Source organism: Enoplosus armatus, chromosome 1 (assembly GCF_043641665.1).
Source record: "Enoplosus armatus isolate fEnoArm2 chromosome 1, fEnoArm2.hap1, whole genome shotgun sequence".
NCBI lineage: Eukaryota > Metazoa > Chordata > Actinopteri > Centrarchiformes > Enoplosidae > Enoplosus > Enoplosus armatus.
The window spans coordinates 12,317,759-12,606,116 of record NC_092180.1 but is presented as its reverse complement, the minus strand read 5'-3'; the positions used below and the strand labels follow the sequence as shown (position 1 = coordinate 12,606,116).

The 288,358-nt window shown below is 40.6% G+C and overlaps 12 protein-coding genes across 15 annotated transcripts; 8 read left to right on the top strand and 4 right to left on the bottom strand.

The window, feature by feature from the left end:
* Nucleotides 1-15,542: 15,542 nt before the first annotated feature.
* Nucleotides 15,543-32,612, top strand: fam189a1 (family with sequence similarity 189 member A1). Its single transcript, XM_070909740.1, has 10 exons — nt 15,543-15,653; nt 17,633-17,797; nt 23,883-23,990; nt 26,048-26,208; nt 28,317-28,452; nt 29,811-29,889; nt 29,974-30,741; nt 31,093-31,164; nt 31,525-31,847; nt 32,415-32,612. The coding sequence occupies exons 1-10, from the start codon at nt 15,555-15,557 to the stop codon at nt 32,610-32,612; spliced, it is 2,109 nt and encodes a 702-aa protein (XP_070765841.1). The 5' UTR covers nt 15,543-15,554.
* Nucleotides 32,613-34,348: 1,736 nt separating this feature from the next.
* golm2 (golgi membrane protein 2) lies at nt 34,349-46,112 on the top strand. Of its 4 annotated transcripts, none has more exons than XM_070903759.1 (10): nt 34,349-35,396; nt 39,151-39,205; nt 39,367-39,469; nt 39,871-39,961; nt 40,199-40,322; nt 40,461-40,541; nt 41,083-41,367; nt 41,851-41,988; nt 43,673-43,840; nt 45,049-46,112. In XM_070903759.1, the coding sequence occupies exons 1-10, from the start codon at nt 35,070-35,072 to the stop codon at nt 45,123-45,125; spliced, it is 1,449 nt and encodes a 482-aa protein (XP_070759860.1). In that variant the 5' UTR covers nt 34,349-35,069; the 3' UTR covers nt 45,126-46,112. The 4 variants fall into 4 exon arrangements, with proteins under 4 accessions (XP_070759860.1, XP_070759852.1, XP_070759875.1 ...); XM_070903751.1 differs by having other exon boundaries at nt 40,458-40,541; XM_070903774.1 differs by lacking the exon at nt 43,673-43,840.
* A 443-nt stretch (nt 46,113-46,555) lies between these two features.
* Nucleotides 46,556-58,274, top strand: ctdspl2b (CTD (carboxy-terminal domain, RNA polymerase II, polypeptide A) small phosphatase like 2b). The gene is made up of 13 exons (XM_070925800.1): nt 46,556-46,676; nt 50,676-50,866; nt 51,747-51,882; nt 51,966-52,115; nt 52,448-52,696; nt 52,847-52,943; nt 53,204-53,315; nt 53,429-53,515; nt 53,762-53,824; nt 53,913-53,992; nt 54,234-54,360; nt 55,113-55,208; nt 55,354-58,274. The coding sequence occupies exons 2-13, from the start codon at nt 50,699-50,701 to the stop codon at nt 55,417-55,419; spliced, it is 1,431 nt and encodes a 476-aa protein (XP_070781901.1). The 5' UTR covers nt 46,556-46,676; nt 50,676-50,698; the 3' UTR covers nt 55,420-58,274.
* Nucleotides 58,275-59,835: 1,561 nt separating this feature from the next.
* On the top strand, nt 59,836-78,892 carry strc1 (stereocilin 1). Its single transcript, XM_070906013.1, has 29 exons — nt 59,836-59,878; nt 60,284-60,982; nt 61,097-61,121; nt 62,289-63,660; nt 63,810-64,647; nt 65,387-65,448; nt 66,084-66,194; nt 66,377-66,531; nt 68,391-68,577; nt 69,308-69,423; nt 69,951-70,080; nt 70,189-70,371; nt 71,006-71,044; nt 71,144-71,314; nt 71,531-71,671; nt 72,509-72,570; nt 72,741-72,876; nt 72,983-73,071; nt 73,476-73,611; nt 73,794-73,990; nt 74,617-74,707; nt 75,026-75,197; nt 75,853-76,028; nt 76,185-76,340; nt 76,909-77,051; nt 77,196-77,344; nt 77,690-77,787; nt 77,970-78,120; nt 78,765-78,892. The coding sequence occupies exons 1-29, from the start codon at nt 59,836-59,838 to the stop codon at nt 78,872-78,874; spliced, it is 6,138 nt and encodes a 2,045-aa protein (XP_070762114.1). The 3' UTR covers nt 78,875-78,892.
* Nucleotides 78,893-80,761: 1,869 nt separating this feature from the next.
* Nucleotides 80,762-86,153, top strand: eif3jb (eukaryotic translation initiation factor 3, subunit Jb). The gene is made up of 8 exons (XM_070902311.1): nt 80,762-80,872; nt 81,019-81,110; nt 83,232-83,292; nt 83,415-83,527; nt 83,641-83,728; nt 84,286-84,456; nt 84,578-84,651; nt 84,946-86,153. Exons 1-8 carry the CDS (start codon nt 80,860-80,862, stop codon nt 85,072-85,074), a joined length of 741 nt encoding a protein of 246 aa, XP_070758412.1. The 5' UTR covers nt 80,762-80,859; the 3' UTR covers nt 85,075-86,153.
* Nucleotides 86,154-86,347: 194 nt separating this feature from the next.
* cilp (cartilage intermediate layer protein, nucleotide pyrophosphohydrolase) lies at nt 86,348-91,662 on the bottom strand. Its single transcript, XM_070909489.1, has 8 exons — nt 91,599-91,662; nt 90,747-90,800; nt 90,344-90,613; nt 89,943-90,122; nt 89,522-89,827; nt 89,291-89,399; nt 89,026-89,174; nt 86,348-88,851 (listed from the first exon to the last, which is right to left on the bottom strand). The coding sequence occupies exons 1-8, from the start codon at nt 91,660-91,662 to the stop codon at nt 86,492-86,494; spliced, it is 3,492 nt and encodes a 1,163-aa protein (XP_070765590.1). The 3' UTR covers nt 86,348-86,491.
* Nucleotides 91,663-136,967: 45,305 nt separating this feature from the next.
* On the bottom strand, nt 136,968-188,242 carry igdcc3 (immunoglobulin superfamily, DCC subclass, member 3). The gene is made up of 14 exons (XM_070907975.1): nt 188,176-188,242; nt 182,418-182,723; nt 157,480-157,624; nt 157,254-157,384; nt 156,835-156,972; nt 154,093-154,251; nt 149,444-149,609; nt 141,367-141,614; nt 139,852-140,016; nt 139,341-139,529; nt 138,884-138,988; nt 138,543-138,678; nt 138,190-138,400; nt 136,968-137,093 (listed from the first exon to the last, which is right to left on the bottom strand). The coding sequence occupies exons 1-14, from the start codon at nt 188,240-188,242 to the stop codon at nt 136,968-136,970; spliced, it is 2,292 nt and encodes a 763-aa protein (XP_070764076.1).
* A 5,836-nt stretch (nt 188,243-194,078) lies between these two features.
* Nucleotides 194,079-217,064, top strand: ano5b (anoctamin 5b). The gene is made up of 21 exons (XM_070902473.1): nt 194,079-194,154; nt 199,841-199,885; nt 204,624-204,685; nt 206,840-206,947; nt 208,636-208,704; nt 208,914-209,198; nt 209,478-209,597; nt 210,198-210,313; nt 210,404-210,538; nt 211,205-211,310; nt 211,542-211,602; nt 212,089-212,240; nt 212,374-212,448; nt 212,544-212,769; nt 212,973-213,142; nt 213,404-213,501; nt 214,267-214,397; nt 214,584-214,789; nt 214,907-215,094; nt 215,423-215,528; nt 215,639-217,064. Exons 1-21 carry the CDS (start codon nt 194,079-194,081, stop codon nt 215,861-215,863), a joined length of 2,760 nt encoding a protein of 919 aa, XP_070758574.1. The 3' UTR covers nt 215,864-217,064.
* Nucleotides 217,065-220,172: 3,108 nt separating this feature from the next.
* On the top strand, nt 220,173-231,925 carry slc17a6b (solute carrier family 17 member 6b). The gene is made up of 12 exons (XM_070902484.1): nt 220,173-220,246; nt 221,757-222,012; nt 222,965-223,083; nt 224,954-225,068; nt 226,372-226,459; nt 226,572-226,658; nt 227,120-227,262; nt 227,418-227,567; nt 228,244-228,376; nt 228,708-228,818; nt 230,605-230,732; nt 231,584-231,925. Exons 1-12 carry the CDS (start codon nt 220,173-220,175, stop codon nt 231,923-231,925), a joined length of 1,746 nt encoding a protein of 581 aa, XP_070758585.1.
* A 22,023-nt stretch (nt 231,926-253,948) lies between these two features.
* gas2b (growth arrest-specific 2b) lies at nt 253,949-264,083 on the top strand. Its single transcript, XM_070908235.1, has 7 exons — nt 253,949-254,171; nt 254,881-254,990; nt 255,594-255,735; nt 257,392-257,455; nt 258,247-258,817; nt 258,928-259,035; nt 263,771-264,083. The coding sequence occupies exons 1-7, from the start codon at nt 253,949-253,951 to the stop codon at nt 263,978-263,980; spliced, it is 1,428 nt and encodes a 475-aa protein (XP_070764336.1). The 3' UTR covers nt 263,981-264,083.
* A 4,683-nt stretch (nt 264,084-268,766) lies between these two features.
* Nucleotides 268,767-274,755, bottom strand: tmem276b (transmembrane protein 276b). Its single transcript, XM_070907734.1, has 4 exons — nt 274,359-274,755; nt 271,189-271,302; nt 269,256-269,393; nt 268,767-269,014 (listed from the first exon to the last, which is right to left on the bottom strand). The coding sequence occupies exons 1-4, from the start codon at nt 274,753-274,755 to the stop codon at nt 268,767-268,769; spliced, it is 897 nt and encodes a 298-aa protein (XP_070763835.1).
* A 1,941-nt stretch (nt 274,756-276,696) lies between these two features.
* Nucleotides 276,697-287,882, bottom strand: slc39a13 (solute carrier family 39 member 13). Its single transcript, XM_070904178.1, has 10 exons — nt 287,745-287,882; nt 286,076-286,441; nt 284,235-284,342; nt 283,613-283,755; nt 281,672-281,791; nt 281,064-281,153; nt 278,987-279,037; nt 278,683-278,815; nt 278,474-278,573; nt 276,697-277,602 (listed from the first exon to the last, which is right to left on the bottom strand). Exons 2-10 carry the CDS (start codon nt 286,401-286,403, stop codon nt 277,527-277,529), a joined length of 1,149 nt encoding a protein of 382 aa, XP_070760279.1. The 5' UTR covers nt 286,404-286,441; nt 287,745-287,882; the 3' UTR covers nt 276,697-277,526.
* Between the last annotated feature and the right edge of the window lie 476 nt (nt 287,883-288,358).

The following is a 288,358-nucleotide window of genomic DNA, read 5'->3' as shown; positions in this document are numbered from 1 at the left end:
ACCAGCCCCAAATCTTTCTGACAGCGGAAAAAATCTATAATCATCACGAAATGTAAATAATTTAATTCCCTTGCTGCTGCCTGTGTGTGGATGTAGTGAGACTGAGGGAATGGGCGGGACTGGGTAATGTTCTCTTGTATACAAGCTCAGTCAACTCCTAGAAACGCCCCTGCTCTTTACACAGTTCTGCAGTTTAAATCGAGTCAGATTTAAACATAAAAAAGTCTGAAGTCAACTCATGAAACTGTTAATTAGCTAGCCACAGGTCATAAAATCTGACAGTAACAGTCGGTGTGCCTCTGTCTGAAACCATTGTTTCAAAACATTACTAAGAATTTGGAGCGGTGATCTGCCACCGTGTGAACAGGATATATTTTTGGAGAAACTTAAATCTAAAGCAAAGACAGTCAGGACCTGCAGCACTGCATGAGGTAGGTGTGAAGATGACCATTAAAAAGGTAAACTGACAGAATATTTTTCTGAAATCTACTGTATTACTGAAGGTGAATCTAACTAAATTTATACACGTTATGTGTCACGTACCTGCCAAAACATCTCGTGGGTTCATAAAGCATCCAGTTTTATTCCTCACATAGAGGAATTCACATATTTGTTGCAGAGCAAAGAAGAAGAGGATGAAAAGACGTTTCTTTTCTGTGCATTATTATACTAATCACTAAAATATAACTCTCGCAAATTTTCAAATGCCACGTTGACAGCATGCAATAATAATAAAACCATAGCTGATGAGAAATTCACAGCAGTCATTCAAACCACAAACACACACACACACACACACACACACACACACACACACACACACACACACACACACACACACACACAATGACGCTAGAGCTCCCCTTTCAGCTATTGTTAAGCAGCACAAATAGGCTCCACTCTCCTCTCCCTCCTGTCACATCGGTGCCAATTCTCTTTCTATAGCAAACGGTTAGAACTGTGTGTGACATTGCAGTGATTGTGTTTTGGGCAAATAGAGGCATTAGAGGCAGGGCCCACCAGTTTATTTTTCACAGTTGACTGAACAACTAGTGCTCTGTGGTCACTTGTCAGGGACTTGAGACGTAATTGTGGTTTGCACACAATCATGTCAGCCATATTTCACAGCTGAGTGAGTTGATACTGCGGCACAACTGCAGCCATTATTTTACAGCCCTGCCAGGCCCGGCTTATAGCTGCTGGAGGCTAACCCACTACTTGACATCTTGGCACGGGAAACCACCTTTCACAGACTCGTGACCTTTGATGTCAGGAGGAAGCACGTGAGTGAAGTGAGGGCTGGGACAGTATATTATACAACTATATGTCTCTATAAAAACATTAATGTCATATTACCATTACTGCACATTATCACAATAACTGTCTTAATCACAGTAACCTGCAATGGTCATAAGCCATAAGTGTCTCTGACTGAACAATACAAGTGTTGTGTGATGTACACCAAATACAATGTATTAAGACATTTAAGTAGTGTATCTCCTAATTCAGTTTTTTACATCGTGGTAATTTTGGCAACGATAACTACACATTACATTACATTTTTTTCATTCCTATAAAACACAGTTGGAATTGTTTTCTCTTTTAGGTTGAGAAGATAAATAGGGAGGAGAAGACTGGCGAGTGTGTTGATTGATGTCTGTGCTCATAAATGTGCGGGCGCATGGTTCATGCTTGCATGTCTGCACGAGTTGCTGTGAATGTATGGACGGCAGAGTCAGTGTTTGTGAACTGGACTACATTATACTGCAGTTCCACCAGACCAGAAATAAAGGAACATACTACACTAACTAACTCCAGGAAGGCAGCATACTATGATTAGCAACATCGATCTTCTCTGCCTCTTGATCATTGACAAGAGAAAATGAAAGCTGAAAGCCCTGAGTGTGAATAAATATTAGAGCTGAAGTCTGTTTTTATCTTCCATGAATTGATTGTTCATGATGAATAAAGAGAAGAGCTCCACTGAGACTGGCAAGAGTAAAGTAGTCCAGCAAACCTACAAATAATCCTGGAGCCATTGATTCCTTTGATAAGTTAAGGTGTACAGCGATATCAGAGCGACTCATGCACATCTCCTGAAACCAGATGCAATGTATATCATTATAATGTATAACTGAAGTGATACGCTCACAACTGTTTTTAACTTATGTTCTATTATGTCGGAATAAACATCACAGAGTTCTTCATGTATATGTTGGGCCTGTGCCTGTGCCTGTGCATGATTACAGGTATTACCTTTCATATGTGGTTGTCAGGAAGAATGAACCAGTACAATGGTCTCGATGGAGGTTGGTCTTGTTTTGACTTTTATTGGTTATTAAACAAGCAAACTGTCTTTGTAGAAACACTGACTGCCACTATGTGGAGTTGCTATGTGGGAAAAACCATGCACCTACATATTTGACTAGTTTTCAGAACAACTGAAACATTAAATGTTCTTTTATGGGTTGAGAAACTCTCTAGTGTTTAATATTGGCGCCTTAAGAGGGGTGTGTGGTACCCATTCAAGAATTCACAATTTCTGACGCTAATTGTTTTTAAATGAAGTTCATTTTCTTTTCCATTAATTCTTTTTGTTGTCACGTTTTTTTTCTTTCTAGCAATGTAACATCCTCGTGACTTAAACCACCTAAACTACTGCATATTGTGTACCCAACTTAAAAAACATCACCCCACAAGGGCAAAATCAAATCCTCACCCTAAAGAAAAACAGGAAGGAAATGTCAGACTGTCTGACTTAAACAAAAGCACAAACATACTTCAACCTTTCCAAATTCTGATGCATTTTTCTGATAGGGAAGCAGAACAAAGGGAGGAACAGGCTTTTCTCATTTCTTTTATATTTATTCTTTTGAATTCCTTGAGAGTGCAAAAGTCCATAGAATTCATGTATTAGGCGAGCGCACATTTCCTTCATCTACTTGCCCAACGGTCTAAATGCCGCCTGCCATTCTGTGTAATTAGGGAGCTGTGAAGAGACTCTGTTGTTGCTCCAGGCTCTAGGTTTTTATGACAACTGTAAGTGCACAATGCTCAAAGACACATGCCATGATGCACGCATGCATTCACATATACAGACACATGAAGAATTCAGGCGTACTGACACACACAATTTCAGATCGACCTCTGTGTTTGCGTTGTGTGTGTATGTACGTGTATGTATGTGTGTGTGTGCATGTGTGTGTGTGTGTGTGTGTGTGTGTGTGTGTGTGTGTGCATCTTCTGTCTCCCTCTTCCTTAGAGGCCTGTTATTCTCTGACTTGACCCAGATGGAGAGGCTTTTGCGGGAGATGTAGCCTGCTGCCAACTGAGATGGGCCCCGCAGGACCACCTGTCAGAAGCTGCTAAAGGAAAACAGAGAGACAGGAAGTGTGTGTATCAGACAGACAGACAGACAGAGTGAGATGAAAACAAAAGTGCAAACGTGTGCGAATGTGAGAGCTGAGTAAGACTGAGTGCAAGGTGGTGTTTTTGGGGTGGAGAGGCAGTGTTCAAAGCACAAATCTGCAGGAAACGTTGCATCGCTTTGAACAGAAGCAAAGCACTCAAAAATAGCTTTGGGAAGGGATTACTCCCATTCATTTTCTTTTCTGTTCTTTCGAGTTATTTTACAGAGCAGGCTGGGGACCAGGAGGAGGAGGAGCCCTGAAATGAGAGCTAGCCTGATGTGCTATTTTATGAAATTGTATCTTTTGTTCTGACAGGGATGTGCACAAAAACAGGGGAAAGCTTAACCAGTGCAAGCTTTAATAACCACTCATTGATATCCCTGCACACCTGTACATGTACATAGAAGATTGCGTCTTTCATTTGAGGTACACAGTTCAACTGAATTGATATGGAAACATAAGGTAAGAAAGGAGCTTTCTCTAGCCAGGTTTTCATCTGAATGTGTCTAATTTATGCATCCACTACTGTCATGCAAATATTAGGAGTTGGTTCATCGAGATAAGCAGTAGGTAGTGCTAATTCTTCAGTCAGGTGCCATTAAACCAGTAAAGAAGAAGAGGTTGCCAGTTAAATTGTGGAAAAACAATGTAGAACATGATGGAAATATGACATTTATGTTTGTTTCATGTATTACTTGAGGAAGGTTACCATCTCCTTGTCGCATTTTGGACAGGTGTGATGAAGGACGAAGACTCTAGCAAATAAAACTTTTTATTATGAGGTGGTTCCTTGGTTAGTTAATTTAGCTCTGATTTTGAAAAGATTTTGGGATCTTTAGCTTGCTCTGTGGTTTACCATGTTTACAGTCACTTTGTCCAGCTTTGCCCATCTGCCATTTGGTGCTGGACAGTTAGCATAGACTGGGTTTTTTTAAGTGAAAATTGCTGAGACTCAAGCATACTTTAAATGTGCAGGCCATAAAACCAAACCAATGAGCTAAAAGAGGTTGAAAAGCCCCGTAGAGCTGCAGAGTTGAATTATCATTTTATGTCATTTTGAGCCTTTACATTCCACAGTCTTTAAATTCAGTGTTAATATCAAACATAATTATGTGGGTTTAAATTAACTGATGAAAGGCAGTACATTTCAGTCTATATCTGTTACTTGCCAGTCATCATCTAAACTCACTGTATTTTTTTTTCATGTTGACACACTGACACAGTATTTTACAGCCTCAACTACCTGTCATGTTTGATTAGTTATTGTGTTGATCATTAGCCTTTCAGAAGTCTCTCTGGCAGTCACAACTGACTGGTTACAGTTGTGCAGTGAGAGTGAAGGTGCTGCATCTGCAGAAATAGTAAATGTAGGACTTAGAAACGCACCCAATGATAGATGCATAATTCTTGATATACAGAAGATTTTCACCCTGTATATTGTTGATTGAAATGATTACCAGCCCCCATTTTCAGTATTTATTCACATTATTTTATAACTCTGATATTTTAATCACAACCAAACAGAAAACTGAAAGGCAGCACATTTCAATATATTTAACCAGCATCTCTGAGTTACTGTTGTAAAGACATCACACTCCCTCCACATAAAGCTCATATTTCACTCAAGTTTCACTAGCAAGCTCACCCAGAACTGTGTGATTGGGCATTTCCATTTATCCCTGATCCTGGTCAGATTTGGGTTTGTTTTGATACATTTTCTTTGGTCCTCGGCCAAGAAAAAATATTTCCCCGTTGCCAAGCAACGTCTTTTTGCAACTTTCCAGCATCCTTTGTTAAATCTTAAAATTAATTTTGGCTCAGTGTGGATGTTTATCTCAATGTGTTCAAGTTTATCTAAATCCCACTGTGTTTCTAGTAACAGGAAGTAAGAGGCTCATCTATAACGGCACCAGAACATCTTCTGTTTCTTTGTTGCAATGAAAGCTGCGCCATTGCTATGAATATGGTTACTTATGTGCTAAAAAAAGAAAGGACACCTTGCTCAAATAGTCAGGTACCAGTACTTTTCTGTGATTATAAGCTCTTATAGTGTTTCCCATCCAATCACAATGCAGGATCAGCAATAAATGTTGTTTAATTAACCACGAACAGCAGCTGTTAATGTGAACGGTGCTAACCTGGTGCACAGAGTTGAAGTGTGTTGCACAGAGACACTTAAAGCAGGGTGGATGACCCCGTGTGCTCCTGTTGAAGAGTGGCCTCTCTAAAGCCACCTCACTGCCATCCCGAACAAAGACTGTGTGTTATTTCTTTATACACCAGGCAAGCTGAAAGCAAGAGTGCAAAGGTGTGTGTGTGTGTGTGTGTGTGCGTGTGTGTGTGTGTGTGTGTGTGTGTGCTTCAGGAGTGTTTTCCCTCTGGTCACAGTTTGCCTGTCACCTCTGGTCAGTTTGCATTAGCACTGCCACTCTCCGTCTCCCACTGCTCCTCAGATCATCTCCTCTCTTCTCACATACGGTGCAACTGCCAAGAAGGCATTCAAATGAGAGAAAGAAACCAGCTTCACCCTGAACAGCTGAAAGAAGGAAGACGAGAGTGATTAAAGAAGCTTCTGTGGAGCAGTCATTCCCACCCAGGGGAGCTTGCTCACATCACCCCCCGGTACTTCGACTGCAGTGTGTGGATTGTGTCAGCTAAGTGGCTCGGCCTCGGGCAATGTGGCGCTACTGATCCTGAGACTTCGCTGCATCGCTGTAATTTCATGTTTTCAAGGTGCTTGATTGCTGCAGGAATCTTTCATTTCATCGCTCCTCTTCATTTATGTGTGGCTATATATACGGTATAATTAGACAAGAGACACCACTGTTTGTTTCTCCTTTCCATCTGGCCTTAACCAGGCTTATTGTAACCATGACGACAAAGGTCCCCTAACCTTCACGAAGCACTAATTTCAACCAAAACCATGATGTTTCCCAAAACCTAGCCAAGTGATTTCTGTTCCTAACCGAAGCTCAACTATGACATTTTCACGTCATAAACAGATTTTTCCAACTCTTTTTGATTTGTAATGGTTTTGGACGCACAGACAAATTGAGCTGTTGTGCCGATCGGGCCGTCAGATCATAAAACGCTTCTATGTGACGTTCTAGAGGACAGTTACCAGCAACATATTTTGTCGTTTAATTTGGAGGCCTTGTTGTTCATGGCGGGCAGTGTTTTCCGTTGGAGACAAAGATTTATCAAAGGTGAATGTGTTAAGTATCACTGGTGCTGAGGTTTTAAGAAGTTTAAGGAGTCTACATGGTGTCGGCATATTTTCACTTTGCACTTCTTATTTTGCAGTTTTATTCAGTCTTAACTTGCTGAGGACATACAGTTTTAAAAAAAATATCACGTTTCACATCCCTATCTATGTTTACGTTCTGTCTTCATGGAGACTTATACTTACATTGTCTAATTTCCGCTCCTTTTTGCACATTTATTGTATTTATTGTATTGTTAAGCATCACATGTCCTTGGAATAAGACTTTAAATTCTGGTAGATTAGTGGATGTAGGTTTCACTGCAGGGGGGCACTGCATGGTACAGCTTCAAACCAATCCCTAAATCTTCCTAACTTCCCTGTGAATTTTCTAGAGACGCCAGAGGAAGAACACTGTCTTTTCTTTCCTAAAAAGCCTGAGTATATGGAGGTGCATTATAATTGTGGTTGTAACTTGGACTACAGATACGGAAGGCTATTTATGCCCAATTCACAAATACAATTATGTGATTAAATCTTATTCCCACAACCCCCCCTAAATCTACTGTGCACTTCTGCTTTAACTTTATTTTGTGTTTGTATTTTATTGTGCAGTCACAATAGTCAGGCTTTTGAAATTCATTTCATTCTATTCATACAATGACATGAAAGGTACTGAACTGAATATGAATAAAAGGAAACAAAATTAGGTTTGCTCCACACCGTGAAAAAAACTGATGATCTCTACCTTTTTCCCACATAGACTAAAAGATGTCTCCCTTGAGGCAATTTGGGAAGCTTTTTGACTCCAGCTGTCTCCTTTTTTTCTCTTGATTCCTCTCCCTTGCATTTATATCACATTGTCTCTCTCAGCATATAAAAGCACACACCTACACACCTACCGTGACCATCTTTGATTCTTTATTCCCATCTTCCACATGCCTTTATTATGTGTAAAATGACAGGAAGTGACAGGTAAGGGATTGGACAAAGGGATGAGCAGAGTGTGAGAGAAAGCTGGGCAGAGTGTGAAAGAGCATGGTTGGCTGGGTGAACAGGAGATAATTCCTGATGAATGATGTCCTCCCCTAAGGCCCCGAGAGGCAGGAAGTGTGGCTCCATATTAATTAGAATATGAATTAGATAGACCCCCTTATCTGATGGCTCATAGGAGCGAGAGCAGCATGATCCAGGCAGCAGCAGCAGCATCAGAGGTGTTTCAGCAAAGAGTCACAACTCAGGTCACATTGCTCTCCTTCAGTCATTATGACCACTTTCAGCCTTAAATATAGAGCAAAAGAGCTGTTGAATGTGGTTTAATAGCTCTGTATATTGGTTCATTATACTGACACTTAAACACACAAATATAGATACATCATATTTATGGGGAAAGACAATAAAACACAACAGAAAAAACATTGCCAAAGACTTCAATATAAGTACCTGTTTGCTGTGCAATACAGTACAAAATGGACTGTTTCAATTTCAGCAGAAAACATTCAAAACACTGTTGAAAGAGGAGAAGCAGCACAAGAGATACCACTGACAGGGAGCAGGCGGCTAATGTATATTTTACTGTTAGCTGCTGGCATAGATAATAATACTGGCTCATACAGTTATTAATACATGTAACCACCCTTCTTTAAAAGTCTGTATAAACAAGACTACTGCCATACTTTACGATTAATGCTAATGTCAGCATGCTAACACGCTAACAAAGACAATGCTGACATGCTGATGTTAAAGAGGTTTAATGTTTCCCTTGCTTCCCCCATCTTGGTTTAGTTTAGTGTGTTAGAATGCTAACATTTGAATGTGAATGTCAATGCCAAATTTTATGGCAACCCGTCCAGTAGTGTGAGTGGAATCATATGTTGCTGTCAGCATCACAAACAAACTCAGTAGAAAACAGGTGCATAGAAATAACCAGTAGTGGAGATATATCACTCAAAACCACAAATGTCCACCTGCTGGTGGCACTAGAGGAAACATCAGGAGATCACCAGAGTCAGTCTTCTTCGTCTGGGGACCATGAATGTCTTCAAGGCAATCCATCCAATAGATTTAGAGATATTTCAGTCTGGATCAAAGTGGTTTACCAGCCAACCAGCCATGCCTAGAGCTGCTAAGAAACAAGATAAAAAGATGAAGAGACAGAACCTCCTATGGAAAACACTCTTAGAAAAGCTCCTCACAACTCAACTCCATGAAAGGTTGCATCTTCTTAAATGTTGTCAGAGGAGGCATAATGTATAAGCTGACTAGGTGGTCCCTTTTAAACCAAGATCTGACATTGTTTGCTTACAATCACATATGGCAGCCTGCATTTGTCTTGTGTGTAATGTAACAGATTTGACAGTGTTTTAATTCTTATTACTAACTTATGGCATCATCCTTGGTTTTCAAAGAACTGCCATAAGCAAGCAGCATCTTTTACAAAGTTCCTGCAGTACTTCTGTGTGGTGTGAGAGTCTGCTGGGACCAGGTTCATTATAGGCCTGTCTCATTACATCAGCTCCCCCCCACCACCACCACCAAGAGCCCAGAGAAGGCAGAGCCTCCTTGTTTTAGCTCTTTAGAGGTCAGCGGTTGATTAAAATGTTGAGAAGTGGAGGTTAATCAGCTACTGACCCTCAGGGTGATACTGTCTTTCATGGTCTGTTTTAATCAATAAGTGTGAGCACTGGCACAGGGATGAACTCCTCTTCCTCCTTATACAGAGCACCCCTACTTCCCTTACACACCCAAGCACTGCCTGTCTGATTACCTATTATCTATCCTCTCCTTGTGTGGATGTTTGGAGGTAGGGGGCTATTCTTGAAGAGTGAATACATATTATTAAAAAGGGGAAAGGTTAGATTATAAAATGAAAGATGTAGCTCAACACGCTTGATGGAGGTTTCACATCTCATCTGCCAATAAAAAGTGTTGGACTGCAACTTCCACATGATGTCTCTAACCACAGGAACCAATCCATCACAGCCTGTGGAGATGCAGTCTGACATGCTGTCAACATGACTACACATCAAAGCTAACAAAGTCAAGAGGAGAGGAGTTAGTGCTGAGAGTAAATTATCTTACTTTTATTATCTTACTGTGACTTTATCATGCACTCGATAAACAGTGTCCTGTTTAACAGGAAATACATCAACTTACAGAAGCAAGATGCTCTATAAATGCCACTTCCACCAATTTAATCTTTAATCATGTGATCCTTCTGCTGCGTAAACAACACCTTACAGTACTTAGAATATGCTAATTTGTATGCTGTGTTCAACTGTGTTTATATTTTGAATGAATTTGGCTGACTGTACTTACTGGTAAACCCTGTTTTTGTGGGGTCAGAATTATGGTTTCTGGTCTCCAGGTATCTCTAAACACATATACTTTCATGAATGAGGGTTTAAAGTAATGTGTGCTCCTGTGATGAAGCTATTCCCCAGCAGGATTCGGGGTCTGTGGAAGTCGTTACGTCTGGTTTAGTGTGACGTCCCCTGGGTTCTGCTGCTGAGAGTTAGTATCAACACCTCCACTGTTTATTTGGACCGGCACTGAGCTCAGGGTCACTCAACTCCGATCACAACTAATCCTGGTGATGTGGTCTAAACACACACACACACACACACACACACACACACACACACACACACACACACAAATACATAAATATACACCAGGGCCCTCAGTGGGAGGAGGGAGCAGAGAGGTTGAGAGTCAGTCAGCAGTGGGAACCAATGAGAACCAGCTGTTGCAGCTGTGGATTTGCTTTCTCTTGTGTTTATAAAGTCAGTAGGAGGTTATCTTTACTGATTGTGGCTTAACCCCCAGGTTGTGTGCATTTTAACTTATTTTTACATGTAGCAGAACAATTTGTCAGATCTGGAAGTTCCTAATGCCAATATATGACACAGTTACCTCTTAATCAATATTTAGTAATGATCTCGTATTGTCCTTAAAGTGTCTTTTGTTCACAGATGTTTCCGAGCTCTGCGGCGGGCCTGAGGATTGATATACAGTGTCAGAGGGAAACTGAATCAGAGGATTTGTGATCTGCTGAGCAGAGGCGAAAACAAAACAACATTGCTTCCAACTCTCGCGGCTCAGGGATAATTGAAAATAAACAGCCTCATGTCGCAGTGCTGCTGTAGACTAAATACTAATTTGTGCTGCAGTCAAAGGATGCTAACAGTGTTTCAAATTCTGCCTTCATACAATTCCCATCTGATCAAAACTGTCCAATCTTTAGTTACTTTGCCCTGAGGCACGTCCAAAAGGGTTAAACATCGTGATCTCTTTTCAAAGTGGCTTATTTGGATGTTGTCATATCCCATTGTGTGGTCACTGTTTACTACTTAGGAACTCTGCAATATGAGCCCATATCTCATTAGCATTAGCATTCATTTATAGAAACATAACTTTCTTTGTATATCATGTAGAGACAAGCTGAGAAAACCAGTTGAAAAGCGGAGCTTTACAGACATACATAGACTTTCAATGAAAAGGGCACAAAAATAAGTTGGGATAAAATCACTTTACATGTAAATAGACTGTTTTATATTTTTATTTCTTACATTGTTTCTGCTTTATTTGTGTGTATAAAGAGAGAAATTCAACCACATTTGACCTTTTTGACCATTTTGACCACATGATGAAAAATTGCCTTTGGCTTCACCTTTCAGTATTGAAGACAATGTAAGCGATTAATGATGATAAACAGCAGGAACACAGCACTAACAAACAATATACCCTCAAATCACAAGTGTATCTCAAAGAGCCTTGTGATCCGTACAGCATACAACAACTTCTAACCTTAGATCCCCGATTCAAATAAGAAAATACTCCTTTGGTCCTGATATTCAATAGGTATTATGGCACTAACATTACAAAGTTAAAAGATGGATTTCCTGTGGTTATCACGCATTCTAAAAATGCACCGCTTGCACTCTGGAGCTGTGAGGTTTGTGAGAAAGAGATGTACTTTCACAACATGCTGTGGTTTGTACTTTTGATGCGTCTTTGATAAGCTTTTATAGTGCTGGAATTTCATCATCTGCCTTTCTCCGTGAAGCTAAATCAGATAATCTGTGTATCTAATGCACGGGTGAAGGTTATTATGCACAAGGTTATTTCTATGCACCTGTATTCTACTGAGTTTGTTTGTGAGGCTGACAGCAACATATGATTCCACTCACAATATATTGCATGATAACACTGAATTAATGGCCAACTCTGTCACAGTGTGTTTGTTTGCAATTGAGAGCATGTATATATGTCCTCGGAACCTTTTCAGCACATACTTGTCAGATCTGCAACACATATAATGCCTCCAGCTTCAGTGTTTAATAACTTGAACAGCTATTAATGCACATTCACAATCTGTATGTAGATACAGTAAAGCAGTATAATGTCTTGTAACCTACTATACATCTATATGACAGTTCTGGGCATATGTGCAAGTTTCAGGCCATATACTCCTAATAAAGTATTCATACATTTCTGCTTAAAATACTGCTGAAACTGTCAGTTGATGATACATGAGCGCCCACTTTGCTCTGTTCTTATTTCCATTAATTATATTGGTATTTCTTATTAGTTGTCTTATGATGAAACAATGAAAGCCTGCATCAGTCGCGTTTCCCCTGATGCTTATCTTATCTCTGATTTGCGCTTCTTCAAATAAGCAGAGGTGACGAATGAGCTTGTTTTTTTGTTGTTGTTGTCGGCACAGACAGATGGGGAGAGCTTTAGAATAGAAAGAAGAGATGTGTTTGAATTTCAGGCATGCAAGCGTCTATATTCGCCTGAGACCAGTGTCTGTTTGTTTATACACATTTATTGAAGTTGAACTGTAAATGCTGATTTTTAGAGTTGTAAATTGTTGAATTGACATTGTTTTACAGATATTTTCCAAATGTGTGTGTCCTCATGCATTGAAACAAACAAAGGGAAAACCCACTCTGAAATAAATATTGCCCTATCACTATTAGTGGTCAAAAACTTCACAGGGCACCTTTAAGATTGTACCCCTGTAGATGCAGCCTACCTAACTGCAACTCTCCAGTGCACACAAGAACAAAACTCTCACCAGTCCGATTTTGTTTTATTACATATATGGTCCATCCAAAACACCATCCATTTTCTCTGCAGTTTGAAGAACTACTGCAGCTGGATGAAGAATAGGAAGAGGCAAAGCTAAAGCCAAATGATTTTCACCTCAGCGACAGTTATGGAGAATTACAGTGAAACACCTGAACCTTGGGTCTTATATTGTAATCTATGAGTGTGTGTCACGGAGATGAATGGTGATTGTATTGTCCTCCGCAGTGAGTGCTAAGTGATGTGATGATGACATGCAGCGTAAATCTGCCTCGGCTGTTGGCGCGTGCGTTGCTTTTTGTGTGTGTCTGTGTGTGTGTGTGTGTGTGTGTGTGTGTGTGTATGTTTTCCTCTTTGGTGTGCAGAGGGCAGCGCAGCAGTAATTAATGAGTAGCTGGTAAATGGTGCTATGTGATCCTACATGGTAATGAGAAGGCATTGGTGTGGGGCCAGGCGAGACAATCAGCTCAGCAGAGAGAAAGCATGCGGGATGCACAGGTGACACTCGGGTCACACAGGCCTGGAGAGGACTGTTTGGATATCAAAAGGATTTTATTGTGGGACTTCTTCCCCCATTGTTCCATAACACAATTTAGTCTTAGTGTGTGTCTGAGTCAGCAGGGTAATGATGGCTTTGTCTTTGTTGTTTTATGATTGGGTGCTTTTTTATTGTGGCTGTAGATTACAATAAAGGGTAATTGGAAGATCTGACACAGATGTATGTATGAGTTGTGCAAATGCACACAACAAAAAAATTTAAATCCTTTTAAAGGATGTTATGGCCGCGCACTCCAGCAGTCACTGGAGCTTTGATAAAGAGAGATTGTTTCCTCCTCTGTTGGAATTGCAGCTGGTGATTGTTTGTGACGCAGCATTGTGTCCGATTGACTCATCTGGCAACGAGGCGAACTCGGAGAGGTTTCATTAAAATACAACTTATGGCCTGTGTGTCAGGGAAGGAGCTTTTACTGTCACTGGTTAGTGCATTACAATATCCTTGTCGTGATAGTTGTTGTCATGGCATCAAGAAACGCTCCTGCACTCCCAAGTGAATTGATGAACATGCTTTCTGCTGGGTGTTTGCTTCAGGGACTGCACAGTTTGAGTTTGTAATGGCCCACAAGGTTGTTAGTCAATATCAAGAAGAAATCATTGTAAACTTAGCAATATGTTCATTTCCGCAAGTCAAGTTATGATTTACACCAAAGTAGAAGAATCATTGTTTGTTGTTAAATCCAGATGTTTTGCTGGTGTGTTTAAATTTTGCTTATTAGTTTGATAAAATGTAATTTGGGTGCAGTAGAAGAGTATTTCTCTAGCGGATTGTCTGTCCAGAAACATTGAAGGTACATTAAGATGTTGATAGAAATCTTGGTGGCTCATATATATATATGTATAAAATATATTGAAGATGTTATGTAAATTCCCTTGTTTTAGGAGTATTTATTTATTTTATAATGTTTTGTATACCAAAAATCTGTCTTTGTCATACTGCGCCATGTAACCTGCAGTTTTGCCTGTGGCCACTATATGAAGTCACCACACAGCTGAGTGTTCTTCCCGGTGGCTTGATTGCATTCTCATGCAGCTGATAAACCAGAGAACCAGATAGCTGATATCTTATTCAAATTAAATGCTAATTAATCAGATCTACACATCACTGGCACCAATGCACGATGGGTCCACAGAGTCTTGTTCTGTCTTCTCTTTCAGTGTCTATTACTGATTGTCTCGTTCCTTTTTCATTTAACTTTGTTGTCTGAATTTTCATTCACTCTTTTCTCTTCTTCTGATTTTCCTCTTTGCCATCCAAAGAGGTGCTCCTCAAGCTCGCCCATCAGCCTTTCAATCTTTCAATTTTCTGCCATGGTGAAAAGCACTTAAACTTATCACTCCATCTGTTTATTACATGCCACCTCCGGTTCCCTCCCTTCTCCACCCCCCTTGCCCCTCTCTCCTCCTCTCCATCTGTGTGTGTGTGTTCTCAACAACCTTTATATCCGTCAAACTCCTCCTGCTAGTGCCCTTTATGTCCTCCACCAACACTGTTCCAGGGTTTCTTTTTCCAACACTTTGTAAATGCAAACTTTGAAAAGAGGCTATTATGGTGATTTTTAATTAAATGAATGAATTATGAGCTTGTGAGACTCATCATGTTTCCCCAAAACCGAGAGATGTGGAGTCCATTTTAAAAAACGCTGGTGCCTGGTTTAAAATTTCCTGGACAGAGAGGGCTCTTTGTCAATTTTAAAACTCTCCGTTACGCTTGACCTGTAATTTAAAGTACAAGAAATGGTAGCCATAACTCTGCTAACGGGATTGATATCCACAGGGCTGTCAGCTAGGAAATAAAACGAAGCCTTTACCCTGAGGAAAAGCGGGCCAAAGGGTGAAAGTACATTAGACCTAAACCACCAGCTTTATCAGCTTGGAGCGAAGAGAAATATTAGCTCTGTTGAGACTGGTGTTAGTGTGTGTGTGTGTCTGTATGTGTTTTTTAACAGACATTAGCTGTTCAGATGTCCATCCGTCAATTAGTTGTTTCTTGTGTCATTGGGATAAAAGCTTTTATGTAATTATGATTTCTCTCAGCATCACACTCTGGAGGTCTGAAGAGAGACAGATTATTGACTTCTTTTGACATCAGTGCAAATTTCCTCTTTGGTGATTGGTTGAAATCACTGTGAGCGACGTTTCATTAGCAAAGTACCCTGCGCCTCTGGTCTTACAGCTGCTTTCAAACACAATATCAGAAAGCTATAAGTGTTGAATCAGTGTTAGTAAGCAGCAACATTTTGACATGAAGTTGCCCTTTTTCTCCATCTCTGTCACAGATCACTTTCTTCATGCTGCTGTCCGCGGTGTGTGTGATGCTCAACCTGGCGGGCTCCATCCTCTCCTGCCAGAACGCTCAGCTGGTCAACTCTCTGGAAGACTGTCAGCTGGTGAGACCAACTGGACCGTAACCCATGCACTCTCCAGCTTTGTACTCCACACTCGACATCTTAACAAGTCATTTGATCTGCAGTCAATTTTTGAGGCTTGAAAACATTTTCCTGTATCTCTTTGACAGTGGAAGAAGTGACGCAATACATTTTCTTGAATCAAACGTCTGAACCTGACTGATGCGATATGCGTCAAAAATCACACAACTTCTACTCAGTAATAACTCAGCACACAGACATCATTCACATATTGATGGAATTGATGTTTTGTGCTATTAGTACATTTTCTGACATTACAATGGCTCAGAGCGCCACATCAACATGATTCGTATATTCCTGGAACACTGACACTCTCCTATATCCATTCATGTAAAAATATTTTCTTTATGTTGAAAACCTGTGGACATAAACGACTTTTCTTTCTTTTCATTAAAACCCTTCTAAAACATATAGAGTACCACTGACGTGCCAGTTGATGGCGTTTCTGAGTAGCCTAACATACTCTGAAAATAACAATATCTGGCATGCATCATATCACTAACACATGTAGGGACTCTGCCTGTAAATAAAGGCGAAAAACAGCCTAAGGTTTTTAAAGGTTTATGGTTGGAAGGAGTTGGATCACCTCAGAAGCTGTAAGATGTCACGTTGAAGTGCAAGACTTGTGTTGAATTTAGTTAGTATCAACTGTGAAACCAGTAACTATGAAGTTGGTGAGTAATGGGCATTTGTTCACTGTTGTCTGCGTGCGAGTCCACATTTAAATTCATGACTGTCGGCACATGTCAGGCTGACAGGCAGCACTTATGTTCTGAGCAGGCTGCAGAACTGAGTCAACAAGTGAGCTGAACTGTTTGTCTGTTAGTGACTAATGGCTCCTGATTATCACATCCATCTTTGCCAGAATCAAAGATAGCTAAATAACAAATAAACAACTTTGAGAGCTCCAGCGATTTAGTATTTCACTGCAGTAAAGTTGGGAGATTAAAAAGAGGCAGTTTAAAAACAGAGTGGTCAAAATCAAAGCAGCAGAGATAGAGATATCCTGACTTTTACCCATACAGCCTTCACAGTGACATTAAAGGGGCCTGTAAACTCCTTCAGAAGTGCTTGTTCGATGGGCAAACAGCTTCAGTATCTAAAAAATGGTTTCCACCAGATAGATACATGCTCTCTACATGCTGGTGTTTTCAACAGCTGTGTTAACAGCATGGGACACAGGAGAATCCAGCACACTTCAAAATAAGTGTATTAATCTTTTTTCTCCTTGGTGATCAGAAGTAGTTGAACACAGAACAGTCAATCTTCACATTTTCATAATGAGACGCTAAGCTGATTTTTATTGCCAGGGGTTTCTATCTTTTTCATGACTGAAGAAGCCCCTTGTGATTCATCCAGCACCCAACCCACTAACCCGACCACTCCTACATTAGAAGCAGCTTTTCTCCTCCCGCACGTGGAACCTGCCGAGTAGACCAACTTCCCTGCTTTATGTGGCTCTCCAGAGACCCTCCACCAGTCGTGACTGAAACGTTAAGGTTCCTCATCTCCTCTCCCCAATGTAATTAACCCATACTTGTTGGGTTCATGTCCTGCTTTCTCTCAATCTGGGACACACAGCAGAGAGGTACGCTCTACCTCGATCTCTCCCTGGGTAGCTCCTCATATCTCACAGCCTCTCTTCTTTTGTTGTACACTTTTGATCAGCCATGTGCAGCTGCCTTTCTCAATCACGGTATTACATTCTGTATCTCACGAGTATTTAGTCCATCGTTTTGACTGTTTTCACAGTGTCTCTTAAAATATAGTTCAGGAGTAAATGCATCCTCCACCACATTAAAGTTAAGAACAATACATCAGAACACCAAGCTCAGGTCTGATCTGTGCATCTGTCTGTGTGCGTTTGTGTGTGTGTGTCTATGTGTGTGTGTGTGTGTGTGTGTGTGTGTGTTTTTGTGTACGTGGCGTGCATGCATGAGTGTGGATGTGTGTTCTCCCCTCCTCCCCCCCAGCTCAAGTTTGACAGCGATGGAGTGTGTGTATGCTGCGAGCTACAGCAGCAGAGTTCAAGCTGCAACAACCTGGGGGAGACGCTGAAACTGAATCCACTGAGGGACTGCAATACCATACGCCTACGTCTAAAGGTTAGTGGGAGCCAGCGTGTGTTTGTATTGTGCTGATGGTGAGAGCTATGATGTTTTCATATATAAAAAAACATTCCATATAACTTAAACTGTGTTCACACTGCAGGTAAATTGGAGCAACTTGTAAAAGCAAGTCTTAATGGAACTGTTAATACTGTTATTTGCAACTGATGCAACTGTATTGGTAGCTATGGTAACGACATAGTGTACCATATACTGATTCAAAGAAAACAGTGGAGATGTATCCTCTTGCTTTTCATTTTGCCGTACAAAATGTTCTGTCAAGAGTGGTGGCTGTTGACTAATGCAGCCATTAATAATGCTGCCGTAATGGCTGACTTTCACCTAACTCATCACTGATGCCACCATATCGAGTGAAATGAGATGGCAACGTCAGTCAGTCGGTCTGCTCAATACTTTTGTCCAGACTGAAATATATCAACGAATATTGGATGGATTCATGGCCCCCAAAATCCTAATGACTTTGGTGATCCCCTGACTCCTCTAGTGCCACCATGAGGCTGACTTGCCTTTTTCTGTGAAATATCTCAACTCTCTAAGTATTGGGTGGATTGCCGTGAAATTTGTTTCAGACATTCATGTCCTCCTCAGGGTAAATTTCATCTAATCATAAGGTCAAATTTTGGATTTGTCCAATATTTTGGTTTATGAACAAATATCTGCAAAACTAATGCCATTCCCATCAGCCTCAGCTCTACTATGTGTTTAGTGCTAATTAGCAAATGTTAGCATGCTAACACTGTAGACTAAGATGGTAAACAGGATAAACATTAAACCTGCTTAACATTAGCATGTTAGAATTGTTGCTGTGGGCATGTTAGCATGCTGACTTTAGCATTTAGCTCAAAGCACTGATGTGTCTAAGTCCAGCCTCACAGAGTCACTAGCATGGCTACAGGCTCTACCACACTAGTCTCGTAATTTCTCTAATCAGAATGATAGCATTAACTTGAGTAACAGTCAGTAGTTTGAAAATTATTGTCTTTAAATTGCTAAAATCATCGAGTGTAAACTGATGGCTCCTAGTCTCCTCTCTCACTGTGTAACGTATCCCTTGTGAGAACAGTCAAATACAAAAACAATGCAAGCATTCAGTCTCAGATTAATTGAGCAGGAAGTGGAGACTGGCAACAGCATTTGTCTTTCCCCAAGAGGCAGATCTCTTAGTATGCAGTGTATCTAGCTGGGGCTGGCTGTAGTTTGCAAGTGCATGATCTCGGTAGATTATCTTGACTCAGAGTGTCTGCAGGAATGATATACAGTATGTGCTACTGGGCCTTTATTGGATAACGACAATCATATCCATTCATTTTATGTCCCTGATTGATTATAAAACATTGATAACCAAATAAAAGACTTCATGGGATGAAGCATGCTTACGAAAAGAGGAAAGATCAAGCACATTTTTCATTTTGATCATAGCTCATTAAAAGAGAAATGGGAATTGGTGCTGTAAACCTTTATTAAGTGCCAAAGTAGTCAGATGCATTGAGTTATGTCTAAGAGGAAGCTGTCATGCCCGAGTCCCCAGAGTCCTCGGCCATTTCAGATGGCTATTAACGCTGTCGCTGATCCTAATGAACTCATGATGCAGCTGCTATATAGTTCCTCTGTCTCTGAAATACACAGCATATGGGGAGTACTGAATTATCACAGCAGGTAGACGAAGTATGAGGCCACTTTATGTTTCTTATTCACTCATTTCTCAGTAGTAGCTCTTCTCTGTTTAAAAGTTTTGTTTTAAAAGATCAGCACTATCCACTCTTTGCAGACACATTTCATTTCCATCCCGTTTTTTCTTTTCATTGCATTGCCTGGGGCCTTACATTATCGGGAGATAATTTGTGATTTCCTGTTAGGGGGCGGATGTGTAACCTTGATGCGTAACTCACTACCCTGATTGGCTTGAGGCAAGGTATCTTCTAGAGGTTAAATATCTGGTGATCAGGCATGTTAAACAGTTTCTGTAGAGGTGTTATTACATTTCTTTGCCTGGAAGGATTTATTATGTCATTATGTATATTGTGGTCACAAGGGAAATCACAGAAACGCGCCGTCTCACATCTGCACCGCAGATGTATTCCCATAACGAAAATTAAGTCAGATGAAGTCGTCATAAATATTTCTTGTCTTACTAGATGCTTGTAGTTTACTTTGTGTTCTCCAACTTTGCTGTTTGAGAATTGTTAGGGGGAAAAAAAATACATTTACTGCAATAAGCCACCAGAAAGGTTTCTGTGTGTGCAGTAATCTCAGTTTTATCTTAAGAAAGCTTCTTCACAGTCAGAGATGCACAGCAGGGTAGATAAAAAAACTGAAAACAGTGAATGTACAGAGTTGATGTTTCGCATCAAAGCCCTGATCTCGTCACTCCCTGCAGGGATACACAACTGCCTTGCTATTAGTCGACTGGTGCCTGGAGTTTTTGTGGTGTGTTTGGCCCCGTTTGCTCTAGTTGTTACCACATCAGCAGCTCTACTGCCGATTTATTTTGTTGTTATCTGTGTGGAAAAACTGTCTTTCTGGTTATTCAGCCTCAAGAATCAAGGATTTTCTCCATTCATTACATTGTCTGCTCATTTTTCTCCTCTGCCTCCTTGTCTTCCACAAGTAAGACAACCGACCAACAACATCCGTCCACAGCAAAGCAAGGCCATTTTCTCAGTCATATTCAGACTATTCATATAGTCACAGTGAAAGACATGAAAATGTCTGGTATCTTTTGTTAGTCTCTCTGGAAGGTTCTCTGACGTACAGAAACAGACTGCTGACCTTTTTCCTTTGGCTTGGTTTATAATAATATCTTTGTAATATTACATCATACTTTGTCGGGGATAGAATGATTAAATCCTGAATTTATTTCCTGTTCCTCTGTGTACCTGGCGTTTGGGGTTGGGGTCAGTAACTGTATATTCTTTTATGTAGAACACTCTGGTGATCAGCTGTAGTCTTAACATAAGAAGTGAGATGACATGAGGATCATCAGTCTGTCACTACTTGTGAGGTCAGAAGGTGTGTCAGGTCCCTATAAGACAAGTTCAAGCTGTGTACCTGAGTCAAAAGGGATGGGTTTCAAGTTTTGAGGAAGTATTATCCTTCCACAATGGCTTTCAGGCAGAAATTCAGAGGAAACATCAGAATTTCTTTTGATTAGGACATCACTGGATGAGTTGCTGTTCATCTAGGAGGACAGACAGGACGAGACTCATGTGACTACAGGATGATTTTTGCATATTCTATGATTGGATCATTTAAGCTCTGTAAGTCTGAGATGAACTTATGTTGTTTGTGGAGGGTTAAGACTCTTTTAGGTATTAGAAATGCTTTTCCTTTAATACAGTCTGTGCATTTAGTACTTTATGAAAATCTCTGGACTGACCTGTAGGGCTTCAGGAGGGAGGTGCTGGGTCTTCTGTCAGATGTTGTAAAGAGCTGCTTGGGGATGGCAAAGAAAGAGGAGATCAGTTTTGTGACCTGCCCCAAGACTATCAACAGAAACTCACTGTTGGCTGGAGAAAAGCAGGGTGCTGCCCTGGAAGGGCAGCTAGCTGAGGCAAGTGTGTATGTGTCTGGTTCAGTAGAAACCAATAAAGCTGTCTGCAAGGCCAAGAGTGCTAATTTGCCACTATTAGCTTGTGGTCAGAACAGACTTCTTGACATAAATGTTTTTCAAAGCACAACATGAAATATTAGTTTTTTCAATTTGTTTGAACATGTTGTGAACATCATAACTGCTTTGATTAAACATCATTAATGTGATCAAAGTTACGTTGTAATTGTCTGGTGATGCACTTGTAGGTGCAGATTGATTTACCTGCCCTATATTACTACACATGATGCTTACTGTGATTACTTTTCATAAGCAGGTTTCAAGTCTCTACAAGTTCATTTTCAAAATGTACTGAAATGAATTCAAACCAATAGCTACCTCGTCATCAGAATTAAAGAAGTGGCATTACTCTTCTCAGATACACGATACTTTATTCCCTCAAATGTTTTCAGATATCTTTCCTTTACTGCTGTAATTCTCACCAAGCTAAAAGCAGTTACAATCTCTCTTTCACCAGTTCTGTTTCAAAACTCAATTTTCCATGTTTAAAATGTCAGACAGACTCGTGCTCTGTCCACAAGATGTCCAGACTTTCCTCCTACACAAAATATGTTCCAAAACTGTTAGCTTCCAAGGCAAACATGTATTAGTTACATTTTATAATTGGCACTGCACAACTTCAACTTCACTGGTTCCAACTCATCTCTGCTTTAACTTCCAGCTCACACAGACTTGATCTTTGGCTACTAGTTACTGGATATCAAACATGTTTGAAAAACAGTTGAAGGGCTGGCAACTCTGAGCATCCCAGATGCCAACGTCCATTTTATATCACAAACTTCAAAGGGAATGAAAGTGAGTAATGGGATTTGGTTGGCAAAAAGTCGCCGCTTGCTATAAACACCCCGCCTGAACCTCCTTTTTGAAAAGTCAAGGTACCTGCACCCTGACAACAAACTGCTGCCTGGTAGATCTCAGTGGGGGAGACGGCTGTCCTCCCTGCGGATTATCAGAAGCCTCCTACAAGTGGGGTTTTGTAATGTCACTGGTAATTATGTGCCTCCTGAATCTGGTCCAACGGGCTGGAAAACACTTTGTGTGTGAACTGAAGAGCTTCATTCATGAGTTTGTGTCCACAAAACAAAAAGAAAGAGGTGTAGTGAGGTTTTAATTCCAGTGCTGAAAGTCTCTCTTGTTCTTGTCTTTAAGGAATAATATCGTTATATTTATGAATATTTTGCATATAATGTGGGTGTACAGTAAGTTTGTGGTTGCAGATGTACGAGCTGGAGAATTTCTAAGTTGATTTTATTCTCTTCCTCTTGTTTTCGCCGTGAGATATTTAAATTAAAACAAGTCAAAGTCTCTGCCACACATTCACCCAGTTTCTGCCTCCTCTTCCTCCTCCTCCTCCCTCTCGTCTTTTGACAGTCGTACACTGTTTGAGAATAATAGTCCTGATAATATTATCATAGCGATTGTGTAAGTGAATTTATTGTGACAGATGAACCCTGTGAACTTTATGAAGGAGCATCATGTACAGCATGTATTTTCTGATTGTATTCAAATCATGTGAGAGGGCTGCAGATCCCCTAGACCTATTTTATACACATATATAAATGATATTTCATTTTTTTTCTCATTTTGAAGCAGCAGTACAAGCTGCTATCATCCTCCTCTCCTCTCAAAATGCGCTATGTGCGAGTCACTTGCTATTCCCAGAGCCAATTTCCAGGCAGGTGGTATTACTGTTCCTGTGCTCTTCTTCAGGAAATGAATTCATGTAGTGCAGTTATTATAGGTTCACTTGTTAGGACATACAAAACTGGAGAAGGTTTAAAAATGGAGTCAGTTAAAGATGATTATTTTCTACCTTTCAGAAGAATAGCTCAAACAGCAGCATAAAGGGACTGCAGTCGTACGTCTTTTCTCTGATTCAGGGTGCTAGGCTAGTATTTCACCAGCATGCACATTTATTTTTGCTGACAGATTCAATACTTGTCCCCTTGCTGTTCACTGCAATGCCAGAGTGTGAATGTGTATATGCTCGTGCTTAACCTTGGATGTTTATGAGGTTGTTTTCCCTATTATTGAATGTGTTTGCTAGGCTAGCATGTATGCAGACATCATATTTCTCTTTTATCAGCATTTAACCTTTTTGAATTAATCTAGATGTGTTAACAATGCAGACTAGACTCTTCTAGGTGCTGTGTACTTGTCTTACTAAACCAGATATTTGTGGAAGTGTTCTCTCACTGCAGTGCCACCCTGCTGGGATTTTCTAAACTTGGTTACCTTACTGGTGACGTCAGCGCAGTTGGTGTCACCTTTAGTCCTTCCTGTGTTTCCTCCACGTTCACCTCTTTTGTTGTTATCATCATAATGTTAACTGTCTTCTCTTCCTCTCTCCTCTCCTACACCCTTGTCACGTCTCTTATTTTTCACACTCTTCCTCCTCTTCTTTTGTTCCCCCATTCCTCTAACAGTCTCCTCCTCTCCCCCCTCTCTCCTTAGGAGCTGCTGTTCAGCGTATGTGCCCTTAACGTCATCTCCACCATTGTGTGTGCTTTGGCCACTGCCATGTGCTGTATGCAGATGGTCTCAACTGATGTTCTGCAGATGGTGAGTGTGATGGAAGGGAGGATGACAACAATAGCTGACTTTATTTTCTTTTCAGTGACCACCCTGCCGTTAAAAGAAAAATCATAGATCACTATCCCCAGGAGAGGTAAACACATGCAGCTCTGGAGTGATGTGCCAACCTTTATCTGTTTTATAGTAGAGAGTAATGATTTAGTTTTTGGTTGAAGCATCCTGCGTGGTAAATACAAGCGAATGTAAACACACATAGTGAAGGTCAATTGCCACAGGACCTTTCTCAGTGTCCTGCTGCATCTCGAAAATATGTTAGACTTGAAGAAAACAGCTTTAACATCTCACCGGATTTTTTCCTCAAAGGTACACCGTCCTCAGTATGACCCTCTTTTGTCATTTTATGTGGAACAATGAAAATATTACCAACAGCTAAATGCTTTCAGTCATGAGGGAAATTAGCATGGCCAAGCTCCCTTTGTGTTTCACACCAACAATAGTTATTTCATGCCTCTAAATACATCAACGGCTGGAAAGGTAGAGCAACACTGCTAACATGTATGAAATAGCTTTGCAGTAATATCTGATGCCAGAACCTTTTACGCGTTTCATGAACTATGCTGAGAAGAATCTGGATATTAAAAGTGGTTCTCTGGGCTAGATGTGAAGCTTGCTTTGATAACAGGTTGTAGTGGCAGGAAATCAGCCGTGATCTCACAATATAGTGGATTGTGAAATAAATTAAGTTGAACTCCGAGTACAAAGTACAGACATTATTTTCTTCTCCATTTTAGTCACAAGGCAACAAAGGTACATATGCAAATAAGACCTGGCCAGATGACTGCTGCAAATTTATGCATTTTTGTGAAATCTGTGATGTTTGAGTGAACTGGAAATGTTTATGTGAACTACTAAAAGATGATTATATTTGATCACCTTTATTGAAAACACATTCAGCAACTATTTACAGTATAATCCTGATGTTCATTTACTCAGTTCTGTTCTGTTCTGTTATTCTTTAAAGCTTATATGTCAGTGATAACTACACAGATGAATACATTTTTGATCCCTTGACAGGACTATACAAAAAAAGTTGTATCTGTGACCATTTAAGAAGAGACATTCGGATGATGAGAAGATAAAAATAGATTCATCCGAAGCTGTTTGAATTATGCAGCATTTAAAAATGGGACTCAAACATCATTCTCACATTGACATAAGGATTTAATTCACAGTGGTCCCTGCTTCAGTGGCCTAATTTCAGATTATCAAAAGTGTGGACTCTCAGAGCATCTTACTGTCTAGACCTGTGGAGACCTGTAGATCTGCTGTGAATTAATTATTAATTAATTGTTGACATGCGCACCAGCAGGAAAAAATATATAAATTGAGGTGGCTGAACATGGTGGCATCTAACTATTGATTCACAGAGAGAAAAGTTTATTTGTATAGCACCTTTCAACAACAGCAAGGCAAAGTGCTTTACATAAGACAGAAAGGCTTTAAGAAATTATATAAAAGAAACACAAGGCAATATAAAAAGACAATATAAAAAGTCACACATAAATGGGATTTTAAAAAAGAGTAAAACTAAATAAAATAGGAGATGAAGATAAGCTAAGATAGAATAAGACAAATCAAACAGTAGAAAATAAAAGGACAGAAGCACTGTGTCTTATCTCCAACAGATTCGCAGAGAGTGGCCTCGTTTCCCATTTACCACAAGAGGTGTTAACCTTTTATTTAGCTCAGTAAATTTAGCCAAGTCAATAGCAGCAGTGGCAGCCTGGAGATAAGAAAAGCAGGCTGGCTGTGACTGGAAAGCTGTCCCACTTAGAAAAGTCTTTGTGAGGACAGTAAATGAGCAGGCAGCAGCTCTTTCAGGACTGCTGTTGAGGTCCCCCTGAGCAAGGCACTAGATGTGAATACATGTAAGTGCTTGAAATAACAGCAGAGAGGTGTTGTGAAAAGACACATTTGCTCAGTCATGTCTCCCTGGATAAATTATGGTCCTAAATAATGAATAAACAACTAAGTACCATGTGTAATAAAGGCCTGATAATGGTTGTTTTTATGCTGTGTTTCAGTTTATGCCGCACAGAGCGCGAGCCCTAAATGCTGACTGTATGACCCCCCACGGAACCATCCTCCACCAAACACTGGACTTTGATGAGTTTATTCCTCCCATTCCCCCACCACCGTACTACCCCCCCGAGTACACCTGCACCCCCTCAATGGATGGACAGAGGTGAGAGACAAAACACTACTCATCAGCATCACATCTTTCTTCAGTACTAAAATAAAGTGCTCAGTGCTCCCCAAACTCTGGTACCAATGTATCCTCTGGGATGTGTGGATACTTTCAGGGAGTACACAATAAAAAATGTAATTTGCTCATTTGCTTACAAATATAATCCAAAATTTACATGACATTGTAATTATACACAATAGTCTACTTGTAAATCCGAACCCCCTTTAAAAATGTATGAATACCTTGTAGCCCAAAATACTTTATAAATACTGTACCATTTCCCTCACTTAGTGGAAAAACCATGAATTATACATACATACAACACAAAACAATACAATTCAGCTTTATTGTCCACTGTGGTGGAAATTAACACATTAATGACATTTGTGACATCAAATCTATGTGCAAGGACAAACAACTATCACTGATCAATTACATTCAGTGCAAGCCAGAAAATCATAACATTTGTTATATTAAGTGAAGCAAAAAACAAACAGATTAATTGCAGTAAGTATAAATTACTGATTGCAGTGGGAATAAATGTGTAAATATTGTTTTGCCAAAGGCAACATAAAGCACCTCCCAGAGGGCAGCAATTAAATTTGAGTATCAAGGCGCTGCGTGTTATCCTTAAAAAATACATTGTTTCTGGGATTTTATTTTTATTAAATATATTTGGGGAACTTATTAAAAAATCCAATGTTGCATTGCTTTAGAGACCTATCTCAAAATGTTCTGCAATCAGTAGTTCAGGATACTGTGCCTGGCTCAATGTCCTCTCCTTGAAATACTTAAACTACAAGAGGAATAAGTGGGAATGAATTGTTGAGTCTCTGTAAATTATATTACAAACAGTACGGTCTAAACCTGCTCTATATGAAAAGTGCCCTGAGATAACTTCTGTTATGATTTGGCGCTATATAAATAAAATTGAATTGAATTGGGAACTGATAGTCAGACTTAATCACTTCCAGTTTCACGCAATAACACACATTTATTTACGATTCTTCAGGACTCATTTTTTGGAGCCTATAACTGTTTCCTGTGACTCCCTACTCGTCCCTCCACAGACACCTGTAATGAATCAGATACTGGAGGTCTAAATGTGGCATAAAAGTAGTCATAATTTGAGGAAGGGGCAGTAATGTTTGCAGAGTTATTAGAAGAATTGATCATAGGGCTGATAGGTCAGACACGAGAGGGATGTTTTTGGAGACATAAAGCCCCCAAGAGGACGCACACAAAAGAAAAGAAACAAGACGTTTACTTCAGGAGGAGCTGAAAGGATGAGGTCTATTACAGCACCTGTCAGGTTTGATTTTGCCGGGTTAAAAACTGCTTTAACATTTTTTATTTCACGTAGACTGCCGTAAACCACCCTGGAATCTCCTATGAGATGATGAATATACAGATGTCAAAATTAACATTTGCACCCAAAGTCAAATCCAAATCCATCATATTGCAATGGCATCAGACTGTGACCATCACATGTGGTCAGCTTCCTCTGTTAAGCAGCTGTGACATCCGTGATTCTCAGCTGTTGTGAGGAATCGGCTGACCCCTCCCTCATCACTCCCTCCATTTTCTCAGGCTTGCCAGAGAGAGTGCCGTTGATCTAGCCATTTGGCAGGATGCCACATCTGTTTGTCAATTATGCCATAAATATCAAAAAGGCAGAGGAAGCATTTATGGTGTCCCTGCCCGGGGGCCAGGGATGTGTCATGACATCATCATGCCTCGGATGATTGGTGGAAACTCTCAGGTTGTATTTCATGCTCTGCCACTTTAGAGGAGAATGGGGTTGTAATTAAAAGATATGACTGCGCGCATGGCTGCTTATTCTTAATTGGCACCATATAAAACAGTGGTGGTGCAGATAGAATAATACACTACCCAAATATATTGTCTGGATTGGGGTGTTGGGGACAAGAGGATATTTTTCATCCTCTCTTTCTTAATGATTTTAATAAAAAATATACTGTATTTTTGACTCAGATAGGATGTATGCTCCACTCTTTGTATTCCAGTTCTTTAAGATATGATTTGGATTTTTAGGTTTTTTTGTTTATTGTTAGGTTGAAACTCTGCTGTTATTCCCCTGACAGAGGCCTACACTTGGACTTCCCCCATTCTCCCTTCAGTGCCATCTATGGGGTGCCCATCAACAGCCCAGGGACACTGTACCCGACTGATCTGCCTCCTCCCTATGAGTCTGTGGTGGGGCAGACCCCTGCCAGCCAGGTGAGAAGAATCAAAGAATAAAACAACACTGTCTCCAGAGGCCTTCTGTGTGGGCAGCATGGGCCTAGGACAATCATTTTTGTTTGCAGACCAATCCATAACTCTTGAACATACATATACATATATATAATAATATAATATACAAATGTGCACTAGCGAGAGTCTACAGCCATGTTAGCAGCTCTGTGAGACTGTCCTTGGGCACATCAGTGCTTATATCATTACCGTGTTCATCATCTTAGTTCAGCATGTTAACGAATGCTAAGATTTGCTAGTGAGCAGTAAACACAAACTATAGCTGAGGCTGATAGCATGTCATACGTTTTGCAGGTATTTGGTTATAAACCAAAGTACTGGAGGCATTTTGATGACATAGGGATTTCAAGGTTAAGCCCAAGTTACTTTACAGTCTTAAATGTGAATAATGATATCTTAAACCACAAGTCTTAGTATAAAAGTTAAGTAAAGTCATATGTTCTTCTGTGAATGGTTTGTATTTTCTTTACTCGTGTCAAAATGGCTTTGCTATTGTGTTCATCTTGTGTCTGCATTTTGAGATGTTGCCCTTCAAGGCAAAAATCACAATCAATTTAAGTATTGTCGAGTATCGTCTGCTGTTTCAGACTTGCTGAGGCGGTCTCCCTTGACTGTCAAGTTGAACTGATCAGAGCTTTTTTTTCAGGCTGAGGCTTCGCTGCATCTCATTGTTCACGGCTAAAAATAACTGTATAAGGTTCAAGCTAATCCTTTTATCTTCCATTATATTCTCAACATCATTTAACACCTTAGGCTTTTAATCCCTTATATCCATTATGCATGTTAAAGCCGTAGCTCTCTTCACATCCATTTTGAACAGTGTCCTTCAAATAGGAATCAGCAGAAGGTTTTCTCACCTGCAATAGATAAGCAGCGGTTGCTGTAAATAACTAATCGAAGCAGGAAGCGATAGATTGATTGTGTGAGAGAACAGAGAGAAAGAAACTCAGCTGATGATTTCAAGCTAGAAAGAGCAAGACCCTGCATGATGTGAAATTATATGAACGCATGTATGTCACACTGTAACTTAGTGAATCTAATTAAAGATTCTTATTCAACTCTACATGATACAGTAGTTTTCTCCTCTGGTACACCTGCCTTTTAAGCTGAGACGTTTCTGTTAGTGTGTTGTGGTCTGGTCTTACAGAGCCCTCTACAGACCAAACTGTGGTGTTGAAGGTTAAGTACCACACAGCTGCTTTAATGCTATACATACAGTACATACAAAATACACAGCGTGAACTGATAAAATGTCTCTCCATCTTCTTTATCTGCTCAATCAATTTTATTCAAATAGTGCTGTAATGTTTACCTCTTCCCAGGTCACCACCAGCATAGAGCAACAGGCCACTGGATCCAGTCTGTGTGAGAGAAACACTACTGCAGGACTCAGCACTCAGGGTAAAGACAGAGCAGTGAACATTGCAGAGGACTGTCGAATGTCTCCTAGTAGTCATGCTGGTGATATTTTTCCCCTATTTTCAGCCTCGGTGGATAGCGCGTCACTGATGGTGTCCGAGGTGGCTGACCAGGACCAGACTTGCTCCTCAGAGGACTTGTGCTCCCTGGAGGTCCAGGGCTCTGACTCCTCTCCCTATGGCATGCTCCACACTGCCCACATCGATGGAAGCTGCACCAGCCTGGAACTTTGTACACGCCATCGTGGCCTGCCTAACACTGACGCTCGCCCCAGTGATACAGGATACAGTGAGTCCTCTCACACCCAGGAGTCTCTGGAGCGCTCTCCGGACTGGTCGTCAGAAAACTATAGCAATCTGGACCAGGAGGATTCCACGGACAACACACATCCATGTGAGGAACTCAGGGCTGCAATGCACATATGTGACGAGCTTGCATCAGCCAAACATTTACCAGAGGAGCCGCCGAAAGCGTCAACACACTCCCTCATTAAAGCACGAATGATGAGCCGGAAGCTCACACTCCCTGTCACTCTCCCCCCACCGCCTCAGCCTTGCTCCCCGACCTCTGTGGCCTCCTCTGGTGGAACTTCAGCCATCAGCCCTCTGGCTCCTTCTCCTTCGCCTTCCCCTCCTATCAGGCCACGCGGCCCCAGGCTGTGCTTCAGTGTTTGGTCACCCTCCTCCACATCACAACCCCCCTCTACCTCAGCCCAAAGTGGCTACTCGCCCTCAGAGAGGCCTCGGGTGTTCAGAGCAGCCAGGAGGTACCGCAAACTGGCACGCATTGTCCGCTCCACCAGTGACCCTATCTCTTGCTCCTCTGCAACAGGAAGTGAGTGCCTCTTTACAGCGTAAATAAAAATTAGTCAATTAAGTGAACATGTCATTTTTCAAGCAAAAAAGTACAAACATTCTTTGGTATCACAAGGTTTCTGACTTTTTTGATTGGACAAAACAAGACATTTCAATACATCACCTTGGACTCTTGTGATTTTGTTGACATTTTATAGGCTAAACAACTAATCAGTTAAGAAGATAATCAGCAGATTCATTGGTAATGAAATGAATCATCAGTGGCAGCCCTACAGCCTTTCATTGTCAATAAGCAATGGTAGATCACTAACCAGCAAAGCTAGTGCCTTTTATTGTTGGTCCACACTAAGTTTCTTGTCTCCCTCTACAGGAGACACTTTAAGCTGCGCCTCTGCAAATAGCCCTGCTGCTGAAGATTCAACTCATACATCACCAGAGCAAGGTACTATCATAAAAACTGTGAATTCATGTAATGGTAGACCATCTGCTGCTTAACAGCATTCACTTCCTCTTCTGTAAAACAATAACACCTGGAGGACAAACTGTAAATCTAATTTAAGCAACTTTATTGAAACAAATACACACCGTCACTTTGTGGTTTAAGCTAATTCTCATTCTTCATAAGCTAAATAAGCCATTTAAAACCCCCATTGGGCACATTGGATTATCTGAAAAAATGTATTCTCATGAAGTTGGAAACAAAAAAATCCTAATCCAATTTTAACTGAGCTGATAATGAGAATGTGTTTTCATGTGGTGTTTGTGATTTAATGTGGTTTGACAATTCTTCTCTGTTCTTCAGAGCCAACAGACGTTTCAACAGACGTAGTTGGAAGTAAACCCGGGCACATGTGTGTCAGGAAGCAGCAGAAGGAGGGCAGGAAAGTTGACATCCACCTTAAACCAAGAGCCCTGCACACACACTCCTCCCACGAACGCCCGCATTCCCTGGCTGATCTTAAGATGTACAAAGACACCAAAATACTGGTGGCCAAGTTTCTGGAGCATTCGAGCTGCAGTCTACCTCCTGAAGTCCAGCAGGTTGTGAACAACATCAAGTGTGTCATCAAGTCGGATGAGAAACACATGGAGGAGGCCATTTTTAGTGCCAATGTCATAGATCAGGTAACTGAACAGTGTATAATGTCCAATGATGGCTTAAAGCAAACCAGCACTTTGTAGCAATATTTCTGGTTTTATTGGTGAGCATCAGAATACAAGACTAAAAATAGATATCAGGCTGGCAGCCCTGTGAGGCAGTAATGCTCATTACACACCAGAAAACAAACAATGTTAGATGGATGAAGAAGGAGTGACAACTTCAGGACATCTCAGACTCAGGTTGTCAATCTCAGCTCTGCTTTGTCCGACTGTTTTCATCTGTCTCGTAACTGAACTCGAGAGCAACTTGAGGTACAGTGTCCAGTATAAGGGCATAAGGACGGGAGGATCTGGGGATGAAACCCCCATCCCTACCATTAGTGGGCAACCTGCTCTGCTTCCTGAGCCACATCTGCCCCTGTGCATTTTCAAATAGTGTTGCAGACCTCTGTTGGGGAGTTGTATTGACTCAAGCAATGTATTCCAGTTCAGTTCAATACCATGATTTTCATGTAAAAACAAACAAACTAAAAACCTAGACAACTAGTAATGTGTGTTTCTGTTTCATTCTTGGTATTTTTTGGTGCACAGGTGATGACCCAGCGCATCATTGGCAGTCCCAGGAAGCGCGGCCACGAGGATCTTCACCTTCAGAGCTGCGGCGCTTTGAGTTCGTCCCCTTCCATGCGCCGTCCAAAACACCTCCCACAAACAACCAGCGCCTCCACCAACCCACTGGACTCCCCCTCCTCTGAACAAAGCCTTGAGTGCAAAGAAACTATTCTCTGACCACTCTCCCAACAAGGACTTGGATCAAAACTCTGAGGGCTTTTCAGGGTGCTGGTGTTGCAGCCACTCTGTGCTGTGCAGCAGATGTCTGTAGAGTAATTAATAACTCTTCCAGCACTGAAAGATCATTTATTTTCACAGTGTGACTGCAGCACAGGCAAACTGAAATGGTCTCATACTCAATCTCCTAGTGCCCTGTGAGACCGTGCCAAGTCATCAGCAGAAATGGTAGCAAACTCAGACTGAGCCTGCCAGTGTCTGTAGTGGCTTCTTTCTCATCAGAAAAACAAAAGAATGTTTCTCCCTCAGGGGATCTTTTCTACAGAGTTTCATCTCTTAAAAAAGAAACAAATACACAGCTGGTAAGTTTGGATCTGTGACTGAAAGACAAAGGAGATTGTGTTATCAGTATTCCTCTTGTCCTCATAAGAAACAGAATGAAATATGTTTGTATTAAACTGTGAACCGACTGGGCTTTACTAGCCATTGTTTGCAGACTTTGTGGAACTGTTACTGATAGGGTGGTGAATATTTTGTGGTGCCGCTGCTTCAAGAACATCACAGATGTGGATTATTTAACTTACCTCATTGTGTTACAATTCTTATCAGTGTTACAATAAAATATGAGTTTGTATCTTGTGGTTTGTGTTCTTATTTCAAAGAATGTTTTGGACTCATGTATGTTGGTCTGCAGGCGTTTTTTGAACATCTGGTCACCTCAACCAGGGCTGGCCAAAAGACTGGAAACACTGGACATTAACCATGCCATAAATGCCAGACTTTTCTCCTTGCAGAATTTCCTAAATTTGCAATACTTGTGATGCACTGGCAATTATTTCAGCAATGTCAAAGTTACAAAGGCAGAGTGAGTCATATTAAGTGAGTTGCCTAAAGATAAATACCAAGTATAATAATGTGTGAGCTTTAACAGAGGCGTGGAAACATTGGAAACAAACAGTGGCCTTACCTGATTTACTTGGTGCACACATTCAGCAGCTGGACTTACAAGTTAGTCAATACACAGAATACTTCCAACCTCTCTCTTTCCTCTTACCTCACTGACAGTCATTGGGGGAGGTGTTGGAATTAGATTTCACTCCTCAAAGTTGCTTCCTAGAGAAAACACATTTTACCTTCACTTATTGAATAACAAGAGTGTTATGTCTGATTAAGCTGTTCATGAGAAGTAAGAAATGCACGCCGGGTTTTAATGGACTGAATATAGTTAGTAGAAATGCTGTCGTACCGAAACATTTGTTGGCTTTTGCTTTCACGACTGATACACAACACTTGCTTCATATCCAAAATATGAATACCTAATTAAATCTGCCCCCTTTCTCATTATAACTGTAAAGTGTTCTTCCATTCAGCCGCGTATTTCCGGTCTTTGGACACTACTCGCGAAATTCAAGGCGTCATGTTTTCATACAGGTTTATTGCTTTCACGATGTGTGGCTGATGCTTTTCGTCCATCAGTTAAGATGTACGCGTAGACCTCGAGACTACAGCTAGCAAACTGGCTCATAGGCGTCAACCAAAGCTACAGATAATGCGATAAAGAGACCAATGTCACGCTTTTTGTGCTGCTAAACGTTCAATTCAGACTTTTATTTTGAAAGTTATCTGCGCTTCAGTAGCAGAAGGCGGACGTCACGCAGGCTGATTACAGCTAGCTTCACACGGCGCATAAATCAGGTTTGGTAGGCAGCGAATCGTGGACTGTGTGATACAAAGCCTGTGTCCTTAGTGTTTGTTACGATTTGGTTAGTTATATTACAAGAATTACGTCCGTCCTCCGCAAGAAGAGACGATACTTTTTTGTCTGACAGTACCTAATTGTGCTCTCGCGTCTACCGTTGCTAGCTAGTGTGAAGTGGTTAGCTGGACAGCGTTGACGTTGATAGGAGCTAACATTAACGTCAGGTCGGAATCGAAAAGCATCATTGGTTTTGTTTGGCGGTGGTTCTGTGATTAAAGGAGCTCCAAACGTCAGTATATGCAGCCCTACAGGGCCTACCAGAGAGGCATGAAAAAGAACTAGCTGAAGGCTAACGTTATATGGCTAGCTGTTATATAGCTAGCTGTATGATGTGTATTTGCTCTCCTCACTGCCACGGTGCCGTGTCCACGTCTAGTCTCTTCTGCTGTGTTTAACGTTGCCAGTTGAGCTAGGCCACGTCCCTGCGGGCGTATTTCATCTTAACCCACTGACATTGGACGAGTTGCAGAGAAGATGCCCAGTGTGCGGAAGGAGGACGCAGAGTAAAGATCAGTAGAAATGTGAAAAGTCTTGAACATTCATGATTGTCTGTCTGTGTAGTGTTTTCATTTGCGAACGGTTGCCGCATATACGCGGCATGTCACGTAGACGGATGTGTTTTACAGCGGGAGAATACTCTCATTGAGCTCTGGAGGTTGCGGTAACAACCTGAAGTAACGTTACACTTTGTTTTTGAAATGGTTGGGTTTGGTGCAAACCGGCGGGGAGGCCGCCTCCCGTCCTTCATCCTCATCTTCTTGATGGTGATCATCGCCGTACTGTCGTTCAACTACTGGACAGTGTCCAACAAGCACGGCCGCTTGCTGGATGAGCTGGCGGAGGTACAGACGCAGGTGAAGCGCACGGACGCGGCGCGGAGCCGACTGGAGAAGCGGAACTCGGAGCTGATGGTGCAAGTGGAAACATACAGGAAGCAGATCGACCAGAAGGATGGAGACTACAGCGTCCTGGAGGGCAAGCTGCAGGCCCGAGAGGCGCTCATCAAAAAGTGCACTGATGAAAAGGTATAGTGACAATATCTGATCCAAATCTGGTGGAATTAAGTTTCATTTCACTGGTACTATATTTACTAAAATCTAGCCATCTAAAGTTTCCACAGACTGGGATTAGCACCCCACCGACCAAACCATTCTCAGGTAAAGCTCGGTGACAATAACAAAGTCAAGGATTATAGTCGTTTTTTGACTCAATACCTCTGTAAAAAAGAAAAAAAGTGTGTGTCCATATTTTGGGTATGACTGTTTAAAAACAATGTTTAAACTATGGGTAGTAGGCATGGGGACATGATGGCAAAGCTGGTTCATTGTTCATTCCATTCAGCTAGTCAGGTAAGTTTAGATAAGTATCACTTAACTGTACTGCAGCTAAGAAAAGACAATATTTCAATCACATCACAGTATTAAAACAACCTAAATCATCACACCATATGCAGTCTCATCACGATATCTACAGTATGTTATGCTGTAATCTCCCTACTCAGATGGAGCATGTAGTGACAGATGATACATGCAACTCGTCCTTGTCCGGGAACTCATTCATCCTCACAATTTCATCCACCTCACCTGAGTTCTGCTCCACCAACATAATATTTTTCTAAAAACAATCGCAGCTCTTAGCTCTCTCAGGTGTTTTAATATCCTTTTAGGCTTTTGAATAGATAAGTGTAATGGTGTTGTTTCACTGCGCTTGTGCCTGTAAACCACGTGTGTCATTTAAATAATGGATTCTACATTATGTTAGCTGTGTGTGCTATTGGTTGCTGCTCTTTTCTAAATGATTAGACTAGCTGAGGGAGTCCACTTTCATTCCACACAATTCTGATGTTTGGTCGACTAAAAATTTGTCAGTTTGCTAGGTTATTTTGCTTTCCACTGTTAGGCTTAGTTGTTTAAAAGCCACATTTCCCTACATTACTCCCACCTATCTCCCAATACTTCATATGGTAAATTAAAGACATGATCGCATTCGCAAAGAAACAAATTGAAGTCACCTTTCTTATGCTGTATTGAGATTTTATTGATTCATTTTATCAGGACATTTTTACTTAATATATTCTCTGTGCGTGGCCTGTCTATATGCTCCACAAGGCTCTTGTCATGTGCAGTGGCCCAGCCAGCAATTCACTGTTTTGTGTCCCAGCACCCTCTGAACATCGTTGTGTGTCCAGCTGCCATGGGAGACGTTTAGACAACAGATGGGGGGAGGTGGTCCTGTAATTTGCATCCGGTCTGTCATGCTTCTTTCTCATGGACAGGCATACAGGCATTTGTTTAGCTTATGTTTATCCTATGTGCGGTGTAATGTTGTAGTCAAATCACTCATGGTCTCCAATGTCCATCCAGTATAACTAAACTAGGACACATTAGACAAGATCACAGACAGCCTTATTGGGAGAACAGGTTAGATCCTGAATTGGCAAACTTATCACTACCCATTGATGATTAATGACTTGTACACTAAAGAAACACATCAGTATATTTGCCAGGTAATCTGCAGGAATATCATGGGGGAAGGTCATTAGTAACAATTTCTTGTTTTGCTCAACAGCTGACGAGCTGTTCTTGACCACAACACATCTAACTTCCTCCCAGCTCCTTGAGTGGAGTTAGTTGCTTAGTGACCAACAAGATATCATCATTGATTTTAATGGACCATACATACATACATACATACATAATGGGTATACATGCTCAGCAAACAAGGTCTGAAATTAAAACCAGCCAGTGATATTTAAAAAAAGAATATAGAAATGATCTCAGATGGAAAAATCAACAAGAGTCATCTGACAGCCTAATGGCAACATTTTTCAAATGATTTCCAATTCTGAAACTTTTCTCCTGCTGACCACCACACTGTGTGTTTGGGAGCCAAATCCTGTATTCTGTGGCCAAATCAAGTCATAGCAAACCAGCGGCCCTGTAACAGTTAGCCTTCTGTTTCGTTGCCTGATGTGCTGGCACTGTCTAATCTTCTACAAACATGTTTTACTGACCATTTTATGTTTTTACTCATTTTTGTCATTTTTGATACTTAAATCCCTCTTGGCATCTTCATTGTTTGAAACTGTTAGAAAACAAACAAAACCGTCTTTGTATAAGAGATTTAAAAAGCCAGAGCATAGGTTTCTTGTTGTTGAGGCGAGGAATAAAGAGCAGTGTAAGCGCCCTAGTTTCTTGTTAGTAACTTAAGTATCCGGCTCCGTGTTTACGTAATCAAGATAAAGGCAGGTGTTTGAATAGCAGTTGATCCACTCCTTTCTTTTGTCAACAGCCCAACCCTGTTTCAACAGAGCTGTATGCTACATAGAGCGAGAGGCCTGCAATGCAGAGAAAATAGTGACATTTGAGTCTTAACTGGCTTCCACACAATAACGTCATGTACCCATTAGGCGCAAGAATGAGTGATGCAAGCTTATAATTCTTCATACGGTCTGTAAACAGTCTGGCCGAGTTGTCCTCTATACAGCCAATTTCAGCCGGCTGCAGGGGGAAGCCGTTAACCACCTGTGACGAAGTGACAGGACAAAGCTTTAGTTGACAGTTGACATTGATGCTGTATTTCCCGTCAATCTGTCCTCATTGCCTTCTGTGTCAGTCAATTATAACTCATTCAAGAACTCAGACAATCACAGTGGATTTCAAAGGAAGGAACAAAATGAAGTATATCCATAGAAACCACCCGTCCTGCGACATAATTCACTCCCCCACTGTCCATTGATATTATCAGTGACAGTCATTGTTTTGCCAAAATTTGGCTAAATGCACTTTTGTTTCTGTGGTATTTCCCCCCTCCAAACTCCATCAGACACTGTGTCTGTCTTCATCTGTATTTTGACAGAACAGTCATTTTTGTATCGTGCGAGCTTTTGTGGACTTTTTCAGGTTTTTCTTTTGTCCGCTTTAAAACTTGTCGCCATTTTAATTTAAAACTAGTGTGGGCATTATTCAAGATAACGACAGCTGCTGTATTTTGTGAAGGACAGAACTATAACTTTTTAACAGCCACCTTTCCAACCTACAGGGATTGAGTGTTTGATACTCCCAAGTTTCCCTCCCCTCTACCTCCCTTCTTAACTTGCATGCTCTCTTCCTCCCTTCAAGTGTGTTGTGCATACAACTGAGTTTTATTAAAACACAAAATAAAGAGCAGCCAACAGTTTCAGATAATAATATCACAGCGAGCATCAGTGTGGGCTGCAGGTAGAATTCACATCAGCATTTTTTATTACAGAGCTGTTATTTTGCATTACAGTGTATAGAGTTGTTTTTTTTTACCTTCCTAGTGTAATTAAAGTGCCTGCCTAAAAAAGATTTATAAACCAGCTATGTCTGAGCTTTCAACTTCTTTATGGTGCTTTCTCCATGTTACAAAGGCACTTGTTAAGTTTAGCGAGATTCTAATACTTTATTATGAATTCTATAACATTGTTTCTCAGCATGAGATCAGCAACCAGGCATTGGGTTAACGTCCCCATACTGGTTTTGATAGGCAGACTTGCTGCCTTGTAGCAGTAACTAAACACAATGTCACACTGGGTGCCATCTGTTTGTGCTATGAACTGTTCCCCCTTGTTTTCCTGTTGTCAATGATGGTACTGTCTACTAATTAGAGAGCCTTTTGCACATGTTAGTCATGCATGGTTCAGCAGAGCAACTCTTAATAGACTGTTGAACTGGTTTCAGGTGTTTAAGAGTCAAAATGCATGTAGGTCTCCCTCAGCTGATAAGATCCCTGAACCTTTTTCTCTCTTTCGTACAGATGAAGCTCCAGGGTGATGTCACAGCCCAAATGACAGAAATCCAGAGGCTAAAAGGTAGGACGTCATCCTCATCTTGCCAGCAGAGGGCACTCTCACACACACACACACTGTCAGAATATTTCATTAGAGGATTTATAGTGATTGAAAGTCTCCTCAGGAAGCATTATAGTACAATCTCTCCAAAATATTGTGTGTTTGTGTGTTGCTGGAAACAGAGCAGCTAAAGGAGCTGAAGCAGGAGTTCATGAAACAGGAAGAGCAGCTAAGAGAAGTGAAGAAAAATAGCACTACCTTGGAAAGAAAACTGGAGTATGAGAGGTATGTTAAGTCTCTACTACTTCCTGTCACTTCCTTATTGATCTTCAGGCTTTTCCTCATGCTCGAGGAGCTGTGAAACGATGTCTCAAAATGTGAATTTTTGCTTCTGAAATTATTGATTATGACAGGTTTTACTTTTTCAATTGAATATTCACTGTAATCCGAAGATATGAGGTCATGAGTTATTTTAATTTCCTATCTCCTTGTTTCATAATAAATCTGATTTAATCCCAGTGATATTGCACTCATGTGGTGTGAGGTTTTTAAGAATAGATTTATACCTCAGTTTTGCAGTTGTTCAAAAAATAGTTTTTGCCTGTTTGCGCAAATCTGTTTTATAGTATGGTGACAAAAATCCTTGATTATATGGGTGAAATTTATGAGGAATGTGTGTTAACTAGTTTACAGTGTGGACGTCAGATTGCACAACTGAAAGATGAGTATGAGGAAACGAAAAAGACCCTGGAGGAAGAAGCATCAAAGCTACGGCAGGTTAGTGTTGACAAAATCTCGACCAACAAGACAGTGATCATTCTTTGGACTCTTTAGTAAATGTTTTGCCTGATAGCTCCCTGCCCTCTGGTACACATTGCATTTATTCAGCACTGTAATATATATTCATTACTGTTAACTCAGATGTAGTGATAGTAGCATCCAAACTCAATGAATTCCCCTCTGTGTCTTCTCTTCATTGTCCTTATTGTCCTTTTTTTTTTGATAATTCTTTAGAGTGTAATGGACGGCCAAAAGGGTGTAGTGGCAGGTAGACATGCAGAGGGAGCACCTGGTGTGGATATGGTGGGAGAACGCCATACTGTGGCCACTCGCCGGCATGACAGCCCAGATTTAAAAGGTACTGTGTGTGTGATGTGTGGTGTGTGTGTGTGTGTGTGTGTGTGTGAGTGTGTGTGAGATTCCTGTTTATGGAACAAACAATTTTAATGCCAACCTATCCACCACCTAATTCTTTCTTCTCCTTCTGTTACAGAAGAGATGGGTAAGCCCGGCAGTGATGCCGGCATGCCTGGTATTGAAGACAGTGAGGTGGGAAAAATCGATGATGTGCAATTTGGTAAGCAATGAACCTAAACTTTCAAGAGCTATTTTTAGGTCGGCAAACCAAATTAATTAATGAGTGAGTGAGGAAAATTATGTAGAAGGTATATACATTTATATACAGTAATATTTTTAAGGCAGGATGGGCTGAGCAAAGTCAAGTGTAATAATAATAAAGATGACCTTTATACCAGTTTATAGACCGAATTTGGTTTTAAATATAGACTTGTACACATTTTGTTCCCTCGTGTTTTTAAACTTGCGACTTGTTGAGGGGACTACAAAGAGCCGAGGGTGAGATTATTAAACTCAGCCTGTACAAACACGGCAGTTTGCCAGTTAAAAACTGTCATATTGAAACCAAAACTGGACAAAAATAACTGACCAACGGACTACAGATGTGACTCTCAATCGCCTGGTACTGTGGACAGCGCTGTGGCAGGGTCAGGAAGTGCCACTCCCTAATATGTCACTGAACGTGACATCAAAAAAACAAAAACAAAAACAACTTTTATGGTTTCCAAGCTCTCTCACTTTGCCACTCCTTTTCTCTACAGCCTTGAAGAAACCAGCCATCACTCAGAAGCATGATGACGCCCCTGATGTGGTTGTAGGAGCGGGTGCTGGACCTGGGGTCGGGGCAGCTGATGGCCCTGGGGGTCAGGGCCTGTCCCTGGACCAGCCCAGGCTCCAGCAGGACAGAGTGGACGGCCGAGCAGCAGCAGCAGTGGTTGCACCTCCAGGCATCATCAAACAGGCAGACAAACCGATAGTGTTTGAAGAAGACAACAAGGCAGGTATCAAGGCGGACGAGCTGGGAGAACAGCAAAGACAACTTCGAGGTACAGAATGCACCACATGCATATCATTTGTATTAATTATAATAGTCTGTCGTTTGAGCCTTTAGGCATGTGATAATTAGTTCTCCAGCTTCATTTAAATGTAGCTTTACTGATTTTAATGCTTTCAGTTATGTTTCTTTCACTGAATCTTTAGTTAAGTGAAGGCAAGAGCAGAGAACTGTTATCATGGTACAGGATTCATTGGCAGTTTCTACATTTTTAATGAGTTTTCCCAGCCCAGAACACAAATGTAGAAGGTTTACCACACCCTGCTTTATGAATAAGAGGTTATGAAGAGGCATTTATTTGCCCCTGATTGTGAAGTAGTCATGTTGTAGCCCAGGTGATTTAGTCGTAGCAGATGAAAAGGTGGTTTGCAAATTCTGCCACTTTCCGGAGGTATAACAAAGAACATTTTGGGCCTTGTGATATTTGATATTGGTCATACATACAACAGAACCTAAGTCTCTCTCTTATTGTCAGCTCCTGATAATGTCAAGGGCGACAGTGAACACTTGAAGGGGATTCCTCTGCCGCCCAACCCAGCCCAGGTGCCCAACCCCATCCAGCCTCACCACGCCAAAGACCAAGTTGCAGCAGAGCCAGTACACCACCGCCAAAGTGAGTTCCTCCACAAAAAAAGGGAATACTCTAAAAGGGAATGCAAGGGAGGTTGTGGTTGGAGGGGTGCTTTTTGTTAACCTGTTGATTGATTTTGAAGGGGTGGGGAAAAATAACATTACACATGAAAAAGAGGCATAATCACAGCTATTCTTGTTAGCTTCACCTTTGTGCTTAGCTGCTGCCTCCCAGCTCTCTGTGATGCGCGTCAATGCAGAGAGTAAAATACAATTTGGTGTCATGCAATTGGTGTGAATTTTGCCAAGTGCCAAATGGTTACACCCTTAATTCTACATTTTCATGAAAGTTAGAATTTCTAACTGAGTATTTGTTTGAATGCAAGCCATGTCTGAATAAGGGTATGAGCACTGTCAGGGAGTAGAGAGAGGGCTCAGTTGCAGAGGAGAGGAGACAAATGACACACACCTGGCTCCCAGATGATCCTTTCCTGCTGCCTGGCTTCTGCTCTGCTCTGCTGCCTTTTCTCCCTCCTTCTTCTCTGTCTTCATATGTGCTTTTCTTTCATCTTCCTTTCACGTCCACCTCAAGCTTTGCTGCTTAAAACACTGGTTGTATTCAGTTCACGTCTTCATTTTGTTTTTCATCTAATCTTCTGCCTCTGATCTCTTTATACTTGCATCCCATTATGGCAAATTAACACCCGACACCCACCAGATGTCTCGTTTTTTGGCAGTGTCTGGTGCTCACTAGATACTAGCAGCCCAAAGATGTCTGCCTGGCTCAGTGCGTCTCGAGTCCCCACCCAGTCCTGTGGTGATCAACACTGCCATCTCAAATCTGTAGGTGGCTGGATAGGAACATAAACTACCTCAGATGCTTGTGTGATAGAGACAATAAAGTCTGAGTTAAGTTTATCTATACATTCTACATGTCTTATGATCAGTTTTTCTGATTTGTAATTTTAGAAACAGGTTTGAAACATCTCTAGTTGTCTCCTCTCTAACATGGCCATCAGTAACCAGTAAGCCCATTTCCTGTTCAATATTAAAGCAGGTAAAACACTGTAAAATATTTAAATGATAAGATTGGAAAATCTCACCATTCAACAATATCCAGTAAAAAGATCTCAACTTCTTGCTTTTGTTGATATGTGTTCTTTAATTTTAACACCTATCAACTATTGGTTTACAGCATATAGAACAATTGTTATCCTCTTCCAACATTTAAAGTTAAAATGGTCGTTCCAAACAGGCCTCTGTATCTGAAGCTGCATTGAATTGTTTGTGATTTTTGACAACGTTGATGAAACACAGTGCCTATGGCCTGAAAAACTAAACATAAGATTGGATTTACAGCAGAGCTATTGTGTTTGATTGATTGGATTGTACAGATGATTAAACCAGTAACTCAATTAGCACTCAGTTCTTTCCAGACTTTTCACAATCCCTCATTACAAGGGAACCCCATTTGTTTCCACTCAGCCCTCTGCTTTCAAGTCCATGATTGACTTTTCAACACTCTTCAGAAAAACCTTTTGTCTAATTAACATCTGCCACAGTGTATCCCTTCAACCTCATCTTCCTTATCTTTTGTCATCCTCTTCATGCGATCACTTATTCCTTCATGCATTTATTATGCAGTATTTCACCCATTCCTCCCTGTCTCCCTACAACTGCCTTCGCTTCCCTCCCTTCCTGATGAGGCCCTTCTCTGCCTCCTGCAGGCCGGTTCTTTGATGAGAACGAGTCCCCAGTAGATCCGCAACACGGCTCTAAGCTAGCGGACTACAATGGGGATGATGGGAACGTGGGTGAGTATGAGGCCGACAAGCAGGCCGAGCTGGCCTACAATGAGGAAGAGGATGGTGATGGTGGGGAGGAAGACGTTCAAGGTGAGCCAGGCCGGGAGACTGGATTGCCTGTCCAGATGTGTATCCACCATTCCTCCCTTGCTCCCTCCCTCCACCCCTGTCCTGCTGCTGCCCCCCTGCATTTGTCCCGAGAGTTAGAGTAGCTCACAGTACCCTGAGTTTGGTCTTTGAATCCATCACAAACTACAGATATTCAAGAATTATGACAAAAACACCTTCAGGTTCAAAGCAGGACTGCTATGTATGCAGTTCAGGATGAGTAGCCGAATGCTGCTGGGCATTTTTTACTGTTTAGACACAGTAACGATCTTGGCAAAAACTTGACCCAGGAACTTACGGTTCTGTGAGAGTAACGCAGTTGCCATCTAGTATTTTCTCCCCTGCCTGTGCTTCTGTTTAGCTATACCACCTGTCTGTGCCCACCAACCATCTGACCCACATCTCGACCAGTAGATAAATATAGCTCACTGTGTTTGTGAATGTGTCTGTGTTCTCCTTGAAATATTGAAATGCATGTCCATGTTTTTTTTTCTTATTGTTTCCTGTCATGTATTTCTGATTTCTGAATGTTAATATTTGATTAGAGTGTAACAATACTGCATTTGGAGAATACTATTTTTGTTTTCATCCATGTAAAAAAAAAAAAACAATTTCATTCATGTTAGCCCAGTGATTAGAGTATGGCTGTGATTTGTAATTTTTATTTATTATATCTGTGTTAAACTGTTCAGTTTGTATACAGTCTCTGATTTCAATAAAAATCTAGGATGTCCTTGTTTATATAATGACCAACAAGGACGCTAATGATATGCTAGATAGATGTAGGAAGTGTTTCTACCCAAAATTAGATGTGTCCTCTCAATACATTCTTCTACACATTGTTGCTAAATCAGGGGAAATGGCTGCAAGTCCTACACTGTTCACACAAGATGGACATGAACACCCTAAAAGCAGGAAGTCAGCACTTTGTTTAATTTCAAATCCAGTGTACTGAAGTATTTCCAAAACAATGAAAAACATAAATCCTGATATTTCCTGATTCCACTGTATGTGACCATTATAACAGATCGATTGATTGGACTGAGAGCGAGGACATAGATAAGATAATTCATAGCGATAACTATGCAAAAGTATCTGTTTTCTTGTATGATAATGGAGTATGGTTACAGCACTAGTTCATTGTATATTACTTAATCTCTAATGTTTGTATTGCTTTCTTTTTTTCCCAGATGATGATGATCGAGACATGCAGGGAGACCGGGCTGTGGATTATGGAAAAAGACATCAAGCCATTGACATTCTTTGAATGGGAACTCGTACAGCCGTAGCTCATTAAAAATAAACAGACCTTCCTCTGCAACCGAGGTCTTTCTTGACAAAATAGTTTGAACATCAATATGTTTAAGAATTTATAGGGTGCATCCTCAATGTCATGGACTATTTTGGAAAAACAGACATTGCAACTAATGAATTAATTCTGAATAACGTAACATAATACAAAGAAAAAACAAAACATGGCATTGTCCTGAGCTGCTGTTGATTTGCTGATGGTTCTAAGTTATGACAGTCGAGATGATGATATCCTGTATGTACACTGACGAGTTTTGTTATTTGATAACTGCCTCGGTTCATAATGGAATGGTCTAAAGGATCCCTGTTGACTCATGTCTGAACTTCAAGGTCGAACTGTGTTTTGTTTTTGCTACTTTTCTTTTCAGGTTGCTGTTGCTTGATATAAACAAACTCTTCGCAAGAGGTGTTTATCAAAGAGACTAATTCGGCATTCAGCCTTTCTAACATACTTTTGGGACTTATATGGAAGACCATTTTTTCGTTTACAGGAGTGGGAATGCATTACAAATGCCAAGGACTTTGCTTATGGCCTATTAAATCAATTTATTTTCTTTGTGACAGACACTAGAAGTGCTCCTCATTCTGTTTTGTTTTTAAATGATGCTATTGCATGCATTGAAACTTTTTATTAATAATCAAACTGAGCAAAATACTGATGCTAAAGCAATACCTAGAGCGACGTTAGTATCCTCCACAGTGTGCAAAGATTAACCAAGCACATATGGAACTGACTGACTGTACACATGCTTCCATTAATGAGGTCTCTTGTACATAATGTAGTTGAACTGTTACCATTTGTACTGAGGAAACCTAATTCCTCACCTTTAGGGAAATCCGTGAACATGAAATCAGTTCTTCTTTGTGCAGCCAGGAAAATTGATTTCTCATGGAAAGGCACATGAATGTAATTTAATTTTATTAAAGGTGATGCTTCATGTCATTTCTCAGGTGTGATAGTGCTTTAGAGTCTTGTGTAGAAATTATAGATTGTCATCAGTAGAGAGTGGATTACTCCGGTGATACAGATTTTTAATGTTATCAACAACACTGTCATAGGTGTCTAGCACCTGAATGCCTTTAGTTCATTATTGTAACATCTGCTGAGTATAAACAGCAAGAAATTCATAAATGTCCGGTCGATTGTTGACCTTTTGAATATTCAGTCATTTATTACTTGCTTGTAAAAGAGGAAGCACAAAGACGAGTAGTCTACCTTTATCAAAGCTGTGACAAGAAATGGGAAAGTGGTAGTCTTCGCTGCAGACTGGCTGGTGTTTTGAGAGGTAAGGGGGTGTGTCTGTGTCCCATACGGGTATCTGCCTTGGAGAGACTGAGCAGAGGCGGGAAATGGCGCCTGGTAACACAACGATGTGTCATTTCGGAGACGGCCCTTGAGTAGATATATAGAGAAAGTCGAGTCAGTTTACGAAAACAACCACTGCCTCTGTTGTGATGCTTAATCGGTCTTGAGTCGTTATCGCCAGATACTGCGGATCACCGTAAAGTAAGTCGATAACGTTAACCAACCTTGTTCGTGTGTTTGTGTAATTTGGCTTGTGGTTTATGTAATGTTGGCTAACGACAGGATAAATATTTCCCTTCCCTGCCTGTGCACATCTGTTAGCCCGAAGCAGTTTTTCAAGAAGGCTAGGTAGGGTTAACGCTAAGCTAGCTATGCTAAGCTACCCTGCATAGCTAAGGCCTATCACGGACCTGGCTAATTCCTGGTCGACTCGACGTCTTACCTAATTTCAGCTTCCTTCTACTCTTTGTAACTAAATCATTCAACACATGCTCGCTAGCATATTAATCATACCAGTGTAACTGTTAACATCTTGTTTAAACAAGGAGCAGTTAATACTAACTAACGCCAGGTTAAGTCTTCTAACTCGCGGTGAGGCTAACGTCGTTCAAATTGGCATTCCTCAACAGAACTTTGCTAGGTTTACAGCTTGCTAGCTAGCTAACGTTAGCCAACACAGTCTTTTCCATTTAATGTCTTTCCTAGATAGCTAGACGTGTCCATACGCCGTAAATGATGAATGAAATCTCATCAACTGTATCATTAGTGATAGATAACGTTGACTGGATCAATTGCACCAGTTGAATAACGTTATTATGTTAGCTAGCTGTTTTGATTAACGATGTCCGACTAGTTTCAGATATAACGCAAACGTTAAAAAAGTAACTTAACACAAATCGAGGAGACAGCCGAGTCAAACCGCTCAGCTAAGTTCATGCCAGTTAGCTAACTATTGTTCCTTACTTTCGATAATCGTTTAATGTTATTTCGCTCAACTTACGATGCCGCAATGACTTGCTAACGGTAAGTTAGCCTGTTTGGGTTTTCCTTGTTGAAATGCTAACGTTACCGTTTACTAACTCATAACGCTAATTGGAATGCCCAGTTGTATTAACAGTGTAACGTTACCTACGCCGCTTCTAAAATCTGTCAGTCTCCAAAGAATTTGTACAAAAACAGCGCTATGTTGCACACCTTCATAACCCCTGACGCGTAACTTAACACACGACCTCTTGTAGTTCGTTTTGGTAGCGTTAGCTTAATCGAGCTAGCTGCAAAGCTTGGTAGTCGTGAATATTTAGTGCAATTTGGTGCAACTTTTACAAATGTTGACTTGGACATGATTGAGGCAACTGGACCACATTTATCACCTGCCTACATTGTATTTGTTTTAATTATGATGTGTGCTTTAGCCACTTCTTAAACCAATTAGCTAACCTTAGCCTCGGAGTACTACTTTTGCAGTGGACAGGCTGTCGGAAGGGCCTCCACTGTGTTTCCATGGCTAGCGTTTGCTAGCGCGCTCATACAGTCACAGTGGCATGCATGTTCTTATTTCCCGCTCACTTGCTCGTACCTAGCTATGTGCATGATCCTTGGTTAGTGGGCGATTGCCGAGGAAGGTGGCTGTTCAGCAGCTATGTCGTTGTTGCCATGCGAGCCCCGGCAAGGTTTGATCATACAGTAAATATAACCGGCACTTCATTTAGATTTTTATTTGGCAACAGCGGGAAAACCTGATGTGTTGTACACGCTAACATATGCAATGCATAAGAGCAGGAAACGAAGAAACGACAAAGAGTGGCATAAAGTACACATAATAGCCATAATGTAGTAATATCTTCAGGAACAACACTTCTGTAAAAATGTCCATACATGATATGCTTAGTTAATTACATTAGATGGGTAAATCTCATAAAATAGAGAGTCAGGAAGAATGTCAATTTGCAGCATCTGTCAGTTTATCTCGTGAAGTTTCAGGGAAACACACACAAACTTTACAGTAGCAAAGACGAGCAGTGGTCACAAGGGGACAGATCAGCAATACTTAGGTAGGACAACCTGTGGGATGTTAGGTTTTGCTCAACAACACTTAATACAGCAGCTTTAAATATCCATGTAGTTGAATTGGCACCTCTGACCATGTCAACAAGAAACAAACATGAGCTTCACCAAAGTATTTACTTCAAGGCTTTTGTAAAGTGTTCCTGTCTGTGCTTTTGTCCATCCAGTGTGTATAGCTAAAGAAAATTCAGTCACAAAAACACGAGCATCATTGTGGTACTAAGTGTTATTTTCCTGTATTATATAATCTAAGGGAAGCAAGCAGAGAATTGGTAGGGCAGTAGACGAAGTAGTTTTTCCAGCCTATACAATAGTACTGTGATTAGTACAGTACTGAACTGCAGAAGTAATATTATCTTGCCAGAGTTACTTATACAGGCATCATTAATTTATTAAGGACAGTGTCAGTACTGTGATCTCGACATCCATGTTTTGGTTGTAGAGGGATGAAAAAAAACTTCCAAAATCTCAAAAGCACCAAGAGAGGTCCTCTCCTACAGTGGCTTAAGAATAGATGCCCCAAACATATTTTGCAAAACACTATTTACGATCCCAAAAAATATTATTATTTAGTAGTAAAAAAAAAAAAGGCTTATAGTCGGCAGATCCAAAATAACTAGTGGATGATTTATTTTAATGCAATGTTAAACATAGGGAAAATTTTATGTTGTATCTTTCTGCCAGGTCAAAATACAGTAACTGGGAAGAGGTAAATATTGTTTTCCTTCTCCATTTACTGGCATTGCTTGGTAAAAGAAATAAGAGGAAAAAATAAGCAATTTTAGCTGAAAAAAGCGATAATAGTTTTACTTCCTCCACAACTGACGTTAGAGCAATAGAAGAAATGTCAGTATAAAAACTGTGTTACTTTTTGTTTTAACCTGATGGAAATGAGCATTTGCTTTTTTCTGTAAATCTGATCTTTAAAAAAGCAGCGAAACCAAGACATTTTCAGATAGATATCAAAGTCCAGTGATATATTCTGGGTTAATCATCTTTTTAACTCTCAGAAGTACACTGTTTGAATTTTCTAAAATGATGCACTCAGACAATCATGAAGTATTGAATCTTGAGAAATTGGATTATGATTTTCAACTCCAGTTGTATAATAAAATATCTTCTTTTAGATGTTTTAGTGTAGCTGACGTTTTTCAATAGCACACATCATCATCAAAAACATGTGACACTATAACAAAATCAAGGAGTGTATCCTTCAACTAGTACATTGACATTCATGTGAATTCACTCTCTAGACCTGCTAATTTATTTGATAATCTGAGCATTCACAACTTTTAGGCTTGTCCCACTTTTCCTGCCTGCCTGTTACTTTAATGTTACCATGTTCTGTGTTTTCATCTGTGCACAATTGAGCAACAGCACATACACCTCTGGTGTGTTCATGGATACACCCCTGTGTAAATGTAAAGCAGATGTAGTGAAGGACATTTACAGTATGTATTGAGTGTGCTATTGTGTATTTAGGGAACCCGACAGGTTGTGGATATGTCCAGACACATTTTCAGCCAGCTGCTGTTACGTAAGGGGCTGGCATGCTTGACTGACAATTCGTGTTCACTATGAATAGTTTTTAAGTTTTCCCTTGTCCACACTTGAGGACAAAGCTGACCAATTAAATCCCTCAACTTTAGAGAACAAGGAGATTATTTCCTTCAGATGTGTTTCAGTTCATGTACATTTAAAAATCTTTGTCCACGTCTACAGTTTTTTCAGTTACTGTATTTTGTTTTCTCGACTTAAACATTGATCTTGTATGTACACAGCTAATAATAGGGAGTGTGTGTGTGTGTGTGTATAGTAAGATCCTGGGCAATGTTTTTTTTTTTACTGTACGAATGAAAGTAAAGCCAGCTGTGGCTGCTGTGATCCACTGTGATGTAAGTGAAATGGGATCTTGAATGCATCCAGATGTTGTCTGAAAATGCACCAGTATTACCCCACTCCAGAAAGATACACCCCACAGACTTATCCTTTTTTAAAAGTTGACTGTTTTAACAACCTGTTTGTCCACCTTAACAGATGAGTATTTGCCTAAATGTGCTTCCTTGACTGTACAGTCATATTGATTTTCTCTCTCTCTCTGTGCTGTCCCTCCCTATGTCTGATTTTCTAAAACAGCCTTACATGTGACTGCTAAAACAATGAGGCTGAGAATGCGTAAGGCGTCTCAGCAGCCGAACCCCAGTCTGGCAAGCCGCCCATCCCGTACCAAGCGGAGGCATTCAGAAGTAGAGGAGGACACTCCTACAAGCGGAGGGAGAGGCTTGTTCTCGACCATCAAGAAGTTCATCAGAGGAAATGCTGTTAAGGTAACTACCTCTATATCTCATCAAATGACCCTGCTTTCTAATTGTGTTCCCTGCAAATATGAATGTGATTCCCCTGCTGGGAGCATTCAGATATTGTAGCTGAAGCTGTCCTTCTCTTCTCAGTGTGTTTGGTTTAACAGTGTTGCCTAAGCTTTTTGGCACTTGTCTGTTTTTAAAACTGTTTTTAGCACTGTGCTCTCCAGGTCGCTGAGTTAAATACAGTGTTTCTTGGTGCAGAGTGTCATGTTTCCCAAGAAATGTCTGGTGGAATGCAGCAGCTTGTCTGAGAAGTCGGACTCAGCTCTAATTTTAGCTTCTGGCTCACAGAGTTGGTGTGCAGGGACAGGAGGTAGTAACAAGTGGAAAAGTCAACTTGGCTAAAAGAAGCTTTTCCTCTGGAAAGACAGGTTTATTTTTGATGTTTTTACATTGTCATTTCATGATCCTCCCTTTCCTCATTAATTCCTAATTTAGGACTTGTAGCATACTGCTTTAGTTAGTTTTTTCCCCTGCATTATCTGTATCTGTTGCTTAACTCCAATGAAGCTAACAAAAACTGTATTTTACAGTGGACGGAGGCATTATGTTTTTGGGTTGTCCGTCCCTCTGTCCCATTCTTATGAACATAATATCCAGACTTTGGTGGTCAAAGGTCAAGGTCACTGTCAGTTTTCAATCGGCCAGTGCTGGATGTGTCTCACTGTGATCTAGGACCACCATTTTTGGATTGACAACCAAAGATTTCACTACGCTTCTCTCACGGATGTCTACTTTCATCTGAGACAGCCCATAATCTCAAGAGTTGAGAGACTTTTAGCAGTTTTTAAAAAAAAAATCTATATAAATACTGTTTTACTGCATGATGTCTTGTCTCCGTAAGGTGCAGCAGGAGAGCCCAGCCAAGAAGACACGCCTCCACTGTGATGTGGACAACAACCTGATCACCACCACCCCAAACACCAACACCCCCCGCAAGACTATCAGCAGGGTTGGCAGGAGAGGGTCCCTCAATGGACGTGAGTGGCACTCAAAGAAAGTCAACACTAGTGTTTATTATCCACTTGTCTCTGTTAACTCTCTTAAACCTTCTCCTCTGCAGAGGCAACCAATCATGACAGGAGTAAGGAGAAGCCCAACGGCAGTCTGGAGGAGACGACGGCTGTTGAGGTGGTTACCAGCCCTCCTAGAACCACCCTTCTTGGGACCATCTTCTCCCCTGTTTTCAACTTCTTCTCACCAGCTAAAAATGGTAAGCAGACCCTGAGGTTAGATACATTGCTAACATTGTAAACAGAGACCATGTTTAAACTTATTGTATATCTGTACTCAAATAAAATATGGTTGGCTGAATTTGTGCGATTCGCAATATATCATGCATTAGTGAAAGCCTGCAGTACACATAAATCCCCACTAGTAAGTTTCCTTTTCACACGTTCTTACTACCATTTGATGTTCCACCACTGTATTAAATAGTACGTTGTGCTTTTTTGTTGTTGTCATGGTGTTGATGTATGTCTTATGTGTCAGTTATGTCAGCATAGTACACAGCTCAAATGCCTCTTCTTTGTATTTGTTTTTCAGCCTCTTCTGGCTCAGACTCTCCAGACCAGGCATTGGAAGCTGAGGAGATAGTCAAGCAGCTGGACATCGAGCAGGCTGTTGAGACGCCCACCAGCACAGCCACATCCACGCAGGAGCTGTGTGCCACCACTAACTTCTACTCTAGTGTATCACAGCTGCCACCTCTGCGACCTCCCCACATCCCTGAGGTGTCTCCCACAGCAGTGGAGGGGGAGCTCAGTGCTGATGCTGACCTTCCACCCCTCACAGGTAGATACTGCAGAGCAGTACACGTGGTTCTGAAACATTAAGAGTTTTACGTCATGTTGAGGTAATGATGAAGTAAGTGACAACTGCTGGATGTGCTTATCTTGCCATTTTGTGTTCCTGTTTCTCATTTTGTTGTTATTGTGGTCCAAGCTCCAGGCTCCAGTCCAGATATGGCATATGTGGACTCTCCTCCCACCGCAGTACCACCAGAGGCAACCTATGAGGAAGACTGGGAAGTCTTTGACCCGTGAGTAAAACACTGCAGTCATAAAATGTTTAGTTCTATAACCAGACCCCATTAAACATAATTAACAACAAAACCAGAATGCCGATATCTGGAAAACGAGGGGTAGTGGGATAAGCAAGGGCTGGGACAAAAGTTGAAAGTTGGGTTATTTCCTGCAAATGGATGCATTGTTTGTAGCACAGTGAGACATATGATTCAACCAGGTCAACCCTACAGTTGTTATAATTGACTTAAAGTATGTGTGATGTTTTGATTTGTAGGTATTTCTTCATCAAGCACGTCCCTCCACTGACAGAAGAGCAGCTCACCCGTAAGCCAGCCTTGCCACTGAAGACACGCAGCACGCCTGAATTCTCGCTGGTCCTAGACCTGGTCAGTTATAATATACAACCACCAATTGTTTTGTTTTTTGTTGATTTCATTTTTTCGATTACATTTTTTAAGATATCATAAGATTGAGAATAATGTCCCTGTATTTTCATTAGGATGAAACGTTGGTGCACTGCAGTTTAAATGAGCTGGAGGATGCGGCACTTACCTTTCCTGTCCTCTTTCAAGATGTCATTTACCAGGTAAGTACAGTCTTGTTTCCCTCAGTTTATTTCATGATGCCACTAGAGGGGGATAAAGTCCCATTTGTAAATATAGTACTTTGAAAAATAGACAAACTTGTCATGCGATTGGAGAACTAGAGAATTTCAATAAGATGTATGTTATAGCACTTGGTTTACTTGGTCTCTCATCGTGATGACCTGCAGTAAACATTGTCTGTGTTGATCATAAATATTTGCTTACCGGTGGTCTGTTGTCATGTGCAGGTGTATGTGCGCTTGAGGCCGTTCTTCAGAGAGTTTCTGGAACGCATGTCTCAAATCTATGAGGTAAATATAACCTGGTTACTCCTGTTAATTTATCCTAATTGCATGCGATTTGAAAAAAACTGACCATTTATTTTCTCCCCTTTCCTAGATCATCCTTTTTACAGCCTCTAAAAAGGTGTATGCAGACAAACTGCTCAACATCTTGGATCCTAAAAAGCAGCTAGTGAGGTACGGTGTGTTTTGTGTTAGTCGGTTATGATTACACAACAAGCTTAAAAGCTGATGCAAGCCTGAATGAAAAGAGCTCAGAAAGCTGTGTGCAGCACCGGTGGTGGCATGTGCTGCTGTTGAGGTGTCAGTTTTGTGGTTTTTCTGAATTATTGATTGCCCTGACCTTGTCACTGATTGATTTTTTTTTTTTTTTTCCTCTCTCGTCCCTCTTTCCTTTCATTCCCTACTGTAACTGTAGACACAGGTTGTTTCGGGAACATTGTGTCTGTGTCCAGGGAAACTACATCAAGGACCTCAACATCTTAGGCAGAGATCTGTCAAAGACCATCATCATAGACAATTCACCACAAGCCTTTGCATATCAGGTGAACGCCCACACAAAATATAACACTGGAGGGTTTGTGTTATCTGGTTATCAACAAGCCTCAGTAATTGTCATCAAATTAAAACATATTTTAGGAAATTAAAAAAAGCAAAATTGCTTTTCAAGTTTTTGCCTTGGAAATTTTGATTTTGGCCACAGGATGAGTCAAAGCTCTCTTTTAAAATAACTCATCTGATCAGTCATTGATGCAAACAACATGGAGCTTCTGTACAAGTACAGCTGGTCCCAACAAACTTTAAACTAACGTCAACTCAGTACAGATTCTAATGGGTAAAATGCGTGCCGAAGTGTTGATTATGAAACTAACTTCAGTCTGCGTGTGTCTGATTGTGACTGAGCTGTTTGGCTCTACTTTTCCCTCTTTGTAAAAATCCAGAATGTTTTATTTTTTTGCGACATTACCATGTGCTGCTCTAATTAATTACCACAAAGCAAATGTAGGACGTGGCTGATTAATCATTACAACCTGCTGAGCTGAATCACAGATATTTAACAGATTGCTATCTAAACTCTCATTAGATTTGTGGCATTTGCTGTGAGATATAACTCCGCCGCTTGTTTTCCCTGAAGCTCAGTTCTTTATATCATAAAAGAGTAATGATTTCTTCTGACAATAGTGGAGTTATTGTTAGTTCAGGTGACTAAACTATTATACGCTGTGGGAAATCCTGTTATATTCATAAGTAAAGACGTTACTCATGATTGCAATTGACATGTTTTTTGTCCCGACAGTTGTCCAATGGGATTCCCATAGAGAGCTGGTTCATGGACAAGAATGACAATGAGCTGCTGAAGCTGGTGCCCTTCCTGGAGAAGTTGGTTGAGATGGTAAGATGTCACACGCTTCAATAGCTATTGTAGGACCTGTTACAGCAGCTACATCAAAGAAATATTTGACCATTTCAGTAAATGTAATCTAATTTGTTCTTTAATCTCCTCTTGTCGTGGTTCTCCTGCCCGCTGAACTCGTCAGAATGAGGATGTGCGGCCGCACGTTCGGGAGAGGTTCCGGCTTCACGACCTGTTGCCCCCTGATTGAACTCGACCGCAGTCCCTCAGAACGGGACAACATGAAAAGACTGAAAACAACATGCGTGTATAAAGCCCCTCTTTGGATTACAAACAACAACATTGCCATTACTGTTAAAATTTTAGCCTTTTTTCTTAATTTTGGGTTTATTTTGTGTTTTTAAATCCACCGTTGCTTTTTAAAAAACTTTAAAAGGAAAACATTTTTAAAGATCTGGGTGAAATTTTCTAAAAATCTAAATGTATAGATGAAATTACACACGCTATGAACAAGCCCAGGTAAACTCCTCTTTTTGACTGACTCTCCAGCTGTGGATATCTCCTCCACACTAAATTCTGAAGTCTTGGTGCTGGTTTCGTGGATATGAAAATGCCACCTGGTAAAGAGGAACTCCGCCCCGACCGAGTCCCTGAACCCAAACCGAACCCTGGTGCTCACGCTGTTGACACTGACGAATAACGACACTCTGTGGCTACAGACCATTTTCAGCAGGAATGAGTGGCCTGTAAATCAATCTGTGCATGTGTGTATGTTTACTCCTAGCCACACACACACTCACTGATTTGGTGTTTGGCAAACCTAAAATCTGTAGCCTTTAAAATCATATGCATTCCTCGTAGCTGAGTCAAGTTTCTATTGTTGGTTGCAGTTTCTTTTCTGGTAAAACTGGTGTTTCATTGTTTAAAAAAAAAAAGAAAAAAAGATAGCGTTTCAAAATGTTTTACTTCTGTTTGTAAGATATGATATTTTAAAAGGGGTCATGTAAGTTTTATTGTAAGCCTTTTCCTATTAGGGCAACATGGGTGCATATTAATGACAGTCCACTGCATAGTCAAATGAAATGGAATTAATCCAGGACTTTAAATATAGTTTGTTCTCGTTCTAACAAATAGAGGTTTAAATCAATGTGTTTGCTTCACTGTGGACACAACATGGCTCCCTAATTAAGTGTTAGGATTAAGAATCTTCTTACCTGTAAATCTGACATATTGTAAAGGTTTGAGGGCATTCATTTTCAAATGTGTCAACGTTAACCTTTCTTTAATAATAGTATTTGATTTGTCATTTGTCTATAATCAGTATTGTCTTTTACTCCTAATCAAGTATTCTGGCTAAATCAGAGCTTTTGTTTCTTTTAGTTGTAATGTGTAATTTGATGGCTATATCAGTAGCATTATGACTAATGTAGCACATCTCTGCCAGTGTGTCATGAAGTCTACCTATGGTAGAAATCTATGGCCAGACCCTGTACCAGCCATATCTGGCACCAGCAACATACTGTTTTAACGGTCAGCTTCACGCTTCACTGAGTGCTCCTCTACTTGTTGGTTTCATGCTTTTTACTTTGTACTTTTAAGTTGTTTTTTTTTCTTCCTTTTTTATGTTTAGCGCAGTTTAAAGCATTGTGTTTAAGAATGGTAACTATATGAATGTGTATCTGCCCGACTTCAGCCTGGACACTCGAGCCAAACTGACATTTTACTCCTCTGTTGTTTTCGACTTGATTTATTTGATAGTGAGACAAACCGTAGACAGAAATGTTGTGTTGGCATCCTTACGAGCCTAAACCTGGGAGGTGAAGACGGAAAGCTCAAATGCCTGTCTTCTGTTGTCGCCCAAACCCTCAAGAGTTAACTTGAATCTCCGTGACAATTTGGCATGCATTGTTCAGTTTGAATCCAAGTGCATTTTATGTTAAAGCAAATGTGAGTGTTTGGGTTTGTCTGGGTTGCCTGTACAGTGCCATACATACGCCCCCCCCAATGGCATTTTCTGCGCTCTCGCCCCCAAAATGCTTAGATGGAAAGAGACAATCAGACCTCAAAGCTCTGCAGATACTGAATCCTGGAGACACCCACCCTATTCTTTTTTCAGTGTGCTGTATGTGTTGTGTACTGTGATTCCATTGAGTTGCACCCTGCCCATGAGTCAATCTGCCAGGTGAATCCTGCTGTGCCCTGCCCAAACAATCCCTGCTGCTCACTTAACACAGGTTCTGTTCAGAGATGGTTTCCATCTGTTCAGCGCCCGCCTGTCTTTGCCTTTTTTTCCCCACCAGAAGTTAGTAGCTCTCCAGAAATTAGAATTAGTTTGTATTCAAGTAAAATTGTTACAGGGCACAATGTTTGCTCAGACGTAATGTTATGAGTACACATGTCCAGACTATGAATGTAAATTGTACATGGGGTGAAGTCTTAAGTGTCTTTCCGAATTCCTTGTTGTGTTCTCTCCTCATCAACCGGAACAAATGGATGAGGAGGGACGGCAGCTTCCATCTGCCATTTAGATGTTGAAGAGGAGGCAAGAACAGTGTGCATGGAAGAGGAAACATGTCTTGAGGTCCCACCATGGTAGCCCCCTCCCCTGCCCCCTTGACCTCTCACCATCCTGACTGCCAGCGTCTAGTATGCAAGCCTCACCTCGAGTGTGTGATGTAGCCCAGGTGTGCTCATCGCCTCAGTGGGCTGTGATTATGTAGGATTATCAGCCATGGCTTGTTTCTGAAGGATCGGTGGGAGGCATTTGATACTTTTCATCCAGCTCATTTTTATGTGCATTACCAGTTTATTGTACACTGAGTGTTGTACAATACATGCAGCTTCATGTTTTAAAAAAAATCCTTAAAGTAAGGAAAATCTTTTGTATTTTTGATTTCAAAAGGCATGTCATATCTACTTTTTAAATGTATTAATGAAGATTTAACTTTACTTCAGATGGAGTGTTTTTTTTTCTTACAAATATCTGTATGTTTAGTTTAGCGCAATGTTACTGAACTGTTAAACTTAGCATGTAGAGAATACAGCTTGCTTTGTGGGAAAGTCCTGAATTAAATTTTAATCATGGCACTTTTTCTGCAGAAAAGAGCGACGTGTTCATGATTTATTTTTATTTTTTTCAATATCCGTTAAGCCATTTTACTTGCAAGAATTGCTATTTGTGCTGAAGATGTATTTAAAAGTGTTTTAAGACATCTTTGTTAGCCGTTAGGCTATATGCTATTGTAAAGTGTATATACAGTTACATTGAATTTCTGAAACAAAGTTTTAAAGTTAAAAACCTCTTGCATGCCCTTTGTTTTTATTTCTCTTGACTGTCTGAGATGATGCTGGAGATGTGGGATAATTCACGGGAGAACAGATGAATGGTATAAATTACATTGTAGAGTTACATTACACTTACATTTCTGCTTATGACTGAAGAGATAGTTGTAGTACTGAATATATTATAGAGAGTATATTCAGTGCTGGAGTAGCCAGAGAAGCCTCAAACCTCTAACAGCCTGTAACTATAACAAGTGGTGGATGCTGTCCAGTATTCATTTCACTAGGGTTTGTGCTGTGTGATTCAAATTCATATTATGATTTGCCCATTAACAGTAGTGGATATAGTAGCCTTTTTATTTTGATCCCTTGTTCAGATGCTTGTGAAAGAGTAGCCTGTAATATTAACTCCTATAGCCCACCATTAACTTTTTTCCATTAATAATGATTTAATTCACTTTTTAAAATGAGATTTTGAGTGCACAACTAATGGATTGTATTTTAATGGGGTTCTCTGAGGTTTAAACGGGTTTTAAGGAGGGAAAAACACCAAAGTTTGCCAGATAATATTAAAGCCACCCCTGAATGTGTAACTTTGAAGGCCATTTGTTTTCCATGTTATTTGGTAAAGGTTGAATGAGGTTTTCTCTATTTAAAACCCATTAAACAAAGTAGAGAAAGATATTAAAATACCTTAATAAACTGAAAAAAATTGACATTAAATGACTTAGAATGAATCACTCAATTTGAATTTTAGGGTAAGTTGAATCATTTCCGCTATTTTAGGGGGTTATTGCTTAAAGAATTGGCCCATCTAAATAAACCACCTTTCAGCAACATCAGGCTGAATGCGGGAGTTAGAAGTCGTCCAGCAGAGTATTTGCAGCAGATGTCATGTAAATCCTCCAGCAGTCAGTCTGGTGTCTTCTGGCTCCTCTGACGGGACTCGGGTTTCAGACGCAGGAGTTAATCAACACACTCCGTTAATAATTCAGCACCGACGGCCGGGCTTGTTGCCGAAATCCCTTCTGCGTTTCACAGCCCTCATTTCGCACCTACTTTTTTTCCCTTTACCGGTGTCCTTAATTACGCTGCTTTCAGACCAGGTGTAGAGTTGCAGGTGGACACGGAGGTGAGGAGCCCGCAGTCTCTGAGAGCAGCGCGGCATGTAACAGGGATCGTCACCTCAAGATTACGTCTGAAGGATGAGCGACAGCTTGTTGAATACTTTTTATCTGTGAACACAGACTCTGTACAGTTAACCAATATGAAGCCTGTTCTCAGTCCAGTTCTTTCGCCTCAGCTGAACATCTGTGCTACATCAACAGGATAAAACAAAGTGGATTTTAATCATCTGAAGTGCATTAGATTGAGGACTCTCACAATGTGGTCGACACCAGCTGTGTGCATGGTGTGCATCCTATTCGGTGAGTACAACATAAGATTTCAGAAAGCTTTCAGGCTAGTCTCAATTACAAACCACCAAGCATGTATTGTCTATAAAACGACAACTTTTCCTTTGAGGTGGCTATATATATAGTATAAATACAGCTAACTTAATATTTGTCAGATACATTTATTTATTTAAAGGCAATTTTGTTTTATTACCAAGCCTGTAAACAAAAAAGAAAATGAATTAGAATTTCTCTTTGGCATACCTGCAAAAGAGGTTTCAAACCTTAATGGGAATTACTTGCTTAAATCCAAACAAATGTCACACAATCCTTTATGTGTTGTAACTTTTCAATTTTCACAATAGCAAAGAGTAGATTTCTCACAATTGTCACAGTGGGCCAACAGAAATCAATATTTCCTGTTTATTTTTTCTACAGGGATCATATGTGATGTCAAGCAAGTGTATTCACAACCCACATTAATACAAAGAACGAGTGACCAGACCCCTGACGAGGCCACCGAGTTAGAGGAAAACATCCAGAAAATTATTGACCAAATCCACTCTTTGTCAGGTGAAAATGGAAATGCACGCAGCTTCAGCGTCTCGTCCACAGGAGAGGGGTTTGACTTAAATGCGTATTATGGTGCTCTGAGTAACTTGTACGCTGTCTTTCAACCACTGCTGAGAGACAGATTCATAGATGACCTTCCCAAAACTCTAGTTTGTATCCTGTCTGGGAGACAGGACTGTGGACTGGAGGCAGAGCTAACTAAGACCGTGTCTCTGGAGTTGGGAAAACCACTGCTGATGTTTGTGTCGTCTCTGAGATCCCAGACCTGCACTCCGCTGAACAGTGAGGGCGAGTCAAACAGCTTCCTGAGGGCCTACCTCAGGATGGGGGAATCAACGACGGCAGCTTTAAATGGTTTTCAGCAGACATTTATAAGTATACTGTCAAGTCTCCCTCTTTCTGGGAATTTGATGAGTGCTGTGAGTAGCCTTGTGGATGCAGCTGTGACGTATGTCTCAAAGTTCATGGCAACATTACTCCAAATACCGATGGACTACATCAAAATAGCTTTACAGTTTGGAATCAGAATACCATCTTTAGACGGAAAAGAGACCTGTGAGCAAGGTAAAACATTTTTCATCAGTTTACCTCACGTCAGTTTCTAAACTGTACTGTATAATATATAGTTTATTTTAAATTATTTATGCTGATTAAGTTGATTTCCCACTTGTTCTGCAGGAGATCTCAAGCAGCTCATTATGTGGTAAGTCATTAGTGCAATTCACATAAACCCTTTTTCCAGCTTCCCTGTGCAGCTTTTCACCACTAGTAGCTCTACTGAGCAATGTTTTTAAGAGTGGGCCCCTGTTTAGTGTATGCACACAAGGTCGGATGATGCAAAACACATTCCTGCTGCCGCTTTCTATAGACAATGTTACCTGACTCACAGTTGGAGCTTGGGTCGGCATGAAACTCTCCCCTTTGAATCATCAGTACGATTAATAAACATCTTAGAAAATATCAGGGTAAAAAGTAAAAGATACAAGCCTGTGTACATAAAAACCTTTGGTTAGAAGTTAACTACGACTCCCAAGGTGCATTTTAGCAAGAAAGATCCAATCACTGAGCCTAAAATTCTGTTACGTGCTGATTTTTACAGTCTGCAGCTTGAATAAGTTCACCATCCGATTCTGTGTTAATTTTGGATCAATTTAGCAACTATGGCAGCGTGTTTTGTTCACACCTGAAACAAGCATTTTGAATTCACTCGCACTCTAATTTGTGCCTCTGATTGGCTTCTTCATAGCAACAGCGGCCAAGTTTATGGGTATTTAGTATTTAGGATTAGGGTTATCCATTAGCCATTCACCATGCCAAACTGATGGACAAAACATGATTTCTCAGAAACAAAGTTGAAATAATTAAAACTGGTGGCCTCAACATAAACCTATAGGATCATTACATCAACAACAACAACAACATTAAGGATATCGTTTGAAGAAAATTTTGAAATGGGAGTACAGACTGGGGCAAAACACTTAACAACTCTATTCCACTGATCCACAGAAAGAAGTGTTGCAATCGTCCAATAAAAGCAGTGAAGAAGGCAACAACTAGCCACCAAACACAGATGTAAACAATGCAGGATCTATAAATGAAAATAAAATCAGCTTTCTCATAATGTTTTTTGAGAAAGAAAATGCATTCAGCATGCATGCATTCCAGCAAGTTCGACCTCAAGGATCAATACAATGTGTTTTAGTGAGAAACACAGAATGTAAACATAACTGTTGTTTATCTGTTTACAAGAAAAGTGAGCAGCTTTAATTAACATCTCCCTCCTTGTCTCTGAGAAGTAAAATACATATCGTGAGTATTATAATGTTATTGAAAGAAGGCGTAACATTGATTAAATGCCTGTTTTGTTTAGGGGAATAAACCACAATGTGAGCTGGTCCTTTGGCAACTCCATCATTGACATCCTCCTGGAAATCTTCCTGGCTCCAGGACAGTCTCTGTGCACATATCCAGGGCCAGAGTGCCAGAATCCTCCCAGCGTCCCCTTCCAGCGCAGCGCCTCAGAGGCAAAAGACGCAGATAAAAACCAAGACATCCTACTCAAGTGTGATCGCCACAATCTGGCCAGGCTCAATGACACACTGTGTGCTGACATCCTCACGGCTTCAAGAGTGGCATCCTCTACATCTGTGCTCACCTTTTGCCAGGCGCTAAGCTCCCTCAGCGCTAACCAGATAGAGCAGGTGTGGAGCAACATGTGTTATGTCATTCAAGCACTGGTGTCTCCGCTCCTCAGCAGGTCGTCTGACTGCACTTTTGGGGACACCCAGCCTTCCCCTGCCGTCAGCCCTCCCTCTGACACTCTTCCCCTCCCTCACTCTGCACCACCTCGAATAGCCAGAGAAGCCTCCAACCTCAACCAGCTCGCCTGTAACTACAACAGCTGGTTAGATAACAAGGTGGTGGACGCTGTCCTCGTGTCGCTGTGCAGCGATAACCAACGTGAGGAGTTTGTGGAGCAGGTGTGTAACAATGCTTTGTTGATGAGGAAGCTGCTCTCAGATCAGATGAACAGCTGGCTGTATGGATACTGCTCCAACTCCTCTGCAGACCCTGGGTACATGGTTGGTCACCTCTGCGTCTATGAGCAGTGGATCGACCAGCCCTCAGTCCCGGTGGGCCCATCCTTACTGGAGTTCTGCATGAGCCTGGACAGTCCCAGACTGACCAAACTCATCTGTGAGCACACCGGATTCTTAATGCTTTTATTCTCCAACCCTGAAAATGGGCGGTTCATGCCCAACTGCACAAATCTGCCCCCTCCACCACCATTCCCTGACATGGGTTCACTAGTGTTAGAATCTTGTCGTTACTCGGAGTGGCATGATGTGTTGCAAATCACCATCGACGTTTTGTCACAGTGCATCCGCCTCGATCACAGTGGTTTCACTAAAGAGGTTTGCTCCAACAAAACATTTCTTAACAGCCTGCTGCGTAATAAGGAAAATGCCTGGCTCGAGAATCACTGCATCACCTCTCTTAGCCTCCCACCCCCTGAGCCAACCCAGGCCTTCAGCATCACAGGCTGGTGTGACTACCACACGTGGGGAGAACGGCAAGTGGACGATTCAGTGGTCGGCCTTTGTTGGCAGCACGATCAGCTTGCTTTTCAGAAGAATGTCTGCTGCAAAGCATCTGTGCTTGAAAAGCTGTTACAAAACCCTCAGAACAAATGGCTAACATCAGTCTGCACAGACATAGAGGAAATAACGACTTTACCACTGGTGGGTATTTTACGTGGGTGACATGGATCTGTTTATCTAAAGTCTGATCAACTTGTTTGCACAAAAAAGAATGATAAATGTTATTTCAAGTCCAATTTCATAGAAACATGTGTACTCTGATGTTGTATTCACAATCATCTGTACTTTAGGTGTGCAAGTACTCTGAGTGGACCCGGCCCATCATCGTGGACATGACTGAGCTAGCCCTCTGCGCTGAGATCGACCCACTGAACTTCACCTCCAAAGTCTGCGCCAACGATACAGTCCTCCAGAACCTGTTAGCCAATCAAGACAACACCTGGTTAGTGCAGCACTGTGCCAACCATTCTAATCCAGGGGTGTCTCCTGGTGGAGGTGGGGGAGAAGGAGGAGGCCTGACTGGATTCAACCCCACAGAGCAGTGCCAGTACTCCAGCTGGAGCATATCTCTTCCAGACGCAGCACTCCTGACTCTCTGCTGGGAGCATGACCAGACCAATTTTGTCTCCTCGATCTGCCCTAATGCTGGTCTTCTCTTTTTGCTGTCCCGGGAGCCGTCTAGCACATGGGTGGGCAGTATGTGTAACACCTACACCAACTACACCACTACCACCACCACCACCAACAGCAACAGCACCACTGCAGACCCTAATTTCTGCCTGGCCAGAAACCTGGTGAAGCGGTTCAACTGGACCTGCTCAGCTGACCTAAACTCAGCCTGCCAGCCTGGGGCCAGTCAGAATATGGCCCTTCAGATGATGGTGCGCTGCTGGGTGGAGAGTCTGAGTTCCAGGGTGGAGGATCTGCTGACCACACCTGTAGCCACATTGTTGGAGCAGGCAGTCAGCACCACAGTGGTGATCCTGTTGGCCCTGGAGGAGGTCCAGAACACCTCGCTGCATGTCACTGAGAACATAAGACTGAGCGTGTTAGCATCTGTAGTTCGCTATCTCGAGAGGGAAAACAACTTTGACAAAAAGAGGGTCTTGCTGCAGTGCTTTGGGGTAGGTAGTTTGATTGTGCGGCAATTGTTGGAAAAGAAAATGTTCTTGCTATCATTGGTGGAGGAATTAAAAGTCCTGCATTGAGTCTTGAGTAAAAGTATTATTAGCAAGTAACCAGTAACTATGTGTAATAAAAATAAATGTAATGAATTAAATTTTTCCTAGAAGTAGAAGTATAAAGTAACATGTCATGGAAATATTCAAGTATAATATAAGTACCTCAAATTTCTATGTACAGTACAGCAGTTGAGTAAATGTACCTTGATACATTTCATCCCTGATTGCTATGTTATTTTTTACTACTGTGTGATGGAACAGCAATCTGTTTGTCAGTGAGAACTAATGAAGTATATTTTAGCACTTTCTGTTGGTTAATGAGGGCAAAGTGTGAAGAGAGATTCTCCCTCATCTTTTATTCATATCGGCTCAATCAGTTTCTCTGTAGAACAATTCAGTGACTTTATAGTTTATCTAATTATTCCTCCATATCAGTTACCATTAGCGTCACTGTATAGCAGCTGACCTCCAGTGTACAACCAGCCTACAGCTGGTGTACAGTTACACTCCTGTCATTGATATTGACATAATGAATCTCTTCCCCTGGGTGTAATCTCTCCTTGCTCACACTCGATTTGACAATTACAATAATGTGTCCAAGCAGACTCCCAGATTATATGGTGCCATTAATCCCAGTTAATAGTGTCACAACCCTGTGCATGTGTGTGTTTCCCTTCTGTAGAGAGTCTTAACCAGCTTGATGCAGACAGCAAGAGACGTGACCAGTGATGAATTCTTCGTGATTAAGGTGATTTATACCACAACTTTGATATTAATATAAATTTGGAGCTATGTTCACGGCATGCCTTCAGGTATGGCAAAGTCAGTCTGTCTGTTGGTCCACCACTTTGGTCCAGACTGAAATATCTCAACAATTATTGGATGGATTTCATTCATGGTCCTCGGGGAATGATTCCTAATGACTTAGGTGAACCTCTGACTACTTCTCTAACGTCACCAGTAGGTCAAAGTTTTCACTTATCTTTTTAAATATCTCAACATCTACAAGATGTATTGGCTAAAAATTTGGCATTAACATTCATGGTCCCCAGACGATGTTTCCTACTAACTTTGGTGATCCCTCGACCTTTCCTCTGGCGCGTCCATGAGGTTGATATTTGTGGTTTTGAGTGACGCACTTTGTGTTTAATGCTAATTTGTAAATGTTAGCATGCCAGCAAACTAAACTAAGATGGTGAACATGGTAAATGTTATACCTGCTTAGCATTGTAATTGTGAGCATGTTAGAATGCTGACATTAGCATTTAGCTCAAAGCACAGCTGCTAGCATGGCTGTTGTTTCTTTGGCTTGTTTCCATAGCTGCCCTTTCATTATTTAAGTCTTTTTCATGTTTATTTTGACTAATGTGTTTATATGTCCAGGAGTATTTCAGTATACCGCTGAGCAGCCTGAGGCCAGTGCTCAGTGCAGCTCACATCACCACCGTCAGACTGATCCTTCAGTACTATAGCAGAAACAAGGATACACTGCAGGTGAATGAGCACACCATCACTCATCCATGTGAAACCTACACTAACAACATTTAGCAGTTTCCTCCTGGAATTCTTAGTTTTCTGTTTCACTGCTATAGCGTCTGTTTAGTCTTAGTTGATAACACAATACACAGTATTGGTATAGTACTGACACAGAATTTGTATTTGCTTCTGTTTGCCAGTTACCCAATAAGTACCTGTCCACCATGGTGTCAGTGCTGTTCCACACCCACCTGGTAAAAGATGGTAGTCTCTTCCCTGAGCTGGCTCCCCTGCTGGCTGCAGCCAGCCCAGCTGACATCAAGGCTTTGCCCTCAGTGCAAAACAACATCAATGTGTAAGTGATGGTGTCAGCTAGTCATTTATTATGACCCAATACTCATTAGTAATGAGCCCAATACTCACTTGTGTTCACTTATGTGTGAAGGTTTGGTAACTTAAAGGTGGACCTTTTTTCGTTTGTGATGCTGTTTAAGTTTGTACTCTGCAATATTTGGCTCAATGTTATTAGCAAAATAATGTTTTTCTGGACATAATTTAAATGTGTTTGTTTTTCTGTTGCTGGAGTTTTCATCTCCAAGATTGCCTCCCTTCTAAATGCACCTTGCCAGTATGATAGGTTGTGCCAGAATCTCCAACTGGATCAATTGTTGAGTACTTTTTTAATCCCAGTGGGAAATAAGAATACATGTTTAGAGGTGCTGTTGAACCTCAGGTATGGCAGTCACCAGTGTAAACCTCTAGACTAAACCTGTTCCTAAATGCTGGCTGAAAGTGTTCCTTGTTGACAAGGTGCGTTCTTTCACGGCAGCAAGGACACTTCTGGTAGGATAATGCACAGTGTCGTGCACCTTTCAAAGCTCACATCCAAGATCGTATAAATAAGGCAACTTTGGGATGAGACTGAATGGAAATATTCACATTTTGAATGTTCAGCCAGATGCCTGTGAAATGTTTAGAATCTCCTAGCAGCAAAAGAGATCCTACTTTGTATTATTTATGTGTCAAACAAAGTGTTACTGAGTTTTTCTCTGTGTAACATCTGCCAAGAGTATGTAGTGAACACTATGATTTGTTTCAATTGCAATCTCACTTTTCTACATACATTATTCTTCCACCCAAACACAGCACTGGTGTAAGACTTCTACGAGAAGTGATGTGTCATTGCGCCCCGAGGTGCCAGGAACATGCATTATACATAGAAAGTAAAGGAAACTAGTTCACTGACTAGATTTCAATCTAGAAAGGGCTTATAATGTGTCTGTAGGTATTTGCTCTTGAATCAACAAGAATGAGTCATTAAATGTAGAACAGAACAGCAAGAAAGTCTGTTTCAGCTCTGTAAAGCAGTGTAGACACACTCCCATCCTCGTCCTGCGTGGTCTTTACTCTCTGCTTATGTCAGAATACAACCTGAGTCAAACCTAAGGTAGATGTTGTCTACAGACAGTGCACAAATAAAATAAACACAAGAACAAAATCACTCATGAGTGCATAACACTGTTCTTGAAATGCTACTTAAACTATGAACCTGTGAACTTTTTTTACCATAGAAATGAGTCTATTGTTATATGATACCACTGCTATACCACATCTGTATGGTAAATAAGTAGCCAGAGCCAGCATGCAATTAGCATGGCTTAGCATTAAAACTGGAAATAGGGAAAAACAGATGGCCTGGCTCTGTCTAAAGGTCACAGAATTCACTGCACATAACCCCCAAATTATCATCTTTACACTTAGGGTTTTGAACGGATTAAACAAAAGAGATATAAAGTGTTAATCAGTGAACTATAGCGGTGCTGGTAGGCAGATTTCTTCACCTTTAGACGGAGTCAGGCTAGCTGTTTCCACCTGTTTCCAGTAATTATCCTAAACTAAGCTTATTTCTACCTGGCTGTAGATTCACACTTAACAGAGACATAAGAGTGGTATCAATCTTCTCATCTAACTCTCAACAAGAAAGTGAATAATAAGTGCATTTCCCAAAATGTCAAACAATTATTTATTATTTGCACTTGGCTTACAGTAGTGAATGGAAAGTTTTCCACCAACCTCCACTATTAAATGTAAATGTTTAAATGTAATTTATCAAAGCAGGCCACATACAATATTCTGCAAATATTCAATAAAGCTGTTGGACAGTTCCAGTATCACAAGTTTAAACAACACATTTTTTATTTATTTATTTTGTAGGAGGGAGACCATTAACAGAAACTTGGGCCAGATGACTCTGGACCAGCGGCGGGCATTTGGGTTGTGGTACAGCAAAGTTATGCCCCCCTCCAGCATCACCAGAGGTCATCAATCACTCATCAGGGACACTGGAAACCTGATCGCCTATCTGCCCTTCCACAACTTCCAACACCTCTCACCTGCTCAGGTAACAGCCCTCTGAGCTCTGACACCTGGCTGGGAAACCCGAGAAGCCAGGAGTCTGTCAGTTCGATTAGCCCCAGGACACAGCAGAGCTTCTTGTCACATACCGGTCAAAAGAAAGCACAGACAGCCTCTTCTTTCTCTGTCACCACCAACGTGTGTCATATGCTTGTAGCTAATGTTCAATATAGGAACACATGAATTAAGAATGACCTGAAGATAAAGGGGTTACTGACCTTTCAGCACACATGAATTTAAAAGGTTTTACAGGCATAGTTTGACATTTTCGCTCACTGGTTTTCTTACCTTGAGTTAACTAGATGAATTAAACATCTCTCATGTCTGTCTGGTGAATATGAAGCTGCAGTTAGCAGCCAGTTAAACCCCCAGTAAAACCACAAATAGTCATTTTTACACTGGTATTTGTATGGTATTAGATAAACAAGATATCAGCTGTTTCCCCGTTTCCAATCTTTACGCTAAACTAAGCTAAGTGGCCGTCTACTATAAGATTTAATCTGTGCCTGGCAAATGTAAAGTATCTCCCCGACCTCGCATGAGGGCAAATACGCATATTTCTCAAAATGTCAGACTATTCCTTTGAATTAGTTCACTGGTGAACATCAGTGACCTCGTCAACGCCATGTTAAATTAATAGATAATAAAAGTTTTTATTGTCACATGTTCAGACATTAATGCTATTACTGTATTTCTGTCATCATGTTTATCCACAGCTGTTGGACGGGCTGGATGTGTTGCAGAGAAACACCATTACTTCTCTAAAGCAGGAATTCATCGCTCAGAGCCTCATCGGCACCTACAGAAACCTGACAGCTCAGGATTTTACCAGGTTGGGAATGAATGTGTGGAGGCACCTCCAACCTTTCTGTCCATGTAAACTGTTTATTAGACATCAGCTCAGTAGGTGTAACCTCAGATAAAACCTGTCAAAACACACTGATATGTAGTTTGATTGATTTTGCTGACTTTTCAGGTACATTTTAAACCCTTAGCACACAGGTTAGTACATTAGTGCTATTTTGCACAACTTAGTGGCCTGTAACTGTCAGAAATAACCATCTGACATAATCAAATTTCTATATTTAATCTAGAGACCCAGCAGAAACATCTGAAAAGTCAACATATTACTATGTAAACTACTGTACTAGTCTTTTGTGGATTTAACAATAAAATATCTTGCAGATATATTATGGTCATTTGTGCTATAGGCAATATAATTATTGAATCAGCTATGCAGAATGAATGAGGTTTATTTTGTGATTTTTTATTTTTACAAAATGTATACTTAGCTTTTTGGAAGGAAACCTCTCATCTGCTCCCAGGTGTGTGTTGTTAAAACAGTATTTGTAATTTTAGGATGGGTAAACTCTCATGCCTGGCAGACCCAGAGGACCTCCTTCTGTACAAAGGCACTGAGGTCTTCAGTGTCATCCGGGACACCGTTATGAACTGCACACGTGAGGGACTCAGTCTGCCCAGCCGTCTGGTAGGAACAGAAATGCTCATATGTGTGCTTTCATTTAACAATTGTATTGGAGGAGTATTTCTAACACATATATGCTGTCTCTGTGCTTGTTCTGAATCCTATGTCTAGATTTCCAGTTTGTTACTGAACAGCACAGAATTAAAGGTTCCCTCCTCGTTCAGTTCTGATCGACTGGCGGAGCTCTCCCACCTCCTGCCCTCGCTGGGTGTGCCTTTCCTGCAGGGTCTCACACCGTTGCAGCTGCTCGCTGTCTCTCATGCCCTCGACTCTGTTCCATTCAGCCCTGCACAGGTAGAGAAGCTTACTCAGCCTGTAATGGACAGTGGAAGATGTAGGAAGCATCATCTATACCTCGATTTCTATTGCCGTTCAACGTACAGCGTTTTTTTTTTTTTACAAGCGAGCTGATTCTTTCGTGTAAAATTTAAAAAAATGTCCGGTGTCAGCGAGTGGGGGTTTAGTCAGTCCCTTCACAGGTCCCTATTTGTTGTACATGGTTGGGTTTCCTGGCAGCTGGTGGGGCTTGTAGGCCTGAGGAACAGCTGACAGGCAAAGACCTGAGCTTTACTTCACCCTCAGCTATCATCTGAACCGGAGCCTTTTACTTTTACCTCAGCCTCACAGCTGTTGTCTCGCTTTTATATGTCACGAGGAGTCTTGAGAGGATTGACCTCTTCAAACCTACAGACAGTCGGCAGGTCCATCATTCTTCAAGCGTTCTTCAATTTTATTTTATGTTCTAGTGAATAGCGAAGTATTGGTGAAGACAGTTTATACATCATCCAGTATGAACGTGATACAGAGCAAGTAAATACAGAATATATGACACACCAGTGAATTACCAGTTAAAATTCTTCATAAGGTAATTTATTTATGGAATAATAATAATTTATGTTCATTTGCTGTCATTCTGTATGTTTTTCAGGCTTCCATAATTGTAGACAAGCTGTCTTCAAGTTACACTGTGAGTTATTTTGTAAACACATCACACTGTGAATTTAGTATAGAGATGCTCTCTGTATTTTTGCGCCTTGACCCTCACACCTTCATCACCTCTGCCCAGCTCACTGCTCCAGGCCAGCTGCAGGAGCTCGGCTCCCTCATTGTGGGAATGAAGACGGAGACCTTGCTGACCCTCACCTCTGACAGGCTGCTGTCATCTCTGCCCGCCATGGCCCAACATACACCCGGCCTCAGCCCGCCACAAGCCAATGCTGTCTCCACCAAACTATGGGTACAACACACACACACACACACTAAGAGAGGGGAGACACATTCATGTATTCATATATTCATTTATCAGTTTAAGGTGTATTCAGTTTGGCTTTGTCAGGGTCAAAGAAAAAAAGAGAGAAAATTGGAATAATGAACCAAAGCCAAAGACTTTCAGAGTCATAACTTTTTTTCATCTGTGGACGTCTTGTGTTATCTTGCCTCTTTTTCTGACCAGGGCTTCCCAGAAGTGGTCGGCTGGCTTGATGATGTGGAGCCTTTGCTCTTCTGCACGCCGCTGCTCAGTGTCCTGCCCAGGACCCGTCTGATTGTGAACAACATCACCACTGCATCCACAAAAGCCTGGAACACACAGCAGGTATCACACAGCCCATCTTGCATCAGCACCCATTGTAGAAGCCATGGTATTCAAACTTTTTTTGCTCAGTACTTCTTTAAGAAATGTGTTTCACCGGGTGCATATGCAGAGTGGTGAACAGTTCAGCCAAAGAGTTATTTTCATTTGTCAAGAGTAAGTTCATTTGATCAAATATCCGAGAAGGTTCAAAAGCTAAAAAGTTTTCAGTTTTTAACAAGGAAGAAAGTTTGAGAAAATCTCGAAAATATGTAGGATGATACATTTATTGCAGAGATGTATTTTACTCTATCCTGTAAAAAGTGTTAAATGTATCTTTTGACAGTTATGTAGCATTCATTTTTTTTGTTTTGTTTTAATGTAAACAATAAAAAAGTAGAAGAGAGACAAAAACAGAGACAAAGTTCAAATTAAATTTATACAAATGTGCCGCCTCATGGCGGAATAGGCCATCCAGTCTTTAGCCAGTTCACAAACGCTTGCTTACAGAATTTGAATATGTGAAAGCATCTGACCTCTGAGCCTGTGACTTGTACTCTGTGTTATGATCTCTTCCTCTAATTAAATATGCTTCCTCTATTTGTCATGAGAAGGTGTATATGACAGTATCTTGATTAGCTGCTGAATTATTAAGTGGAGAAGCAAAAGCAAAGACGTCATCATCACTGACACTGTGAATGGACTTGCCTGCGAATACAAACAACGCAGACAAAAAAACTCTTCATATCAGATTGCCCTTTTCTCTGAGCATGAAGACTGGGAGAGGAAGCAGCCCAGAACCTGCATAAACCGGCATGTTACAACAACTACACAACACATTTCTCCTATTTCCTTCTCCAGGCCAAAGCAATTTTCAAAGAGGTGCTTGATACTAATCCAAACATAATCAACCAAGATTTTCTGTAAGTACAATTCATTTCTGTGATAAATTTGTATGGTTTTATCTGTGGTCACTCCTTTTCTGTATCCAAAATATATGTATACTATTGGCAGCAGATTCTCTTGTTGTTCTTTGTAGCAGTATTTTTACAGCTATGTGCATCTGTTGACACTCACCTCTTTATGTAATCAGGAGTCTGGGAACAGTGGGTCAGGGTGTGAGCTGCAAGGTCTTACAGGAACGTTTTCGGGCTGATTCCTTGCCTTCTTCAGTGAGAGGAATCCTGGCCTTCCTCAGGCAGCAGCCCAGTCCTCTTCACACCTCACTGGTAAACTTAACCTCTTTGATTGATGCCATTTGTCTGTCGATATGCATGTAATATGTATATCTATTTCTATATGTCCTTTGTCATGTGTCTTTGTTCTTCTGGACAGAAAAAGTGCATAATCGAAGAGCTTTATCAGTTTGAGTTCTTCTCTGAACTGCTTGAAGATCTTGGAGCTGAGATTGCCCTGTCCATGCCGTAAGTCAGAAGTTGGCATTAATCACTCTCACTATTAATGTGTTAACATTGTTTTCAGATGTGAAAATGATTGCAGGGAAATGATCGTCTCATTATGAGTAGATAAGAAGTATATGTCAAAAACCTTCACTGGAAAATCACTACATGTACTTTGTTAGCAGGAAAGATGTACTTATCATGTTTGATCTATTAAATGGAAAAGGAAAGTATAGCGCCCAGAAATAGTAGTAAGACTGGTAAGATCCACTCAAGGGATCGATAAACTTGTTGTCCAGTCCATGACTTGACCAAACATATTTAGAGCTTTTAACAGTTTTTGAGTCGTGATTTAAAGATTTGTTGACTATGTCACGAAAGATATTCTTTATCACTGTGTTCCTGTGTGTTTGTGTGGTTGCTTGCAGCGTGAGCACCATTAAGAAGTTTCCTACAGATATGATGGACGCTCTGAGGAAGATGATTGTTCAGGACCCACATCACTTTCTCTTGCTGTCTAGAACAAAACAGCAGCTGCTGGTGGACAAAATGGTGCAGAGGATGGTCAGTTTGAGCTACAATGTGTTGCCATACGGAGCCGTTTCCTGTTTTCAAAAGTTAAAAGGCAAAGAAACTAGATTTTGAGTTTGAAAACAGGAAGATTTGTAGGTGTTCAGCAGTGCAGAGTTTCAGTTGTTTGTCATATTTGCTGTGTGATCAGTGTTTTGTGGACTTTTTCTCTGCAGGGCATGTACACAGGCGTGTTCACTGAGGAGGAGTTTCGTTCACTGGGCATCATGGCGCCGTTTGTGGTGGACGAGGTTTTCATCCAGCTGGACCGCAGCTTCTTCATTGACAATCTGGATTTCCTCCGGGGGCTCTGCTACAGCAGCAGCAAGATGGGCATTGTGGCTCGAATCCTGCAAGAACCCGCGGCCTTCGGGTAACGTTATCACCTTCAAAACTGAAGGTTTTAATACTTTATTGAACACTGAATCAACAAACAACAAGGCAGTATAACCATGCCATTACGTCTGGTTAGTAAAAAGACAACCATAAACATTCAATAAAAAAAAATCTTATCAAGAAAATTTTAATTGAATAGATAAATCTAAAAAATATTAAACACATTATAAACATTGTTAAATAATATAAAGTAAATTAAAACAAACCAAGCATAATTGTTCTTCAATTTAAAAGGAAAGGTAAATACAGTCAGGCTCTATGAATTCTTATAATTTTACACATTTCTACAACTCTTTTGCAGTACAACCAAGTACCAAGTAGTTAAAAATGGGTGGGTTTTTTGAGAAATATTCCAGAAAATCCAACCAAGCAAACTTAAGAAATGAGCCTTGTAATGATGTACACTTTAGAGTTCATCCAGTAGGGTTTTAAAAGTGTGTTTGTGTGAGAGTGAGATATACGTTTACAGTTCAGGGGCAAAACATGAAAAGTGTCAAAATTACTCAGGAGAGGTTTCATCTGACAAAAGCTTTTTGCATACCAGCTGTTCACGCGGCAGGAAACTGTGTAAAGATGATGAAGGGTTCTTCTGTTTCCTCACAGCCCAGTCAAGACCTGGAACCAGACAACGCTCAGTCAGGTGGACCGGTTTCTCTTCTTCCTGCCTGACGACAAACTGCAGGAGATCTCCCTGGTGAGTTCACTGCTGTATTTTTCTTCATTTTTTATTATATTATATCCTAAGATTGGACCATTTGTTGCTCAGATTGAGGAACATTTTAAACTCGTTCCTGTAACAGATTTATTCGATGTCCAGAAATCTATAGTGAGGCGTTGGGATTGTTACTTGATCCCATGTCAGGTTAGGCCAACAAAGGCTGAAAATAAATCCCTCAGGTGTCATATCTCCAGTAGGTGTCAGGATCAGGTGGTGAAGTTCCTGTTTTCCTGCAACAGCGTGTATCTGTGTCTCTTCATGTGCATATGTGTGTTGCTGTACGTGTTCCCACAGGCGTTGATGACTGTGGGGCGTGTAGAGAAGCTGTTCTTGAGCCAGCGTTGGTGGGAACGTGGGGATGTCGGGATCCACTGTTCAGACGAGAGCGAGAGGAGGAGGTTCTTTGAAAAGCAGCAGTTTGTTCTTCAGTTTTTCCTGGGCTTCCTCAAAATAAATCCTGAGTCACGTGAGCATCACTTTGGTCCCTAAAATATCTGAAATGACCCCCAATGGTACTCTTTAAAGGAATAGTTTGAAATATGTCAGCTTCTGAAACCATGGCAGCTATAGTAAAGCCCACGTTTGGGACATACACTTATTCGCTTTCTTGCCAAGAAGATCGATATCACTCTCATATCTGTCTGTTATATATATAATAAAACAATATAAGTCAACAGCCAGCAGCTGGTTAGCTTAGCTTAGCACAAAGATTGGAAACAGAGGGAAACAGATAGCCTGGCTTTGTCCAAAGGGTAACAAAATCCACCTACAGCACCTATAAAGCTCACTAGTTAACATGTTGTAAGTTGTTTGTGTAATCCCTACCAAAAAGAAGTCTAAAAACAACACATTGTGGTTTTAACTATTTCTTGGTCGGGCACAGTTACTTCCTGGAGTCCTGTTGTCAATGTGAGGTTGCCAGGCAAGCAGCAGATGCTCCATGTCCAATGTCAAACTATTACTTTCATGTGAGGCAATCATGTCAACATATTTTCTTCAGAAAAAAGTAAAACAAAAGTATGTTTTACTTATAATGGAGGTTGTTGATGTTATAAACTGTACATATAGTCATATATCAACACGTCTCCTGATCAGATACTTGTGTCTGTGTCCTTTGCCAGCGACTCCTATGGTTCCTACCTGTGAGATTCTGCATACAACATCTCCGTCTACCTGGACCTCCAACAGTCTGACGAGCATGTCCTCATCGGCCTTCTCCAACTGTCTGGAGCTGATGGGTCACGACCCGTTCCTCACATCCTACCAACGCAGCCAGGTGCTCAAGAAAGTCAAACAGGTGAGATTCATTTGTAATGTACTTCAGTCCATTTAAGAACCTCTCAGATGTGTTTAATTCAAGGCTGCACAGGGTGGTTTCCCCCTCCTCAGTCCAGGTCTTAATACTGTGTGTCTGCTCTGTCTTCACTGGGTCTCTCTGGAATGACGTGTACAGATATACGGCCCCCTCTCGACCTTCTCCCAGTCTGTGATCTCTCAGCTGGGTGGAGTAGCGACAGAGATGTCACTAGAGGAGCTGAGCAGCCTCCGACTGACGGAGCGAGGGAGCATCGCTGCTTTGGGTGCCGTCAGTGCCTGGAGCAACAGACAGGTAGCTGGCATAGCTTTACTGTACTGCCTGCATCAACTACTCTATATATTTGGTCAAAACTGAGTTGTTTTAACATATAAAAATATAATGCTGAGAATATTTGATTCTGATTAACAGACAGATGTCAATTAATTTCTAGTAGTAAGACAGTATAGCTGACACCTCTGATACAGGTGTTTGTTTGCCGTTCTAAATGAATGCACCAGTATTAAACTCTAGGCTTATAGCTTATGTCTGATGATTTTTCTTTTAAATATGGCAGTGGTCATGTTATAAGTGGGATAATAATACCCAACAGAACAAACCCAGCACAAAGCAGAGGGTGGAGGCAAATCTCGTTTTCTAATATTTTGTTCATCCTATTTAGACCAGTGAGAGTAGACTGAATATTAGAAACACCTTCAAGTATAACCTAATACGATTACAACAGCACAACAAACCAGAGCTTTCAGAATGACCCTAAAATTGACTCAACTCCTCACTGAAAACACAAAACAATATAACCCTCAGGAAAGTACTGCATTAGTTTTAGAGCATGTCTGGATCATAACTCTTGTTTTCATCCCAGCTGGCTGCGCTGTTTACCACCGTGTTAAACTCCACCAAGCAGAGTCCGAGCCAGCTCGACTCCAGTATGCTGGTGGCAATGGGATACTTTGTGTGCGGAGCTAAAACCACAGAGATGAATTCCTTCAATGCCGTAGAGTTCAGGTGAGCAGATAAAAATACATTTACAGGCTCTTTTTAATGCCCTGATGTTTGACACTTGGATCTCTCTCCTGCTGACATATTCGGTCGTAGTAATTTCCCCTGCCTCCTAACGTCTCGTGCTGTGTCTCCCCCTGGTGGCTGCAGTAAGGCGGTGCTCTGGCTGGGTCAGCTGAGGTTGTCCTGCTCAGAGGAGCAGCTGCTGGTTCTCATTGGACTGCTGACCCACAGTCTTGCTTTTGGACCCATAAGTTCATGGGGAACAGATGTCTTCATTGAGATCGGAGTTCTGGCAGGTATTGTGCATTCACTTACTTACTTACTATTAAAATGTCATTTTGATTCTGTAGCTAATTGCTATAAACAGCTGTACTAAATTACATGATACTAGGAAAACAGTGTTAATTCTCCATAGTGTCAATTGGACATCTGGCTTAATATCTGTCTGGAACAAATGTCTTATTTGTGTTGCTCAGTTAAATGCTGTGAGCTCACAACCTTAAAGCCATTTTGCTTTTATTATTTATTTTCTTGACACCCTCTAAATGTATTCTGTCACTCTCTTATTGCTGGATCCCAGTGTTTTTGACTCTGGCGACCTTTACTTCACTCTCTTTGAAACATTTTTGTATGTTTTACAGCGGGTCTCCCAGACATCGCTATGTCAGCTTTGGTAAAAGAGCAAATTGAAGGAATCACACCTGTGGCTATCTCAATGATACCACCTGATAAGTTTGCAGTAAGTCGACATTCAGTTAAAACAATTTCACATTTTCCATAAGCTCGTATGATTTGATCCTCTTTCACATGAGTCCAAAATATCTTAATCTGTGCTCATGTCGGTGCGTTCATCTTGGCAACTCTTTATCTTGTCTTATCTCCGGCCGTCTCTCTCTCTGTCTGTTGTGTCACCTCCTCAAGGTGGTGTTTCACCAGAGACAGATCAGCATGTTCTCCTATGAGCAGGCTGCAGCAGTAACTGAGGAGCAGCTCTCTGCTCTGTCAGATGTTCAGAGGACAGCTCTGGCTATGGTGCTGACCCCCTGGGAGGACCGGCCTGTAGACTTCAGAGGTGAACCACTGAAATCTTTAGCTTACTTCATTTTTCTTGTTCAGTTTATCTGGTAAACGGGAACTAACCTCTCTCAAAGCTCTAACCAAAGTTGTGTCCCAATTCCATACTAATAATATAAGCTACAGTGTGTTATATACTAATATTCATAATATAGTGTCTTTGAAGTTAGCAGTTAGTGTACTTGTTTGCACTTCATGGAAATCATACAAGACTTGACAAATGAGCAAAAGTTTTTTCCAAAGATGTAATATTTATTTTTTCGTTTTATTGTCTGAGATCATGGATTATGGGCATCTATATGTGCTTTAATTATCTCACAACTACATATATCTGTTTGATGGACTAAATTTGAGAGTGATTGTGACCTTATATGTATGATGAAGTGCTTTCATGGGATTCATACTTCTACATCATATAAAAAGAAACAGAAACAGGGTAGCTTGAGATGAGTTTATTCTATTTATTGCATTATCCATAGTCATAACAGCTGTGAAAGAGACATGTACCAGTAATCTGCTCCAGAAAGTGTAAAAAAACTAGTTTTTCAGTGTTTTTTGTTATGATATTTAACGACGGATAATCCACATGGATCATATTTTGCATGGGTCTACATTTGTGTTGCGTTCACTGTGTCCCTGTAGGGAAGTCACTGGGGCTGGCACTGAGCCACAGTCCTCTGTGTCTCTTACTGGGAGTGCTGATGCTGCTGATCACCCTGCCCTGCCCTGACCTGATCTGCCCCGGCACATGACCCCGCTCACCCCCCCTGCTGGATCAGGAGACACCTCCTCACCCACATACCCAAGATTATCTCATTTAGCCGTGCAATACCAAACCTCTTTGAAATAGGCAGCACTTCAGGATTTCTACATGTATTTAATTTGATTATAATTGATTTTATGCAGCTATCACTTTGACACGTCAACATTCAGCACTGAGGGAACCAAATAAATAGTTCAATTCAAAAAAGCAGAAAAAAACAACACATTTTCTCAGTACAAACAGTAGATTCACCATGTCTAACCAACACCAACAGGATTATTTTCATTACACTTGGCTTATTTATTCATTTATTTTTTTATAAACCTGTATGAACCCCTCCTGTCCCGATGTATCCTTCTCAGGGATGTGACGCCATACCCAGAAAAGCAACCCACAACACTTAAAAGATTTAAATATAGTTATTATACAGTTATTATGAGCAAATCAAAGTTGTGTTGCAAACCTACAAAGTTATATATTTTTGTGAAATGACAGGATATTTTTGTCAGAATAAGAGCTGTAATGTTTGGTATATTTATATATCTATCGTGACTTGATTAGATAACAGGCACATAATGCTCAGTGAGACCTGATTGTATTATTATTGGTCAACTTCAGTGTATTTTTGCTGTGAGTTTTGTATTGTTGTGCACACTTTCTGGTGTGATAAATATAGTCCTAAATTATTAAATTGAACCAGTCTGCCTCTGATTGACTCCGTTTGTTTATTTTTCAATTTAGCACAGTGGAATCGTTCAAAATGATCTTCTCTCAATTCTCATTAATTGCTCACATCTGCAGTAAAGCTTTGTGTAAAGTTTATGTATGATAACCTACAGTATGTGAGCCTACAGCTCCCAACAAGAAAAGACAAATATACTTTCATCCAAGTCATCAACAAACTTTGTGTGTATATATATATTTATATAGTCAAGTCTTGTAAGTAAACATTATAAAAATAGTAAGTTAAATATTACAATTATGGACAAATGATGAGTCAACATGAGATAGTAAGTCAAGGTTCTGACTTTTTACTTTTCTTTTTTTACTTACTAATTTACTAATCTGTATATACAGGAGTGTAAATGAGTTTGCCACTTGAATGGGGCGCTTCAAACTCTGTCCTGTGGGTTGTCATCAGTGTTCTGATCCTTTACTTAAGTAAAAGTACTAATACCGCACTGTAAAAATACTCTGCTACGAGTAAAAGTCCTGCACTGAAAATATTATTTAAGTAAAAGTATGTAAGTATAATCAGGAAAATGTATTAAAGTATTAAAAGTAAAAGTACTTAATTCAGAAAAATGGCCCCTGTGACTGTTATACTATTATATATGATATCATTAGATTATTATTACTGATGCCTTTATGTAAAAGAAGGATTTTACTGTTGTAGTTGGTTGAGGTCGAGCTAATTTTAACTATTTTGTACAGGACTGCAACTAATGATTATGGATTAATCTGATTATTTTCTCAATTAATCGATTGAGTAGTAAAATCATTAAAACAATTAATAGGAAAAGCAGCTAATCTTAAACAAAAATAGTCATTTTCAGTTCTATTTGATTAATTTGACAGATCGTTACAGCCATACTTAAAATTTTATAAAATAAAAAAAATGTACTTGTAAATTAAGTAGTAACACCAGCTGTCAAGTACAAATACCTCAAATTTGTACTTAAGTACAGTACATGAGTAAATGTAGTCGGTTTAATTCCACCACTGTTTGTCACATTACCCAACCCACACACGCCACATCATCTTCCTTATGTTTACTATTTAATTAAATAAAAACACCCGGGGTGCCACATCAGTGTCATATTGCTTGAAGTAGTCTAGAGAAGTCATGACACTAGATAAGCTCACTGACTCACAGAGTGACGTCCAGAAGGTGGGAGCTGTTTCTGAACGTGGCCAACGGGCTGCAGCACTGACTTCACTGCGAGCCTGTCAAACACAACCAACACAGCCAACATGGCGGACTGGGGTGAGAAACTAAGTTGGGAAGGATAGCTATCTGTACATCATCCGCTTCCCACAGTATATGTTTTACGAGCCTAACACTCCGTTATTGTCAAATTCGCTCGTTAAATGTGGATTGGCTTAACGAATTTCATGTTGTCGTTTTTACAGACGCTGAAACCTTCGAGCCGGAGGAGCCGACTAAAAAGGCGGCAGCTACAATGGACAAATGGGAAGGCGAAGACGAAGAGGAAGATGTTAAGGTAAATATGACAAACACTCGTAGAGGAACGTTATGAGATGGGATTTAAATCAGCCATCGTTTGTTAGGTTAACGTTAAACGAGCTGTTAGCTCGTCAGGTCAGTGTCAAGCTAACGCTGGGTTGAAGCATTGTCGCCCTGGCTATGATGCCATGCTTCGACGCGGTTTCAGGCTGCCTGTCAGTCCTAACCTCCAAGCCTGTGCTAGCTTTTTGCTAGCTGGTGGCTAACTCATGTGGCTCCATCAGGCAGCCTGTTGTAACTCAAATGTAGCTACCGTTATGCTACTACGGTTTTCAACTGTCGTAACGTACCATTGTCTCGGTGAATGTTAGCAGACCAGCTGACGGGTGTGGATTCATCCTAATTTCTGGACGCTAATGTTGTTTGTTTTCTGCTGAAATCTGTCTATTAGCGATGAAACGTTAATTCTTGGATAGCCGGGCTAAATTTGGATCACGTAGCTTAACTTTAAAGCTAACCACTCACCGGGCCATTTAGCTAGCAAACTCGCTAGCTCCCATGTCTTGCGTCTGAAAATTAGCTTTCATGTTGGGAAACCTCGACGATAGCGTCGTTAACTTAAGTGGTTAGCTAATGTGTGTTTTAATGTAAACGGCTATCCCATCATTGGCCAAAGTTGGTTGCATTAAATGATTAGAGGAGATTAGCGTTTGTGTCCTGTCCTGAATTCCCTCAACTTGAGTTACGCTCAACATGAGGCAGCGTTAGCTTGCTAACCAACTTTAGCCACAGTCAGATGAAATCATCATCTGGATTGATGACTCAACTCAACCAAGGACTAGGCCTAGCACTTTCCGACTTTACAACGGGCGTGTAGTCGGAAACTGGTGTTCAGTTGATACTGCAATACAGGTGGTTATTGCTTGAATGTTGACGTGGTCGCTGTCCAGAAACCTCAGATAATTGACCCTGGGAAAGTGCTGGGGGAGGCCTCTTCAATTGTTCGGTTTTCTGTCACAGATTGTGCCCTAACTAAAGAAACTGATGATTTCATGTCCTCTGTAGTACAAACCGTTATCTTATTCAGCAAGCAGGGGATAATGTTTGAAGTAAACCAGGGACTAATACAATTAATTACAACCCTAAATAAATTAATTTGTAATTCCAAGTGAATTGTATTGAGCTATACTGTATTTACAGTAACAACAACCTTCCTGCCAAAGCTCACAGAGATGCACACATTACTCAAAGTGTAAAGTTGAGTTAGTTATTCCATTTACAGTTAGTCAAGTATTGAATTTTGCAGATATAAGAGTGTGGGAAAGACCTTTTAGTTATTGAATGAAGGTAAGGGATAGGATTTAAATACATAACAATGATTATGTGGATATTGCTGGAGTCCAGTACACTACTGACTACTTGACAGACCTTGAATTGCATGTATGAAATTGGTTTTTGGATCAGTCCCCAGCACTAGCGTCATTTTCTTAAGGCAGTGTCAAGTAGGGCTGGTATGATTTTAATGTCATTATCTCAATATAATCATTGATATTTTCCAATAACAATATATAACACAATAGAGAAGATACACAAAGTCGCATAAAATAATCAAACTGATGTCCTAAGCAATGAGCCATGTGAGACTACCATGAGACTAAATTCTTTAAATTTGTCAATCAAAAACATAAATAACTAATATTGTTAGTTTTTAATTAAATTTTCCTCAGATTGATTCATTTGACAACAAACATTTGTAGAATAATAAAATCACATTATTACAATGTGATCTCACTGAAATTTGATTAAAAAAAAGACAATTATTGCCGTTCTTACTATCAAGGTCTTATTGGTCTGGATGGCCTTGGAGTCACCCAGCATTGCTTTAGTTTCTTACTTTTTTTACTTTTGTTGCCTAGATGCCTATGGACTGTACCTGTTGTGTAGTTGCATTAATTTAGGCTGTAAACCTGTCTGCACACCTCATCATTCAAATCAGGACAGATTTGTAATTGATGTGCTGGATAATATAATATACACTCATTTATTTTGTAACATTAATTGATATTTGTCTCAATTAGTGTTTTTTTTTCTTGCTCCACAATTTGCCTGTGAAGCCTGCTTAATAAGATGGCAACTATCCTACCTTTTTCATTCACAGGATAACTGGGATGATGATGAGGATGAAGATGAGGAGAAAAAATCAGAGATGACAAAAACAGGTATGTATTTAATTGCTGCCTGTTTCACAAGAATATAACACATTGTGTTGTATGTTAATCAGTGGCTAAGTTGTCTGTTTTTTTCTGCAAATTCACATGTTTTATTCTATTTAAATTTTCAGAGACAAAGGTTTCTGAAAAGAAAAGGTTGAGTGAGAAGATCAAAGAGAAAGAAAACCGATTAAAGAAAAAACAGCAGGAGCAGGAGCAGAAGGAGAGAGAGTTACAGGAAGAAGTGAGGTTTTGTTTTTTTTACCTCTTATGACTAAAACAGTTTTCTATATAATTGTTGTCCTGTCTGTCATCTCTAATACTGTTTTAATTTTTATGACTTTATGGCATGCTCAGGTCACTCCTGAAGAACAGCTTGCAGAGAAGTTAAGAGTGAAGAAATTACAGGAAGATGCAGACTTGGAGCTAGCAAAAGATGCTTTTGGTAAGATGAGATCACCTTTCAGATAAAAAGTGAAACTCATGGTTCCTTTTTTTATAGGAAACATTTAGTAGTCTTCCATAATACACACTACTTCTTTTTTTGTGTAAATGAAACTAAGAGTATGCAATTTATATTCACATTCACATACATTTAATATTTAATTTGTGTTTGGATTAAGTCTTTGCTTGATTGCTCTTCTTGTTGCTTCTTCTACTTTTTACAGACCCTGTTACTGATACTGATAATGACATATGGATCCCATAGATTCGTTTTTGTTGAGATTGGACCAAGATTCACAGTGCTCCCTAGTGGTCAAACTATGTAATGGTGACACTGTTTCTAAATACCCACCGTCCTAGTATGGCATTTCTGTACTGCAATTTCTTGTTACTGCTGTCATCTCAGCACTCAAATTGAAATTCAACCCAGTTTTAAACCCTTGACCTAGATCATTGGTATAAACACTAGCAACGCACTGGAGGACCAATATAAAAGTAGGGCTGTGACTCTGTATATCCTTTTTAGAAGAGACATCAAACTGTCTTTTTTGTTTTCAGGTGTCAGCAGCACTTCAAACAGTGTTACTGGGATTGATGCCATGTGTCCATCTTCCAAAGAAGACTTCACAGAGTTTGAAAAATTGCTGAAAGAAAAAATATCCCAGTTTGAAAAATCTGTGCATTATTCAAGTTTCTTGGATTCATTGTTTCGGGAACTCTGTATTTCATGTAAGTCCAGCATCTTTACAGTCGTTCTTACTGAGCAACATTGATTGTTACACTTTAAATGACTCAAATTTCAATTAAAGCAGGCTTGACCAATAACTACTTTTTTGTTTCCCTCTTACAGTGGAAGTTGATGACTTGAAGAAAGTCAGCAATTCCCTGTCAGTCCTACTTAGTGAAAAACAGAAACAAGAAAAAGTGAGTGACTGCATGCTTGTGTTATCTCATACATATATATATATATAATCTGATCTCTAGTTAATGTTCAGAAAGGGGAGCAGTTCACTCTTAGCCCAGTCACCTAATGTGTGCTCATAGTAGAAATCAACTGCAGAATGCCCAGTCTGGTAGTTTGTTCTTAATTCATGTGGTTTCTATACTGAATCTAAACGGTCATAGATTTGCTAATTCAAGTATTGTAGCTCATGTAACATGCCAGTTTAGTCCTATACAATGTGCATCTTTTAAAGTTACTTTGATTTGCCTCTACAGCAAAACAAAGGAAAGAAGAAGAAGAAAGGTGTTGTACCTGGAGGTGGTTTGAAAGCACAGCTGAGAGATGACCTTGACTATGCAGAGTTTGATGGTGGCTACGCCCAAGACTATGAGGACTTCATGTGACACTGGCTACATCACCACTGCCCTTTCCCCCTCTCAACCCTCAGAAATGCAGCTGTACCTTCTCATGCTGTCCAGTGCCATCCTGGAAAATCTGAACTATGTGTTGCCCCCTTCATTTTGCTTCAATGACTAGAGGGACTATACCAGGGAGCATCCAGTTTCACCAACTCTTTATGTTCTTACATATGGAATTGCCTTTTCTCTGTCTCATTCAGCCTCGACTCACACACATTTAATCATGTAGTATCTGTGACCCAGCTTCAATGGAGAATACATGCTAATAACTGCTGTTGTCTGAGTTTTGCGGGGCTCATTTTTTATTAAATGTTGCTCCTGTCAAAATGGCAGATACAGTATTGCAGTTATAAGTGTAGTGACATAGAAACACAAGGTTCTATGCAAATTCTTTAACCAGAATGTCATGTATATATTATAGGTCTCACTTACCTGTGGATGGTTCTCTTACAGGAAAGTATATAGTATCTATAACTTTGGTTGCCAAATTCAGAACAATTATTCAGTACATTATTCATCTTTATCTTTGAAAAGGTTGCATTGTGGTTGATTTGAGACGCAACATGTAAGTAGTTATAATTTTACAGAGAGCACATGACATTCACTGTAAGGTAAAAGAGATAGACAAGTATAATAAATGTGACTTTAAAACCTCACAGCCATTCTCTTGATACATCTCTGGAATATCCTTGAAAACATGGAGCAAAGAGTGCTTATAGGTATTTTTTGTGCATGACAAAAATGTAATTTACTAATTTGATTTCTACTAATGCATAATTAGTATGGATCAGGCAAGTGGATTAACTTGCTACGACTGGTCTCCTAAATCATTGCTTCTGCAGGCTTGTATCAAGTGTGATGAGGAGCGGGGGCTTATGGGCTTCACCCCACCATGTCTTCATATGGGCTACAGTTAGTTGAAAGGGGCGTATTTCTCCTTTTTTTTCTAGCACTTGACCAGATTCAACGTTACATGGACAATTGGACAAATACAATGTGGAAGATACAGCATCTGCAGTGTTTTATAAGCATCTAATTTAATAAATCACTGGTCAAAACCATAAGTTGTGTTTCTGTTCTTGTTTAGAACATCAATGAAAGACATTTTAATGCAACAGCACCCAGCTCACTGATTATTAAGGCATGTGTAATAAATACTCTATTTACAGTTTCAAGTAAATATTTACCACAGTACAGTTGAAAATGTAAAGTAAGACAGAAAAAACAATGCAAATGTTCCTTTGGAAGAAGCTGCAAGAGATAGACCTAGCTTTGTTTAGTTACATATTCAATTAATTTGGAAAATATAGTCAATATAAAATGTTTATCAAAACAAGGTTAATGCTATCAACTCCCATCCCCAGTGCAGGTGTTGATTTAGAGCCTTCACCTTCAGTGTTGTTTATCTTGTGGCCTTTGTGCGTTTTCCTGTAGGATTTCTGGTGCTACGTCGACGACTGCTGCGGGGTGCATTGGCCCTCTGCCGGCGTCGGTTCTGTCTGCCTTCTCCTCTCACCACACTTGTTACTGTCTGACCTTGAGGACTCTGCAGGGCCTGGAAGACACCTTGGCGATTGGCCTCACGATCTCCACAAGTGAACGTCAGCGCTACGCCCTCGTTGCTTTTCATGACTCGAGATGTACCATCAGACGTGCCATCAAAGCAGCGTCCAAGTGCAATCTCTTTTGCTGTGCGGGGATCCTGGTCTGTCACTGTATAAATTCCGTAGTTATGGCCCAGGGGGTCAAGAGGTGCTAGCATGGTGAACTCATTGGTGTCATTGTTGACAGCTAGGGGCAGGTGGTTGACCAGATACTCCTGAAGCATTGCGTTGACACTATCTCTTTTACAGCTTCCTTGTGGAATCACTTTCACCAGGGTACGATCTACACGTTCCTGATCATACAGCATCCCACTGCACTTGAACTCCAGGCACACCGCTGAAAGAGTTGCCTGGTCCATGTCACGGATGCTGCGAGTGTCTCGGAGGCCATACAGCTGGCCTACCGTCTTTGGGTGGGTGCCACCCATGTTGCGGGACCTCACATTGATCTCATGTGGGCTGTTGATTTTGACTTTGATGTAGCAGGCCCGGTATTCCATGGGCTTGGGCCACCAGCTCAGGTAGTCCTCTGTCCAGCTCATTGGGTCATCTTCATTGAACGGCACTGTGTTGTAGTCGTAGCGGTCTCCCTCTACTCTTGAGAAGCGGAAGTGTGCCGCACTGAATGGGGCTTCCTCACATTCTTTCAAGTTCTCAAATGCATACACTGGTCCGTTTCCTTCTTCAGCTGTGTTGGGACTTGGTTTTGCCACATTAATGCTGAATGCTGTCTTCTTTAGTCTGGGGTCCTCATGGTCAGTCCGCCTGTAGTTCATCTTACCCAGGTAAGGCTGGGGCACTCCAATGAGGTTGGGATTGAGTTTGGGAGCAGAAGGGACAGCCTCCAGCTCTTCACCTCCAAGGTTGGCCATAACATAGGCAGAGTAGGCATCAGCTTTTTGTTCATCACAGAAGGCAGGAAGACAGGCACCACTGGGGCCGGTGACGACACTATCAAAACGGCCCCAGGCACGTGGGTTAGAGGAGTATCCAGCTGTGGGCTCCATGTTTATAAGACTCACCACAACTCCCTCCACCTGCTCACTGGGCATGAAGCGCTCACTGCGGAAGGCCCTCACTTTCACATAACACCTGCGGTTCTCTGGGACGTCCAGGTTAAAAAGACGTCTCTCTCTGATCTCCATGTTACCAATCAGAAACGTTCTCTCCTCCCTTTTGCCTCTTCTTTTCTTCTCCACCTGCAGACTTCCTTCCTCCTCCCACAGGCCAGTTTCAGGGTTCAGTGACCACAGCTTCATGGTATTGAGGTGCTCAGACATCTTCACCTGGGCAGAATCCAGGAACACCTTCACTTCACCTGCGTTTAGGGGCTCATTGTTTTCCTCGCCCCTGAAGTCAACTGAGAACATCCCATAGGTTCTCAGCGGCAGCGTATCTCCTTCATCTCCTACAAAGTTTAGATCACTTTGAGCTGCAGCAGCTGTGGAGACATCTCTGGGGTCAAGGAACGTGATGCTAGCATTTACATTACCTGTGAAGACTTCCCCTTTCTCTGTATAGAATGAATTTGGAGGGATCTGGATTTGAACCATTGCTTCCTGGCCCTCTACCTCCCCAAGCTCCAGAGTGTTAATTTCTGTAGAGCTGATGGTCACAGGAGCTTTCTTTCTTAGAAGTTTGATCTCATGGTAAACAGCCCCTCCTTTGGTGTTAAATGGGAGTACTTTTGTGGTGTTGACAAATTTCTGCATGTTGTCCACAAAAGTCAGGACTAGCCTGTCTGTGTCTGGAGGAACCTGGATGGAGAATGTACCTTTGTAGCCTGTGCGACTGATTCTGACTCCATTCATGAAGATATGGCCAAACCTCATTGGCTCACCATTGTCTGCAGCAATGGCCCTACCGTGCACAATGGCCTTGGTGTCCACACATTTCTGGCAGCCACACTCAGTTACCACCATGGTGGGCAGTTGGTAACCCTGGCATGTTAGTTGCCTCTCCTCCATCTTTTGCACACCACAGCAGTAAGCCACTTTGTCTTTGCACCTGATGACATTGTCCAGCTGCCCAGTACATGTACTTGAGGGGCACTTGCCCACATCATAGTAGAACGAATCTGTGCTGTTTTGGTAGCAATCATGTGGAAGACGGATGAGGTGGGATTCAGGCTTGGGATTACATGAATGCTCATCTCTACCTGTGTAAGAGATGTAGAAATCAAAATGTTGATTTAGTTTGGTCATACTGCCATTTTTCTGAAGTAAAATACAGTATGTACCCCATTGATATTACCCTACTTAATGCTTACAAAGTCTGTTTATTCACATTCTTGTGTATTTAATATGTGTTTATCAATTTATTGAGAACACACCTAAGACTTTGAGTGTAGCTGGTTTGGTCTTAATAGCCCCAGATGGACCACTTGCTCTGCAGTGGTACTCCCCAGTCTGCTCAGGATGCAGATCTTTTAGGACCAATGTGCTGTCAGACTTTTTCTCCAGGAGACTGTTGTTATGAAACCTGTTGGAAGAGAAGAGAAGAGAAGCAAATTCATTGAATATACCATATTATTCAAACATTAGGAGGCATCTATGTGACTCATTTGTGGATTATAATTTCACTACTACAAGTGTTACCATTGGTATTTGTCTGGTTGTGGTGTTCCTGCTACTTTGCAGCAGAAGGCAGCAGTTTGTCCCACCCTCCTTGCCTTGCTCTCAGGGTTGCTCAACACATGAAGTTTTTCTGACAAATCACAATTGGACACAAAATAACATTGACTATTAGCTTCCTTACATGCTTAACAAACTCGTCACTAATATGCATCTCAAAATACTTTGATGTAAATCCACAGACATCCACTGTACCTGTTCTTTTCAGCTGGACACTGAGGACAGAGGTACGTTCCTCACTGTGGGGCACAACAATACTAAGGGTGGCGTGACCCTGCAGGCTGACTGTCAGGGTGGTGTTGCCATCAGGGCAGATACCAGGGATGCGGAAATGCCCGTTGTGGTCAGTAAGGGTAAGGAGTTTGCCAGAGCGAAGGATGGTAGCTCCTTCAGTAGTGAGACCCCCGGCACCACGAACAGAACCCAGCAGGATGTGTTCTTCACACATGCATGCATCACACTCAGCATTCACTTTCCCCATCACACACTGCAGGGAGCAATCTAAAGAGTAGAATTAAACAAGGTTAGCCATTTTGTGAATACTGGGTCTGCCATATCTGAATAAAAAGAGAATTGCAGAAGAAGGGTCTGTTGGACCAAACCAGGGATAGCTCACCAGATTTCGGGCACTCAGGTCCGTTGCATGATTTCCCTTCCACTTTAGGCCCACTGCAAGGCATAGAGCGAGATTGGCAGTTTCTGGAGCGCAGTTTGACCGCCACCTGACCACAGAGGGCAGGGCATGGGCTCCAGTCTGACCATGGACCCCAGGTACCCTGAATGTTCACACTGTTATCTGTTGGAAAAGAGAGTGCAACTGATAGTCAACTAAACCCCTGAAAGGATTCATTGTCAAAGTGGTCCTCACTTATGTGCATGCGTATCACCAGCAAAGTCAGACGTCAGGCTTTTGAGGTACAAGACTCAAAAGTCTTATGGTATCATGTGGTTTTGCTTTTACACTGAGACTAATTTTTGGTGACTGAATGGATATTAAAAGGTAGAACGAGATTGAACCTTTGGGACAGAGGAAGCGGACTGCGTAGTTGGAGCAGTTTCGTTCCGGACCCTGCTCTTCATTGAGGCACCAGAAGCCCACAGTAGGGTCTGCATGGACCTTCTCCCCAGTTTCACGGGCTGGGACCCATTCAGTCGTTCTGGCTTCAATTGCCCGGGGAGTCTCACACACTCTGGAACGGTAGTAGAAGCGAATGGCATCCAGCTGCTCGTAGTCTCCATGGCCGCCAGGGTGATCAACATTAAACCATGTGGTCCATTCATAGTTGTCTAGAAACAGAGTACAGACACAAACATGGCCTGAATACAAGCTCATACTAACTGTATCCATCACATGTCAGGAGTGTGACTCAAACCACCAGAAAATGCCTACATGTTTGGTTTAAAAGTTTGGAAAAGTTACCATCAGAGTGGAACACAGCAGGGCTTGACTCTTTGTTGTCTCTTCTCCATGATCCTGCAAGACAAATGTGACACATTTCCTGGCTGTATCTCACAATTTTTATACCACGCCCTACATTAATCTGACAATGTACTTTAGTTGTCACTAGTGTATTGTATTTCACTTGAGCATGAAATCAAACCATTAAATATCTGAAATAATGCTAATCTTGTCTGTGTCTGAGAGCTCTGGTTGCGAAAACCTTTTAAGTAGTGAAATATACATTTTATTTCTAAAAGTTCCACATTTTTGGAGTAAATCATTATTTATTGCACTGATATGTAACTATATCTGAGTGCAATTGTGTGTATCTGTAAAATCTGCAGACTGTAGTTCAGTTGTAGCTGTCTAACAGACTTTGAGTCACTTTTGAACATAAAAGTTGACACTTGTAGTATAGTAGTAAATGTAGTCATGGCCACGGAAAAATACAGTAGGGTGTGACATTGATTTAGAAAACATGACTGCCCACAAACAGCCTAGTTTAGTTTGAGTATAAATCTGCAAATAAGAACGTACTTTCAGCTGCAGGCCAACGTTTGTGGGAAACTAAATCACACTAACATTCAATTTTCCTTTGATTGTACAGTGGTGATGTTGGGAGTGCAAGTTTGTCTGTTATCAGCCTGCCTCTCATTATTCACTTTTTTTTCAACCAATGCACAACTGTGTGTCTGTTCTTTTGTGTATATACACTTGCATGTGTCCCCCATCTGACTCTCATTTAAAATGTGTGTACATTTGGAGGGAGGGTGCTGCATTTTTCAACACATATGTGCCAACAACAAGATTGGATCTTGGTGAGTGTCCCACCTTTAGCAGTGACAACAGTGGCTGCGGTGATTCCCAGGATGAGAATAAGAGGCCTCACCGACATTCTCACACACTGCTGCAACGTCTGACCCTTGAACTTTCACCTCTCCTAATCTGCGTTTCACATCAGGAACTCTAAAGAAGATGGAGTTCAGCAGCAGAGCCTCACTGGTGGGAAAGAGAGGATAAAAAAAGGTGAAACACCAAAAATCAATGTTCAGTGTTTCCAATGTTCAACATGTTAACACAACACAAACATTACATACCTGTAGATATGAGTCAATTAGACACTTACATGTTATAAAAAATAACTGATACTTAAATTGAGTTTTAGTACTGAACTTTACAAAAGTGAACAAAACAGTTAGTTCACATCTAAAAACAAATGTTTCTTTAAGGGTAGATTCCATCCTCATGGCTGAAAAACATGGCTGAATAGAGCCCCCCACTCAGATTACACATCTGTGTTAGCCATCACCATTTGTCACCGGAGCACTCAAACATTTCTGCATCCACTGACGAAACACTGGCAACACAATCCAAACACCCACACACACACACACACACACACAAGGTTTGCATTTGTGCGCTTTAAGTAAAAAAAAAAAAAAACACTGGCAAAATTGTACTTGACAGACTAATTTGTCACTTTTGCTTTCAAGTTGAAAGAACAGAAAGAATATTGATAAAATAATTAGTACATAATTTAGGACTGGGCAGGTTGGGTTACATGCAATAGATGAGAGTGCAGTTTGCAATTACAATAAAAGCCATTAGCCGACACGGAAGTTACCAGCAGTAATCTCAAGACTAATGTATTGTAGATGATATTTCAAATTGCAAATGACAATAAATTATTGCTCTGACATTTAAATCAACTCTTCATATGCTGTGACTTATTTTAAACCACTAAACCAAAGGACTGTTTCTGATTACAGTTTTAATCATAAACATGATTGTATGCCAAAAAAGGGTTGATATCCCTCTACCTGAAAAGATTGTGATATCCCTCTACCTGTATAATTTAAAGTACATGGTTAGCAGATTGATTCTGTGTCTTTCTTACCTTCTTTTTGAATGAACTCTCCTGGTTCTGTATCTTTTGTACAAGACTGTCTTCACTCTTTCTCCTTGTATTTTCTCTCCTCCTCCTCCTTTTCTGTTCTTCACTCTGGTTCAACTCACTCCTTCACTGTCTCCTTTATACCCCTCTGCCTCCAGCACCCCTCCCTCCTCTCTCGGCAGTGTGCCAGTGTCTTTTGATTACACTATTATCCTTATAATTCATCACCCTCATTGTACAACCATGACACCAAATGGTTATTAGATAGCGCTACACGTGAAAGGAGGACAGTCAGGGGGTCTGAGTAACAAATGCTGGTGTTAATAAATCCCCCCCTGTCCAAGATCAATGCTGAGTTAAACTGGGCATTTGTCCTCTCCTCTCCTCCTGATAAAAAAGGCGATCCAGTACGTGATACCGGTACACATCAAATCATGACTTCTAGTTTAGACTATCTAATAGCAAGAAGACTGGTTTTGTAATTTATTAAAAAGAACAAAACATTTAGAAAAATGATCTCAAAGAAGTGGAAGTTATTTGTTTTGTTAAATGTGAAGTGGAATTTGAGCAATTTAGTTTTTCCGGGCATCTATGTATCTATACTTTGTTATGTAATTTTAACAGACCAGTAACATTTGTTTCAGTAGAGGCCATTCTTGATGTCTGCAATCACTCAGAGGAAATCTGACACTGATTTGCGCTACCAACACCACAAAACCTCACTTAGTCTCGTTATGTAAATATGTGAAGCAGTGTGGCTGTGGATTTTCACTGTGGTCTTTCAGTGGTAACAGAGAGTCCAACTGGGTGAGATTATTTTTAACAATTTGCTCTTGCCAGTGTAAATACATTAAAAGGTGAGAGATTATACAAAATAAAGTCAGTGTTACTATCTGCTATCTCCCACTAAGTAATGCAGGTCTTAGTAAACTCACCAAACTTCAAACAAGCTTATCACCATTTCAAACATTGCTACAAATTAGATCATTTTATGCTAAATGATAATTATCAATATGTGACAAAGCCTCTGCTTGCTCTCCATTTTTTTGGAAAGTCAAAGAGCTCAGACACAAGTATAGCTGTTCAGATCTTTTTCTTCTGATGCTATAACACTGAATATCTGCCCATAACAAGTCTGGAGATTTATTTTTATTAGTCCATATTTTGTTTTTTTTCCCTACATAGCTGCACAGTGCGTACTTGAGTTTACATTAGTCATTTTGAATGGTAGCAGAATAGCTCTACTTTGAGAAAACATAACATGTACCAGGGATTTTCTATAATATTTGGCATAGTGCCTTTTGTCAAATATTTGTGGAAGGGGTGTCAGAGTGGATCTGCTGTGGCAGGAAGCTTTAGAAAACAGTTAGACCCTCCTTCTCTTTATCTCCAGCATGAACAAAATACTAAAGTTCAGTTACAGTTTTCAACCAACAGCAGGACTTTGCAGTTATGGTTAACCTGCAAAACGTTCCCAAAAAGGCTGTGAACCACACGAGGCTTGGGTCTAAATGGCCTCCCTACTTACTGCCGCTGTTTAATTACATTTAAAAAATCCACAATCATCTGGAAAGTTTTGGGATTTGGGAGGTAGGGTTGAATGCAATAACAAAAAAATCTTTACAAGTTTTACCCCTGTGAGTTTACATTATTTTGTCTACTGGGTCTATACTCAAAAGAGACTGGGATATACTGGGAGAGGATGTGGCGCAGCAGACTCTAAAAATACACTTGTGTCAGTCATGTCTGTTAGAGATCCTGTAAAGTCGTCAGTATCTGTTGTTTTTCCACACAACGTTCATTAGCTGACCTCATCGTTGTCACTTACAAGGCAAAGAACATCCAGCAGAGGAAGAATATAACCTGGTCCTGCTCCTCAGTCTTTCCACGCTTCTTTCAGCTCCCAGGCCAGGTGAAGGGACAGGCGACTGAAAGTTAGGTCAACTACTGGATACATAAAGTACTTTGTGTTTGTAGCACATGGATACCACTTAGCACAGGGCATGACGACAGGATTCTCCTCTGAGGAAAAACAATTCTGTTGAACAAACACAACCTTATGTTGTTAAACCACATGCTTACCTACCACTAATTACTGTGTTTTCTCAGCATGAGGTGGTTTGGTTTGGGATGAGGAAATAAGTGTCAGTGTGGTGAAATCAGGAGGCAGTTAATGAAGGACCAAAGCAATCCTTCAGGGGAAATCACTGCTGGTGAAGCCACATACATCCTCAATTCTGTTGTTTTTTCGGCACAGGAGGAAAAACATGTACTTTTACTGCTATTTTCACATTACATGCTTGTCTGGAAGGCATGCGTGTACAAATGTTTTCATTAACACGGTCAAGTGAGTTTGGTCCTGATATCTCAATTCAAACTAAACTAATTGCACCACAGTGTTTATTCAACTTCAAGTAAATTAATCAATATTGCTAGTATTGATATAGATCCCACATTTGCCAAAAACATGTGCCCTCTGGCCTACACTGCACAGACTCCAGATGTCAGGTTGTTTTCATGTCTCATCACTTCCAGCCAGAGTGGACAGTCGTGTTTTTCTAACCTTTACAGGCTGTTTAGTGAGGACAACTTTATGGCGCTTTTTTTTTTTGGTCCTCAAAGGACTTTATGTCCTTGTCAACAAGGAGGACAGAGGTGGTGGGTGATGATGTGAGGATAGGAAAGTGAGAGAATGGACACACAAACACACAAAGTTTGGTCTCCGGGCAACAGGAGACGACACAGCCTGCTTTCTAACAAACGGTCTATAACTGGATTCCAGACAGTTAAATCATGTCGGGCATCCATCTGTGGAATTACATCAAATACAACAGCCGATTTTTATGAAAGTGATTTTCATTAGTTTCCCCTTTTTTGGCATACTTTAAACAAGCTGCACTATGTCATGCAGAAGGTGTACGTTGTCCGTCATCAGACTGCTATTCACTCAACCTCTGTCCTCAACTGTAAATACTTAACAGTATTTTATATGACAAACGGAAACACGTTTCATTGGTTTGTTTTTTTCTAACTCTTTGGTTTCACCATTTGTTTAATCTTAGTCCTTTATTGGACACTCATCTACATTACATCAATGTAACTACATGGATTGAATGAATTCAAGTGCCATTTTAAGGTACTTATACTTTATGTGGGTATTTCCATTTGATGCCTCTGTATACTTCTACTCCACTACATTTCAGAGTGAGATATTGTACTTTTTACACCACTACGTATATCTGACAGCTATAGTTAGTAGTTACTGCTGTTTTGTCTTCCTCATGGACACATGTTGCAAAACTGGCTTTTTTTGTACGTTTGCCAAACAGTCACCAATTTACAGTATGTAAGTAACTGAAATGAGTTGGAAATACTGAAATGTTTAAAAGATATAGTGTAACATAGCACCGATTGATTCCTTTAGCAAAGGACAGTAGGAGTACAAAGCACGGTAATGTTTGTTGTGTGGAGGATACCAGCCAATCACATTAATGGGGAGGCGGGCTGCGTTCTTTCATGATAACAAATATGTTGGTTCTTATTGGCGGCTTCACACCATTGTTATGTGAGCTCAGAGCAAGAACAAAAAATAAAAGCAACATCTTGACCTGACACACCATCAATTACCAAGCTGGAGTCAACCCCAGGAGAGGTGCTGTGAAGCCAGAAACACACTAACAATGCTGAACTACAACCACCACAAGAGGTGATTACACCAGCTCACGTCTGCTGGGGCCAGAAAACAGAAAAGGTCACATGAGCACTGAGGATCTGCTCTAATGACACTTTGACATGACACTGTACAAACATCAGTTTTAACTTTAGATCAGATACAGCTTGTTTTATTTAGCTCAATATATATTGTTCAAGATGTGAAACTGGTTTTAAACGTTTGAAGTGATGGAAAGTAAGTACATTTACTAAAGTACTGTACTATTTTGAGGTACTGAAGTATTTCCATTTTCTGCTACTTTATACTTCTACTCCACTACAATTCAGAGCCAAATATCGTACTTTTTACGCCTCTACTTTTATTTAATAACTTCAGATTCAGATAAATAATACAAAATCTAATCAGATAAATCAGGATGTATTATCATTGGTTAATATAAGACTTTATTGAAACTGACAAGCTACCCGGCAGTATATATAGTAAAAATGAGCGCCAGCCAGCTGCAACAGTAAAGTAATGTACACATCAATGCATCAACAATTATAATCCAATAATATCATATACATTTTTCTGCATGAGTACTTCCACTTTTGGTATTTTAAGTATATTTTGATGCCAATACTTTTGTACTTTTACTGAAGTAAAATCTTGAATGCGCAACTTTAACTTGTATTTCTACATTGTGGTATTTCTACTTTAACTTAAGTAAAAAGATGTAAGTACTTCTTCCACCACTGCATTCAACTGAAGATTAACAATATTTATGCTCAACATCAAAACTGGAGCTACCAGGTTTAAACCTGAATAATTAATTAATAATTTGCTGTATTCAATGTATGATGAATGAAGCTATCTCAGTCTGATCTTAACAACAAGCTGCCAGCGTTGTGATGTAGCTCTTGAGGTTTATTCTCATGGCGCTCTCTGTGATCTAAACCAATTTCATCAACCAATTACCTCTCCTGGTAATAGAAGTTGTCCGTTTTCATCAAGTTTGTAATTCTTGTGCACTGAAAGATTACGTCCTTCCCCAAAGTGTTGACTTCTAAATGTCTTGGCAATTTCCTTGAATCTGAATGATTTTTTTTCCTCTGAACTTACCTAAAGGAAGTAGAGTGGACTCTCTCCCTCTGTGTGATGCCGGGCCCCTAATGACAGTAGCAGAAGTTGCTCTGCATACTTTCACTGGTAGAATCATTAAAAGGGACCAATACCAACCCCCCAGTGCTCTCTGCCTAACCTCTGTCTCCTCTCTGTCCTGGTCTGCTCTGGAGAAACATTTCATGAAGCTCAGTCTCTGTGTCAGCTACAAGAGTCTTCCCTGTTTAACCACCAATACACTGAGATACTGTACTCCCTTTATATTTCTGCACCACAGCTCTGCAGGCCTAAAGGAAATGTTCATATTTGTTCAAGTCTGTCTTAAAACAATACACATCACATTGAAGTTGCATTAGGAAGGGATCACTTCACGACTAGTAAGGAGAGGAGGAACGATTGTATTATACTGTGACAGAAGTGAAAAAAATGTTGGGCAGCAACTAATGACCATTTTCATTATCGATCAATCAGTCAATTATAGTCTTCATTAATCAATTGTGTATTTTCACAGAGCCCACGGTGACATCTTCAAATGTTTTGTTTTGTTCAACCAACAGTCAAAACCCCCAAATATATTTAATTTACATTTAATATTAAAACAGAGAAAAGCAGCAAATTCTCACATTGGAGAACCTGGAATCAGGTGTTTACTGAACAACTTAAATGATTTCTCCATTTGCAAAATAGTTGGCGGTTAATTTTCTGTCGGTGACTAATTGATTACTCACTTAATCATTTTCAGATCTTAATATGTTAACCAATCCTTTAACTTATAGCGGTGCCACATGTTTTTATAGCTTTTTCTCAAAGATTCTCAGCCACAGAGAAAAGTAGAAGAGAGTGAGACAAAGACAAATCATTACCAATCATGACCAAAGTGCAAACCTATTTCCACTTACACAACAGTAGAGATGCTGTACACGTTGACCTGGATACAAGCAGAAGGAGAGGACATGTGTTTTTCTGCTGACACATTATGGAGAGCACATGTAAAGGTTATAGCACCTCCTTCGTGTTTTCTGGCCGGCTCCGGCTCAGTAAAGCATGAAGACAAGCAGAATTAAGGGCTAGATTAGAAACATGTGGGGCTGACCTGGAAGACAGATGATATGTGCTCGACGAGGTCGTCCATTTTCCTCCTGGACTGTGGTTGGGAGACCTCTGGAGACCCCAGTGCCAAAGGTCTGGAGGAGGAGGATATTTGACTTAGGGGAGGAAAAACTGAAAATTCTCCCTTAAAAACCTTTAGTGTTCATATTATTGTACATTAAATCTACTGCTCTCACTCACAAAAACAATCCTTAAATCACGTCTCAGTTTCATGTCTACAAGACAAGCCACTGCCGCTCTACATATAACTCAGTGACGTCGTCGCTGCCTCTTATTATTCTCTTATTCTCTTTTTGTAATGTTTTGTTTCTCATACATGATGTTTGAACTTGAAAACAGAGCAGGTAGGAATAAAATCAGCAACATGGCAAGCAGTCAGCAGAGGCAAAACAATCAAAAAAGTGAGCAGGAAGGAAAGACTGTGACACTATGATGACACAATACACTGTCTGACAGAGGATTCGTGTTGGTGGGAAGGTATATACACTGAAGGGCTGATTGTGAATGAGGGGCAGGTGTACTGGCAGGTAACGTTCAGGTGACTGAGGACTACTGCTGGACAGGCGGTGAATGACAGGGTCTGACATGGATAGAGTGGTGTCATCAATGTGGCCAGTAAACTAATGGGAGCCAGTTGAAGGCTCTTTGGGAACAGAGGGGAGCCTTCAAGTCCCCTGTTGTTCAGGTTCAAGAAGCTAAACCCTGGTAGGATCGACAGGATACCTCTGGCTACAAAGAACTCTAAGAGGTAATTTATCCCACAGATGATTGGCTTGTTCAGATCTCTCTTATTTGTAAGGTGAATTGTATTTTATTTTTGGAGTATTCCAACTGTCAGTGTTGATGTTATATAATGTGTGTTTTGATATTTTAATGAACCGGTGGATAGGCCAAAGACAAGTTTCCACCTTTGTGAACAATACAGTTATACTCTTTACTCCTGCTGTCTTAAATCATTGCTAGTGCACCAAATCTGAGCCTGAAAATAGTCCCCAACAAAATGCTCTATTTATTTACTCCTAACTTTTTCTAAAAACTGCGGTGCCCAGCAGAAGAAAGAGATAGGCTGAGAGCCCTGACAGACTGGCTGGGGAAGTTGGAGAGTGTTGACAGACAAACTAACACATTGTTGGTTTTGGTCTTTTCATTTGATCTGTTGACAATAAGAAAAATCTAGAATATCACCAGCTTTATTCTTTACATATCTGTCTCTGTTCCTTTTATTGTTCACAATTGCTTTGCAATACTTAATGCCAATCCTCCTGAAATCTTTGACATGTATGAAGACAAATGTTCCAGCCAATCAAGGACACTGGAATTTATAGAGGATACAGTTCATATGGAATAACAATAGGACGAATTACGGACTTTGATCCAGATCATGAAGGAGAACATTTATGTGAAGATAATCATTTATTCATGCTTTCTGTCCCAAGATAAAAGACAGGAAACTCAACAGCTGGAAGAAACGCACCAGATCTTGAGTTTTCATGAGGTTCAAGTCGTTTAAAATCTGTTTTGATTCAACTGTAGCTTAACAGGAAAAGAGGGGAAGATGCATTGCACAAGGAAGTATTCCCCAATCAGATGACTCACTCATAGGCAGTTGGAGTTCCAGGCAAGAAAGACAGGATGAAGCTCCCTATGAACGCTTTGAGGAAAATATCAAAAACCTGACTCACAAAACTCTGTGCAGCTTTATGTCCATCTCAGTGTCTCTGTGTCTGACTCACTGTACCCCCTGTCTTAACTGGCATCTCTTTTATATATATAGACACATGTCAACACTGAGTCTCTGTTTGTGAGACCTTTTCTGCTTTCTGTGCAGCTCTGCAAGAAAGATGCTTCTTTGGCTGCATCCCATCTGCAAAAACTCTCTCTTGTTGGCTCTGACTGGATGTGCTCTACAGGAAGAGGAACAGAAGAACAATGATGGGAAAACCAAATCTGTTATGTGTGGATGAGATTTGTTGACAGTTTGTTTGTTTGTTGACAGTAATAATCTTAGCCACATTATGTATTTATGCTGTTTTTAGCCATGCTAGCAGCTCGAGGGACGTCAATGTCGGTCTGTTGGTCAGTCTGCCACTTTGGTCCACACTAACCACACGTTTGACATTAATTTTACAATGGATAAGAATGATTTCTGGTTTCAGTAAATCCCTTTACTTTAGATGTAGCACCACCATCAGGTTCAAGTTTTCACTTATTTTGTGAAATATCGCAACATCTAATAGATGAATTTCCCTGAAATCTTGTAGAGACAGACAGAAGTCCTGTGATCCACTGACTTTATCTCCTGTCCCACCATGAGGTTGACATGTTTGGCTTTTAGTGAAATGTCTTAATAACTGTTGGATGGATTGCCTTGGCTCCCAGACAATGGATCCTAATGTCTTTGATGGTGCACTGACTTTTTCCACCAGCACCACCATCTGGTCATATTTTTAACTTGTAAAAAAAAAAACCCTGCAAAACGAATAACATTCCCTTCAGCCACAGCCGTACTTTGCGTTTCTGCTAATTAGCAAATGTTAGCATGCTAACACGCTAAAGATAACGGTGAAAGAAAGATGTTGAACACGGTAAACGTTAAACCTGTTACATATCAGCATGTTCACATTGACATTTTAACCATGTTAGCGTGTTGATGTTAGCATTTAGCCCAAAGCAGTACTGTGCCTCAGCTGGATGTAGACTGTTCTTGTTCTTGTTTCATGGTATATCAGGTATGGGTTGCAATTTTCAACTTGGGACGAGTTTCCCTGGCAAGGAAACCGATGTCTCTGTGCAACATTGTATTTTGACAAATTGTTTTCTTACATGACATACAGTAACTGCTGTACATGTTTGGGCTCCTTGTCCAGCTGCAGTATCACCTGACACATCAGTGAGAGGGAAGAATAATCAACACAGGAGTCACAGAGATCATCATCATGGCACGAAAGAACAATTATTGTACTGTACAGAGATTTCAGAGTTGCTTAATGAGAAAAACTGTTGCAGGTTGTAAAACAGAGAAAAAACAGTTTGTTCACTTTCCATCCAAGAACAACAGAGGACGGAGCCAATCTGAGCCAGAGCTGTATAAGTACAATTAAGTTAAACTCTGAATTAAATATTGCTCCTTCAGTGGTACTTTGGCTGTTCATGCCAATCAAACTTACCCATCAACACTTTGTCATAATGTTTGAAAGTGAAAACAGGAATGTCAAAGGCAAATGTGGAGTTGGGTGGAAGGTTTCAGGAAAAACACAGCACACAAAAATGCTGTGATGCTTCATATTAATTTCTTGAAACAGCAATCAAATCAACATCTTTTTAAAGTGTTTACATGTTGGATTGCAACTACAAATGTGTGGAGGTTTAAACAACAAACAAACAATGTTGCATTATTTATGTTTAATCAAACTGTTAATGAAACATGAGTTATGTTGAGATAAATTTCTTATTTTTCTGGAGAAACCTTGTCAAAACAGCTCGATCAGCAATGGATACATGATCGAACTATTTGCTACAACGAAACGTCAAATGGTAGTTCAATACTGTATCAAACAGCTGATGATACAAATCTTAATATCACAGTCAATAAAGTAGATGTCTTACTTGTCGGATGCTCAATAACCTAAATGTGATTGTGAAAGTAATCATATTACATAAAAAGGACTTTAGTAGATGGAGAGATGATATAATAATACAACATTATTGGTCACAGGAGGCCATTCTTTCATCACTGGATTGCATTATAAAAGTATCTTTCACAACCAAACCTCATTGGTGAAATACAGAAGAATAAGTTGCCAGTGCCACATGAAACTCCCAGCGACCTCAGTGGTAAAGAGATTGTGCAATCACCTCTGGTGCGTGTTTTTCTGTAATATATGACATCACTGTCTGGGAGCTCCTTCAGCTCCTTCCCTCATCACACTCACTACTTATCAAACCGGCCACAGTCACAGTGGAAAACTGATATTCCCCCGTTGGACAGAGATTATTATTCACTCTCACAACACAAACAAGAACTCAATCTGAGGTGCTTGAGTTTCCCAAAAGTAGCTTGAAATGCTTCAGACCTGGTAATGGTTAAGTCTGGCGCTCAGCTTTCATCTGTGGAAGTGAGGACGTATTTTTCTCTGATAAAAACAATTATGTCAGACAAATTTCTTCTTGTAATCACTGCTTGAAACCTGCTTTGAATTAGGTTATTTTGGGAAACTGTAGGCTATAATATTGGCATGCTGATGTGCGTGAGCATACATGAAAGATTATCTAAGTGTTACTGTAGCACAGTGCTAATCTCCAATGTAAAACATCAGGCTATTGTTATGTCCTCTTTGAATCAACATCTGCTTGCAATCTGAGCAACAGCCTTGGCTACTGGACGGAGACAGTGTATGTTTTTGAAATTCAGACAACAAAAATGTAACATAAGCCTGATGGGAAGTGAGTACAGACTTATCATTTTATATACGCCATGTCTGTGATTTTATGGAAGGAAAGGTATTATGAGAAGTTTGCAGTTTGCCAGATGTTCATCATCTTCATCCAGACAAAACCTTTAAACTCAAAATTGAGTGTGTATATGTTCACTGTCAGTAGTAGTACTGTATTTTGGAACATAGGAGAAAGACATAAAACTCATTCCGTCTCCTTTTCCCCAACTTTTTCACAAAATCAACTATCCCCCACATATAAGTCCCTAATTAGCTATTACTTATCTTCTCAATAACAATATCTAGCAGGCATTCATTACATAAACTACATAAACTAAAAAATGTCAATGTTTACTCGAAATACTTTGATTTTGAAATGTGTCCAATTTATTCTGTTTTTCATTTTTAAAAGAAAGAGTCACTAATGTTTAGATAATTGTCAGTGTGTAACGAGGATGGATCTGTGTCTGCTGTGCGGTCATAGTAGAAATGAAATCATTCATGTCTCTTTGCTTATAATTTGAACAGTCCATAATTCAGTCAAAAGTTCAAGACCGTTCTTTGAAGAGCCAAACACTAAAAGTTTTCCTTTGCAGCCAGGAAACACTGAGGCTGGGAAAGCAATCAGGCCCAAATGCTCCAACACACACACACACACACACACACACATCCTAACCTTCTTCTGTTCACATCAGCAACATCAGATAGTATTTATGAACAACCAATACTTCAGGTATTCATTAACAATGAGAATTAGGTATGGTCACACCTGTAATCACTGTGTGCAGCTTCTGTGCCTCAGAAAGACAAATCATTTTGTTGAATTTTCTCTCTCTTGCTGTATTTCTTCCTTTCTTCTTCCTTTTTTCTGTCTTTATGCAGGTTGTAACGCAAGTTCTGTACTTGAATCAACAAGTTGTTTTCATAAAACTAATATAATTCCACGTTTTGCTAAAGTCCATCAAGTTTCCAGAGTTCCAAGTTGTCCATTTCCAGTTTCCATCAAGGTCACACATGGCACTGCTGCTCTCTAGTGGGGAACTGGTTTTGATCTCCACACTAAAAAAGATCTGAGAAAACCGAACATAGCAAACACGTTAAGTAGTTTCCACACTGAGGTTGTAATTATTTGCTTATCAATTATTTGTCTCGCAAACATGTGGCCACAAGTAAATGGACAGATAAACAATTCTGGTGTTGACCTCTTTTAAAGGTCACAGAGAAAATATACAATTTTCAATCAATCTTGATTTATTGCTTTTCAAAAAGGGGAAGTATTGTGTAACACCTGTGAGACTGGGAGCCCATCACAGTATAAGTAGAAAGTGGATCATAGTGGACCACAATTTTGGGCTTTAACTGATTAAAGAAAATTATCTAGACAGAGTGAAGTCAGTGTGTAGTCCTCCTCCACCAACACCAGCACAAATCTGTTGAGGCTGAGAAGCTTCTTCAGATAAAATAAGATAATCCTTTATTAATCCCTCAGCGGGGAAATATGCATTGATACAGCAGCATAAACATGAGTAAGAAAAATCAAGATGTAATAAATAATAAAGACAGTTATAAAAACTATAAGAACAGTTATAAAAAAACAACAACTATAATTTACAAATTCACAGAACGGATAAAGGAATTTTACTGCATCGCACACGGAATTGTGTTGTTGTTCATGTGTTGTTGTTGACCTCAACAATCATGTTGTGCAGTATAAAAGTGAAGCCCCTCCATCAGTCTTCTTTAGATACTGTTAGATACCCCCCCCCATTTTTCATGCTTTGAATGAAACATTTTGTTCATGTCAAACTTTCACTTCGCCAGTAGGTGTCACTGTTTGGCAGTAGATTTCCGCCAACACCCTTCACAGCATCACACCAACACCTTCTAAATGACAAATGAGAGTTCATATGAGATCCATCAGTCAAGCAAAAAATCATTCCCTGCAGATCTCAAACGTGGAGCTGTGGTGAAAACAAAAGGTTGCATTGAGTGAATCCACACAGCCAGCTGGTCTGTTAAGAGACCAGATTCACATGAAACTACGATGGCTTCTGTTAAAGGTTAGCACAGACGACTTTAAAGGTCAAAACTGGCATAACCTATGAGTGGAAATGTTTTTCAGGGGGAAGAAATGTCTTTGTTTCCCTAAACATTCAACAAAATGGTTTTACTGTGTCGGCTTATGGAATCAATCGTTCTTTTCTAAAATGGCTGCGATAATCCGTCTGCGAGATAAGAAACGACTGGGAACAGCCACTTCCAAGTGTAAACACATGTCGACTGTTTACCCCTGTACGTGTGCTTTCACGTGAGAGCAAACGTGGTTGTATGTTCTTCAGCGTGTGCGCTTCTCCAGGTGTGAGTTTGACATCCTGTCCTGCATAATGGACGTAATTAACTGGTCACTGTAGCATAAAGTCTTTATATACCATAAGTAATAGTCATGCTTGAGAAAATCACCGGGTAATGGGCCATTCTCCTCCCAGCAGGGACACTAAATGTCTCATCTCGCTTTTCCTAATTACCCAATTAAAGCTTATGTGGCAGATTTGTTTTTCCTTATTGTCTTCTGCTTCAGCTTGATGGCGTGAGGTCCTTTTAGCAGTCATATCCTGCGATGTTTACAGCACAGAGAGAAGGAGCAATGTACAAACTACATGCCAATATGTATGCACAATAAAGTTACATCAGAGGTGACAAGAACCCAAGCCACTATTTATCAGAGAGTGTGTGGCGTAGAGCAAAACAATAAGCTGAAATTATCTATAAAGCTCCTGTAAGAGGAGCTGCGGCTGTGGCTTAGGAAGTGTAGCATGTTGACCACTGACGCCAAGCTTGACGGCTCAATCTGAAGGTGCTCCTGATGGGCAGGCCAACATGGTGGTGTGTGTATGTGTGTGTGTGTGTGTGCGAATGTGCCACATCCAAGTCCTCCAAATTAAATGATAAATTACATTGTTCGTTCATGCCCTCTTGAACAACACATAGTAACTTTTTCTGATCCAACACCCCTGTCAGCAGGATGACAGCAGTGCATTTCAAAACTGTTTGTTGGGAAAAAAAACCCCATCTGTTTTGTGATGTGACTGGTGCAATTTGAAATGGTTATGGTTTGGTCAGGTTTAGGCACAAAACTTGAATGGAAACGTATGTAGTTATGGGGCTCTTGCTGAAATGACTGGGCTGAGGAAAGAACCCTGTGGAATCCCTGTTTTACTCTCTGAGAAAGATAATTTCTAATTGTTAATAATTACACACAGATTACAGTATTAGATGTAAGTGTGAGGTGGTAAGTATGAAACCTCAGGATATCCTGGAGCTAAGTCCCTTATTCACTTATCCATGTCTTCTCTCAGCTGAAATAACTGAATGAGAGCGATCAGAGAAGTATGGCTGAGAAAGTAAATGGAAATATATATATATGTTTGGTGAAATAGGAATTATATCTGTGGTGAAGCATGGCTTGTAAAGGTGACGACAGCACACACAGGTGTCTGAGGGACAGATGAGATTCCACATGTTGTTGGGAGCTTGTTACCGGCTGTGTAGTGAAGTGTGGTGCCTGTCTGTCAGTGATAATAGATGAGCAGGGCAGGGGCTGGTCTGCCGGAGGGCTTAGGGTTAGATGCACCGGTGTAGCTGTGAGGAGGGTGAGGAGAGGAGCAGCTGGCAGACGGAGGTTCATGGTCAGTCGGTCAGAGGCTATAATGATGAAGCTCTCTGTGTCAGTTTGATCATTTCAGGCTTGATGAGATATGGGTGGCATTCTCTCAAACGACTGTGCCGACAGGTCTGCAGCAGATGAAGGAGCTGTGGGTGTTAATCTGTATATAAAGATGGGCGGCAAATTGAAGGAAAAATAAAAATAAAGTGTTGCAGTAAGCCAACAGCTTCAGTGATCCTGGGCATCAGACTCCACAAGTCTGTGAATCTCTGCCGGAGGGATTAACACCATTTTCTGTTTTTTTTGTTGATGTTGCATTTCACTCTACGATTACTTGGTCAACTCTGCTCTATACATTGCTATTTTGTTTGGGCAAGGTTGATTTTGTGCTTCATTAGATGTAGCAAAGAGAGACAGAGAGAGAGAGAAAGGAAAGATGGGAAAAGAAGAGGGCTCGAATCTTTCAACATGGCACACACCGAAGACGCTGAGATCATCTTGTTCTAAGTGTTGAACACGGATCACAAATATGGAGGTATGGAGATGTTCAGTTCATGTACAAAAAATTCTTACACCAAATCCTTGAACTGACTGACCATCACACGTACGTCCAATTTTCTATTTTTGTTGTTATTGTAATTTATTTTAGTTCTAGATCAGTTTGTTAACTTTAGCTAGCAGTACATAAACACTGTAATGCACTCGACAAGTGCTTCCTGTGCTCCTGGTGTTCATCTAGGAGGTGTTTCAGCCTTCTTCAGCCAAAGACTTATATGCCCAAAGTGTTCCACCAAGCGGCACAGGAGATCATTCCTGCCGGTGGCCGTCAAACTGTCTAACTAATCGCAGTATGGACATTAGTGGATTGGGAGGCTTACTGGACTCACCAACTGGAATTACTTACTTTTTCTGAAACTTCTGGCGCAGTGCAATACATCTACATGCTCAAAAACCTACTGAAAAAATGCAAAAGCCACAGAAATGATCGAGGATTGTTGCAAATTCTCAGCTGCAGAGCTATTAACCTTATAAACAGACTGAACCTACTACTGAACTGAAGACAGTTGGATTCAGCACCGAATATTGTGGCGGCATGAACAGTTATTTACTTCCTGATGTGCGTATTGAATGGTGATGCAATTGCTTAGCTTAGAAACCAAGTGAACAAACTAAATAGTCGGAGGCAACAAGTCTTTGAACTGAAGTGACTCCTACTTTCCACCTCTAGATGGAGTGAACGACGTGAGACAGAAAGTTGTTGTTTCCAACATGTAACAGCTCTACTGGAGGGATCAACATTATTCTTTCAAAAGACATTTGGTGTTTTGATGATGGACAGCACTGTTTAACATGTTGGTCCAGAATCTCCCATGGGTGTTCAAGTGGGATCTGTTGACTTTGAAGGCAACACATGATTCACATTCATTTTCATACACGTGTTTGCTCTTGTTTGTTATGTTTCTCCTCTCATATATTCATGTCTTCCCTCTAATTTGCCACTAAATGTCAGTTTCTACTTGCTGGTTTGAAACACCTCTTGTCTGTCTGTCTGTCTGTCTGTCTGCCTGTCTTCCTGTCTCTGTCTCTCTACCCTCCCTGTGGGCCGTTAGCTATGCTGTGCGTCTGTCACAGTCCCAGCAGTGTGTTGCAGACACAGTGGAGAAAGAAGAGAGGCCATCTGGACTGGGTCACACTGTAGCAGCGACCACACGGGACGCAGCCAGAACTCCTCTCCAAAACCATAATAACCGTCCGGGTGGGAAGAAATAACGACAGCGGCTATGGGAACGTTTCCCCTCTCTACGTACAGTGGCGCTCTTTCTTTCCGCACCACCCCCCTCCACCCGTCTCTGGATCTCACTCTTTCTTCACACCTCTTGAGATAGTTCTGCTTACATGAGTTGATAAATCCTTTTTTGTGGTCCCCCGTTTATTCACGCTTTGTCTTTGCACTACTGGCTTTGCTTCATTCAAGAGGAAAAGCAGTGTATCTGCAGAGAGCGAACATTTGGGGAAAGAGCCTTTTGTTGCTGATTTGAAAGAGCAGCTTCCAGTCTGACAATTGGCAGCATACCGATAGGGGACAAACAGCGGTCTGTGCGTATTCACACACACACACACACACACACACACACACACACACACACACACACACACACACACACACACACACAAAATTTCCTAGCAGATACCCATGCTGTAACACTCATCGCACACACACACACACACACACACACACACACACATACTGGGAGAGATCAACTTAGCTCCTGCTTAGTTTAAGTGTGCGTCAGGGAGGACAACAAAGCTCCACCACAAAACCTACAATTCACCTTTTTAAACATGCATTTCCATAACATTGGAACAGTTGCTGGTACAATAAAGTACACTTCTCCTTCCTCTCTGGCATTGTGGAGGTGTCTGCCTGCTATGAATGCTGTGTTGTGTTTTGTGTCTGACACTCTTGACCTGCATTTTCTTTTTTGGACCAGCGTCCCTCCTGCCCCTCTTTAGAGCTGGGAGAAATTCCCCCACCGCGGATGGGATCCCCAGTGAACTCCTCCCTGAGTCTCTTCCTTCCCTCAGTGTGTAAGATAATGAACTCTCACGAGGGAGAGGGTGACCCTCTTTTATACACTTTCCATCTATCTTTGCCGTGCGACAGAGAGAGGCAGCGCGGAGTAGAGAGAAAGGATGAAGTACAGACAGGCAGTAATATCATAGAGACAGAGATTGAAGCCCCTGGACTGCGCTGCCCCGCACTCGTCTCGATAATGGACGAGGTTAGACGCAAGTGGCCCCATCTCTGGCAGATGAAGAAGGAAAATGTCTCTCTTCTGGCCTGCCCGGTCCAGCCCAGCATTGATCCACCTCTGGATGGAGCAGGAGTCTATTATCTTGGAGATTACTTTCAAAGCTTTTCATTTTGACCCTGTGCCTGTGGATCTGCCAGGCACTGTAAGGACTGATTGAGTGCCCTGCAGCCTCAAGTCTAACCTGAATGCAGCGTGGACATCGGGCCTCAACCAACCACAGCCTCTAATTCTCACTCGCTCTCACCTCTCTGACCTCCATTCTCTCCTCTTTTTATCTCATTCATGGAAGCTCCTTTGCCCCCGTGTTCACCTCCTCACACTGCCACTGTCCTTTAGCGTCTTAGTCTCTTGGTCTCTTTTTTCTCTTTTCACTGAAGCAGATGTCCCATTTAACGAGAGTTAAAATGAGTTTGTGTTTTTGATCAAACGGCTTTCCGCAGAGGTCAGAGGCTCTCAAGTCACTGCCTGACAAGAGCAGGAAAGCTGTTTGTATAAAGAAAAACAAAGCAAAGCTACATTAATGATTCAGTAGGCCTATTAATTATGCATTGTTTAGAGTTATATTCACACTCCTTGAAGGCAGACACTGAGCTTACTACGCTCATATTTTGCTATCACAGTTGTTTGCACTTTATTGTCATTTTTTCTGGTTGGTCGAATTTGATTTGCTTGAACAAACAACAGAAAAATAGAGAATTTATATCTCAAGCTGATTCCTGTGAGACTGGTTCATGCATTCATCTTGATCACAGTATCCAATTTAAGGTCTGACAGACAGAATCACCATATCAGTATCAATATATTGATTAATATAGAGGGGCCAATGTACTGTTAATGCTGCTGTATTGAATCCTTTCATTCGTTTCAGTTCAAAGATTCGTGGTTCAGTGACGCTCTGATTCAGACTAAGAGGCGTGTTTATGTGTCCAAAACGTGATCTAACAATGTGATCAACAATTTTTGTAGAATTTGTAGAATGTACAATTGGAGTATTGATCTGTCATGGGTTACTTTTAGTAGTTTTCTTTTTCTCAGGCTCATGATGAGTTACTTCGTGTGTCTAACTGTATGTGTGTTCCTGTGCATATTTGTACATGTTGCTGTATGAATTTTAAATTAAAGCCCGTTCAGTTGCCTATAATGAAATGTGCTACATAGATAACGTTGCCTCGCCTCGCTTTTCATAAATTAACTGTTCACTCACTCTTATTATTTCCCACCTCGACCTCACCTTATTCTGAGGAAGGTCTTTTGACTGTTGACCACCAGCGTCGACAGTCACAATAGTTCTTCATCAAATTGGTTGTCAACTGTAAGCAGAGCAGCAGTGACTCTTTTGATTTTGTGTGTTTGTCATAATATCTTTTGGGCTGTACATTTTTACGGACATTTTTCTTCTGACACACCACAAACGATTTGAAATCCTTCTTTTAAGGGACCTTTGAGTTGTTACAGTACTGCTGTTGCCACAGTTTATTTCATATTATAGAGATTTCTGTCCTTTCCTTGTCTTTCCTTTCATTGCCTTTTTATGTCTTCTATTCATTTTCTTTCTTCCATTTTCTTTGTTTTTATTTCCTTTACAGTCCTATCTCTCCTTACCTTTCTTCCTTTCCTCCTTGGTTTTTACTTTACTTTTCATGGCTTTCATTTTCTTTCCTTTTTTGTTGTTTTATTTCCTTCCCTTCCCTGTCTGTCATTATCTTTTTTCTGTTCATCTTTGACTTTCCTTCTCTTTCTCTTTTCCCTTTCTTGCCATTTCTTTCCTTTCTCTAATTTCCTTTCGTTTCTTTCATTTTTATTTATTTTCCTTCCTTGTCTGTCATTTCCTTTCTTCTTTCCATCTTTGGCTTTCCTTCCCTTCCCTTTCTCCTTTCCCTTTCTTGCATCCCCCCCCCCTGTCTCCCATATCCTTTACTTCCTTGTCTTCCATTTTCTTTCCTTCCCTCTTTTTATTTCCTTTCTCCTTTCCCTTTTATGTCTTTCATTTCCTTTTCTTCCTCTTTTCTTTCTTTGTCTTTTATTGCCTTCCTTTCCTGTCTTTTCCACCTTCCCTCTCCTCCAACCTATTTGCCCCAGTTATTCAGGCCATCTGTCCGTCCGTCAGCAGGGCACCTCAGATGGATCCTCCTCTCAGGAAGAACATTAGAAGAGCACCCCTCCCGGCTGTGTAGCTGGACAAATCAGTCCATCATCATAGGTGCATGTGTGAGGCAAGTGCCATGATTACTTAACGAGGATCCTGACTGACATGCCATTACAGACAGTTATGGAAATTGAGATCATAATTAATCTGTATGGCTCCTTCACCTTTGTTTTGTTGGCTTTTAATTTTTCTAATTGATTTTAAGTGGGTTTTGCAACTCAGCAGTCGAGGGGCCAAATTTAGTTTGGTCAATTCCTGTCCTTATCTGGTCTGGGCCAATTGATTGTACGACGAGGTTATATTCCCTGGACTGTATTGATCAATTAATCATGATGGATTTCCAATTGTCAGAGGCCATAGTTTGTAAGATCCTCCTTTATTACCTTAGAGACTTATAGAATGACCTTTGCTGGCCTTGAAGAAACCATCAGGAATAAAGATTTTATTTTACGCTATTCACACACAGAAGGGACTATTTAACATGGGAGAATAAAAGTTTTATCAGTTTTATTGGTCAGAGGATCTTGTTTTAAAAAGAATGAGACTGTAAATCAACAGTGATTGCCGTCTTTTATCGAGATCCTCTGAGAGTGAGAGTGAATTTGATGTGACTGAAAAATGATGAGTGAATGATGGGCTGTGACAGTGACAGTGTAACTGGTCCCAGGTGCACCATTAAAGCAGCATACATTGAAGAATATCCACTTCATTAAAAGAGACGGCAACATTTGTGTTTCATATTCGAAGAAGTCAAATTAAATTCTCAGATGCTTTTATTTGATGAATAGAACTTGAGGGGACTGAGCGCCTCATAAAAATAAACCAGATTCAGTACAGTGCTTGATGACGAAGCTCCTCCTCTTCTTTGATTAGTGTCTGAGTGGTTCAGATGAAGGGCAGGAGGTGAATTGATCCGAGCGGTGTCCTGTTCATAGGCTGCAGCTCAGCCATTTGATGGAAGTTGGGGGGGACAGCTAGTCCGTCGGCAGGGACGCATGAGACTGAATGACATTACTCTGAGGTGGGGGAGGGGAGAGATGGAGGGAGAGGAAGAAGGAGAACAGATCTGTTGCTCAGCCATGCTATGACCTTCAGCAGACCTTCGACAGATCATAATAACTTAAGACTGCCACGCCTCCCTCTGCTCCTACAACGTGGTGCGCTTTATCTCCTGTTGATACGAGCACTTCTCATTTTCAATTACAGTCGTGACCATGTGACAGTCTACAACTAAATTATACCAGAAATTACATTTATATGCTATTCATTTGCAACAGCTAATACATTTTGGGAAATGTAATGCCACCTGAATTACTTAATTACTTTAATTACTTTACTTCTATTATTTTTCTACATAATTAGGAAATATTTTCAAAGGCTCAATATGATTATTTATTTTCTTGCTGAGAGTTAGATGAGAAGATCAATATCACTCTCGTGTCTGTATAGTAAATATGAAGGTAAGGTTAGCTTAGCTTAGCATAATGATTAGAAACAGGGGGAAACAGCTAGCCTGACTCCTGACAAAATCCACCTTCCAGCACCTCTAAAGCTCACTAATTAACAAGTCATATCTCATTAGTTTAATCCGTACAACGACCAAAGTGTAAAAACAACACATTACGGTGTTACAGGAGGTTAATGGAGTCCCCGCTGGTTGCCAGGCATATTTCATTTGCTTCCCCTACAACATCCACTCACAGCAGCTAATGCATGATTGTTGTTATGCTTAGACACGTAAAGCACTTGGTTAAGGTAACGATTAAAAAGATTGTGGTCTTGTGTCTTGTGTGTTCGATATTTACAAATTCAACAGTGACTTGAAGAACGAGACAGGACATGACTTTCTTAACATTCAACCAAAAACCAATATCTTTCAGTGTTATTTGTCTCCCAAACATAACCACAAACATGAAACGATGCAAACCCTGACCACCTTCCTACAAGCAGAGGGTACAAAAAGGAAGCACTTCCTGTACTCAAAAAAACATTGCCACTGAACATCAACCTGGCAGCGTTTATGGTTCCCTCAAAATGTATCAGGCAAAACAAATTAATCATTTTTAAATGCAATTTCTAGGAGACGTTGTTGCGTATGATGGAGGTGGAGGGATGGAACAATGGTCTCCGAGATCACAGACAGTGGAGCGCTCATAAAAAAGCATGAAAATGCACACACACACACACACACACACACACACACACACACACACACAAACATACACTTGCTTCATTCCCCAGGCATATTAAAATCAATGCCCAACTCGACCGTGAAGCATTAGAGACTAATTGAAGACTTGGTAATTATGAATGCTCATACATACTGAACAGCAGCAGACAATCCCTGAATGTGTCTCCAGCTGTACTGACAGTTCAGCGTCTCTATCTACAACCTGAGCCAAAAACCAGAAGAGGAAGAGCCCCTCATTCAGCATTATTGCCATGTGTTTGACAGGCGTTATCTCTCCAGAAACTACATATGGCAACTCGGCTATTGAAAATTTGAAAAACACTACAGGGGTGGCAAACATCAGCATATTTCTCATATTAAAGCTAGGAGGCTGGAGGACTGTGTGATATCCAACTGTGCTCAGCCCTGAGGAACAGCGATGTGATCTAAATCAGAGGGCAACACTTCTAGTACATTGAACTGCATGCTACACTCCTTTTTTTTTTTTTCACCAAAATTGTCTACCTATTTCCATAATTGCATTTGATGACAAGGAGGGAGAGGGACGGAGACACGAGAAGCAGCAGAAAATGATAATAGGAGAGGAAGGGAGAACAAACACTGAGACGATGACACACAGTCCTCCAGAGATAAAACCATCTTTTCTAAAATATGTGGCTGCAAAAACGTACTCCTTTTAACATAGCGCTAAATGAGAACAAAATAATTACCTGCCCAGTTATGCTGTCACATTATTTTGTCCTTTAATCATTCAACATTTTTGGTGGAAAATAAAATTGCTTTGGGCATTTGAATGTGGACGCAGGTCCTGCTGCTCTTTGTTCTGTGTTGTGGAAGCGAACGCAATTATGCACGGTGAGAATTAACAAGTAGAATCAGATGGAGGAAGCTTTGAATTGTCCCGCCTTTCCATCTCCATATGAACAGTGCTGCCAATGTTATGCATAATGAATTATTCAAGATATGTGTGTGTGTGTGTGTGTGTGTGTGTGTATGTAAATTAGAGGAGATAGTTATGATATTTGAAGGTGGAGGACCTTCAGTGTGATTGTAACTGATGTGAGGGGAGGGACACGCTCTTTGTAGCGCAACTCAATATATTCATATGCTCATTATCGAAAATCACTCCACCTTTTTGAATGCGCACACACACGCTCACACAGACATGTGCCGTACAGTTAATCGCATTTCTGCATACCTGTTTGTATATGCCATCATTTAATTACTCGCAGCAGATGACTTTTCCAGGGCAGCAGAGGAAGTGAGACTGTATCTTGTGCCATTGTGTTGCCAAACACGTGTGTGACAGAGAAAGGGAGAGGAGGAGGTGAATATGTGCATGTGGGAAAAGGTTTCTTGTTATATTGTGACACTCATATTGACCTCAACGTCCCCCACAGTGAGAGATGCAGGGGAGTCCAGGGGGGGACAGGCAGTGGGAAAAAGGCAGCAGATCATCTGGAGTGGACAGACTGGAGACGATGACAACAACTGTAGAGATCATCATGTTTATATATCCTGCTTCAGTCCTTCTGAACTGTGAAGGTGATGGCAGGTATTCTGTCTCACATATTGCTAAATATGAACAGGAGAATAGACAAAACATTTATGTGAAATATGATAACAATAATAATAATACTTTCAGGGTTGCTCCCGATTCTTGCACAGGACTGATTTTGGCTTTTTGGCTAAATGTGAGCCACATGTAACTCTATAAAAGAGTATGAATGTGATTGGTGTGCAGTACATTATGGTTGTGGAGTGTGAAGTGGGAGGAACTATTTCAGGTTCCATTGATTTCTCCCACAGACAATGTTGTGAGCTCTCTTGGATCAGTATGAAACTCTCCTGGTTGAATCATCGGTGCAAAATATTAATAACTGTGTTAGAAAATATCTGGTTCTTTGATTAAAAAAAAAATCAAAGGGACAACCCAGCGAGAGAAAGCCAAAGATGAAGGAGGTGAGAAAACTATGAACACAACCTGCAGCTTTAATCAGTTCAGAGTTAAATTTTGAGACAGTTGGAAGAACACGATCAAAATTATTCTCAACTGCACCGACAAAGAGTTTTGAATTTGCCTCCATGGCAACGGTGGTATTGTAGTATTTAGAGTGTTAGTTAGTACCATCAAAGTAAACATCATAAAGCTTCAATATGCATAATGTATACAGTGTGATACTGTCCGTGTGGAATAACATGATTTTAACAACCATAAAGCTACTTAATCAATCAGCAGCCCAAAGGCTGTAAAGACTTAATACTAGTTTATAGTATAGGAAATAATATTAAATATAAATATGTTTTTTTTTATCCCTTAACTAATTTCCCCTGAGCCTCTGAAAATAAAACACTGCTCTAAAGGACAATCAACAATGAAGTAATAGAAATATTTGCTGTTTTTGTTTGTGATCCATTCAATTAATGAAGACAAACAGTGAAGGTGTGGGAAGCTACAAGTGCAAAATCTACTGTGTCGTTTTCTCCTCACTTCATCTCACTCTAAAACATCACCAGCATCAAACGCAATAAACAAGATCATATAACACGGTGATGAATCCTAAATTTAAATCTCTTCATGAGGCTGAAACTCCACGATGAAAAAACTCCAGCTGTGTTTGGACCACACCTACGTTACAGTGTTTCTCTAAACCACATTAGCACCAAATCGATAACAACACAGGGTCGGTTTATGGTGTAGCTCTGAAGAGGCATCTACAGGTTACAGGTAGAGGGGGTTAAGTCAGCAGATGGAGAATGGGGGCAGGGGGACGCTGATCAGCTTCTGCAGGGACTGTTGACAAATCCCCAGATATTGATTGGATGCAGGAGCTTCTGGACACATACGTACAAACTGATCCCCTCAAAGCCCGCGTGAGATGCTGTACACTGCAAGCAGAAGAGGAGGCTGGAGGGGTATTAAATGTTGTGACAAAGACATATGTAGTGCAAAGAGAAAGCGGGTGTCTCTCTGACGGCCTTATTGCTGCTTGGTTTTCTGTACACAGCAATATGCAGCACTGGATGACTGATTGCCCTGCGAGGGTTTATGGTTGTTGCAATTGGACCCTGTATGTGTGTGTGCGTGTGTTGTCAGTCTAGTCAGTGAGATACAGTTCTGTTTGTATTGACATAGTAAAGAAACTGCACCCTCGTCAGCAATACTCAGCAAGACAGTCAATCACCGCCCCGGAGACATGGACACTCCCTTCCTCTGGGGTTCAATACACAAACACGCATAAAAACACACTCACACACACACACACACATACATGTATGCGTGCACACAAACACACCCCACTGAAGGTTCACATTTCTACAGTGTGTGGAGGGATGATCCCCTTGCATGCCACGACACCAAACTTCTAAATCAAGATGGAGGAAAGTTTATGAAGACTTGTTGTGGCTTAAATATGAAATAAGTCATATTCTTAACCCTTGTGTCATGTTGACAGTGGCTTTACATCCTCAATGTTTGGGGTCCAACAGAATCCATTGATTTATGTGTAAAAATTATGATTATTCTTGCAAAATTAAACAATTTGTTCCCTTAAAGCAGTTTAATCAACATTAAAGATGTTTTCAGAAAGAAAGCTTTAGAAATCCACTGTACACAACCTGCTCAGCACCAAACAGCAGACAGACACAGTCAGTGACTAACTGGTGAACATAGTGGAGCATTTAGCAGCTAAAAGGCAGATATTCATCTCAGGAGTTGGTAGAGACCCAAAACAGAGCTAAAAGAGAGTTGATATTGGACTTACATTCGCCAGGTGGCCACAAACACAACTCCAAATAAAGATGTTTGTAACTGATGGATGTGTAAATAAGCAACTGTTTGCTAACAAGTTCATCAAATCAACCTATAAGGTGGTAATATGTCAATGTTGTATTCACATCTTGTTTCTGCTGCCCCGAAGTGGCCAAAAAAATCAGTTATAGCAGGTTTAAACTCATTAAAACACAATTTGTAGAAAACTATTGAAATGGTAACCTACTCTTTGCCACAAACTGGACTTGTACATTTAATGACTAAATACAGAAATGACTCTCAGGCATTGTTGTTACACCAAATAAGGAAATATTTAATGTTCTATATGTTATATTGGCTATTCATGAACAAATATACCTTTTGTAAATCATCCACAGACAAAGAAATGTACAATATGTTATCCTACATAGTAACGTTACTGCTTCGGATCAATTAGACCCCAGAGACCTCTGACTTCCTGTTCTAAAGCTCCAGCAACAGAAATCCATGTAGACTCATTTGGGCTCTGCTGCATAAAATGTACTGTCAACACCAATTACAGATAAAATGATCAACTGTATTTAACCATGTTTTACTTTGAGACCCCAAACAGAAGCAATGCATCATTTTATGTACCTTCTTTCGTAAATCGTGTCAAAAGTGTGTAAGCAAATCTCTCTCAATTAGGAAACAACATGGTATAATGTAAGATATGTTTTTTAAGTGCTTGAAGAGGCCCAGGACCCCAAAGCTTCCTAAAACTGCCACGTGAGAAGCAGCAGGCTTTAATGTTTTGTATGATTAAAGCTAAAAGGGTTATTTTGAGAAAATGGAGATCTACTCCTTGTTTTAAGAAGTGGCTCAATGACATGCTTTCCTGTCTTTATTTGGAGACTCCTCATCTGACTCATACTGTACATTTGTTGTAAGCTTTGGCTTAATGTACAGCTTATTTGAACTACCTTTTTTATCATACTCAATGTACACATTGGACACTTGAATAACAGCATGTTTTGTTTTGTCTTATTGTTTGTATTTACTTGTTCTAAAAGTTCAAATAAAAAAATAAATAAGTGTGCATCATGGGGTAGATTTGAGGTGAACTCTTGCTGCAGTGACTGCATCTGACCATCAGGTGGCAATGCTTTTCTTCCTGGTGCACAGAGAAAACGTTGGTGTTTTTTGTGTGCGTCCTGTGTGTGTGTGTGTGTGTGTTTCGTCATCCATATATTACCAAGCCTGTAGACCAATAGCATTGTGCCTATAGGCTAAGACAACAAAGGAAGGCCATGGTAAAGAGTCTCTGTAATGGCTGCAATGATGGGACACTGATTCAAGATGAGATGGAGCCTGAAAATATATTTTTTGACAAAAATGTTATCTTAAATTAGTTGAATTTTGTATAAAAATGATCCTAAAGTATACAGCATATAAACCAATAATATGATGCATTATTCTTGTACTCGCTGCCCTCTTAATATCATTATGGACTGTGATTCAGTTAGAGTTACACTCTTTATACTAATAGATCCCTCTGGTGAGCTCACTGGTATTTTATGGTCACCTATTGATCGTGCGATTAGCGGCCCAGCGGGGTCCACCCACTTCATGTCCAGTTGAGAGTAATGGTTATTGAGTGAGCTGTCAATGGTGAAGAAGGACATTGACCAGAGGAACATGGTGGTAGTGTTGTTGACGGGGGGGTTGGGGTAGCAGCAGCAGCCACCCTGACCTTCACCTCGCCTCCACACCAGCTCTCTAATTTGATAAGACAAACCAGCAACCACGGTGACCTCCGCCTATGACCCCAGCATCCACTCATCCACCCATCTCTCCACCCTAACCTGACTGTTTATCACGCAAAGCTTGAAAATGGGTGCTGTGTTTCAGCACAGACGTAGGTTCATCCATTAGGCCGACTATCCTTCATTCTGCGGGTGATGATGCAATTTGAGAGCAATGCAATCATTCCCCATGATCCAATCTTGGAGTACGAGATTAAAGTGGACCCTCAGGCCAGTCCTTATTTTCATATGTTTCTGTTGTCAATAAAACAAGCTCAGCAGCTTCATATTGGTGTGTTTGTGTTCCTAAAGCCTCAATCAAAGACCTTGTATACATGAAAAATCCTTGTTTGCCTATTGTTGCTTTCTGGGCTGAGCCTTGACCCAAGAGGATTAAAATATGAGTTCTGATACCGTACCTTGCTTCAGTAGTAGATACTTACATATACGTTGTTAGGGTTAGCACTGGAGCACTGTTTGCTCAATTGCCTCTAACTTACAGACCAAATTTCAGTTTCAACTGTGACATACAGGAAAAAAAAATCTAAATATAACAAGCCTAATAAATGTGGCCGTGTTTGATACAGGATTAAGGATCTGTGCGTTGCATACTTGTTTCACAGGATTTGCAGATGAAGCAGTGGAAATTAATTCTCCCGGGACTCCTGAGAGGGAGAGAGGGCAGGAGAATAATTGAGGGTAACTTTGAGAGGATTATAGTGGCCGCAGATGTTTGGAGGAAGACTAATATCAGAGCAGTGAACATAAGGGACCACATATTAAACCAAGGGACAAAAAAAATAAGCAACCATTGGTTTCCTCAGACTGTATCACTACAAGCTACAACCTCCATAACATAACCTCAGGTTGGTACGCATCCAGACAATTAATCTTACTGGAGTGCAACTGCAACTTCATGATGAACCAGAGACGACAGAATTCAAATGAGACGCACCGCAGATGACAGAAAATGTTGATATATGAATAGAGTTGAACGTAAACCTGAATTATTTTTTGTTTTGGCCACTTGAGGGCACAACAATGACATATTATCAACTTGATCGTGCAGCATTTTGATTTTGTTACTGGTCAAATTGGGTTTAATTTTAACTATAAGTAATCAAAACTCAATGGTTCACATTTCATGGTCCTCGTTAACTGCTATGCTAAAATGTTAGCTACTTTATTTGTTAGGGCAGTTTAACAGCTTGTTCAATAGCTAGTTGTTGACTGTGTGTACTTTGTCTGGAAATGCTGCTAATGAGAGCGGAGAGAGTGAATCAAAACAGTGAAACCAAAACAATGAGCTGAAAGACGCTAAAACGCTCTGAAGAGATGAGGGGAACAGCAGAGTTGGATGATAACTCACTGTGGGTTCAACTAGAGGCCCCCCATTGCAACTTGTCATTTGACTTTTGTGCAGCTTTAAAGCAGCTATAATCTATGTTCTTATGAGAATAATGGATCAAATGACAATGTGTAATGTAACAGGTGATGAACCAACAGAGAATTAACGCCCAACTCTGCATTTTTTCCCAATCTCTACTGACCTTTTTAGCCAGTTTCAGATCATTGTTTTGGTTTTCTGACCCTAAACTTTACAGTTTGGTTCACTTGCACCACTCTCATAGCATTGTTTTCAACAAAAAGCTCTAAAAACTGACACCATGCTATCTGCCCAGCAACCAACAGCAGGCAGACACAGTTAGCGACTAGCTAGTACATAATGGAGCATTTAGCAGCATTTAGAGTTTTCAGAGACCAAAAACAGAGCTAAAAGAGAGTGATTATTGGACAGAAACATGACTCCAAATTAATTATAATGCTGCTTTGTAACAGCTGGATGTGTAAATAAGCAACTGTTTGCTAGTTCACCAATGAGATCAACTTTTAAAGTGATGATATGTCAATGTTGTGTTTACAGTTTGTTTCCGCTGCCCCCAAGTGGCCAGAAACTCATTTAGCAACAAATGAGTTTAAGGACAGGAGGAAATATATCTATAACACACAGGATTTAAATTCACTCTCTGACTCATTTGGTCACAATAAACTCCTGAACAACACGTCACAACCATCTCCACCGACCCAACCAGTAACTTCCTTTTCAACTGCCCAGGAGACAGCTGGGCAAACACTGACCCGTATCTGTCCCTTTCCCCATGACCCCTTAAGCCGACCTCACCCCCACCAGCTCCCCATTTAGGCCCCTCTGCTCCCTCCGTTGGCCCCTCAGTTCAAGCGGCCCACCTCGCCAGCCAAGCTACTGGACCTGATGCCCACCCAGGTCTGCGGTCCCTCAGCGGGAGCGACGTGTGAGATTCAGGAATTCACAACACTTAAGAGATTGGGCAAATACAGAAGGTCGCAACACACAACGAGCAGGGTCAGCGTCTTTAGACAGGACCAGCTAACCAGACACTGCTGCCAACTTTCTTTCTTTCTTTTCTTTCTATAGACACATAGCTGTATATGTAAACTTTTATTCCTGTGTTTTCTTGTTAGTGCTGTTTTCTGCAGTGGCCCGGTGAGGGATGGATGAAGCTTAGCTGAACCTAGGCATCCTCTCTGTTATTTCTGTTTCTCTTTGTACATCTCTTTCTCTCGTTCTCTGTTTCAAACACACACACAGACCAGCAACAACCCTGGACTGATTTATTCCCCAGTGAGTGCACACTTTAACCCCTCCAAGGCTCAGGCAGCCAGGCTTATATAATCTGCAGAAAAAAATGGATCTCTCATTCTTACAAAACTGAAAAAACATCTCTGCTCTTCAGGAAATGTCTGAGGTGTTTATTCTTCCAGCATTAGTGTATAAAGTATTTGATGTACTTGGAAGAACATGTATTAAGGGATAAAGGCAGATCAGGTAAATGTGGCCAAAAAATCCCAGAGAACACCTGTCAGCCGAGTGTGTGGGTGCAACCTGATTGAGAATAACAGCTCACAGTGCTATAGCTTTGTTTACACAAAATGTGCTTGGTGTCAACTTTGCTAAATGTGAATGTTAATGATAAACACTCACAATGTTAAATTTTAACAACACTCACACTGTTAAACAAATACTTCAAGGCTGATCATCGCACTAGGTGACGCTTTCAGGTCCTGTAATTCTTATAGTAGTTTCCAAGTACGTTTCCTGGAAAGAACTAAGTAATTTGGTGCTCATTTCAGGGAAGTAGAGACAATGCTCTGAGACAGTACGCACAGTAGTCCCCACTGATTTAATAGTTACTGTATGTAGTTAGTAGATTGTAAAAACAGATGTTGATTTGGATCAGAAGAACTTAAATAGAACAGCTAAAATCTCCATTTAAAGCATATATATTAATTTTGTCAATTCAAGTAAAGTAATTTATATTTATAAAGCAAAAAATCACCTCAAAGGGCTTTCCAAACTGAACAGCAAAAGGTTGTTTCAATAATCTTGTATTCTTGTCTGTAATGAGTCAGAACAGACAATTACTATGAGTACAGATTGAAGCTGTCCAAATTTTCTTCCAGAGTTATTATCAAATTGCACAGTTCTTTCCAGGAATCTTTACAAGATTCAATTCAATTCTGACAGACAGACAGACAGACAAGCAGACAAGCAGACAGGCAGAGATGTATGGCAGCACTAGCAGTAGCCAAAGCAGCTATAATTATAATAATAATGGAAATATGACTGATAATAGTAGTTACAGCTGCAATAATAGCTGAGATTAATAATAGCAATAACAGCTTTAATAGTAACAGAACTACGACTAAACATAATAACTATAGTGATGAGAGTCAAGCAGGCCCATAGCGGCAGCAGCCAGGCGTACCAGGACCACGATTCACAGGAACCTGCGAGACGACAAAGCACAAAGAAACTCCGGGGAAGATATAAAGTTAGTAACATGCACACACAAGAGGGTACATCTACATATAAGTTCCTTTCCTTTCCAGGAAGTTATTAGAAAATAATGGACCCCATATAATAAAGATTATTTAATGAATTTAATCACAAATCTTTCAAATGTTCAACAGAGAGGTGGTGCAATTTGACCAATTTGATAAGCTGAAGTTGATGTAATAATTTCAGTGGGCAAACATCCAACTGGATAGTAAAAACAAATTGATCAGGATTCAATTTGGTTAACTTTGGCTAATTGATCAACCTACATAATGAGTTTGTTTACTTGATTTTCATCTAAATCTATTGATATTCCTCATGGCTACCTTGGGTTCAACATTAGTTTCATTCCTCCCCTGTGAGACTGGACTTTCTGCTCTGATGCTTTCTCCAGCAGCAAGCCACAGCAGCTCTGAGGCCAGATCTGGTGCTCTTTGACAACACACGTCTTCATCTTAGCAGAAATATTTTGCTGCATGTGACTCATCCTCAGCTCACCTACTGTGTCTGCGTCCTCCCAGTTTATGCTGGGAGGTAGATTTCTGTTCCCAGCATAGCAACTGCTAGAGTCACTCTAGTGAGTCCCTGGTGTGTGGCCACGCCCTGGGGTCTAATTAATACAACACACTGTGCATCCATATGGCTCTGTGTGATTAAACTGATAGAGAGAGGAGGGGAGATAAAGGGAGAGAAAGACAGGACAGGATGGGGTGGGGGTGCAGGCGGGGGTCAACTCTTTCGCGTTTCCTTCATTGATGGATAAGAATATATTGCTGCATTAGCTGTTTCCCTCGTCCTGCAACAACTGTATTCTGTTCAGGGCAATGAAACAGGAAGCCGACCTTGGCACACAGCAGCGTGATTAGACCCTGAAAATCAATACGTGAAACGTTTGAGTCAATCAAAAAGACAATGAATACCATCTTTTTTTTCACGTCATTCGTTATGAGACAACACTTCCTCAAGGCCAGATACAAGAGTTGGAACAAAGCCCTGACCCTCTTGTTGGAACAAAGCCCTGTTAGTAGACAACAATCCCCAAGTGGCTTTCTTCCTGAGAATGGATTAGAGCTAGGTGAGGGCTGGGGCTAATGGAGAGGGACAGGCCTGGGGGCAACCGGCAGCAAGATAAAGTGTAGACGAGGAGAGGAAGAAAAAGCATAGAAGAAGAGAGATTGAGTGAGAGAACAGTGGTAGAAATGGCCAACTATGTGTTTAGTGGTGACCAGAAATCTAAACTGTTGTGAGTGTAAAAATCTGCCTCACCATCCACCATCCACCCAAATTACAAAAAAAATCCCACATTTCTACACTTACTATTGGTATCTAGCCATGCATGTAGTTTTAATTGACCAGCTTTTTATGTATTACCTAAGATTTCTGCCTTGTTTGTGGTGCTTTGAAGCACTGAAAAATAACATTTAAACAAAACTAAGAGTCTACAGCCATGCTAACATGTCTGTGAGCAATAACATGCTAATGTTAAGCAGGTATAATATTTGCCATGGTCATAGTTTAGCGTGTTAGCATGCTAACTGCCGATGGGAATGTCATGTTTTCAGGTATTTTGTCACAAACCAAAATGGCGCTTGAGGAAAAGTTATTAACTCATCCTCTGGGGACCATGATTGTCTGCACCAAATTTCATGGAAATCCGTCAGAGACACGTCAAGATACTTCACTAAAAACCAACTGGCTGACAGACCAACATTGCAAACCTTAGCAGTGCCGCTAGCATGGCACTTCAACAGTGTTGCTGTTACTCTGGATAAACCACAGACCACAGTGTGTCTTCATCAAAACTGTTGACAGAGTGTTCAGGGCTGTCCCACTGTGAAATCAGCAAGTGCTTGGGGGCTCTCTTGTGGCCTTTTTGACAATTTCTTTTCTTTGGTCTGAAAATCAGCCAACTGTCTTGAGGCAATATCCCACAATTCCTGCTGTTCTAATGTTAGAAATGATGGCAGGGGGAATCCAAATGAAACGAAAATCCATGCACCTCAGAAGAAATCTCAGCTACTTATCTGTACATGTACCTGCATGGCTAGATACCCTGAGAGGTGAGGAAATATGTTTTGTTTTTTAATTTGAACTTCAAAGCAGCATCTTTCCATCCCTTTTTGGATTTACATCCTCACACCTTCTGCCATTCGTTGCTGCCTCCAGCACCCTTCGAGCTTCTCTTTCCCCCGCATCTCCATCCCTTGCTCCCTTTGTCCCACCATCCACCCTTTCTTTGTCCTGCTGCTCCACACATCACTGCCGTTGTGTGCACAGGGGATGCGATATCTCCGCCGCTCCCCCTCCCCCACGCTCTACCCTCCTCCCCACCTTTTCTGTCTTGAGGGCGCTTGGGTGCATTGTACGTGTTAACCGGTGAGTAGCCGCTCAAACACTAAGTGTGCATGCATGTGTGTTTGAGTGAGAAATGAAGAGAAGCTTGAGGGACGGGGGGGGGGGGGGGGGGGGGGGGGGGGGGGGCTGTGTCATAGATGATGACTGCATATCTCTGCATGCGAGCCCCCCACTCACTGCCATTGCAAAGGCCACCCAATTTATCTCTCAAATACATATAAATGTGTTATAAGGGCAACTATACAGCCCGCATGGTCGGCTCCTGCAAAATGATTCCCCCGGCGCACATTGCAATCACATCAGCCCTCCTTTTCTCAGAAACAGTCACTCCATTAATGCTTTCAGTGCCACGTCTCCTGTGGCCTCAGCATGTTAATGCCCACATTCTCCATCAGTCACCCTCCACCACATGACACTCCATCCTAAACTGGAACCACAGGCAACAGCACGGGGAAGGGAGAAGTGGCAGAAATTACATCTTTAGATTTTCAAGCCACACTGGCCTCCACATAAACACACCCACAGGAACACAGTCACAACATGTGCACATTATACAACAGGAGCAGATTTTCTACAAAATATTATTATAGCGCTTTTATCCAAAGCTATTAAAAATCTGCCTCTCATTTACACTGACAATGGCAAGCTACCATGCAAGGTACTGGTCTAACCACGAGGAGCTATTGGGGTCCAGTTTCTTGTTGAAGGACAGGGGGATCAAACCGCCAACCCGGCGATCAGTGGACGACCTGCTCTACAGGTTTGTTGTGGCGTGTTATGGATTCAACTGTTCAACGGTACATAAAGCAGTTAAATTTAGCAACACCTTGATCAACTACCACATTGAACTGCTGCTTATATAATCAGTAATAATCATCCTAAAATACATATAATAACATAACACTTAAAAGGGCCATTCTCATTAATGAGTACTTAATTTAAAGCCGTTAAAATCAATATTTTCATATTAACAATCAAAAAAAGGACAATGTGAAAGGGTTCGCTTGTAGTGGCCCACAGAGAATTATCCCCTGACTCCGCGGCCTCCCTCAGCTCCACTGATTTGGTTCACTCTCACGGCAGCATCGTCTTCAGTCACAGCAGGCAACCAAAAAAGCTCTGCTAAATCCACCCTACACTACCTGCCCAGCAACAGTCAGATAAGACAGACACAGTTGGCGACTAGCTGGTGAACGTAGTGGAGCATTTAGCAGCTAAAGAGAGAGATATTTCCCACAGGAGCTTAAAGGAAAGTGAATATTGGACTTACATTCACCGGGTGGCCAGAGAACCGTCTCCAAATGAATGATAATGTTGCTCCGTAACTGCTGAATGTGTAAATAAGCAAAGTTGTGTTCACCACTTGTTTTTGCTGTCAAGTGGCCAAAAATAATCAGTTAATGCAAGTTAAAAGTTATATTCTTTAGGATTTCAGACTTGGTTGATTTGGAAACACCTGTGGCTACTGGTGGTAAAGGCTAGTACATTTTAATAATGCAGATCAACACACATGGAGGACAGCATTTAAAATAGGAAACAGGAGCTGACATAACGGTTTGGATTATTTGCGACGTGAGAGCAGGGATGTCACCTGGGAAGTGTGTTACGGCTGGGAAATCTGGAAACAGTAAAAAAAGAAGAGGGAAAAACGAGGGGAAAAAAACAGGGAACATCAGAGGTAGGCGGGTATGAAAGTTGGCTGGTGTGACCTCTGGCCTCCCTCTCTCTTGGCTGCTCCCTTTGAGCCGCTAAAAGGCGTGCGGTGTGAGAAGCCAGAAGACAGCTGCACCCCCCCTTCTCCTCCTCTGGGCTCTCTCTGGGAAACTGAGGTCCCCTTTCTCAACTCACTTTAAATGGTGTGGGGTCAGGAGGAGCCGGGGCCCAGTTGAGGTGGTCCAGCCAGGGATAGAGTTTCACTGCTTTACACGGCCAGTCTGGACTGTTTTGTGTGTGTGTGTGTGTGTGTGTGTGTGTGTGTGTGTGTCCGTGAGAGGGGAAGAAAGGGGAGCTGCTTGTGGAAAACTACTCTGCTGTTGTCTCTCTATTAAAACCACAAATAAACTTGCTGTAATGATCACAAACAGCCTCTCTCTGCCACTACACGCCACACACCTCTCATCCCACGCAAATACACATACTTACACATCACAGTACGTGCATACACACACATGGTCTATGCTGTAAGGAAAGAAGAGAAAACGTTAACATGCAGCACTGACGTCTGTTGTGAATAACACAGTAAACCCAGTGACATTACGAAAAGCTCACTTTTTTATCTGATGTTCATGCATATAATTACAAAACTGCCTGAGGGCATTTCTTTACGAAACAACTTTTGTCATCACACCTAAACAGAAACACAGTCCTGAAAATATACTGAGAGGCAGAGACTAGCTTTGCTGCTCATCCTGACATATCAGCTTTTCTGCCTATAAATAGGTCAGCATGTGGATGTCTTGAGAAATGCAGAGAGGCTAAGGAATTCGTAGCTTTGGCCATCGTTTCTATTGATTATGATAACACTGCACTCGGCAAGTGAATTGCTGTGATCTGTGAATGTATCTATAAAGCAGTCCCAGTCAAAAACAAAACAAAACCAAGCATTCAGACGGTCACAGGTTGTAAACAGGTTAACTTGTGTAGAAAATACACAGAAGATTATGTAAACCACTTAATTAGGAGGTAAAACTTAAAGTGAGTGTATCTCAAATGTTGGTAATAAGTTCTCAATGCACATAAAAAAAATGCAAAACTGGAAGTACAATAGGTCAAAGTTGAACAAGGAAATCAGTGAATAAACTGTGACGGATGGTGGTCGTTTCCACGGATAGTTGGGCCAATAATTTAACTACAGCAAACTTTCAAGCCAACTTGGATGAGAAGTCCCTTAAGTGCTCAGAAAAATGTCAATGACAAACACTCGCTCAGCTACAAAATGGACCTTTTAGTGAAATTGTTTTGTCAAATAATTTTACCAATAACCTTCATGTCCTCGCTCCCATAAGTTTGTCTGACCTGGACGTTTGTTAAAAACCTGTATGATCGTCTGACTGCTCATGTTTCGTGCTCCATTGGACTTCTTTATAATGATGTTGCTGCGGGTACAATGTTGTCATTCCCAATAGGTATGATGGCAAAAAACTACAAAAATAAACTGGAACCCAAAAGAGAGAGAGGGAGAGGGAGAGGGAGAGACAAGAAAGAGGAGCTTGATCCATATTGGACTCTTCCTTTGTCTTGAAGTTCAATCATGCATCGGGATTCACAGTGATTAGAAGTCCGGCACCAGCCTTCATCGACCTGGAGCTCTGGGCCTCGTGCTCAATACTCTTTGTCTGGCCAGCAGGCCGTGAGTTAATGTGCTGAATAGTAGAACAGGACGGTAAAGTGGAGAGGAGAAGCCTGCTTCAGATTGATCTGCTGCATCTCAGCGGACCGCAGGAAGCAACCAAGCACAAACACATCTGTGCTGTAAATTACGCTTCTTTATCCATCTAGGACACACACACACACACACACACACACACACACACACACACACATACCCTAACCACTACTTGCCTAACCGTAACCTTAACAACTGTCCCAAAACTCAGCTTTTTCCCAATTGGGGACACATTGGATGTCCCCTATTAACTGGTCTTTAGTCCGTGTCCCAGAAGGTGGCCTAAGTCATAAACACACACACACACACACACAGAATAAAGACAGTCTCTGGGTTTATTATTACTAGAGCTAGTTTATTATCACTGTTATTGTTTTTCTTCAGTTTTGCACAATGAACCCTAAAACAATACAAACCACTAAAAATGGTCTATTTTGCCTTTTTACACACATACATACACACATACAGTACACACTGTATATGTGGATATGTATACAGATTTATAATTACGACACCTTGGTCTAAAGAGAGTGTAGAAACATAACTTTGTGGAAACATACAGTAGTGATCCCTGACAATGCTCTGAGAACGCTTATTACATCATCTCATATTGACCTGAATTAAACTGTGGGAGAGACAGTGAAGGCAGACAGATGTGTGATCATGGACTGATGTTACAGATGTGTGATCATGGACTGACGTTACAGATCAATCAAATGCAGGTAACAGTACAAATGAGTGACATTAAACAAGTAGTTTACACAACTGGTAATGCATATGGTTTTTGGTTTCAGGTTGGCACCACATTTGAACCCTGTAGGATAAAATAGAAGAAAAAAATAGAACTGCATAGATTAAATAGTAGTTTTTACTCGTTCATGAACTATAGTACCAGTAACCAGTTTACTGGCGTGAGAATAAAATGGCAGACAGCCGTTCCCCTCTCTTGCCCTTTGTTGTGGTCCGATATTGTACTGAGATTTACACCGAAAAGTGGAATTCAACGTTTCTCTGGAAAACAAACGAGAAAAAATGTTTTATATATAGTTTGATGGTGATTTTTAAATTCCTAGCAAAATCAGGACACAACTGTTGTGCTTGAGGTCAAGTCTTGCGTCCATGATAAGATTACTGTCCTGACTCACAAATAGGATAACGTTTAACGTTTCTTAACACCCCTTACCACTAGAGAAGTTGTGGAAACTTGGCTTGGTCGATAAAACAAAGTTCGATAAAAAAATAATCTCACATCAGTTCTTGTATTTTATGCATGTGAGTAAAAGTCTTGATGCAAACCAGCAACACTGGACAAGAGAGGGTCACATATTCTTACGCCTACATGGTTTCATATGGCAAAAATATATTGGCATAATTTTCCCTTTAAGACTAAATACTCTTTTGCCTGCAGTGCTGCAGGACCGAAGCTTTGACTGTGAATCATAAACATAAATGCAAAGCAAATCTGCTTTGTGGTGCTCTATGCAGGAAGGTTTTAATGTCTCTGTAAGCAGGCTTAAACAAAGATGTTTTTACTGAGAAGCCGTAACTGACTTTCATGTTTGACGCTAACTTCACGTGACAGGTGTGTGTGTGTGTGTGTGGGGGGGGGGGGGGGGGTTTAGTCACCTGCAGAGTCCACTCAGGAGCTCTGTTCTTATTACGGCGGCCAAATGAAGGATGACCGAACAGCTTTAGATCATGTTGACAACATCAATACAGAACAGACATTCTCCTCAAGCAATGACGGTTTGTGAAGGAAAATGCAGACAACTTGTCACTTTAAAAGGTAACAGGACTGACAGGACCTCACCCCGAGTCACTCGTGCGAGGATGACTGGTGGGAACAGGATGAGGATGAGGTGATCATCAGGCATCAGCGAGGGCAAGACACGGTTAGACTTGTCAGCGGAAAAGGTCACTCAACCAATTTTCATCAATACAAACCATCAAAACAGATTGACCGACACTGTGAGACAGGACCATCAATAGCACCATATTGAGATCACAACATCATTTTGCCATTAATCGACTAAATATCACAGTGTTACCATCACAAGTCCAATAATGATTAACTAACACTTTTCTTGTTTCTCATGCAGATCTACTGTAGGATCTTCTCTGCCTACTACCTTTAAACACATTGGATTCAATCTGCTTTCTCGACAGAGGTATATAAAATATAATACTGATCTCAAACATTAAAGTACAATTACATTAAATCACCATTTGACTAAACTCAGCATTATTTGACATGTACAGTCATCGAGGGTTTCAGAGCAGAACACCATAGAGATAAATGCATTGGAAATGTAATCAATTCACAATCATATCGGATGGTCGATGGTGCCACAACGATCAATACCACGTAATGTAAAGGATATTTCAAGAAGAGGCTGGCTGCATCAGAAACCAGAGTCAGAATATTTCAGGTTAACCAAAACATCCTCGCCGCTAAGATCAACCGCTGAGTTACAGCATTGTACTTAAATCCATAACAGACTTTATACAGTGATACAATGTCAGTCTAGCCAGTCGAAGCCTGTCATGTCCTTCTGACTTGATCTGGTTACCTGCATTCGGCTAATGCATAATAAGAGAGAGAACTGCACAGACACATATATAGTCTTAACGGACACAAACTGGCACCATAATAATCAGTGTAAGACAAATCCTGCACGTGCTCAGTTCAGGATGCCTTCTTTGTGAGAACCTGAGGGTACAAGAGGAAGTGTGAATGAAAGTACAGCTGCAACTAATGATTACTTTCATTATCGATTAATTAGCTTATTTATTTTCCCAGTTAACCGATTACATTGTTCGGTCTACAAAATGTCACAAAATAGTGAAAAAACACTACTTTTCACTGTCACAACGTCCTACATCTCAACCAGTAACGTCAGCTGTAGCATGTTTATCACATATGATAAAGAAAAGCAGCAAATTCTCACACTTAAGATGCTTGAACTAGTTTTTTTTTGTGGCATTTTTGCTTGAAAAATGGATTATCAAAATAGTTTCAGATTAATTTTCTGCCGATTGATTATATGACTTATTGTTTCAGCTCTAGAATGAATATTAACATAAAACAGTAATCAGTAATCTTTCACTGAGAACAACAAAAATCTAAATTCTCCTTGTGAATGTGATTTCCCTGAAGTTGCAGATGATTTTTCCATGGACGTTGTAACCTCATGTTAATGTGTAATCAGTACATCCTTGTGTTCATCACCCTTGGGGACACTAAGGAGGCAGTTGAAATGTCCCTGTTGTGTTTCTAGCAGAGTGGCCAAACAAATGACGCAGTTAAATACTCATCATCCGGATAATTATTTACTTAAATGATCAACAAAGAAGGCATCCCTTACAGCAAATCTGTCCGAATTGGGCACAGAGCAGAATTTAAAAAGGAAATTCATGTTCAGAAGGCCAAGTGTGGCCTGCTGATAGACATGTAACAAGAGGATCAGAGAGTCCCTGAGCACACACTCTCCCTGTCCAAAGGTCACGATTCTTGAACGAAGAAAAAAGCAGACTGGATAACGGAGAGTTTGGTGACATAGCACTTCCCAAGGCTACAGAATATACAAGACAAAGGCCCCATTTTTTTTCACTATGTCAGTGAAGGATTCATCTGGTCCCTTCAGCTGATGGAGTTAGAGCACCAGTCAGTCAGTGAGAACAGCTTTGAGGGCTCCATTAAATCACACAAGTTCTAATATTATACAGCAATACGACAACCTGACCTATCAAAGTCTAATCACGTAAACATGATCATCACTGCACCACATTCACCCGTGAATCAGGTTAAACAGTATTGCACTAAAACCTGTCACATCCACGGGTGAGATGTGGGCAATTTCCTGCAGGAAGAGATTAACCCTAAATTACACCGAGGGACAGAGGAAGGAAGGAAGGAAGAAAAGCACACCACTTGTTTCCCCAGTGAAATTACTCACAACAGAAGTAAGAACACTGATTAAGGCTGCAGAAGCCCTAGAGAGAAAATATCACATTGGTAGTTCATTAATATACAAGCAGCAAGTGGCATTATTGTTTTTCCAACACTTGTAACATGATATTAACACCAATGTGCAAAATTAAATACAAGAAATGGATACAAGGAGAAAATCTGCAAACAAATGAGCATAACAAATCAATTTTAAAAAGGCATAAAATTACAGTATCTAAGATGATCACTAAACACACAAAGATGGAATGTGATTCTCTGCGGTGAGGACAGGTACAACTCGCACGTGGAATGTCGTGGACGATAAGAAGATATGATACTGTACATAGAGCCAAAACAACATAAATATACATTTTTGAAATTTTTCCAATTTCTTATATTTTCATTTAACTCTTTGAAACTTATACTGCATTCACGCAATGTTAGCAAAATGGGAAAAACTGAAAAACCTCCTGTTATTTTCCGATTTGAGAGTTAGTCCAAGATGCTAGCCCCACTGGTAGCCTTGCAGTCACACAGTTTAAATAGCCTAAATTAGCTAGTTTTGTTGTGTGAAACCATAGATGCATTGTATGTATCCCTTTAAATTAGCTATAGCAATTTCAATCAAAACGTTCAATCAATTTTTGTTATCTTCTGCCAACGTAAAATGTAGAAAGCTAGTTGGGGTGTGCTGCAAACTAGCTAGCATGCTGAATGGATTACACCAAACTAGCAGACAGGCAATGTGAGGAAGCATTTTGGATACAACACCACAGATGTAAAAAAAACTTGGATAAAGGTAAAGGTGTTTGCTGACTTTGCAAAATGCAACTGTCTCACCGTAACATTATGGAGCTCATCACACAACAAACGTTTTTACCAAATTACGTACTAGTTCAAATTAATTTGAAGTGACAGCTCTAGTTTGTTGACACTTCTGTACAAATCTGAATGATATCACGTGAATGCAGTAAAGTTAAGGTAATGAGTCACACTTGTGTTTAGGAGCCAGAAAGGCAAATCAATAAACCAATCGTGTGGAATTGTGTTGGAGTTGTAAGTGCCACCCACTTTACTTTTCTCACTTTACTTCACTAATTCACAGAAAACCCCCCCCGAAAAAAACACGTCCGAGGATAACCAAAGTTATACATTCATACATCCACTAAGCATGAACTTGAACTGTTTTAATAGTTAGTGCACGAGATAAAGGTCCTTAAAAGAGTTCTCCCTCCGTTTGTGTATGTGTCCCTTTCTGTCTGCTTTTTCTGTCCAGCATGTGTCAACAATTGCAATATATATACATTTATATTATATATATATGTGTGTGTAATCCTCTACTCCACTCCATTGTTTGTACTCTGTATGTTTCCTTCATTAAGACCTGAGAGAAAGGCCAAAGACAGGGTTGAGGTAGGTAACCGTAATGCTTTGAAGCAAGTCCTGTATAGTATGTGACGACACAGAGCACAGAGCCTGAGAAAGAAGCCCTGTGATCGTAGAGCCACCCAACGACCGTCTATCTCCCTCACCAAGCTCTCTGTCTGTGGCCGTTATTATAAACACGGTGTTCCTGAAGCACTTTAACTAGTCAGTGTTGACAGGAGGGAGAAGGCGCAGCAGCAATTCTGGTTTTGGGAAGAGAGTAACAACAGTCAAGCACGATCAGCAACTGTCATATCTCCAGGGCACCAGAAGTCTAAAAGGCTACTACTTTTTTTTAAAAAGGAGGCAGATAATGAGGCGTGAAAATAAAATCACTAACAGCACTGCAGCAACAAATAGCCAGAATGAGGTTAGAAATACACTGCTGCCAATTTTTATCAAAGGAGTAGTTGAGCGTTTTGGGAAATACACTTATTTGGTTTCCAGTGACAAGTTAGAGAAGATCGATACAACTCTCATATCTGTCTGTTAAATATCTCTCAATGAGCAGTTGCCTGGCAACCAGCTGAGACTCCAGGAAGTTGCTGCTCCCAGTCAAGAAATAGTCCGGCACAAAAGCCCCCATAAAATGGTGAATTGTCGTTTGTACACATCAGTTTTGGTACTGTAGAGGTGCTGGTAGGTGGATTTTGTTACTGTTATGATTCCCCTTGTTGCCAGTCTTTATGCTAACATCTGCTGGCTGTAGCTTCATATTCAGCATACAGACATGTGGGTGGTATCGATCATCTCATCTAACTTTCCACCAAAATAAGCGTACTTCCCAACATGTCAAACTATTCCTTTAAGTATGAAGATGGAGCTGGGAGGCAATTAGCTTAGCTTAGCATCAAGACTTGAAGCGGGGGGAAACAGCTAGCCTGGCTCTATCCAAAGTCTAAAAAGCTGCCTATCAGGACCTCTCAAGCTCACAAATGAACACGTTACATGTCATTTGTTTAATCAGTACTCAAACAGTGATGTAAATAAGCAATTTGATTTTAGTACATGCTAAGCTAGGCTAATCGCCTACCGGCTATATCTTCATATTTAAAACCAAGAAACAAGAGTGGTATCATCTAACTGTCAGCAAGAAAGCCAATAAGCGTATTTCCCAAAATGTCAAACTATTCCTTTAAGTCATTACACCAACAATAGTGGAATAATGTTTTGGGACATCATGATTTGTGCTTAATTTCCTTCTTGTTTTATATACATCACAAACACATGTAAACATTCATTCAATCAATAAAACATATCTGCACACACACAAAATACACACACACAGATTTCAACCATAGCGCTAATTTTAGACACATATGACGTCTGTATATTTTATTCTTTTGCCTCTCGTCCAATTGAACATCATGTGTCGCATCTCGTTCAGCAGTAAATTGTCCTGAATGTATCATTAGCAACGCAGTGTATCTCTAACGGCTTTTCATTCAACTGAAGCAACTACGTTTGACAGAGAGAAAAGCATTATGATCTTTTGAATGAAATAACATTTTAAAAAAGCTTATAATGGAACAGCACAATTCATATATATTCCTTACATACTGTAATTCATACAACAGTGTTATCAGTCTGTCAATTTGCATGAGGTACTGACATTGTGTCTACAAACACCATATTCATCATCAGAGGGAAGCCAGGGTTTCACAGAGGGGGGAGACTAGGGTTTTTCATTATGCAATAAACAAACAAACAACAACAACAACAGCGACAACATTAACATTGTTATCTTGAGGTAGAACATTAACTTCAGCATTTGGAAGTGCTTTATGTTGGATACTCGTTTTTTTCGTTTTTCTTCGACAAGCAGGAGAAGAGAGACGATTCTTGACATCTGAGGTAGTGCGGCACCTGATCTTTTAATTTTCAAACCAATCAGTTCCTCCGCATGTAAAGTAATTGTGAGCACAGGGGAAGGTAAAGTCCCTAAAAGCTTCCCGCAACACATTCATTCCGGCTGAGGTAGGTTTTTGTTGAATCGTAAGGTTCACACAGCCAAGTCTAGTGCTTGTATGAAGGCTGAGAACTCATAAAAAATGTTGATATCACTGAAATAAAGTCCTGAGACAGAATATATCGAATCCCTGGACGAAGGCTGAGGTCTTCTGTGAGCGAAAAGGTGGAATCATTGGTAGGTGAGAGCAGGCAGCAGGAGTCTTTGACATCCACAGAAAAGTAGAGATAAGACCAATAACTTATAACCACTTTGACATATAGGTGATAAAGATATATATGTATATATATATATATATATATATATTTATAAACTTAAAAATAAAATCATCATTGTATAACAAGGACATTCTGGGGCTTCTATTCTGTGTGCTGCCCAACACCAGAAAGTTAACAAAAGACCAAATTGTACAAATAAAGAAATTAAATTAAACAAATTTAACTGGCCTGCCGAGCTAGAAACAGCCGTCCGTCAGAAGAGAGCTCTCCCAAACCTCAGGCCAAAAAAACTCTGATATACAGTCCTAGATCCTCTAGAACTTCTTAACTTACCAATAAAAGAAAATCTTTGCACAAAAGGACAAACTACTTTGAAAGGAAACACTTGTCAACCTGAGTGAGAGAAGAGTCTAAGTGGACACTGTGGAGAGTGTCGTGTGAATTGGCCTTCATACATGATCAGCCTTGGTCCTGCCGAGCCGCTCCTGCTGCAGGATGCTCCTGGAACTGTGTCTCTCGCTCCAACGCGAACTCGTCCAGCGGTATCGTAGACAGCTGGGTGTCGTTCAGCGCGTATGAGTCGGACTGAAAACACATGCAAGCAATAGTAATTAGATAGAGTTTGATAAAGAGTCAATCTTGCTTTGATTTGTCCACCGGTGACAGCAAGTAGTGATTGTTAGAAGCTGCAGTCATTCTTAACCAAAGACACAAAGCTTTAGGTCATATTTTTGTTTTAGGAAAGGAAAAAAAGAAAAGCAAGAAATAAGTGAAAAAGTGATTACTTTTACATGCCTTAAAAATGGAAAAACTTAAAGCCTGATATTTGCACTCTAGTGTAATGCTGCAAAACAAAGTTTTCAGCTTCTCATTCAGAATCAGAATCAGAATCAGAATCAGAAACTGTTTATTGCCAAGTAACATACATTACAAAGAATCTGCCGTGGTCTGAAGGTGCTATTGTTTTGACAACAAATATGTAGAATATAAAAGGTAAAATAAGAATAAAAATAAAAATAAAAATAAGATAAGATAAATAACAAACAGTGCAGATAAAGTCACACAGTTGAATTGCTTTTTCTGATAGAATAAATAGTCTGTGGAGCTGTTTTCTATGCTTCTATGTACAAATACATTGGAGTGACTGGGCATGGGTGAGAATTAAAGTAAAATTGATTTCAATGTAAATTAAACTTTATTAAACCTTGGGTTTTATTTTCGCACTTCCAGGCATCTGTTATGATAACATTGCACTCCCCAAAGTAACTTCTGAGATATCACAACGTAGCGGCATTGCTAAAAACAGGTCCAACAGGACAAGAAACATCAGATGATCACACATTTCTGCAGATCAGCTGCTACTTTATTTGGAGGGTAAAGTAAAAGTGAGCGCACCTGTGATGTCGCTAATAATCTCTTAGCAGGAAAACTGTGAGTGTGAGCAACTACGGCAAGTACGGTAGGTCAAACTTAAACTAGCAAATTGGGCAGTAAGATATGGTGGATGTTTCTAACTGACAGTTTGGGTTGTAATTTTCCCTCCACAGACAGCACTGATGGCCGGTGTGCCGAAAATATAACCCAAATTGTGTCTTGAACCATGTTGTGTTTGTGTATAAACATGTCACATTTAATACTGAATGGATTAAAAAGGCTTTCATTTCTCACTATCAGGACTCACCATGCATGTATCTTGTGTGTTGGGTTGGGTGAAAAGTCTCTCGAGCTCGTTGCTGTCGACCACTTTCTTCCCCGCTGCGCTGCCATTGACCTCCATCTCTCTCCTGGCAGCCCCGTTCAGCCCAGAGGCCCCCTGGGAAGAGGAAGAGGATTCCAGCACTGCGCTGTGCCCTGACTGGGGGGTGGCCTGATTCGTCTTACACATCATTAACCTGGGGATTACATGAACGCACACATTATGACACATGTCAGCTGTATGCATACGATAGACCGACATTAACCCTCAACAATCATTGGCAAGTTATTTCCGATGATTCCATTTATTAGGGATTTACACATGATGTCTGTACTGACCTGCCGCGGTAGCTGAAGACGAGGAAGAGCACACAGAAGATGATGCAGGTGACTCCGATGTGAATGCCGATTATGATGCCTGTAGTGGAGGTTTTGCTCTGTTCATCTTTCACACAGTCGCATGGGGCGTCCAACACTGAGAAGATGCAGTAAACATGGGTATGTCAGGGAGGTGTGCGCGTGTGTGCATGAGAGACATCAACGTCAGCTTGAATTTTCTCCAGACAAAAGATGACTTGTGTTACTCAGTGAGACACATTAAACTTGGATGCACTGGTGTGATGTGGGACAGTGTGTAGCTACAGTTTGTGTGGCTGTGTTTGGTTGTGTCAGACAATCACCAGATTTCTCCACCGCCTCCCGAAGCGAAACAAATCGCACGGTGGCATTGCCATCTCCGTGTTGGTTGTATGCAAGCAGCTTTATCTCATAGACCAGTGCAGGATCTGGACAAAAAGAAAAGACAGAAAGAGATATTCAGATAACGAATGAAGCACAGGCTTTAAAAAAAACAAACGGGACAATATTTATTAAGCATCTCAGAGGGGGATGTCAATTCTAGCTGTGACGCATATTTGATCCTTCAAAAAAATTTCATTTTTCTTAACATCCTATTTTAGTTCTAGTTTAATGGGATTCTGATGTGCTTGTTTATGGGCCCAAATCACAGCATCAAATACAGTTTCCTTAATGAAGATTACAATGACGATTAAGATTATAGAAACAGCTTTGTTGGTTAAAAAACGAATGATTGCTATGATGGAGTCTGTTGTTGTCGTAAGAAACTACATGTCTCACCCAGCTGAGTGATGTTGTACTGGGTGGAGTTGCGAGGGAAGGTGATGGGACCGGTGAACAGCAGTGTGTGGGCTCTTCTGTAATACAGTCTGAAGCCTTGATGTTGGCCCATCTTGGAGGAAGGTTCCCATGTTGCTTGTATAACACTGTTGTTCACCATCTTGGTGTGGAGAGAAGGAGGCGCTGGCACTGCAACACAACACAGATTGTCAACGACAGTAGCAGCACCTGTTAACGGGAGAGCTTTTATTTTGTATCTTTGGAGTGTGAATTATGACACCCTATGTGCAGTAACATGTACAGTAAATGTGTCCTTTTACACAAACAAAATGTTTTCTCTTATAATGTTTCACCATTGACAAAACCTGATTTAAAAGCAATGTAACTTCGATGGTATTACGATTTTCAGGTGTCACATATAAAACATCATTACATCATAATCGAACTCCAAGTGTGTGTGTGTGTGTGTGTGTGTGTGTGTGTGTGTGTGTGTGTTCTGCTTCCAACTCACCCTCCCCATGAGTGCTCTCAGTGGCACTGTCTGATGGTTTGCTGGCCCCGTGGGACGTGTAGGCCTTGACATAGAAGGTGTAACTGGTGGAGGGCTCCAGGTCCCTGATGATCTGCTGCAGCGTCACCTTACTGACGGCCTCCTCATACTCCATCTCCGCTGGGTCTGAAGGAGGAATGATGGAGGAGGAAGAGGAGGAGATGGAGAGGAAGTAATTGAAAGAGGAGGTGAGGGAAGACATAAGAGAGAGACAGAAAGAAGAAAGACATAAATGGGGAAAGAAATCAGGGACGGGAGGAGGGGAAGGCATTAAAGTGATGGAAAATAAGATCAAGAAACAATAAATACAATCTGTTTCTGTCATCATTTTATGGTTATTGCCCATTTCACTGGTTTTATCAGAGCTCTGTTAGGTAATAGCTAATCTAGTTTGGCCCTTGGAGCCTGAATAACAATGGTTAGGTGAATTGCAGAGGTGGAGTGAGGAGATGGAGGGGGTAAAAGGGGGAGTTATAAAGGATGTATGAAAGCATTTTATTGCTCTTAATCCAGAGACAACCAACCATAACCACTATCTACCTCCAGCCCTCAACCCATTGGGCCATCTTGGAACGGTAATTACTGCAGATCCTATTGGTTGGCCCCCGGGGGCCCTTAATTATCCATCCGATAGAACTACTGAGGAGAACAGCAGCTGGCTCTACGAGACTCTCAGCACACACAGAAACACAAACACATATACACTTGCCCAAAGCAAGGTAAACAAACACGCTGCATGCACGTAAACAAGAATGCACATGTGCATGTAGGAACACTCATCTCAACACAGGGAGCATCATACCAATAGTCCACACATATGGATCCCAAGGCAACAAATCTGAAATGTATCATCTTTATAGTGGAGTGTAGGGACTTGTACTATAGCACTGAACACACTTTAAGTTCTTTGTTGGGAGGAATTTCCAATTTTTGTTGATGTCTACTTCTTGTCCCTGTGGAGTTTGAATGCACTTACTGTGAGTTGCAAAAAAACATCTGCCAAATTAATGTCGTGTAAATGTAATTGGAATCACTAAAAAAGGTGCGTTTATCATAGTTTCCATAGGGTTATTCATTTTGACATTTAATTAATCAAAAGATACACCACACTAAACATACTTTGGGAAACGGGACGCTGGCATGATAGTGATGATAACAGCGCTCGCAAATCTCACTGCCACTTATACTCATCAGTGACAGCTTATTTACATTATTGAATACAGTCAATTCACATAAATGCTCCCTCATTTGCTGTTGTTTGTAGTTATCTGAACACATTTACAGTTTTCAGATTTAAGTGCATAAATATTTAGCTGCAGAAAGTTTTTTTTCTGCACTACTTATTACCCTGACATGGCCTTTGATACTGATTTCACATGACAATGCTTTATCTATTACTTATTTTGCAAATGTATTTTATTGTACTTTTATGTCATCTATTGCAGATAACTATTTGAATCTTCAGTGCAGCCTCACCTGAGGTCCTGCGGATGTGGAGCACATAACCGATGATGTCCTGAGTGTTCTGATCGGGCTCCCTCCAGGACACCTGGATGGTGGTGGGTGAGAGGGCCTCAGCCTGCACGTGGGTGGGCACACCGGGCAGTCCGTCAGCCCAGAGCACTGTGAGGCGGGCACTGGCCTGTGTGGAGCCGGCGCTGTTCTCAGCGATACACTGGTAGATAGCCTCGTCATCCTGGCTAATACCATATATCGTCAGTGTGCTGTGAGGGGAGGATGAGAGAAGAGGTAGAACAGGAAGGAAAGAAAGTGGGAAAGAAAGAAAGGAAATGGGGAAGTTTAATTTCTTTGACACCGACATGAAATGTGTCCCAATCCAAAGGGTCAATTCGACTGTTAATAATTCATTCAGTTTTTCACTCTAGTAGAAGTATATCCGATAAAACGAACAAAAGTATTCATTGTGTCACAGTGTCGGATTATTGTTGCACAGTGGAACAATAATAACTGTTTCACACACTGCCTCTGTTACTAGTAATACAACACCTGCACTTGAGCAGGTGAAAACGGTGTCCCCTGTGATCCTCTGCCTTAACTTGTGAGAGGTATTTTAATGCGTAACTATGAAGCACTTAGTGCATAGCAGCACCAAGGTTGCACAACAACAGAACGTTTTACAGAACAGAACAAGTTTTCAGAGAACATCTGGATCCATATCTGCCCTAAAATACACACAATAGACAACTGGTGGTCGGCTGGTAGCGGCCATGATTTTTGGAGATTATATAAATCCTGTTGGGGGATATTATTAATGTGACCACTGAGGTATGACCATTGGATGGCAGAAATCCCATCTAACCTTGTGGAATCACTCATACTTGATATGTGTAGAGCAGTTTATGTCAAATAGGCCATGCTTTCAGGAATTTGGTAACCAATTATAGCAAGAAAAACAAATTGAACAACTGTTTTCAGACTCATCCAAATGATATTATACATGTACCAAAAATATTTCCTCCCTGATGGAAGTAACTACTATCTACAGCTAGTAGAGAGGGAGCGTCCTCAGTCTCCCAGAAGTAAAGTACCTGTACTTGAATAAATGCACTTACTGTAGTTACTTCATACCTCAGATAAGCAGTGCATACAGCAAATGAGATGAATGTGACTGTGTGTGTGTGTGTGTGTGAGAGTGAGTGACAGAAAGAGAGAGTAGAGATTTGTGCCACACATCACATACTACAGACAGCAGCAGTATATATAGAAGATCCTCAGTCATGCAGAGCACATACTTTCAAATCTTCTACTGGAACTGAATCTACTTCATTGGAGCAGATAAATCTATTTCAGAGGTTCAAAAAAATGTAATGTACCTACATCAGTAATACCTTTCTTCTGTCCATGCACACATATGTATTCACATACCTATGCACACACACACAGACACACACACACACACAGACACACACACACACACCTATGCGCGCGCACACACACACACACACACACACACACACACACACACACACAGTCTATATTCCCTTTCTTCCAACCATTGCTCCTCTCTGTCGTACCTCCAACAGTCTGCTCTTTGCCCTCATCTTTCTAATGTATCTCTGCCTCCTGCCTCTTCTTCTTCCCCCCAACCTGGCCTGTCTTCAATATATATGTATGTGTGTACAGTTTGTGTGTGTGCATGTTGAGTAGGCGTTATTAGACGAGAATACATAATCTACTCCTCTCATTGTGTTTGTCCTGAGGCAAAAGGAGAAACATTTAACATACTATGGAAATGACGCCTAGTGGCGCAAAACAATTTTCATGCCATTTTCATTCCAAGGCCATTTCTGTTGTATTTAAGGTGTAATATGTGCAGGAGAAAAGAGAGAACACGCAAATAAAGAATACCATGGGAATATGGACTTTTCTCTACTTCAAGATGGTGAAGCCCTTTGCTCATGGCATTTTAAGAGATCATAAACATTTTTAGAATAAAGTGAAGAAAACCTTCTGGCTTTTGGTTTTCATGCTGCGCTTTAAGTTGAAAAAGCAGAATTGAATGTCACAGGAGTCCAACCTATCCTGCAGCATCCCGCTAATCTGTCACTTGCAGTTTGTAAGAACCTGTCAAGCACATCGCTATCTTTCTTTGACGGACAGGTTGGGTCTTCAGTGTATTAAATCAAAATTTATCAAGAAACACCAGGACGATGCAGTGAGGGGAAACATGCAATTTACTGAAAGAACAACGTGCTATATGGTCTGTCACTGGTCACCGTCTGGACCTGTGAAATGGGACATGAGGAAAGTGGCATTTCAGCTCTCGACAGACAGCGTTGACCTCAGACCAGCCTCAGCGAGGTTTGTAAGGATGGATTTGTAAGGACAGGGGAGTGCTCCTCTGGGTCAGCGGGCAGGATGGAGAAGTGAATCATTCCATTTCCTTTTCAAAATTGATGTGCTGGGATACAATCACTGTACGTCTCTAATCTGGGTCAGAATAGGCTGCGAGGTGGAAGAGTTATTATTCTCTGCGGTCCGTCAGGTGGATTCAATCTGGATAATTATCAGGTCAAAGAGGTCCTCTGTATTTCACCCTCTCTGAGCCAATCTCACCTCTGACCCCTGAGGTGGCAGCAGTCGCCAGCCCTCAGCTAGCTACTCAACCATCACATTTCTGACAGCCTTTCATATCAGCGATGGATGGAGTGTTTGCAGACAGGCAGCCGGACCAGACGCCACACAGACGCAGCAAAGAGGCCCCCAGGGACGCACTATTGGATGCCACCGGGGGCCTGGATGGGCCCCCTGAGCGTGTGAGGGGAATGCAGGGAAATTTCACAAGACGTTGCTTGTTTCCGAAGGTACAGTAGCGTCCAACCGCATGTATGTTCACTCACATACACGTGCATGAAGACGCACACACATATACGTGGACGGATCCTGCTGACGTGCAGCTTATGAAATTCCACACCTGCCTTCAAAACTTCCTCTCCGACGTCCATGATGAAATCTTTAGTGGTTTTAGAGTATCAGAATATATGAAAGTGAAAGAGAAAGAGACAAGAGCAGTAATTCAAGGGTATAATTAAAATAAAAAAATAACTCTTCTAAATTCATGCATATTTGTATCTGACTTGATTTAAAGTTTTAGTCTGCAAGATTCTGTGTTTTGGTTTCACTTTGCCATCATGTTTGGTGGTAAGCTGATTGTTTTTGGACACTTTCTAGAAATAATTTGGCAAATGAGGAGCATATTGACTCTGCTTGAAGTAGGTGTTACTCTTTTTCTACTCTGTTGCTGCAGCTGCCAATGCAAACCACATTCCTTCCTGTACCAGGATATTTCTCAGCAAAGACCTGATGGATGCCGGATGTTTAGAAGAATTGCTTTTAGGTTGAATCACAACTGTGTTGAATTAATCAAACACCAGGAGGAACAAAACATAAATGTATTCAGGAAAAAGCCTTTGGATTGTCAGGTCAAGTCTTTTCTCATTTAAGTGCCAAATTCTCAGTCAGGAAGATTACAAAATGACATGCAGTTCAAGGGACATCTCTTCCTTTTTTTGATTAGATAGATTGAGCTCAAGCTTTAGAATAGATTGATCTACATTAATATGCAAAAGCAGAGCAGGGCCACCACCACAGATCCACACAATGTGTGAAGAAAAAAAGAAGAAGAGAGAAGAAGTGATTTGGGAGGTATATGGCCTGAATTTGGACTGTTTGCTTGTCTCACATGCACTCCAAAGCCAAGCTGTCCTGTCCTGACAGGTTGACACCATCATTTACTCATCAGTTCAAGGTCATTTCACAGATTGATGGATAAGGCCGTGGGCCAGGGGAGTGGCTGACAGGGGGGGCCTTGGGCCTGTTGTTTGGCCGCTGAGGCTGTGTTTACTCTCTGTTGTCTCTGAGCAGCACCCCATCAAAAGCCAGCATGGCCATTCTGGATCCAGCAAGAGGGAAAGGGAAAAAAAATATGGGGACAAAGAGAGAACAGGAGGAAGAGGTGGGGAAGGGGGAGGGGAGGAGCAATGAGCTGTCTGTGGCCTGAGAGGAGGGACGGGCCCAGGGATATGACTGATTACAGGCGGGGTCAGAGTTCAAGGCCAATGCTCAGGCCCCAGCTCTCTGTAATGGGGGCAGGAAGGGGGATGTGGGGCACAGAGAGGGGCCGCAAACAAGAAAGGCAGGTCTTGGTGAAAGAAAGCGGGGAAAAAAAGAGAAGAAAAGAAAAAAATACCCTTTGAAAGGATTCTGCGATGAAATGTCCAGATTTGTGTGGTAGCCTGTTCCTTCAGATGTTGGCCATTAATTATAAAACACCTCAGCGCTCACACACACTTGAAACATGTTTTTTTCTTTAGGAGTTTTCTAAATCATTTAGAGAAAGAGAGCAAATTCTCTCATACCTTCGTTCACCACAAGGCAGAATTTAATTTTCATCATGATCAGCTACATTTTGACCTTTTCTTCCACGACATAATTAAAGTTTTAACACCATGAAATACAGCCTTTTACATTCATATAAAGCTCAACATAAAATCTCTACATGGACACAAAACAAGCAAAAGAAAAAACTCAAAACAAAAATGCTCCTCCTGTTTTAACTAATGGTAACATATACAAAATGGAGTGTATTAGTTGCAATGGATGAAATATTCAGAAGAAAAATTCTACAAGCTTGGAAACTGCATTGTCTAAAGAAATTAGTCATTCACTTGATCATCTGTTAAATCTTAATGCTTAACATAAGTAAGAGCCTCCATATATTCTCAAATATATGCAGCCTTTAATATGTAAGTTATCCTTTCTAATGGCAGACTTTATAACATCCATCTTATCCATTGAGTAGTGCTTGGCCACTGTTGTTTTGCTTGGTGCAAAACATTTTTTGGCGTAAAGCAAGCTGGGGTCTATAAATGCTCGTTCATTTTTACTAGAATTATGTTTCTCTGGCTATAAGCCCAACAGAAAAAGCTTAAGGTCCAGTGAGACTCTCACCTCTTCCCAAAATGTTTTAATCTTTCTGTAAAGCCAAATACAACGAAATAATACATTATCACTTTTCAAACAATACAGGCTGGCTTTAAATCTCACAATTATTAAACCGTGTGATGTGAGAGCTTGTGCAGCTTGTACGTGCTGGATGATTACACGTGTCAGCTTTAGAGACTTAAGAGTGAGGTGAGTCCTTATACATAATTAGCAACAGCTCTCACAGAGGCTTCAAATAGCCACTGTAGCATGTTTTACAGGAGCCTGGTCAGCAAAAGCCAATAATGAACGGGGTAACAATAATGTGTGTGTGTTTGTGTCTGAGCGTGTGTGTATCAAGATCAGTTGAGATGTGACAGAGAGAGCAAACACACAGCAGCAACGTCTGTTTAAAGAAGCAGCCAATCAGCTCTTCTCTGACACCATCGCATCTTATACAGCATTTCACGTACAGCTTCGTCTTCTTCGTGTGTGTAAAGTGTGTAAAGTGTGCGTGTGGATGAGGTGTACAGGGGCAACACATTTGTGAATTTTCATGTTTGATTATGCGTGTGCACAAAATGAATGATGGTCTGCACCACAGGGCTGTTTGTGCACATATGGGCTCACTTGCTTTTTGATTAATGTGTATGCATGCGTGTGTGTGAATGAAATGTACAATCGATTCCCCTTCCTTCGCTTGTCCGATTTGCTTTTGAAGGTCAGCGTCATGAGAGACGGCTGAGGGGAGAAACCTCTGTGTGTGTATATTTTCAAACACAAACACACACACACACACACACACACACACACACACACACAGAGTCATACCCACCACACACATTAATTAAAATATCTCTGCTAGGTGTGCTGCAATCACTGTATATCCAGGCTTCCCCTGTCAGACTGAAAATGGATATATGTGTAAAAAACAGAATCATTGAGCTGCCCGGAGCTGTTGAACATCATTTGCATATCATTACTTTTGTTTTGGCTTGGTTCAGGAGGTAAATTGTGCCCCATGCCATATCATTTTCCTTCTTATCAGGACTTCCACTACACTAGAAAACACACCATGTGGCTTTTAAGGCCTCAGGTAAAACTCACCTTGCTGTGAATTTTCCAACCCGGTCTTCTATAAAATGTTATATACAGCTAAAACGTACGAGGTGGCTGCAGAGAGCATGTTAGCCTCTAATCAAAACAAAAGGGATCTGTAATATATAAAATATTATACTTGAGACTGTGATAATGCATCAGATTGTAATGTGTTCTCAGTTCAGCTTCTCAGTGCAAACTCTTAAGATGCAAATCAAGCGGCTCTGTTCTCTAAATGGCTGACTGCATTTCCTGGTCAACTAGCTGAGTTTATGAGCTAATTAGCTAATGGTAGATCTCAAGCTGATGCCTGCCTCCTTAACCAATCACGTAGCGGGCTTTGTGATGCATGAGATCCATATTAAAGGTCTATAGCATGAACTAATGGTGGCAAGTGGAAACGCTGTGATGCTCTGACTACCCGCTCTATCTTTCTCTCTCTCCTCATTTGTTCTTCCTGCCGACTCATCATTTCTCTTTTGACCACCCGTTCATTTTTCTTCTTCTCTTCTTTTTTTTCTATATATCTCAGTCTGGCCTCTCATTTGTTTCTTCCCTCCTTTGTTAGTCCCGCGCTCCATCTCTCTGACTAATATGAGCTGGTGGAGGCAAGTGGGAGTGGAGCAGTGTATGTGAGCGATGGAGGTGTCTGCTCCCTTCAGTCACTGCTACGGAGAGCAAGTATTGATTTTTTTGGTGCATATTTAACATATTCACTTCATATTTCTCTCACTGAATAATAACAACATACACGGATGGTTGGCTGCCAGGGTCAACTGGAAAAAATTTACTTTCCGTGTGCAGTAATGCATAACAGAACTTACTCAACAACACATTTGCTGGATGGATCGAGAATAGCAGTTTACAATCACACAGCCCGCAGTATTAGCAACAGGCTGGACTTTTGTTCTCCTTTTCAAGTAATGCCTTAAACCAGGTGCAAGAAAACAGTTGAAACATTTTGTTGAACTCATATGGAGCTTCCCTGAGAGGTTATTTGCTTGTATTTTATCAAATGAACTTAAGTCAAAAACATTACAACGGATGCTCTTAAATGACAATAAAAACCCAGAGAAGAAAAGCAGGTCCAGCGTGCGATTATTCATCAATATTATCTCTGTAATGGTACTGTAACTTCATAAATTGCAGTCACTGCAACATGTGTGAGGTGCTGCTGAGAATGGTAACTAACAGAGCTGGTTGCTGGGTCCTTCTCCTCGTGGCATTCATGGGAACTGCCATGGGAAAGCATCCAACATCCAGTCAATAATGCTGCTCACATACAAAGGCACAAATAAATTGAGGCTCATGTCTTGGCAGGCATGAATTCCAGCAGCTGCCGTTTTAGAAGCGACAGAAACACAGAGAAATTGAACATTTGATGATGCCAATGATCTGATCAAGGCAGCAATGATTAATACTGAATTCCATATTACTTCTGTGAGCTGGGGCCACAGATACAGTGAAAGCCATGATGGTTGGGAGAGAAATCTGGGCTGGTAATGTTAATGAGCTTTTAAGAAATGGATTTTTATCCAGATTCTCTGCAGTTCTTTTCCAGAAGGTCTATTAGAGGGTCTTAGTGATCAATTTAAGAGCTAACAAGACTCTTGCTGGAGGGTAAACACCTGCCACAAGAATTTTTCACAACCTGGAAGCCCAAAAGTTACTTTAATTGATGGCTTACAAATCATCTATAAAGTTTTAGTAAATTATTTATTAACCATTAATAAAGCCATTAATTAAGACTTACAAAGCATTTATAAAGGGTGACCTATTTGAAAGTGGTACCAAAATCCCTCCTGCATGTATACACAGAGAATATATATATATGAGCGATAAATTGGTGCATCAGGCTGTAAGCACAGCAGAAGTCTCTAAAAACAGGATGGCGAGAAAATTGCCAAGAAAATGCTCTAGCAAAAAGAAACACATTTGCTTACTAACACTAGAAATTACGGTGTCAAAAAAACAATCACATAAGAATACAAGGAGAAAGTCTTTTTTTTACCTGTTGTTGTTCCTGAGTTTGACATGTCCCCTTGGCTCCAGAATCTGCCCGTTCTTCAGCCAGGTGAGCTGGGGCTCAGGCTCGCCCTGTGCTTGGCAGGTGAAGATAGCGGTGGTGCCGACAGGCCGAGCAATGGACTGCGGAGGTTGAACAAACTCTGCTGGGGCTGAAAGAGGAGGGAAGCTGAGAGTCAGATAAAGTGGCCTGGTTCCCACAACCAAAAAGAACAAATCTGTGCTAGAAAAATAAACTAGAAGATTTAAGCAGGATCCAGCTCCAAAAAAAGTGCCAGGATGCGAGAGAAGAAGAAAACAGACCAAGAATAAAGGGACAAAGTGGGATTGATAAAAAGAAAAAAAAGAAAAATCAAGAGAGAGTGAGAACAAGAGAGGAAAATAAGAAGCGGTGTACTGTATTATAGCTGTATGGTATAAACACTGCAGCGAACCTATAATTAAGGGTCAAACAACAGGATTATAAGAGACACCAGATCAATGCTGATACGAGAAAAGGCATATATGAGTGAGTGAGGGAGGGGGAGAGAGAGAGAGAGAGAGAGAGAGAGAGAGAGAGAGAATGGAAGGACGAGAGCGAGACAATATGGGTCCTGTGCTAAACAGCAACATATTTACATGAAAATAAAGTGACGCAGTTTATTGTTTCCGGTCTCATCCCATGTTATAGGCCTCCAGCTATGGTCAATTAGTGGTAATAACTTATTCATGTGAAATGGTTCTCTTAGGAGAGCAGGTACTTTACTTTAAATCACAGAGTAATTATAGTTACATCCTGGGTTGGTGTTTTTATTTGAGCTGACGCACAGATAGGTATTGTATCATCTCTTCTGCACTCATTATTGTCCCAGTGATTTGATAACCTGAATTATTTATGCCCATATTAACTCAAAAAAATGTTATGGTAATTATAATATCTCAGAGTCATCACTAGAGGGTAAAAAGCGGGAACACATAGCGTATTATATTGCCTCCACTGTCCTTCCTTCCTCCTGTCCCAATCATTTAACTCATCATTACCTGGTGGGGCCGAGCAACTGGAGTCAAATAACATAGAGAGAAACCAGAAACCTGGATCGTGATTCTTAAGCAGCAACTCTTGTTCATAAAGACCTTTCACCATGATTCTCTCATGATTGTCAAGTTTCATCACAATGTAAAGCCGCTTCTAGTCCGTCTCTCATTATTTTCTGAAGCATTCAGCGTCAAGCCCATTCATTCCAACTGAAGACTCAAATCTTAAAAACAGGTTTATAAAATTAAACAGCTGGGCACTGTAGTGCGCAAGGTTACTCAAACAGGACTAAATAGTGCTTTTGTTGGGGACTATTTTCAGCTGTGGATTAATACGCATTTGCTACACATTTACATCTGCAGTGTATGTGGGATTGCATTGACTCAAAGCAAACTGCAGTGTTCATGTTTATTGTAATGAAGGAACGTATCACCAACAATAGTTTTTAGACACAACAATGGAGCTCTATGGCACGGAGGAATAGGTTATATCAGCATTTGGCTACACAGACAGTACTTACTAGCAGGATACATTTATTATTGTTATATAGTTTTGGTCTTTTCAAAGGATTTGTTGACAAGAAGAAAACTACAGAATAACACCACCCTTATCTTTTAATGCAACAGCCAGATTTTTAGCCATTCAGATGTCTTTGTTTATTGTTTTTCTGATACTTTGCTCTGCATCCACTTTAACGTTTTCCTTCCGCTTCATTTGTTTTTATCCCACTGTTCTGTCCTCCACCTTGTTCCTACACTAATAGACAAAATGTTGTCTGACATTTTTTCAATGTAAGCATTTCCATTCTCCCATTGGAAAAGCTAAAGGACCCTTAGGCACTTGAATGGAGGCTGCTGACAGCATGTGATGGTCCTTTCATTTATCTCTCCCTCTGTCCCGACTTCATGGTCTCTCTCTCGCTGTGTTCTTTGAGGGCTGTCTTAAAGGTGAAGGTCAGATGGAGCTTGGAAGATATCGATTTGCACCTGTATGGGTGTGGGTCAGATCATCAGCACCATCCATCCATCTATCTTGCTCTTGTTTTTCCCTTATGGCTCTCACACTTTGACTCCTCCTTCGGTCTTTGTTTCTCTTGTCTCTCTTTTTGTACCCCAAAGGAGCCAAAATGAACCTAATTGATTTGCTGTATCAGTGCATTTGTTTGATGTGTGATGGATTCATAAGTACTCTTGTCTGCATGCATTTGGAGTTCCTGACCGTTGTACTCCTTTTCTGAATTGATAGCCATTGACACCCTCTCATATTTACAGGTGTCAAGTGGCTTATTCACACTAGACTAACACACCAATTCTTCAAGGGCATGCAGTAAAACTTTGTTTATTTTTCTTATAACGAAATAGGCCTAACCCACATTTATTTGACGTTAACAACACACCTTTGTTTCCCCAAATCGATAACAAATACCAAAGACATTGACACATAATTAACATCTGTGGCTTTTCTTTTGTTCCTGCCAGGGTAGGGGCTTGTCTCAGACTTGACAGGCAGATAAAATGAAATATTGATCAGGGTCAATACTGCTATGGGCTGCAGCAAAGTGTGGTCCATCTGATCAATATGTGAGCGAGGCAGATGCTGGGTGTTTCCTGCTTGGTGACAATTAATGCACAAGGCCACCCACACCTGTCCTCATCTCAACACCATCCATCTCTCTCACCTACCATCAAACACTTTACGGTACTGACTGCGATGTTGATGTGATGAAGAACGGACCGAGAGAATAATATTTTCAGAGGGCAACTTCAAAGGATCCTACACTTAAAATGTCATCCAGTGTAAAGATTCACTAGACTAAATTAAAGGCATATAGTGTATACCTGAGTTGCTCTCAAACACCACTTGGCCTTGCTATGACATTGATTGTCTCACTCTTGTATGAGTGTCTCTCATACAATTATACCTCACAAAGTTGGCCTTGTTGCAGGGTTACAATCAGAGAGGAAATGGTTGAGGATTGTTTCTCTCTGATAGTAACACGGCCACAAAACCATCAATGTCTTATATAGAGTTTGTTCTCAAGAACATCAATTGGGCTTTAAAAACAAATACACTTTTACAAATACAGAGGGGCTTTATATTCTTGGCCTGTGAGACTGAACTTAACTGTGTTATAAAGATCAAAACCTGCAATTAAATTCTATTTTTGATGGCAGTAAACATTTTTTTTGTTTTTTATTGGATATGTGTGTCGTCAGAGAGGGGAAATGACTCATAATTACCACACTAAAGAAGCAGACAAAACTACTCTCCTGTTGTAGAATTTGTCAAGCTGTGTTGATTTTAAAAAGCAGTGGGCATGAGGCGAGGATACAAAGACACAGTAAATCAGCCTTTTTTAACAAAAAAAATTCTCTCACTTTTATATCTTCTAACAATACTAATTCCACAGATCTGAAGAAAATCTGCAAACTAAAGAGATATATCTTATTCTCTGATTCATCTTTGAGGGATATATGTATAGAATTACCTAGATTTGTGTTTAAACAGGAAGGAATATCCATGATTATGGAGTTCATGCCAACTTGGTCTCCAAATCCTCTTTTGATCTCGAATCACAAGTATCCCTGTGGACACTGTGCTCAGTGCCTCCAAACTAACAAAACATTCTTTGTTCACCCTATCTCTCAAAAGCAATTTGCCATAAAAGATGTAATCACATGTGCCTCCACAAATGATACTGCACATGAATGGTAAAAAATTCAGCATTCTTGTGACTGCAAAAGTTGATGTCATAGAAATTAGTACTTCTTTATGTGATGTTGTAGATTTGTTTTGTTCTGTGGTATTGTTAGCCAATATTAATGGCACAAGTGATTATGTTAATAAATGAATATGTTCATTTATATTTTCCCACTGAGCTGCCATTGTTGAGGATTTCAATCAAGACGTTGTGATTGGTAAGTTGGACTCATACGCTGTTTGTCCTCACATGTGTGGGGATCACTGACTTTTTATCTTGTGCTATCGTTCTAATGTTTGTGATGCTCTGATCATGGCCCAAGGTTAAAAGCTCAGCTAATTGCAGTGAATTACAACAGAAGTGCTGCTGTGGATTTAAAATATCAAGCAGAGACTTTTTCTGGAGGTGCTTTCTAGTATCCACCTGGTACACCCGGTGCACTAGAAACATTTTAACTGCTGCTTGGCAGGTGGAAAATCCGTCCAAAATGTTGATATGATTTGGTTGGCAGTAATGCGTTCACCCGTAAGTGTGACAGATTTGAACCACCCACTAGTTCAGAATTAGGGATTTAAATTAAAGTCCACCCACATGAAGCACACGAGTGATGCAGCGGCAAAACACTTCACGTCATGGAAGAGATTCTGGCTCAACTACTGGCAGCGGTGCCTCCAGCTGGGCTGTGCTTTCCAACGAACACAACAGAAAGTGTTGGCTGATGGGAAGTTGGTGAAGTTATCATATGGTAGTCACGGTGACTGCATAGAGGTCCACCATAGAATTCACAAGCTTCACCTTATCAACCTTATCACCTGACCACAGCTGTATTTGTCTGCCCTGAGTCCCCCCCCCCCCCCCCACACACACAACTCCTACCCAATCTTTTGAAAACTGCACATTCCTTTTATGTAGAACTCACCTTGGACCACAAGACGTCCCTGAGCAGTCCTACGAACGCGGGTTCCTGGTTTGTTAGCAGCACACACGTAGACTCCTGAGTGCTGCACACCAACATCTGAGATCATCAGGTTTCCTGTGCCGAGTACTTGGATTCCCTCCACACCGATGGGACGGCCATCTACTCGGGGAGAAGAGAGAGAGAGCAGTTGTGAAGGATGGGGAAGAATTTATATAGGGCAGCAAAAAAGGACCAGGTGTGCACATGTACAGTATGTGTTCATGTTAGGTGGGGGTGAACAGGGGTGTGTGTACTACAGTAAAGATCAGAGTGGGCTTAAATAGCCAGCAGGGAAGACTAATTAAATGTATTGTCAGTTTACAGCCACAAGTTGACAGAGGCAGTGCTATTCTTGGCCCTCCGGAGGTCAAGGATGTTGCTTTCACAGTGAAGTGTGTGATTCTCAGAATCGTAATGTCTTGTGACAAAGCAGCAACTACAACAGACACAAGGGTATGAAAGAGAGGAAGGTCCTTGAGACTTTGTTTGCTGTGCGAGTGGCGTACATGCTGCAATTAGTTGTTTTCATTGGGAGCTTGTGAGAGTGTGTTTCTCTCTCTAATGTTTTTACGATTAATTCATGTTTTTATTTTAAATACAGCTTCTCTAATGGATGTTCAGTTAATTAAAGCTTACACACTTGAGGAACCTTTTTCTTCATGCTGTTGTTTGACAAATCCTTGGAGTACATTTGCTTTTAACAGGAGATGTTCCAGCCGCCACTGGGGGACCAGAAACTCTAACTGCAACTTCTAATCTCATATCTCCTTACACAATCCATAGCTGCCTCCTCTCTGCTCTCGCTGTACTTACATGATAAGCTTACACTTTCCTGCGCTCCCCCTCTGCATTCTCAACCCCAACAATGACTTTAGTCTGTCTCTGATATTAGCTATGAGGCCAAGGGTGCATTTTAATCCCATCTATGACTTCCACCTGCAGCCTATAAACCTGTATGGTCCAGATTTAATGAGTTAAAAGGCCAGTCAGGGAGGCAGAGACGCAGAGAGGCAGAGAGATGGGCACCATGCTGGAAACATGCAGAGGCAGAAGCTCCAGCCGGAGACACAAACCAAATCACTAGTCAGCAGTGTATTTTGTGGTGTACTTTCAAATCTTTAATGCAAATAATTAAGGCAAGGAAAGTTTAGAGACAGTTTGTAATCAAATCTTTCTTTGAATAAAACTTGTGACAAATAAACGACTAAGAGAATGTAATAATGCAATGAAATCAGCGTAAAGCTGATGTAAAAAGAGATGCACTTTAATCAGATATGTTCACTGTCCTGCGCAGCAAAAAGCAATTATCAGAATCAGAAATACTTTATTGATCCCTGGGGGGAAATTACACAATTATCAAAGCAAACGCCAAGTCCCTTCAAGATTTTGATGAAAAAAGCCCTTGTTTGAAGACCTAACTTCTCTCACAGCTTTCTGGGGGAAGTCAACAATTCAAAAACCAGCATCACCATCAGAAGAATCTTAAAGTCAGTTAAAAACTTAACTGGCAGCCGGTGCACTGAAGCCAAGCATATGAGCTCTACAGTCTTTGTAAGAAATCTTGCAGCTTAATTTAGACAAAATGTAATCTTGTGGTGATGGATTATGAAGAAGACAATAGGTCTAATTAATCATGACAAGTTATTGAGATGAAATAAATCACTCCAACTTGCCTGCCAAGTAGTTTTGCTCGGCGTCCGTCATTATGATGTGTTTTATTGCTATTTCTGCATTTTTCCATTATCACAAAAAACTCATTGGGCCGAGAAGTAACAGTCCAGTGAGCTTTTGTGTTAACAAAAGCAGTCTTGTTTTTTTTCTTGCCTTTTTCTACCATATTTTTTTCTCTCTCTCTTGCCCCCTCCATTACTTTCTCTCTGTCAGGCACTAATTAACTTAGTGTCAGAAAAGAAAGAGCACAAGCTAGCAGGCTGCGGTGCTGTTCAATGAATAGCTGCAAACAAACTCTGGCATTAAGGAGTGACTGATGTGAAACTATCAGATTCATCATGCAGTTTATCCCAGCCTCCCTGCCGTAATCTAATACATACAAATCCCATCGTGTTAGCATTTCATTCTAGCAACATTGTGTAAGGCAATACCCTCAATCTGATTATGCCCAACAGCTTGGGAGGGGCAGCAATTTACATTTGGAACAGCAAATCAGATTGGATAATAAGTAAAGAAAACAGATAGCAGATTGAAAAATTGGTCATGACAGACTTTGAGTGATAGTCAAGAAAAATTGCACATGGAGGGAGGAGGAAACTAATCGTATCTGTCTCAGCGCCCAATAGCAATTACTCAGAGGCTCTCCAGTGTTTCGAAGGAGCTTCAACTTCATCAACAGATGAAGCAGGCATTTATCAACACAGAGCCCAACATAATGTTTAGCCCTAAGGCCAAATGTTGAATACCATTGCCTCATGTATATACAATAGATATACTGTACCAAATGTATTCACATGTACATTACACAATGCAGGACAGATCAAAGCTGTGCTGCAAAAGAATATACACACACAAGGACACACAGCACATACGGCCCACACGAAGCACACGCATAAATGCACACTGTGATTGTACCTTGGCTCAGTGACACATTATTCCTCAAACACTACCACACACATGAAAAATTCAAACCACATATATATATGCACCTTCTGTGGCCTTTTCTTTGATCTGATCAGGAATCTTTCTCACCTAGTCTGCTCCAAGACACAATTGGCCGAGGGTATCCGGTAGCAACGCACTCCAAGATGGCGGTTTGGTGAACAGTGAGTGTGAGGTTTTCTGGACCGACCAGGATCATAGGCTCTTTGTAAACAGATGACTGGGAGCCTGGAAAACATGGGGAGAGGGGAGCATAAGATGGGAATGAGCATGATGGATGGCATCCTTTAATTGGATTTCTCCGGAGTGCTTTGGCTAGATATGCTGTATCTCCTGGATCAGGAGGGACAATAGGTTTGGAAAATCTTGGGAATATGAATGGAAGATAAAACAGACGGAGAGGACAAAAGAACAGTACACAACACAGATTTACAGATCTACAGTGAGGGTGTGTATATTACAAAGGCTGCTCATAGTTTGTAGATGTGAGATTTGTTAAATATAATAACCTGATACAGTGAGGAGGGCCTCAGCGCTGTGTTTCACTCCTGCACTGTTATGGGCCACACAGCAGAACTTTCCACTGTCCTCCTCACGCACTCCTGTAATCTGCAGAACACCTGTCGGCAGAAGAGTGTACCTACCAGAGAGAAAAGAAGATATAAGACAGAAGGAAACAAGTGAAAGTGCTGCCGTCTCTAATAAGTGTCATTCCGTGATGTGGTTTGGTCCAACCTCTCGTCCTTGGTGTCCACCGCGAGGCTGTCTTTTTCCCAGCTGATGACAGGCTCTGGCAGACCATGGATCTGGCACTGGAATCTAGCCACACCAGACTCCTCAGCATGTACCGACTCTGGTTGGACATGGAAGTCTGCCATAGCTGTAGAGGGGGGGGAGAGGGGGATATTAGGTCATATTAGGCAGCTACAGAGCAACAAGGCTGGCTGCTTACATACATATTTGTAGACTGAGCAAAGTATGGGGAATTCTCCTGAGAAGTAGTATGTTGTCCTTTACCATCTAGTCATTATGTCTGCAAGGGTCAAATAGCTTCACAACAACACTGTGTGAAGTGCCACTGTCACATGAATGCATTCATTAACACATACTATAGAGAAAACTCAAGATAAGGAACGATAATTCACAGAGTGTGAAGACTAAGATCAATGTAAAATGGCTGTATTTATGACACAAGCAATGTCTTATATAACAGTGTTCAAAATGACGTGCACGCTTCTCAGAAGGAGCAATACTGCCGGTTATAAACTTATTGTTTTAAAGAAAGTTCTCTTCTCAACTGCTCTGGAGAAAAATCTTTCCAAAACAACTCAAGACACCGTGTGGTTCGGAAAGATAGTGTGACTACATGCAGGATAAATATGGACACTAAAACTATACTGACACCCATGACCAACTAAAGTAATGCCTTGAATAACCTGTACACACTGAAGGACAGTTAGTTTAACTATTTTCTGTGATGGCTACAACTTATTACTGCACTGCGGTGGTTTTCCTCAAAGGAATTGTTGTGTTGTGTTCTTTTTACTCTTCTTTGTACACAAATGTTGTTGCAGACACTTGAATATTTGGCGCAATATGCCAATGATGTACTCTTGCACTGCCTTTACTAGTGCCTGGTGTAGTAATCTACCCTGGAGCTGAAGAAGTGGAAAGTCATGACATTGTACAACCTTGTGTTTTTCATTTAAGAAGCTTTTACTTGATGACGGAAGGCAACTGGAAGAGATATACTATGATATAGTATAGTAATATCTGATTAATGCTATTTTGATTCAAATCCTACATTTATTTTCTACAAATGTCATTGTGAAGAAACAAGTTATAGGAGCATGTCTGTCATTTCTGCTCAAGAGAAGACAATCACATATGTATCTAAGCCACAGTCATCAGCTTCTAAAGGTGATCTCTACATATATATGTAAGTACAGGGCAAGCATGGGGATTTCATGCCATATGTTAACATTTAGTATGTAGGTCAGGCATGTTCTTAAATATGCATGCTAACACAGACAAAGACAACACACACACACGGCCATACAGCGAAACCAGTATCAATATCTCTACAGAGAGCCTCATTCAGCTGTACTTCACAGATCCACTCCCTGCTGAACAAAGGCGGCATCGAAGGTGGAGCCAGAGACAAACTCAATTAGAGAGAGGCCCTCTTCTTCCACAGTTCTACCACCTTCTTCAACACAAGTGCACTCATTTAAATGTCAACCATAATTAACTTGGACGTAGGAGGACTTATCTGAACACTGTTAGCATAACAAGAGGGACGGACCCCTTATTATTTCATAACCTCCTGCTCTTCCCAACCTGTAGCCTGCATTAATTCATTACTCACAGGATGAGCATGGTTATTTATGCCTGAGAAAATGCTTGTCTGTTTATCCTTCCATTCATTTCTTTTGTACCTCCTGTTTGTTTCCCCTTGTCTTTATTTTGCACTGTGGATAATGAGTTTAATTTGTTTACTGACTAATATCTATTATTTCTGCATTGAATCTTTTCTACTGACATGTCTTGCATGTATATTTTATACTTGTCAAGAGTTGATATGGAGACATAGTACAGTTTAAAATGTCTGTGTTTAAATGAAACCACAAACATACTTGTTAATGGGAAAGAGATGGAGAGAGATAGAGAGAGATACTTCATGTAGAGTGGCAGTACTTTAGAACAATGTGGCTGCATCAGTGGTCTAACGTTGCGATTATTCCATTTCAGAGCTTAATGAGAAGTGTGGCATTCTCCAACACGACTTGACCTTAGATCTCTGAATGGATGTATGGAGCTCTGATGAAAATTTAAACCTGCTAATTTAGTATTCTTCCAGTGGTGACAGTTCACTCTTCCTAAGCTATCAGTTCTCTGTGAGGAGCGATAGCATGTTCACTTCCCATCATTTTTGTCTCAAGATAAAAAACGCCTAGAAGAAATTACACAGCCTGACAGATTTCACAGGGACATATTTTTTATTTTGCCTCTCTACTATGAGGCCACACTGTACATTCTACAGGGGTAAGTCAGCCTAAGTGCCTATCTCAAGGGCTCAATTGCAATTTTTCCACCTGGGACTCACAACCTTCTAGCCATAAAATGTTTTAGGCTAGCCTCACTGCGAAGCATTGATGGCTTAAAAGTCACAGAGAACATCAGTAATAGTTTATCACCAAACCACTATTATAATACATATACAGTTATTTACATGTTCTTAACATGTGATAACAACTACTTCCTTTTACCACAGTGAACTGCAAGACCTAAAACATTCTTCACTTTCATTTCAATTTACTTAAGTTGTAAAACACTGAAATTCATCGCAAACTTGTCAAGTTTCAAATTATTGTATATTTCCAATGACAGAATATTGGCCCATAAGAACATTTTTATGGCTTCTCAGTTCTTTTCCAGACTGCGTGTTGACAGAAGCAATCAGCAATACTTTCTGTCTTGGCCTGCTGTAATATGGAGCCCGGAGCAGAGACTGGCAGAGTGTAGTATTGAATTAAAGCCCTGAAGGCTCCGTCACTGCTGATGCAGGAAGGTTAGATGCAGTGAAACAGCTAGGAATCCTTCAGAACACGATACACAGAAAACAAGGAGCTCAGAGTTACTAATGTGATCAAAGAAGCTCACGGCCTTGGAATACAGTCTCAAATTAAGATACACACATGCATGCACACTGGGAACACTGGGGACAAGGAGAAAGAAACTAAATTGCACTTGAATGCTGAAGAACAAGGGAGTTAAAAAGGAGGACCGGTGCCTATAGGAGCTTTCTTGTGCATCTCTGCCAAGTAGTCATGGTGTCCGCTGATCTGGCTGTTGTGTGTGTCCGCCAACATAACCCCCTTAACGGGCCCCACCCTTGGCCCTCATGCATAAAACATGGCTTCCCTAAGAGGCCCACACCCCTGCGACTGTCGACACACTCGTAGAATCAGACATAATCGGAAAAATCACAATAGGTTTACATACGTAGATAAACGCATACAGAAACAGAGAAAATTGTTAACCATCTGTGCTGGATGTAAAGGAAAGCAGCCGTTGGTAATCTGCATTGTGCTTTTGCCTTTCATTGTTGGAAAGGTTGCAGAGTTAATCTAAAGTGATACAGCTCAGCTACAACACACACACATATAAACAAATGCAAAGAGCTGCTTCAACAGAAACACACAACTATATCAATCGCCCTCGACACTCTAGGAAAAGACACACAAGGAAACGAGGCGCTCTCACTCATCCCAACACGTAGCCCCAACAGACATGTTCCTCTATTGTTTTTCGCTCTTCCTTTGCTAAGTGTTGACAGACACTCACACATGATTAAAGACTGTCCACTACCAGCATGACGCTGCTGGCTTAAATGGAGCAGGTCTAATTACTGCAATAAGGGAGAGAATGGTTGGGGTGCATACTAAAAAGAAATCCATACACAAGTGCACAGGGAGGAGATTGCTCCTTGAACATATGTTTGATGGTTCCACTGTGACAACCACAAAAGAAGAATGAATGAGGGAGTAATATGAGGGAAGGCCACAGACAAGAAATGTGAAGCGTGGTGATTTAGACGGGCAGCTGAGCTGTAAATCAGGTCTTGTCAAAACTCTGGTCATCTAATAATGGACAACAAGTGAGTGGCACTGTTCCGCACAACTTACACCCGAATAGATCCAAAAAGGAGTCAGAACTTAAAAAATTTAAGTGATAATTTCACATGCTTATCCTGGAAAGACACACAAAGGATGAAATATAAATCCAAGTGCAGATGTACTATTACTGATTATTGAGTTCGAGGGCCAATAACAAGCTAAAAGGGCAGTCGATATTGACGAATTTCCCCTTCCTTCAATTCTACACTACTGGTCATGTACAACAGAAATTTACGCTAGTGGATTTTCTGCCTTTTCCATATGAGTAACTCAGATCTGATGAAGAAACGTAGATTAAATGGTGATTATCTGAATGACCCCTAGCTGAATAATGTTTTTGCCTAATGGCCCCAAAGTAATGATCCATTTCTTTATTGCTCGGTTAAACACACACACACCCTCAACAGAGAATAATTAACAAGGTGATTAAAAGCCCAAACTGTGTTTTCTATGACAACTCCTACTGCAGTGATCAAATCAGCCAATCGGATGAGATATTACCATGTTTTTTTACAGATATGTGGTCACATGTGGATGTTATTTTTCCTGTGCTGGGGATGATTCATTGATATGACAGAGGTAATGATGCCAGAAGAGGGACGGACATCTTACAGCACCATTCAAACCTGCAGCTATGCCGAAAAGCTTCAGTGAACTCCCATGTTATAATGTCATCGGCCTCCCTCACATCTCTCCTTGCCTCCAGCTTCCCCCCACTGTACATTTCAACTGTTTGCTCGGCTCTCCATTGCACCCCACGAGTCCTCTCAAGCCTGTGACATCATTAAGCACGTGTTGTTCAAGCAGCGGTGATGACTGCCGTACCCACCCAACCCCCACTTTGGTAAACCAGTAAAATAGAGATGAGGCCCATAAATAATAGAGATGGTGCATGGTGCTATTCCAGCGTGGAGAGCCCACACTTCAACAGCCTTTAAATAGGCATCCCTGAAATAGCAGCCCTGTGTGCTGGGACCCTAGAGATGGCATTTTAATGCAGATGTGATATTTTATTGGCTCCCTGCCCCACTGGAACCCCCTCCACCCCCATCCTGCGCCAAAGCCTGGGCACCCCTGTGATCAATCTGCTGGTTCGTGGTGCGTGATGCTTATCACCTATGAAAGGAAGGGCTTCATGTGCGTGGGCTGTTCCTCTGACACACTCTCATTCCCCTCCTTTAATGCTTTGACACATTAACACCTTCCTGTGTCAGTACCTGCATGAGCAAAAGCATCAATAGAGCTGCACATCTTCCACTCGGGCTCAGGTGGCAGATGTACATTTGTTCATGAGGACAGTAAGGCTCAGGCACCAGACCTACTGATCATTTATATTAAAAGCTCTCCAATATACCTGTAACATTGCTTATACAGCAGGACCTTACACGCATGCTTTCTTGTTATTTTTTCTCACAGTTTTTCTCAGCTTTTCATTTTACTGTTTTACGTTATGATGACAAATAAATCTCCTTGTTATACCTTATGTGTTTTTTGTTGTATCTGACACATGATCAGTATTGCTTCTTTACCAACAGGCACATGTGGTGGTCCAGTGCAAACTTTGCCTTTACATGTTGTAGGCATGGTTTGTCTATCAGAGTCAGAAATCAGTTCATTGCCACAACACAAAATGGTCACAATGTCGTCAAAAACTACACACAAATGTTGGCCACTTACACCTAAGTAGCAACCCACGAGTGACCAAACAAATATGGAGCGCAGTTACCACAAAAAAAGTGGTCACAACTTAGCCTTTGGTTTTGCAAGCTTTCATAAAAGCGAAAACTAAGTACACGACACAACACGACTAAGCGTCTACAACCATGGTAGCGGCTCTGTGAGAAGTACAGCTGAGACTGATGGGAATGTCGTTAATTTTGCAGGTATTTAGTGAAAAGCCTAGGTATTTGACAAATAAAAATTTTGACCAAATGATTGCGCAAGATGAAATGTCAGGTGATGATCCAAGTTACCCTGAGGGTAGGAGCGTGAATGTGTGCACCAAATGTCATGGCAAACCATCCAATAGCTGTTGAGATATTTCACTAAAAAGCACAAATGTCAACTTCATGTTGGCACTAGAGGAAAAGTCAGGTGATCACGTCATTAGAATTCATCGTCTGGAAACCATGAATGTCTGTACTGAATTTCAGCTTAACCCATCCGATAGTTGTTGAAATATTTCAGTCTGGACCAAAGTGGTTCACCAACCGACCGACATTGCCATCCCCAGAGCCACAGCGCAAATGTGTCTAAAAACTACCTGCGCGATCACCTATATGGTTTTTAAAATATCAATATTGCATGGTGTGACCTTGTTCCAAATGTAGAAAGAGGATGTTGAGAAGAATCTGGCAGCATAGCATGAGTCACAATTATATAATGCAATCAAACACCACGTCGTGAGCTTTTTTTGTTGCAACAAATGGCACATCAGAAGACACAGATCAGCTAAATGTCAACCAAAGAACTCATATATTCTGTCCACTTCAATTACAGACCTAGTTCTTCTTTTCATGATTTTCTGGCCTTTCCTTGACTTGTCTTCGGTGATTCTCTCCTTTTTAATTTCCTACACTCGCGGCTGAACATGACAGATTTTCTTACTTGAGTGAATTTCCCCTCTCATATTACAAAATTGTTTTGACTGGAATTTAATTGCCTTTTCTGCTCGTGTTGCAAGCTTGTTTGCATTAGGCTTTCCAGTGGTGTGATTGTCCTTAGTTTGTTGTATTGATCAATACTGTGGAGCTTGTGTGCACTAAGTTAAATATAGGAAGATTGATGGCTGCTATTAAGGCTCTATGTAGAAGGTGGAGGGAGCAGCAATGCTACAACAGTTATCCCTCACAAAAATGCTTTCCTTCTTTGTTTAACCAAAAAGTTAAATAGCTTCTCCATGCAGATTTTCTTTGTCTTCTATATTAAACTAAATCTCTTTAGGTTTTGAAGTGTTGGTTAGAAGAAAAACAAACAATTTTGTCAACTTAGACTTTAAGGAAATCGTGATGGCCACTTTTTAGTATTTTATGGAACAAACAATTAATCAATAAATCAAGAATATAATCTACAAGATTAATCGATAATGAAAATAATTGCAGCCCTATTCCGGATTGTGCAATATAATGTTTTCAAATATTTTGCTCCTCCATACAGTACATATGGTAAAGCAAATGTTTCATCTTGTCTTGTTTCATCTGGTCAGCATTAATTACATGTAGCAGTATTATATTATATAACATTGCTACTGTAAACTCTTTGGTGGCTCAATAAGCAAACATTATTATACTGCATGCCAAGACGGCCAATACTGTGCAAACACTGAAACAGCATAATTAGATGGTGTAAATTATATCAGTGTAAATTCAAAGTTAGCTATCACTTGCTCTGCATTAGCTATCAGTAGCAAAGTAATTAAGGGGAGAAGATAAAAGTTTTTGTTGCACAAAGAGAGTATGATGGGAAAGGCTCATTGCTCTCACTGTAGTTGCCCCCCCCCCCCTTCCTAACCTCTCCACCCCAGGGACAAAGCCTGGGCCTCCCCTGGTGCCCTGCTCTGTGCCTCCGTCACACCCCTTACTCCTGCGCCACCTCAAGCCCCCTCCACCACACACCACACCCCATGGTCCCTCTGGCCTATGCTCCTCCCACTCCAGCACCCCCAGCCCCTGTACTTCTGCCCTGCCCCAGTAGCCCCAAATCTCCCCACTAAGCCTCCTACACTCAGTTCAGCATGCAGACCCTAATTAAAGAGAGACCCATTAAAGCACAACAGATGCTGAAAATTAAGGGATTATTTAAATGATTCCCAGTCGCAGTTTGGGTAAGATTAGAGACAAGCGAGAGAGTGAGAAAGAGCTGGGGGAGGACAACAGAGAAAGGAGGGTTAAAATAACAGACAAACCAGTGCCTTGAAAAGTGGCATTTGATTTTAAATTAACTGCCAGTGTTTCTTCTTGTTGGTGTCAACCTTGTTGATATTGTTTCCTCCTTTTTAAATTAAAGTAAAGTGGTTAATAAGTGTTTGTGCACGCAGAGGCTCACAAGCAACAAAGAAGGGATTTGATGTGTGAGAATAAAAAGAGCATGCCTTTTGTATCATTTACGCACTAACTGGGCGTAAAACTGCATACTCATTAAACAACTTCAAACAGTCTCTCATGACGCAGAGGAGAGGCCTCACTGGCCAGTGTAAGACGAGGACAGGTGTGAGCTTTTTAGCGAGTTTTTTTCTTCATATGCTGTCTAGCTATCACCTGAATGTAACTTTTCAAGTTTAAGAAAACAATATCTCTCTTAAAACAACATGCAGCCTAATAGTTTTCCATTTCAGTTTCCAGGTTGTACACTGTGGAAGTAATGCTGCTTCTGCTCTGATTTAAAAACAGAGAGATAAAGAGGATTCAAGGACACAGACGGCTCAGTGAGTGAGCATACTCAGCCATTACAGCAGCCTGGGATCCTCTACTTGAAAGAATTTGATCTCCTCTTAACTTGCCCCCTCCTTAGTTTATCCCTCTGCCAAATTACCACCTTATTAAGGACATTGTACATGGGATAACCCCAGAGAGCTGAAGTCCCATCAACTTTTCAAGCCTACGTTCCACCAGCCTCAGCCAGACAATGCTTTTTTTTTCATATAGAGGGGTTCTTTCTAAAAAGCTGAATAATGATACTGGAGTTCTGTCCATATTCTAAATTAACTTCAGTTCTGGCTTGGAAAATTTGAGGACCATGTCTTACCTTTGGTAAATTTTATCTTGGTTAAAATAGCAAGGTGCTTTCCTTGTCCTAGCAGCACTGTACCTTTCACTATCCAGATATCTATTTAAATCTGAATTTGGGCAGAAAACATCTTTTCAGAGAGAGTAATAAAAGAAAACATCTATTGGAAAATATCACAAGAACTGAAAGCTAGTATACCAGAAGCTAAACTGTAAGTGGGTCAGGATTTGGACTCTCTATAGGCTGCTGATTTCCTACCTTTTCTCTTCTCTTTAACTTGCTAAGTAGCGGAGAGTAAATCTTTTAAGTTAATGAAATTCTTTTCTCTTGAGCATTTGAGGGAGAAATAAGCTTTCCTTAAGGGTCTGTGCTCAAAATCATTTGGTAGCAGAAGAAGAAATTCATCTACTTTACTCGCACATGCATACAAACCAAGTGTTTATTGCAGAGAGTAATGTACCTTAAATATTCTGTCACACCTGATTGTTGCTGGGAAGAGGCTATGCATTCACAGTGCCATTCTCTACTTGCCCAGAGGCCACATATCTAATTAATATCGCCAATACCTCAGCATGCAACTGCCTGCTTTAGAATTCAAATGAGATGCCTCTCCTATCACCCTACCAGTATATATGAGCTCATATCCACATGAATTATGTGCTGTCTTTTATTCAGCTCATTCACTGTACGCTCTCTGCACAAAAGTCAAACCCTACAACTGCTTTATCCCTGCCTTGTCTTGTTTTCGTTGTCTCGTTTCTCACTGTTGGAGAGTTTGAAATATTCTAAAACGTTTAGAGACATCTGGGGTAAAATAACACGTATATTCAAATGGAAATGCCATTAAATTCTTCTTTGGCTCGTCTCCGCCTCTTGTTTTGTGAGGCCAGAAATAAGCGAGGCCCGCAGACAGCAGTGCCACTGAATAACAACCTGGACGGACATTTGGCATCACAATTCTCCTCAGTCCAACACTCATTACTTCCCCCTCATTAGAGGACAACTGTTGGGTAGGGAGGCCACTCTGAGGAGGCCAGGATGAAGCTCTCCCGAAAAGTCTTTCCTTTGTGCTGCTGTTTCTTGATCATATATCGCTGGTGGAAAGAGGCAAATAAAGAGACATTTCTGAGATGAATATACCTTGATGTGTGTGTGTGTGTGTGTGTGTGTGTTCCTTCCTCAGAGTGTAGCATGCAGTGTTAACTATGCATCTGACAGTGATTTTGAGGGGGGCTGGTCTGAACCAGGGGTAGATGGATGACCCCACATCTGGCACTCCCACGGGACATCTGAAAGACGCAGGGCGGGACTGGCCCATGCGCTCCACTGAATCTCACAGCACCCTGAAAACTGGTCTCCCCAAATGGCTGAAACGGCTTTGTAAATCTTACCCCTTCTTCACTCCACACACACACACACACACACACACACACACACACACACACACACACACACACACACACACACACACAGACACAGACAGACAGAGAAGCCTCTGGTAGCTGTAAGAGGGAGGTCCACTGTGCCTCAGCTGCGCGGTTCCCATTGGGCATTTATCTCTGTCTCAGTGTCCCTTTTGATTTCCAAAATTCTCGCATCACAGTTTCCAAAAATGCGGTCCTGTCAAAAAATTCACACAAATCCATCAAAGAGAGTGACAACTGCAAGTCTCCAGTTGCCCATTTAATCTCCAGTCTAGGGCTGAGCAATATGGACCAATGTGTTTTTTTTTAAACATTGGAGTGCAATATTCATATGTTGAATCCCAGTTAGTCTCATTAGCTTCTAAACCAACCAAAGACTGCTGTAGTTAAACCTCTACTAAAGAAACCACACCTTGATCCACGGTCTCTGGATAATTATCGACCAGTCTCTAACCTTCCATTCCTTCAAAAGTAGAGAAGAGTTGTGTCTCAGCAACTTTCAGTCCACATATTTAACAGTAATCTTGTGATGTGTGATATTGGGCTATATAAATAAAAATGGATTTGACTATACACATTATGCAAAAAATGTGACTTGACCAAAAGAATTAGATTTATCTTCTTGCCCTGGTCCAGTCTCTTCACACTAAGCCGCAAAGCAAAAGCCTGAGCCACGTATGGAGCTCATTTCCATATGTGCGATGTATATGTGCATGTCCTCAAATCTTCTTTTTGGCAGCGTTTGTGGTGTCACTAAATGTAGATGGCAATCTCTCAGTGAATGGCACACTTCTCTGCTTATCCATATTGTGCAGGCCTGCCCTCATTTTAGACTGCTTTCTGTTCTGCCTTTTCTCCTTTTTTTCTACTTCTTCCTTTACTTTTTCACTGCCACATAATCTTTAAAAAGAGTGGACAGGCAATTATGGTGTTTAAAATGAAAACCTTTCCATTTATTTAACAAGAATTGGCTTTAACATAGGGCTAATAAGTAGGAGTAATATCCCCACCACCTGCCATATTTACCTTACCACAGATAAGGGAGTTTATCTTTGAATGGAGGATGGGAATGTGTAGAAACAGAATAAAAACCCTATGTTCCAAACATATGTAACATGCTGTAGAGGAGAATGACTGTGGTCATAAAGCAGCGTGGTTCACACAGGTTATACATTAAAAAGTTGGAGTGTTTGAGTGTGCAGGGTGCTGACAGAATCAGGCTCATTCATTTCTGAGAAATGATCCATGTTACTTGGATACCAGCCCTGGGACACGCTGTCACTTTTACACTCAGCTTAAAACACGTGGACACACTTATTCACGCATGATGGCTTATGCGCAGCAAAGGTGGACAGACATGCAGCCTCTTACTGACATGCACAAAAATGAGTTTCTCTCTCTCCCTAATGTGCGCACACACACACACACACACACACACACACACACACACACACACACACACAATCACTCACACCCCTCCCTGCTCCGTCAGCTCAACTGACAGCAGTAATGAGTTTCTTCTCTGCATAAGCCAACTGGCACCCACTCAAGGGAATTTTTCAGGCCGAATTGCGGCCATTAATCACAATCCCGGGCAACACAGTGCCATCACGTGTGTGGCAAACAGAGAAGCGTTCGTGGGGGGCAATGGGACTACAACATAGTGGGCTGATGAGGAAGAATGAAAAGGACCATAAAATATATAATAGCACTTCATAAAGAAAACATTTGGTTTGGTAAATCATCTCCTTCTTGAGGGGAAGTCTGGGCCTTGGCTCATACTGGGCTAAATGGATGATAAAGACAGGAAGAATCAAAAGCCCAGATGCTCTATTCTGTAAATATGAGCTCAATTACTGTGAGGAGAGATGCTGTAACATCAATCATGACCAACAAGATAGGTGGGACATACTTCTGCCAACCACTGCACGCCTTTGGGAACTCGTAGCAGCAACACAGACACACATTCATGTACATGTAAACAGAGAAGGAAATGTTGTGTGTGCTGAAGACTCAAACTTAAATGCCTAAAATGGAGCATAGAGAGATGCAGTGGAATAAATACTGAATAATTCTGGGGCAGCTACAGTGACAGCAGCCCTTTAAGAGTATTTAAGATAATGACAAATAGAGCAGCAGCTGTTAATGTATGGAAAAGTGCCATCACCTCGTTTTGTGACGTCAAGACATTGTCACCAGCACATCCTCTTGTTGAGACAGCTGGAAACTCAAAGTCTGTGCCTCCTATTCTTTTCTTTTCACTGTCTATTCCCTCCCTCTTTCCCTCCATTCAGGCTGCCAGCTGACTGCGGTCACCAGGGATATTACTGCCCTTTGCTGATCCGCAAAAGCAGCCCCCCCCCGATTCGCCTCCAAACTGGCTAATCCTGATGAATTTGTGTTAATATGCAGACAGTAACCCCAAGCTCATTTTGTACACACATGTGCGACCCCTCCGCCACGCCCACTGCATGGAATCTAGTTCACACCAATTCAGGGAGAAAAATAACCATAGAGGAAGAAGGAGAAAGAGGAAAGGCAAGTGCAGGCCCTGTCATAACCACTTAGCGTTACAAGACAGTGGGTGAGAAATGAAAGCCCTTTGTCTCTGCCTCTACCTATAGTGTGTGTGCAAACAAAGACTGTGCAGATACTGTATTTGTGAAGATGGCATATCTGTTCTATCAGATAATGAAATACCATTTTCAGGATTTGAGTAAACAAAGGGCAGCACTGGATTTACATAAATTGAGAGAAACAATTTTTTCTGTGGAAAAGGCTAGCGCTTATGAACAATGGAATGAAATATAGGCTTTGTCTTTGTAGTGATTGCTTACTGTAAATCAAATTCCTGTTAATTAATCAGAATTACAAATTGACTTGTGGGTCTAAGCAGCTCAAGGCATCAATTTTTGGTTACTTCTTTTCTGGTGACTTCATTGTTGATTATTTTCTCGATTCATCTGTTTGTTTACAAAATGTCAGAAAGTGATATATTAAAATTGCTTGATTTGTTTGACCAACAGCCCCAAACCTAAATATATTCAGTTTCCTATCATATAAGACAAAGGAAAGTAGCAAATCATCACACCGCATAGGAACCAGGAAATGTTTGGCATTTTTGCTTGAAAAAGAACGATTAATCGATTATCAAAATAGTTTCCCATTAATATTCTCTGAAACGACTATTTGATTAATTGACTAATCTTTCCAGCTCTAGACCACCTATTCTTGTTTTTTTAACACTTGAAGTAGCTGAGTATTACACATTACTTTTACCATAAAATGTTTTGATATGTTGCACAAGTGTTTCCCTAACTGAAAGTCAACACTTGGGATGTTTCTGAGCAGTCCCTCACTCACACATCAATGGTTCTACACACTGCTATTAGACATGATGCCAATGATGTCCTCAAATCACAAAGGTTGACAAAGAACACACAAGCAGTCTTTAGAGGTGGTTCTATGACTGTCAAGCTCTCGTCTCGTCTATTCCCTGCAGTGGATGGGAGGAGCACTACCGTAAGCTGTCAGACATAAGCACATATCACAGGCTCTTCCAACCTGCCATCAGCCAGCTAACCCTCTAAAACTGTCTTCCCACTCGCAAATAATGCCTATGCTGGCAAATGGAGAGGGCTATTACACTACACAGCATCATGTTTCATCTTTTCACGCTGGGCAATGAAACGGTGCACCTTACGTCTTACTAACACATGACATGAAACCACTTCTATAAAGAAAAAAAGGCTGAGAGACATTCATAAATATGATTAAAGACTGCAGTTGGATGGATGATACAAATCCTTTATATGGTTATAAAATAAACACATCTCATCCCCTGAGCAGCTACTGAAAGGGCCGGTTGAAACATCTCTTATGATGGATCCTAAAATTGCTACTACATCACTTGGATGTGGGAATTAAATTAAATGTTTCAATGGTGCTTTAAGAGGGAAAAAGGCCTCAGTAGCATGTCTACGTGTTGAGGGAATGCACACTGCACATTAGTTGCTGTTTTTTTTACTAGGAGCAGGTCTAGGTATGTCACTGACCATGAGCCTGTGGCAGAGTGCACACATGTCCATGTCAGTGCATTTATTTGAAGTTAAGTGTAGGTAATGTGCATGTTACAGTGAGGAATTACGAGTTTGGGGTCAGGGGAGCAGTTTTCCGGCATGTTCTAACGGCAGAGGCGTGCTTCTTCAAGCTAAGCGAGCCTGCTGCTGTTGCTTTGCATCCTGCTGCCTGTCGAAAGCTGCCCTTGAAACAAAGCTGCTGGGGTCAGGAGGTCACGGCACAGCATCGGAATGGAATGTTCCTTCCTGGTTCAAGGTCCAGCCTCCAGAGCCAGAGGGGCCCAGAGATCATTTGAGACCATCGACACATGCTCCATCTATTTTACTCCCTGCCTCTCTCCACTTTCATCTACCCCTGCTTTACTGATGGCAGCTTTGCTGTGGCCAACTTGCTCTGCCACTATAAGCACTTAAATTAATGTTGCTAAGTCACCTACGCGTCTACACCATGAATAAATTAACTCTGCTGTCAAAGGAAACTCTTGGCATATGCTGGCAAATAAAGCAATTAGAGGTATAACTATGTGTTGTATCATGTTCTATCTTGCAGTACAAGGCTTTCATATCAATCCACATTGTATTTCAGGCTGCAATCATTTTTATTATCGATGAATCCAATGATTATTTTCCTGATTACTCAATTATGCTCTATATAATATCAGAAGAATAGTGAAAAATGTCTTGTTTTGTCCAACCAACAGTCCAGAACCTAAAGATCACCAGTTTACTATAACACAAGACGAGTTGAGAAACTGGATTAAGGGATTGTGTCGAAATGTTACTTGGATTGTTTGTCAAAATAATTGATTCATTTCACTGCAGGTTTTCTTCATAATCTGTGGTTGCTGAACAACATCTGGGCATTCTTTTAATATTGTAAAGCACTGCTTTTTGTCTGTTACATGCTGATGAGAAACCACTCTAAATGACAGAATTCTACTTTTTCATTCTGAAGTCTCAAATATTATGAATTTACAACAGTTAATGTTATAATAATTTGTAATAATAAATGGAAATATAAGCCTCTTGAACTGTATATTTTGCAAATCAGTAGATTCCCAAAAGTGATACACGCATCAAACTACTTTGCAAACAGGTTGTCAGAAGGAAATTGACCATCACAGAAATCTTTCATCCTATGCCAGCAGCTACCTCTTCTAATTGGTTCCTGTGGAATTCATTTTATCCCTGGTGACCGACTCCACACTGGAGCCTGACAGGCTTTTAACCCCAAACGCTTCAGGTGCTCCATCCCTCTGTGACAACTAAAAAAAGAGAGTAAAGATTGTTTTCTACTTTCGGTATCGATCCCAGTGAGTTCATGTTTGTACAGTAAATCCCATATTCCAGAATTTGATTGTAAAGAAGGTTACAATGCTTGCACACACAAAGAGAAGCTAAACCCATTTAATCAGTATCATACACACCCTCCCTAATTATTCCCAAATACCAGTTGGTCTCGATCAAATGTGAAAAATAAGCCTTCTAACAATGTGTTATTTACCCCTCGTATGTTGATAGCCAGCGAGCTGGTCACTGATATTTCTAAGAACTGCCTACATGAAAATAACAGCAGTAATAGAGGTAAAGAACTAAATTATTATATAGAACCAACTTTTATTCACAGAGACTAACTGTTAAGCCTTCGTGGAAAAACAGAAAACACATGACAGAGACAAATACATGCCCTTTCTGAGTGAGTGAAAATGTGCTTATCTTGCTCTTGTTCTTCCAAGCTGCTGCGTTGCTTGTTTGGGAAAGGGCAGGGTTAGAGCTGTGATGGTGTGGCAGGTTTGGGCCACCTTATTTCACTGCCAAAGCCAAGGTCACTGCCATTGCCCTGGGGCCATCAGACAGGGGGTTGGGTCCCCTCTGGGGAATGAGCAGGAGGCTGAGCGTTGGAGGAGGGGAAACGTAATGGGAGGAGAATAAAAAAAGGGGAGGGGTATTCTGCCCTACTGCACACAAAAAGGTCACCGTTTCCCAGATAAACCCCCCTCTGCATCGTCCAGCCCCTTATGACCTCTGACTCCTCTATTTCTGAGTCAATGCTGAAACAGAGGGAGAAGAAGGGGGAGGGAGGGTGCAAGGGGAAACACACCCACCCAGAGTCAGCAGTGACAAAAGGGGGCCTCAGCCATAGCTAGCTGAGTCGGTCACGAGAACAAACGCTCAGGCCACCGTCACAAAGCAGAGCCACCAGAGGCTGCACATCTCCACAGCCTCTGCCTGTTCCCAGCCACTCCACTGCCCTGCATTTCACAACTAACAATAGGTGCTGCTCCGCTCCGAGAGGTACCCCAACACACACAAACACACACAGGATAGAGAATGGAGAGGTGGCTGAGGCCCAAAGGAGAGCTGCTGCCTGCCCATCACTGACTGGCCTTTGTCTCCGACTATTCTGCTTATTGGCCACCACAGAGAGATTTCCTGATCCCTGCTTAAACAAAATGGAAAAGTGGACTAAAGGGCCCTGTGTGTGTGTGTCTGTGAACAACTGAGGGGGCGATAATGTTATAAGATAGGACTGTTATGTTTACTATTCTCTCGACTACTAATAACACTAACTAATGTCCACTACTGGCTCCACCTCCTGTCTGTCTTTGTCCTTATTACACATTTTCACACATGCAAAACAAAATGTCTGCCAAAGGAGAAGACAGGAAGAGGGAGTTTTGGTGTTTTTATTGGTGGATGGTGCAGACCCTGTAAAGGCTTTTAACTGCGCTATCTGGCCATAAAGGCTCTGTTAAGTGTAGTGAAGCGTGGTGACGGGGCAGTGGTAGCGAGAGCTAGCCAAGCCTCCATTGAAGCCAGCAATCATAGGAACACCAACATACACACTCAATACACACCCACATATCCATTTGCTTCCACCCGTAGGAGGACCCTCTATTGATGAAATTGCTTATGCTGGCATGAAAACACAGGATTCACCACTAACACATGCTTGGTACAGACATAACTCTTGGAGAGGAGATCACTGGATATGTCCAAATCAAAACAGGTCAATGCAAGATGTACAGATTGTAAAGCCAGACTCCAGCGTTAGGAGACTGGTCCGCCCCGTCCAACCTTTGGCCTGGCCTCTGCCCGCTCTCCTTTCACCTTTCACCTCTATTACTGAGGAATTCCTCCCATGAGCCTTAAAAGTAGGCAGAAGGAATTTTAGGCCCCCTTTTCATTTGTTTGTTTGAGAATAACTAGGGTGGTCCAGAAACATCCGGAGACCAACTCAGACTTCATTACTTTGCCCAACAGACACATCCATTGACAGACACACAGACCAACACACACATGCTACACAAACTTCAAACAAAGGGGGCAATCCCAACATTGAACTTGAATTTCAACCAAGACCTAAGCTGATCCTTGAGTAGTGAACAGGTAAAAGCTAGATGTTTTGTTTACTTTAGTTTAAATTTATCACACTGTCAAAAAACACATTCAGTTTCAATATAATGACTTGTTAGCATTGCTAAAATCTACCCAGTGAAAAGCTATTTCTAAAAACCTTCTAAAAAATATGATTCCAGTCCATCCAAGTGAAATGTTCTCCAAAGTTAACACTACTTTGTATGACAACGAAATAAAAATGAATGGGCATTATCTGGATGATCAGCTACAGTGTACACAGCTGATGACAGCAGCTGCTAGAGAAGTTGGCACAGTGGCAGGAGGGAGCATCCTGCCATGACAGGGTCAAAGACTGCTCATGCATTTTAAACTGTTGCGCACATGAGGTTAATATATCTGCTAAATATATAAAAAGCACAATTAAAAGGAACAATAAGATGTTTGAACATTTTAAGAATTAATGAAACAATTAAAATGTGACTGCAAGCCAGGATGTTGATGATCAAAGGACATGTCAGTGATGAGCTACACCAGATGTGTTACTGCCCATTTTCAAAAAATAGTTATTATCCAGTAAAGTATTGCTGGAAAAGAAATATGCATACTATAATTTTATTGCATTACACTTTTTAAGAAGGAAACCAAGTCAGGAGTAGTGGGAAGACATTGAACTTCCAAAGGTGGTCATAGATATTACTGGCACCTTGACAACTCCTCATTTTTAAAGATGATTTTTAATCAATTCTTTTCATTTTAGCATCAATATTATTCTCCTTGAGAATTTAATGGATTGGTGTGGTACTTGCTGCAAGGACTTAAAATGGATCCACTCCTGCATGTAAGACACAAGTCTTTCAGTCTCTAGATATTTAAATATCCGTCCCAATCCATCAATGTGGGGTCCCTCTTGGTTAAATTCTGGGTCCCTTACGGTAACAGTTCTCTCCATACAGTATATACAACACAGGTTTTCAGTGCTATGCAGACGATACTCAAATATGTGTCCCAGCTACCAAGTTGAGCTCACAGTGCTTTAGGACTCTCATATAAAAAGCACAATTATGTTTGTTTTTCAAAGCACTATATATATAAATATATATATATATACACACACATGTTTTGCACCTGGAATAATAAGCGATGTGCAATTCAATATTTCCATCACCCAGCTATTTCACCTCTCTTCAGTATCCCTTCTCTTGTTTAGTGGCTCGATTTGCCAAGTGATGTTGTTTACACAAGCAGATATTTTTAGAGCACAAGGGTGCCCATTCTGCTCCGCACAGCAGATCATCCCTCATATTACGCAGCAGCTCCCCTCTAACGGAAGATTGTTAAAGCTCTCCACACATGTCAGTGTTCTGTGCACGGCTGAAGTCCTGTCAGCATGGCTCAAGATGTAAGGACACTAGCGACCATTGTGCTCACGATTTTGTTGTATTAGCTGTTCATTCCTGACATGTGGAGATAGAGGAAATTAAATAAATGTAATTCTGCGAAGCAAGTTAGGGTGCATGCCATTTTTGTTTCCAACCAGGCAGCATTATTAATACTGTAATAAAATAGTAGTTCATCATATATTTAATACTTATTTGATTAGCAATAAATTAACAAGCAACAAAAAATGTCTTAATTGGTTTGGAAATCTAACCAAAACCAAATTTTACATTGCATGTCATTGTTCCCCACCGTATAAAGACATACAGTAAACTGAGTCAATAAAGCATACTATGGACAGTATGGGATCCCTTGGTGATTTTCCACTGCTTCAAGGTCAATGACGTGTCATCTTCAGAAATAATAGGGATTCGCCCTGCCCCTTCCCCACAGGAGAGTTGGACAAGCTTAAGCATTTGTCAATGCAAATATCCAGAGATGGTATTAGGGGACACTCGGTATTGCTGTTTATTCAGCTCCCTGACAAAAAAAAAAAACACAACCCATAGAGGACAAAGACATCTTTATAGGCATGAGAGAGAAAGAGAGAGAGAGAGAGACAATGAGATCTGCAGTTGTTTACCCTTGCCTTTGCTTGTATATAACCATGCAGAGTATAGCAAAAAAAACTGCTTTGAACCAATTCTGAAAAGCTGATTAAAACAAGTAATATAATGTCTTATTCAGTGTTGCCAATAATACATCAACTCAAATGGAGCATGCATAATCAGGCAATGAGTTCTGAGTATTTAGTCTGCAGGTGTACAGTAACAAACCGGTTTCTAGTGTAATTACACAGCAGAGGTCAGAGCTCTCATCTCCTCAGTCCACCTCATCAGTACAGAAAAAAAAGAAGGAAAAAAAGCCCTTTCTTCCTCAATCCTTCTGACACACTGGCAGACAGATGGAGGGGTGCTGACCACACAGCGGGAGGGAACACTCTGGTTTAACATCAGCCCTCATACCTACCCAAAGGAAGGAACAGGGCAGTCATGGGCCATGTATGTATGCACTACTACTATGTGAGGTTTTCAAGACAGGAATATCAATGAAAGGAAAGAAATCAGCGAGAGGAATACAATGATGACTATTCTATATTTGCTTTGTGGCATAAAATGGCAATACCATATGACTTTTCCTCAAACATCATGAATGATGAAGATAAAGTTAATAATGCTCCACTGTCAGATTTTTTGAATTAACTAACCTTGATTTGGCGAGGATTAAAAGAAAACACTAAGAGGCTTCATGTTTAAATGTCACAACAAGCTTACATGACATTTAGTTAGGCTAATCTATATGACAGAGAGATGACTTGCTTCGTGGCAAGTGAGCAGAGAGGAGCAAGGGTGGGAGGGGGACCGATCGAGGGCGGGGTTTGGCTGGCAGACAAAAGGAGCTACAAGGAGATGTAGAGATGGCGCTTCAGCATTCACCCAGGCAGGAGGCCATGAAAGGGGTGGGGACAGGGAGGTCGGAGGGTGATGGAGAGCCACAGTCGACCCTCCAAACACACACGCGCATGCATGCGTACACACACTCTCACGTAAACTAACATGAGCTCCCCATAAATCACTCTCACTAACTGCTGTCTGAGTAGTTGCTCGTGGCAAGCCATCCACGCAGCATTTAAATGCAGCATGCTGCAACTTCTCATCTTCTGCCACAACTACACATTTAGTTTCTATCAGATTCTGCCTGCTCTGCTTTACAGTTATTTACATTTACACCCCAGAAAGGAGTTAAAGTCACACAAATGAGAGGCATGGGTACAAACTGAGACACTTTTACAGGCATCCTCTGTCTTCTCCTATTTCATCCTTTACAGCCCCCAGGGTTCCTCTTTTTCATTAAAGTCTCACTCAGAAGCCTACCATTATAACATCAGTACAATTCACCATGACGATCTCAGAATTAAACCAGGTGGAAATGATCTTCCAGCAGCCAAGGGCTCTATATCTATACTGAAGAAGTCTATAAAATAAATAACACATATAATGCAGCTAATATACTTGTATTTATTGCATTTTTTTACTATTTGTGTTCATTCTTGTTTGCACTGACTTTGCCTTTTCTCAGCACACTCCATATTGTGTTTGCAAATGGTCCCTGAGGTCAATTGCAGTCTCCCCTATGAATGGGACTGACAAAAAAAATAAATTATTTCCTAACAAAGCTTCAACTCTTTCCAATTAATTCCAGACAAACAGACAAAAGCAAGTCATTTCAATTGATCCTAAAAGCTATTTTGTAACAGGGGGGCTTTTGTGGTGTGTTGCCTGGTGACGCGGGTGTGCTGGGGGGGAGGGGCGGGAGCCCTGGCCGGGTCCACTGTACCAGGCTTGTCATTCATCCAAATGATGAAAAGCTTCCTGAACGTAAGCTAATGAGGAGGTCCTAGAAAAACTGAGGAAAAAGAGAGAGAGACGAACTGAGAGAAACCGACCATCAAAGAGATAACATTTAGGAGGAAAAAAAGAGTTTCCTGGACTGACCGCCGATTTAGAGGGGCAACGGGGAGTCCGTCCTACACCAGCCCCCGACAGTGAGCTCACACAAATGGTTGTCAAGCAAATAAAAAGTGAAATTTATGGAGGGAGGTAGTGTGGAGGGTAAGATGGAGGCTTTATCCACTGGGAGGGCTATAAAGAGGCTTCAGTAATCACACCACCCATTGCATCACAGTGGTACAAGTCAGAGCTCTGTTGTAAGAGGGACTATAACACAGCAAATTACCTCAAAAACACAAAGAGGGCATCAACATTAACAAACACTTGGAACAGAAAAAGAAACAAACACTAGTCACTGATCTTTGTAAGGAGCACATTCACTTGTTTTGGGCCATTTCTCTTCATAAACAAAATGAAAACACTTAATCCTAAATTATTTATGCCCAGAGCAGAACTCATGGGCCAAAAGAGGATGAAATGGACCAGTGATTGTCCAAACCCCTGTAGAATATACTTCAGCTCAAAGATTAAGACCTTATATTAAAGACCTAAAACATAATAGTTTGACAAATTGAGTCTTGATCAACAGGGGAGTACTTCTGCAGGAACCTGGAGGCTGAGGGGTGCAAGAAGCTGGGCACTGAAGGATGGTTACAATTTTTCTGAATGTACAATATAAAAATAATCTGTAAAGCCTTCCCAAGACAGCCTAAAAGAAACAATGCAGGTAGGAAAACCGTTATGCTTACTTATGAACGATGGAAAAACACTACCATAATTAATAGTGCAATGAAAGCCCCATTGATCTGACTTCTGAAATGACAACAAAACCCAGAAGGTATTAGTGGGCAATAATGGGTAACATGGAAGCATTTTTCAGTCAGAAGTTCTTATCTTGCGAGTCCCTTTAAAGGGTCTCTGGAGGATTATTTTCACAGTGATGGCTTCTTGCTACCTTGATAGAAGTGAGACTCCATTAAGGAGGGACAGAGCATCATTATTGCAGAGCCTTTACTCATTCAACACCCCGCCAAAAGACTGCTCAACATAACCAAAAAGGTCAGAAGTCAGGGATCAGAATGTGACTTTCAGTAATCCTTCAGTTCCTTCCTAATCAATACAAGTCAAGAAGAAAAGGTGGAAAAGGTCAGGAGAGCAAAGCTCATCTAAAAACAGAACATTTCCACCATGAATGATTTTGAACTTGAGGTGTGCTCCAGGTCAGGTTCATTCACTGAGATTAAATCTGTCTTCACATCACATTCCACATTGAGTTTTTCAGAAACAGATGAGTGGCAGAGGATTTTTCATACTCGTGCAGTATTGAAACCTTAAGATAAATAACAAATTTCAGTTATTGGTGGAATTGGTTGTGGTTGGCTACATGAAGAGAGGACTGGATTGCTGGATGACTCCATTGCATCACAATGAATTGCCACTTTTATCAATGCATTCAACCAATTCATTTAAAAAATCAGAGCATGACATTCTCTCAATGCAGTGCACTATTCTCACTGAAATATGCAGCGGTTTCCTTACAAATCTTGAGAAACACATTAATAACATAATTTTCAGGCTAGTGTATTTTATTACTACATTTATGAGGGTACAGCAATTTACAATTGCACCTCAAAGCACATGATAGGTATATATCAGGCAATCAAACTGATTCTGATTCATGATTTTTCTTTGAAGATTTCAAGAAAATACTGCGCCAAAACTTCTGCAGTACAAATCATCGGGAAAATTCTATTGTTTTCTCTGCAGTTCATATATCTATGGATTTTCATTTTCATCATGCTTTCTTACGACTACATCCAAGTAATGCTGTGAAATAAAAAAAAATAAGGGAAGCGTATTGATTACTTTTCCCCGATGCAGAATAAGAAATGTGCTAAAATAGTGGCTAGGGTCTGACCTTTGAAAAGAAAGACCCTTTAGGGAGGCCTTGAAAGGTTGCATGTGTTTGACAGTGCCAGCCACTGAGCTGAAGTGACTTTTCCCTTTGGCCAGTGAGACGTCCATGCTAACCTTCCTATCCCACTGAGTGGAAAAGCTGTACTGGCCACAACAGCACAGCAGTATGCTGTCTACACACAGCCCGCAAATCAACAGGCTTCTGCGAGCCTTTGTCCATCTCTGTGTTACAGAATATATATAACAGAGCATTCAAAAAGTCTTAACTCAGCACTGTGTGGAACAGTACGGTATCACTAAAGCTGCTGCTGCAACATCTCAGCGTGTCCACAGAGGAATGTGCACATCCTTGATGCCTTTGATTTAAAGTAAGTAGAAACATGCAGTGTATGTGTGAGAGAAAAGAGAAGAGAGGAGTACAGAGAGTCAGATTGTCTCACTATGATATGATAGAAGTGATGTAAATGAACCATGGCAACAATGCTGAGAACCTAATGTTGAACTAGTGTGACTTCAAATAAGAGATTTGGTGGTCAAGCCAGAGAAAATGTATCTTGATGCCTTTACCAGTGAGTGGGCTGCTGGATCGCTTCGAGCTTATTGCACTCTTACAAAGCAGCTTGGAGACTCTCAGCATGAGCGCTTGTTAATGCTAAACTCAAAGGCTTGAATTTCTAAGCACCACCGTAGATGAGCATCAGAAAGTTCATTACACTCAAAGAATGATATTAAAATATTCAAATGACTCCGCAGCCAGGAATATTAAGTACATTTACAGCATAGCAATACCCTGATGACTGGGACTGGACTGAAATGTGATTACTTTAGGCGATATTTCAATTACAATGTTGACATTTGTAGGGAATACAGATCACAACTTAATCAAACATAAGTAAGCGGCTGTGGTTGCATATCTGCATTGTTCAATCACGATTTCTTATTTCTTATCTTACACTTGGGACTTCACATACTGACAACACAATTAGGCCAAGACAAAACTACTGAGTTGGTATCTCAAGATAATAAGATCATTTAAGATGATAGAGTTGGAATTTAAAGTTAAAAACTAAACTATCTAACAACTGGAAACAGCTAGTTTGGCTCTGCCTGAAGGTGACACAATCTGCCTACCAGCATCTTTAAAGCCCATTAATTAATACATTATATCTTGTTTGTTTAATCTGTACAAAAACTGAAGTATACGACACGTTGGGTTTTTACAGGAGTTAGGGTTAACCTGGACTATTTCTTTTCCAGGCACAGTGACTTTCTGAGCTTGTTGCGAGGTTGTGTGAAGACTCCAGGAGTTGGACAGAGCCAGGCTAGCTGTGTTCCCCTATTTCCATTCTTCATGCTAAGCTAAGCTAACCAAGTGCATATTGAACAGACAGCTATATGAGTGGAATTGATCTTCTCATCTACTGGAACTCTCTGCAACATACCAAATAAGCGTATTTTCCAAAATGTCAATCTATTCCGTGACGTGGGTTTAGAGTGAATGCATGTACTCACACTACATGTTTAAAAAAAACCTTTATGTCCCCCGTACAGCACATACAGCCCTTAAAATTGCATCACTATAAGACAATAGAAGAAACTTACTGGCTGCCTGAATACGGGCCTTGCGGCTCACCACCAGCCCAAAAGAATTCTGGGCCGTGCACTCGTAGTCGCCCTCGTCAGATGAGCCATCAGATTTGGTCTTCTGGAAGTGACCAATGAGGAGGGAGCCATTGATGAAGGTGGTGTGATGCTGATCCTGAGTCAAAGGCAGGCCGTTGTGCCTCCACTGTGTCGTAATAGGGGGGATGCCGTCCACCTGGCAGTGGAGCATGAGGGGCTGCTCCTGTACAGCGATGATGTCACTGGGCTCCAGTGTGAAGGAGAGCTCCGCTTCAGACATCACACCTGAAGACACACACAAATTATATAGTTGAGCGTGAGTTTGCTCAGTTGTCATGGTCAAACACCAGAAAAAGCTAAGCACGCTGAGTTAAGATTTTTTTGTGGCAAACATAGGGGTGCCCCTGTGGCTTAGGGGTTAAGATGCCGACCAGGAACTGCAACATCCCTGGTTTGAGTCCGGCACCATGTTTGCGTCATTCTCCTTTTAATATTTCTTGACAATTCAGTGGTCTCACTTTCCTTTAAATTCAACAGGAAGAGCTTAGGGGCCCTTACAGCAAATGTACAATCACCTTTAGTTTAAAGTTTAGACTGCAGGATTGCTAGCAGAGCTTTGTTACAGAATCTGAGGTTGGGTGCAGGTACATATGGACACAATAGCTTACAAATGTATGCAGGAACCAGACCATGGAATGTTTTAAAAGTAATGAGTAAAATCAACTGGAAGCCACCGCAAAGAGGCTAAAATAGGTTTGTCATTTCATTTATCCTGATATTCTCTGACTAGATATAGAAGCTGTATTCACTCCTCCATTCATAACTTTTCCATACCTACTTATTACTATCCAGAGTCATGTGCGACTGTAACAGTTGTGGCCTAAATCATAATTTTCATATCAACCTTCACACCTAAACATACAGGAAGAATGCTCCTTATGTCATATCACTGACAGCAGCTCACGAATAAAAAGCCTTAACTGAGCTACCTCCAGGCTACAGTCACAAGGGAATTCATAGACTATAGATTGAATGCACCTAGAGCATGTGTACTCTTGTACTATACAAACACACATGGATGGCCTTGTACGGGCTGTACCAGTCAACCGATGGCAGCAACTTTGTCACCAGGATAACTGACATTCTGTGACGAAAAGCTCCAGATCATTTGTTTGTAAAAGATGCTTCCCACTTTATAATGATTTTTTTGTATTTGACTCATGGTTTCTGAGGGTAAAGAGGGGGGAGTGGGGGTGGGGGAACAATAAATAAAGGATGTAAACAGCCTGACCTGACTTGGTACTATAAAAGAGGAGCTTAGCGGGCTCTCTTGGTATCATGTTTCAGCTGCTGATGGACTAAGCACTACCAGCCTCTGCCCCAGGCCCTGGAATCTGGTGGGAGGGGGGCTAGGGGAGGGCAGTAGGGGGGGGCAAAGCACAAGGGTCAAAACAGAGAACCTCCGGCTTCATCCCTCAAATTCCAGTCGAGAAATACTTCCCCTTAGGTGCAGACAAGGGATTCATTGAAACACTCCTCCATGAAGATCACATACGGAGTATAATGCAAAGAAACATTTCCTCTTCCTCTCTTCTTGCTCTGTATCCTTTCTTTATGTGACCCCCCCCCCCCCCTTTTTTTTCACTCAACAAGCACAGTAAGTAAATGGCCATGGGACCAGAGAGACATCAGTGCTACCACTTGTGAAAAACAAGGGGGTGGTGGTGGAGAAATATTTAACCCTTAGCTGGCCCGTGTTAGCTGCCTGGGCTGCTGCTCTCCAAAACGATGCTGCCCACAGAGCTCCATCTCCTTTGGTCCAACAGAGATCACATGTTTTCACACAGGAAGCAGCCAGCAGAGACAAAATAGCATACAATGAGCCTGCAGCCACACAGCCAGTCAGTCACACTTCATGCTTTGATCAAAACACGGGTAATTCTCAAAGTAAAGCAAGTATTATATTCTGGATAAATTTGAGGATGTAAAACACATGAAAGTGTTGCATTCGACCTTCCTCTGTGTAGATTGACTGAAATGTATAAGAGGCTTTTTATTTTCAGCTTTCAAAGCTGTCAAAAGACATTAGTCAGTGTTATCAAGCCTTGCAGCAAACAGGATAATAACAGTTTGGTGTTCAATGTGTTACAATGTCATTGATTTGGAGTTGATTAAACAGCTTTATTGATGTCGTGTACACTTCCTCATGACTAACATTAATGAGAGTTTCTTCCATTAGCTAGAACAATGTGGAGGTTCTTGGGCTTTGGCTTTCCTAATGAATAAAGCATGTTGCTAGAGTGACTGGCTAATGCAATCCTGAGCTCTGGGTGGGTAGGTTACAAACAACAGTGTAAAAAAGGTCAGAGAAAATCACTTTGAACACAATCATAAGACAGACCCAACGAGACAAAGGAGATAAGAGGAACAGGGGACAGCCGGATTTTGCACTTTGTGTGGTTTCGGTTGAGGTCATGTGTGAATGCTGAGCATCCAGACGGTGCGCAGAGAGGAGAGCACAGCTGTAGAAACTGATGGCAAGAACACGCCTATCCACAAAAACACATGTTCACAGACGTGAATCTATACAGGCGTGGATTTTCATGGTTAGATAAGGAGACAGACAGACAGACACACACACACACACACACACACACACACACATCCTAATGTGCTTTCCATGCTGAGGAAAAGAGACACTAGCATGTAGGATTACCGGGTGAGACCAGAGACAAGTGTTGGCTAAGTGCGGCTCATGCTCTGGCTTACTATTGACAGATAAGTGTGGCTAGCTGGCACAAAGGTTTACTGCTGCAACAGTAAAGTGAGGATCACACACCAGCTACTGACAGACAGATGCAGTTAGCAGACACGAGCACCACTGATAAAGCTAAGTGAGCTTGGGACACACCAGAGGCTTCTTACAGGCAGCGGCGTGAGCAACACAACTGCTTGGAAAAAAAAGTATTGGAATTGATTAGATTAAGTATTAGTATCTAATGTTACATAATACATTCAAATATGATATTAACAGAACAGTCCAGAGTTGTAGATTGTGTCGTTTTTATTGCTAAATAAATTGCTTGCCCTCCTTACTCTTAGCATCCATCTGTTGCAGCTCATTGGCAATGCATTCTTATTCACCATCACAATGAATATGTTTTTTAAATAACTGGGTACATTTGCTGTGACAGACTGCTGCAGCATCATGTTTGGTTTGTTTGAAATGTGGAATAATGTTTTGTGCACTGGACAAGAAATATGGATTTATCCTCCATTAATTTCACTCAACTGTAGATGGAAGGCTGAAGCAGCATTTCCACTTTGAAGAAAGTGATGCACATAGGAGCATAGGTGGCCTATATTCCACATGAGCGGTGAGCATTAAATAGGGATAAACTTAAAAGACTTTAAAGTATTCCTTTAAAGGTGTCTTCCAGCATGCAAAGTAAAAGTCATATATTTGCATTTAGATCATGGATGGATGAAACACCAGAGAGTCGCTGGTATAAATTAACTACTTAAAAGAGCATCCACAGAACAGATCAATTTCTTTTTTATACACTTTATAAGTCATCATTTTTTAGATAGTGTCTGGCTAAAAAGCAGTATTTATTCTATTTCCAAGACTCTGCATTCTACGTTCCCTACTATAGGTTTCTGCTTGATAAATTATTAATCAATACTGTTCTTTTCCAGCTACCGTAATACCCATGAGCATGTAGTTTCAAGTATTCTGGTATTCACTTGTTATAATAACAGCAGCTCAGTGATGATTACACAGAAGTGACGGTAATATAGGCTGCAGTAAAATGCAACACAAGAATGCTGAGAAATAGTCCATGTGTTGGCACGATAGTAGATGTAGGACAGCTGTTGCACAATTCCCCTCTCTCAACCATTTTCTCCACTGTCAGTGTACTGTACAACCTTCCCTCACTGAAGTATCCACCTTTAGCCCTCAATAGTGATAAACCAAATACATCTGGGTAACTTTGGATTAAAACAAATGAGCTTGTAGAGACTTTAGTAAACTGGAACGTAAACAGTTCAGTGAAAGTTCTCAGTATTTTTCTCTGACATGCTTTGACTTAAAACATTAATTTTTTCTGAAGCTTGAAAGACACAAGCTGGCACAGTCAGTCCATTCAAAGCAAATAATTGCCCTTTGGGAAACTTACATTTTCATATCATGAGATCTTTTGAATGATCTATTGCGGTCTACCTCATAGTTTGAGCTCTAATACAGATATGCTTCTTATTGCTTCTTCCACTCTTATCAATCCTGCTTAAAATGTCATAAAAAGTGCCTTAATCTAAACGGAATCTAATCTCTGAGGCAGACAAGCACTTGAAAGAGCTTCATTTCTTTAATGCGATGGGTAGATTAGAACTACATCCATCACAGAGCTGTGTTTCTGAAGTTTTTGTTCCCAGTTCTCTGACTGAACATGTTATGAACCACTGTGTACTGGGCTTTATAATTCCAGTGGGAGCCTTTGTGGGTCCCTGTGTGGTATGCTTTGCAAATACTCAATACTCTCTTCCCTTTGAATTAAGGGGCCTCACATAGAGAGAGAAACTGTCTATCATAGTGAACAAAGGGCCAAAAAAAGAAAATTTGAAAAGGACGAGAGGGACAGTCTTGACATTTAATCTGTACAAATATTCTCCCCAGCAGGCAATAACCACAGTCTTTTAATCTATCCTCAGAGCAATTACCACTGTCATTTCACCCAGCCACGGGGTGGTGTGCTGTAAGGACTGACCAGTCAAGAACTCCATCTATTTAAGGAGTCCCCTGATATGAAATGAAACTCAATCTACTTATGAAAGTAGTAGTCACTTTTTAAAGTTAGCTGGAAGAGCTAAGCAGTAGGATATTTTGATCACTTTTAAGAGATAGGGCCTAGCAGATAAAAACTACAATGTCTGGTTTAATAAAGTTTCATAAGTATTAAAACATATGGTCCTAATACTACACTCAGTGCTGAATGAGTAATATTAAAATATGAGACTGTGTGATTAACAATAACATGGATAAAGTGGCTGTAACTCTGCAGCACTATTACTGGGACACCTGATTAAAAGGCAGTCATGAGGAGAACTAGAAAATAGGCAGGACCACTAAGTGTTTTCTGCACAATTCACAGCTATTTAAACACAAAATTGTGACTTTCTCAATGCACCAATTGGGCACCTTTCAGTATGACATTCTTTACACTCTTCTGACTGTGTTCCTATCAAAATAAATATGAAAACAATCTAGAAACACGGCTGACTACATTGCACGTGGCTACCATGTATTATTATGGTGCTGCCTGGACATCCAAGAGCTCAACAGCCATCTGGATTTGAACATATTGTGCATGTGAAGTGTTGGTGAAACAACACCTATAACCTAAGAGAACATTACAAGTTCGGCAGAATGCAAAAACCTATAACTTTAAACACACTCACACTAAGTATCTGTATGTAACTCAGTAACCTCCAGGTACAAATTCCGCAGTGCACAAGGCTCCAGCACAAGTCTCCACATTGGCATTTACTGCCGAAATACTAACGGACACCGGAGAGGGGCCAAGTTCAGGGTTACTGGTCAGCAGCGCACTTATCGCTGCTTGCAGCATGCACCATGCTCCGCAGAGCAGCACACTAACAGCGGTTGTCCTCTACAAAGTCCTCACCCTGCAGCACTCCTCCCTACTCCGACCGGTAATAAGATAATGCCACTTACCGATTAAAGCATTTAGGAGTATTCCCAAAAAGCATGGAACAAGGCGGCGGCGCCTTGTGGATGCCATTTAAACACTTATAGAAAATATTCCAGCACTCTCGGAAAACAACGTGAGGTGAATAGACGGGGGTTAAAAAACACACACATATATCCAGCTTCAGCTTCTACATGTTCCGACCTACAGTGCTACAGTTTGGTGGCTCGCTGGGGTCGAACAAGCTTTCGCCATTTTAACCATCTATCAGGAATCTGTCAGCATCCCGCTCTCTCTCTCCTCCTCACTGACTCTGCTGTATCCCAAAGACAGCCTCTCTCTCTCTCTCTCTCTCTCTCACACACACACACACACACTCTCTCTCTCTCTCTCTCTCTCACACACACACACACACACACACACACTCGCTGAATCTGCTCTCGGAACAAAAGAGCCGACTGCTTCGCTCCCAACGCGTGAGAAACCTGCAAAAACTGCATGATTTCTGCATGTCAATAAAACAGCTACTACTACTTCAACTTCTTTTACAGATAAAGGCTAGAAATTATAATACGACCAACGATAGTATCTCAATCTTAAATATAATAATGAATAAAAGTGTGACATCAATGACCATATTAACCGACCTATGATGTAATAATAAGATACTAACAATAATCCGGATAAATGAACTGACAGTTTCTCGTAAACTCAAAAAAAATCTTTGTCATTGGTGGCACATGTAAAGCAAAATATGTGATAAAGCAAATGACAATAAAAACAGCAAAAACCATAAACATTGTGTCCACACTGGACACATGGTATATATTTTTTAAACAGGCTCGGTTTTATAAGGACCATAACAACAGCATTATGAAATGATGATGAAGTGGACGTGTTTTATTTAAAGCTGATGGTTCGGCACATGTGAACCTGATATGATAAATAAACAAGGACCTCTAACACTCAATTACAACAAAGCAGTTGCGGTTTAGCTTTACTCGAGCTCCCCCTAATGGACCAAACAAGTAGCCTATTCCGGATCTCAATTTCAAAAACCAAAACATCTCTTCTTCTGGAGGCCAGTCCCATATATGAGGTAATGTATCGTAAACTAACCTAATATCCCAATGGATGAAATCACTGAACAACTTGACACTTCCACTTCTGTAATAATACTAAAAAATGTCTTTTCTCTGCAGTCGAAATAAATATTAGGCTCTTACAATCAGGGTTGCTACTAACAATTATTTTCATGATAGATTAATCTGCCTACCAGTTTATTGATTACTTGATTCATGGTTTTAGTCCATAAAACATCAGAAAATACTGAAAAAAAATCCCATCCAAGTTTCCCGGAGTCCAACGTGACGTCTTCAAATGTCAAAGATATTCATTTTACAATGATATAAAACAGAAAAGCAGCAAATCTTCACATTTGAGAAGCTGGAACCAGAGAATGATTAGCATGTTTTTTATTTTTGCTTGGAAAATGGCTAGAACGATTAAATTAGGAAAATAAAACGAATCAGATAATCGACCAATCGTTTCAGCTCTCTAACTGATGCAACTGAGCAACCAGCTTTCACACCTGGTATTTATCAGCTGCTATTTTCTGACACCTATACGTGCTGTCCTTTCTGTGGAGTAACTCAACTCTGATATGTTCTAAATATTAGTCTCCTGGTTTTAAGACAGCTGTTTTTGTAGCTGTTTTAAATCTGAGAACAATAACAACAATATGGGATTATATGAAGTGGTGGTTTATTTTAAAGCCAATGGGTGAGTGTAAGTGAACGTACCTCTAACACTCAATTACAACAAAGATGTGCTTGTTTAGCTGTACTGGAGCTCCCCCTAGTGAGCCAAACGTGTACTTCAGGTCTAAAATAAAACCACACATATCACTTATTTTACAGTATCCAGTTTCATTTGTAAAACCATTGAGATGAAATAAAGGGTACTTTAGGTTAATGGCTCTTCTTTCCCCCAATGCACCTGTGTGATATCATATAACTTATCACAAATTGAAAACTGCTCCTACATTATCAACACACCTTGAAACTGACTGATAACGTTATGCCAAAATAAACAGTTAATTAAAAAATCGTCAAATCTCACTTAGTCGAACATTTTATTGAATGGTGTTCATTACACTAGATGTTATTTACCCTTTTTCCAGACAAAATCCTTCTGTCCTTTAGACCCCCCAAAATTCTGTGAAAAATATATGAAGTTCCCTGCGTGTTAGCGCTTTTTACGTTACAGTTCAGACGTTAGCTAGCTAACATACCAACGCTAACGGTTAGCACGTAACGTTTAGCATGTTAGTTGGCGTTCAGTGTTAAGCTAACGTTAAGTTACAGTTGAGTCGTTTTTGTTTATATGGACAAAATTACAACAATTACTCAGGGTGCTTTTCAATATGTACAACACAACTACTGTATGTTTACAAAACAGCTAGCGTTGTAATACGTGTTATGACCACTACAAATGGTTAGCGTGTTAGCATGCTAACGCTGGTACAGCTTGCTAGCGCCCACTGCTTTTAAGAGTTAAAACCTGCCATGAATGGAAGTGTCAGAGGAGATGATGTTGTGACCTGTTAGTGGCGCTTGATGAAATGTCAGGGGACTGCCAAAGTCCTCTGAGGGGCATGTTGTCGAGATGTCTCACTCTGGGTCAAATTGTTGGACCAGAGCGACAGACCGACGGCTAAAGCAAAAGGACAAACTTCACAGGATGAGGTATTAACGTTAGTTACAAGCAAGCTACAAAAGATTTGAACTAAGCTAGTTCGCTAGCTATAGCTCAGCAGTTTCTGAAGATCAGTGCTATCTGAAAGTGGTGGAAAGTATTTCAGTACCCAACATTTGCTCAAGTACTGTACTTTATTGGAGTGTCTCCATTTGATGCTAGTTTATACTTCTACTCCACTAGCTATACATTTCATTGGGAAATTGTACTTTTTACTCTGCTACATCTATGTGACAATTACTTAGTTACTTAGATTACTTTAGATTAAGAGTTTACATAAAACACTTAACACTATTTATACACTATTTATGTTAAACCAGTTGTTCCCAAACTTTTGCCCATGTCACATTGGGGCTCCTTGTCATTTCTCAGATGTATGCAGTAGTGTAAAAATACTTAGTGTCAAAAGTAAAAGTGCTCACTATGTAAAATGGACCCTTTCAGAAAGTTAAATTATGGAGCCTTCAAGGTCCCAAAAAAATATATTAGTTTTATCTTGTGCACACGACAATAATTTGCACACACGTTATTAGTAGTGGTTGTGGTATAATTTACAACATTATCATTCTTATAAGTACGTGACTTCAGCTAAATCCCAGCAGAGCTTTACACAACTCCACTCTGAGCTGGTCTAATCAGCAATATAACTGAAAACACCTGTGAGGGTCTGTGGGGCCTTTAATCTATAACAAAGCATCATATTTAATAAGTTGACATACGTTTAGTATGTAAAATCAAAGTAACTGTACCAGTTAAATAAACATAGTGGAGTTAAAAGTACAGTAATTCCCTCAGAAATTTAGTGGAGTAGAAGTATAAAGTAGTATGAATTGGATATACTTAACTAAAGTACAAGTACCTCAAATTTTTACTTAAGTACAGTACTTGAATAAATGTACTTAGTTACTTTCCACCACTGGATGTCTGTGAGCTTTTAGCAGTTGGTGAACAGAGAGAAATTTATCCTCTAGACTTCTGAGACGGTTTCATTTGAATAACTATTCAAGGCCCAAAGAGGGAAGAACTTTGTTTTTTTTTCTTTCCTATTCTATTAATCACGTCATGATCCCCTATCCCCCATTTATTTTGCCTGACCCTTGGGAGCCTACTGGACTGAACTACCTAACTGTATATAAAGTTGTTAAAACAAGCTCTTTTTTGCAATAGTCTTCGATACTGGTTTATTATTCAGGGAGTCTGGGATTTGTGGCCAGGGCCTCCATTAAGCCATAAAGAGAGCTTCAGTATCAGCTGAAAACAGCAGCTGGGATTTTAGTTGATGACAGAGTACACCAATTAAGGCCATCTATGGTATTTGTTTAATCTGCTGAGTGGGCATTTCAAACCAGAAAGGCCAGCCCTCCCATTAACCTCTGGTAATTGGTACAGTGTGGTTTATGAATTGTTGAGCTCGTCGGTACAATCCCTAAACTATTCTGAGAGAGATTATGCTCATGATGATAATGGTGACTTTTAAAAGGATCTTTTGAGATGTTGTAAGCAAAATATAATCTGAAGTGTTTCGTAGTGGTGCAATAGACATTGAATATAATACAATGAACAGAATCCAACACAATAACCTTGCTATGATTATGAAGCTTTTAACGTTTATTGATCCATTTTGAGGCGGCAGTTTGTGGTGTGGTTGTATTGGACAGGGATATACTCTGAGACCCACTGACCCACCACCAGTTACATAGGCCTTACAATGGGAGCGACAAAACAATTACCACACTTCACCTGTTGTACTGGATGTCATTAGATTTCACCCCGGGGTTATGAACAACTGACAAGAGAGATTAGATACACATTAAATTCTCTCTACCACCTTCTCATAAGCCACCCTTTATAATGGGTTTATAAATTCTAACAAATGTATATTGATAATTAATGAAGGCATTACTATAATGCTTTATTGATTGGTTATAAGCCACTAATGAGACCAACTTTTGGGTTGCTAGATTGTGAAAAAGCTCTTGCTGATGAGTCATTAATCGTCAAGTCATTAATAGATGCTCATCAGTTTCTCACTTTCTGAATCTTCAAATGGTCCATTTGAGGGTCTATGAACTAATGCATGCGCAACAAAATCCCTATATAGTTACCAAAAAGGCAGCCTTGGTCTTATTGACCTGTTGTTTTATTATTTTTAACTTAGTTCTTATTCGCTGGTTTTACCTGTGACCTGTTATTATTAGTTGTATTGGTATTGTGTGTTACTCTTTCTAAATGACACCAGCCAGAGAGACTTTTCATAACCTGGCAACCCAAATATTATTTTAATTAACGGCGTATAACTGATCTATAAAGCATAAGTTAATAATGTATTAACCATTAATAAAACCATTACAACTTGTTAACCCTTTATAAAGGGTGGCTACTTGGAGAGTGGTACCATTTTATATGAAAATGATGAAATAATAAATAGTTTACTTTCCTGCCACAAAGTTGGCTATAAAACATAACCCCCCCCCCCCCCACACACACCCCCCCCACACACACACATTTTTCAAAACTATTACGTTCAGTAGCCTTCATGTGTGCAATATTGGAAACGGCCACAAGATGTCCTCATCCCATCGATGTCTCATGTACAGTCTTACAGTCGGCTCCTCGTGTTTGTGTTTTCCTGTTTAAAATCAAACAGGTAATCTGTTCCACTTCAGTACGCATGCGTCTTGCTGCTTTTTTACCCAACTGTTTTACCACATCAACATGACGCACACACTTTTTTCTTTTAATACATGCTTAATAGGCATAAAAATAGCCCCTTTCTCTCTACCCCCCCCCCCCCTCTCTCTCACACACGCACACACACACACACACACACACACACACACACACACACACATATCATTAAGACACACACACACACCCCTATTATGCCGACAGAAAAAAAAAAACTCTGCCACTCCCCTTTATGAGTGCCTAGTCTTCTCGGGTAGCGCCAGGGAGCCCAGCAGGGTACAGTTTCACTGAGCGTCTGTTATGATGTAAATATGATTCATTCAATATCCAGCAATCTGAATCGGACTCATTGATTTCAGTGTGTGATCAGCCGACTCCTGTATGGTGGGGTCTTCATCGACGCGACTGGATCACAGCGGCATCCTCACTGTCTTCCCCACTTCCCTGAGAAGGTGAAGCCTTTACAATTACACCGCCCGCCGCTATGAGACGAATAACGGGAAAGGCGAAGGATGAAACTTTGATCGAGCTGCAGAGTGCGACGGATTCACAGACTGGAGGTAATTAAACAAACAGTCACTCATTAACCTTTAACAACAGCGTCAGGGGCTCATGAGGAGGTTTCTGTCATGTGACAAATAATATTTATCATGAGGGCTGTCTGCTTGTATTAGCTAATCTGGCAAAGAGGCACACTGCAGTAGGCCTACATGGTGTGAACTGAATATCCAATTAAAATCAACTTTTGAAGAATATATCTTAATGTTTTAATTAGAAAACCATTATAGTAAACCATACAAATGAAATAAAGTGGGTCAATTTAAACTCCCAATGCAGCAAAGTGTAAAGCCTTTATATAGTCAAATTATTATAGTCATTAGCAAAGCATGCCAATGTGAAATTTGAGTGGAACTCTGCTACATCATTTGGTTCCTTGGCATGTGTATGTTTTACACACAGCTTAATTAAATAACTTTTTTAAGGTATGTTTTTTTACTTCTTTAAGTACCATGTACTACCATTTAATCTGGCAACTGCGCGCATACATCATACATGAGCTGAATGTGGGAGAGTTTGGGAAGGATTTGGATTAATTAGAGTCATCTCTGTCAGTGGTCAGGATTATCAAATCCCAGCGAATGCTCTAGCCAGAGGATAAACCCACCATTTAAAAAAAAAAAATGCTGTTCCTCACACAGAAGAGTTTATTCTAGCTGAAGTGTGTCATTTTACAGCAAGTGATCCCATGAGAAGCCAGAAGGCAAACAGACATGCTGGGTGTTTATGTGTGTTTGTGGTTGTATTTAGTGTACTGCTTTGCTTCATAGGAATGTCCCTTAAAACTTGTGGCTGCAGGGGTCACTGAGGTCACACAGGCAGGTATTTCCTAAACTGAGGCAGATTTCAGGCAGATTTGCAGGGTTTCTGGGTTAAGTTAAGTCACACCTATGAGATGTCATCACTGCAAACCTCAGTAGAATATCCCAGCCTAAGAAGCGTCTTCATCTCCATGTTTTTTTTTCAATGTAAATTAAGTTAAGTTGACAAAATGACAAAAGGACCAGGAGTGAAGCATGTGAGTCAACAAATCAATTTTTCCTCCTTTCTGTTATCTGTCAAGCTCAGTTTGTGTGTCCACATCTAATTTGATTGCCTCCTCTGAGATGGCCAGGCTTCACTGACTCTTTACTGAACAGCAAACCAGCTTCAGTCTGTGGTTTCCGACAGTGTGCTCACCAGAATCCATCTGGAGGTTAACTCTCTGGACAGTTCACAAAATGATTCAAGATTAATAGCTTCCACTTTCATGGAGCTCCATATGTCACAATAGTTGACTGTTGTGGTCTTTTAAGTCCTGCATTATTTTTCCCATAGCTTCCATATCATAGATGGCATTGCTGTAGTGGCATTCTTATGCAACATAGCCAAACAGAGGAAAATGCAGAGAATTACTGCTTATATTCAATCTATAGTATATGCTGGTGAACTGTTTTTTCATAGCCAGAACAAGACAGGGATATAAGGGGTTGTGCTCTCCCTAATACTTGAAATGTCATACATTTAAACAGTTAAACTGACAAGAAATTGAGCGAGGATAAATGTAAAAGGCCACTATTTGTGGTTAAAGACTGATTGCTCTGCCTTAATGTGAGGCTTGTTCTAGTTCTAATTAACAATGCATGAGTCCAAAAACTCAATTTCCAAGGAAGCAGATCAGTCTGATGTACAGTAATAAAGTAATGGCTCTGAAGTGTCTCGCTAACTATGGCTATGTGCTAACACTGTGATTTGATGTCGTAACAGTTGTATCCCAGTTTACACAATTCATGTCTCACTTATCTCGGGAACTAAAATTCCTCATTTGAACCCGTCTTATCCTCTCATTGACATTTTGAACTCCATAATTTAAATGTGCAGTGAACTTCTATTATTTTCAAACCTACAGTAGCTGAAGCACAGACGTCTACAGTAAGTAAGTCCAGTCACTGTGCAATGTCAGGACAGGACACATTATGGTTTCCAAGAGAAACTTGCAGGTTGGGAATCCAGCTGTATCTTGGACTATCCTCTGTGCATGGCGTGTTGACTGACCATATCTTTTGACCCCTGCTTGTCCCCTGCATTGTAAGAGTCTGGTGCTGTTGTGATAAGAGCAACGCTGAAATTGAATTAAGATGACACAGCTCAGAGAATGAGTGACTCAAGTTTGCATTTAGTCCTGAAAGTAAAAGGAAAAAAACAAATACAGAATAAGCCCATTTTAAGCACCATTATGATGTAACATTTTAACTTCATCTTAGAACTCTATAAGCAATTGATACATTAGGATGTAGTTACAGCACTGTGACGAATGTTATCTGAATATGTTGATTCTATCATCTCTGCTATAGGGATGCTTAGAGTGGTCCAGATTACTGTTCTGTGTGAAAAGTCACTAAGATTACTTAACCATTTGAAAATATTCTTGATGACTTCATTTGTATATTATATATTTGCATACAGCCACCAATAACATATTTTTAGATATCCCTAGAAAGCTAGCTAGACTGTATATGATGAAAGTTTGTAAATCACTTCAAGAAAACAGTCAAAACTCTTAGAAAGGGGCATGTGTTCACCTTTCTAGAAATGCAATTGAGTTATTTTTCAAAGGTCTTTCGATATTTTAACATGAGAAAAATGTGTCATCTTAACTGTTATTAAAATCTGTAGTTACGTATGTCATATAGCAAACAACCTCTAGTTCACCTGTACTGTGACGCTACATGTCTACCCAACAGATGGATGAAATGGCCCAGTGGCACTGACAGCACTGCATCACTGAAAGATCATTAAGGGGAATGAAAAATAAAGATACTTTATTCCCTAGCATTCATGTTGAATCACAGTGTTGTTGAGTGAACACAATGAAATCAAAACCATTTCCATTTGTAATTCTACACTCTTTATTGTGTTAATCAGGGGGTTGTTAATAAAGACACGTGTCTGTTTATCTAGAGTGAGCTGTAAGTTAAGAGACTGTCTGGTTCTGCAAAGGGTTTGTTCAGGCTCTTATCAGGGCAGCCCTTCAGCCACACGTGAAAGAGGAAACAGAGAAAGAAGAGGAAGGGGTCTGTCCTCACCTTGGTATATGTGTGTTTGGAGTATATTACCTTGTTCACAGCTGCCCAAACACTGATTTACAGTCATGACTGACGTCCTACTACTGCCTGAACCCCAGATTCACTCTGACATTGTAAACAATTTAGTATATAAACGCAGCAGGTACCTGGTGTCAACTTCAGTCAGTAAATCTTTTTAATTATAACTAGCTAACTAAAAATAGCTAGTTTTTCAGTTGCACGCTGACAGTTTTTTTTTTTTTGGCATCTATCAGTGACAGTCATGCAATAATTGTTATCAGATGACTCCCCTGTTACGTGCTTCTAATAGTAATTGCTCATATTTTAAGGGATTTGCTTCCATTTAAGGTGATCTCACTCTGCTATCTGCAGCCCAGCCGATGAAGTCATCTTCCAGTCAGAGGTGAAACAGAGCCAAGGGGTTGCTATGGAAACAGGCCTTGTAATTGTATTACCCCCTTTGATGGAGGCATGATAATAAATAAGACATGGAGAGCAACCGAGATTTCCTCTCAACAAACTAGATGGCAACTACAGTAGAATTGTTTGGGCTGTTTTTTGTGCCGTCAGAGCAAGTTTCAGACTTTATTTCTTTTAGATTCAAATAAAATGTTCTGGTCAAAACCTAGAGCGTGGCTTCCATATGTCTCCCCTCTGCATTGACCTATTTGTCCTTATGTACATGGACATGAAACACAACAAACACTCTCACTGGCCATTAAATAATGATTTATGTATGTGAGCTGTTTATAGAACAGCTGTGCCTGTAGGAGCTATGCTTGTCATATAGTCTCTTAATAAAGGTTATATAGTTAAATATATAAGTTAAATAAAAGTTGCCTCATCTGATTACAAGGCAACTGATAATCCAGAAAGAAACATGCTTTTACTCTGCTACCATCTCATCATGAATCATATCAACACCAAACAACCAGGCCAAAGGTTACATATCATACAAGCAAGAAAGCGACTGTATGTGTCCTAATCTGTGTTGAACAGAAGTCTTTTCCTCAAACATGGCGTCCTCATCAGACTATCAAAGATAGCAATTGTGGTATTTTAAGTCTGTTAAGTTGTGTCTTATGAAGATAATACATTATCCCCGCTACCCTGCACATGAACTGCTTTCCGGGGATTGTCAGGAAATCTCCCCTCTGGGACGACAATGTCCTGATGATAAGAAGTTTTTCTTATTCATGACAAAACAAGCCTGATACAAACACAAAAACACAACTCACAGTTAAAACACACCACTTACTGAAACAACTACTTACTATTCATGATTCATAGGGTTTTTATGCGCCATTAGTTTACAAAACAATTTTTGAGAAATTCATCTCACTGCGAGGTCCATTAGTAGCTGTTCTGGAGCTGTCAATCACATCACATGATTCTCATCAGCAGATAGAGTTTACCGAGTTGAACGTCAAATTGAAGTTTCTCTTGAAGTCCTTACAGTGGAAATTTGAACATCTACATTTCCATGACAAATGGGCAAACTCAATTTCCTGACGAAGATCATGTGATGTGATTGAAAGCCCCAGAACAGCTGCCAAATAGACCTTTAGATGAGACTGTTTTGTCAATTGCTGTTTCAAAGATCAAGAATGAACTTGTTACTATGTTTTGAGCTCTTAGCAAACATGATTCCACAATTTTCAATGTGTGTTTTATGCCTCATGTTTTCAGTCCAGGGCTTTAATAACAAAATTCATAGTTCATGAATTTTGCCCTTCGTATATAGTTAGCTGACTCGACAGGAAATCTGGGGAGAGAGATAGAGAGGATGTTTTGTCATAGAAGACCTAGGCCCAGTTCGAGCTCAGGATGTTGTGGTTTTACTGTATCGTGGCACACACCATGCCTGCAGGACTCGTTTCACTCACACGTTTTGGTATGGCATTTCACATTTCAGTCGAGTGCTTAACCGTTTCACATATGATAGCCTGCCACATTTGCCTAATGCCCCTTAATAATCAAGACAGGCACTCGGCTTGTCTGATACTGTATAGTAGATGACTTTCAATGTGACCCTTTGCATTAAGACCAGAGTACTTACCATTATCACATCAATATTTCATGTACAGCTACACTCAACTCCTGCCTAGAGGGAAGTTTTAACGCAATCTGTGACGTGTTTTGTATCACTTCCTCTGAAAAGTTTTAATTCAAGTACAAAATAGGTGTATCTGTTCGAGAGGAGTAAGCAAGACGGTCTTGCTGAGTGCCAGCCTCGTGGAAGAGCTTCACAAGAGCTGTTACCGGTGCTTTTTTTCTGACAGGAGACACCCACACAGCCCGCTTGAGTCATAGTGAAAAACAATTTGGTTTGTTATTGAATCAAATGTACACTACGCACTGCATCATTTTCAGGTTGTTACCACTGCTGTGCTACAGATGGCCGCAATCGTCTGATTGCCACAAATGACAAAATGCTCTGTTGTGCTTTTAGGTTGTTTATTTTCTCTGAATTGGTTAGTCTGAGTAGGTTTTACTGTTTTTGAGACTCTTTGATGGGTTTTGCAGTCAATCAGAGCGTCTCAGCACTTTGTAAGCATGCACATTCACCTCTCCTGACCTACAGTTTAACACTAACCTGTGTCTATCTGTCTGTCCTTTAAAGATGGTCCCGCAGTGTTGACCGCATTCAGGATAAACCTGCACTCAGGTACGGGCAGATCAGAGGCTTTATGTGACGCCTGTCTGTCCGTCCTCTCATCCTCTGCTTCTTGCTCTCTCATCTTGCCGACTCTCCTCAATAATGGACCATATTTCTGTTTTTGTTCTGTTAATTCTGCACATCTTTCCGGTTAGCCTGCTAATCAGAGCCAGATGTCTGTGTGTCTGTCTGCTCTTTCAGCTTTGTCATCTGTACAGCCCAGCTCCTGGTAGTTAAGTGTGCTGTGTCCTGTGTTCATGGCTGAAGTGTCAAATCTGCACTGATGCATACTGTTTATACTATAATAGCTATCTCTTCAATTGCTCTGATATTGTATTATGCCATTGTGGGCTTTCTTAAAAATCAATGAGCAGGACAGCTTTATGTCAATATTGTCTTTTTATTTATACTTGATTTGATCTTAGCTCTATAAGGTATTGAATTTTCTGGATTTGCAACTACAGTCCAGTCTGGTTATTTTATCCATAAACAGTTACTCAATTGACCTCCCAGAAAATGTACTATATTACGTTATATCTCAATATCACAATATAAGGTTATGTATACGATTACAGAGACTTGTATCCATATCGCCCACTCGACTAGTGTCAATCATACATGTGCACAACTGGAATACAGTGGTGGCAGAAGTATTGATATATTTTACTTAAACAAAAGTAGTAGAACAGAAATATTCACAGAAAAAATTTCTTACATTATCAAAAGTACTCATTAAGTGCTATATCAGCCTATATTGTTTGATTGTTATTACTAATGCATTAAAGTGTAGTTTAATCCATAACTGGTCCTATTTTTATATGTGCAATTTTGATTTTCAAATACTTCTTACTTTAAAATTTAGTGGAGTCAAAAGTACAATATTTCCCTATGAAATGTAGTATAAGTATAGATGGAGGTATAAGTATAATGTAGGATAAAATGGAAGTACTCAAGTAAATGCAAGTACCTCAAAATTGTACTAAACTATAGTACTTAAGTAAATGACTGCATTACATTCCACCACTGCCAGTGTATATGTACTTTTAGCCCTTCAAGTGTCAGAAACAGGTGGCAAGTTCATGATAACTTCTTGATATTGAAGTATTGTGCTTGTGTGTGTGAGTGTGTGGGTTGCTGAGATATCCTCTCACATCCTCTTGTCAGACAAATACTAGACCCTGGATGTCAGTTCAGATTGAGAGATGCAGGTTCCCTTTATAACATTTGTTTTGATGACTCACTTTGGGATACACTGAAGAGGGCCGCTCTCCTGCCAGTTACACATGCTGGCATGTAAAGTGAAACTGTGGAGCGCTAAATGTGCTTCTCATCCGGGGGCTACAAATGTTGCAGGGGTGCCGAAATTAGAGGCAAATTTTATGTGCAGAGGCGATCACCGTCATAGGGAATGGAAAGCTCATTAGGTTGTAGTGGATTAGGTTTTGCCTTGATTCGGCCTGGTATCGTGGATTTGTTTGCGTCGAGAGAGAATGCACAGACTCTGCTGTTTTTTCTTTGTGCAGGATCAGCACATTGGCATGAGTGGCCTCCTATTCTGATATACTGTTGGCCTGTACTGTAGATTCCCTCCACTGTTTTGTTTAATTATTCAGAGTGAGGGAGAACTGCCTGACCCTGAATCTGATCACTCCACACTGGCCTTCAGTGCTCTGGCTAGTGGAGGTGAAGCAGCAATTGTGGACCTGTTGCCTTAGAAACACTGACAGTAATCCTCTATGGGCCTGACCTGTTAGTGGTTTAACTTGAAGACTATGGGAATATCGCTGGGTATCCTCCAACAGGTTCCTAACTTTAAGAGAAGATTTGAGGAGAAGTGGGGTAAGACACAAGAGATGCTTTTCCACTGCCTTGTGAGAACCTTTTACTTGGCTTCTACTTCTGCCTGTGGGGTTGATTTTAAAGGGAACATTGTGGGCCAGCATTGTCTTTTCTGGTCTAGAGAAGATGATGCTTATTTTAGGAGGCATAGATATTATTACCTGTTTCTAAGCTTATTTCTACTTCCTTTGTTATACCAGTTGTTCTGAAGGTTCCCAAAAGCCACTTCTTTCAACCAACTGAACAAATACACCAGAGTTATTTTGGCTTTGGCTTGAAGGCCACACATTTTTAACAAAAGCCTGCATTACAATCTTTTGCAGTGGGTGTTTACCAAGCAGGGAGGTTCTGATGATGAGAAGAAACAAACAAAGTTGCATTATGGGAAGTGTAGGGTCCAGCATTTTTGGAGCTTGGCCTGTACCGGGGGATTGAAAGTCAGCATGTCTCAGCCTCTGCTGCTTCAATTCTGACCATTCTTTTTAAAATCTGTTTCTTGTGAGTCCCCCAACTTAACGGGAGTGCAAATAAATCACTGAAGTTCTCTTTTAAGGTGATCGTCTCATGTTTACACGAGAATCTTGCAGCCTCCCAAATCCCACTACTCTTCACTGCAGAACGGCAATGGTAGGATATGCATGTGTTTTGCATGAGTCTCTGGATATAATTAGGGCATTTAGGAACACAGACACGTTGATTGTATCCTTGGCTAAACCTCACAGGGGTAGAGGTTCTCGCTGCCTCATGGATGGTTTTGCACATGTCTTCTCCAATTTGGCATCACAAAGTGTCACCAGTCTAGTGGGTACTGTTTAAGAGTGTCTTTATTCAGGACATTTGTGCGAGTCCACCACATTCACAAGATTTTATGAGTTGGAATCCCTATAAAAATATGTAAAATGTCTCTATATCCAATAGTAAGACATCATAGCAAAAGCAAAGAGAAAGAGGTACATCTAATTCATGCCACTCATAGAACCAGGGCTTTGACATTAGCTTATGGATTTCTGTTGCTGCCATACCATTTGGGACAGTAGTTCCCTCTGAGGTGATGGTTAAAAGAGTCACTTTGATTAGGAGCCCACTAGAGCTTACTGGCATATTTAAATGCCAGTAAATAGACAGCTGAAGTGTAATTGGGTTGCTTAGATGGAAAGTGTGTTAGAAAACATGAGCATGAGCTTTACTTTTGAACAAGTTGTAATTTAGTTCATTTGCGCCCACAAAAGCCACGGTTGCCAAAGTAATTTTGCATGAATGAATAACAGTGTGATTTGAATATACACTAGTTATTTTAGTGAATGTTGCTGCTCACATCTGAGCTGCTCTGCGTGTATGACCCCTTTCTCCATTTATTTGTCTCTCTGTGGAAGTAGATATAACACACTGCTGGCCCTTTGCTTCTGTTTGCTCAAGCCAGGCTCTGATAACTGGCTGCTCACAGTTGGAGTAAGACCAAAAAAAGTGGGACAACAAAGGAAAGCGAAAAAAGAAAAGAAAAGAAAAATTCAGCTGCGCAGTCATCAAGGGTTCCCACGAGCCTGATGGAAAAATCATACTGTGCCCTTTGTACTCAGGGATTCCTATGGTCTAACTGATATGGCATATTTCCATTCCTTCCTAGTGAGTCTCCAGGCCTATCATTGAGCTTCCACATGGAGACCACAGTCTCTCTGTCATTGGCCCACACTGCTGTCTGTCAGATCATTGTGTCTAATCAGAGGTGACTGCCTGTGTGGAAGCTGAAGGAGGCTGGAGATCCTCGTGTCCTTTGTGTGCTGACTTCTGGTACAGCAATGACCCTGGCCCCCTGGCCCCTCCCCCTCACTGATGTCTTCATGCACGTTCCAGCCTCCCCCACAGGAAGTGCTGCTTTCCCACCATTCAGGAATAATAGGGGAGCTACATGAGCACATTCCCTCTGCCAGAGTCTGCCACGCAGGGAGAGGGAGGCACTGCTGGAATGTTGTGTCATTGTAGTCAAGATGGAGAGGAGTGTGTGTGTGTGTGTGTGTGTGTGTGTGTGTGTGTGTGTGTGTCTGTCTGTTGTGCCGCTACCTTTGTGTTTCTCATCTCTCTCTCAGCTCTTGTAAATGCTTACCAATATGGCAAGAGTCTGTATCTGCTGATGTTGCCACGAGAGTGTAGGATTTTTATTGGTCTCTTGTTAAATTGAGTTTGTCTGAGATGCATGCGTGGCCATAACAGTTATTGGCCGGCTGATTACTCTTAAAGGGATAGTCTGGTTTTGAGTGAGCCTTGTTCTTATCCTGCATACCACGTAACCTGCTTGGATATAAACAGAGCATAACCAAGCTTAGCTAAATTACTGAATGTTGGTGGGATGAATAGAGAAGAATACCTTCTCCATTGCTTAAATGTTTAATACAGTGTACTTGAACAGACTATATACAAGCACATAGTTTGACCAGCCATTAGTATCTGGGTCTCTGGTATTTATTCATCAACACACTTTCAAACTGCAGGCAAAGACACACAGAAGGCATCCATCAGTTGATGCCACTCAAATGTAAAATTAACTAAAAAAACCTGAACTATCCCTTTATAAGACACTTACATGACAAGTGTCAAAGGAAAAATATAAAACACGATAGCACCACCAATAATTCATAATCACTAAACATAAAACAAACATCTTTAAGTAGTTACACCAAGTGCATTGCCTGATATTTAATAACAATCACAGTTAAATTATAATCTGTTGCTGTACACACATGTTGTAATTACTAACATAACATCAACAATAATTTCACTAGTTCTTTTTTTGACACAACAATTACATACTGGAGACAACATTTTGAAATGTGAACAGTATTCTTACTGCACTCAGTTGTGTTTTCTATTTGTCTTGAACTGCATTATTTTATTGTTTGTATTTCTTCTGCAGATGAAAACAGTGGAAATGGTGTTCCTTCATCTGAAAGAGTGACACTGCCTGGACATACAGAAGTAAGTCACAATGTATCTGTGGGTGTTTCAATACACCTGTTTGGACGTTTGATGTTTTGGAAATAAGCTTATTCGCTTTCTTGCCAAGAGTTAGATGAGAAGATCTTTTACTGCATGTCTGTACAGTTCATATGAAGCTACAGCAGTTTAGCTTAGCATAAAGAGTGGAAACAGGGGGAAACAGCTAGCCTGGCTCTGTCTGTCTGATGGTAAAACAACTTCATACCAGCACCTCTAAAGCTCACTTATTAACATGTATCTCATTTGTTTAATCTCTACAAAAACAAAAGTTTTGCTTTTATGTTGGACAGTTTTGTGACCGGGCGCAGTGACTTCATGTTTCTCTGTTGGTTGCCTGGCAACTTCACCTTGATGACAAGCGCACGACCTGTTTGCAGTCTTTGTGCTAAGCTAAGATAATTGGTTGCTGGTTGTAGCTTCATAGTTACTGTACGACATAACAGTGGTATCGAACTTATTCACTGCAAAATAGTGAATAAGCATATTTCCCAAAATGTTGAACTATTCCTTTAATTGTGACATTGTCAGATAATATTTTGTGGCTTTTGTTATTTTCTTTGTAGCCACAAGGTTGTTTATGTCAATGTTTATGTTTGTGTAATTTTTCACACTTAGATAACTGACCTTTTGTTGAATCACCGCTCTCATCACTGAGTCACAAGACCTCTGTGTTTCAAAAAGCTGGTCTCATGTCTCTCAACAGCGAGACAGAAATAAACCGTCGAGCGAGCCTTTTGTCACTCTGTTGGGTTTTCAGTGCTATAGTGAGGCCAGCCAGCAGATGGTTTATCCATCCTAATTCATAACACTGATTATGTTATGTTCCTGTGATGTATGACTCTACCATTCAGTGCTAATTTACCAAACCCTTTTTAATGTTCTCATTAGGTCTGAACATGATTTAATAACATTATAACAAGCAGCGTCCACGCCCATTACAATACAGTCTGTTAGTGGATGTGAGGGTCTGATAAACAAGCTGGGTGGGGTTCAGTAAACTACTGAACAGGCTGGGTACTCTGTGCCGTGGTTAACCCTTTATAGCATAGCTCCTGTTGAGCCTCCTAAAATATGGCAGACAGATATCACCACTCAAAAATAAACAAACTGGGAAAATTTCAAAGTCAGGTTTTTTCCACCAACTCTGACATCACAAAATTGAAAGTGGACCTTTTTTTAATTTCAAGTTAAAGTGCAGCATGTGTTGATATGAATAATTCAATTAAACTATACATTTTTAAGAATACATGCCAAACTTTATTTATATTTTGAATAAAGTTTGGCATTGTACTTCAGTACACTTCTATCATGAAAATAAATCAGGTTAAGTTCAGATTAAAAAGATTATACTCTGTCTTCAAACACATTATATGTCCTTTTACCTATTTTCATAAAACAAAATGTGTGGCAATGTAAAGCAGTGCAACAATTAGAAATAGTTTAACTGTGTGGCACAGTAGATATGTGTTGAGTCAAGTGTAGACTGGAGGTTTACAGTAGTATCTTAAATTCCAGGTTGGTTATGAGATACATATTGATGTATTGATCCACAATATTGTAGTAGCATTACAAATAAAGACAAATACTTTATATTGTAGACACTGATTATAGTATATCACAAGATCACTTGATCTTATATCCATTTTCATAAACATCTAATGTCAAAGAAAGTTTAGGAGTTAAGACAATGACTGAAATACAGAAGTTGATGTAGAACATGTAGAGCACATTTCTCCTCCACCATCAACTATTTTAGTATAATGATAGGCTGTGATTGTACAGTGTCCAGAATTTCCTGTTTTATGTGGTTTCTACAGCCATCGTGGCCTCCCTCTAAACTTTTCTCCAAAGGAAACAACATTCTCTTGAAATACTTTTCAGTACTATCCCGTGCGCTGACAAGTGAATGTCAAATTCCTGGAATCAGTAGCCTACAGTAACCTAAATTACACGTATTATTATGGGACACAATGTGCTTTTCTATATATATAATACTGTATATCTGACAGTGTTAACGTCTGAGCCCTTTATGTCTGTCAGTATCTGTTGGTCACGTGTTGCATGTCCGTTTGCTTTGGCTTGCCACTCACTGAGAAAGCTAAAAGTGTTATTTTGCTGTTGTTTCTCCTTCAGACAGACAAGCTACAACCAAACAAAGACACCGTGTTCTTCAGGGATGGAGTTCGAAGAATAGACTTTGTGTTGTCTTATGTGGACGACAAAGATGGAGAAAAGAAGCAGGTACGTGTAACAGAGAAGTGACAAGTTGCCGTTAGTTGACCACTCAGCATTTTACAGTGCGGCCAGTGACTAACTGTGATACTGTTGACATTATTACCCAATTTATATCCAGAACAGGAATACATGGTATAAAGAAGAAGTGAGATTCAGATTGTATATTTTCCACAGACACATGACATTTGTGACCTGAAACAATTGTTGAAATGAGCAGAGTTTTAATTATTTTGTTGTGCGTAACAGAGCAGGAACTTAGTACAAACATACCGTGTATGTCACGTGACAGAAAATACATATATGTGATTGTCAGTCACATGCCAGTAGGATTGAAGGTGACTGGAGGAAGAAGGAGGCATAGTTTCATAAAACCAGTTGTATCACTTCTTCTTGTGTCTGTTTAGACTCTAACTATTACAGTCAGATGGCACTCAATAGAAGCAGCTGTGCAGTTGTCAACATATTTTCATTCATTTGAATTTTAAAGCGACTATAATCAATATTTCTAAAATTTTTGGCCACAGCAAGCAGGTGTTTTCAGCGAAAAAGCTTTAAAAACCTATTGCACACCTGTACCTGCTCAGCACCAAACAGCAGACAGACACAGTTAGAGACTAGCTGGTGAACATAGTGGAGCGTTCGTCATCGTCAATCAGCATTCTGAAAAGACATTTCATTAGTAAAAATCTTGAATGATGATGTTGTAGACAAAGTCTCCGTTCTGGTCCTCAGTCTAAGTGCCATATTTTCAGACTTTATTTATCCGGGGAGATTTCACTAAGAGCAATACTGTCTTTTTCAGGAATGCTGTGTTCACACTCACACATTCACACCTGGAAGCTGCTCAGTACAACCACAGTGCCAGCTGTCACACTGTGCTCATAGGTTGAAACATTTAGTTTGTATTTCTGAAAAGGCAGCCTTTTATAACTGTGGACAAAACTGTGGAATAGCTTGCCTATAAACATCTGACATGCAGCCTCACCTAAGACTCACCTTTTTAACCTCACTTTGACGTAGTCTGTAACCTTGCTTTTAATAAGTCAGCAAGACAGTTATTTGATCATTTTGCCGTTTTAATTTCCTGTTTTATTGCAGTTTAATGTTTATGTTTGCCATCTCTTATTTTGTTTATTTGTTAAATGTTAATTGAATGTATATTTAAATGTTTTAATGTAATTTTTGAAGCACTTTATGTATGAAAGGCTGGTAAAGGTATTATCATTGTATTTTCATGACCAGAGTTTTGGGAAAGTATGCAGGGTTAAGTCTAAAACATTAATGTGCCCCCAGTGCCCCCATGGTATGTAAGCAGGTCAGTAATCGGGGGTTTGCCTCCCCTTGTGTGTACTGATAGGGGCATTAACTGTCCCCTAACTGTATTTGGAAGTTATAAAAGTGTTTTTAAAAAACAGTAGTTTTGTGACAAGCCACACCCATTATCACTCCCATTTCATGCCCCATGTTTGACCAGTCTCCATTTGTCAGAGTTTGAGCTGTAACCCGACAAACAAAGAGTCAGAGAGAATCATATTTCAAATACCTCAATGTTAAAAGAGAGAGGTTTTTGTAGAGGAACCTCAGACAGGAGCTTTGTTAAAGTTCTCCCTCGTGGATGGGTAAAGGAGAAAACATGCTCAGACTGTGTGAGTCTGTGTGGCTCTCATGCTTGTGGTTTCTGTGTTTATCCTCAGGAAAGGAGGAGGGAGTTTGAGGCCAACCTTGAGAAAGCAGGACTGGAGCTGGAGACAGAAGACAAATCAGTAAGAAATTCAACCACAGAGCACTTGCACCACCTAGTGGATAGTTGGCTGAGGCACACCATATTCTACAGAAAAAAAGTCTTAAAGGGATGGCTCAGTATTAGACACATAATGCTGCCGTCCATCCAAGTATTTTAAAGAAATTGTGAAAGAACTCTTCCTAAATAGTTACAGTATGTTTTCCCCTCCTCCGTCTATTCCTGTATCAGGACTCAAAAGACCAAAAGACATATTTCTTGAAGATTCATGCTCCGTGGGATGTATTGGCCACCTACGCTGATGTCTTAAAGATCAAAGTTCCCTTCAAGGAGAGCGATATCCCCCATGGTCAGGAGGTCCCACTGGAGTGGCTCTCACATCCTTTCCGCCTGCCAGACCACATAATGCACCCACAACCTGACTATTTCACCTACCCCTTTGACAAGACCAAGACTGACTTCTTCCTCATCAATGACAAGGATACTTTCTTCCCGCCTTCAACAAGAAACAGAATTGTGAGTATTTATTATCCAAAATCAGACTTCACTCGCTACACTGTAAATGTCTCTTGGGTAGTATTTATGAATGATAAATCTACAAGTAAATCCAGTTTAACTCTCACAATTCTTCTGGACAGGCTGACCCCAGAAGACTTTGCAGAGATGTTTGCCTATTTTAGGGTTTACTCTGCTAGAAAATGCTACAATGAGGCGAAATGTAAAATGCATTTAGCTTAAAAGTTCCAAAAAATCCAAATCCCTTAATCTCTTGTTAAATCCCTTCCTTGTTGTTAGGTGTTCTACATCCTGGCTCGTTGTCCGTACTACAAAGAGGGTCGGAAAGATAGAGACAAGACGGGAATCAAGCGACTACTCAGCAATGGGACGTATACAACAGCCTTTCCACTACATGATGTAAGATGCATGGAAGAAAGAACATAGGAGGTCAAACATACCATAGTACATTTACTCAACAAACAACAACTTTTAGATACTGGCACTTTGCTTCAGCGTAACTTCCATTTTGTGAGACTTCTACTTCATTACAGAGGAAACTGTGTGCAGATACTACAGAGTATAAGTAACCTAATGCCATATTAAGTACTTAGAAGGAATGCTTCCTGGACGACACACAACATTAAAATGCTAAAAAACAAAAAATATGTTTACGCATGATAAGTAACAATTATAGAATGAGTAGTAAATTGGCCTGCAAAACAACATTAATATATACTGTATATATATACATATATTTTTTTTATCAGCACGGTCCCAACATAAGGATTTCTTTTCCATCATATTGGTACTTTATTTGCTCCTAACTAATGACATTATATAGCACAAAATTCCATCTTTTCTTCTTTTTCACTTGTGATGTGAGCTGTTCTAAAATTGTTAATATTAAGAAGGTTTTTCATGTTTGGAAACATGCTTTCTTGCTGAGAACTTTTTCTTTAATTTCGAAAGATCTTTGCTGCTCAACAGCTCATGTTGCATTGTTTCTTTTCCTTTCAGTGTCGATACTGGAAAAGGGCAAGAAATGCTGAATGTGAGAGTGAGCGCTACAACCTGTACAAGCACTGGGCCAGGTTTCTCTGCTTTTACAAAGAGCAGCCTCTGAACCTCATCAGGTAAACAAGCAACAGTGTTTTCACACAAGATTTAATATTTCTGTATTAAAAATTCTGAGTTAACTGTGCTGTTTGATGCTGTGGTTGCAGGAAGTACTATGGGGAAAAGATTGGGATCTACTTTGCCTGGCTGGGCTTCTACACAGAGATGCTGTTCTTTGCAGCCGTCATGGGCCTGATATGTTTCACCTATGGAGTGCTCAGTTATGATGACAACATGTCAAGGTTAGTACCACCAGAGGGCATCGGGGAGCTGATCACCATATGGCCAAAAGTATGCAGACATCTGAATCTTACACTCATATGTGATTGTTGACCATTTAATCCCAAAAACCATGGGCATTAATCTGCTGCTGTCACTGCCTCCACTCTTCCGGGAAGGCTTTCCATTAAAATTTGGAACCTGCCAAAAAGGAATTTGCTCATATTTAGCCGCAAGAGCATCAGTGAGGTCAACCAATGATGGTAGGCGAAGAGGCCTGACTCACAGTCACAGGAAAATCATTTCTTTATGGACCTGGCTTTGTGCACAGGGCATTGTTATGTTGAAACAAGAAAGGGCCTTCTCCAACCGGCGGCTTTAATAACACTATTGTCTTAAATAACATTGTTATAACATAACAACAAGATTTCCCTTTGCTGGAACTATGGTGGTCCAGCACAAACTATGAAAAACAGCCTCAAACCAAAAGTACACAAAAGTATGTGGACAGACGTATCCACATACTTTTGGCCATATAATACATTAACTCTTATGCCTTAAAGCTTGATAAACTGATTGATATTCCAATATAGATGGATATAATACTACTCAAGGATTGTATTTACAAGCAGTGTTTGCTTTTGTGTTTACCCTCTATTGATGTATTTTCATTTTGTTTCTCCTTTTAGCAAAGAAATATGTGACGCCGATATCGGAGGCAGTATTGTGATGTGTCCACTCTGTGACAAAAAGTGCCCTTTCTGGAAACTCAACTCCACGTGTCTCTCGTCCTGGGTAAAACATTACACTTAACACATGTTAATTGGATACCATTTTAAAACCAGTGATAACCTACAAGTATACATTACAACAGTTACACTACATAAGTGTCTGAAAGAAGTAATTTACTCAAAATATCTGCAGTAAATTGCATCCTGCTGAGTCAGCAGTATGTCACCCTGTTTATGCCCAGCATGTCTTCTGCTTCTCTGAGGAACTTATTCTTTTCCATGTTCTCTCTTCCAGCAATCCCATCTGTTTGATAATGAGGGAACGGTATTCTTTGCCATATTTATGGGGATTTGGGGTAAGTGTCAGTCGGTGCTGCCCTTCCTGTGTTTAACCTGTGCAGGAGATCCAATTTACTCCCCCTCTTGTGAGACAGATTTTTCACAGTTAAAGCCTTTTCACACTGAAGCGTCAACCTCCATCCATACTGCTTCAACCCAGAACAACTTGCCAGCACAATTATGTTGTCATGTATTAAGCAGTCGGACAGCTTGCCCAGCACACTGGAGGCCAATAGTGCCTAAAAACTGGCCTCGTGCACAGCAGTTAGCCAAGATGTGATGAGAGCCATGACACAGCTCAAACACTTTGCTACAATGTGCCACAACTTGATTAAGGCCATAAAAGATCTGTCCAAAAAATGGATGGATGCACAAACACACATGCACAAAGATCAGAGAAGAAGATTACGTTCTCATTGTACAACTAAATGTATTTGTTAGAGGCAACTCCCAAACTAAGATTTTTCAACTTTTTGTTTCCTTTCTTCAAATCTGTTTGGCAGTGACTCTGTTTTTGGAGTTCTGGAAACGGCGTCAAGCCCGGCTGGAGTACGAGTGGGACTTGGTAGACTTTGAAGAGGAACAGCAACAGCTTCAAATCCGGCCAGAGTTTGAGATCCGATGCACTAACAGGAGACTGAACAAGATCACTCAGGTGCTTCAAACCCTTCATTCAAACATGGACATAAACATGATATATATTATCTACTCTGCGGTTTCGCAAATAGTAACATGGCGCCTACTTAAAAAACAAGAAATGATAATAATTCTAACATATCATCTTTCAGGAAATGGAGCCGTATCTCCCCGTCACCAGCAAGTGTGCTCGCTTCTGCCTCTCAGCAGCCACTGTTTTATTCTGGGTAATGTTTAACTACTATTTACAATAATACACAGTGAGTTACTTTCTAGTCACATACTGTCAACAGCTTTACATGTGTGCGCGTGCTCCCCACAGATTTCTCTGATAGTGGCCTGTATCATTGGGGTCATAGTGTACAGGCTGGCCGTGTATGCTGCCTTTGCAAGTATCATTAAAGACCCTATGAGGAAGATCCAGTTGGTGGGCAGATTCATCACCCCACAGCTGGCGACTTCTGTCACTGCTTCCTGCATCAACTTTGTCATCATCATGATCCTCAACTTCTTTTATGAGAGGGTGGCCATCTGGATCACTGACATGGGTGAGAAGATTTCATCTGACATCTACTGAATCAAACCTGAATAAATGAGAACCTAAACACGAATGACAGGAGTTCACACAACAAAGTCAGTTTCATCATTTCATATCCAAAAAACACATGGACACTATTAGCATTTTACATTGATCTACTAGCTGGTGTTGAGTGTAACCTGAGGACATCTTCAAACTGTTTGCTTCCTGCAGAAATCCCAAAGACCCACCTCGAGTATGAGAACAGGTTGACTATGAAAATGTTCCTGTTCCAGTTTGTCAACTACTACTCCTCGTGCTTCTATGTGGCCTTCTTCAAAGGAAAATTTGTGGGTTATCCTGGTGACTACTCGTATATGTTTGGCAAATGGAGGAATGAGGAGGTGAGTTTTTCTTACCCTTCATTGAACCTAACTGAAACACTTAAAATACAATATTGATTAAAGTTACTTTGTGTACTAAACTGAGACGTGTTTTTTTAAGTAAACACCCCCATAGAAAAGGGCAGGTTCATCCCTTAACCCTAACATTTCTCCACATTTTTCCACAAGTGAGGACAGTTTGATAATCTGGTGCTGCCAACAGGAAGTGCATCAAATAAAAGTGTGTTATATAAACTAAAAAATAAACTCTCACTGTCCTAGTGTGACCCTGGAGGCTGTCTGATTGAGCTGACCACGCAGCTGGTGATCGTCATGGCAGGAAAACAACTCTGGGGCAACATTCAGGAGGCCCTGCTGCCGTGAGTCCACCAAATCTTTGTCCTCCACCCACTCTGTCACCTCTTAATCATTCACCTCATAAACCACAACAAGACAAGAATTTTCAATGAAGGGTTTTATTGAACAACTTGCATTTTGTCAATTTCTAATGCATCCATTTTATTCATTCTTTTTTACAAGCTCAATATGTTGTGTGCACAAGTAGTCATCAAGTGGGTATTAAAAAGTAGATTTACCCTCAATAAATATAATTTCTCACCATGCAGCTTAACAACTGCAGGTGCACAACCCCAAATGGAGAGAATTCTGTTTATTACGTTTAATTTTCACCTCATACAATGAAATTATTGCTGCTCTACCTCAAAAACACTTCAATTTTAAAGAATAGGCTTAGACAAGGAAGGGGTATGCAGATTAAGACCATGTCTAACTTCACCCATGATCAACTACATGGTCATAGGGAAGATTTACAAGTTAGATTAATGTGTCCGTATTGCCGAGAAGAAGACATTATTAGCCAAGCTGAATCCTGAGTGTTCAATACACAGCCAGAAACAACTTCACAGAAGACGATACTTGTCAAAAGCACCAAATTACAGTATTTCAGGCATATATATGACAAGTTAGAACCTTTTGATGTGCATATTGCTGAGTGTATTAACAACTTCTGGTGGAAAATCATGTCTATAAAACAAGCAGTGACCGGAAAACTATTGGGAGATGTTGTATAGAAGAATTAGATGTAGAATTGGAAATGCTGAGTAGCTTCATGGGCTTCTTGATAGGTTGATGCGTAACTGGTGGAGTAGCAGAAAGGGACGGCACCATCCTGAGAACCATTACAGCCGCTGGGAGCAGGACCACGTCCTGCTGAACTTCAGCCAGCTGGGATTGTTCTATGAGTACCTGGAGATGGGTGAGATACTTCACTTCACTTGTTTACAATACAGAGTTCATATCTGGACAGAAGATTATGGATTATGGATTTTTACTGAGACAACAGCTGTCTTCTTTTCTATCCCTGTATTACATTTCCCTGCTTTCCCACTCTCTGTCTTATGTCATGACTAACTCTCTCTGTCCGCTCTGTCTGTCGTTTCAGTGGTCCAGTTTGGTTTCATCACTTTGTTTGTGGCCTCTTTCCCCTTGGCGCCCCTCCTGGCTCTGTTCAACAACATCCTGGAGATCAGGGTGGACGCCTGGAAGTTCACCACCCAGTTCAGACGGCCGGTGGCGTCCAAGGCCCGAAACATTGGAGCGTGGCAGGAAATCCTCAATGCAGTGGCCATTTTGTCTGTTGTTACCAATGTGAGTGTTACATGTGTAGCAGTGTAGGAGTACGTATATTTCTGTCTTTTTATTCAGCAATTTCACCTCAGATGCAAATATTTAATCAAAAGCCTTCTGTGCTTACTTTTGTCCCAGGCTTTCATAATGGCGTTTACCTCAGACATGATCCCTCGTATGGTCTACCTGTATGCCTACGGTAAAGGGGCCAGCATGAAGGGCTACGTTAACAACAGCCTGTCAATATACAACATCTCACAGATACCTAAGCACAACATGCCGGAGGAACAAGACTACTGGTTTGTTAACTCGACTGCCACCTGCAGGTATTAGAGCTTAAAGAACTTGTTATGCATCTGACTTTAACGTCGAAGCTTTAAAGCGGCACTAATTAATATTTTTTATATGAGCAGCTGGTTAAATGACTGTGTAATGTGACAGTAGTTCCACTCAGCTCTATGGAGCGTTTTAGCATCTTTCAGCTCATTGTTTCGGTTTTATAGCCTGCGACACTGCTGTTTTGATTCAGTCTCTAAGTTTTGGAGTTCTATAGCATTTACTGATGTGTTCTGGTACCGGCACATTTTGTTTAATGATTACATTAATGAAACATTACTGATTGTATGATGCCCCTCTGCCTGTTGTTTTGTACAGATACCGTGACTACCGTTACCCTCCAGGCCACCAGAGGGAGTACACTCACACTATGCAGTTCTGGCACATCCTGGCAGCCAAAATGGCCTTCATTATTATCATGGAAGTAAGACAACACAGCTTGCTTCTGCACTCCTTGCTCAAAGAATAAACGCTCTGAATGAATGTAGGATGATGATTATATCTTTACCATGATTGATAATTCTTCCTCTGCAGCATGTGGTCTTCGTGGTGAAGTTCTTCGTGGCGTGGCTGATCCCGGACGTCCCGTCAGATGTGAAGGCACGGTTTAAACGAGAACGCTACCTGATTCAAGAGTACCTGCATAACTACGAGGTGGAGAGGCTCAAACTCCAGCTGAGTGCCAGTTTCATCACGGAGCCACCGTCAGAAATGTCCTCCATGACTGACAAGCATGAAGTGTTGTCCGAGTGCCTGTAGCTTCTGCTTCACACCTCCAACTAGCTAAGCCAAGAATGGACATGTCTTCTCCTCACTGAGGTCATCCATATATAAGGGCTTCTGTCTTTGGGATAAAAACGCTATTATCTTCTCTTGCTGAATGGACTCCTATATTAGGATTTGTATAGAGGCATCAGGAAAAAAATCCAATGCAATGTTTCACTTTGCTTAAAATCAATTTCTTGAGTGGGTGAAACCATAGACTGTCTATGGGTGAAACATTTCCGTGCCATAACGAAATTGTTTGAAAGTGTAGCGTCGGAAAAAAACAGCAAAAAGAGCAAAAAGATTGTAAGTGCAGCTTGTACCATTCCCCGTGTAATGCCTTCAAACTCTCCGTTTTGTCTTGACTGAAAAAAAAATCTCTGTATGTGCTGACAGAGTTAAAGTTAGTGGTGTTGAACATGTGACATTAGTTGTAATTACCCTTTAGAGAGTTGGTTATGATGTCATCCTTTTTAATTTCCTGCATGTGATTCCTCTAATGAGCATACAAGATGAAGGACTGTTTAGACATGAAGATATGTGTCTGTTGTAAAAAATGTTTGAATGGGAATTGTAGTTAAAATAATCATAACACTTTAGGGATTAGATTTTTTACATTACATATCCTGTATCTGTCATCTAACTATGAATATAGAAAACACTCCAAATTTAAAATATATCTAATATGAAACACATCTATATATTAAAAGATTAATAGGCGGTGCTTATTCATCAGACACCTTCACGAAGTTTCTTTGTAAATCATTTTTAAAAATTGGTAGCTACATAATGTTTAGTTCCACTGGTCTTTAGCTGGGCTATAAGATTGTGCGTTTTGTTACGTGAGTCTGTTATGTTTAGAGAAAAGCTCTTGAAAATCTGCACGTGAGAACCAAGTACCTCCATCATGCTGCAGTGATACTGTAACAATCAAAAGGGTGGTGTTATTCCATCCACTCCACCCTGACTGAGGGACTGCAACAGTGAGACAGCGGCTGCAGGCTCTTGTCACATCTTCCATAAAGTATTTCCAACTTGCTGCGGGACCAATTATAAGATTTCTATCAAAAAGAAAAGACTGCCTGAAGAAAATGTTGGGAGATCTCTTGACAGATCTTCTGTTTTAATACAATCAACTTTGTGTGCGTGAGTTCAGGCTGTTACACATGGATAATAAATGGCCTATATATCTGTTTTCAGATTCCACTTTATTGGTGTCTCGACAAACTGCAGGCATAAACAAGTGTAACTTTCAATTCAGAGATATACAGAAAGTAAGAGAACGTCTTGTACCCTGTTCGGGATACATATGAGTGAGGATTTCAGTGAAAGAAAATTACTAAATGTTGCTTTAGATAAAGAGAATATAATATCTATTTAAATGGGTTGTAGTGCAATTAATTTATTGAGCTGTTTCTGCTCTGCAGCTTGAAGCAGCTGTGTTTAGAGTTACTTGCTAATCCTTTTTTTGAAGTTCTTATCAATTTAACATTTTCTTTCTTATTTTGTACTATTCATCACCTCATAAACGACCATCAGTGTTAGTTCAGAACGTTTTTGAAGTACATTTTATGCTATAAATCACTACTTTGTCAACGGACCAGACAAGCAAAGAAAAACTCCTGCTACACTTTCTGTGGGAGATCGGATTATATTTCTTTGCAGTCATTTAACAGACTGCAGTTCAACTTTTTAAAACCTCCTTAAGCGTAATGTGAGTTTAGATTTTTCCGTGTCCATATTGAAACCTCTTTGTAATTTACACTGTAAATGATGCAGTTGTGATTCTAGCTATCAGCAAATTACATCTGACAGTCAAAAACTAAGCCGGGTTTACTCCAATCTCAGGATTAAACATCTTCTAATGTTTGTTGAGCATCGCCTGTTGATTCAGCATGCATATTTCAGATGCGTGCAGGGGTTAGAGCATTATCCTGCAAGGTGTATGATGCATTTCCCAACAAACAAATGCCTTAAACATCTGTGTTTACTTGTTTTTTGTATGATTTTGTAATGACAAAAGTTTCCTATCTGAATTCACAACCTGTTTCGTATCATTTATTGCTGCTAGTCGTTGCAAAGTAGTTGTCTGGTTTGATGTGCATGAATTTCTTGTTATAATTTAAATATTTTGTCAGTTATATTCTAAGTTCACCGTAGCCTATTGTACAGAAATGCTGTAAAGCTGTTAATATTCACAATAAATGAAGGAATAAACTAGTTTTAGTATGAGTTTTATTTGCACGTAGCCTATACAAGAGCACAAAACCAGATAACAAAAATGAGACAGGTGAGGTCAAGAAAAACTTTCCCAAACTTAAAGATCCCCTCTGAACATGTTTTAAGACATATAAAGACACTCTGCTTTGAATAATAATTAGTTTCTAGTAAGGTTTTTCCCCAAGAAAAAAAAATCAATAAGCTATTCTCAAGCACGTCTACTCCTTCTCCTTCATTGAAAGATTCAGAATCTATGAATATGTAAATATTGTTCATTTCAGAAGCTTAACTACTGGACACAAGACGTCTCCTTTGTCACTGTAAAGTCCATTCTCAGTATTTCCAAAACCACATGTGTGTAAGTTGTATACTGGACCACGATGGCTTCCAAACTGAGATTTCAGGTGAACAGAGAAACTTTCCTCCTCCAGCAGATAAATGTGGAAACAAACTTCTAGTGTCAAACTCTGCACACACGTCATTCTGCACAGTGAAGTGAAGTCACAATAATCAAACCACATATATGAGTGGACGGTGACTTTTTAAATAAAAGAAACTTAACTAACATAAAACACATTGTCGTTGCACGTGCAAAGAAAATAAATGACAATAGGAAACACAATAATGAACAGAAGAATTAAACATTAATCAGCTCACAATAATGTTACAGAGAGAAAGCTGCAGTGTCATGTGTGGCCACCAGGTGGTGCCCAATACCAACAAATGACAAGAAAGACACTGGTCGCTTTTCTCCTTCTCTCTTTTGTCCTCCAATCGCACACATAAGATCTATATCTTAAAAATATAGTATCATTATTATTCTTAGCATTATTCTTATTGTTATTATTATTAATGATAATAATAAAAGTGTTGTTCTTGTTGTTATCATATGCTTTAGTAGTTGTAGCATTTTATTATTTAGCTGAATTTGGTCTGCAAATGCTGCAGGACAGTTACAGGATGGTATCCCTCAAAATCTCATGAAATATGTAAAAAACAGTGTTTTCAAATTTTGGTTCACGCCTCTGTGGGAATATGTGTGTGTGTGTGTGTGTGTGTGTGTGTGTGTGTGTGTGTAATGGGGGGTGTTAAAATATAAAATATGGGAGAGGAGACGCTTAAATTATTGATGGATTCCTACGTTGAGGAGAGGAGCTTGTTGGGGGGGAAATCCACTCCAGCTCATTTTGGTTTCCATAGCACCGCCCTCGGGTGCAGCTTTCATATATGGGGTAGACTGCCCTTGTTCATTTAATACGTTTTAAGCATAAAAACGTCAAACATATAATCGAAATAGAGTTGTACGATATCTCACATCATTTAAACTGCGACTATAAAGCGAGGGATTGAAGTATAAAGCGTCCTCTCCTCTCCCCCTCGTTGTTTTATGAAATTACCAACAGAATCACACTCACATATACAGGCATTAGCAGTGTTATATTTTGACTCTGGCCTTCATTCCTGCCGAGCAGCTGGCCAGATGTCGGACGCGGAACTGCTGTCGCTGACCTCGGTGCTGAACACGACGTCAGATGAACCTGCGCTCACCACAGGAGACACGATCCAGCCTCACTCCCTCTTTGATTTACTGAAGCTACTCCAAACACCCACTCGTGCTTTCTAAACTTTGAGCTTTCTTTTTTTTATTCCTCCATTCATCCTCTCTCCTCTTCTTGTGTGTGTGTGTGTGTGTGTGTGTGTGTGTGTGTGTGTGTGTTTGCTGCGGACACTGGTCCACTTCGCTCTACGACGCTGGCTATCAGTTTCTCTGCTTTTTGTTGTCGTCGTGATGGCACTTGGCGCGGCTGCTGTGCTGCCGGGCAGGAGATGAGTTGGTGGTGGATGAAGGCGCGCAGCTCGTTTGATTCCCCTTCTTTACGCGAAGGTGTTTTCGCTTTTGCACTTTCATTGTGAAAATTAGGCTCGTTCTTTTTGGACCGTCGCCTCCCCTGGACTCAGGTTTACTGTAACTCCGTTTTGTTGTTTTCCTTGTAGCCGCTGCAGTCGGCCATCCTGCGCCGTAACATGACGATTAGGCAGTAAGATAATACTGAGAAATAGGCCAACACATAGAAAACTGGATATGGAGTCAGTGAAGATGAGAGCCACGGCGGGGGTGAAGGAATTTGCGGGGAAGGCCCTGGGTCAAATGAACAGGTAAGGAAAGGCTCTTTTTTTTTAAATCTTGATTGGCGCGTGCCAGTTTCCTCACGTTCAAGTGGGATTATTTTGCATGCGTGATTTTAACCAGACACGAGTCACGGGGGTGTGTGTATGTCTGCAGGTCTCCGAAAATTTGTTTTACAACTTACAGGGATCTCTGGTCACGCCTCTCGAAGTGAGAGGAAAATTATGCAATCAAATGTGTGTGTGTGTGTGTGTGTGTGTGGCTGGATGAAAGCGTGCACACACACAAGTCAGTCCATCCTGATGCAGGGCCTGTGCGTGAATCTCATTAGCAGGCAGGTTACACAGAACGTGCAGGCCACGCGCGAATTTTTTGGGATTCATTCATCATTTTTAACGCGTTTCTTATTATATCTAAAAGCAGTGACGCATGCGTTATGATAAACGTGCAGCCTGTGTCTCATATCAATGTAAAACCATCAATTTGGCCATTTCCACCGACAGGGTTTACATGGGGTTTCTTTAAGACGTCTGGCTTGTTTCTGCATCGGTTGAATGAATAAAAATGTGGGCTCCCAGCTATATTTAGATCATTCCCTTATGAATTCATCTTTCATGTCTTTTTAAGCATTTTGAGGGGGTTGCCTGTGCTTTATTCCTTCAAATCTGCAGTAGAAATCGAGTAGAAACGAATGCAAATTTACTGATGAGCAGCAGAACTTTGGTCTCGTTGAGGCTTTCAGTTGTTCTGTGTTTTCTGAGGCGCAGCCAATACAAATCAGGCCTTTGATTTCACTGAAAGTCAAACATCAATGTGTATTTTGTTCGATTCTTTTCAGTCACAATTAATTAGCCCTGTTGCTTTTCTTCCGTTTGCAGACACAATAATTTAAGTGTCTTGATTTTTAGGATTATCTGCATCATTTAGACAAACGCCGTGTGGCGAGTAGATGTGACTTTCCTGGAGAAAAAAAACAAAGAGTTTGAGGGATGCCCACAGACGAGCGTCTGGAGGCTGGAGCTGCTGCTCGGTCCCGTGAATGCTAATGAGAGTGGAAGCGAGCGGGCTGCTGCAATGCGGTACAGTCACAGACATGTTCGCCTGTTTTCAGCTCTACAGTTTGTTTGGGTTTTTTTTGTCAAGTCATTTTCTTAAATGCAAAGTGTGTCTTGAATCATCTGACTTGAACCTCACAGATATGAAGCGCTTTAGTGTGACAGAAAATCTTCTCCAGTGAGAAAATACAGTACAGAGGCCTCAGCACCCCTACAGCTGGTCGGTTATAGTGATTCTGGGAGAGTTGCCTCCTGCATTTTCTTCACTGAAAAGACAAGACGCATCAGAGAGGCTCACGAGCTCCCAAGTCTCCAGCCCATGATGAAATATTCAATTCATACAAAAAATGGAAATAAAAACAGGCCTCCTTAGAAATATAAAGGCCTATGGGAGGGATTTTAGATTTCAGCATTGTGCATCATCTCATGTGATGCTGTTTTATCAGAGGACACTTTAGACACTGTCCTCGCCTGGCTGTTGCAGGGTGATGGAGAGGAGACAGAAAACCGGGGAGGTGATCGAGCTGACGGAGGACGGGCGGCCCCGCGAGGCCGCGGAGAAGAAACCCCCGCTGTGCGACTGCAAGTGCTTCGGTCTGCCCCGCCGCTACATCATCGCCATCCTGAGCGGCCTGGGCTTCTGCATCTCCTTCGGTATCCGGTGTAACCTGGGCGTGGCCATAGTGGGCATGGTCAACAACAGCACCATCCACCAGAACGGCAAGATCATCATCAAAGAGGTGTGGCGACGGCAGCGAGCTCTCCTGACGTAGAAAAACCCACGTAGACTGCACGAGACAAGACACAAGACCCCTGATCCTTATTTTAGAAAGAAAAAGAAAGAAAAAGGACAATTCATTCCTCCACACATGACAGATAATATGTGAGGCCTTCTGTCCTATTAGGCCGTCAAACAACTCCCCCAAATCTTTAAAGGTCTCAATAATCATGGCTGATCAGCTTCCTCAAAATGCAGTGAGCCTATTTGTGTGTAAGAAATCCTTAACGGGCCTTTAATATTTTAAAACAGGCCCAAATCGTTAAAACACCATAAAGACGATTCTGTTTTATAATGTCAGCTGGCTTTTATAGGTTACTCTTTGGATGATATATGATGCAGTTTCATTCAGATGCACCCCTGTGTCCTGCGAGTAAAGCCTGAATCATGTAATGTAGGCCTAACAGTTATCCTGAAATATGCATTTCCTATTTGCATTAATATGAGCAGAGTTAAAAGGCACATGCATCTCTAAACACACGCCCCACAGTGTGAATTCACAATAGCCTACATACATACTGTATATATTTAGGCAAAATGGATGCATGTATTTAGGTTTTTGCGTTTAGGCCAAATATTGACCAAATAATCGTAGCCTATATACATCCAACACACACACACACACACACACACACACACACAGCCTCTCAGTAGTTCTTGTTAGACAGTGCCGGACACATGAATGATTTTGGTGATCAGGTCAATGTCATGTGATGGAAATAAACCGCTGCAGGCCTTCAAGAAAGAGGCCTGGCTTTTAAGATCAATCCATTCAGAGAAATCATGTTTTTCGTTTGTTTCCCGAATGGTAGCCTACAAACGTAGTAGCCTCAAACAGAGGTCATCCAGCATTCATTGTTGTTGTTGTTGTTTGTTTGTTTTAAACTGGATTTGTTTTCCATATTATCTACCAGAAAGCCAAGTTCAACTGGGATCCAGAGACCGTGGGACTGATTCACGGATCTTTTTTCTGGGGCTACATCGTGACACAAATCCCGGGAGGGTACATATCCTCCAGGCTGGCAGCGAACAGGTAGGCGGCACTCCCCGCGAATTACCATCAACACAACACAGAGACATTTGGTTTTTGTGACATTTTTTTTTTATGATTTCTGGCCTATTAAACGAAATGACTGAGCAGTTGGCGTGCCTCTCGCTTCCTCTCACTCTCATTCTGTAATGTTTTCTTTCTTTGTGTGGTTTTTAAAAAAGCGTAGGAAACGAAAATGAACACATGGGAACCGGAATAGATTTAGTAAAAAAAAAAAGAAAAAAAAAGAAAAGGAATCAAACACAGCCAAGGCCAGACATAAAAAAAATGCATTATGAATTGGATGAACAATTCGCAGCTATAGTGAGAGTATCACGACATGAAGGCAGCAGACAGCCAGCCGCTCTGAAGGGATGCAGAGCTGCAGGGAGGGCACCGGGCTGGCAGGCCTGCAGCTCCCGGTGTCAGGGCTTTCTGCCACCTGTTAATGAGCTCCCCGGGGGGAGCCGGGTCTAATCTGTCGCTCTCTCAGGGCGTGGAGACCAGACCCTGTCCTGTCGCCAAAGGCTTTAATTCTCATGAGCACTGCCAATGCGTCACTCATCATAATTAGGTTATATTACATATACTATAATATTAATACCACGGTGCACATTTTAGCGATTTAATATTGATATATACTATAAAGTGCTCATTTAATCGGTTTTAGTAAAACCACCATAAAGGCAAAATACAAACTCGAACACAAGAGGCCTAAATCCTGAGCACGCCATGACAATGAACGTTTATAAATTGCAAAAGGGCAATAATAGCCTAATATTAACTAATAAAAATGATAGAACAGACAGTTATTAATCCACCGGCTATAGACTCATTTTAATGATTTTTTAGGAGATGTTTATTTCCCTGCCTCCTGTCTGTTCTTCGTCCTGTTGATTGACACCAGGATGTGATCGAATCAATTGGTCTCGTGCCCAACAGTAGTCTCAGCCGGATTAGGGCTTGCCCCCCGCGTGCAGATGAGAGGGGCGGGAGAACGTGACAGAAATGAGAAATAGCTCGGTGTTTATGGATGGCCCCGGCCCTCCATGCGCCTGGTTTCACGTGCTCAGCTGCTCCCTCGAGTTGAAAATTGGATGTTACCTTTAACGACGATAACAAAGAAGAAACATCATTTCCCAACAATTCCTTACAGTCTACTGTCTAAACTGTAAGAATAAGCGCTGCTTTAAGAGTCGGATAATTAGGAAAGCCATGATGTGTAAATGTTGTAAAAATAATAGGAATCAATAAATCGCATCTATTTCAACGACAAATTTAAATGAAACGTCATTCATTCATGAAAAATCATATTTCTTGGGCAGCACCGAGGTGAAAACGGTTGCTAAGCGACACACACGTATCGACGTAGCTGTTAACGGGGCGTTGCTGCTTGAAAAAAAAAGATGTATTTCTCTGACGTCAGAGGAGCGGGTGTGGTGCAGGGCCAATCAGAATCAGGGACCAATCGGAGTCGAGGACAAAAAAAACGTACGAACTGCGTCGATGCGTGCCCTTCTGCCTGCAATGATGATTAAACTCTACAGAGGTTTTAAATGTGACTGATTGTTCTTTTCTTTCCAAAAGGAGATGAAGACAAAGAGACTCTTAATGGCCTTTCATGTAAAATATAAATCATCAAGTAAAGTGTAATAAAAAAAACCCTCAAGACTAATAATATTTCATTATATTTTAAATAAAATAAAAAGGGGAAAGAAAGGAACATTTCATGTAACGGCATGTTTCAACACACTGCTCCTTGTCGCGATGGCTCAAATTAAATATGTTAATGACACACATTCAGTTCAGTTTAAATAATTATGAGTTGCTATATATGAAATGCCATTTTTAAAACACATCTTATCACTTTCAGGGTATTTGGTGCAGCCATTATCCTGACCTCGACTCTCAACATGTTCATTCCCTCGGCTGCCCGAGTCCATTATGGGTGTGTCATTTTCGTCAGGATATTGCAAGGTCTGGTGGAGGTAAGAGGCTGTTAACATCTAAAGGTGTTCTTTCCTTTATCACAAATTGCAGTGTGTGATGGATTTAATGTACTCACGAATACATATCAGCACTGAACATATTCTCACTATTAGTGGAACTTAAAGGTTACATATGTTTCTGTTATTATTATTATTATCAATAGCTGAGGATTTGCAACAACACACTATACAAAGGGGCTTCCTGCTAATTTTACTCCAAAGAGAAAGAAAAGGAAAGACTGTAACATGCACCAGATATTCATCCAGAGAAAATGTGAGACGAGCTGTATTGATCCAGTCCACTACAGCTGAGTGTTTGTGGGAAAGTCCGGCTTCCTTTTTTGTTGTTGTCACACTTTGTATCCTGGAAACACAACAGCAAAGTGCTGGTAGACAGATGGATGAAAAGGAAAACGCTGATTGGCAAAAGCACGTCAGTCATCTGGCTTCATAGTGAAACATGACACCCAGATAATCTGCCAGCTGTGTAGTAAATCTTTGCATGTTGATGAAATGTGTCTGTTATAGTGAAAAATACAGAAAGCTGATACTACTTTTCTAAACAGAAACAATGAAATGTAAAGATAAAGGTTTTCCATCTTAATTTCTGGACAAATGGTATCAAACCTAGTCGTGGTGGTAGCTCATTCTTCCATCAGTAACCCTGTTAAATGATAGTTTTGATGAATATATGAAAACAATCCAATATTATAATCTAATATGATATCCCTCAAAGACTGCTGTCACTGCGCTGCTCTCCTCAGAAGCTCCATGCAGACTGTATTTTATTATTTCTTTCTGTCGCCACAGTTTGTTCAAATTAGTGGCTGATGAACATTTATTAGCTGCAGGGCCGCTCTGCTCCATGAACGGCTCATCAGGTCCTCTTTGCTCGTGGCGCCGTGCAGTTTGTTCGTGTTAATTGCAAGGGTGAAAATGTTAATTTATGTTAGTTATTATATCAGATATATGTTGGTTCCTGTTCATATCTAAAAGGGTAATCCCTCTTAAATTGTTAGTATACACTATACTCATTATAATGCCTTTATAAATATATGCCACTCATGCATACACAAACATATTTGTTTTAACACATCGGTAGGTTGGATTTAGATCATTGTGCTTGAGGGAACCAATCCCCTACTTGCTCCTGGGATGCCAAAAATGGCCGACATGGAGCATCGACCACTCTCATTATTTACATACATTTCCAAAACATTTGTATCAGGAGTACCAGTCTGCTGCTGACTGTTTCTGCATGTTTCTTCCCCATGAATTAATGCAGTCTTGTGGTGTGTTTTAGGGAGTGACCTACCCGGCCTGTCATGGTATCTGGAGTAAGTGGGCTCCTCCGCTGGAAAGGAGTCGTCTGGCCACCATCTCATTCTGTGGTAAATACTTTTCTCTCAGTTTCTCCTGCCGGCATTTATAACGTTGGTTCAGAATTGATATGTTACATATTACTGTATTGAGCTTTGACTCCCTTGTCTCGCTGTCTGTCAGGCTCTTATGCTGGTGCTGTGATAGCGATGCCTCTGGCTGGGATCCTGGTTCAGTACTCTGGCTGGTCCTCAGTGTTCTATGTCTATGGTAAGATTGATTGATGAGGGTTTGCGTGTGATATGTGTGTGTGTGTGTCGTTGCACAGGAGAATGGGAGATGGGTGTAATTCTGTGGTTAAATGCTGACAAAAAGAAGTATATATGTGCCGGAAAGTGTTTGGCTAAAGTGTTTTTAAGCTTGGTCGAAACCTCAAGAGTTTGACACTCAGAGAGTCCAGTGAAAGTCAAATGGATTTACCCAGGCAGACTGTGTATTGACCCCCCCCCCCCCCCCCCCCCCAATGTTTTGGTGTGTCAATAAATAACCCCCCATCTCTCTCTGGTCTGAATACAGTTAGCTTTCCTGTCTGGGTTTTATTCTCTCAGGCATTTTGGAAAGATCAGGCTGCCAAACACTTGTGTGTACTTACCGCTGAGGTCAAAATTAGCTGCAGTTCTCCATCTATAATTATCTAAAGATCTGACATGGAATCTGTGTGTGCTATGCAGGATGCGTTGGCATCTTGTGGTATATGTTCTGGGTCCTTGTGTCTTACGAGAGCCCCGCTGAACATCCTACCATCACTGATGAGGAGCGCTGCTACATCGAGGAGAGCATCGGAGAGAGTGCCAAGCTAATGGGTCCTGCGGAGGTGAGGGGAAACCCTCCAGATAACAACCTACACTTCAGAAAGACAATCAATATGATTTACTCCACTCAGCACTCCACCAACACAATACCAAGTTACGGTTTCGTTAGCCAGACGCAGATTTATGTGTAACATTGAATCCTTTGTGATTATTCCAGAAATTCAAGACCCCCTGGAGGAAGTTCTTCACCTCTATGCCTGTCTATGCAATCATCGTGGCCAACTTCTGCAGGAGCTGGACGTTTTACCTGCTGCTGATTAGCCAGCCTGCATACTTTGAGGAGGTGTTTGGCTTTGAGATAAGCAAGGTGAGCTTACAACACAAGTCAAGTGGACAAGTGGACAAACACGGAGCATGAATGGTGTGATCAATAAATGATAGATTCAAATGCTACAGGAAAAAAAAAAGCTGAGCATGTGACACTTTTGCTTTTGGAATGAATCATTATCAGAATCAATATCAGTGCAACTGGTGGCCTGTTGTTCTTTGTCATGATACATTATATAACAAGCATCAGTTCACAGAGGATACTGATGGGTTTTCTTTAGGTCGAATGACACAGGTTGCCTGTAATAGAATAAGAAAATAAGAAACAGTAGAATAAGTGATTCATATGTAATAAAATACAATTTATGTAACTGTAACCGTAACATCAGGAGTAAATTAACTACCAATGCACCAAAGGGCAAAATTTCCATTTAATATTCTACATGACATCTTAAAGCCCCTAAAAACATCATATCTTAAGTGTTATAACATTAAATATTCATGACTAAATAAGCAACAATGAAAGTTAAAGTTATTATAAATTAGAGATAAAAGAGATTAACACCCAGAAATGAGCCCCATTTTATAGATGCAAAAATGAACAGTCAGGGAACATTGTTCTTGTTGGTGATGACACTAAATGACGGAATAATACATTTATTGTGCTGCCATATCATACTGCCGCTGATTTGGTTGATTTTCTGCATGTGTTGTAGGTCGGCATGCTGTCTGCCCTGCCCCACTTGGTGATGACCATCATTGTGCCCATCGGCGGCCAGCTGGCCGACTACCTACGCAGCAAGAACATCCTGACAACCACCAATGTCAGGAAAATCATGAACTGTGGAGGTGATATGTCTGAACCGAGGATGAAATATAATTTTCCACACCTCTCTCTGCACAGCCACAGGGTGTTACTTTCATGGTGTTAGATCCATACTGCTCCTTTTTTTCAGTTGCTTTTCGCTGCCAGAAGAGTTGGTTGTGTTCATATTTTTGTAACTGTTCAATACTTATACACAAGTTGATTCGCTGATTGTGACCGTGCATTGATTTCATATCTGTCACTTACGTAATTGAGTGCAGACCATGTATCATGCTTAAATCAATTGGCACTGTGATGACCAACAGGGCTTTGTGTGTTTCTGTGTGTGTGTGACCTGCTGTCTGTCTCTGTTAGGATTTGGCATGGAGGCCACTTTGCTACTGGTGGTCGGATATTCCCACAGCAAAGGGGTGGCCATCTCCTTCCTGGTGCTGGCAGTGGGCTTCAGTGGATTTGCTATATCAGGTTAGTACAAGTGAAACACACTTTCAGCTCAATCAGAATATAATTTAGGTACAATTTAGGATATGAAACACTGTAGTTAAAATGATGTGATCATCGTCGTTTTACTGGATCTAATGTAGTGTGGCTTTGTATAGTTTTTACAGCAGAAAGATTTGGGTCTAAAAGAAGGCTAATAAGCCACACTTGAAAGGAATAGATTATATTATTATTAAAATATGCTTTTACTCTGTAAATAAAGTGAACAATGAAATTCAAAAGTGTATTTGGAGGAAACGTTAGACATTTTGGGGAAATACACTTATTTGCTTTCTTGCTAAGCGTTAGATGAGAAGATTGATACCACTTTCATACCTGCATGCTAAATATGAAGCTGCAGCCAAGCGATGGTTAGCGTAGCTTAGCATAAAGACTGGAGATCCAATGGTGACAAACTCATACCAGTATCTGTAAAGCTCACTAACATGAAATATCTCCTTTATTTGATTAATACAAAAACAGAAAGTACATGTTTTTACAGGGGGGTTATGTGCTTCTTGGCAGGGAGCAGTGACTTCCAAGATGCTCCCAGTCTTTATGCTAAGCTGAGCTAACAGTCACCTGGCTGTAGCTTCATGTTAATGATACAGATATGAGAGAGGTATCGATCTTCTCATCTAACTCTTGGTAAGAATGAAAACAAGCGTATTTTCTAAAATGTCAAACTGTTCCTATGATTTAGTAGCTGACAGCAGTCTGTACTTCCAGCGTAAACTTGCAGTAAATGTTTAAACTGAAATTGGGAGATTTGTTTTCCTTTTTATATAATTTCGCTAAAGGAGTAATGAGGTTTGAGCTGTAGTGAACTAGTGCAACTAGTGTCAGTTATCTTTATTTAGTAATTGACTTGTTCTTTATTTGACCACTGCCTCTTTTGTCTCAATCCAAATTCCTTTTCATTTCCTTTTTTTCAAAACACAAAATTAACACAGAATTTTAGAGGAGAACCCAAATGTTGTTGCATTGTTTAGTGAACATTATACTAGAGTTCCTTTGATGATAAGATTGGATAGTTGGTTTGTATTTTCTGTACAGACTCTTAGACATGCAGCTAGCATGGGGATTACAAGACATCATAACAAACATTATTGAATTGTACTTTAAATTACGTAGAATTTTATTAACATCCCAAGCAGTGGCATGTTTGCAGTTATTTTATAATATGACGTTGCAGATGCAGTATTGACACCCAAATAATACCAGTACTGAGCTTAATCAATATTAGCAACGTAGCTAAAGACGTCCTTAAGACATCAGATTTTAGATATTATTTGTGACATGTTTTCTCTGGCTGGCAAAATGAACCTTTCAGCTTTCTTCAGCCATTCATTCAACAGATCTTTTCATGTTTATGCTTAGTTACTTAGAGGATGCAGAGCTTGGTGACTGTGTGCAAAATCAGTTTCTTGCCTGTTGTTCCTGAGGTTTCTCCTGGAGTGTTTAATAATTCAGCGCTAGCTCTCCCGGGGGATTTGCCAGGCAGGCAGTGCGAGGCAGCTCGCGAGGACACTTATTCATTCAGCCAGCCAGAGTGGGGGAGGAGGAGGATGTGTGGCGAGTAGCTGCCTATTTCTGCAACAAGATGGTCACCATTTGTGCTGCTTTTATCTACAACTGTGTCCTGCTTCAGCTGCTTTTATTACCTGACACAGACAGTCACAGTGTTTCCCTCAATTTGGCATTTAAATCTGGTTGCATTGCATCACAAAGGTGAAATTTATCAACAATATTTTTTCTTTTGCTCCATCAGGCTTTAATGTCAATCACCTGGACATCGCTCCACGCTATGCCAGTATCCTAATGGGCATCTCTAATGGTGTGGGTACCCTGTCTGGGATGGTGTGCCCACTGATTGTTGGTACTATGACAAAGAACAAGGTAAGGGCTTCAATAATAAAGATCCTCTCACTTTATGTGTGCGATAAGTTATTACGGACACCTAAATAAGCAGTATATACAGTAAACATTTAATAAATGGTTTATAACACACAATAACAGTAAGCAGATATGACTGTTTATTTATATATATGATAAGATGAATCAGTAGTACAAATGTTATACTTGACCTAGAGCCCTGCCTCTCTTGTTATCTCACATTATTGGTACCAGACAGTAAATATATGATAGTATGTATATATATATATATATATGTATTTACGTATGTAGTCATATTCTGTATCAGCTTGTTCCAACTCTTCAGTGAAGCTACAGTATATTATGTTCACACAGGGTAAAATATTCAAACTCAAGACTTTTTTTTCTGTCTGCACCACTAAAAGGAGATATTATAGATTCACAAAATATACATTTCCCCCCAAAACTCAGCCACAAGGCTGCACAGGGTCCCAAATATAAAGTTTAATTTATTAACAGCTGGGCAGTGTAGTTTTTACTTTACTTTACTCAAACATGGTGCATTTGTTGGGGACTATTTTCAGCTGAAGATTAATACACACTTGGTGAGTTTAGTGAGTACTTGTGGGAGCAGGATGGTACACAGTACGTTCCTGGTAATGAAGGAACATGTAATCCGTTGTGTTTTTAATAGTTTTTGGACGACAACGTCTCAGGCACACAGACAATACTTGTTAGTAGGATCTATTCATTGTTTGTTTTAGTTGTTTTCATTGGATTTGTTGACAGTAAGAAAAATATAAAACATGTCTAGACTTTTCCTTTAATAGGCTAAAAACTACTTTTGTTTTCCTTCCCTCTTCCTTCCTCTTCAGACTCGAGAGGAGTGGCAGTACGTGTTCCTGATTGCCTCCATGGTGCATTATGGGGGTGTGATCTTCTATGGGATCTTTGCGTCAGGAGAAAAACAGCCGTGGGCCGACCCAGAACTGACCAGCGAGGAGAAATGTGGCTTCATAGATGAGGACGAGCTGGCAGAAGAGACGGGCGACATCACTCAAAGTTACGGTGCCTTCGGAGGTCCGGCCAAGTCGTACGGTGCAACCACACAGGTGAACGGAGGCTGGGCTGCGGGCTGGGAGAAGACGGAGGAGTACGTCCAGGAGGAAGCACAGGGAGGAGGCTACGGATACAGGCAGGATGAGGGATACTCCTAGACCAAACACACATTCACCGACACACAAGTAGACTTATTTTCCTGAGTGTGCATCAGTTTAGTCATAAAAAAAAAATTAATTAACAAATGAGAAACAAGAAAAGCTACAATCCATTGTTGTAATGTTTGCACAAATTCTAAAAGTAAATCTAAAAAAGTATGAACTTAATGTAAAAATGACAGTAAGTATAGAAAGTATAAAACATTCAAAGATATTTGATTAATAGTGTAACACATATCAAATTGGCAGTCTGTAAATGTATTATTATGCATATTGATAATAGATATATTTATTTGGAGTGCAATTGTGTGTAAATGTGAACATTTTCATCCCATCAGCCGAGGCTTCCTGACCACACCGAAGCCTGTAGGGTTACATAGAAGCCGCCCATCAGAACCGATTATTTATCAGATAAACTGTTGCAGTACAACGTCCTACAAGCCAGCCATTACAGTGTATAAATACGTCCCTGCACATCGTTGTGAATGGAAAGTAGACACTTTGACACCTTGATATAGATTGTACTGTATGTCTCCTGAATGCACTCAGAGTAGTGTGTCCATTTAATGCACAATATGATGACTTTTGTTTTCTTTATCACCGGCTTTTGTGTGTGTAAAAGTCCTGAACATGTAAGTGACCTGGTGTAGAGATTTGACGACGTGGCATAATGACTTGTGATGACTGTTTGGTTACACTTGCATAAAAAGGTAAAGCTGTCTGTCAAATGTGATCCATTGTGTAACTTGGTACCTCTGCAGGTGAGCGTTTGATTTTAGCTTTTGCAACCCGTCACATCTCAGCAGTGTAGTGCAGGAGTGAAGCCATTCTCATTGTTATACTGCTATACAAGCCGCTAAAAGTCTGGTTGTACCAATGCGTTGTTGAAAGATTTCTCTTAAATAAAACATATATGACAGAGATAACTAGAGAGTAAAGATGTATAAGAGTTTATAGACTAAATTTAGACATTGTTAGACCAAGAGATTCATGGTCGCACACGACCTTGTGAAGGGGTTTTGCAATGCAAAGATGAGCCAAAATCAGTATGAGAGTCTCACTATATTCGAGCAGCAAACCTAATAATGTTTAATGAGAGGGAAAAAATAAATATTTAAAATAGTGTGAAATAGATATATTTGATGAGTACATTGTAATGCTTAACGTTAAAGCCCCTGAAAACGAAGTCATTCTCTATAACATCAAAAAAAATTTAAGTCAATACAACAAAATAATCTTTTTTTGTTAACACTCAAAAGCTCTGCTTCATCAGGACTGTGTGGGTTTGATCAGGTACCAAACGACTATCATCTGGTTCTGATTCAAATGTTGCCTGACTCTGATTGGTGAATGGAAATACATGAAACCAGTGAGAAGAGCACAGGGAAAACCAAGAAGAAATACAGGAATCTGTCATGTCAAACAACCAAACTTGTTCTGACTTTAGCAGAAATAGAAGAAGTGTTCATGTAGGGTCTCATTGTTTAAAGTGAGAGGCTGATTGAGAAAATATGTTTTCAGGGCCTTTAAAATTAAAGGGAGAAGAGTTTAAAATGTCAAATGACATTATGGAGGCTGAAGTGAACATTCCCAAACAAGTATTTGAATGTTTACGTAAATCTAAACTTTACATAAAGATTTCTCTTCACAGTTCTAGAGAAGATACAGCAGGAGGCTGTTGCACAATTGTGTGCAATTTGGACAAACTGCCATTTGTCCATTTCCATTACAGAATGGAAGTGAAATGAGACATTTTAGGAATTAATGTATAATGCAATGACTTGTCTTTACCTACAGGAGTCTGGTAATGAAACTTGTTTTCAATAGAAAGAACAAGCAAAGCGCCTCCAGAATCAGTTTTGTCCTCATTCTGCACTTACACTGATAAGGTCTGAAGCGGGCCAGTTTTGTTTAATTTGTCACTTGTCTGTGGAGACCTTCAGTCAGCACTTCACAATATAGATGTGTGTGGATGTGTATTTATGCATGGAACAAAGTGAAATTTGTAGTATGTCCTTTTTTTTGTTTTTGGTTTCCTTTTTTTCAAACTTATTTGTCTTTGTCTCAGAAACTGTTACTGATGCTTCAATTTCTTTGCACAATCAACCAAAGGTGAAGAGCAGAGCTGGGTTTTAGCAGGAAGTCAAACATTTTAAAGGGAGTACAGACCATCAGCAGTGAGGTTCCCACTGTACGGACCCCCAGAGTGCACGTGGCACCAAACATTACTCAGTGTACAAAGCAATAAATCCAAAGTAACAGTTCTGGTCAAACGTCATGAACAGTCATTATGTAACTGTTTTTTATGCATTTGTTTAAAAGTCGTGTTTTTTGTGATAACAAATGTAGAAAATAAACACTTGTAAAGAAAAAAAAACATAGAAATATATGTATGAAAATATAGTAATAGAGTCCAACACAAACGTCTTTGACAACAAGGAAGTGCAAGGAGTTTGTGACGGGGCTGCTCACCAGATGAGAATGATAAATCGAGCTCCGTCTGAGAGGCGGACGCTCTTCTTCTTCATGTGTCTGTTTTTGTTTTGGTGTGGTCCATGGTGGACTGTGTGCTGTTGTTTCCTCCCTCTCTCTCTCTCTCTCTCTCTCTCTCTCTATTTCCTGAGTTTTTAGTTTGATAAATGTTTTTCATTCAGTGACTGGACCTTCGTTGCCCTACTTAACCACATGTACCTCCTCCTTCCCCTGTACAACCCTGATTTTATTGTTACGATATTCATCGACATTAAGGATGAAACCTAAAACAGGTGATTCTACATTTTCGAAAATGACAAATGTGCAACCTGAAGTAGTAAAAAGTTTCCTGTTTTGTGCCTCTGAAGTGACAGTGTGATTCTATGGCTTCTGTTGCTGTGTAAATTGAGAGGTTTGTTGATGTCTAAATGAAATACTCTATATCCTGTTTTGATAAAAAAAAGCAAACAAATCCGTGTGTGTCTGAGTATTTATATTGATAACAAAGTAGAACAAGTAATGAAACAAGTCAGACAGTATTGAAGAGTATAATATACACAAGGTCATTGTTTCTACAACATTTCACTTTCCACTTACTGCTACATTCATGTGTTGCAAGTTCATGTTAAACCTGAAATAACTATTTTTTTGGCCACTAGGTGGCAGCGGAAACAATTTGTGAACACAACACTGACATATCATCACCTTCAACAGTTAGGGCAACATTATCAGCCATTTGGAGTTGTGCTTCTGGTCATCTGATGCCTGTAGGTCCGATATTCATATCTGGCTCTGGCTGCACTGAATGTTTCACCATCACGTGGCGTTATAGATTACTACATGATCCTTATCAGTGGCCCAAAAAAGCTACAGTCATAGAATGAAGTGACATTATGAGCAGATGTTTTTTTATTGTGTTTTGCATCTTCAAAGGTGACAAGGAAAAAGACCACTAGACTACTTAAAGAAAAACTGCACACATACACACACACTCACCATAAAGAAAACAGTGTATTTGCAATGGAGATAATAACCGTACAATGACAATATGCTACTTTTTAAATTTTCAAACCAAATGGAAACTATTGGTAGCACCTGAAAAAGACAGCTCAACACATGCTCATACAGTATTTATGGATATTTATAATACTGTCTGTCTCAAAAGGCATCTACAGTATTTATTGAAATACTCGACCAAACATGAATTTGTCTACAGTCAAAGTAACGTACGGTCAGCTCTGTTTGTCTACTGACGTCCCCAGAAGAAGAAGAAGGAGGTTCAGAGTCTTTCTTGAGGATAGCTCAACATCTACAGCCAGAAGCCGACCTGGTGAGCTGGAGGGCTGCACGTCCTGCGTGTTTAACCTCTGAAACTCCACTGATGAGTGGGTTAGTCAGGACAAAGTCATGCTATTTTACTTTAAAAAGTTGACACAAACAATGAGGTGTGGGAATCAACAATATCAGCAGTGTATGTATGTGTGGCATGAGTGTCGTGGAGGTGCAGAAGAAGGTGATGCAGAGTGAATGTCAGCTGCAGGAAGGGAGGTAGACAGAAAGAGCACATGGGCCTTGCATAACCTGGAAGGTCCAGGTGAACTAGATCAGCTGACGACCCTACCATGTCAGCCAATTGCCTGTGAGGTTTCAGTGAGGCAGGTCTGAGACTACCTGTAGTCACTTGGTGCACCTGTTGGTTATAAGTTCATTGATTTTCACACTGAAGAAGGAATAGCCAAAACATCTGTGCATTTCTCTCTGTGCTGAATAAAAAGACCATAGTGATTGATTTGGGTGTGCAAACTGTTTTTGTACTTTTATGAGGTTTCATTCAACCACTTTGCCCACTGTAGCAGCCATGCTCACATAAACTATTCTCAGTATAGGTTTCTGTATTAGAGGAAGTTTTAATAAACAGTTTTACACTGCATTTTGTGGTAAACATGACAGATCTAATATGCTACTTGAATGCAGGATGTAACAATGTAATTTATGAGACCTGATTGCCAAAGCCTGTATTGTGTTATATCTTAGTTGTACTGTGTGATTGGTTGATTCACTGTTACATGCTGTGACAGAGCATTTCGGGTAAATTTGGGTAAATTAATGAATATTTCTCACTGCTTACTAATCAAGACGCAATAATATAAACATAAATCTTAGGTATAGTGATGCTGAACGACTTATCAATTAAACAAAATTCAGTTTACTTAAAGAAACATGGGATCCGTGGGTAATACAGTCTGGTTTTCAGTGAGTGAGTTTTAGCTGTTCCACCAAGGCCACAGGAAGTGCACAGTTAATGGCTGCCCTCCTTCCCCGTCAGTGAAATCAATAGGGTCAGTCCCCAGTGTTCGGCTGGACCTATTGACTGTTCTAACCTCTTAATGGAGATGAGAGGGAGGAGGAGCACTTATTGAGCCATTTGGAGGTGTTATTTTGATTTAGGAGCCGACCCCTTCCTCCACCAACAAACCAAAACCAAAAAACTTCGGCACACAGTTCTCACAGATGATCATCAGAGGAGATGCTGTGCAACAAAACAAGACAGTACACCTGAGCCTGAGCAGAGATACATGATCTTTGTTTCTTTACAGTAACAGTAATGATTCCAAGGTGTCTGCTCCTTGGGACCTTTGAGACTTTGCCGATTATCTATTGTTAATAAATATGATGCAAAAAAATGTGCCTTTATCCTAGAATGTTTTTGGGTAACAAGTGTCCACAAGTGTTGCTTCAATAGGCCAGAATCTGACACTAGAATGTTGTTTTCACATTCATCTGTTGAAGGAAGAAAGTTTCTCTGTGCTCTCCTTGAATCTGAGTTCAAGATGAAGAGATTATTTTGTGACATCACAACAAGTCTGGTAGCCAATCCTGGTCCAGTATTCAACTTACACAAGTGTGATGCGAAAACGTGAAGCCTTCAGTGCCCATACATGGAGAATGGACTTTACAATGACGTAGGAGACATCTTGTCTCTATTAAGTTAAACTTGAAAAAAAAAAATTTGCATGTTCATAGATTCTGGATTTTTTTTTAACGAGGTAGAAAGTGTAGATGAAACTAAAAATTAAAAGTAAGAGTGTTTTTTTATGTCTTTTATGTCCCTGCTTTCGATATATCATTCATAAATATTAACTAAAGCCGACCGTGTGCATAAGATAATGATTGATGGTAGCCATATACAATACAAGTCATAGACGTCTGCTAAACTATCACTTTTAAACTGTAGCGTATGTGTGTGTCTGCTCATCTCTTCCCCTTATAGTTTAACCTCGGTGTATATCTTTAAAGACATTTTGTATGGATTCCTGTTTTGTATGGATTCCTGCGCTGTGAAGAGCAGAATTAGCGAAGTAAAATTCAGACCACATTCTCTCTCCTAACATCACTGACGTCAAGCGACTCTGCAGGAGCTCTGAAAAGCCCAAGGTGACACAGAGATCAGTGTTTGATTGATGCACAACTTCTGGATCAGGTGGTATTAAAAACATGCTCTCGTTCCCTCGTCCTCCCTGTCCATGTTTGTGTGTCTTATTGTGACCCGGCTCAGCTCATTGCTTTTGTTAATTTGACAGGCTCAATAAACGTGTCACCAGCCACCCCTAAATGGTATTTTCTCACAGTCAACCAGCCAGAACCGTCATCCTGTCCCGGTGCAAGTGAGGGAGGTGACCCATAACCCTCTGTGACCATCAATCCGCCTATAACACAAAACATGCCCCTGCCTCTCCCCAACGGAGAAGGTAAAAAAAAAAAAAAACCAAGGTAACATCAGCCTTGGTGCCTGCGTACTGATGCAAGTCTTTGTGCAGAAACACGTCATCCGGCGGCTCTTTAAATGTTCTCTTGAGTTTTAATGTTGTCATTTGCATCACATATATAAATATAGCACGTGGGCGTGCGTGTCTGACAGCATGGAGGGTAAATTGAGAGAATGCGTGCGCATATGTTCAGCATCTTAAATGACTGTTCAAATGTGGGTGGGGGGCAGGTGTGGTAAGGCCTCAAGGGAGCTGAGGAGGGAGGTGGGGGTGAGAGGAGTGGAAGTGGATGCCAAAATCACTCTTTAATGACTTGGGGGGGCTGTGCTCATGTTGTGCTGGGGCCCCTGAGAGCCTATGTCGCTCATAAATAAGCTCCTGATTTGCACAATGTGCCTCCAGCGCCTCAGAGTGAGTCATAGGATGATGTGAAAGTGTTTGTCTTTAGATAGGATGTCGACTCAAGAACAAGCAGGACGCATGAAGATCACTTCACGTATGACTGATAGGAATTATTATCACAAACAGAGCATTTACTGCTGCATTGCTCTCTTTTTCTAAACATTTCTGAATCCCTCATTAGCATTTTTAGGGGTTGCTTCATTAAAAATAACTGCAAACAGAGAAATAGCTTTGTTTTGGGTTTAAAAAAAGGGGGGGGGGGGTGTAACTTTATGCAGCCTCTCCTGCTTCCTGCAGTCACATACATCCACACGTGAGCTGTCCATGGTGCTCAATGGAGGATCACTGCGTAACACGACCATGGGCGTGTTCACTGAGCTGTACATAGATGTACAGAATGCAGATAAAACACAGCATGGCATCATGGTATTTGAGGCCTTAAATGATCCTGTTCTATACGTCGCACTTCTACCTGATTGCCGGGTAACAACCCCCCCTCCCCCAAACAGGCACTGTATCAGCACCCATTGGCTTGGAAACCAGCATCAGGATCCTCCTCCTCCACAAGTCAGGAAGCATGATTGGTTGCACATGCCAGCCTTCAGCACTATCACCACAGCTGGTATATATTTAGCTGCCCCCACCCCCCCCACCCCCCTCTCCTCTCCTCATACGCAGCCTCCTACCACCTTGTCAGGAAGTGCGTCATAGGCTTGTCAAGGGGGAGCCTCTGGGGCGAGGCACTCTAATATTACGAAGTCAGAAAGTCTCCTTCATCAGGCCTCCTTCAAGATCACACACGCAAAGAAAGACACTTAAAACACAACAGTCTGATGCAAGATCTGCAGATATACGTACGAGTACAGTTCACACACAGACAGACATCATAAGATTTCTTATTTCTTTGTCTTCTTCTTCTCTTGTTTCACCTTCTGTGCTGGACCAGTTTCAAAATTGAAGCAATTCCAGGACAACATAGACAGAGAAAAAAATATAAAGAATAGTTTTCTTTCAAGAGGATGAATCATGAGCACACAATCGTCCTAAAACACTTGAAGGATGCTGCTTGTTTGATGAGAAATTCCTCCAGTATTCAGAGTAAAACATACATTTGATATCTTCCAGGAAGAAGCTTTAAGAAAAAAGAGCCTGTTATGAATATTATTTTTATTATATTATTTCATTTTTGGTTTATTTATTAACAAAAATGACTTGTTGCTTTATTTTGTCGTCTGTTGAGCTTCGATGGTTAGATATTTGTTTTGCAGTGTAAGTTGATGCCGAATAGAAGATAAGAACATAAGGAACATGAGGAGGGAAGTATTTTTTTTCTCAGTTAATGCAGCTAATGCTGGATTGTGTGTGTGTGTGTGTGTGTGTATGTGTGTGTGTGTGTCTGAGCATGGACATGCATGCATGTGTGCCAACAGTTCCTTATTCAGGCTCGCCTCTTAATGCCCTTTCACCAGATGGGAGCTAGCAGTAGACGTGTGTGTATGTGTGTGTATGAATGTGTGTGGGGGTGTGCCTGGATAGGAGGGGGGTATTTCCAAAAACCCAAGCATCAGGCCTCCTTTTGTCCTCTTGCCTGTCACCGATGGCTTCACAGTGGGGTGACACACACACTCCAAATCTCATTAAAAAGTGAGAGATGGGGGGGGGGGGGGGGGGGGTGCTTTCATGTCTAATGGGACTGGAGGAAACATATAATAGCAAGTCCAACTTGGTGGTGGGAGCAATGTTGTGTCATATGAGCATCATTCATCTTTTGTAATTGTGACACTGTAAGTTACGACATGGAATTTATTCAAATTAAATGAGGAATCAAACATTTCTACATAGACTCATGCTATAGAGGTAAACCACACACACTCACAGACACGGTCTTTGATGCTTTATTGATTTCTTGCTGCCACCCATACTCGTCCATCTGATTTCATTAGTTACAGTGATGTGACACATCTGATAGAGAGGTCTCAAAGCGGAGGGATAACACAAGGACAAGGGCGACACCATCACCGCCTGGCCCCTTTTGTTCTGCGTTTAGAGAGACGGCTCAGCACACACTCCTCACTGCAGCTGTTGACCATGATGGATCAATTTCCTACAATTCTCACTAGTGTTATGTAATGACAACCCTGATAAAAACACGTGTTAAACAGTCTTAATCTTAAAAAAACAGGCCTTTTATCATATCATGTTAAACCATTTGTTGTAATTGCCAGTGAGAATGGCACAACGACAAGCCCCTTTTTACACCCTGCAATTTACCCATTAGGGTTAGAAATTGCTTTGCAATTGCAGGCAATTACTCCTCATCCACAGCAGCAACAGCACACTGCGGCTCCTCAATTGAAAACTATTGCTGAATCCAAGCAGTCGCTCACTTCACTCCTTGCTATCGACTTCCTACAGCCATTTCTAATGAGAACTTAACAGCACATATTTGCATTCTGCTAATGGATTTTGTTTCGTGTGTCATAGCGGTGATAAAATATTGATGCGCGGCGCCTTTAAGAGCCAAGCCTGCGAGAGGCGACACCTTGGGACGAGTGTGTGGGAGAAAAGGGACAGACAATAAACAAATAGGGTAAAACACACAGGAGACGCTGCCTCTGACATTTGCTTTGGAAAGATGATGGGAAAAAAATGTGCAGCTTGATATTTTACATGAAAACAGAGTCAAAGCTACAACTCCCATTAGTTTTAGGCCATAATTGGTAAAATGACACCAGTTTGGGTTGTATTTTTTATTGAGTGATTGAGTTATAGAGTTATGAGTGGAGATTACCAGAAGAGTAAACTTGTTGATATACTCCTAATCTAAAGACAAACATTGGAATTACACTCCATGTAGAAATTTTTAACTGCATTCTCCATTTGTCTCATTTTCTCCACATAATCAGAAGTATTCTGCTACCTCTGTAAATATTTTAAAGAAATACTAAAGAAACACATGCTGTATGGTCCCACCTACAGCATCAGATATTACTGACTATTAGAGAAATGTGTTATTTAAGCCAGATGTTGACAATTCTGTTCAATTTTAAAACACCTTCTTGATTGACACCAAATCAACTGCACGACTAGATAAAGCCTCTGACAGACTGAAGTAAGAGAAGTGAAGACTGCAGAAAAGAGTCAGATGAAGAGGATAGAATAATGTCATGATCTTTCTTTCATCATATCTGCTTCCTTTGTTATCTGCTCTTTTGCTTTCGCTCTCTCTCCCTCCCTGGTGCTCTTCCTCACTCTGTCACTGCTGCATGGTGACTCAGACACTGCAGAGATGCTACATCTGAATGATATATCGGATGAGTCACACGCTGTCCATCTCTGAAAAGTTTTTTTTTTTTTGTCCACACGAGCAAGTATGCAAACAATGCACAAACACACACACTGGCAGGCCGCAACCTCTGATAGACGGGACATACTTGTATCCGCTCAGACTCCACAGACAGTGAGCTGCCATGATGGACATATCAAACACAGCTTATATTCAGACTCTGCACCTACGCTCCTGACTAAACAAACAAGCTGATTTTAATGGTGTTCCCTTCACACCGCCCTGACCGCTGCTACACAACAAACGTGAACACACACAGTAAATCTGTCAATCCACTGCTCCACAGAGGGCCAAGGTTTTTCTTCATTCCCTAGCTCTATCTGTCCATCTGTCAGTCTTTCGCCCGTCTGCTCCCCAGCTCAGCGCCTCCACTTGCTATTTCAGTTTTAAATCACTTGCACACTCTCACACAAACATGAAGGTGCAAAGTCTTTGTTTCAGGGGCTTCAGCAAGTCAGTCAAGCTCAGCAACTCCCTGCAAGTATATTTACTCAAGCAGTGCACATTTCACAGTACAGTTTTGAGGTACTTCACTTCTATGATACTTTATACTTCTTCTCCACTAATTTCAGAGGGAAATATTCTACTGCATTTATTTGACAGCTGTACTTACTTTTCAGATAAAAACAATTACACACAAAACTTATGATGTGTCTTGATAGAAGATGTTATATTTGTTGACAAATACTGAACATTAACAAACACTTAAAATGTCTTAATGCCTGCTTATACGTACATTTTAGTGTGTTAATGTTAATAAAGCTTATAATAATATAACACTGACAGGAGGCATTCTGCATGATAAGTACATTATTTTGTCAATAATTCTGCACTTTTAATTAAGTAACATTTTCAATGCAGAACTTTTACATACGGTGAAGTCTTTCTGCATTTGGGATTGTTTCTTATACTCCATCATCAGTCTGGTTACAGGTCTTGGGGAGTCACTACTTGGTGGCTCCAGGAGGAGCTGAGAGAAGTCTGATAATTTGCCTCAAGTGATGTCACATGATTCAGTGTCGGTTGCTGCTGAAGACTTCAAGTTTGAAAATGAAAGAAATGTGGGGGCGCAGAGTTAGAAAGAAGTGAGTTTGCCAGACCTCTGTAGCTCGCTCCTCATCTCTGCTTGAGGCTAGCAGCTCGAGGCTACATTAGTTGCGAGCATAACACACCCGAATCTACGTCCGAATTGTCAGTGGTCGAGTTGCATTGTGGGTAACGTAGGTGCCAAGTTTTAAAAAGGAAGAAGAATGCATGGAATAAAAGCGTTGTCTCTGATTCTGCTGCCTCAGTTTTTTCAAACTGTCCGGTGTCAAATATGAGTGTAATGCTAAATCAGTGGAGTAAATGATCTCAATACTTTTTCCACCACTGTCTGCAAGTGAACCCAAAAGTCCTTGTTTTTTCTTAAATAAAGGCAAAGACTGAAAGTGAAAGAGATCTCAGAAGTTCACAGTTCGCATTTGTGACGTCAATATATGAGATCATATCCATAACAAAATATATATAAAAGAGTTAAGTTGGATGATGACCACAGAAAAGAGTGATGTCATTATGACGAACAAATGTCTTGATGACGCTGATATTACATCCCTCTGTGACTAAGGAAATAAAATTGATAAAATGTTAACACCACACAATATTTCTGAGCAGCTTTAAGTCAGCTATTCCAAGTCCAAAACATTCTTCCTCTGTTTTCTTTATCCTTTCTCCGTGGCGAAAGGAGTAGGTGTGGTAGTGACATTTGAGTTGTGTATGTGTGTGCAGTTGTGTGCATGTTCTATTGATTAAAATGCGTCTACATGTATTATTTGTGTATGTCCTTGCCTATTTTCTTCTTTTTTTCTGCGTCTTTTGTCCATTTGTCTAAAACTGAGATGAGTTGCTATGGAGACTGGGATACTTGTGTAAAAAGGAAGTGGCAAAAGAGAGAAATGTGGTTGTCAGGAGACACAACAGGACCATGAGGTTGAGGCTGAAAGAGTGAGCCTGCAGAGTGTGTGTGTGTGCACGTGTGTGTGAGTGTGTGTGAACTCAAGGTTCAGGTTTATTCCACAATGAAGTACATTTTCTTCTTTTTTCTTTTTAATTCAAAAAACAACCTAATTCCGCTTTAAATCATTATCTCACACAAACCCACAAAGATAGACATTCACCCACCCCTCTGTTGTTTGTGTTAACAAATGATTTCAAATGAAAACATTAACCCTTCATTATGCTCTCATATGCTGATAAACCTTTGTTCACCATCGCACAGGGAGTGAGGGTGTGAACCTTCACGTGTTGACAGGGGTTAAGCGACTGGCCAGTGATAATACAGCTGTTTCAGGCACTCCATCACTTGATAATTACATTACTCTGGTACTCTATTGCTTCCACTCGCTCCCTGTAATCTTGTTAAAATCACAGTGATTGGAATCGCAGTGACAGAGAGACGAATGACAACGAGGCAGCCGTCTGTGGAGCCAAGCCCTCTCCACGTCTGACTGAATGTTTTGAAGTGCATTAAGCTTTTGTCGGGTAACCATGGAGCTGCATAGGCATACAGGTGCTGAGATGCACTTTGAATCGCAGGTATTCCCATCAAAGATCTGTCCATTTGCTGTTTGCAGTTTTAGGATTAAGAGAAGGACCTGCACGATGTTGGATGGATCTTCTTTCTTCATTTTTATTCAGCAGATAGCAGATACATGAAATCACTACACAATGGCTGCGCCCCACTCCATTAAAAGTAAAGATGGCTCCTCTTTTCCTTTTTAGTCTTGCATCAAGGGCTTGTAATTAAGTTACTCTGCTGCCCTCTGGTGGCCATTTGTTAACACTCCATAAAAAACATTTTGCTCTGTCATTATTTTGCATGTTGGTTTGTTTTATATAGTGTAGAGAACTGCAAAAATATGCAGAACATTGGCATAAATACTTCAGTTTTTAGGTGTCTTTACATCCACATTCCTGCTGTAGACTCAAAGATAAAGCACAGTAATTTTCCTGGCCCTGATTCCAGGCGGGCTCCACATTTAGGTGCTCAGTGTGACAGGTAGTTTAATTAAAGTAAAGGTCTGCCCTGCAGCTACTGACCCCCTGGCCTGCCAGCCTGAGCAGAGGTAACCAGTACTCATTTGTCATGTGCAGGACTGGCTGACATATTATTTATTAGTCATTTATATGAACGCCTCACAGCCTCACACCCACCGACAGGCTGTGACAGTGAGACAGGTTTAATGCTTCATAGGAATAATCAGTGGTAATTAAGACGATGCAATGACGTGATTTAAATCACTCTAACGTAATGAAAAAAGGCAGAGTGGAGTATTTCCTCACATGACACATAATATGATGATGGCAGTACATTTTATCAGATACAACGAAGATGGAAATGTACAGGAACTCCTTTTGCCGCTTTGAATGCTTTTAAATCACATTTTATTCAATCTTTTTCTGGTCAAAAAGCATTGTATGTAAGGATTGTTGTTGGTGGTATTCACAATAACATGAATAACAACAGCCATTTCAATGTTTTGTATAAAACATGTGATTTGAAAGCTGATGTGGTTTCAGGAGACTTTTTAGGAATATCTAAGTGCCATGTAAAGAATAGCCTGTTTCCATACTTCTGAATCCCCACCCTGATTTATTCAGCAATTCAAACAGAAGTGATGTTTAGACAAATAAAATGAATAGTGTTAAAAAATGGCAATCAAGTCAGGCTAATGAAAGAACTTCCATAATGTCAGGGGACTCAAAAGAGACACATTTAAAAACGAAATGGTGAAACTTGATGCCATGAAGGTCGAATCTTAGTCCCGAGTGTGGGTCAAACCTCAAAAATACTAGATCTGACACTTCCCAAAATGGAACCAATAGCATCCTTTCGTTACACCCTCCCTGCCTGATAAATGCCCACGTCTCTTAAACTTCATGCCCTTTGTTTGTAACACGGTGATTCTGTTATACATTTACCTTTAGATTTAGATGAAAATGTATGAAAATAAAAAGCCATTCTTTGCACTAAAACGATCACATCTGAGCTGAATGTAAAGTCAACATGAAGGGATGTTAATGAAAATCAACATGTTTTCAGACAACTAGAAAGTATTTAAAACCTCAACAGAAAATGGACACATGCACATATCTAGCTAACAGCAGCACACACACACAAAAAAAAATAATTCACTTACATGAATGCAGCTCATTCCACCTCAAAATGAGACCTGCTTTAATCTGGCAGAATGATAAAACACTTGTGAGTCTCTAATAAGTGTGTCCCCATCTGACGGGCCTCGGGTCCTCTTGACCCAGGGGACCAATTTGAGTGGTACACAGCACATGGTGCCCCGTGCTGAATTATCGACCCCCACCACCACCACCACCACCACCATTGCTGTGGGGATAAGAGGGGGACGGATTAGGGTTCAGTTGTCTTGGCAACCTGAGATGCCATCTGTCATGTGTGTGCTGATCCACATCGTGTAGCTGAGACATTGTTTTAATTCAATCATTTTCTCAGTGCTAGACAGACCTCATGTCAGCATGTTTTTAACAAGGAGGCTGAATATATAACAAGGGCTGAATATGTTGAGTTTAGCAACATATAGAGCTTTAAAACACACAACCCAGAGACCGTAGCTGAATCCTTAAAGCAAAAATTTGACATTTTGGGAAATACACTTATTCACGTTCTTGCTTAGAGTTTGATGAGAAGATTGATACCACTCTCATGTTGGCCCGTTTAACATAAGACTACAGCCAGCAGCCAGTTAGCTTAGCTTAGCATAAAGACTGGAAACAGCTAACCTGGCTCTGTCCAAACCTAACAAAATCAGCCCACGAGCACCTCTAAAGCTCACTAATTAACACGTTATCTTTCATTTGTTTAATCCATTCAGAAACCGAAGTTTTAAAAATGTTCCAGTCTAATCTGCCTAGCTAGCAGTAACTTCTTGTGATCTTTGTTGGTTGCCTGCTGCCAGCGAAGAAATAGTCTGGCACATAACCCCCCCACGAATTGTTGTTTTTACACTTCGGTTTATGTGCATATTAAATAAACAAGATACAAAGTGTTAGTGAGCTTTAGAGGTGCTGTAGGCAGACTTTGTTACCTTCAGACAGAGCCAGGCTAGCTGTTTCCAGTCTTTGTGTTAAGCTAAGCTAACCAGCTGCTGGCTGAAGCCTTATATTTAACACACAGATTCTAACTCTCCACCCAAAAGCAAATAAGTGTGTTTTTAAGTGTAAATGTCAAACTTTTGCTTTAATAGATGAGGCTGGTGATGTTTTTTATTTCCAAGAAATTGAATGAAAAGAACAAAAAAACAACAACAAATGGGGCTATATGGTACAGAGGAACAAGCTATATCAGTCTTTGGCTACACAGAAAATACAATTAATTTTAGGTTTCAGTCCTTTTGTTGGATTTGTTGACAATAAGAAAAATAAATGATATCACAAGTCTTATCCTTTAAGTTTTGCCTTGTGGAAAGGACATAAATAAACCTGTGTACCTGACCTGTTGTCTGGCTTCCTTTTACGATCCAGGCTGCGTTCCAGACGTTGAAGGACTATTAAATTGGTTTAACAGGTCTTTAAAACATCATCAGCATGTCCGCTATACCATACCAGCTCCAAGGCACATTGCCTGTATGACAGAGACGGGATGTGATTCACACTCAACCGTCTCGGAAGCTTCTTTAAAGCAACTATTCACTCAAATCGTTGTGTTTTGTATTTCGAGGGGAATTAAAAAATTAGAAAATGTTTTGATGATATCTAATCTCATATGCATGTAGCATGAAGTGAGACTAATGCACCAACGCACACTCATGAATATTCACAATAGCATAGGTCAGATGAATGCTAACCAGTGCAAATGAGCAGAAGGGCAGCAGGGAAGTGTACTGATGGAGGAAGAGGGGAGGGTCTGTGATAGACGTGGTGACATGAAGGACTTGTCCCCTGGGACAGGGACTGCAAACGAACCAGCAGCCACACCTGGGACTACACCACACACACACACATACACACACAAACTCACACACACACACACACACACACAGACGTAGACGGACGTAAGCATATTGGGGTTAGCTTGTGGCTGCTTCCACCACCTACCTGATTGATTGAGGCCCTGAAGCTGCTTTCTGCTGCTATTAAAAAAGAGTAAGAAAAACACCTCATTCCTTTGAGGAAGTGTAATTAACACCCACAGCGTGCTGGGAGCAGTAATCAAGATATTAATGAGCAAGAAATAGTAGAGGAGATATTAGTTGTCAATACAGATAATGAGCCATTTTATCTCAATCCTGTGAAAGTCCATTAGTGAGCAGATAAATATGAACTAATGCAGTGGGGAATGTTGGTGGTTATACAGGTAAGCAGATAAGATACGCTCCTAGCTGCAGAAACAGCCTTATTACTGGGTATTAAAATTTTATCATTCGTCTTTTTTACTGCAGAGTTGTTATAAAAGAGCACAGAGTCACCAGGTGAAGTTCAACTTCTTTACTGAAAGAAAACTGTAACATTAGCAGTTGTATAAATAAAGCACATGCAGCTTGTGGTACGATTGATTAAGGTTATTACTAAGAATGCCACTGAGGCTTGTGATGCAGCGATTATGTAATTTACTTGTGTAATTGGTACAGTAACTAAATATTATTGTCTGCACAGCCTCAAATTTAAAGCCGCTATGTGCAGGATTTGAAAATGTCATACTTTGGCGCCATCCGGTGGTAGTGTTAACAACAACACTGTAGCAGACAACAATGCATGCTTCTACATCACCTCTCCATCACTATCATCAGAAATCCCACGTCATGTGCATAACTTTATGAAGCCACTTCCAGTGGGTCCAACACTTGCTTCATGGTAGTGTTGGGTGGTTCAGTCCCTTTCTTCTGTCTCTCCTCTAGGGGGCAGAAGTGGGGTCTTGTTGACACAAGAGCTGAAGCACGTGATGGGTGTGTTTTCGTCTTTTTTTTTCCAAAGGCCAGTTTCACAAAGATAGACTTAAACCACGGCTTAGATCTAACTCATAGTCTATGCTATGAGGAATTTTTCAAACTGAAACATGGCTGACAACCACATCACATTACTCAACTCCCCTTCACTTCAACTCCCGAGTCAGAAAATGTTTTCTGTCTGGAAGAATTCAACAGTTACATGGACATTTTAGTGGGAAATGTCTGCGACTATTAACAATAAAAAAAAAATTCCAGTGGCATAAAATCTTAACACAGCGCAGACGTGTGGCAGAGCTGCGACTTCTCTATCTGGTAGAGGCTCAGTACTTCTGCTAACGCCTCGGTCTGGATAGGGTGGCTAACTTTTGATTATTTCAAAATAAATCAATACTTATAAATCAGTCATGAATCAAAAACAAAAAAATGTATGAAACTGTCTATTGCACAAAAATAGTCGGTGTTTGGATGTACTGCTTGTAATTCTTACAGTGTTCCTACTGTATGGGCCGTTTCGTTGGAACTGCGTTGCTATGGAAACCAAGTTTGATGTCGACAGTTACTGCAAAACGCAACACATCAATAAACTTCAACTTGGGCCAAATTTCAATGTTTTTATTGGATCCGGACTCCTAGTTTGCTTATAATATGTCGGATAAAGTTTTCTACTTGTTCTTAAAACGTCCCCCCCCCCCCCCCCCCAAAAAAAAAGACTTGACAAGTGAACACACCGCTGTGATGGTCTTTACTTGTCTTCAGGAGCCGACCTTGTAAGCTGACACCACAAAGTTGCAGGCGTGTACAGGAGAGTTTGTTTTAAAAGTCTCCTCTTGTCACACTGATGTGTACTTTATGTGTAGAAGCTGAGGGCGATGCACATCTGGCCGTGAGTGATGTGTGCGCGCGTGTGAGAGGAAACATACGGGCGAGGAGAAACTGTGAAGAAACTTTAATGAAAAAAGGAAATCTTTTGAAGAATCCTGCCGTTACTGTTTGCGTTGTGTGAGTATATTTTACACGATAAAGCTACTGTGTGTTTTTCGTTGTATAAAAGTTATATATAGCCTAATTGTTGCTGATATTAACGGTGATGATGATGATGATGATGGTGGTAAAAACACAGTGTTATTATGAAGATGTATCTCCCTCATTTATATAGATTATTTCACTGTTCCTAAATAAGTGTTCTTGTTGTGTTGATACTGTTTGAAAAGATGTCAGTCACCATAACTTAACGTTTTTTGTTATAATGTAACTTGTTATTATTATTTTTGTAATAATTAATAATGATGATGGTTCAAAACTAAGCAACATAAAGTTAGTATTTCACATTGTGATTTAGCGCTCATCCCTGTGTGGTTTTCTATAATTTAATATCACAACCAAACAATTCTAAGGACTCTGAATGTTTTTTTTTGTTCTTTTGCTTTCTTTCTTTTTTTGTAGATTTTAATAGTTACTTTGTAGAATGAGCAGTTATTTCAATCAAAATGTGTTTGAATGTGAGTTTTGAAAATGAGTTATTATCACACAAGCGCTCAGTACATCAATGCAGAAATGAATCCTCCAACATGTTCGTGGCGTCTGACCCTTTATGGCCTCAGAACTCGCTCAATGACCAGCCTGTTCTGAGGTGATCAGTGTTTATTTTATATACCTCACACTAAAACAATCAATGGAAGATTTTTTTTTTTTAATCTTGGTGCCAAGATTATATTTTATTGTGTTTCACGGCAGCTGGAGGACAGTTACGTCTCCACTGTTCAGGGTGTGTAAACAGCAGCAGGCGACAGACCTTTCCATCCTGTGTTGATATGAGGTTTATTTAGTCTGGTAGCAGCTGAAGGAAAGACATGGGGCGAGAGCACCACTATAGCTGAAACCTATACCTCAACTGTGCAGTCGTATCCGTTCAATACCTGATATTCATTCACTAGTTTTACATTACCTCTGTCAAGCTGTTACAATCCTACATCTGACACCAGAGAGAGCAGATCATTGACTCAAAGCTGACGGAGAAAGCTTCTGCTGCCAGGAGTGCTGTCGGACATCCACTTGAAGTTATTAATCTTGATATTTTACAGTTGACACAGAGAGTGGATGCTGAACAGACTTTGAAGACAAAAGCAGAATGCACAAAGCTGCAGGTTATACAGTAACAGCAAACTCTGAAATTCATGAAACACATGTCCCTGAGTGAAGAGATGATTCTTGCTGCTTCAACTTCAACTCAAGTAAACATGAGAGCGGCGCCTGTCATGTAAGGAAACAGGATTTTGTTAACTAGTTGTGAAGTTAGTTGTTTACCAGACACAGGCTTTGGTTTTATGCTCTAGAGACATCAGTGTTAGAGCTGTGCTGAAGGCCACATGCAGCCAAATCATCAATCACTCTGTCACTTACATGCATACAGTACGTGTTCAGGTATTTAAGCCGATGCTTCTGCTCACATCTGTCATTTTGCACACATTTTTCAGGTAGGCTGGTGTGTAATTTTAGCCGCTAACAGCCGGTTAGACTGTGAAGACGTTCGCTTTTATTGCGAAAAACACAATTAAAGGCTGTGAAACACCACCGAAGCGAATCTTTGGAAACATTAAAGGTTGTGCAAAGTAAATGAGGTTGAAAAGAAACACTGATACATGCATGGGCCTGTGTGTGTGTGTGTTTACAGACATGGACCCTCAGCTCTGCAGGAGTATAAAGGCTGCTAGTGTCTGAGAGCTAGGCCAGTAGGTGACCTTTGCCTTCCCTTCCCAGCAGAGCCATCCTGTAGCAGAGGTGTGATTGTTGCACCTGGATGTTTTGTTAGAGACAGAGGCTCTCATGCCCTGCTGGTCAACCTGTAAACCAGCCTCAAACTTGGCAGGCCGCCCTCCTCCACATATACCTTGTCTCTGTCCCACGTCTGCATGGTGTGTTTACAAAGGACCCTTTTCACTATGTCCAGTCAGAACCGTATGTCTACAACATCCTCACATTTATATCCCACAGCCTGAGCCCAGAATTCACTGACACACATAGTGTATGTTCGTCTTCGCCCTACTTCCTCTGTAATCATGTGCGAGGGATTTGTCCTCAAGTTTTTGCTGATGTAAGGCAACTTTACAACAAACCGCACTTGAACTTGTAATGATGATCGGCGGTATACAACTATGAATGAGCTCAAAAAGCCAGCTGTTATGCTGCCTGTCTGGGTCCCAAACATCTGCCCTCCAGATGTGCTATTACTATTGACTATTCTACTACAGATAAAGTCTTTGTTAGAGATAAGATTTCTATTAGCCATGCGGGCGGCAATGTCGCTCCGTCTGTCAGTCTGTCGGTCCACCACTGGATAGCAATGACATTTTGTACAAACATTCATGGTCCTCAGACGATGAATCCTACTGTGATCCTCTGACTTTTCCATTCCTTCAAAACTTTGATTTATGACCAGATACCTGCAAGATTACATTCTCGTCAGCCTCAGCTGTTAAGCATGTTTAGTGCTAATTAGTAAATGTTAGCATTCTTACACACTAGGCTAAGATGGGGAACAATATACTTGCTAAACATCAGCATGTTAGCATTGTTACTCATGTTAGCATTTAGCTCAAAGCACAGCTGTGCCTACTTACAGCCACACAGAGCTACTAGCATGGCTGTAGACTCTGAGGCGGCGTCATACAGGGCTACTGTGTGAAAAAATTGAAAATTGAATGCAGGGTGGGCCCAAGCACTGCGTTGACCAAACAAATTCGTTCAGGCACACATTCCTATAAGTAACGGGAACATCATATTTATACTGTGTACCTTGTGGTCGCTGCAACGAAAGGTAAAACAGTTGCCGCTATGATAACTTTCCAGAGTTGTAAATTCCAGTCTCACGGCATTATAAACCTCTGTGCAGTGTTTTGGCATCTCAGAAGCCTTAAAATTCACAGATCTGTGACTCAAACTGAACTTTGCAGATTTCGTATTCTCACTGGCACCTTAAACAACACACCCCCACCATCGCAGCCCCATGCATTGTTTTAACGCCCGGCTGTTTTCAGTCTGAATGCCTGCTTAGTCTTGTTACTTTACAATCAAATGTTAAAGTCAGTCATGTGGCACAAACCGAGCATCTGCCTCTGCTGTATATTACCCAGCAGACCCAGTGACCCAGTGCATGTGTTGTTGTCTTAATTCCAGCTGATTAGCAGCGAGCATTACTGGCAGTCAGAGCATGTCTCTGCATGGGGCTGAGCTTTATGATGGAGGCTGCTCTGGGAACAGGACAAATGAGCCATGCAGCGGCACCAGGAGACTGGCTCAGGGCTGTAGCTGTACATCTTATTAAACCTGCAGTCAGTCACTTTAATCCCTTTGATTAATGATTGTGTGAAGACTACTGTTTGGTTGTGAGTATAAGGTCCATGCATGGAAGCCAGTGTGTAAAATTAGTTTCAACATGAATTGTTGTTTTAGTACATTTTGCAAGACAGCTCTGTGTTTTCACTCCCACCGGTATCACTCTAGAAAACCATTACTTTTTAATTATTTATTGTTTTCTTAAGGACAACGTCACATTTTTTCAAGTCTGCCTTCAAACAAAACTCACATCCCCAAACCTTTCGCTAAATAATAAGAAACTTCAACAGTCAAAGTGTTTTTTGTTTGATTATCCTCCATCACCGCTCAGCAACGCATGTCTGAAACAGAAAGAGGGAATTTTGCACTAAAATGACTGACTTTGGAAAATATTTATTTGATTTGGTTAACTCAAAGAAGACTTTGTACCTCATCTATTACACTGGAGGAAGTGGTCTCTTTACAGACAGTATGAACAGGAGGAATGATTATAACAACTACAAACATTTCACATATGTGACGAAAAAAGACTTCAAGGATGAAGACTAACAAGTTTGTTTAGCATATGTATGCCTGAAAGCACACAGCCGCTTCCCTGAGCTTTTCTATTGAACCAGATGGGATGAGACAGTCTAAAACGGGGCTAAGACTAATGCAAAATGACAAAATTAAAACCTAACAAGAGCATAAAAACATCTATTATTTGGTCCACCAGGGTCCATCAAAGACCGATCAGAGCTGAAGCATGGACAGTGAAGTGGAAGCGATGAACACCAGCCTCGACAGTCCTCTGAGCCCGAGGCACTTGACCGGGTTGGGGATGAACTGTCTTCTCGGCCAAAAGTACAGACACTCTGGACCGGGCCTCACCAGTCCTCAGGAGTACAACCAGTGGCTGCCTTGTCGCCACGACGCCAGCCTGCTGCCCATGAAAGAAGACCTGGCCTTCTGGCTCAACACACTCGTGGGTGAGACAGTTTCCCTCCATTGATCCTCACGCCAAACTCATGCTAACTACTGTCTGGATGTCCGCTGCAGTAAAAAGACTCACAATTCAAGACATTAAATGATTGTAAAAGTCTGTAAAACTGAAAAGTGGAAACACAGCTTTTCTTTTACAAAATACTCACAGATGTTTTGAATTTCTGCAGCTAAACAACATCGAAATATCACTTCAGGTTATCACAGTTATCTACAGATGAATGACCCTTGACAGTTTGAGTTTGGAACTGGGGCTTTTATTTTGAAGAATAGGTGAAAAAGCTGGAGTCGCATTAAACGCAGAGGCACATTAACCTACTTATTATCCCAAATCCTTGAAATACCTCTCCATGAGGGGAACTGTGGCTGGGACTCCAGGGAAAGGGATGTTTCTTCCCACTTTACTGCATTGTGAGGGAAAACATGGGTCTGCGCATGCCACAACCTGTCTGGAAAGTGACAAGACTCCAACAGGCTGAGTTTCTGACAGACGCTACTATAAAAAAGGGGGAAAAATGTCAAAATTACTTGTGGGCCAAAGGGTTATATATCCAATACAATTTAAAATGCATTGGAATATAAAATCTGGGGGAATTATTTTTTTAATTATCCAAGTATCACAAACTAAAATGATGAGCCTAGTTAAGTAACTTTGACTTACTGTTCATAATTCAGTGTTTGTGTGTGTATCCTCAGGTGTGGACCTCACCGCAGACAGTCTGATGGAGAGGTTGGATAACGGCGTTCTCCTCTGTCAGCTGGCTCAGCTGCTCCAAGAGAAGATGATCCACACCAACAATAGCAAGGTGCTGCAACAACACAAAGTTACGTTAACAAAAATGATGAACTAATGAAAGCAATCTCGTTTTATCAAAATAATTTGCGCTCGAAAATGTCAGAATGTCAGTTTTTTTGCTTTCAGTTCACTGAACGGCAGGATAGGTGCTTGAAAATTTGCTTGATAGTTCGTGGCAGGAAACGTTTAAGTCTGAGCGTGTCACAAGTAAAGCCCACAGATGCTTAAACCGGGTTTGAGGTTGGCGAAGTCAGTAACTGGTGGTGCATTCAGTCACTGGCCATGTCTGTTCATGTTTCCTATTACTTAGCACAAGATGGAGTTCCTCATTTGTCCTCCATACACACAAAACATTTGATACAAGGGATGAGCAAGAGGAAGCCTCACCTGTAGCTATCACTGTATTCATGTTTAAACTTGCTGTAACATTAAAGATGGCGTGCGTGTTGTGTACCATCACAGTACTCTGAAACACTGACAACACATGAGCCAATATTGATCCATGCTTGTGTTTCCACTGCGTACTCACCGTCTCTGTGTGCATGTGTGTGTCTGTGCAAATATGTTTGTATATTTGTGTGTGTGTGTGTGTGTGTTTTGAAAACAATCACAGCCCTTCATGAGAAGAGTGATCCACTGGCGAGCTGATGCAACTTCTGGGTCGTTTTTCGCCCGAGACAACGCTGCCAACTTCCTCTACTGGTGCCGAAAGATTGGCGTTGATGAGGCTTACCTCTTTGAGTCAGAGGATTTGGGTGAGTTAAGGAGCTTTTTTTTCCTTTTACCTATAAAGGCCTCAAGTGAATCATGTCATGCAACGCTACACTTGTAGTATCTTTGTGATTAAACAAAAATCTTTAGACTTTGAGTTTCACCTCATTGAGGTAGAAATAATAATAAAGTAAGTGATAATAAGTCACAACAGCTGTTTCTAGACATTTATGTATTTGTGTCTATCTGCCGTTGTCCCTAATATTTCTTCTTTCATCTGTCCATTAATCTCTCCAGTACTGTTGTCACCCTCTGGCTTAGTCTGAATAAATGTGATAGACTCAACATCATGTAAAGATATTACATTGTGCATCATTTCTTACTTGTACAAAATAAAACAATACATTCATTATTATTTGCTTGTACCAGCATTTAGTTTTAAATTATATAATTTCTGTACTTGTTATACATTCTTATTAATTGGTATTATTGGTGATTTACAATGTCTTTACTTCTAAAACTCTAATAACTCAGTGCCTTTTAAAGTAGAAGGGTTACTTGGGCCTGTAGAGTGAATTAAATCAGTCTACTGTGAAAGAAAATTAGTTCTTTAGAGCAGGGGAGTTTGTTCTGTGTCATTATTTAAAGATGGCGTTTGTAAAATGTAACATTTTATTCTCGTTGCACAACTCAAAACTAATGAACTCATTAGGTAAACCAGTCAGAGAATGAAGATTTCAAGATGAGTCACGACGATCACGCTGAATGTGACTGAGTCAATGTCATGATACATTTCTATGCCTTCATGACTCCCTGTATCATTTCTCACTTACACCTTCTGTATGCATGATGGTCTGTGTGCCCGAGGAGAGAAGACAACATGCTGACATGGTTCTGTCTGTACCATTAAACATACTCTTCTCTAAGCACTTTTTCCTACTCGGGCATGTCTACGCAAGGCGGCAGATGCGTGAGAATGATAATGATAATGTGCAGGTTAATCCCGACCAACAATAACCCCCCCCCCCCCCCCCCGCAGGCAGACTAACCTGCTTCACTTGGCTAATTGAGTGACAGGTAGAGTAAACTTACTTTGACAGGCTTCAGTTTACTGCCTCGGTGACATGAAGGCACAGATGATTGTTCTTTTTCTTTTCTCTCGTCTCCTTTTTCTTGCTGCAGCCATGATGTAATGGATCTTAAATACAGGTGAATGGAAATAAAATTATAAAACATTATTACCATTATTGATAGTGTGACATTCCTTCTGCTGTTTTTGTTGTTTTTATTTGTTTTAATCATGAATGTTGTGGACATTTAGAGATTGTGCACCACATACTGTAGTTGTACATCTTGTATGCATGCTCAACCATGGGGGTTGCGTAGAGTCCCCTTTTTAATGTATAGATAGTGGACTTGAGACTGGAGACAGGAGAGGCTGACTTGTTGATGAAGCTTTCATGCCCTCATGCCCTCGGCTGCATATCCAGAGCCCACAGGAATTCCTGTTCAGCTTCAAAAGATAGAGATGCACAATAGAGACAGAATACCTTCTGAAATGTGCCCTCTCTGTTCAGACTGCACCTCCTGTTTTTCTTTTGACACAGAGAGAAGTTTATCTCCGGAAACATCTTTCCTTTCAGATGAGTGATTTTTTTTTATCTCCACCCTCTTTGTTTGTACTTTATTCATGTGCGAAGTCCTCCACAAACAACCACGGGAGGTGTGCCTGTGCCTGATGGAGCTGGGACGGATCGCAGCCAGGTAAACAACTGTACCATCCACATGGTACAGCTCCTGAAAAGTAAATCACAACTGAATCCCACTGAGGAGAAAACTGCCAAACTATGTTCACCACACAACAATCATGATGTCAAAGAAAGTCAAAATACCTAACATGTTGTTTTCTTTATGGCCAAAGATGCAACATGCTGGAACATTTGAACCAATACAGATCAGTAAAGCAGCAGATTAGCAGAAAGCAGATTTCTGCTCAGAATCAGAATCAGAATCAGAAATACTTTATTGATCCCCGGGGGATGTTGTTATGTTACATATTTCTTTTCATACAACTGAACTGTCAATGTTTAGGTCATGTTGCAATGCTGGACGTCTCAACCATTTATCCTACTCTAGTTATCCAATTCTTTGACCTATTTATCCATGACACTTAACTGTTTCAATTGTTTATCCATTAGTTTTAGCTGTCTATTTCAAGTGTTTAGCCCATTCTTTAACATAACTTTTAGCTATATTGTTTTTTTTTACCATTTATCCACCACTTTTAATTGACTATTTGAACTATTTATCCATTATTTTTTAGCTAACTAGAACCTCTCTGCTCACTTGCTATGTTTTCACTCACTCTCAATAGCAACATGTGGATATTTTTCAAAATCAAATACTATTTTCTGTTTTTTCAAATTAGTTGAGCTTCTCCACAATTTCTCTGGGGTTGGAGTATACCTGGTTGGGAATCACCATTCTCTACTGTGTGATTTAGTGTTGACATGTCCTCACGATTGCTAATATATTTTGTTAAACCTCTCTTTCAGGTACGGAGTGGAGCCTCCGGGCCTGGTGAAGTTGGAGAGAGAGATAGAGAGGGAGGAGGCGGGGTGCTTATCTCCATCATCCTGTCTGTCCCTCTCCTTTTTTCCTCCTACATCATTGTATTCACCATCACAATCATCCCTACCCCCAGCCCCCTCTCCTCCTCCTCCTCCTCCTCCTCCACCTGAGCCCCTCACTCCAAGCACAACCTGTCTGTCTGAAACCCTCTCTGCCTCCCTCGCCTCTGATCTTCCATCAGCCACAACAAACCCAGCACCTACATGTTTATCCCCTCCTCAGTCCTCCCTCTCAGCCTCTAACCCTTGTACAACGACAGCCTCAACACAAACACCTTTGTTCTCCTCATCCTGCAACACATCTGCTTCAACTCCGCTGTCAGCACCCTCACCAGGCCAAACCCTGGTATCCACTGCCAAAGTCTCCTCCACAAACAACCACACTCCCACAGCTACACCTCCCATCACCTCCCCACCTGCAGCCCCGACTCCTCGTTCCTCCAGCAAATCCACATGCCGAAGGAGCACAGGCACCAACAACATTTTGGATGATATTGTACGTATTTTATCTCCGGCTAAATGAATCTTATTTGAGCTTACATATGTTAAAGGTGTGTGCTGTGTGTTTGTACTTGATTCGGCCTCTCTCTGTCTTACCTGTTCCAGGTGAGAAACATTATTGAAAACCCCCCGTGCAGCTGTCCTACAAGGTTCCTCGTTGAGAAGCAACCTAAAGGCTGCTACCGTGTTGGGGATAAAGTTCTGTATATACGGGTAAGTATGTTCACACTAACCCTTTCTCAAATAATAACAGCAAATTTTGAAAGACACAGTGTGCCGCATATATTCCATTTATATCAACATAATGAGGAAGTGTTGTTACTGAACGTGTCAGCCAAGTCACAAAATATTAATATCTGCAAAATGTTCAGTGACAACGTGTTGCATTTGTTTGTTTCATTCATAGCGACTAAAGCATGATTATATCTTTCTTATGGCACTTGTAACACTTAGTTAAAGTTTGGGAAATATGGTGGTCTTGGTTAAATATTGAAAAAGTCCAGACAGGACATGTTTATTTAATTAACATTTACCTGAAACCACAATCCTTCACTGACCTCAACCAAAATCCATCTGCTGCCTAAACCTAACCATACACGGGACTCAGGATGTAAAGTACATTCTCCTGTGTCAAAGTTGCCATCCACTCTGACCTCCCTCCCATGTGTGCAGTACAAAAATACATGTAAAAATCTATGTAAATAATAAATGCAGGGCTGCCTACAAAAACATTGCCACTGAACATAATCCAGGCAACAATTATGTTTCACATCAAAACATAATAGGGTAAACAAATTAGTGTTTAAATGTATTTTCTAGAAGACAAGGTTGGTTCACGCCCACCTCCTCCACTAGTTTGATGATAATATTGCTGATATGTTGTTTTATAAGGTTATTAAGGTAGTAAAATAAATACAATAAAGCTACAGTTATATAAAATGAGATACGTCAATGTGAAATCTGATGTGTGGAATTATAACTTGATACTTTGACACCATGATGTAAATTATGAACCAAATCTAATGGCTCACCCAATGAAGATGCGTCATAGATGCTACAACACATAATAAGATGTGAGGTGTGAAGGCCCTCAGGTTATTAATCAACAGCTGAGTCAGCAACAAGTGCAGCGTGTGATTTGCAATCATTTGGGATGGAGACGTAGGTGCCTTTCAGCCTCCCGGAGTCGTGCACCACCCGTGTGCGTCTGTACAAAGGCTCGAGGAATGGCCTTCTGGGAGGCAGGGTTGCTTGGCAACCAATGGTCAGGATAAGACTGGGCTGACAATGATTTTATTCAGTACATAGACCTTCAGCGAAGAGTTCAAACCTGAAGGAAAAACAAACACGTCTCTTTCAGCATGATTTTGCAGAGATATGACCGCGGTGTGCGGTTCAAATGGCAGCTCACTAGGGAGTCCAAGTCCGCCCATGTGTGGAGGGTTTTGAAAACATAACAAGAAGGTTTCACTCTGTATACAATTATCCACCCATACAAAGAGAAAATATAAAAGCTTCAGTGTATGTTTAGTGCATACTGTAATATCAGTATACCGTATCAATGGGAATAGCTTTACGATTACAGCTAAAATGGTCAAGATATGATCTCATAGGTGTATCTCTGCCGCTTTGGTGGCTAACTGGTCACTAGTTGAAACCCATATGATGCTTTGTTAATTGTATTGGCCCTGATAATCTATGCTGTCAGGGTCAGTTTGCTCACAACAGAGTTACAGCTACATTTTGACTGGCTGACAGACAACATATGTCATCAAAGAAAGGTAATACAGATGTGATAACCAGAGCAGGTTATTACTTTATGGTCAGGTCCAGCAGAATGCATTTGACATGTATGACATGTAGAGAAAAGCACCTTTTATTTAACTTATATTTCAATATTTGAAGGATTTGTTTTTCTCGACTGTTGACCTTTTGTGCTCATCTTCTCTCTGCAGCCTTGCAGATACAATATTTCACCATAACTCTGTGTCCTTTTGTCAGTTTCAAGCTATAATTACTAGTTTGTAGACACAACTTGCACTGCTCCCTTCCCTTTACTCGTCGCCACTGACAAGCAAACACACCTCAGCTGTGTGAATAGGGGCGCTGCAGCCCATCGACCCTGACTCCATCCACTACCGTGAAGCTCACAGCTGCCTACATGTGTGCGGGGAAACGTGCCATAATCCTCAATTACCATATACCATGATAACCCCTGTGCAGCTCCTAGGAGAGCGTGCCATTCAGTGTGTACAGACCTTTTAAAAGAGCAGATACTATTGATTACCGAGACAAAGTCATGAGTGAGGGGTTTAATCAGACAGCTTGTTAATGAGCGGCTGAGCATGACCGCCCCTCCTCACATGTAAACTTCTACCCCCCCCCCCCCCCTCCTCTCTCTATTCCCTCTGGAAGCTATTCAATCATGCTGGCCCTGGAGTGCTCCGCCATTCTTTGGTGCTAAAAAGGAGGAAGGCTTTTCTTTCTTCTCTGCGCCCAATTAGGCTCTCCTTCAGCTTTGTAGCAGGGACACCGTCTGACTGTGTCTATGGAAGAAAAAGACATTCAAACACCTCACAATATCATGCCACATCAATTCTTTGTATATGATGCTATCCTACGTAAGAGATAAACCGAAAAGAGCAAAAATGAAAACATTTGTTTTGAAGAGCAAAATCAGTACCAAAATGAGGATGATGAAATTGTTTTTCTCATCTTCAGCTTAGCATTTTGGCAGACAACTGCTTCATCATCCTCCTTTCTCATGCGTCCTTGAGCAAGACATTGACTCCTTAGAAGCTCCAGGGTCTTTGTTCTGTCTGTGACCCTGACCTTTGACCTTACGGTGGAGTAGGAAAGGAGGAAAAATGTCATCAGTTTATAATTGATCATAGAGAAACATCTGTAAAGTGTGATGTGAAAAAGAGTCTACAGCTGTATGCTAGCAGCTCTGTGAGGCTGTATTCAAGCACAGTGGTGCTTTGAGAAAAATGCTAATGCTAGCATGCTAACATTCTCACAATGATGAGGCTAACATGTTGATGTTTAGCAGATATAATGTTTACCATGCTCACCGGCTTAATTTAATTTCTTTCCACATCCTTTGAAATAACTCAAATCTGTTTTATCTATCCCAACATCAAAAAGCTGCCTCACAGGGCTTTACAACCTGTACAACATTAGACCACCCTCTATCCTGACACCCTTAATTCAATGAGGAAATAAACAAAAAACAAAAACACTTAGACATACAATCATCCACATATCACTTTCTCATTGAGATCAAGATCTCTTGCAAGGCAGACCTGAGTACAGCAGGAGAAACAGAAATAAAACAGTGATAAGACACACATGTGCCTGCATCAGCTCATATACTCTAATGCTGTTTATTTTGACTGTAACCCCAAAAATAAAACATCCGAAGCAGTGGATGTGGCTAAAGCCTGCCTCCTACTGGTGGCTGTTCACATGACTCCTCTTTCCTGAGTACACTCATTCATCTTTCAGCAGGAAAGGAGAGAGGGAATCAATGGAGCTGCCAGGGAGGACACAGGGGAATCCAGGCGGTAGTTTATGGGCTGCAGACGTAGCACACTTTGTACGGACACCTGAAGGGGGGGAGGGGGTGGTTGTAGAGACAGAAATGAAGGAGTCTGCCTGACAAAGAGGGCTTGTGTTGAATATTACAGCCCAGAAAGATGCTGACATTAAATGATCAGTTGGGTATATTGCTATGTCCCTGTTTTAGAATAGTTCTGATGTGTAATATACAGTTGAACTTGAATATAAAAACCACATATCAAAATACATGTCAGTTGATAATGTAACTGTATTTAATCAGGTAACAGAGAGCTGAGAACAAGAAACATTCATAGTCAAACAACTACACAACCAGCATATAAGAAACAACACATTCAAAGCCAGATAGCCATCAATCAAGTGAGATGTAGGATTAATAAAAACAATTATATGAGTAATAAAGAAAATAAAAACAACGGGGAGAAAAAATGAGAGTAAATACTGAGTGAAAATCAACTTTGGGTGATGACTGAATGGTTGAGAATGAAGACCAGTCAGAATTAGATTCCCTCTGTCGCGTCTGACAGGGAAGTGGTTTATTCAGGATGTCAGACTTGACCCCTGTCAACCTCAACATTTTAATCTGCAGGATGACAGCTGAGATGGACCACGTCTGGGGTCTCCTCTATAGCTGCGTGTGTCTGTGCTTGTACCATTGATTTATCATTCCGTACACGTGACACACACCTCCCCACATAAGAAGAGTAGATCTGCTTGTATTATCACATTCTTAATGGCTCCATAATGAAGGGTTTATTGGCGATAAGGCAAGAGGGGGTGGGCCGGTGCTGACAGGACAACGGATGGCTTTGCAAGGCCTCCTGGGAATGTTAATGTCTACTGGGAGTTGAGGGTCTGCGCTGAACTCATCTCAATTTCTCCTTTCATTTTTTTTTCCTCCAGGCTTTATATTGTGGCTGTAGTTGCCATGGCAGCAGTAGCTTTTCAGCTGTAAGGATGGCTGTCTGTGAAGGATGTGTTGATTCAAATACAACTGACCTCTCTGACTGGCTATACAGTAGTCATTTTCTTTAAAATGCTATTTATTAAGTGGCTTGTGTTGCAGATCTGCGTGGGTGTGCCGTCATGCGTCACTGCGTGTGTGTGTGTGTGTGCATGTTCATGTGTGGATTAGTCCTGCGTGTGTGCTCAGCTGGTGCCATGAGGTGTTGTTTCATTTGGTTTAATGAGATTTTGACAAAGCTATCCGAGGGATCATTTGCCTTTCATAGCCAGAGCAACACATGCACGAGAAGCTTGTAAACGTTAGATTGGTATGTGTGTGTGTGTGGAGGGCAACATATCAGCCAGAAAATACATGTGCACTTTATTTCCCAGCATTCCCTCCTTGACTGTGTCGCCTATGCAGATGCTGAATGAGCGTCATGTGATGGTACGCGTGGGAGGAGGCTGGGAGACCTTCATAAGTTACCTGCAGAAACACGACCCCTGCAGAGGAGGAGGACTGGTCGGCAGGTCTGCGGTCAGGGTCTGTAGGGACAAAGCGAAGCCACGAAGTTTGAACATCTCGCCCGACAGCTACATGGTGGTCGGCGCCCATTACCATGGCAAGAAGTAGACTCTGAAACTGCTCGATTAACCAGGCTAAACTGTACAAGGATGATTTAACATACAGTTCAAGTTCCTTTTACCTCAAGTTTGAACTTTTTCTAAAAGTTTTCTCACCGGATTGTTATCTGTATGAATTATCCAACCTACTGTAATTAATTGACAACAATTTTGATAATCGGTTAATTGCCTCAGTCACTTTTTAAGAAAAACATTTGCTGGTTTCTTCAGTGTGAGAATTTGCTGCTTTTCTTTGTTTGATAGTAAACTGTGTATCTTTGGCTTTTGGACTGTTACAGGAACTTTTCACTTCTATAATAATAATAATCATTGCTAGTTGCAGCACTATTTGTTATGTAGGCCTACTATATATAATAACTTTCCTAATCATCATCATCATCATCAAATATCCTTTCAGGGAAGGTTTTGTGTAGTACTGTATGCGATTAAGTTATACATTTGTACTGTTGTAGTTTAGTTAGTAAACATGCAGCTGTGTGTTTATGTATCATAGTACTGTAGTTTGAATTTGTGTGTTTGAGCTTTTGTATTGTGTGTTTGGAAGTTCGAGCAGCAGTTTGAGTATTAGTCTTAAAGATCTCTGCATAGTGACTTTTAATGTATGGAATTATTTTTTCTCTATTTTACTGGATAAAAACCTGTTTAAATATATATAAATAAACTTGTTTCAAAAGAGATGTTTGAATACTGTCTTTTCTAAGATAGAAAAGAAAGAAAATCACAGCCTAAATTAAATTACAGCTTATAACATTTTGTTTTCGTAGCATGTATCATAATTTATCACTTATAGATGCAATAACCACTTGTATTTTTCTTGTTTCTCATTTACAATATGGGCCTGTAGCAGAGATTTTATCACCTCAGCCTTAAAAAGGCAAAGACACAAAGCATCGAGTCCTCCCTCTAGATGGCACCATGTCCTAAGTGACAGAAGGCCAAGCCTCGCCTCCATGCTTGTCTGGAGGAGGACGCTGTCAACACTGCCGTCATGATCGTGTCTCACTTCTCCGGGACATTCATCTCTTAAACTTCCTCATGCCCACAGATACAATCGTACAAAACACGTTGCTGTCTCATCAGCAAGCTCTGGAGAGTCACTAATTTAGTTTTTTCAAGATAAAAGTGCTTTAAAAAAGAGAAGAAGATTCAAAGACAACTGTGCGACTTTGGGGAGCAAAACAAACACTGAAAGTCACAACACATTAGTAATTACATATTTTATTTCAGTAAAATAAATTAATTAAAAATGGACACAAGTTTTAATATATTGAAAGAAACTAACTGTAATGAGATCATGCAAGACTGTAATGTCTTTTTAGTCCCCACATAACATCTGCAGTGGATTGAACCAGTATAAATGACTTGTAGAAAATAATAGCTGTGCTACTGAAACAAGTGCCACTCTAAACGGTGGCGTTTTCACAGGGCATCTCTCATTGCACAGAGTACATTTCTAAGTTCCTCATGAAACACAGGAAGTTGCCACTTGAGAGGGATTTTACAACAATTTCAAACACATTGTTACACTGTGCTGACCTCATTCGTTCTCTAAAGTACATTATTCTTAATGTTTTGTAAGTCAGTTTGCTACTGTGTGCTACTGTTGTTCTGTACTGAAACTCAATCCAATCAATGGCAAAAATCTTAGTTTTAAAATGCAGACATTGTGTTTGGTGTTCTTGAAATTTACTATTTGAGATATGGGGGCGTAAATATGTGCTTTAAAAGTTTTGCTCGTAATACTTTTTTCTTTGACAAAATCCTGCACATGCAGTGGTGGCACATCAGTACTGGAAAAGTCAGATTTTATAATACACAAAAAACTTGTAAGAGTTGTGTGCAATTGTGCTTCAGTCCTAACAACACATTATACTTGCACCATGTACTTAAACATTACAGTTTACTGCTTACAGTAATACTTACATTACTGTGCACCAGTCTGGGTGTGAACTTAAAACTTTATAAAACCAAAACACCAAACAGCGTTGCATTCTGTGAGTTGAAGGACATCAGAGAATACACTGACTCAGTTGTCAGTGTACCGACCATAGATATAAATATTTTTGTATTTATGGTATGTCCTTTCCGGCATAAATATTTTCACAATAAGAGCCTAGATCGACTGACCCTAAACACACAACATGGTATAAACCCAAACTCTTCTGTAAAAGACACAACAGGGTGCTTATTACATGCTCTGATCATTTTGCTCCAATATTTGGCCTCGCAAACAGATAATGTATAACTCCACCTGCTCAGACTGCAGGTTCACAGACTTTTATGAGACCCAGCAAAGTGCAAAGATTCAACAAGACACTGAAGATACAGTTTTCAATCATGCCTCAGTTAATTTCCTCGACTTCTGAAAAGTGGTAACCTCATGAGGAGGTCAATGGTGATGGTGAAAAGGACTGAACGTCACACACAGTGTTGTCAATACACATTATAACACCTTTTTTTCTAAGAAAGTTAATTGACATAGCTGATAGAATATCTCATGACTCATCTCCAGCGATCAACATTTATAAAAACTTTGTCACACATGGCTGTAATATTCTTGTATCATGAACTTGCAGTGAGCTTGAAAATTTCAAATGAGTTTTAATGACTAATGAGGGGAAAAATAAATCATATTTGCGTAACAGAAAATTGGCTGCTGTGAGTTATCATCATCCTCAAGTGTCACCAGAAGAATAATTTCTCCTTTTCCATTCAACAAACTCGTCCTACCTTCGCATGGCCTCATCTCACACAACACACTATGACGTGTAAGACTCTGTTAGTACACAAGACCTGGTGTATTTTACTGATCTCTACTAATGACACACCATTCACTCCCACTGTTAATTTGAAATGGCACTTCCAATATTAAATCAAAAATGTTTTTCTAAGAATTTAGTACTTTATTTTTACTGTTGTCCACATAAAGAAAAAATGTATCAGCTTTTATAAATGTTACAATAGTGTCCATTAAAACAACACTGAGAAATCAAGCCATTTTAGTATGGATACCTGTGATTTTAAGTATACTTCATTTTGTGAACTCACCACAGTTAATACACAAAATGAGCATACAGTGTGTATTTGGAATACAGCTTTGAACATTGAGAGCCTTTTTAAATGACTATTTGTGCTTTTTTTCAACACCAGATTTGGAGGTATTTTTAATCCAACGATTGAATCACAAAAGTAAGAAAGAATTTAATAATTCCCATGTTTCTATCGTATGCTATATAATATACAGTGTACCATTTTGTAAGTATTTTACTGATGAAGAAATGAGATCAGTCAAACGGTGAATTAGCAATGCCACTGTCAATCTTAAACTTCAAATGTGTTTAATGGTATTATTAATAGTATTTTTACCTTTTGGTTTTTCATTTTTGTTTTGTTTTCCAAGATGCCACGGCACCAAAGTCTATTCCATTCATCTATTTCCATTGTGCATTGCATTGTGGGTCAATGATGTAAATTATCTTCCATATTGAGCTTGTTTCATTGTTTCAGCTGTTACTGAACCAGATTTTAGACTGACATGATGACACTGTGGCCCTCCACCAATGTGTGATGTTACTATGTTACTGTACTCTGAACGCAGCTTGTGCTTTCGTTTTTAGTGGGATCACTGCAGTTGCATTTTTTTTCTTCTAAGACTTGCTTGTATTCAGAGTTTTACACAAAAAGGCAGATCAATATTAAGGGTAAAGAATGGAGCAATCAAATACTTCCTCCACAGTTTGGTTTCTTGCGGCTTGCTCTTATGTCAGGTTATGATTCAGCTGTCAGCAAACAGCCGCATCGCGTGTATCAGTTTGGTGCCACGAAATACCTTCATGTTGCTGAATCCAATAATGGATTCATGCTCGTAGCACCATCCTGTAACTCTTCATCCTCTTCATACTGTCAGCCATCAAACAAACAGAAAACAAACATTCTTATTCAAAATCTACTTTACACAAACAATGATCTGGATCTACATAGAGATGCATTTGTACATATAGAATCTTTAAAGAAGCAAACGATTTGCATTTCAATGCAAATTTACTTCTGTGTATTTTATCGTACTGACCACGCCGCTAGATGCATTTTGTGCTCTGCAGAGGCTGCAGACGTTATCCCGGGAGCTCATGTTTGATATCAGTTAGTGTGCTACACTAAAGATAAGCAATGGGCAGTCAACGCCAGATCTTTTTTTTTCTTTTGTTTTTTCATTACGAACAATAACACAGCACACATCACTCGACTGAAAGAGGAATGCTGACAGGATGCTCTGGCCTGATGTTGGTGTGTGTTTGATCCTTGAGGAGGATTTCTCCCATGATTCATCCGGAGTAATTGAGCGTGTGTGGAAAAGCATGTGCTGGTGTGTGTGCGTGTGCTGTGTGGGAGTGTGTGTGGCTTTATGTATTCAAGAGAGCACCATTTTAAGACAAATTCTCTTCAGAGAAAACAGTCACCATAAAGTCAGCATGTCAAACATCTGAACCAAAAAAAATGTCTTATTTGTGCTATGAGAGCCATGCCTCAGCCATACGTTACTGTAGGTGTTACTCTTGGTGTTCCTGGAGGTCCCTCAGGGATTTTTTCGAGATTAGGTGTGTGAAGTTTGTCGTTGCTTTGCTCCTTTCTCAGGCACACTGAACACTGAAGGGGGATGGCGATGTCGAGGGTGGTGTGAGATGGTGATCAGACAAAAACTGTTTCAGAGTTAAACATCAAGGTTGGAAGGGTGTGGTTTGTGCGTTCGGTGGGTCGGTCGTTTCACGACGCCTCTGTCACACGGTTCCATTCTCCTGCCTCGGCTTGTGGGTTGTTGTGCGAGCGGGTGTGCTCAGGGAGGGGGCCAAGGTGCAGAGAAAGCCAGCCAGCAATGTGAGACCGAGGCCCCCCCAGGCACAAAACATGGACCAGCCATAGCCATGGCTAATGTCCTCAGGGAGGCCGTACATGTAGCGGGGGTAGCGGGATAACTCAAAGTTGATTCCTGCCACACATGTGCACAAGGAGATGATGCAGCATGTTCCTGTGTGAGCAGAAGAGACAAGCATTGATTTAAAACGGTTCCAGTTTGATTATTAAATTCCTACATGTACTGTGCATCTCACTGCAGGACAGGCATCATGTGACTGCAGGACATTGTTCTACTGTCTCCTGTTAACCCAAAGATGCTCTCAGCTGTCACCAAATAAATACAGAAATGGAATAAAATTGGATTTTGTCTGCATGTTTGTGTGTGGATGTGGACATATGTGCTCTCACAGTACCTCCCATGAGAAAGAGTAGCCCAGCTACATATTGCATGAGGTCATGCTGCTGGCAGCATCCCAGCACTCCAATGATCCAGCCAAAAAGAATGATGGACACGGCCATGCCCACAAAGCCTGCCGTCATCCTTCTTAGATCTGCAAGCAGAGGTGAAAACGTCATCAAGTAAACTGTAATTTACAGCTACTGAACAGTGAAAGTGAAGACTATTGTTTCAACAGGTAATTACTCTGAAAGCTTTATGTAATGGACAAATGTAGAAGTCCAAATGGTCACAGCATGCATTAATATTGTCTTCATTTTACTTGTCAATGAATATAAAAAAAAATCACACTGACATGTTTTTGACCAACCAGGTAATTTGAAATGATTGTATTATTCTTTTGATTATATTTTCAATCAGAAAACATGTGATCCAACAACCAGATTTAAGCCCTAATAGGCACTAGTATTACTTATTTTAACTTGAATGTCAAAGAATAATAACAGGAAAGGAAATATGTCTTTGAAACAAATTCAATTAAACAAATTCAATTAAACCCAAGTAAATATTCATTCCTTTTTTTATTAGAAACTTTATCCTCCATGTATGCTGACATGCATGCTTATCTAGAGATACATTTCACTTATTAAAAGACTGTGTAGATTATAATAACAATTAATCAGAATAGTACTAATTGAACACTGTCTTTGTTCTCCCTGTAGTTAAATTACATAGTTCTTTCCGAGAAACTTCTTGAACATCCTCCTCAGAAATGAGGATCCGTAATTAAAGCTTTACCCCAACAAGCAACTATAGTGGATAAAATTGTAATGGGTGATAATGATGAACAATAATAGTACAGATTTATCAAGAATTTATAGCATAAGTATGAATTAATAAGAATAACAGCTTAGATAATGATATGTTTTGATATGATATGTTTGTTTCCAAACAAACATATCGTAGCAGATACACTGAATTAACACTGAACACTGAATTTAAAACAGAAAACGATGCCATTCAAGGTCAAACAACTCCTTCACTCTTATCTCTTTGAGGGAGGATGTCAAATAAGAAATACGAGTCAATCCAAGTGTTTTAAGAAGAGATTTAAAAGAAGACAGTGATCTGTCTGACCTAATGTCCTCAGATAAGCCAGTCTAAAGCTTACGGCTCCCTAATAGCGATGACCTGATAACCTCTGGTCATGAGTCTAGACATGGGAGAGAAGGGTTTATAAGGTCAGTGGTATTTTCAGGAGCGAGCGGCAGCTGTGCCTTCAAAGTGGTAAATATAATCTTTTAAACAATTCAAAAATTAAACAGGTAACTAGTATAAAGATGCTAGCATTATGGTAAAATGCACTCTGATTTAAATTAATAACCTGGCTGCTGTAACTATAGACGAATGGCAGCACAGGAAGGTAATGCCATGAATATATTTTACAAGTTTGGCTGTAAAAAAAAAAGAAAAAAAAGAGATCTTTTAAACGTTGTTGAAAAGGTAGAAACAAGACAAATTTGATTAATTTATTCTGAACATTACCAAAATATCTCAGAATCGCCTTTGGTAAATCCATGTTTGTGAATAAAGTGGCCTAGGAGAAACATTCAATGAAAATAAGATATGTCCCAAAATCATGCCTTGATGCGCGCCATATTTCATACTAAACTGAGTCAACTAAAACCCCTGAATGCAAAGACAGCTTGTCTAGACGATATGATTTGAACAAAAAGACTTCATCATCATGGATCATGGATTCTCTCAAATTTTCCTTTTACTGTTTTCCCTTTTCATTGCTCAAACAGTCTGTTAATTGAATTCAGTAGAAGCTGAAAGCAGAAATATAAATGTGTATAAACACAAAAGATGCAAACAATAGATAATCGATGACTTAACCACCAGGTCCAACCAACTCCATAAAGAAAGACAAACACTTTCAGACTTACGGAGTGCATGCCACTCGTCCTGTCGTATGGTCTTTGTGATGTTGATGGGTAAATTTCGTGGTAGGATGGACGAAGAGTAGTGATACTTGACTGGGGTACATCTTTGAATTATTCCTGGCAAAAAGAAAATGATGGAGACTTATAATTATACCTGGAGCACAAATATATTTAATACAAGTAGAAGGAGGTAACAAAGAAGAAAATTCAGCAGAAATCTCATTCTGAACCACTGCCCCACTTGTGGGATTATGAAATAATATACACACATGGTAGAAAAGCTTCATATTTATTTTACACCCTCACTGAGTTTTAATTTACTGAGATGGCCTTATTAACCTCGTGTTCCCAACCACTCCCACATTGTTATTAAGGGGGGATTAGGAAACAATATGGAATATGGATTATTCTACATAAAGAAACTTAATTGCTCCCATTTTAAGTAAATCTCTTCATATTGATTTGATGGTCAGCGCAATAAACTGCCTTCAAAATAAGCATTCACAGTCTTCTGGAGCACAACAAATATGTAGTCCAGCTCCCTACTCCTGAAGGTATACAGCAACTTTATATTTCAATTTCTCAGCAAATCATCACACACACACACACACACACACACACACAGTAATTTCTACAGTATTTTGCATATGTCACAACAGGCTGGAACCAGTTCAAGGTTTTGATAATGCAGTTATACAAAAATGAATCTCTGATCTTTAGACTCTTGAGAGAGTCAGGAGTCATGGCTACGATTAAGGAAAGAGGTTTACTTATCAGGGTGGCATTTCAGTCCAACTATTTAATGATTTCCAGACGGACTGAGGTGGTATGTATAGAAAAGCCAACATGTGATACCAAATTACAACTTGCTACCTAGTTCAGGCATCTAAAGCTTGTGCCACACATGAAACTGATGTGTGAAACACCTTTTAACGTTAGCATGACATCAGCACATCACATCAGCTCTATTATTAGGATTTCAGCTTTCCATAACAATCTGCTTTGAATGCAAAACAAGCAGAGAAGTGCATAACTTCACATCTCAAGTCTCAAGTCAAGATTCAACTTTCACAATTCATAGGAAATTGTATTTTTTAATTACTATGACTAACAAAATGGTGGCTACCTTTTAGATGCCCTGCACACCTATGGCAGATCCACACAGGTGATTTTAAAATCACTCAGAACTGTGTGGTAATCTACAGACGCTTCATTGACATCTACCTGACTCTCCTGTTAGCTTTGCTGTTCCTGTAAAGTACACCTTTATAATTATTATTAATTCACATCAGTGTCTCCCTGTAATTACCAACATATATCTGCTCACCTTTAATCTGAGCAGAGGTCTAATCAGCCAAAGCAATTTAACACTACCTGCGTAGTATTAAATGATGTTGAAAGGAACTTATAAAATGCCACTCAAAGATCAACAATGTGAAAATGTGCTATATAGATCTGGAGCATATGTTCAAAACTCTGAGTGTTAATTTAGCAGTGGGTATATGAGTCCACACCAGCACTGTGATCATCAAGACTGTTCTAATCGTGATTAGACAAACATTAGACACCTTTATACCTGTGCATCAAAGTTGTCATTTAAAGTAAAAAATCCCACCAAAATATGCCTGGCTGTTGACATCTGACCTCTCTTATGTGTTAAAACTGATGAGCATGATCACAATTAAGCTGCTTGAGTAGCTTTCTGTGTGCACGCACTATTATAGCTCTGAAAACAGCTTTTTCAGAACTATCATGTTGATCAGTTAGGTTCATTTATGTGTGTTTCAAATGTATGTGTACAAGCTCATGTAATGTGCAGATTTAACTTATATATAGTGCACATGGCAAATGACAGAGGTAAGTTGGGACAAGAAAGAAAGCTTAATACAGCCATTTTTTCCACTTTATTAGTCCTTACGTAAAACTGGCTCTTTAAACCTAGTGGACATTATAAATAATCTGTGAATACAGTATTAATATGTGTCAGACAAGGCTAAGTAAATTGATTAACATATGTGTTCACTTACAGTATATTACATACAGTATTTACTTCTCTGGCCACTAAAGTTAATAGTAAATGGATTGTAAAATGTATTTTTTTGCTGACACAATGTGTAAAAGATACTCAAATGTATTTTTTTTAGACCAAAGGACTAAATCAACACCTTTCTGAGGCAATGTCAACAAAAATATAACAAGCTTCATAAAGGTAGTACTGTGGGTGTTACAGAGGTATTGCATTGGAGTCAAGTGTTGCCATAAAGTCCACTACTATAGGGCTGAGAGGTACAGTCAAGTAAACAAAAACATAACTGCGTTGTTTTATTTCAGAGATCTTGTGTTCTATTGATTGACCTCTATTCTATAAAATGTTTTTTTAATGCTACATAAGTTGCAGATTCGAATGGTTAAACTTAACACAAAGTGGCATTATGTATTACTTCTAGGTTGATAAAGTGGGGCAGGCTCAGACATAGATGGATTTTGAAACAACATGGTGTAGTTGACATTTTTTTTAGAGTCAATGCTTGGAAGAGAAAACTGTCAATAATGCACCATTTGTGCAGTTTTTAAGTACACTGATGTGTGAAGGCACACCTACTTCTACTTTGACTGCTGTAATCACAATAACAACGTGTGACACCCATGTTTTCTACACAGGGTGGTCCCCCTCTCTGAGTTTTAGGACCTTGGTCCAGTCCAGGTATAGCATCAATGAGTGAGGCCTGAAATATGGCTTCTCATTGTTGTCCAATGAGGAGGGCTGTACATTAATTTCTCTGCTGTGGCCTAAAATTGAAGCACATTTATCAATGGCTCGGCTTCTGTTGCACTATGAAATCAATTCATCATGAAAATAACCTCCACAAGATGTTATTTCTTAAAAGATGCAAAACGGGTTCAGAAAATAGAGGAGCATCTGAGACCGGCCATTATCTCAGACAGGGACTGAAGAGGGGGGTTCACTCAGCACCATGGACAGCGAAAAAAAAAGGGGGGGGAAGAGACATACGCTTCTAAAAAGACACCCGAATCTAGTTTTATAACCAGAAAATGTAAAACGCAGACGCACATTAATGTGAGAGGAGGCCTCTGTGTCAGGCTAGGTGTGAGCTCATCGCTGAGCATCACGGCCTGGTGCACACAAGAAAAACCAGACTGCTCGTGTTTACCTTTGTAAATAAGGTCCTCGGTCTCCAGGTCGAAGCCCTCCCGGTGACACTTCCTCCAAAGCCCGGAGATGGTGGAGTTAAACTGCCGACTGCAGTGAGACTCCATGGCAGACGCCGCGGCCAGAAAGTGCCGCTTCCCCCTGATGAGAGCACCAGCATCTGGGCCGTTACCTTTCCTCTCCAGGCTCTTTGGAGGCATCTGGAGGGGGAGGTTGTGGTTTGAAATGTAGATGTACCCCGGGTCGTTTCGCTTGTTGGCATAGTTTTTACACCTCTCTCGATGTCTCCTCGCGTCGGTCTCGTACCAGTAATCGGTGCAAATCGCCATGGCGAGCAGCCCCAGCGCACAGAACGCCAAGAAGAGCCCTGTGCCTGTTAATATTTTCATAGCGGCCATCTTCCCCGCTCGATGGAGAGCCCAAACAGTCGCAAGAAGGTTCCTCCGTGGCCGTGGTGGTGGTGGTGGTACCGCGTGAAATGAATCACGACGGCACTCAGAGCCTCGCGCAGTCCTGCACTAGGAGCATGATGGTGCAAGGCCAGCGTTGTCTGGACTGGATGCTGCGGTCTATTGTTGTGGTACCCGGTGGATGCAATGTTGTTCCCACCATCTGTTATGGTACAGGAGGAGAGGGGATGGATGGCGACCAACGCTGTGAGGAGGAGGCAGGGGCAGGGGTGCAGTTGCGTGCTCTCTCCTCCAGGTTGTTGCGAGATGGGGAGGACAGGAGTGTGCTGCTCTGGTGTGGGGGAGTGGTCATTTGTGATGCTTCAATGGTCACCTTTTGGATTTGGTAAACATGTCAAACTCAGGTGTCACGGAGGGAGAATTTAATCAAATACAGTTCGTCTTTTAAATCCATACTAATTTATTATCTTGAACAGCAGCAAAACAAAGTGGTTGTTCTAATATTGCTGGTGATTGGATATGAGATGAGTGCCATCTTAGATTATGACATTTGTAAAATGTTTGTTTACCTATTTTTATATGTTTGGATATTAAATATAATTTTAGGAATTAATAAATTACTTGTGTCATGCAAAGCGGTGCCCTCCTAAGAGGCAGGTCAGCATATAAAGTCACATAACTCGATCACCACTACAAACTGTTCATTCACTCTACCTTTATGTATACATGGTGCTCCTTGTGTACACAGGCCAATAAAAGCAAATGTGCTACAGGGAACGTTAAGACAAACACACCAAACTATTGCTAAAAGAAGAGAATGGTTAAGATAAAAAAAAGGACATCAAATACATTTGAATACAACAGTAACGATTAGTTATGTTTCTTCATTATGTAGTAGGCTATATACATTATATGTAGTGTTGTATAGTAGCTTTATGACAATGAAAATACATTTCATATGTTATATAATTATAATGTGAATTGTTATAACATTCTAAAGCGTGTACAACCTGCTTTGGCAATAATTATGATCATATCAATAAGGCACATTTGAACTGGATTATATAGGAAGCCTAATTCTCAAACACACCTTTACTTCCTTATTTCTAACAGACTCGCACTTAAATGAGACTCGGCCACTATGAATGATAGACCATCTGTTACCAAGCTTATTGGAACTGATTCCTGATAGCACAAGAGCATGTTACAGCGTAAAACACTGACACGACTGATTGTTTTCATGCGTGTATAACTTGTAAAGTCACGTTGGAAACGTTCACAGTTTTGGTGCGAGACAATCTGTCCATGATGTTGTCTTCAGCATGGGCATTAAATCAAAAAACATGATGGAAAATTTCAGGGTTTTGTGAGCAGTAAGCCAGTAAAGATCAATCATATATAGTCCAGGACTTAAACACTTGGACTGACTATGAAGTTATGGGGACTCATTCGTGTATCAATGAAAGATTTGTCACTCGGCTGAACGTCCTCCACTACAGTGTACATAGTGGTTGTTTGTTGTCCTTCTGTGCTGTGACTGAGGAAGGCTCCCACAGACAATAGGCTGCTCACAGGCTGATGACTAAGGAAGGCAACCCGCGGTGGAGTCGTTATGGCAATAGAAGCATGCCAAACAGACTGGGTTGAATTTGGACAAGTGTGAACACACAATCAATACCCCCCTCCCTCCCCTCCCATATGACATTGTAGGCATAGGATCTTTGCAGTAAAAATATGCTCATGGTGGACAGGCTTTTGTGGAGCGAGGTCATTTCAACACACTGGGCTGCCTCAGCACCTAACAGGTCTACTATCATTATCAGGATATCCTAATCCAACTGAGATCATTATAATGCCTGTGTTCCAGTTCTTCAGACTAATTGTCTGTGAAAGTTGAAAACAAACAGCAGTCTTTTTTTTATACAGATATATATTTATTTATTTATTTATTCAGGGGTAGAAACTTCAACAACATAGTGATGTGAATAATCCTGGTTAAAACAGTACCAATCTTTTTCTTTAATTACTTTCAACTTTATCACAATTATTTACTCAAGCAGAGTTTAGTCTGAGCAGCAACTTGTGCTCAAAAAGGTGCAGATTGTACTGTGTGGGGACGACACAAACAGAAAAAAATAAGTACTTTGGTGTAGACCTGACATTAGGGTAACTGACCATCCTGACTTCTTGGCACTTATTTCTTAACAAGACAAAATAATGGAGTGGTAGTACATCTGATAAAGCGGTTTGTTGCTCGTCTCATTGTTAATAAATATGCAGCAGCTACATCGGAAACAGAAGATGCACAACAGTAACAATAGTACAATGTTTAAACAATTTAAGGTTGAATACATTTTAAAGAAGGAGGTCCAATAATACCAGTTGTGTTGACACAGGTACATCAGGTGTACCTGTGTAAATGTATGTGCAAAACAAAATGATTGTCTGATCAACATTTTAAGACAATTTGGTAACAGATATCCACACAAACCCTCTTAATTCCCTCGAGATTTAAGTCTGGCACATTTTAAAGTGTCCACACAAGGAAGGTCTTCCTTTCAGTCATCCATCCATAAAGTGCCGTTCTTTTGATGGATGTTTGTTTTAGTGTAACATGATGATATCAAAAGGAGGTGTAATCTCTTTGTTTCCATGAATGAGAGGTACCAATCATCAGCGGTTGGTGGAGAACAGGATGTCTCTCCAGTGCTGAGCTTTAGTGTTTGGTAAGGTGAAAGGGGGGGGGGTTCGCTCCATGTTCAGTCAACAACAGCAGAGAGGAGAGCCATGACAGCCACGCCACAGAAAATGAGCAGAATCTGCAGTAAAGAGTGCCTGGAAACCCCCCCCCCACAAAGGTTACAGGTCCATTAAAGAAATATGCCATCTGCCCATTTTCACACCACAGAACTCATTACTCATTTCACACAATATACCAGGTTTTGTTCTACAGTAAACGGCCTTCTTACATTGTTACCACAGTGTTTCCCCTTTAATGCACTTAGCAACGGCGTTACGTTATGCTGAACTCTACGAGAGGAGAGGGCTCCGTCTTATCTCTTTAGAAACTAACATATCGCACAGTAACATTACAGCAAACGCAATCATTTGAAAGGAGTACGCAAGGAAACACATATCTGTGAAATAAACAACATTTGGAAGATCCATCTTGATACAAAGGTAGTTTGTATTCCACACGCACTGATTGTTTTCTTCTTCCTGGGGAGCGCTTTGCGAGTGCACACATTTTTGTACATGAGTGAGATAAAAACCTCTTCACCTCCGCTGCTACAACTCCATCCTAGGGGAAACACTGCATCATGGTTCAACCTCAACAACACAGAAAAGGTTAAAAGGTGCCCTGTGTAGTTTTTGGCCACTGGCAGCACTATGGAGCCATGTCGTTACAAGTGGGTCCCTGTTTTGTTTGTTTATGATCAACGTAGCAATGCACCAACAGAGGCAGTGAGGAAGAAAACTACAAGCTAGTAAACATGGATGTAAACAATGCAGAATTTAAAATATTTTTGTGTATGGCGGATTTGCAAATGTTTTATGACAAAGGAAATGCATTCAACATGTTAGTTAGACCTCAAGGTCACATACAGTGGGTTTTAATGAGTAACACTAAATGTAAAAATAACATTTGTTTGTTTACAAAAAGAGCACCATTAAGAGAATGAGTATTCAAAAACATCCAACATACCTTAAACTGGACTCCTCTAGCAGGTCAGGCACCACATTCACCAAGGCTATGTAGAGGAAGCCTCCAGAAGTGAAAGGCAATATCCAGGCAGTGGCATTTTCTAGAAACGGTAAGAAAGACTTATGACTGATTCTGACAACTGTAAAATGGTCTCCAGTTAACAATAATGTGTTTGATTATGTGTATACTGAGAACTGGTCCTATCTTACCTGTGCCTTTTGGTGACTGAGCGCACAGAGCAAAGCAAGCTCCAAAGACCCCCACCAGCGCCGTGGACAGCTGCATGCGAGCAGCACTCCACCGGTCAAACCCGGCCCTCAGAAGAATGGCAAAGTCTCCCACCTGCAGACGATGACACAGCAGAGGAATGGCTAAACATATTCAGCGTGTTTACAAGCACTGTAGCAGTCAGATTCCTCCTACGTACTGTCTGATATGTAAACATGAAAGCTTCAAGTAAACCTTGAACTTGAATTATACTGTACAGTTTAACGAAGAATTATGAAATCTCACCTCGTGGGGGATTTCATGGAGCAGGATGGCAAAGGTGGTGAGGAACCCAACCTGCAAGAAACGTGTCATTAACACGACTTACTTTGTAAAATGTTCTCTGTTTCAAAAGGGAAAATGTATGACTACTTCATCCTTATTAGGGACTTGCCTAAATAATATTCTAAACTTTTTCTTGAAAATTACATTTACAAAATTTTAAACGTTGATGAGATAGTAGCCAAAGACTTCGTCATAATAAAATAGAAATGTGAACGTAAGTATAAGTATTTAAAAATCTGTTAACATTAAATTAATTAAAAAAGTGTATAATGTAGCTAAATGAAATAATGATAAAATGAACCTTTGTCCAAGAACCAAGGGGATCAAAACCTTGAGAGATCAAAACTCAGTCAGTGATCAAATCAGTGAGGGGAAGGTGAGTAAAAAATACAATTAAAACAGAATCCTGATATCCTTGAATGCTATTTACTAATAAAAGATCTAAGTGATAAGTATGTTCATCGGCCATTCAGAATTAAAAACTGTGAACTTATTCATGTTTAATCAACACTGCGTTGAGCATTTCATTGTGGCAAAATCACACTGTGACAAATGCGCATGAGAGTAAACAGAAAACACCGGGGAGATGTCTTGTATGTGTATGTTTGTGACATCTAGGTAACTTCCTCTCTGGCACTTCAATTCATCGTTCATGCTGATAGCCTTATGTTTCTCCAGCTGGACTCTCTCCTTCCCACTGCCACACATATACAGTAACCTACTGAAGCGACACAAATCCATGTTACTGCAGTTAAAAATTAACCTTTTTAACAAGCATGCAAGATAATATGACTAGAGTACGTTTCAAACGGAAAAAGATTGTTGTATCCTGTAATGAATGTATGCCGAGTGGTCCACTCTTACAACTGTAGGAACGCTGATACAATAAAGTCTACCTCTCTGCCAGTGAGGCTGTATAAGCTGCCAAACACTGCACTCACCAGGACGGTGTTTTATGTCCAAATTCCCCTGATACATTTTTGTCCTTTGCTTTCATTAAGTGTTATAGCTGCAGCTCTCCTGCTTAATACTCCATATCTGAACCTGTAATATAGCAGATGGAGCCTGATATTTACATTGAATGGACAACAAGTCTCTTATTCAGTCCGACATCTCTGAAGGCAGGATTTGAGTTTTCCCCAAACCATTTTTTTGGATCTGGTAGGGTCACAAATCTACAGTACAAGTACCTCCCTATACAATTACATTTCTCCAGCTTTATAAATACAGTATATGTTAATGTTGTGTTTTCTTGGCTGCTGGTCAAGAATCAATCAATGATGACAATAACTGATACTTGAATAACTTGCTACTAAATTGTCCTACATGTCGACCTGCCAGGCAGCCAACTGTCAGTAATATGCACAATATTTATTAACAATGATTGTCACTTCATGATTGTGTGGGTCTGCAACACCGGGAGCCATTTCACCTCCAATTACACAAAACCAGGATTTCATGTATAAATATACATGGTGAGGACTACGTGTGAACGTAATCACATTCTCATACATGAGTCATCTGCTAACCCAGTGTGGTCAGAAATGTAGATGCACGGATCCAGATCCATAACTGCAGATCTGTTGTAAAACACAATTTCCTCACTGGTGGTTTTGTCTTTTTTAATGCATGGCAGTTTTTCTTTCACTTCTGATTCAAGGACTGACTGCATGAAATAAGTAAACATGAATTCGATATGCTGCATTCTGAGACTGTAAAAACTTTATTGTAATATTTACTGACTGGCGTAAAACAGCAGTATATTTTAGGCCTTCAAAACTTCAAATTCTACACTGTATCTTTGCCCAACGGAAAAAGCATCTGAGCAAGACAAAGCAAAGCAACTTCATAATATACAATAATCTAGTTTACATGCATATTACTCTAAATGTAGCACAGGGTGAAAGAATGTGGGCGCTCTCATTCATTGATGAAAACAAACCTTTTTTGTGTAAACCACATTTGAATGAGAAATATGGACTTTCCAAGAGAATTGATTTTTAGTCTTTTTATTGTTGAGGTTATGGCAGCTTCTTACCTTTTTGCTGACCAGGAAACTCCCTGCTACTGCCAGACCATGGGTGAAGTTGTCAATGCAGTTGGCCAGTAGGTTTAGGTATCCACTTGTCTGTGTGACACGAAACATAATGCCACTGTTACTCACATTACCATTAATTAGTCAAAAGTATGGCCAACAGGAATGTATTTATCTATCAGTCACTCTTTAAGATACAATTCTAAACTTGATCAGGTTGTAATTTTAATTATAATTAATTACTTGTGATGTCAGCTTAAGTTACACCCAGCTTTGTAGTTTGACCCCATTAAAACAAGGCTGTAAATGATCCGTTCCTCTGTGGAATCTGTGGAATCTGAGTCCAGCGTAAGAAGACAAAGAAACTGCTGCAGCTGCTGGTGATGCACCATGAATTTCTGAGCCAATTTTGTTGTTGTGGTTTCATTGAGCCAACTAAGTTGCTGGTTATGACAAACTAAATGAATTGGAGGACTGAAGAAGCAAAAAATGCATCTCTTACATAAGCAACCCATATCAAGAGTTTACCCCAAGTGGTGTCTATTTAAAAAAAATAAATCATATTCTGTCTTTTTTTGTTAACTGGAAAATGTTTTGGTTGTCAGCATTACCTTGATTTTCTCTGATCTTTCCTGCAGACTCTGTTGCTTGGAGGATTTCCATGAGTCTGCATGGTGCCCATTTCTGAGTGATGCCACTGCATTTCCACTGAAAACTGAATCAGACTGTGTCTGCAGAGAAAAAGGGAAGAAAAACAAGGCAAAAATGAACACGTTGTCCCCACGTGTGCCATAACCCCAAACTCTAAACTAAATAATCTTTATGTTCCCATTACCCATCAGTGCCCACAATAAGTAATATGTCATTAGCTTGTCTCCCCTATGGAAACCACCTTGGCCACAAACAACACCAGTCTAAAAACAGTAATTTAATGGAGCCTGAATTCAACAGTACAATAAACAGACATTTTATTGTTGCTCCTCATGTGCGTCAAAGGGTTTCACCCACTGTCAGCAGAACAGCTTTTGAAAAATGCCCTAATTATTTTTCTTCCTGCAGTAATAAGTGAAAAATGTGTACTTCTGCTTTATTTTTCAGACATAATAGATGACCCTTAAATTCCAACACTGCTCAACATTTATATTTTGAATATAGAAGAAGAGACCGATTCATCTCTGGTTATATCCTCTGTTTTCCGAGAACAGCCAACTTCCTTGTTCCCTCAATCAGAAACCACTTACGTTGCCATTTAGACTGATAGACATGGAGCAAACATTTCCTTTCCTGCCACCAGAAGACAGCAGGCTATTTCCCGCTCACTTAATTTGACTATGATTGAAGCATGAGGAAGTAATAAAGGGTGATGAGTTTTCAGGGTTATCAATCTCCTCCTGCTGTAAAACAGATCAGAGCTCAATTGTCACTGCAAAACACCTTGCAAGTTTTGTTTAATGAGGAATTTAGAATTATCTAAAATAAGAGATAGAGTGATAAAATGACTTCTTCACATTTTCAATCAAACATTGTTGCTCTCCACATATATAATGCATCCATCAAAATCCTGATTCTGAAAAACACTGACCCAATTCCAGTAAAAAGAAGTCTAGCTTGTTGCAGTCCCTGCACCTTTTGGCAAGGAAAGAAAAAAATACGCATAACCTCGCTCTCTGTCTCTCACACACACTGTCACACTCGGTCCCTGTCTATTGTTGCCTCTGTCTATAAGCTGAGTGCTCTCCTGTGGACGCTGAAATGGCTAAAGCAGCTGCTTCACCCTGGCACTATAAATAGACACAAGTGGAGGAGCTGAGCCGTAGATTCCAATCTTCTCCCTCACTGGCAAAAAAATAAAAAATAAATAAATAAAAAGGCAGGAGGGAGGATGAGACAGCCTCTACAAACATACTGCAACCAGTCATATTTCATGTTGCACTATTTGTAATATAATTTCTAAACTTCAACTTTGATGCTGATTAGGACAAGCACTCTCACTAAGTAAAAAATAAATATGAACAGCTGTTTCGACACAGTACAGAGTTGACACAATCTCTCATATGGTTTAGCTTGCTCAATGATAAAAGTATTTATACTAAAAGGATCTTATAAAGGGATAGTTTGACATTTTGGGAAATATGCTAGCATAAATACTGGAGACAGGGGGAAACAGCTAGCCTGGCTCCATCCAAAAGTTACTAAATCTGCCTACCATTACCTCTTAAGCTCACTAGCTTTAATGCTAATATTGTGTTTGCTTAATCTGCACAAAAACCTAAGCATAAAAATGACACATTGAACTATTCCTTTAAACTCTTTCCTGTTAGAGGAGGTCACTGATAGGCCAGTTGTATAGTAGGTCATCTGATGCTACATTCACCAAAACACTTATAACACTGCCAGAAATATGCAAACCAAGCACTAACAGGGGTCAATACTAAGCATACCTTTGAAAAGAAAAATATGTGGAGGCTTGTATTAGCATGTCTGTGTGCCATCAGACTCCTATTGATGGCATATTCTTCTAAAAAACATACTATTTCAGCTGAAATACTTACAGCAGAGTTAAAATTCAGGTCTGAATCTGAAGTGGGATCCTCCTGGCTGTCTTGCTCTGGAAACATCTTCTCCAGGAGTAGGAAGGACAACAGGCCAACGATTACCCACAGGCCCTGGGTCATGTAGTGGTTCTGTTTACTAGCTAGCATGAAAGCAGAGAGACATAAGACTGAGTGAATAAATGCAGTAAGTGACCACCAAGCTACAACATACAACACACAACAAGTGGTAGTGCGACAAACAACACTGTTTATAATAATAACTAAAACCAAGAGTTGGGTAAATAATAATAACAAATAAATATTCACATTCTGAAAGCAATGTAATGAATAATTAACATATTTAAAAATATTTTTGAAGAACTACTGTTCCCAAATGAGGTTCACTGGTCTTTGTTGTATGTGAGAAGGTCTTAAGCAGACTATTAGTAAGACAAGGCAATGGAGCAGTATTAATATAGTTTTATATTATAATTAATAAAACATACAATTATAATTAAACATATAATTAGCCAATTTCACCTAGAACTATTCTATTTTCATGTATTTTTAAGAGGGAAGAATGGGTCAGAGATATAATAATAACTATGGTGGTGATGGTTTTGGTGGAAAGGTGACCCACCTGAAGAGCCAGAAAGCGCCCACGCCTCAGGAAGGAGGTGAAGGAATACATCGCCAAGGAGACCACCAATAGCAAAGCTCAAGAGCTGCTTCAGCTTCTGGCATCCGGCTGACAAAACAAAGAAAACGAGAAGAAAATGTTTTGGGTTTTTTTTTTTTTTTTTTTTTTGTTTTTTTAAAAAAGGTAGCAATTACTGCAAAGTATGTTTAATAAAGAACTGTACATCAATTTCATGTGATCTTCTTTAATTTTTAGCCACAATCAAGACTTTACAGCTCTACAGTTCCCTCCTCATTTTTTCTACTGATTAATTTATAATGTTTTCACATGTAAAACATGACACACACACACAAATCCACAAAATTGTCTCTCATGTGTTCCACAGACATTATTCATGCTTTAGGATTTCCCTCAGTAATGACTAACCTCCGGTCAGGACTGCAAACCCACGGCCTAAAATACATCTGGAATGCCACGTTCCTGTGGGTGGGGCCACTGGAGAGGCCGCAGGCCTCAGCCTGACCTACAGTCACTTTGGCCTGGCTATTGAAGTGTTTCCGCTCAGCTCAGGTTTTTTTATGCGCTAAATGGAGTGCCATGATATTTTGTACAGACATTCATGGCCCCCGAAGGAAGAATCCTACAAACTTTGGTGGTCGTCCAACTTCTCATCTAGTGTGACCAGCAGGTCAAAGTTTTCACATCTCCAGCGATATCTCACCATAGATCACAAGGATTGACACAACATTTTGTACATTTTGACAGTCATGGTTCCCTGACAGACAGTGTATCCTTTGGTGATTCCTTGACCCCTTCTCTAGCATCATCTTATGATTTGGAGTGAAATATCTCACTTAGATGGATTTCCATGAAACAGGTTCACACATCTGTGTCCCCCTCAGGATGAATTGTGATAACTTTTGTCATCCCTTAACTTTTCATCCAGCGCTTATCATCAGGTCAAACTTTTATTCTGTCCAATACTTTGGTTTATGACCAAATTCCTGCAAAACTAATGACATTACCATCGGCCTCAGCTGTACTGTGTGTTGCGCTAATTAGCAAATGTTAGCATGCTATACCTGCTAAACATCAGCATGTTAGTATTGTGAGCATATTAGCATGCTAATGGTGGTTTTAGCTCAAATCACCACTGTGCCTCAGAATCGCTAGCATGGCCGTAGACTGTTATTTTTGTTTTAAGAAGTACCTCTGGGGGTGCGAGACCCGAGAATATTAAAATTCTACATATAGTGTCTTTTTTCATTTTTCAATAATTTTTCCCCACTGTATATTTTCGATTCAATTTTAGAGTGGAGATGGGTGACCTTTTAACTGACAGTCTGACATTCTTCGTAATCAGTCAATCAAGACATAGCTCTTTCTACTGATTTTGTTATTTTATAGAGGCAAAAAACAATGTTTTCTGTATATTTACGTCACTTACAGCCTGCTTTCAAAACCTTCAATCTCATTTATGCTGTTAGACATGCTCATGCTTCATGGAGAAAAACATGCAATGGAGTTCATGAGGTCACCACTGAAGATGCTCTGTTTTCCAGGAAGTGTCCATTTCACGGGGATCTTTAAAATTTTAAACGATGAAGAAGATGCAGCTGGGACAAGGACTGGCTGACAAAGACCCAGAAGAACTACTTATTGATCCCACTGGGGTTGTTTTCCCTCGTTAGGGAGTGTGGAGAGCTGAGATTTACAACAGAGCCACAAAAGAGCTTGAACTTTATGTATATAGTTGTAAGAAGTGTGAGAAACATGGATGCCAGGGCAGACGAATGGCCCTTTCTTTGAACTCTGAACTCTTCTGCTTTGTCATCTCCTACCTTCTGTTTTGAGGGCGGCTCCAGCTTCGATAGGAATGACAAGCAGGGGGAAGATTCCACTGAGGCCTACAGCAACAGAGCCCACCAGGGACAAGAGCCAAACATGAGCATGTTCGCTGGCTAAGAAGTCTGCTACTGCCCGGAGGCCTGGGAGGTCATCCGTCAGGCTGGGGCCTGGTCCTGCAGACGCGGCTGTTGCATGAGCCATAGATGTTTGTGTCATCTTCTGGCTGCTGGATGCCCCCCTGGAGGTCAGCACCAGCAGGGTAACTGGGAGAAACAGAGCAGCTACAGCCCAGCTGGGCTTCCTACAGCTTCCACCTTTCATCCGTCCCACGGTCCAAAAAGCACTGGCAACCAATAATGCTGTAAGAGGAGCACACTTTCAGACAAACAGGCCTCTCCTTCACCATTTCAACAATGAAAGAAATTTTAAATTGAGGCTGCAACTAACGTGTATTTCCTTATTGATTAATCAGATCTGTTATTTGGCAAGTTAAATGTCAGATAATTGTGAAAAACTCCTGTCACAAGCCCAAAGAAGTGTTCAAAGTGCCTGTTTTGTTTGACTGGCAATCTAAAATTCAAACATATTCAGTTTTCCTTCACACAAGACAAAGCAAAGTAGCAAATCCTACCAATTGAGAAGTTGGAATCGAATGTTTTACTTGCATTTTTGCTTGAAAAATCAACTTCAACAATGAATAGATTATCAAAACAGCTGCAAATAAAAGTTATGTCAATCGCTTAATCAATCGTTTCAGCTTCACATTAAATAACAAAATTAGACTTCAACAGGCAGTATAGCTCAACTGTGGACTTTTGAGGCAATACAGATATTGAGATTTAAAAAACAAACTATGTAATGGAGACAATGCATATCTGTACTGCAATTTCTTGTTAGCTTTCGGCCATCATATTTATAGGTCAATACTGATATATCTGTGGTAAGCTACTATCAGCCAATATTTGAGGTGAGCTGATTTATCGGTCGGACTCTAATAAACATTATGGAACCAACACATTCACAAGTCACAGAGTGCAAATTGTTGGTACTCTGACCAGCAAAGCAGCCAAAACATGCTCAAGTTGTGTTAAACGTTAAGTTGTGCCAGGTAAAGAAAACTCCAGAAACACCAGACTCCAGACTGTTTGCTTCCTTTTGGCAGCTGCAACCTTACTGCGACTGTTTATCCATCTTTAGCAAACAGGTATTAAATCAGTGCCTGGAAGCATCTAAATATGCTGCTCATCATTTCACTGTCTGGAGGTTAAGTTAGCAGGACAGTCGATCAGATGAAGTACCGGTTAACTCTCAACAGTTGCGCTGCGATGGAAAATATACAGAAAAACAAAACATCACAGTGCTAAACTGACAAACAATGCGGCAAATTAACGCTACAATGGAAACCGTGCTTTTGACAACGACATACTGAACTAGCTAACTAACTGAATAAAAGTTAGCAAGCTAACGTTAGCCGTGCCATGTAGACACTCACAGCTTGCTAAAAGAGATTAGCTCCGACACACGCAATCACTGCAAATCAACGCTAACGGTTACACTGCTAAAACTACCGTCAATATCAGTAAGTTAACGGGCCGGGAAAACTCGGCAAATTGCTAACATCAAATTACAACACGACTGTGACATTTTTGTATGTTTAAATACCTTGTGGTTTCGGCAGTCTTTGCACCAGTGTGTCCCTGCCATCCAGGCCGACTTGGTGAAGGAAGGCTCACGCCGCTGAGTTTCACCAGACTCCCAGCTGCTAGCTACAGCACAGAAGTTACCGTCGGCCGCCACGGCTTTCCCAAACAGCCACGTATCAGGATCCTGGAGGGGGGGAAATAAACAGGAGAGGAGAGTCAGGACATGGATCCCGCCCCACCAAACATTTCAGGAAGTAACTTCATTTTTTTTGCCCCACGGACTCAAGAAACTTTTTCCACATGTAGGAGCACTCTCCAGGAGACAAGTATAAGGAGACGTTTGTTATACTTATAATCAGCCCCAATTTGAACAAATCTACCGCGATTATTCTGTACATTATCTGGCAAGTAGATGATGTCCACATTTAGGCACATTTAATACACAAAGAAAAGGATCCAATAAATCTGAACTATACGGCCAGTCTAGTTGAGTTGAAAATCACAGCATCAAGTCAGGATGTTATCAGGGGACTCAGGCTCAGAGGGATATAAAAGAAAGCTTCAGGGGAATCAATGACTGACTTTCTGGCCTAACATTTTGAATTATTACACCCCAATTAGTTTTATTCAAAC

What these genes read in the sequence shown, in the direction of transcription:
- gas2b (XM_070908235.1), top strand. Translation starts at nt 253,949, where the DNA reads ATGGACAGTGAAGTGGAAGCGATGAACACCAGCCTCGACAGTCCTCTG. An exon ending in TCCACACCAACAATAGCAAG is followed by an intron (nt 254,991 to 255,593) that starts GTGCTGCAACAA and finishes AAACAATCACAG; the next exon opens with CCCTTCATGAGAAGAGTGAT. An exon ending in CTTTGAGTCAGAGGATTTGG is followed by an intron (nt 255,736 to 257,391) that starts GTGAGTTAAGGA and finishes TCATGTGCGAAG; the next exon opens with TCCTCCACAAACAACCACGG.
- fam189a1 (XM_070909740.1), top strand. Translation starts at nt 15,555, where the DNA reads ATGCTGCTGTCCGCGGTGTGTGTGATGCTCAACCTGGCGGGCTCCATC. An exon ending in GGCAGACCCCTGCCAGCCAG is followed by an intron (nt 28,453 to 29,810) that starts GTGAGAAGAATC and finishes ACCTCTTCCCAG; the next exon opens with GTCACCACCAGCATAGAGCA. An exon ending in TGCAGGACTCAGCACTCAGG is followed by an intron (nt 29,890 to 29,973) that starts GTAAAGACAGAG and finishes CCCTATTTTCAG; the next exon opens with CCTCGGTGGATAGCGCGTCA.
- slc17a6b (XM_070902484.1), top strand. Translation starts at nt 220,173, where the DNA reads ATGGAGTCAGTGAAGATGAGAGCCACGGCGGGGGTGAAGGAATTTGCG. An exon ending in GGCCACCATCTCATTCTGTG is followed by an intron (nt 226,460 to 226,571) that starts GTAAATACTTTT and finishes GCTGTCTGTCAG; the next exon opens with GCTCTTATGCTGGTGCTGTG. An exon ending in CTCAGTGTTCTATGTCTATG is followed by an intron (nt 226,659 to 227,119) that starts GTAAGATTGATT and finishes TGTGCTATGCAG; the next exon opens with GATGCGTTGGCATCTTGTGG.
- eif3jb (XM_070902311.1), top strand. An exon ending in TCGGGAACTCTGTATTTCAT is followed by an intron (nt 84,457 to 84,577) that starts GTAAGTCCAGCA and finishes TCCCTCTTACAG; the next exon opens with TGGAAGTTGATGACTTGAAG. An exon ending in AAAAACAGAAACAAGAAAAA is followed by an intron (nt 84,652 to 84,945) that starts GTGAGTGACTGC and finishes TTGCCTCTACAG; the next exon opens with CAAAACAAAGGAAAGAAGAA.
- ano5b (XM_070902473.1), top strand. Translation starts at nt 194,079, where the DNA reads ATGAGACGAATAACGGGAAAGGCGAAGGATGAAACTTTGATCGAGCTG. An exon ending in CAGCCTTTCCACTACATGAT is followed by an intron (nt 209,598 to 210,197) that starts GTAAGATGCATG and finishes TTTTCCTTTCAG; the next exon opens with TGTCGATACTGGAAAAGGGC. An exon ending in CATATTTATGGGGATTTGGG is followed by an intron (nt 211,603 to 212,088) that starts GTAAGTGTCAGT and finishes TCTGTTTGGCAG; the next exon opens with TGACTCTGTTTTTGGAGTTC.
- tmem276b (XM_070907734.1), bottom strand. Translation starts at nt 274,755, where the DNA reads ATGGCCGCTATGAAAATATTAACAGGCACAGGGCTCTTCTTGGCGTTC. An exon ending in GGACGAGTGGCATGCACTCC is followed by an intron (nt 269,394 to 271,188) that starts GTAAGTCTGAAA and finishes CTCTGCTTGCAG; the next exon opens with ATCTAAGAAGGATGACGGCA. An exon ending in GCTACTCTTTCTCATGGGAG is followed by an intron (nt 269,015 to 269,255) that starts GTACTGTGAGAG and finishes CTGCTCACACAG; the next exon opens with GAACATGCTGCATCATCTCC.
- slc39a13 (XM_070904178.1), bottom strand. Translation starts at nt 286,403, where the DNA reads ATGAAAGGTGGAAGCTGTAGGAAGCCCAGCTGGGCTGTAGCTGCTCTG. An exon ending in AAAGATCAGAGAAAATCAAG is followed by an intron (nt 281,154 to 281,671) that starts GTAATGCTGACA and finishes CGTGTCACACAG; the next exon opens with ACAAGTGGATACCTAAACCT. An exon ending in TCAGTCACCAAAAGGCACAG is followed by an intron (nt 278,574 to 278,682) that starts GTAAGATAGGAC and finishes TACCGTTTCTAG; the next exon opens with AAAATGCCACTGCCTGGATA.
- igdcc3 (XM_070907975.1), bottom strand. Translation starts at nt 188,242, where the DNA reads ATGGCATCCACAAGGCGCCGCCGCCTTGTTCCATGCTTTTTGGGAATA. An exon ending in GGCCCTCCTCACTGTATCAG is followed by an intron (nt 156,973 to 157,253) that starts GTTATTATATTT and finishes CATGTTTTCCAG; the next exon opens with GCTCCCAGTCATCTGTTTAC. An exon ending in GTACAACATCACTCAGCTGG is followed by an intron (nt 138,989 to 139,340) that starts GTGAGACATGTA and finishes CTTTTTGTCCAG; the next exon opens with ATCCTGCACTGGTCTATGAG.
- cilp (XM_070909489.1), bottom strand. Translation starts at nt 91,662, where the DNA reads ATGTCGGTGAGGCCTCTTATTCTCATCCTGGGAATCACCGCAGCCACT. An exon ending in TGCTGTGTTCCACTCTGATG is followed by an intron (nt 90,614 to 90,746) that starts GTAACTTTTCCA and finishes CTCTGTTTCTAG; the next exon opens with ACAACTATGAATGGACCACA. An exon ending in AGCTACACTCAAAGTCTTAG is followed by an intron (nt 88,852 to 89,025) that starts GTGTGTTCTCAA and finishes TCTCTTACACAG; the next exon opens with GTAGAGATGAGCATTCATGT.
- golm2 (XM_070903751.1), top strand. Translation starts at nt 35,070, where the DNA reads ATGGTTGGGTTTGGTGCAAACCGGCGGGGAGGCCGCCTCCCGTCCTTC. An exon ending in AAGCATCAAAGCTACGGCAG is followed by an intron (nt 39,962 to 40,198) that starts GTTAGTGTTGAC and finishes ATAATTCTTTAG; the next exon opens with AGTGTAATGGACGGCCAAAA. An exon ending in TGACAGCCCAGATTTAAAAG is followed by an intron (nt 40,323 to 40,457) that starts GTACTGTGTGTG and finishes CTTCTGTTACAG; the next exon opens with AAGAGATGGGTAAGCCCGGC.
- strc1 (XM_070906013.1), top strand. Translation starts at nt 59,836, where the DNA reads ATGTGGTCGACACCAGCTGTGTGCATGGTGTGCATCCTATTCG. An exon ending in GTGCAAAACAACATCAATGT is followed by an intron (nt 66,532 to 68,390) that starts GTAAGTGATGGT and finishes TTTATTTTGTAG; the next exon opens with GAGGGAGACCATTAACAGAA. An exon ending in AGCTGTCTTCAAGTTACACT is followed by an intron (nt 71,045 to 71,143) that starts GTGAGTTATTTT and finishes ACCTCTGCCCAG; the next exon opens with CTCACTGCTCCAGGCCAGCT.
- ctdspl2b (XM_070925800.1), top strand. Translation starts at nt 50,699, where the DNA reads ATGAGGCTGAGAATGCGTAAGGCGTCTCAGCAGCCGAACCCCAGTCTG. An exon ending in CTTCTCACCAGCTAAAAATG is followed by an intron (nt 52,116 to 52,447) that starts GTAAGCAGACCC and finishes TTTGTTTTTCAG; the next exon opens with CCTCTTCTGGCTCAGACTCT. An exon ending in TTCAAGATGTCATTTACCAG is followed by an intron (nt 53,516 to 53,761) that starts GTAAGTACAGTC and finishes TGTCATGTGCAG; the next exon opens with GTGTATGTGCGCTTGAGGCC.